This window comes from Sus scrofa, chromosome 9 (assembly GCF_000003025.6).
Source record: "Sus scrofa isolate TJ Tabasco breed Duroc chromosome 9, Sscrofa11.1, whole genome shotgun sequence".
NCBI lineage: Eukaryota > Metazoa > Chordata > Mammalia > Artiodactyla > Suidae > Sus > Sus scrofa.
Genome location: NC_010451.4, coordinates 36,768,173 through 36,997,822, shown reverse-complemented (window position 1 = coordinate 36,997,822; position 229,650 = coordinate 36,768,173). Strand labels below are relative to the sequence as shown.

The 229,650-nt window shown below is 39.7% G+C and overlaps 2 protein-coding genes across 16 annotated transcripts; both read left to right on the top strand.

Moving 5' to 3' along the window:
• LOC100512977 (KDEL motif-containing protein 2) lies at positions 26,883-141,731 on the top strand. Of its 11 annotated transcripts, XM_021062749.1 has the most exons (12): positions 26,910-27,229; positions 78,872-79,032; positions 81,885-82,047; positions 89,746-89,791; positions 100,534-100,669; positions 125,833-126,030; positions 128,374-128,660; positions 131,662-131,878; positions 133,553-133,749; positions 135,636-135,830; positions 137,584-137,688; positions 139,592-141,731. In XM_021062749.1, the coding sequence occupies exons 1-12, from the start codon at positions 26,913-26,915 to the stop codon at positions 139,715-139,717; spliced, it is 2,148 nt and encodes a 715-aa protein (XP_020918408.1). In that variant the 5' UTR covers positions 26,910-26,912; the 3' UTR covers positions 139,718-141,731. The 11 variants fall into 11 exon arrangements, with proteins under 11 accessions (XP_013834814.1, XP_013834813.1, XP_020918408.1 ...); XM_003129834.4 differs by lacking the exons at positions 26,910-27,229; positions 78,872-79,032; positions 81,885-82,047; positions 89,746-89,791; positions 100,534-100,669 and adding an exon at positions 118,326-118,589; XM_021062747.1 differs by lacking the exons at positions 26,910-27,229; positions 125,833-126,030; positions 128,374-128,660; ... (3 more) ...; positions 137,584-137,688; positions 139,592-141,731 and adding exons at positions 50,744-51,954; positions 100,089-100,217; positions 104,379-113,299.
• C9H11orf65 (chromosome 9 C11orf65 homolog) lies at positions 142,505-229,004 on the top strand. Of its 5 annotated transcripts, none has more exons than XM_021062751.1 (9): positions 142,505-142,913; positions 147,858-148,303; positions 187,597-187,689; positions 207,269-207,322; positions 207,456-207,656; positions 209,787-209,917; positions 220,559-220,729; positions 225,803-225,858; positions 228,324-229,004. In XM_021062751.1, the coding sequence occupies exons 2-9, from the start codon at positions 148,154-148,156 to the stop codon at positions 228,473-228,475; spliced, it is 1,008 nt and encodes a 335-aa protein (XP_020918410.1). In that variant the 5' UTR covers positions 142,505-142,913; positions 147,858-148,153; the 3' UTR covers positions 228,476-229,004. The 5 variants fall into 5 exon arrangements, with proteins under 5 accessions (XP_020918410.1, XP_013834812.1, XP_020918411.1 ...); XM_003129833.4 differs by lacking the exon at positions 142,505-142,913 and adding an exon at positions 173,832-173,920 and having other exon boundaries at positions 148,183-148,303; XM_013979358.2 differs by lacking the exon at positions 207,456-207,656.

Here is a 229,650-nt window from a genome sequence, read left to right as displayed (position 1 = left end):
CTATGTATTGCTAGATTCATAACATAGATTATCTCTCAAACTTATACAACTCATTTTCCAGATGAGATAACTGAAGCTACAAAAGATTGTGACATGCCCAGGGCCAATGATCTAGTAAACAACAGCACTGGTATTGTAGCCCAGTTTGGCACTGAAGAAATTTTTTATAATTTCCATCTGTTTTATCACTGAACACCATCATCTATGCTGTTCTAGGAATAATTAAGATCTTCATAAATGGTGCTTTATTTCACCTAGAGCTAATCTTATTATTTCTAACATGAAACTGAGTTTGGTTATTTGCGATGATCTCATACCTAATTGCCCACTACTAATGTACAATTTCCACACATTTCTCTGTCTTGCATAGGTAGATAAGGCTCTTTATCAGGAGATTACCTGTTCAGCTCTGACTGGTAAAGAGCTTGGACAGGGACACTCCCATCTTTAGAACAACCAAAAATCTAGACAAAGTGAAAACCAATTAGATTTCTTGGACCCACGTGAAAACTGAGTTTGCAGGGCAAACTGCCCCCCTGCTATCTGGAAAAACAGGCAAATTCAAAGATTGCCAGCCAAGATCTGCCTACCTGAAGCAGAAGCTGCTGGAGCCACAAACTGGTATATATACTTAGATCATAATTTTGATGAATTGTTGGCATCTGAGTGCAGACTACCATGAGTGGGAGCCACGGAGTGGAGGGGCAGGGGAGGTGACCACTGGCTTCTCAACGTAAAGATCTGAGGAAAATGTCCTTGTGGCTCTGGCCAGATTGAGGGAAGATTGATTATGAGATATTCCCAAAAGTTTCTCCATGATAAAAACCCAGAGTTATGAAGGAAGAGCTTTCCTCTTAACTTCAGCCCTTCTTGTCTTCCTGTTTCACCTAAAGTCAGGGAAAGGCTATCTAATAAATACTCGTGAAAGTCACAGGACAGACACCAGGCCAATAAATGACTGATATCAAATTGGAAGATTACAGACACCACCACCTCCCCCATCTCACCACCACTTCAGCAAGGCTCCAGTACAATATTAGTGGATTATGACAGAAGAATCTCTAAGGACTAGAACTTAAGGAATCCCAGGTCAACAGAAGATATAAAACCAAACCGCTAGAGGAATCTGAAGCCTCTGGCCACTATAGATAGAGCAAACATTAATCAAACTCAGCTCCCAGCCAGATTACCATAAATTCTCACACACCTCAGTTCCTACTACCTAATACAACACACTAGCCTTTCAACAAAAAAAACTAAAAAGATACATCACTATACAGGGAAAAAGTCCAAAGAGTCAAAGCAAGCATCAGAACCAAACTTAGATATGAAAAAAATGTTGGAAGTATCAGAAAAGGAATTTAAAATAATTAGGACTAATGGAGCTCCTGTAGTGGTTCAGTGTGTTACGAACACCCAACTAGTATCCATGAGGATGCAGGTTCGATCCCTGGCCCTGCTCAGTGGGTTAAGGATCCAGCATTTGCTGCAAGCTGCAGTGTAGGTAACAGATGTGGCTCAGATCCCATGTTGCTGTGTCAGTGGCTGCAGCTCCAATTGGACCCCTAGCCCTGGAATTTACATATGCTGCACCTGTGACCTTGGGAAGAAAAAAAAGAGAGAAAAAAACTAAAAATAAAACAATTATTGCTAATATGTTAAAGGCTTTACTGTAAATGGTAAATAACATGGAAGAACAGAAAAATAATGTAAACAGAGACAAATGACGAATGATGGGTTCAATTCAAGCGCAAACAAAGTATAAATGAGGGAAAGTTTTACAAGTAGTGCAAATAGAAACAAGAGGTGGAAGAATTGAACTGAGTCATCACACAGCAAGTGCTATAAAGGGCAGGTTGTCATAAAAAAGCAGTCGTGTTACATAAATTCCACCTCTGTACACAGATGCGTTCGAGTTCATGAACATTATGTGTACTAGTAAGTATGCAGTGAAATAATGTCATCAAACAGTGTTTTTTATTCTTCAGTATTGTATTGTGGGGAAACACTATTAAACTGAATTTTTCCTTTAATTGTTGCTCATGGAGTTTAATAAAGCTACATGGCTCAGGGAGTTCCGGCCATGGTGCAGCAGAAACAAATCAGAGTAGCAACCATGAGGTTTTGGGTTTGATCCCTGGCCTCGATCAATGGGTTAAAGATCCAGCGTTGCTGTGAACTGTGGTGTAGTTCGCAGAATCTGACATTGCTGTGGCTCTGGCACAGGCCAGCAGCTGTAGCTCTGATTAGACCCGCAGCCTGGGAACCTCATGTGCCATGGGTGTGGCCCTAAAAAGACAAAAGACAAAAAAAGGGGGGTCAGAGCTTTTGTTGCCAAATCTTGGCTGCCTCTGTACACCAATCCCAAAGAGAAACGCGGAGTCAGAGTTGGAGACAAGAGTTGGAGGAAACAGGAAAAGAAGCTTTAATTGCCCAGCAAAGAGGGAAACACAACAGGCTAGTGCCTCAAGGACTGTTCCCTCCCGCCCCCACACCCCAGGGGGTAGTGAGGAATCTTAGTGTTCCAGAAGGAGGGTGTGATCAGCTCATGGGTATTTTCCTGATTGGTTGGTGGTGAGGTAATGGGGAGTCAGTGTCATCAATCTTCTGGTTCCATGGGGTCTACACGTTGATGGGCAGAGAACAGTTGACTTTTTTCCACCTGGTGGGGGCTTCAGCACCTGCAAAACAGCTCCAAGGACACACTCAGAATATTATCTATAGTCCTCAAGGAAGAACTAAAGGTCCTTGATTTTGTTGGATGGCTATACTATTATTATTGTCTTGACTGTATTGTATTGACTGTTTTCCTTTTTCTCTATATTTTCTCATTTCTCTGATTAAAATGACTCTTTGACTAAAGTTTTTCTGCAGATAAAAAGGCAGGTGGGGGACATGATTGGGTGGGTCTCCTCTGGGAAGCCTCATAGGGTCCTGCTTAGCAACAGTTTATGCTTAGCCATATGTTTCTACATATTTAATTGACATTTAAATAAATACACTTTAAGTCACCATTGAGGATCCAAGTAAGAAACAGGGGTGTATCAGGTAAGACTCTGGAACCGGAGACAGAATCCCTACACTGCAGGCCTGTGTTTCCTGCTATGTTGAATTGTATGAAGTTGCCATATGGTTTTTTTAGCTTGGTTTCTTTCTAACTTACAAAAATTGCATTGATACATAGTAGCTTTTTAACCTTCCATAGGAAATGTAGTCTCTTTGAGTATTCCCTTTTTCATCTATAAAAGAGAGAAAAGTAAATTTGAGCTACCTCACAGAGCAGTTGTTTAGATATTGGAACAGAATTTCTTTTACAGTTTCTAATAGATTAAGTCACTTTTTTCCCTTTTAGGTATATGTTCCAAGGAGACTGGGGTTTTTATAATTAGACAATTGCTGTGTTTCCTCTGATGAACAAGGCGTCTTGGTGCCCCCACAACGGGGCAAGAGGGGAGAGGAGACCAACTGAAAGGTGGGCCTTTCCCAAGGGGGTTGGAGGCTCCAGCCCTTCCCCACCTAACCCTGAACCTCAGGGACGAGGAACGGAATGAGTTTCCATTCATGTTCTAACCCAGTTCTGGACCAAGAGCTCCTACCACTGTCACAAATGCCACTCTAGTGAAAGCCAAAATACTAGCTTCACTAGTATTTTTTTTTTTAACTAGTATTCTTGTATTAACAAAGTGCAAGAAGAGCAAGCCTGGTTCCTACGTGGAAAGGCCAGAGAGATCCAGCCTCTTTTGTCAAAATCCATATGCTATTTTTGGTCAGAGAGCATGAAGCTCACATTTACACTATCCCTCTCTACCAGAACCAACTAATTTTTAATAATAATGACGATTATTATAAACAACTAATCTATTTCTAAGATCTTGGTGGACAAAAGGAAAACAATCAGGCTATGCTCAAAAGAAAATCAAAATGGACAGATAAGAAGAAGTCATCAGAAAAGATTCCTAAAAAATTGGATGAAAGCTGCAAGAATTTGGGGCAAAAATAATCATACATCTACATATATGTGCAGATATATAAGATCTGTACACAAATACATAGACACACGTAAAAATTTTATAACCTTTGACTTAGCAGACACAGAGACAAAGAAAATGTTTTCAGACACACAAAGGAACAGTACAGACTATCTGAGCATGAAGGATTAAGAATTGCCAATTCCTTCATGGCTCAGCAGAAACGAATCTGACTGGCATCCATAAAGACACGGGTTTGATCCCTGGCTGTGCTCAGCATTGCCGTAATCTGTGGTGTCGGTCACCTACAAGGCTCGGATCTGGCATTGCTGTGGCTGTGGTGTAGACCGGCAGCTACAGCTCTGACTGGACCCCTAGCCTGGGAACTTCCATATGACACGAGTGCAGCCCTAAAAAGACAAAAAAAAAAAAAAAAAAAAAAAAAAAAAAAAAGAATTACCAAATGAGGTTAACTTGTCATTTTCAAATACCATCAGTATACATTTATATTAGTGGCCAGGGTGACACCAGAAGTGGAGGTATAAGGATAATAATAATAATTTCTTAAGCATCAGCCTCGGGCACCGTAAGAAGTGGGGAGGATGAAATGAGATTTCACAAGAGGCTGCTATGGACATGAATCATATTTGCCACAAGAAGATGGCTACTATTTGTGATGCTGTCATTTGTATTTATATGGGATGAGGGGAAGGTAAGGAGTAGAGAACAGAGCAGAGTTAACTTTTAAAATTCAAGTCCTTTTATAAAGTTTTTCTGTTTAATTGTAGGATCAACTTGAGTTGTAAGAATGAGATTTTTAGGTTTCCCAGGAACTCCTGGGAAAACTGGATGTGATTATTTCTCTGGTGGAGTGAGGTTTTTAAATTTAGGATGTGTATGTTTCAGTAGCTAAGTGGAAGCAGGCAGAGGCACAATTGTAGACTTCTGTCTGAGAATATTCCCCTAAGAATACTCTAGGAAAATAGGTATGTCTGGCAGAAATATTTCTTAATGTTATGAGGGCCTATTCACCTCAAAAATGGATCACAAATTCAAAAGATGAGCTGTAGGCACACACACACCATCTCACCTCACCTCTAAATCCCTAAACAAATCCCCCTTATTTTATCTATTCAAACACATCTGCATTTTTTTTTTTCTTTTTTGGCCGATCTGCAGCACATGAAGTGCCCAGGCCAGGGATCAGATCAGAGCCACAGCTGCGATGTAAGCCGCAGTTTCAGTAATGCTGGATCCTTAACTTACTGTGCTGGGGCCGGGGATCCAACTTGTGTCCCAGCACTCCCAAGACTCCCCCAATCCCTTTGCACCACAGCGGGAACTCTCACATCTGCATTTTTTGCAAAGTATTCTCTTTTGATTTTTTTTTTTTATTTTATTACTGACACCAACAAATATGTACAGTAGAAGTACAAATTGTCTCCTTTTGCCCCAGGAGCTTATGAGAGGTGAGGAAAGAGATGGGGTGGGGTACAGGTTGTAGGAGTCTCTCGCAGGACAGACCCAGAGAGTTATGTCCTAAAAATCCTGCTTAAGTGGCTTAGGTAGCTTTTGCTTTGACTAACTTTCTATTTCCATGTTCCCCCAAATCTGCCATAAATCTGTTAATTTTCACTAATCTCCAAGGCACTTTTAACTTGTGTAGAACTACTCTTGTATAGAACTACTCTGGTGTACATCTGATGCTAGTAGAAGATGCAGAATGGATACAGAAGAAAGGCCATGACTCATCTGCACCTTTGCAAGGTGACTCAGCTTTTCATGCCCACAAATAGCATCTGTGTCTCCTAGACTAACAAGGTCACAGTAAACAGGTAAAGCTTCTACCACCTTCTGAACCACTGAGGTGTCTCAGGACCAGACCTTAGTCATCTTCCGCCTCTTCCTCTTCCCTCCATATCCCTTTGTCCCCAAAACTGATGATCCATTAACAAACAATGCTACCTAAGAATCTGCTACTCCAAAATGGCAGAGTATTTTGGTTGATGTCAGCCTTCGAGTGTCAATTTAGGAGAGAGACATTAATTAACATTGAAAGTTCCAAGTTTCCTTGTTATAAACCTCCGACCCTGGCCCCTTTTATGCAGCTGTACTCTTACATTTTCTACTCCTCTGCCAGGCTGCAAAGTGTTAAAGGCCAAGGACTATAATATGAAGCATTTCCGTAAATAGATGCTCATGGAATATTTAAGGGATAGGACAGAACTGTGCTATTCCTAATTCGGCCTCTTGGCTCAGGTCACCATCTAGTAGCCTGGAATGTGATCATTTTTTTCCAAGCGTCATGGTGATGTTAACCACAGCAAAAAAGAAACAATATCTCGGAGTTCCCGTCGTGGCGCAGTGGTTAACGAATCCAACTAGGAACCATGAGGTTGCTGTGGCTCTGGCGTAGGCCGGTGGCTACAGCTCCGATTCAACCCCTAGCCTGGGAACCTCCATATGCCGAGGGAGCGGCCCAAGAAATAGCAACAACAACAACAACAAAAAGACAAAAAAAAAAAAAAAAAAAAGAAAAGAAACAATATCTCAGGAGAAACCAGGAAGCCTCCTTCTAGTTAGTCAACACATGAAAGACCAGACGATGATCCATATTATCCCAGTGAGGCAACAATCAGACAACAGAATTTAAAGTCAAGCAGCAATTGAGTCATGTTTTAAGTTAGAGTATCCAAGCTGTTTTGTTCATCAGTTAAAAGATAGCATACTTTAAGTACAGACTAAAGCAAAAGACCTAGATTATTATTTTTTATTTAAATACTCCTTATGCACAAATATATTTTATTTCATGACCACAGAAGAAATGAAATGAATCATGTACATTTTCTTTAATTTCATAAATATTTTGTATGCATTCCTAGGAGTTTATTTACAAATTACAGAGTCACTCAAATAACACACCCTAAATCACTGAATAGATATTTGAAGTGAGAATGGAAAAACACAGTTTTTCCCACAGGAAAGCCTCTTATAACATAACTGGTATAACAGTTATTCTTGAGATAACACGAGTTCTGTTATGTTAGGCAATATAACTGATAAAACATTATCACAATAGTAAAAAAGACTCTTGGTAGCAAAAAAGAACCTCACTCTTATGCTACTATGGTTGATAAATAAAGCTTTTCTCCTGGCTTTATTATTCCTCTCCCATCAGTAATGGCTATAATGTTTTTAATCAGAATGCCTGATTGATATGCTTTATAAATGGAAGCTTAAAAATCATGATTCATGAGGGCAATTAGGTGTATATGTTCTATTGTAAGTTAACTTGTTGGGTACAATAGTAATTCGCATGGCATGTCTTGATGGGCATCGGCATGGTAATGAACTCTGACCACAGTAGCTTCTTAAGCTTTACTATTTACATACCTAAACTCTGTATATGATCATCTTAGTTTCTTGTTACTTATGTAAACATTTTAAAGTCTTTTCAATCTAGAAATAAAAAGGCTCTTAAAGTTGATTTTGATAATAACATTTATAAGAATTGACAGCCTGACTTCTTTGAAATTCTAGTTCAGAAATTCATATAACATGAAAAATTTTTTAAATATCTAATTTTCTGCATGCAACTTGAAACAATATTTGAATAACTTCTCACCATGTTCCTGGGATGCTCATAAAAAAAATGAGAAGGGGAGAGTTCCCTTTGTGACTCAGCGGTTAATGAACCGGCCTAGGATCCATCCATCCATGAGGATGCATGTTCGATCCCTGGCCTCACACAGTGGGTTAAGGATCTGGCATTGCCATGAGCTGTGGTGTAGGTCGCTGACACGGCTTCGATCCCATGTTGCTATGGCTGTGGCTCCGATTCAACCCCTAGCCTGGGAACTTCCATATACCATGGGTATGGCCCTAAAAAGCAAAAAGAAAGAAAAAAAGAGGCAGTGCAATCATTTCACACTGTATTCCTATATCAAAGCATTATGTACACCTTAAGCTCATACAATGTTAGATGTCAGTTATGTCTCAATAATAGTGGGGAAAAATAAGGGTGGAATACTTAGTTGACTGATCCTATTTCTCTGTCAACATGAGAGAATGAGTGTCCTGAAGGACGACTAGTGATTGAGAATCTCTGAACATGTTTCTTTAAGGGCTCATTGTCCTGGCCTTTCTAATGCATTTAAATGGAAAACAGGGAGAAATCCCCCCTTTGCCAATGGAAGCAGGAATGCTGGGGACATTAATGCAGCAGGAATACATATGTGTCACCTAAGGAGTTAGTAACTGGGATAATTTCATGTCTGGCTGGGGTTGCCTGAGAAGAACCAGCACTACTATTTAATATCAGACATTACAGCATAAAAGAAGTACATAAAAGTACAACATAAAAGAAGGGGTAGAGTTGCATTATTTAATTCTTCCTTGCCAAACAAATGCAACTTTGATTTAATGGTGTTTAATAATGGTGCATTAATACATTTTATTGATTGTATTTGGGAAGAGAAATCCACAACCAGAGTCAAAAGAACCCGAAGTCCAAGCTCTGCCAACTTGGTTTGTCCTTGGATGAGTTACTTAATTTCTGTGAGACTCAGTTTCCTCATGTTTAAAATGAGAATAAGGAGTTCCCATCTTGGTGCAGCAGAAATGAATCCGACTAGGAACCATGAGGTTGCGGGTTCGATCCCTGGCCTTGGTCAGCGTGTCAAGGATCTGGTGTTGCCAAGAGCTGTGGTGTAGGTCACAGACTCGGCTCAGATCCCGAGTTGCTGTGACTCTGGTGTAGGCCAACGGCTACAACTCCAATTAGACCCCTGGCCTGGGAACCTCCATATGCCACGGGTGCGGCCCTAAAAAGACAAAAGACAAAAAATAATAATAATAAAAATAATAAAATGAGAATAATAATATCTACCTTACAAACAGTTTCTAGTGCTGGAGCTCAATAAATGTTTGTTCCTTCTATTAAACTGCAAAATAATAAGCTCTAGTAAAAACAGAGTTATATTTTGCTTCCACGAATTCAAAAGTCATTAATAAATCTATGGGGTTCATGCATCACATTGTAAAAGAAGAAAGATATAAAAAGAAGTAAGTGTTCTAGTTCTAAAAGTAAGTATAAGTGAAAATAAACAAGTCTGTGATTTTTCAGAAGAGAAGAAATACAATGCAGCAGGGAAGAAGAATGGGTTTTGGAACTAGAGACAATTAGGGTTGTATTCCAGTTCTGCCACTTATTAGCTATGAGACCTTAAGCAAGATGCTTAATGTGGAGTTCCCGTTGTGGCGCAGTGGTTAACAAATCCGACTAGGAACCATGAGGTTGCAGGTTCGGTCCCTGCCCTTGCTCAGTGGGTTAACAATCTGGCGTTGCCGTGAGCTGTGGTGTAGGCTGCAGACGTGGCTCGGATCCCGAGTTGCTGTGGCTCTGGCGTAGGCCGGTGGCTACAGCTCCGATTCGACCCCTAGCCTGGGAACCTCCATATGCCGCAGGAGCGGCCCAAATAGCAAAAAAAAAAAAAAAAAAAAAAAAGATGCTTAATGTCTTTAAGGTTCTTTTTCTTTACTGACAGGAGAAGATAAGAGCATATTTCATTACATCATTCTGTATATTGTAAGGCTCATCATTCCTTCATGTACAACGAAGGAAACAGAGCCAATTACACACAATGCTTTCTTATAAGTAGAATTTTTTTCACACTTTGATTCTTTAAGTTAGACAGTTTTAATCATATACCATTCTAATGCACAGATAAAAAGAAAAAAATTAGCAAAATTAATTACTTAATATATTCCTCAGATTTTACCTTTCTGAACCACTTTTGACTCATTGACATAGAAACAATCCTACATGTCCATTGAAAAATGAACAGATAAAGAAGATGTGCCATATATCTATATAGATATATATATACAATGGAATACTACTTAGCCATAAAAAAGAATGAAATAATGCCATTTGCAACAACATGGATAGACCGAAAGGTTATCATAGCGGGTAAAGTAAGTCAGAAAGACAAATACCATATGATATCAATTATATGTGGAACCTAAAATATGGCATAAATGAACTTATCTACAAAACAGAAACAGACTCTCAGACATAAAAAACAGACTCGTGGTCACCAAGGAGGAGGGGTGGTGGGGAAGGATAGATTGGGAGTTTGGGACTAGCAGATGTAAACTATTATATATAGACTGGATAAACAAGATCCTACTGTATAGCACAAGGGGAACTATATTCAATATTCTGTGATTAAACCATAATGAAAAATATGAAAAAAGAGTGCATATATAATGTATAACTGAATAACTTTGCTGTACAGCAGAAATTAACACATTATAAATCAACTATACTTCGATAACAAATTTTTTAAAAATGTCTCCAGCCATTACCAACATCCCCTGGGAAGGAAAATCACCCCTAGTTAAGAACCACTTACAGAAGATAGCATTAACAAATCAAAGTTCATGGTCTGTTGTGGATACCAAATGCCCAAAAGGAGTCTGAGTGTGGAAGACGAGTTCAAGCAGGAATAGTTTTCAGGAACATAGCACACAAGTGTCAGTCTTCAGCCCTGGGCTCACTTCTTATTCTTTCCTTCTTCTTTTTCTCTCTGGCATTGAGGATGAAACTTTTGTTTGTTTGTTTTTGTCTTTTTAGGGCCACACCTGTGGCACATGGAGGTTCCCAGGCTAGGGTCCCATCAGAGACACAGCTACTGGCCCACACCAGAGCCACAGCAACGCCAGATCTGAGCCGCGTCCACCACCTACACCACAGTTCACGGCAATGCCGGATCTCCAACCCATCGACTGAGGCCAGGGATCAAACCCGCAACCCCAAGGCCCCTAGTCTGATTCGCCTCTGTTGCGCCATGATGGGAACTCCGAGGATGAAACTTTGGCTTCCAGAGAGCAGCCCTCCAAAACAAACATCTCTGCAATCTCTGCAAAGCTCTTTCCTATACCATCAAAGGCATGTATCAGCCAGTTCTCCTAGCTGCTGGGAAGAACTGCAAGAAAGCATAAAGGGTCTCTTCCTTCTGTACTCAGTAAATGTGCATTCATCAGTGTGGAAAGGGACAATTAAGAAGAGCTGAGTTTAGGAGTTCCCATGTGGCGCAGTGGAAACAAATCCAAATAGTATTCATGAGGATGCAGGTTCGATCCCTGGCCTCGCCGCTCGGTGGGTCAGGGATCCAGCATTGCCAGGAGCTGTGGTGTAAGTTGCAGACACGGCTTGGAGCCCAAGTGGCTGTGGCTGTGGTGTGGGCCAGCAGCTGTAGCTCCGATTCCATCCCTAGCCTGGGAACGTCCATATGTCTCAGGTGTAACTTAAAAAAAAAAGGAGTTGTGTTTAATAATGGTGTATTTGAAACTTTCTCTATTTCCAGAATATCATTAACTTATCCTGAATGTCCATTTTGAGAATTCAGTAATCACAAAAGCATCTTTCTTTTGCACTGTGGTGTTGTGAGGTGACGAGAAGAAACTTCGAAATCTTTAGGAAAGTAAAATTTGAACAATCACAAATTTGAGGGTGGTTACAAAACTTAGTGGGTAAGTTTTACTTTACGGTGTTATTAAAAATGAAAAATTCCTTATATACATCCAATGAAATATTATTTAGCCTTAAGAAAGAAGGAAATTCTGACAACGCTACGACATGGATAAAATTTGAGGATATTATGCTGAGTGATATCAGCTAGTCACAAAAAGACAAATACTGTATGATTCCACTTACATGAGGTACCCAGAGCAGTCAAATTCATAGAGACAGAAAATGAAATGATGGTTGTCAGGGCTGGATTAAGGGGAAACAGGAAGTTATTATTTAATGAGTGTAGTGTTTCAGTTTTGCAAGTTGGAAAGAGTTCTACAAATGGATGGTGATGATAGTTGCACAACTGTGTGAATATACTTAAGGCAACTGAACTATACACTTAAAAATGGTTATAATGGGAAGCTCCTGTCATGGTCAATGGAAATGAATCTGACTAGTATCCATGGGGATGCAGGTTCAATCCCTGGCCTTGGTTAGTGGGTTAAGGATCTGGCGTTGCTGTGTAGGCAAGTATTTTTAGTGCAGCACTAAAATTATATAAAAAAAAAAGGTTATAATGATACATTTTAAGTTATGTGTATTTTGCAATTTAAAAATAAATTTAATATACTAAATAAAAAATTCAGATTCCTGGTAACCACCAGTGATTCTAATTCAATAGGTCTTATTGTGTTTATAAATTTGTATTTTCAACAAGCAATCCAGCTGATCCTAGTTCTTTGAGAAATACTAGTTTATAAAGCAGATAAATAGAAGGATGTACTGAGGCCAGTTAGAGATGTATGATTTGCCAGAAATACCAGAATACAACTTTCTTCAACAATATTTAAAAATTGGTCATGTGGGGAAATCTCTGGAAAACAATAGGACAGAGTCCTAAGGCTACAAAAATGACCCAAAGTTTGATCTAAGAGAAGGCAGTTGGTAGACACATGGGACCTATTTGCTGTAACTGTGGGTGGAGGTATGAAAGATTAGTGAAGGGGAGGGATTCCTCACATGTATAAATCACCACTTAGGAAAGTGGGTAATTGCTTGGCATTTAGGTAATTACGCATGCAAATTCTAAGAGTGTATATATAGGAGCCAAGTAAAAGAAAGACAATTGTTAGCACATTCTAGAGCCACCATGCCAGTCTCACCATCATTTCCAGCTGCCCCGATGTAAGTACCAGCAATGATATGATTTTACAATTATTTGATGCTCTGATAGTCACATGTGGAAGCAAGACTGTTTTATTCAGAGTGTATTTTGAATGAAGAAAAATTATGATGGAGACATTTCCAACTTCTGTTCATTCTCAGATTCATAGTTTAAAGTGTCTCAGAAGTGCCTCTATTTTTAGAGCTTCTAATCAGTCCTTTCTCTTGAGGTCCAGTATGATGACTCTTAAATGGCCACAATGAAAAGCCATCATTTAAGATCTTTGAAGTCTGGGAGGATAAATGGAAATGTTCTCAATCATTTATTAATTTTAAAAATAAGCGATATGAAATAATTGAACCTGGAGCAGAAAGTATGCATTTAAAAAAATAAAAATATTTAAGATAAGATTCCTACTTCACAGAATTTACCATCTGCCTAGGGGAGAAAGGTAGATAAACAAAAAGTGTGGTAAAGAATTAATTCCCAATGCTGTGGTAAAGGCCTGTAAGGGTAGAGTGAGGCTTGAAGGAGGCTGTCATCAGGCAGGGATGAATCACTCGAGGAGGTTCAGGAAAGTCTTCATAGGCAAGTGAGTCTCCAGCTGAGTCTCTAGAATGAAACTCTGTCTTTCAAAGATTTAAAATCAAGATGTTTACAATCTCTTTGAGAGTCCGAATTTCAAATGTATGAAAAAAATTGTGAATAATTTGGTATTAAATTGTGTGGGCCTGATTAACAGATTGAAAAGGTTTTGGAGAAGTAGGGCAGGTAGGTTGGAGTAGGTCCAAAGGGAAGGTATCAAGGAAGTCAAGTTGAGCCCAGCCTTAGGATGAGCAGGATCTATGTAAGTACAGAGGAGGAGATGGGGGCGGGGGCGGGGCACAAGGCAGAGAAAGAGTGTGAGCAAAGACTTGAACATGAGGAAACCAGCTGAATGGGGGTAGGTTCAGAGGGATAACAGGGTCAGATCAAGGCAGGGTTTCAGAAGTAGGCAGTTTGGAGATTGATGGAGGAGGTGCTGTCCTTCTTGATCCAAGAAGTCATATGCTAAAAGCAATACTTCAAGAAAAACAAGTCTAGTTTCCATTTCAAAAATGGACTCAAAAGAGCTTAGAGTGGAGGCTGGGAGGCCAGCTCAGAGCTGTTGCAATCCTCCCAGATGGAGGAGTTGTGGGCCTGGGAAGGGGCAGCGGCAACAAACTGGGTGGGAAGGGACTGTGTCAGATGGTGAATTACTACATTTGTATTTCTCTTCATAATTTTCAGAATGATTCATCATCATATATGTCATATCTATGTCCAGCAATGTTACTCTGATCCACCGGAGAAGCTGAGTAGCTTTTCAAAGGACACAGAGTTAGCAACGAGCAGAGCAGGTCCCAGAATTCAGGATCTCTGAATCCAAATCACTCTAATACAGGGTTTCTCAGTCTCATCATTATTGACATTTTGGACCAAATAATTCTTTGTTGTGGGGCGCTGTCCTTATGTTGTAGGATTTTAGCAATATCTCTGACCCCTACAGTAGATGCCAGCAGCACACCTTTCCTCAGTCATGACAATAAAAAATGTTTCCAGACTTTGCCAAATGTTCCTGGGGGCAGCAAAATGGTTGCGAACCACTTCTCTAATATATCAAACAGTTTAAAATTTTTTTGGTCTTTTTTAGAATTATTTTTAGGGCGCCACACGTGGAAGTTCCCAGGCTGGAGGTTGAATTGCAGCTGTAGCCGCCAGCCTACACCACAGCCACAGCAACACTAGGTCCGAGCCAGGTCTGCAACCCATACCACAAACTCACTCTGGATAGTTTAATTTTTATAAGAATAACATCTCTTCTTGTGCCCTAAGGATGCAGATACTTCCCATTACTTTCGCTTGTAAATGTCAGGCTAGGGCTACTCAGACCCGAACAGCAGGGTCACTGCTTTCATGATCAATTCATTTCAGAAAGGATGGCTAAAATTCTTTAGCCGTGACAGTTTCTCTACCTTGAAGCAGTCTTTCAAGCTGTCTCACCATGACATCTGGAACTTTGGGGATGATTACCTTGATATTCTTGCCCTAGTAGTTTTTTTATACTACTTGAGACCCCATCTTACTTCCTGTTATCTTGCTCTTGGGGAATGTCCTTCTTGTTCACTGACTCCTTCTTTGTTCTCAATCCCTTCCAAGTCAGTCCCATTCAACTCAGCATCGTGTGACAGCCTTACCTCTCTAACTTATGTACTCTATGACCTCTGAAACCCTTACTAACTTTACCAAAGGTCCTATCTAGTTACAGACCTTGAATGTCCCTTCCCATAACCCAAAACTGATTTTGTCCACATGACTCAAATTTTCTCTTTGACAGGTGGTGGTTCCTTCTTGTATTGTCTTCTTCTCTTTGTCCTTGGGGTCTCAGGACCCTCAGGTATCGGCATTCATCTTGGTCCCACATTCACTTCCAGACCACTGTTCTGACTGCCTCTCTTCAGTATCCTCTTCTTTCAAAGTCCTCTTCCAGACACTCACACTGCCTTCCCTTCTCATCATCTACAGACCAGGACACTTGCTTATAGAAAAGGGATGATGCCAGACCGCCTCAGTAGAAAGAAATCTTCTGAGTTCTAGTTTGTAATAATAACATAATTTGATAAATACAGAAAACACCAAAAGGTTGGGTAGAGTAATGATGGAAGGATGAATTGAAAGGAAGACAGATTCTGTTTAATCAGAAAAAAAAAATAATTCAGCCCTTCCCCCAACTAAATGCATTAAAAATAACTGCCTACCCCCCCAAATTAGTCTAAAACAGATCAACTACCATCAAAATATCTTCTTTTCTGTCCTAAAGTACTAGGTACGTCTCAAATGTATACTTAATTTATAGCCTTGTTATATTTCCCCAACATCATTCCAGAATCCCAGCCATCTTTTCCCTTAAATCTCTGAAATGAGTGCTTGCCCCTTCTAGGAGAGCCTTTCTTTCCTCCAAAGAAAGGAAGTCTTGCTCCTTATGGTTATTAAATGTTATTAGGAATGGCTCTCTCCACCCACAGGTGGAGATCACATTTGTTCCAGCATTCACAGTCAAGTGCAGAAACAGGCTATAAATCATAACAGAGCAGCTGTGCCTTGTAAATGTTTACAAGTCCTTTGACTTAGTGCTGTCCTGTTGGACTAAACTTGAGCTTCGCATTTTGAGAAGACTGAGTTAATAATGATATGCTTGAAACACTGAGTTTATATTCGGACCATTCCCAAGACAACTGAGGTGAAGATGAAGAGGTTTACAATTTTATCAACATGGGCAATTAATATTTTTTTATTGAGTTGAAATTCATATAACATGAAATCAACCATTTTAAAGTGAACAGTTCAGTGGCTGTTAGTACATACCATGTTGTACAAATACCACCTTTGTCTAGTTCATTTTCAGTACTCCAAAGGGAACCACACTCATTGAAATACAATTTTTAAACCAACCTGGGAAAATATGATTTGTACGGTATCTGCAGTAGGCATTGGGTTTCCATTTTCTTTCGCATTCTAATAGTACCCTGTAACCCACTTTATAACATAGGACAGTTAGTGAAGTGGGAGTCCAAGGACAACAGTGAGTAACAAAAGAAACCGCAAACAGCCTAGGTGACTGTCTCTCTGGTAACACAGATCTATACAGAATACTCTTCCAAAAGGGAGGGGTAGGATGTTGAGGCAAATAACTGCTTAAAGGGACCACGGTAGGAATTTTGAGGAAATTAAACTAAAAAGAGAAACTGGAATTAATATGTAAAAAACAGTGTCTGGTACATGGCAGGGGCTCGATAAACATTTGTTGAATGAATATGTGAACAAATGAATGAAATAACCCAGAATGAACGGATGGAGAGATGCACTGGAAATGGATACAAGATGCAAAAACTACTGCTTCAAGTGAGCAATTTGATGAGAAGCACGTTAAATGGTTACTGTATTATTGCAGTTGGACCAGCCTTAAAAATAAATAGGAAAGCAATATAAAGAAATCTATCATTTTGTACTCAAATATTTACACGTCAGGAAAAAAAGACCAAAGTTTCCATGGCTTTTGCTGTTGTCATATTTTAAAATTTTAAATTATGGGAACACTCTACAACTAGAGAAAAGAGCTTTGAGGGAAAACATTGATTGAATTCCAGTAAAGTTTTTTTTAAAAAGAGCTCAGAAATAGAAGGGCATCTATTATTATATAAATTATTGTTTATAAGCTTGGATTGCTCCTCATGTGGTCATAATTCACACGACCATTTCTTAGTCAATCTTGGGGATGCAATTCCTAGTTTATATTTCTTTAAGTCATTTTCTCTCCTGTGATTATTAGTTGAAGTATGCTGTTAATTTTTTTAAATTGTTGTCAGGTAAACACCTTGACTAGAAGAACCTCTAATATGATGCATACCGTCATGTGATTATTGGTTAACACTGACTTAATTAAAGCACTGGCGTATTTTCATCTACACAATAATCAGCTTAATAGGATTTCACAGACCAAGAAGTCACTCCATTCCAAGAGAGTATTCATTTCACTCAATTACACTCAAGTTAGATGATCTGATTCAGGGACAACAAGCATATATAGCATATATTTACCTTAAGCAGGAATACTCTATGAACTGCAGGAAGCCCCTCTCCTGCAGATGATTTTTTTCCCATCCACAGGCTTAGCTGGAGGATTTAGCATGCTTCTTAAAGCACATCACCAACTTTCTGTGTTCTTTCAACTGTGCATACTTAGAAGCTTATGTATCATTATCCTGTTTGAAGGCACTTGTTAACATTGTACTTGTCATCCAACTTGTCACCTGCCAATTGTCTCAGCCTGTTTGGGCTGCTATAACAAAATACTACAGACTGGGGGTATTATGAACAGTTTGAGAAGCTGGGAATCCAAGATCAGGGTGTCAGCACATTCAGTGTCTGGTGAAAACCACTTCTTGGTTCATAGAGTGCTGTCTTCTTTCTGTCCCCATAGGTGGGAGGGCCTGGGGAGCTCTCTGGGGGCTCTCTCTCTCCCTGAGCACTAATTTCACTGGAGCATGAGGGCTCTACCCTGACAATTTCATCACCTCCTAATACCATTACTTTGGGGATTAGGTTTCTCTGTGTGTGTGTGTGTGTGTGTGTGTGTGTGTGTGTGTGTGTGTGTGTGTGTGTGTGTAGGTGTGTGTAGACGGAGAGAGAGAGCGTCTTAAGGGCCATGCCTGTGGCATATGGAGGTTTCCAGGTTAGGGGTTGAATCAGAGCTATAGCCACCGGCCTATTCCACAGCCACAGCAATACCAGATCCGAGCTGTGTCTGTGACCTACACCATAGCTCACGGCACCTGATCCTTAACTCACTGAGCGAGGCCAGGGATCAAACCTTCGTCTTCATGAATACTAGTGAAATCATGAAACAATCATGAAATCGTGAACATGTGAAATCAAGTCAGATTGATTTCCACTGAGCCATGACAGGAACTCCAGGTTTCAACTTGTAAATTTTGAGGGGACATAAACCTTGAGTTTTTAGCAACAATAATCCTCTAACTATGTGAAACCACAAATATAACCAGGGAAAACCATCAGTTGCCTCAGCAAAGGTGATGGCTCAAATCCTGAAATTTGTGTGGTGTAGGTACTATTTGAAGCATGTCCCAAAAATTAGAGCAAATGACTAGTAAAGGCAAAGAAGGACCAAAAAGTACTTAAATACATCCAAATTAGGTTAAGGAGGTTAAGTTGGAGAGGACTAGATTAGTTAGATTTGCTTAAAGTCTTCCAACCAGACACTAGTTTGGTCCTGGTAATGAATTTAGAAACAAGGTATGAAATGATCAAATTCTGTTGGATGGAAATTTGCCTGCTGAAATCACAATACGAATATTGAAGAATTGTAGTCTTGGTACTGTGCTAATTACACTAAACAGATAACAATTTTGTCTAGTTTAAAACCCAGGATTTTGAACCAAAGAAAAGAAAAAATCCAAATATATTAATAAACTTTATTTCAAATGTACAGAGGAAAAGACCTTCCAGTTTAGTCTGAGCTATCATTTGATTTGATGTGTGTATTAACTATCATGCTTCAGTTAATTAGAAGTTGCAGATAGACTATTGTGGGCCTGGTGATAGGGAAAAGAAGATGGACTCTCAGTCTTGCTCAGCTCATTCTGAGTGGACATTTCCCAGCCTGGAAGGAGCTGAGCTCAGTCTTCTGGATTAGAATTTTTCCTTTACTCTTTCCATCCCACTTTTCCCACCTCTCCATGCACTAAAGCAGGTGATGAATAGAAGAGTCTTCTCTCTCTCTCTCTCTTTTTTTTTTTTACAGCCCTCATACTTGCCCCCCGCCCCCCGTTTTTTGCTTTTTAGGGCCGCACCAGTGACATATGGCAGTTCCAGGGTAGGGGCCAAATTGGAGCTACAGCTGCCGGCCTACACCACAGCCATAGCAACTCCCGATCCAAGCCACATCTGAGATCTACACCACAACTCAAGGCAATGCTGGATCCCTGACCCACCGAGTAAGGTCAGGGATCGAACCCGCATCCTCATGGATACTAGTCGGATTCATTTCTGCTGCACCATGACGGGAACTCTCCCTTGTACTTTCCAAGTTACCCAGATAGCAACCTCCTAGTCTCAAAGAGTAAAATCAAGTTTGATGGATTAATACTGTGGAAGCAAACAAATATAAGCTTTTGATTTTGAAGAAGTGAGTTACTGAGAACTTTCAAAAATTCTACTGAAAGTTGGGATAGCATTATTTCCCCCTGGGTTGGCCCATCCCATCATCACTGTGGGTGCTCTCACTTACCCGGCTTTTTTTTTACTGATGAAACCATTCTCCAAGAACAAACAAAAAAGATATATTTTTCAGGTGTCTCTTGATGTACAAGGGTTGTTATTGAAAGGGCACTGTCTTCTAAAAGGAAAAGCAAACAGTGCATGTAGGCAGAATCATTATAAAGAAACATTGTTAGTTTTATTTTTGTAAAACATGTTTAAAGTTCTCAAAAAACCTTCAAAATAATTTTTTGACTACACCTAGAGTATACAGAAGTTCCTGGTCCAGGGATTGAACCCATGCCACAGCTGTGACTCAAGCTACAGCAGTAACAATGCTGGACCCTTAACCCACTGAGCCACCAGGGAATTCCTTAAAATCATTTTTTTGATTCTGCTAGATTGTGAAGTCATCTTCCACGGAGGTCTTCAGGAACACATTAAATGCCTTCATCGAAATATACATACTGTGATTACCACCAAATTATGACTATGAATATGTATATGTATATATGGCTATACAGAATTTCTACACAATTTGTGATTATATCAAACTATATGCACACACATATGCATGTGGGCAAGAACTTTAAGATAATATTCAAATTTGGAAAAATAATCCTTGAATTAGGATGATAGGATTATGAGTCTTTTTTTTTTCCTATTTTACTATTTTGATGACATGCTATATTTTCAATTTAAAAGAATTTTAACCCTCCTGTCACAAATATTTTGAGGTGAGTTCTGTCCAACAGCTTGGAGACAGAAAGAGAAGAGATGGCATCCAAAAATCCCTTCTTATCCTAGGAGCCAGCATGCACAAGGAGGGAGCAGAGCAGAATCCCCCGGGCCACCTGGCTGGGGAGGACAGTCTGTGTGTCCCTCTCACTCTTTCTGTTTCATACATTATTTCATTAGAGCTTACCATATGCTAAATATGTCACATACATTTTTGTATTTAATTCCATAATCTTGTGATGTGGGTACTATTATTACTCTCATCGCACAGAGATCATTGGTCTCATTTCAGGGATTAGTAATTTCCACTATTATTACTCTCATTTCCACCCAAGGCCCCACATCTGGTGGATGGTATAGCCAGAACTTAAACCAAGGGGTCCTAACTCCTACCCTATGCCCTGAGAATAAGATTTAAACACCTTTGCTCTGGCCTGACTTTATTATGTTATAAGGCCCATGTCTGTCTTACCCACCTTCTTTTATGGCCCCTTTCTCTGCTCCCTTCTTCCCCCTCATATTTACTGTGGTCCAGAGACATCAGCCCAGATGATGTCAATCTCTCTCCTGCCTCAGCATCTTTGCACTTGTCTCTGGCTGGAAAGCCCTTCTCCTGGCTCCTCCCCAAGGCTGGATTCTTGTCACCCCTCAAGTCTCCATTATGTGGAGATCTGTCCCCTCCTCCCCAAAGTTGCCCTCCATCACATCATCCTGTTAAGTTCCTCACAGCACTTAGCACAGTTGGCAAATCTTTCATTTATTTACATATGTGTGGTCTGTCTCTTTCCTCAGGAGTGCAAACTCCACGAGGACAGAGACTTTGTCTTTGCACCTCTGTGTGTCCAGCACCTGGCACAGCAGGTTGAGTAAATACTAAGTGAGCTTAAGCACAACCACATTACCTGGGGCTAATAGTCCATTAGGGAATCCAATGGATTATTTCTCGCATGAAGATGACATAGGTTCACAAGATTTTGTAAATAGCTAATGTCTATTTTTTACCCATATTTATTCAAATTGAAGCCACCGTGAGGACATCTATACATCCGTTTTCTCAATTTTTCATAGGTCTGGTTTCTGAGACTTCAGATTTCAGCTCAAATGGCACCTCACCTGAGCCTTCCCTGATCCTTCTCATTGGAGCCATGACACCTGTCCACCCCATCCACACTACTATTTTGGATCCCTTTTACACTCTAAATTTATGTTAATTTATTTCTCATTTTTCTCCTCTGCACATTAGAATGTAATGTTCTTGAGGGCAGGCACATCACTGGACCACCCATGAATATTTGTTGATGAATCAGTACAGTAGCCACTGATACGTATTCTAGTTTCACTTCTAAAAGTTTTAAGATGGATTTTCCTAGGATTCTTTCTATAGGACATTTTCTTTTCAGACTGTTGTACTTATTACTTTTTCTTTCTTTATTACATCAGCTAGAACTACCAGAACAATATTATATAATATAGGTAATAGCAGGCATCTTTGATTTGCTTTTGCTTAGTTGACTCATCATTAATTATGACATTAGTATTGTCTGGGACAGGCATTCCTTACAGCAAGAAAACAGGCCTCTAATCCTAAAACTGAGAGTTTAAAATTTAGTTTGAATAATTTGGTTTATTCCTAGCAAAAAAGCAATCTTGAATAGTTCTAGCAAAAAGCAAACTTGAATTTTATCAAAGAACTTTTGATCCTGTGGTATTCTTCCTTTGAACTCCTGATGAGGTAAACTATGTTAATATTGATATCCTTGTGTTTCTGGGATAAACTATACTTAGTCATTTAATATATTGCTACCTATGATTTACCAGCATTTTTCTTAGGCTTTTTTCCCACCTCTATGGTCACAAGGGAAATTGTCCAGGGTCTTTTTGGTTTGTTTGTTTAATGACCTACCTGTTTCAGGTGTTGCTAGTAGGATCACAACAGTCATATGCCCCGGGAAATGTTTTACCTCTTTTGAGTTTAGGAGCAGAGTGTTTGGTGTTTGTAAAAGGCTTAGGGTCCACCACTTCCCTCCTTCATCCTTCAAGTGAAATGGGAACACAGAAAGGTTGTTTCACGAGGGATGTGGGGTAAAGCTGAATATTTAGGAGTAGGATGAACAATAACTGTGTGCATTGCTTAGTTCCCTGAATTGGCAGGTTTGTTAGGTTTTGTCAGGTAGATTTTGAGACCTAGATCTCACACATACCAACTTCTGACATAAAGAACAAGAGGCTCTGATCCTCTTGCCTTATAAGACACTTTGGGTTTTAGACCCATTCTTCTCTGTCACAGCAGGGCTCAATGACTTGTTTAAACATTCCAGAAGTCTTTATGAACCATGAATGATGTTTCTGTTACTCAAAGAGCCACGATACCTCATTACCCCAGAGGACTCTGTGCAGCCTCATAAAGAGACATTGCAGAAGACTACTTAATCTAATGCTCCCTATTAGATATAAATGGAAAGGGGGAATACATTAAAATGTAAATAAAATATTTAAAATAGTAGTTGGATTATAGATAATAACTGTTTTTCTCTTTTGCGTAGTCTAACATTTTTACATAATGAACATTATTTGAGGGAAGAGCCATCCCCTCACTTTTGAATGAAGGGACTTCCATGACAGAAGGAACTTCCCAGCCTCTTTATCTGACCCTTCTTGCTCCTTCTCAGGGAGATGGTGGCATAGGTCATCTGATTAGAGGATAGTAAGAGTGGGAAATTCCTTGATCCATGGTTTTTGACTGCATGGGTCTAATCCATTAAAAAGCTTGAAGCACGTGGTAGGCAATCTACCTACCATCTTTCTAGAACCAATTATATCTGGTCCCCAGACCCAAGTCTCCCTCTGGTGCTCTGCCCTAAGGACTAGACTTGGAAGGGGTGGTATAATGAGCCCAGATGGCTGCAGAGCTAAACAACACTCTTCCATTAACTTACAGGTAATAAAGCTGAGATTTTGACCTCCATCTGTTTTACTCCTATGCTTTATTTTTTCAATTTTCCCCAAAACCCCAATAAAATAGTACTTTTGTAGTCAGAGAAAATGTTGCTTTTAAAATTGTAGGCTGCTCTGTGCTTGAAGATTATTAATAGGTGTCATTTATTGAGTCAGCCTTGTTAGCTCCTTTATGGACATCATCTCAGTGAATTTTTAAATAATCTTGTAAGGTTGGTTCTATTATTATCCTTCTTCTTATATAAAAACAAAAACAAACAAAAAACTATGTCCAGACAGTTTAAGCCACTGTTCTAATCTTTACTCCATAATTGTGGATTCAGGATGAACCAAAAAGGGAATTTCCCATTTATAGTGGCAAAGCTATTCACTGAACAATCAGAATAGTGAAAACTGAAACGAACAACTGTGTTAAATCCCTGTGCAAACTCCTTTCTCAGAGTTTTCTATCTCTTGTTTACTAATAAAAGTCATCTTACATTTCACCCAACTTGTATTTGCTTAACTGAAAGCTCTCACCCACTCACCCCACAGCCTGCTGTTGAAACTTCTGTGAAAAATTCATCTCCAATCTAAAGTGATGATTTTCAGTGGCTTACTGGGGGCATAAGTGACTTTAGGTGAGAAAAAGTCAGCCACTCAAGCAAATATGTGGTCAGCATTTCTCTTGGCTGGATGAACGGAGGGAAGAAAAAAAATAATTAAGTCTTGTGCTGGGAATTTGGCCAACAAGCATAGGGAAGACAGGACACTATGGGAGATTTTGAAAGATCCTTGCTATATGCCCCACAGTTACTACTACAAACCAAACTGATGAATCCTCTCTCTAGCTGGTCATCAGGTTTACCACATGCTGAGGATGAAAATGGCTGCTTGGACCTGGCTATATGAGCCCATAAAACAACCCTTTAAATTCTTTCTACTTTAAAAGCATAAGTTTATAGCCCCACAGAAACTATCTGTATGGTTTCTAAGGCAACCCCAGTGCCTTATAAATTTCTCAATATAGGATTTCACTGGTGGCACAGTGGGTTAAGGATCTGGCTTGTCACTGCTGGGGCTCAGGCTGCAGCTGTGGTGTGGGTTCAATCCCTGGCTCAGGAACTTCCACATGCCATGGGCATGGCCAAATAAAATAAAAATACCTAGTCTTTCTGTGAGTTTGGATAAAGTACTTTTTAAATTCTCAACATTAAAGCTTGATATAAAAATTTCTCAATCATATGCCTTTGTGCCACAACGCAGGGCTAAAGCGTGCCTGGGTACTAAAGTCCAAGGCAGTCATTCAAGCCTTTGAACCCAGCCTCCACTCTGTCTACCCTTTGCTCTGGCCATCTTACCTAGTCTCAGGATTTGGGCCATCATCTTTAATCAGATAACTTCCAGATTTACCTCTCTATCTCTGTTCCAAGAATTTCCAGCCCCAGGTTTTTCACTTTTGCTGAGTATCTCCTTCCACTTTCTTCTGCATCAGTATTCCAACAGAGGGGTGTCCTCACCACCATCCTCACTCTGCTCCTTATCTACTGCTGCCAGGCTCACCGTCCCAACATTCCACTTTATCACTGTCATCCTCAAAACCTGTATTGATTCCTCATTGCTTACACAGTAGAGTGTGGCCATTTCACCACGGCATTCATAGTCAGGGTTCTGCCTTATTTACTCTATGTCCTATACACTACTCCATGGTTTTTCAACTTTTTTATTATTATTATTATTGTCCCACCCAATGGAGCTTTTAATTTTTTTTCTCCTTAATTGTCCTTCTCATGAAATCTTAATGCCATAGATATACTGTATATCTGTTCATGTGCTGTGTGTATGTCTGTACTGTACATTCAAAAAGTAAGTTGTTTACCCTCCAAGAACCAATGTTTGTTCCACAAGGGACAATATTGCCCCTGTTTACAATGCATACTCCAGCCAAAACACGTCAGCTATCAATCCCTGAATATGCCCCTGTAGTTTCCAGCCTCCAAGTTTTTACTTCCTTTGGCCATTAGTCAGACAATTTAAGGGATTGTGAGAAGATTCCTAGAGTGCACTTCTGCTATCCGGGGCACTGTTCCCCTTGCTGACAACTGACTCAAACATCTCCTCCACTGTTCTCCATGTCTTCCTATTGAAATCTGACCCTGAATATTGCAACTCAAACACCATTTCCTCTCCCTGAACCATCCAGCGGCTCCTATTATGCTCTTTTTTGTTGTGTAGTCATTTTTCTATTTGAGTTATCTCCTCCACTGTATTATAAACTAAAGACAAGGACTATCTTCTTCCGTGTACAAAGCTTTCATGGAGTAAGCACCATTATACGTCAATTCACTGCTATGCTGGGCACAAGATAAGAGCCTAGCAGTGCCCACCTTAAAAAGTTCCATAGGTACGCTGAATAAATGACAACACTAAAGAGTAGAAAAAATGGACATCATATTCAAGACATACTCCTAAACCATCATTACCACAGAGATTATTTATGAAGAATTCTGTGCAACATAGGTGAACTAAAGTGATTCCTGCTTCACAGAAATAACAAATAGACACCCATGGAAAGTTATCTGAATGGCTACCTGCCTAGACATGTCTTAAGTTACAATGATCAAAGTGAGCTGAGGATCCAAAGGTCAAAACATAAATAGCTAGTTTGCATGTTTTTGTTACAGATGCAAAATCTTCATTGGGTTTATTTGTCCTGAAAAGAGATGATACATTTTGAATGTTATAAGAAGTGAATTAAAGTTATGGAGCAAGAAACTTGATCTGACCTAAGTTATTTTTGCCTGTGAAGTAAACCCAAAAGCAACAAAATGTTTTCTGAAAAAGACTTGATGATTTTTAAATGTATATATATGAATAGAGTTAGAAATTTCCATCATACCTTGGAATAATACTTTCTAGGGAAAGCTATTTCTGAGGTTTTATAGGATTACCTTTTCCTTTGGTTAGAGGATTAAATGTTTAAAAGTGGCACTTCTCTGAAAGTTTATCAAGAAGATTATCAAGGAGTTTCCCCATGGCTCAGCAGGTTAAGGATCTGGAGTTGTCACTGCTATGGCTCTGGTTACTGCTGTGGTATGGATTCAGTCCCTGGCCCAGAAATTCTGTATGCCGCAGGTGCTGGCAAAAAAATTAATTATATAGAAATTTGTTAAAAAGATTATCGAATCTTAGAGAAAACTACAAAGAGGTGCTTTTTACCACCATTGGGGGTATCTTCTCCTAATATATCCTAAATGGTTTTGTGTTTGATTTTTTTCTAAAGCCTGAGAATGACTTCTGTGGAACAATGGGTTGAGGGTATCTGAGGGATGGAAGACTGGCAAAAAATTCATTTCCAAGTATACACTAAATTCAGCCTTGGGACCAGGTCCACGCACAGCTGGCTCTGTAATGAGTTCAGCCCTTCTGGGTCCTTCTCTGGATCTTTCTAAAAGCATAACCCTTTGGCTAGTTCTAAAGCGCCTAAGGGCAATTCTACTTCCTATGAGCTTTTTATTGAAAAGGAGGATTAGTCTTGAAACTTCTTTTCACTGCTACTAGTCAAGCTAAAGTGTTGGGAGCAATAGCCAAAACATATACGCTGGAACCAACACTTAAGCCTCGGCCTCACTTAGAGGCACAATTACCTAGGATTGTTAGTTTAACAGGTTGATACGGAATGGGGGAGGGGAAGGGAGGAACGTGGAAGGACCCGCCCCTCAGGATTGGGATTGGCTCCTTTTCTCCCTTCAGCCGTTCATTTTGCATCTTGGTTGGATGGGTTGAAAGAAATATGTCACTAAGGTGTTGTCAAAATAAGCCCGGTAGGTGTGGGCTGTTCCCTAAGTTTATGATTTTAGATTTTCAAAGGGGCGGACTTATCGCTGGCTATGGGACTAAGTTCCTGAAACTGGTTTTCTATAGCTTGAAAAATGTCATTGTAACAGGAGGCGACAAGAAGCCTAAGTGTAATGCACACACAGTAGAGAAAATGACGAAAGTTCCTCGGGGGTTTGATTTCAGTTTCTTAAATGATGAAGAAGCCAGGAAGATCCTTGAGGTGCTGGAAAGAAACGAGGAGCTACAGAGGGCAGAAAAGGCCAGAATCAGGTACAGAACTAATTCCTTTTTCCTCCGGTTCTGGTCCAAGTGGGGGGCGTCCGCGCGTTCCCCAAGCGGGGCGAGCGCGGAGTGAGGCGCCCAGCTTTGGTGGCGCACCTGCCGGAGCTCGGGGACACGCAGCATCCATCTGGAGCGCAGCAGGGCAGGGGGAAACTGGTCAAGAATCTCTTGACGACGTCGGCAGGCCGGAGGGTGCTCCTTCCAGACGCCGCCGCCCGGGCAGGCTCGCCTACAAGCCCTAGTCCCGCAGCGCGGGCGCGTCTCGCCCCAGCCGCGCAGGCGCGGCCCTTAGCGCATTTCTCTCCGAGTTTGTCCAGCGCCGCTGCCCCGGAAGCACCGGCGGCGCTTGGCCGCAGGCGGTCCAGGCTGGGTCGCGGGTCCCTCAGGCGTCTCCCTGGCCGTCGCCTGGCACGGGCCAGACGGGCCCGAGAAATGGGGCAGGGAGCGCAGTCCTGGCCTGCGCGCACGCACGTGCTTGCAGAGGTCCCCGGGTCGTCCACTCTCGCCCGAAAACACTCTCCCTCTGCCCCGAGAGACTCCTCTCCCCACTTCACGCCCGCAGTCAGCGAGGCCCGAGAGAGGTGGAGGCTGAGTGTTTTGCAGCCCAAGGCCTGGAGCTCGAGGAACTTGCCAAATTGTGTGCAGCGAACCTGGCTGTTACTGGGACGCGTGGGGTGGCTAGAATGGTTGGGTTCTCTCGCTTGTGGAGCTGTGGGGAAGAAGTTGCTATGGAATTTAACCCTTGACCTTACTCTGCAGTGTCGTAGGTGAGGGACTGGTTACTAGGGAACGAAATCCAGAGATTAATTGCCTGAGATGTAAATTAACCAGTTTTTTGTTTTGTTTTGTTTTGCTGGGAAACTATGGGAAGAGTCCTAGAATGAATTAAAGACTTCCTCACGAATCCTGTAATAAACTCACCCAAGGCCTTCTCCAGTGGGCCGTGGAAGAAAATTTGGGGCATCATTCTCAGACCACAAATGTGGCGTTGATTGGAATTTAGAAAGCTGTCTTGTTGTGAACAACTTTTTGGTGACATAAGTCGTAGTTTCCATTTACTTCCAGGCATCCAGCTACCCACCCCCCATCCCCACCCCGCCCAGCACCCCAGGAAAAAAACCTCCAAAGATACTCTTCATACAGGGGACCTTTTGTTGGTTTTGTAGAAGCAGTTAGAATAGATAGGGCCCAAAGCCCTATCTTTACTCTCCCAACCTAGATACAGCTCTTGTGGGAGGAAATGAATATTTGCAGTTTGAGGATGTGTATTTCCCACCATCTCATACTACCTTTAGGAAAATAGGCTCCATCATTTCTTCAAATAGTGCAAAAGTGTGCCCTGTATGTGCACATATGTCCACACCCACACACATCCAGGTGCATGTATCCGCACGTATGCACGTGCAGTGTACACAGACACACCCAGCCTTGGGAAGGAGAGTTTTGGAATTGCTTGCTGTTGTCTTCAACACATACTCCAGACTAAGAAACTGTGGTTGCTCTCAGTGTGTGTTCTTGGGAATGTTTCTTGCCTCTGGAGAAGATGGGGCTTCTTAAAAGCATCCAGTATATTTTGAGTGCAATCTTTGAGAGAATTGGGAAATAATAGGCGGGAAGCTTCTATTTATGATGTTATCAAAATCCTATGAACTGCTCATGAACTATAGTTCTTAGAAATAGTAATATCATTTATTTTAAAATCCATTCAAAGGAATTTTGACTTTTTACATTTGACTCGATGCTTGCCTTGTGTTTTCTCTGTAGCACCTCATGGTGGCCAAGAGTTGACTTTAGGGGAACTGGAAGTACATTTAGGTGGCAGAGTCCATTGGGTTAGGCCTTAGAAGGAAAGCCCGCTGCATTTTATGATTTCATGACTCTTCCCATCCTAACTGGAGCATCAACAGAAAAAGCAATGATGCTAAGACAAAGTCAATACTGTTAACTATTAAATTAAATGAAAGTAATTACCCAACAATCTCAAAAATGTCACTATTAAAATACAAAAATAATTTAAGGAAAGCCAACACTTGAGCCAAGCCCTCAAGGCAGTTATTTCTAGTACTTTATTTCCCTCTGATTGATTCCGGGTCCTACTATCAAACACCCTTGCTGGACAGCAATCTCTGTGGGACTGCTCCACGCACCACCCTACCTGCATCGGTTCTAGTGGCAGATGCTGGAATGCAGAAAAGTCCTGAGATGACATGTTGGCTTGGCTCTTCTGCTCATTTTGGTCATCATATTTTCCTAATTGAAAGTCAGGACACATGACTTACAAATCAAAAGTATTGTTTGGGAGAAAGTACGACACACCGAGAGACTCTCAGAGGCCTTTTTACTATATTGGGAAACAGTCTCCAGATCTCTTGGCTAGGACAGTAGGAAAGGGACTAAATGCAGAAGCTTGGAAGTTTTGCTGGTTGGGGCCTATCTGTGATAGGCTTGAGCTGTCTATGAGACAATTAAGAAGTATCCTACATTTAATGGAGTTCCCGTCGTGGCACAGTGGTTAACGAATCCGACTAGGAACCATGAGGTTGCGGGTTCGGTCCCTGCCCTTGCTCAGTGTGTTAACGATCCGGCGTTGCCGTGAGCTGTGGTGTAGGTTGCAGACGCGGCTCGATCCCAAGTTGCTGTGGCTCTGGCGTAGGCCGGTGGCTACAGCTCCGATTCAACCCCTAGCCTGGGAACCTCCATATGCCGCGGGAGCAGCCCAAGAAATAGCAACAACAACAACAAAAGACAAAAAGACCAAAAAAAAAAAAAAAAAAAAGAAGTATCCTACAGTTAAAATTATAGAACTGCAGGGAGCTCCCATTGTGGCTTGGTGGGTTAAGGACCCAACATTTTCTCCATGAGGATAAGGGTTTGATCCCTGGCCTTGCTCAGTGGGTAGAGTATCCAGCATTGCCGCAAGCTGCAGCGTAGCTTGCAGATGGGGCTTGGATCTGGTGTTGCTGTGGCTGTGGTGCAGCTCTGCTTTGACCCCTAGTCTGGGAACTTCCATACACACAGGTGCAACTGTAAAAAGAAAAAAAAAAAAAAAGAAGTTCCCGTTGTGGCGCAGCAGAAACGAATCCGACTGGGAACCATAAGGTTGCAAGTTCAATCCCTGGCCTCGCGAAGTGGGTTAAGGATCTGGCATAGGCCGGCAGCTATAACTCCGATTAGACCCCCAGCATGGGAACCTCCATATGCTGCAGATGTGGCCCTAAAATGACAAAAAGACAAAAAAAAAAGGAGGGGAGGAAGGAAGGAAGGAAGGAAGGAAGGAAGGAAAGAGAAAGAAAGAAAGGAGAGTGAGAGAAAGAAAGGAAAAGAAAGAAATATAGGAGCTTCCATCATGGCGCAGCGGAAACAAATCCAACTAAGAACCATGAGGTTTCGGGTTCGGTTCCTGGCCTCGCTCAGTGGATTAAGGATCAGGCTTTGCTGTGGGCTGTGGTGTAGGTCGCAGACATGGCTTGGATCTGATGTTGCTGTGGCTGTGGTGTAGGCCAGCAGCTGTAGCTCCAATTAGACCCCTAGCCTGGGAACCTCCATGTGCCACAAGTGCAGTCCTAAAAAGCCAAAAGAAAAAAAAAAGAAATATAGAGCTATAGTATTATGCAAGGCCAGAAGTATTGACACGATGTTAGCATGAAACTGGTTATGTTCACCGTGCAGGAGCCCACAGCCCCACCCATAGATATGCCCCTGAGCACACAATTTCCCCTGATCTTCCCTTATTGGTATCAGACCCCTCTGGCTCCAGCTTACTAGGAAAGTATTTGCATTAAATATTATCATGTTTGCAATATATGAAGAGTTTATTCAAATTTTTAAGAAAAACACCAAAATTCAAATTGATAAATAGGCAAAAAGTAGGAATACATCATTCACACTAGAAGATATCCAAACAGTAAACAAAACATATGGGAAAATGTTTACCCTCACAGTAACAAAACAAAAAAGGAAAATCGAAGTAATCTCAAGGTACCATGCTGCACCTTCAAAAATAACAGAAAAGACCGTTGGTGAGGTTTGGAGTGAAATGGAGAGATTCTGCATATTGCTAGTGGTACCGTAAGTTGAATACCATCCTTTTGGTGAACAATATGGAAACACCTATAAAGATATGACTTGCCCTTGACCCAGTCGTCCAGTTCCCGGATGTTTCTCATTAGTTGGAGACTGAGGTGGAGAAGATAACCACACCAACATTATTTAAGTGTTGCCTTTTATGTAATGATAGTAATTATTGTGATAATAATAATAGCTAACATTTATTGGTCCCCTACTGTATACCAGGCACTGTATTAAACATGATATATATATATTTAATTAATCCTCTCGATAACCTCATTAGGTACACACTTTAATTTCCATTTCATAGAGGAGGAAATAACCTTAAAATGTTGATTATTTTGTACAAGCAGCAGAACCAGAATTCAAGTCCAAGATCTATCTCAAAATTATTTTACCCAGCAGCATTGAATAATCCTCATAACCATACCTTGAGATGAGTATTATTACTGGCTTTGTACGGTAGGGAAACCGAAATTTAGCAACGTTAAGGAACGTGCCCAAGATCACACAATTCACAAATGGCAGAGCTAGAGTTTGAGCCCAAATCTATCTGGCTCTAAAACCTGTGTTCTTTCCACTATACCATGTTTTTCCCCGAAGAAACAATTTAGTGGAGGAAAAAAAAGGCATCTACTCTCAGATATTGCTATATTACCTATAATAGCAAAATAGTGGGAAATTTCAAATCTCAGTAAGAGTACAGACATTAGAAAGGACAATAATAAAGATATCATTATGTCCCATCAGTGTGACATTTTAGTTCTATATTCTGACTACCTTGATTGTTTTGAAGACACCTCAAGCTTATCGTGGATGCAACTGTGGAACAATGTTTATGAGGCTCTATTCTGTGAAAAAGCAGAACACAAAATAGTGCCTATGCTATTATTTCAGTTACTTCTGGGCATCTGGGCATGTGTACAACAACTAGAAGAAAATAAGCAAAAATTTATGCTTCTCCTTTCAAAGAATCTCCAGGCCTGCTGCAGCTCCTGGCCCAGGATGAGCATTCAGTAAATGTTTGCTGAGAGACACAGGCATGCCTGGGAGTCTGGGCAGGAGTACCAGGCACACGCCACCTCCTGAGGCTTCAGGAAGACAGATGGGGGATGGGCGGCTGGTGTAGGATTTCATGGCCTAGAGGAGGGGACACAATGGCCACAAGATGCCTGCCTGATAGGCCCCTGGTAAACCCTTGATGAAGGAATCAATGGTCTGCCCTGGCTGGAGTCAGAGGCTTCTGCAGCCTGCAGCTTCTCTCCCCACTTCTCAGACTCAGTTCCACCTTCTTTTCATTCCCCAAACCCTCCACCCAGGCAAACAGGATTTCTCCCTCCTTTGAACCTTGTAATGCACTATAATCTGTGTTTTACATTTATCCTCTTCTGTCTTGTGAGTCTGAGATCTGAACTACAGAAATACTCTGAGAGCCAGTTAAAGAAGTGGAAATTACCACTTCAATTCCAGTCTGTCAGTTCCACTTCTTATTGGATTGTGCAAAGGATTTCTCCTGAAAGTGTTCACTTGGGCCTGACTTTTTCATCCTTCTGCTGTCTGTGGTTCTAGCTGCAGTGAGGAAAAATGGATGAGAGTTTGAATCACAATTGATTGGCAGTGAAAATGTTCCCCATATTTCTCTCGCAACTTGGAGGAAGTATATAGGGGTGTGGGTGTGGGTGTGTGTGTGTACACACAAATACTATAGATAGATAGATAGATAGATAGACAGACAGACAGACAGATAGATAGTATAAAATCTGAAAAGCATCTTACTTTTTACAAGTCTTTGAAAAACACAGCTACCTACCTATCACCCCCACCACCCTATCTCATAAGTATAACTGAAATAGAAAGTACCAAGAGATTAAATCAACTAGTCAGCTCACAGAAGAGATATCAATACATCAAAAATGTTTCCTTTTCCTATTGCAGAAAACTTATAAGGACGTTACAGCACCTGGTGTAATCAAGTTGAAAAATGGCATGTCTAGATTTATATGGTCTTTGCTCTGTGGCAAGATTGCAGCCCAGAAGGATTTTCCAGAACTTACTTGTTTTGATTGATTTACCCTAATGTACCTGAGCTGTGGCTCAGTCCTGAGGGAGTGAGAGTGTGTATGTCAAAGTGGTAAAGTTGTCCGTAGCCAGTGGAAGCTGCAGCATCCTGCAGAGATTCAAAGCCAGATACTCAAGCCTCCTGTCTCTCCTGGGCTTTCTGCCTGCCCTCTCCTCTCCCAGCTGGTGAAATCTGCCTCTGGCTGGGGTAGACTTTCAAGAACATCGGATGCCTATTTACTGGGCATCTCCTATATGCCAGACACTGTGTTGGCCCTGAGGATAGAGCAGAGAAATTCTGACCCACCTGGCTTCAACTGTTGTCAACGAAAATAATCTATGAAAGTTTTTGGTTGGTGGTAAATCCTGTAAGATGAAGAGTTCATATCAATGTAGCTTGTCCCCCCAGAGCCCTGTGTGGCTGGGGAAGGGACCATGAGGACCGCCTGGAGGTCACAGGAGTGCCCTATAGGATGGAATATTCCAATAATATATGAAGGTATGGGATCAACATCATGGATCTTTGAGGTGTCTGTACTTTATGATAACATCCAATTTAGTAAATTCCTTTAAACCGAGGGAAGAGCTTTTTCCAAACGAATTCTCCTTTCTGGTTACTCCTTAGCTTGGTCATGGGCAATATATGTGGAACAGCTATATTATTATATGGCTCCATGCCACAAAGTTGGGGAGAAGTGTTGTCATTAGGTTTTGTGACGTTATAACTTATTTAGCTTTTAAAGTGTTTCATGTTAATTAGTTTTTATCCTACCCTAATCTGATAAAGCAGGTTTTTTTTTTCAAAAGCTAATAACAGCAACAATATAATAATAGCTCGTATTTGTTGAGCACGTTTTCTGTGTTAAAGGCTTCATGTGTATCATCTCCTTTAATTATGTCTCACAACAACCTGATGAATTCAGGGATATTTTTAATCTCCATTCTACAGAGGATGCTTAGAGAGGATAAGTAACATGATTGAGATAATAGTACCAAGAAGCACTGGCTTAGTGAACTCCATCAGTTCCTGATCACTGTGCAGTGCTGCCTCCTACTGTGAAATGCCAGTAGGAGCTGGAAAACCAGCTCTGGAATCTTTTCCCTTTAAAGCTCTTGCTATTCATTAACCATAAAAATAAAGAACATGCAATTCTAGGTAGTCATTTACCCAACTAGAAATGAGGAGTCTTATTTCCAGGAAAAGGATAACCACTAATAGCATTTGCCACATGTAGGAAAAATTACAGGTAACTGTTGTCAATGAAAATAATCAAGAAACAATCTATAATAGGAATAGTAAAGAGTTTTATTTGAGCCAAACTGAGGACTATAATATAGCCCAGAAAACAACCTGTCAGATTAGCCTGAGGAACTGCTCTGGAAAAGCATGGATTTCAGCATAGTTTTGAAATTGTTGAAATTTTTAAAAATGAAAGTATAGTTGATTTACAATGTTGTGTCAATTTCTGCTGTACAGCATAATGACCTAGTCATATATATACGTGTGTGTGTATATATATATATATATTCATATATATATGAATATATATATTCATATATATTCATATATATATATATATTCATATATATTCATATATATTCATATATATTCATATATATTCATATATATATTCATATATATTCATATATATTCATATGTATATTCATATATATTCATATATATATTCATATATATATTCATATATATATTCATATATATTCATATATATTCATATATATTCATATATATATTCATATATATTCATATATATTCATATATATTCATATATATATTCATATATATTCATATATATTCATATATATATATTCATATATATATACACACACACATATTCTTTTTCTCATGCTATCCTTCCTCATGTTCTATCCCAATAGATTGGATAGAGTTCCCTGTGCTGTGCAGTAGGACCTTATTGCTTATGCATTCTAAATGTAATAGTTTACATCTAAGGACCCCAAACTCCCCATCCATCCCACTCCTCCCCCACTCCCCCTTGGCAACCACAAGTCAGATTTCAGCACACTTTTGTATCTTGTCAGAACAAAGAACAATTAATCATATCAGGGATGCTTTCCTTCAAGATTTCAAAAAACAGATCAGGGTGTACACAATGAGTCAGTATGGCTTGGTACCTGGGAAGGGAGTCTTATCATCGAAGGAGGACCAGCATTGGCATCTCAGGAACGGAGGCATTTAATCTTTATTTTTAACATGGACATTCTTTACTTCTGGACAGTGGGCCCTTTTCTTTAATAATTAAACAGAGGTACAATGTATCTTTGATAGGCCACATACAGGCTGTTTTAGTTAGCATAAAATTCAAGTTAACTCATGTATCAGCCAGAATGACTTCCACATACCTCAGAATGTGAAAATTTCTTTTATTACTCTTTAGGTTTTTAAAAAAACATATATGCATTTTGTAAGAATATACTCTATTAAGTTAGTATCTCTTGGATGTTATGTTTAAAGGAACTCTAACCATTTTACTATTATTTTATTCCTTAAAATTATTATGCATTATGATTTAAATAACTGTTTCTTTTAATAATAAAGAAATGCAGAATAACTTTTTTCCTTCATAAATATGACTTTTAAGATTTTTAAAAATTTCTTTATATATATATTTTTTCCTACTGCACAGCATGGTGGCCCAGTTACACATACATGTATACATTCTTTTTTCTCACATTATGTGCTCCATCATAATTGACGAGACAGAGTTCCCAGTGCGACACAGCAGGATCCCATTGCTAATCCATCCCGAAGGCAACATTCTGCATCTATTTACCCCAAGCTCCCATCCCTCCCACTCCCTCCCCTTCCCCCTTGGCAACCACAAGTCTCTTCTCCAAGTCCATGATTTTCCTTTCTGTGGAAAGTTTCCTTTGTGCCATATGTTAGATTCCAGACTTTTAAGATTTTTGTTTTACTATCAATTATTTAGTTTCCCAGTTTAAAAAAGCTCTTTGTTTGAAATTACTCCATATTTTTTAATTCAATTTAATTTTTTTAAGTTTATGGAATAATAGTTGATTTACAATGTTGTGACATATACTTATTTTTGATATGGGGTAAGGGTGTACACTTTAAAATCAATTTTATGGAGGTATACTTTACAGTAAGTTGTACTCATTTTAAGTTTTGACACTAGTTTTGAAAAATGTGTACTCTTAGGTAACTACCAACCACAATTCAGATGTAGAACATTTCTGTCATGCCAGAAAGTTCCCTCCTTTTCCAGTCAACCTCCCACCCTATACCTGATCCCAGGCAACTAGTGATCTGTTTTCTGCTAACTGGAGACTAATTTCTCTTGTTCCTAAATTTCATATAAATGAGATTGCACAGTACGTACTCTTTTGTGTCTGACTTTTGTTCAGCAATTTTAAAATGATTAATCCATGTTGTATATATCAGTAATTCATTCCTTTTTACTGCTGAGTAGTAAATCACAATGTTTTTTTAAATTTTATTGGAGTAGAGTTGATTTACAATGTTGTATTAGTTTCGGGTATACTGCAAAGTGGATCATTTATACATATACATATATTCACTCTTTTTTCCCATATAGGTTATTATAGAACATTGAGTAGACCTCCCTGTGCTATACAGTAGGTCTTAGTTATCTAATTTATATATATAGTAGTATATATGCGTTAATCCCAAAGTTCTAATTTAGCATTCCCCTCAGTGTTTCCCCTTTGGTAACCATACGTTTGATTTCAAAATGTGTGAGTTTTTTCTGTTTTATAAATAAGTTAATTTGTATTGTTTTTATTAGATTCTATGTATAAGTGATCATATGATATTTGTCTTTCTCTGACTTACTTCACTTAGTATGATCATCTCTAGGTCCTTCCATGTTGCTACAAATGGCATTATTTCATTATTTTTCATGGCTGAGTGATGTTCCATTGTCTATATATACCACATCTTCTATATCCATTCCTCTGTCGATGGACATTTAGATTGTTTCCATGTCTTGGCTACTGTAAATAGTGCTGCAGTAAACATTGGTGGTGCACGTAGCTTTCCAAATTATGGTTTTCTCTGGATATATGCCTAGGAGTGGGATTGCCGGGTCATGTAGTAGTTCTATATTTAGTTTTTTAAGGGACCTCCACACTGTTGCGCCAATTTACATTCCCACCAATAAAGTAGGAAGGTTTCCTTTTTTCCACACCCTCTACAGCATTTACTGTTTGTAAACTTTTTGATAATGGCCATTCTGACTGATGTGGGGTGATACTTCATAGTTTTGCTTTACATTTCTCTAATAATTAGGTGATGTTGAGCATCTTTTCACATGTGTTTTGGCCATCTGTCTGACCTCTTTGGAGAAATGTCTATGTAAATCTGCCCATTTTTTGATTGAGTTGCTTGTTTTTTATATATATAAATCTGTGTGAGATGTTTGTATATTTTGGAGATTAATCCCTTGTAGTTTTCAGAGTACAGGTGTTTTGCCTCCTTAGGTTTATTCCTAGGTATTTTATTCTTTTTGATGTGATGATAAGTTTCCTTAATTTCTTTTTCTGATCTTTTGTTGTTAGTATATAGGAATGTAAGATATTTTGGGTATTAATTTGGTATCTTTCAACTTTACCAAATTTATTGGTGAGCTCTAATAGTTTTCTGGTAGCATCTTTAGTGTTTTCTATGTATAGTATCGTGTCATCTGCAGTGATAGTTTTACTTCTTCTTTTCCAATTTGGATCCCTCTTATTTCTTTTTCTTCTCTGATTGTATGGAAAGGACTTCCAAAACTATGTTGAATGAAAGTGGACATCCTTGCCTGAGCAGACATGTTTTTGGCTTTTTACCACTGAAAATGATGTTAGCTGTGGGTTTGTCATATGGCCTTTATTATGTTGAGGTAGTTTCCCTCTATGCTCACTTTCTGGGAAATTTTTATCAAAAATGGATGTTGAATTTTGTCAAAAGCTTTTTCTGCATATATTGAGATGATCACATGGTTTTTATTCTTCAGTTTGGTGATGTGGAATATCACACTGATCTATTTGTGGATATTGAAGAATCCTGGCATCCCTGAGATAGATCCCATTTGATCATGGTATAGGATCCTCTTAATATATTGTTGGATTTGGTTTGCTGATATTTTGTTGGGAATTTTCATGTCTGTATTCATCGGTAATAGTGGCCTGTAATTTTCTTTTTTCGTGGTGTCTTTGTATAGTTTTGGTAGCGGGGTGATGATGGCCTTATAGAATGAGTTTAGTAGTGTGGTTTCCTCTTCAGTTTTTTAGAAATTTCAGTAGAATATGGTAACTCTTCTCTAAATGTTTGGCAGAATTCACCTGTGAAGTCACTTGGTCCTGGACTTTTGCTTTTTGGAAGGTTTTTAATCGTAGTTTCAATTTCAGTACTTGTGATTGATGTATCCATACTTTCTGTTTCTTCCTGGTTAAGTCTTGGAAGGTTGTGCCTTTCTAAGAATTTATCCATTTCTTCTAGGTTGTCCATTTTATTGGCATATTGTTGCTTGTAGTAGTCTCTTGTGATCCTTTGTATTTATGTGGCATCTGTTGTAACTTATCCTTTTTCCTTTCTAATCTTATTGATTTGAGCCCTCTCCCTTTTTTCTTGATGAGTCTGGCTAAAGGTTTATCTCTTTTCAAAGAACCAATTTTTTTATTTCATTGATCTTCTCTATTGTTTTCTTTGTCTCTATTTCATTTATTTCTGCTCTGACCTTATGATTTCTTTCCTCCTACTAAATTTGTGTTTTGTTTGTTCTTTTTTTGGTTGCTTTAGATGTAAGGTTATATTGTTTGAGATTTTTCCTGTTTCCTGAGATAAGATTGTATTGCTATAAACTTCCCTCTTAGAACTGCCTTTGCTGCATCCTTTAAGTTTTGGATCATCATGTTTTCATTGTCCTTTGTCTCCAGGTATTTTTTTTATTTCCTATTTAATTTATTCAGTGATACATTGGTGATTTAGTAGTGTATTGTTTAGCCTCCAGGTGTTTGTGTTTTTTGCTGATTTTTTCCTTGTAGTTGATTTTTAGTCTCATAGTGTTGTGGTCAGAAAAGATGATAGATACAATTTCAGTTTTCTTAAATTTACTGAGACTTGATTTGTGGTCCAAGATGTGATCTATCCTAGAGAAAAATCTAAATGCACTTGAGAAGAATATATATTCTGCAGCTTTTGGATGAAATGTTCTATAAATATCAATTAAGTCTATCTTGTTAAGTGTGTCATTTAAAACCTGCGTTTCCTTATTGATTTTCTGTTTGAATGATCTATCCATTGATATAACTCGGGTGTTAAAACTCCCCACTATAAATCACAATGTTTACCCATTAACCTATTGATGAATATTTGAGTTTTTTGTAATTTCGAACCATTGCAATAAAGCAGTACAAACCTTTAGGACATATATAGTTTAAAAAATATATCTGAATGTTTTTCTGCCATTTTTATAGTATTTTAGACATTTTGTATTGTTAATGTATTCATGGGTAAGTTGGTTTCTGTATATCAATATTAAGTTCCTTGTGGTCCAGGATTATCTTAGAAATGGAGAGGGTCACACACCTAGTAGGTACTTAATTCCTAATTTCGTGAACCTCAGCTTACTTCATGAGGGAGGACAAAGTAAGGGAAGGCTAGATATGGGGAAACCTTGTGAAGGACAAAGAAGGTCTGGTTAAGTTTAGCCAGAAAATATTTTTCTTCCTGTTAGCACACTTAGGTCTTGAAACTGAGAACCAGCTGGCTAACAGCCTTGCTGAAGCAATTCAGGTCTGTTTTTCCACAGCTAGTTATAGCATGGGCTATAATATTTAGAACCATAGGCACACTTCACTCTCCTTCTCAGGAATGTTTTCTTATTGGCATCACCAATGGCCCTAATTAACAGCTATACTCAAAATATCACCTTGGCGTACCATAGGAGCCAGCTTCCTCATCCTCTGTGTGTTAGACTTTCTAATTTTGAAAGAGGAAATTAGGGGCTCTGGTGACCACCAAACACCCCACTTCCCAAAGAAAGGTTGCGGTGTTTTACATTTATCAAATTTTCCTTGATTTCAACTTTAAAATAATGAATTTAATGGCCATTGAAGGGAGGGGGTTCATGGGGTGGGGAGAGGGTAACCTGGCAATCACTGCTCTGTTCTCAGATCTGTTAAAAACATCTGTTCTGCAGGTGTCAGGAAGGGCCCCGCTCCCTCAGAAGGCATTTGAGAAGAATCTGTTCCAGCCCCTCCTAATTCCTAGGCTGGTGGCAGTGTGACTTTAATCTTTACGTGGCATTCTCCCTGTGTGTGTGTCTGCCTCTGGTGTCCAAATTTTGCCCTTTTATAAGGACATCAATCATACTGAATAGGAGTCCACCCTAATGACCTTATTAAAGACCCTATCTCAGAATAAGGTCATATTTTCAGGGACTGCGAGTTAGGACTCCAACATATCTTTTTTTGAAGACCCAATTCAATACATAACAGTAAGGCTTGTTCAATATTTTAAAATAAATTACTTTAAACCACTATATCAACAGTCTAAAGGACACATGACCATATCAATTGATGCAGAAAAAAACCATTCTAAAAACTCTTGGCAAAGAAGAAATGGAACCTGATAAAAGGCATCTACAAAAAACTTATAGCTAACATCATACCTAAGGGCAAAAGATTGCTTTCTGCCTAAGACAGAGAACAAGACAAGGATGTACAACCAATCTTATCAATCCTATTCAACATCATACTTGAGGTCATAACAAATATTAGGCAAGGCAACAAAGTAAAAAGTATATGTATCGGAAAGGAAGAAATAAAATTGTCCCTGTTTGCATATGACATGATTGTCTACCAAAACACTGCCCCAAAATCCTATAACTAATAAGTGAATTTGGCAAGGTAGTAGGATGCAAGATTAATACACAAAAATCTATTGTGTTTCCATATACAAGCAACAAACAATTAGAAATTTAATTTTAAAAAATTTTATAGAAAAGGAAAGAAACTGAAGAGACAAAACAATCTTGAAAAAAAAAAAAAGAAAATTGGAAGAATCACACTACTTGATTTTAAGACTTCCTATAAAGTCACAGTAATCAAGCTAGCATAGCATTTGTGAAGGAAAAGACATATAGACTGATGGAACAGAATAGAGTCCAAAAATATACCCCCAGTTTTTTGTTTGTTTGTTTTACAAAAGTACAGAAGTGATTCAATGAAGGGTAGTCTTTTCAACAAGTGGTATTGGGATATTTGGACAAAGGCTAGAAACATCTTTATCACCCCAAAATTAAAGTGATGAAATAGTTTCTCTTCATTCCTGCCTCCCCTCAGTTACTGACAACCACCAGTCGGCTTTCTGTCTGTATGGATCTACCTATTCTGGATATTTCATGTAAGTTGAACCATGCAATATGAAACCCTTTGTGTCTGTTTTACAAAGCATGTTTTTGAGGTTTATATAGCATGAGGCATGTATCTATACTTGCTTTTTTTTTTTATGACTGGATGGTATTGCATTGTATGTATATACCACAATTTGTTTATTCATTCCTCTATTGATAAACATTTGGATTTTTCCCACCTTTTGGCTATTGTGAAAATTTTGCCTATGAAAATTTATCTACAAGAATTTTCAGTACCTGTTCTCAGTTCTTTGGGGTACATACCCAGAAGTGAAAGCACTATGACATTTGGTAATTCTGTGTTTAGCTTTTTAGGAACCGTCCAACTGTTTTCACTCACATTCACTTTCATGTAGTTGTGATTGTACTGTATATGTTTTTGTTTGTGTAATATATGACATAAAAATAACCCCCTCAAATTAAAGACTCTTAGTCGACATTATTTTTTGTGGCTGCAAACTCTTCTACTGGTATATATTTTATAATTTAACTAATCATTCCAATATTTTAGGCACTTTGATTTTCTCTTATTCCTTTGTTTCTTACTGTTCTTGTTAATGAGTCCTAGCTCACACTGCTTGCTGCACTAATATGCCAGTGAATCAAGAGATAAGTTGGGGCAAGGAATAGCAAGTTTATTTTGCACCAACAAACTATGCTGCACTTTATCTGGAAAGCCAACAGACCATGGTGCAACAGACCATAGTGTCCCAAGGAACCATCTTACCTGAGTTAGAATTCAGATTTCTTTTATACCAAAAAGGGAAAGGACTGTGGCTGGTTGTTGTCAACTTTTGGTACCAGAGTTCTTTGTACTTGCAGTGGTCCATGTAGGTGTGGCCACAATGTTCCTTTAAACCCCTAACAAGACAAATGTTATTCTTTGCTATGCAACTTTTTATCTCTATATTAATGGAAAAGTGTTATACCTTTAAAAGATCAGAGCCTTGAATATGGGCTCTTCTGTATACTTCAGGCTACAGGCAACATTCTTTTCCCAAAGGTGCAGAGCCAGCATGACTAAGCAGCAACAGAGCACAAAGGCTAGAGCTAAAGGAATTGATTCAATATGAAGTCAGGTTTGTTCTTCTCTGTTACACTACATTAAATAACACAGTGACAAACTTTTGTGCTTACATCCTTAATTCAATTTAAAGTGTCTCCTTAAGGTAAATTCCATGATGTAGAATCATTAGTTTATAATGTAAACATTTTCTAAATTCTTGTTACATGTTACCAAATCGCTTCCCAAAAATGTTCTACCAAACTGTAGCTTGACTGGCAATGGAAAGCCACCATTTTACCATACTCTACTTTTTTAATCTTTGCTGATTTTGTAGGCAAAAAATTCTTTTTTTTTTTTTTTAATCTTTTGTCTTTTGTCGTTGTTGTTGTTGTTGTTGTTGTTGTTGCTGCTATTTCTTGGGCCGCTCCCGCGGCATATGGAGGTTCCCAGGCTAGGGGTCTAATCGGAGCTGTAGCCACCGGCCTACGCCAGAGCCACAGCAACGCAGGATCCGAGCCGTGTCTGCAACCTACACCACAGCTCACGGCAACGCCAGATCCTTAACCCACTGAGCAAGGCCAGGGATCGAACCCGCAACCTCATGGTTCCTAGTCGGATTCGTTAACCACTGCGCCACGACGGGAACTCCGGCAAAAAATTCTTATACTAGATTTAATTTCTGACACTGTGGTTATAATGAATTTGAACTGTTTTCCATAAGTTTACTATTCATTTACCTTTATGAATCCATTTATATCTTTGCCCATTTGTATTTTAGAATTTATATTCAGAATGTTTCTTGTCACAAATATCGGATCAAATCGTGGCTTTAATGAATTAGGGGTGAATTTTTCTGACATAACAAGACATCTGAACATAGGCAACTACTAGCTGCTTTAGTGGTTTAGGATGTCAGGATGGTGTCTTTGCGATGAAAGATGTCTGCAGCTGCTCTGCATATCACATCCCTGTTCTAGGCAGGATGAGAGGGGACAGGGTGGAGCCAACTGCATCTGTCCTTTTTACCATGAAAGTAAAAGCTTTTCCAAATGCTCTCCCAGCAGGTTTCTCCTTTCCAGAGAACCAGAACCAGGTTAAGGCCACCCTTTGTTATAAGGGAAGTGAGAAATCAAGTAGGACTCAAATGTTAGGCTTAAATCATTCAGGATCCATCCTCTGGGACTGCACACTTTGCTGCCCACAACAAAGCCAAAAAGGAAGGGAACTAGGAGGAATAGATTCTAGACGGCAAGCAACTTTAGCTGACACAGACTTTCAGTGTGGTTTTTTTTTTTTTTCTTTCTGCTTTATGTTTCTCTATACGTTAAGGAAATTGACTTTTGTCCTATTTATTATATTTCCCAGTTTTCAGTTTGCATTTAACTTCTGTTTATCTGAGAATAGGGTTATAGGTTATTTTTTCTTTCCTTTCCTTTTTTTTTTTTTTCTTGTTGTTGGCAATGCCAGATCCTTAACCCACTGTGCAAAAAAAGGGAACTTACCATTTTTATATAATAAAATGTGCAAAGTTTAAAAATCCTTTGTTTTTTAAAGATTACAAAGATTTCCATTTAGAAATTATGTTGACATGTACCTCTAGATTTAAAGCCTTTTTAAAATTTTAGCTTTTTAATTTATGTGATATATCTTTTACCTATAAGGTAGGATAATTATATAAATTGATTTTCCCCCCAAATAGCTAGCAAACTGTTCTCATACCACTTATTTCCATCTGCTTCTAGAGGCCATGATTATTTCTTTTAGAGGAAGGACAATGAAACAACTGAACAGTGTCAGCATCAACAAAGAGTTAATGGGGCAAATGCTACAGTAGCAGCCTTCATGAAACATAAGAAAGATTGCAGGGAAAAGGCTTGTGTCCAGAGAAGTGTGATTGTTTGATATGTGTATATTGGTGTGCATAGTTAATGGACTACGTTTCAGTTTCCTCTTCCCATTTTCTATGCCAGGGAGCAAACCCAATTAAGGGTAGACCATTCATCTTGAGATCTCCATCAAGTGACCTGGTTGTCATTTACATCTGGTTCTTTTCCTAGTCAAACTAATACCTGCTAGGGTGGTATAAGTCTTTAACTTATAACAAAATCAATTTGCTTAAAAATTACTTAATCATGGGCATTCCTGTCGTGGCGCAGCAGTAACAAATCCGACCAGGAACCATGAGGTTATGGGTTCGATCCCTGGCCTTGCTCAGTGGATTAAGGATCTGGCGTTGCTGTGAGCTGTGGTGTAGGTTGCAGACGCGGGCTTGGATCCCATGTTGCTGTGGCTCTGGCATAGGCCAGCGGCTACAGCTCCGATTCGACCCCTAGCCTGGGAACCTCCATATGCCGCAGGTGCAGCCCTAGAAAAGACAAAAAAAAAAAAAGAAAAAAAATTAATCGCTAGGATAACTAACAGGATTACTAGACAAACAAGCAAACAAATTTAAAAGCACACATGTTGTGAATTTAATGTTTACCGATCATGGGGAAACAGGTAAGACTCTTTGGGAGATCATAGCTTATCACTCAGGGTTACACTAGGAAAACAGAAACTACTGGATATTTAAAAACAGAGTGTAATGCAGTGAATTGATTACGTAGTGATAAAAAGAGGGAAAAAACCAATCAGAGGACAGTGAGCCAAACCAGGGATTGGCAGCTGCAGGAAGCATGGAGGCAGTTGTGTGCTGGTAACTGGCTCTCCTGGAGAAAAAGCCTTGATCTGTATAGCATTGGCCAATTTTAAGCTAGCGACAGTTTAACCAGCAGCTTGCAAAATTCCTGAAAATTTAGTCTGCTTTGTAAACCAGTACAAGCTAGCTCTAGCACACCACTGGTTAGAGAGAAAAATGGAGCAGGGAGTGTTAGACAACCCCCCCCCACCGCCCCCGCCCCAGGCTAGGCTCCCCCAGGAGAAACTGGGGCCGTGGAAGGCTGGTCTGGGAATTTGGAGACGTCGGAGCAACAGTCACTGCCAGAAGTTCTATATGAGGCAGAGAGAGGAAGAGAAATACTCTGATTTTTCTCTTCTCACCTTCCAGTCTCCTGCCAGGGCCTGGCTGAAGCCAGCTGGAAGCAGCTAACTAGAATGCAGCTTACAGGGACTGTCTCCCAGCAGCACAGAGCAGAGCAGGGAAAGCACAGTTTCTTCTCATCTGCTTTTCCCTTCTGTCCGTGTTGTCCTCTTCAGTCATCCTTTAGTTTCTGCTTTTTCTCACTGCCCAGCCTTAAATTGCCAAGGCTTTGCTTCTCTGCCAGAAGATTCTCCTGAGATTTCTTTCCAGTATCCTGTGCGTATAGTTCATGCCCACTCTGCTCTTTGATAGTTTCTTTCTCTCTCTCTCTCTTTTTTTCTTCTTTTTTTTTTTTTTTTTTTTTTTTGCCGCACCCATGGCACATGAAAGTTTCCAGGCTAAGGGTCAAATCGGAGCTGTAGCTATCGGCCTACACCACAGCCACAGCAACACCAGATCCGAGCCATGTCTGCAACCCACACCACAGCTCATGGCAATTTCAGATCGTTAACCCATTGAGGAAGGCCAGGGATTGAACCCTCATGCTCATGGATACTAGTCGAGTTCATTACCGCTGAACCACAATGGGTACTCCTACAGTTTCTGTCTCTTCTTCATTTTGGGGGAGTTGCCCTATTCTGCTCTTGCTTCTCTGGGCTGCTGCTTCCCCCAACTTTCTGGATATTCTTCCTATGCCACGGTCAGTCTCCATTGTGCACGGGGCAGTCGGGTTCTCTGGGTGGAGAGGAAGAGTTTTACTTGGGGCATCTTACTTATATGATGAGGGCTTGGCAGAAAGTTTCTCTGTGCACGGAATGTGGAATTTGAAGGACTTGGGGAACCAAGACAACTCTAGCCTAGCCAGCCTGTGAATGGGCTGCCCTAGGATCAGACATCCAATCTGTAGCCCCTGCTGGGGAAAATCTTGGTAGACTTTCTGAGCAAGGATCATAGACCATCCAGTTCAGCTCAAAATGATATAATGTCAGCTTGGCAGGCACTAAAATTCACCTGTTACATTTGTTTTCTCTGTACTCATGCTGCTGCTTCCCTCCATACTCCTACCCATGCACTAAGATCCATTTGATGTGTCTGCCTGGCTTCTGTGATGACAAGTCTTGGACTGAAGGCTCTACCAAGACAGAGTCTCAACCCTGGTTGAAGTGACGACCACGTGGGGACTCTCTAAACTCCTGATGCCATGCTCCACCCTGACATTCCAGATGAATTGGCCTGTAATCAGGCTGGGCATGTGGGGTTTTTTTTAAGTCCCCAGATGACTCTACTATACAGTAAGGGATCCCATCCTGCCTACCCGGACATGTGTGACTTTACATGTCACATCTTTCCTGAACACCACTCCTTTACCTGAGCTGAGGGACTGTTGATTCCTCAGGAAACGCTGCCTTTTGGGAAGGGAAAGCCTGGTGTCCTAGTAAAGGACCGTCGAGTTTGGGGGCAGGTGTTAGGGTTAGGGTTGCCTGACCCAAGTGGAAAAAGCCTTGTTTCTAGTACTTTCTCACTTGGAAATTGCTTGGCAGGGTCAAAAGGACCTTCTGCCCCTGAGGCTGTTTAGTCAGACAACTGGAAGAATTGCTTTTCACTTTTTGTTGTTTTTGTTTTCTTTTACTGCCCACTAAATGTGGTTACACATAAACACAAATGCTGTAACATCCAGGAGCTGATTAGATCCTGGCTGTGAACTCGCTTCCTTGAACGGAATCCTGGTCATAGTTCTTCACGTTGGCTGTGGAGTGGTTCTGTTCAGTGTGAGAAGATAGGACGTGGCTAAAGAAAGGCAACACTGGAGCCCAGAGCATTTCTGAAGCAGTAAAGCAGTCTGGTTTCACCACAAACTGGTCAAAAGATAGAGGAAGGAGTTAGATCTCTCTCTTTGCTGATTCTGTGATTATTCAAGGATATGCGACTGGTGACTTTTTAAATGTATGCAGTACTTAAAACTTATCATTTTCACTGGATCCTCTCAAATGTCCTTTAAAGTAGAAAAAGCAGATATTACTATCCTTATTTTTCTCTTTTCTCAGAATGCCTCAAGGTCATAGTAATGCCCAGGGCTCTGTGAGACTAGACATAGGACTCTGTTCCCTGTGGCACTTGGACAGTATGTCCTGTGGCTCCACAGGTGAACTGATCCAGATGCAGGGTGGTGCAGACATGCGAATCCGAAAGGAAGTGAATGCCTTAGCTTTAAGGGAGTGCAATAGCAGTTAAGAGAACATGTGACTGGTGGTCAGTCTATACGCTATGATGGGGGGGGGCACTTGAGACCCCTGTGATCTCCATCAGCCCCATCCCTACAGCCACACCAGGTAAACTCACAGTCTGGGTGAGACCTGAGTGCTGTGAATTTGACACAGCTGCACAACAAGATTCCCTTTTTCTGCCACCGACCACTTGCTGCTCTGCAGCCCCTCCGTGAGCCTCCCAGAGATGCTGGTATGACACAGGCAGGAGTGACTGTGGGGCCAAGGAGTGCTGCAGATAGAATCCTCAAAGGCTCCTGGAGGACCTGACAAAAATCCTGGTACAGCTAGCATTTTGATTAAATTATGTCAAAGCCCAGGTGTCAACACAGGTTTTTTTCATTTTTAAGCTTTTAAACTGCAAGACTATTTACAGCCAATTTTTAAAATTCTGTCACCCATTTTATGTGTGACAGATGCCATAAGGTAGAAATGCATGACTTCTGGATCACGCATACTTGCGGTCAGGTCTGAGTTGCTGAATCACTGCATTTGCACTTAAGCCTACACGTTGCAGCCCCCTTCAGAGTCACTGAAAGCCCAATGAGAACTCCAAATCCTGACCGTTGTCCCATAAGTGGTTGGTGATGAGTCATTCACTTCTCAGAGTAGAAACAGCACTGGGCCTCAGCTGGGGACAGCTGACAATGGCCTTCCCTGTGGGGGAGTGTGTCTCGGAGGGTCTGGCTACCCCACCCGTGGTGTCTTTTCTTCCTCAAGGACATCAGTGTTGTCCCTATTCTCAGCAGCCCCCACCCCATACCCGCCCCAAACACTCTTAGTTGTAGGTTGGGCTATGGCACTGGCTCCACCAAAGACAACAGGAAAGGCCAATAAATTAAGTCATGTCTGTCCACAGCTGTTTCATTGCTCCGCCACTGCCATCTAGGCAAAAGTCTTTAAAGGTTTATGACTAACAGATTCCCTCCAGCGGAGCCATCTCCACCTTCAAAGCCACATGAACCCCACCCTTACTGGCTCTCCCTCTGTACACCCAGTTCCACAGAGCTCTGGCTCCAGCTTCTTCTCCAGCTTTTATCACTCCCCCCGACTTGTAATATCTTGTTCTGGGCCTCCCAGATCCTTAAGGAGAGTTCAAGGGGAACAAAGTGATACAGAAATGTAAATTTTTATTACAAATAATTTTCACATGTCTGAAAGCCAACTAACAGTGTTGTAAATGACACAATTTCCAAACAGTGCTGCAGAACAGCAGTTATAGTTTTATCATCAAAATTATGGGAGTTCCCGTCGTGGCGCAGTGGTTAACGAATCCGACTAGGAACCATGAGGTTGCGGGTTCGGTCCCTGCCCTTGCTCAGTGGGTTAACGATCCGGCGTTGCCGTGAGCTGTGGTGTAGGTTGCAGACGCGGCTCGGATCCCGCGTTGCTGTGGCTCTGGCGTAGGCTGGTGGCTACGGCTCCGGTTCGACCCCTAGCCTGGGAACCTCCATATGCCGCAGGGGCGGCCCAAGAAATAGCAAAAAAAAATTATGGAAATGCTTTTCTTTTCTTTTCTTTTTTTTTTTGTCTTTTTTTTTTTTTTGTCTTTTTTCTATTTCTTGGGCCGCTCCCGTGGCATATGGAGGTTCCCAGGCTAGGGGTCGAACCGGAGCCGTAGCCACCAGCCTACGCCAGAGCCACAGCAACGCGGGATCCGAGCCGCTTCTGCAACCTACACCACAGCTCACGGCAACGCCGGATCGTTAACCCACTGAGCAAGGGCAGGGACCGAACCCGCAACTTCATGGTTCCTAGTCGGATTCGTTAACCACTGCGCCACGACGGGAACTCCAGAAATGCTTTTCTTAGCTCATCTGAGCTTCATCTCTGAGGTGCTGCGGCACTCAGAGGTGGCGGGTCCTTCAGATGGACGATTCTACACCTCCAAGGGCTGGGATCTCTTGGGGAGGTGAGCCAGGTCCCGCTACTCTTGTGGCATGGATCTGCCTTCCTTCCTATAAGTAGGTCCTCATCAGGATTTTTTATTGTCGGTCAGTCGACCGTCAAAATTAAGGGTTGGGGGTGGCAATTCAGTTTCACCTCTTTCTCTTGGGCCTGCCAGGTATGACAAGCTCCTCCATCTGCAGCATTAAGGCAACCGTCTGGGACCTGTCACTGCCTCAGGACCCTCCCCACGGTGCCTCACAGTATCTGGGGTCAGAGGTCACTACCTCTGCATTCCTCTCAAGAGTGAAAGCCTGGTAGGATTTTTCCCGGTGTGCTGACTAAACAACATTCTCTTAAGTACCAAGCATTTATTTATTTCACAGGTATACGTGAGACCCTACCATGAATCAGAGATACCAAAATGCTCTCCATGACCTCTCAGTGTAATGAAAGGGATGGAACTGAAAACAGTATGTTCACTGTAATGGGGCAGATGATAAGGTTGTTGGTTGGGCACAGGGACACAGAGATCATATACCCTGTGTGGTCTCAGGGTAGTTTTGCTGGAGGACATGATGCCTGAACTGAGTTTTTGTTGTTGTTGTTGTTGTTGTTTTGTTTTCTTTTTTATGGCCACATCTGCAGCGTATGGAAGTTCCCAGGCTATGGGTCTAATCGGAGCTGCAGCTGAGGCCTATGCCACAGCCACAGTAATGCCAGATCTGAGTCACATCTACAACATATACTGCAGCTTGTGGCAATGCCGGATCCTTAACCCACTGAGCAAGGCCAGGGATCGAACCCGTATCCTCGTGGAGACGTCTCATCCTTAACCTGCTGAACCACAAGAGGAACTCCCCAACTGAGTCTGGAAGGAGGTGTGTGGTGAATAAAGGCCTTGCAATGGAATGAACAGCATTAAGGCTCAAAGGTGTGAAAGACTCTGGTGGGGGCACAGCACCATCAGTGGTGGCTGTCCCTGGGATGCAAAGTCACGTGTGCTTCCTGGGTGGATGGCTCTGGGTGGAGGGCGAAGCCCAGAAGAGAACACAGATAAGTTTAAGGGCCTTGACTAGAATTGAAAAGAAGGGCAAAGATTCAAGAAATATTTGTAGAGTTAAACTAGCAGGACTTGGTAGCTGATTGGCTGGAGGAGGAGGAAGAAGTGTTCTTATGAACTCAGGTTTCTTGCTTTGATGAGGTTTTGGCATCTGACCTGCTGTTTACACTGAAACTGGTAGGTTCAAGTGGACTCTACACCGTGAGTCCCGAGTGAGGTAATATATCTGAATATCAAAGGGCATTCATTCCTCTGTCAACTTTTAAACATTTAAAGATATACACTATCTCTTGATAAATGTTATCTCTTGTAATTCAGTTCGTTTTAGGCCTGTAACCAGGATTGGGGTTGAAGGGAGGAATAGGCAGATTTCAAAGCAGAATTTCGGCAAGGGAGACTGAAACTCGTTCCCAGCTCCAGCTGGCCTGGTGGAGGACTTGTGGGGAGAAGCCGAGGGCAGCACCTGACAGGAGAGAAGTGGACCGATTGGCCACAGGAGGCGTCCCGCGGGCAAGCTGGGGTGAACAGCCTGCCGAGCAGCAGGTGCCCAGCCAGCCAGAGGGAACTGCAGGGACTTTCATTTCCTCCCTTTCAGCTTTGGACTTTTGTCAGGAGCTATATCTCACTCCTATTCTAAGCAAAAATAATTAAGACCAACTGATCATTAAAACACCCTTTCTCCACTTAAAAAAAAAAAAAAAGCGAGAAACTTCATTTCAAGGGACTGTTCCCTCCGTGAAGTGGCGGCAAGCTGTGCTTCAGCAGCACCCTTCTCCTCGGATCAGGCTCTGCAGACCTGTATTCCACCTTCAGCAAGTAGGGCACCCCTCTGCTTGTGCGACTGCCCCACCGGCCTAGGGCATTGGGAATCTTGTTCAGAAGACAGAGGCAAAGCCATATTCAGCCTTGTGGAATTACTAGCACCCAGCAGGTAAGATGCTCTGCACCATTCGGCCCTGCTATTTCCGAATTTGCTTAAACATGTTGAACGCACACCTCTAGGTTCAAAGGAGCAGGGCTGAGAATAGTAACTTCAGTAGGAGAAATAAAAAGGAAAAAGATACCCCTTTCCAGGTGTATCATGATGGGGGTTTACATAGATAAATCACAACATGTTTGAAAATCAACATTAGTGATATTTTCATGTTTATTAAAATAAAAGATCATAAATATTTTGAGAACTTAGTATTTGTTGGGCTACGTAAACTGCTATGGTACATGCAAAGTATAGAAGCCAAGACATTTATAATCTACGTGGGTGGACAAGTCATGAGCATTTAGATAATATTATAAGGTTACACTAAGTACCTAATGAGTGGTACAGATGGTAGGATTTTGGAATGAGAGAAAGACAGATGGGAGCTGAAATTCTTAGGCAAGCCTTCATAGGAAAGCTGGCCTTGAAGGGTGGCTGGATGTGGCTAAGTGTAAAGTGGATGTGGGGAGAATGACTTCCAGTTGTGACTTGTTAACACTTCTATTAAATCAAGTCTACATAACACACTTATTGAACTTTCATCACTAGTTGGAATATGTAAATCTTCAATTCAGGAAGGCAATCCTAAGAACTAAAGTCCTGAAGAAAAAGGCTAGTGTTTATTTCTTGTGGGAAACTACAGGCCTCCTAGAGCATTCTGTCAACTGAATTCCTTCTCTCCTCCTCCTCAGGCATCTGTTCATCTTCAGTATCTTCTGCTAAATGTTCACTCATTTTTAGCGATCTTGCACATAGAGAGTGAAATTTAGGCTAACTGTTTATATTTGGGTTTTTTTCCCCTTGTAAATGATAAATAGCAGAGCAGCACACAATCATTTCTGATAAAAATAGAAATTAACTCTGTATTATGAGTTACTTGGCACCTTTGTTCATACCTCAGGCTTTCAGTTGAATCTGCTGAATCAGGGAACAGTCACCAGCTATGTGAGTGACAGGCAGGAGGCCACAAAAAGTGATCTTTAGCTTCCTCTCCAAGACTTTTTCTGTACATGAGAACATAGGACCCTCCCAAAGTCTTAATGTGATCTTAGTATTGAAACTTCTGTGAATATTTTCCAAAGAATTAAGAGAATTTCAGAGTTTCTGGGATTCTTATTTATAACCCAATGTCCATGAAATTAAATTATTAATATTGAAATTAATATTGACCTCCATGAATAAATTTGGACAGTTTCTCTTGATGTAAGGCCAACAAATATAAACTGCCTATGACTACATAAAATAAAGCAAAACAAAACCAAGTTCTTTTTTTTTTTTTTTGTCTTTTGTCCTTTTGAGGGCCACGCCCACGGCATATGGAGGTTCCCAGGCTAGGGGTCTAATGGGAGCTGTAGCCACCAGCCTACGCCAGAGCCACAGCAACTCGGGATCCGAGCCACGTCTGCGACCTACACCACAGCTCGTGGCAACGCTGGATCCTTAACCCACTGAGCGAGGTCAGGGATCGAACCTGCAACCTCATGGTTCCTAGTCGGGTTCATTTCCTCTGCGCCACGACGGGAATTCTCAAAACCAAGTTCTTCACCCTCCCACTTCATTTCCTTTGCTTAGATTATTCTCTGCCAATAGTGACCTGCACCCATCCCCTGCCACACACTCTGTACACCATACACCCTGTACCTGCTTTCCAGATCATTCCATCATTCACTGGGGAATGTGCATCGCTAGGGAGGAAAATGGTGGATTCAGATTCTGTCCTAATAGGGCTTGTACTCCAATAAGTCTATTTTGCCTGTCCTTTAAGGTGCATCTTCACGAATGTTTTCCCAGCCCTCAGTCATATTTAATCTCACCCTTCTTTATGATCCCAAAGCAAGAGTCTTGGTTTTCTGAATTCCTGCTGTGGTGCAGCGGGTTAAGAATCCACCTACATTGGCTCAAGTCGCTGCAGAGGATCAGACTAGATCCCTGGCCCGGCCTGACCCAGTAGGTTAAAGATCCTGCATTGCTGCAGCTGCAGAATAAGTTGCAGCTGCAGCTCAGATTTAGTCCCTGGCCTGGGGACTTCCATATGCCATAGGTGTAGCTATAAAACATTTTTAATTAAAAAAAAAAAAAGTCTTGGTTTTCTATTATGTGATTGTGATATAGTAAGATATGTGTGTGTGTGTGTGTGTGTGTTTCTTTATTTGGTTTTCATCCCAGTTTCCTGGCAGAGAACATCTAAAACCCTTGATATTTCCTAAGTGGTAGAGGTGAGAGGAGTGTCTTTTGTTATTCATTATAAGCCTCTCTCAACCGCCTGAGTTTACACTAATGAGGTGACTCTTGGAGGATGGGGGCTGGTTGCCAGCGGAACCAATCATGTGATTAGAGGGTTGGAAATTTCAGCCACCCCACTACATGCCCCAGCCCTCCCCCACCCCTGCTTAATCACTGGTGGTGGATGCTTTAGTCACTCATGCCTACATAGTGTAGCCTCCATAAAAACAATAAACAACAAAGTTCAGAGAGCTTCTGGGCTGGTGAACAAGAATGCCTGCCAGGGAGTTCCCGTCGTGGCGCAGTGGTTAACGAATCCGACTAGGAACCATGAGGTTGCGGGTTCCGTCCCTGCCCTTGCTCAGTGGGTTAAGAATCCAGCATTGCCGTGAGCTGGATGTAAGTTGCAGATGCGGCTCGGATCCTGCGTTGCTGTGGCTTTGGTGTAGGCCGGTGGCTACAGCTCCGATTTGACCCCTAGCCTGGGAACCTCCATATGCCGCAGGAGCAGCCCCCCTCCCAAAAAAATACCAAAAAAAAAAAAAAAAAAAAAAAAGAATGCCTGCCAGGAGGGTGGCATACCCTAAACTCCATGGGGACAGGAGTGCTCAGGACCCTTCTGGATCTCGTCCTGTGTATGTCTCCATCTGGCTGTTCGTTTGTATCCTTGAACATAACCTTTGTAATAAACTGGCAATAGTAAGTAAACTATTTACCTGGCTTCTCTTCAACTCTGAAGAGGGGGGGTCATGGGAACCCCCAATTTACAGCCGATCATTTAGAAGCATAGCAGGCCTGGACCTGAGGTTGGTGTCTGAAATGGAGTCAGTTTTGTGGGGCTGACAAAACCCTTAACCTTTGGCTTCTGCACTAACTCCGGGTAGTTAGTGTCAGAAGTGTGATGAATAAAGAATCTGTTTTTCGTTTATGATCTACCTTGTCTAGTGTTATATCACAGCTGTTTTGTACAAATCTTTTCTCACTGTTAGATCTTAAGTTTCCTGGTGTCTTCAAATCATTCTTACAAATTTAAATTCTTGTTACAGTTTAATTGAATTCTTTTCTTTTCACTTAAAGAACCCTTTTAAATCCTTTAGCTAAGTGCCAGCACTGAGTTAATCATGGGACCAAAAGAAAATGTGTAAGGAAGAGCATTGCAAATGGAAGAGAAACTTGGCAACAGGCCCAGAGAGCGCAGCAAAGGGTTTGGAATGGTTGGCACCGAGGGTTTAAATGAGAGGGTGCTGGGAGACAAGTCCAGGCAGGTGAGGAAAATGAAACCCATAGATGTTTTTTGATCAGCTGCAATAACAAAGGGATTAGAGCCCATCATCTGATTGTCCCCACCATCCAGGCCCTGCACCTTTACAAAGCACAGACAGTGATTTTATGCCACCGGGCCAGTCCAAGGCAACTGGCTGAGAAAAGATGAGACAGTGCTGGAGAGTGTCTGTGACAGTAGCGTCTGTGCAGTCAGGCCCCATGATGCCTCTCTTTGTACTTTCCACTGCAACCTCAGCAGAGGCAGGGGCAACAGAGAGCAAACAACCAAGAAAATTAGGTCCCTGAAGACAGCACCTAGCATTGCTCTGTGGCATGTCATAAAAGTCAACGTGAGCCCCCACTTAGTGACACACAGACTAGTGTAGTGGGCTACACTTTGAAGCAAATACCAAGAATTGCCAGCTCTGCCAGTCTTTTGGCCCTTTGCCTCAAGAATCAAAGAGCTAATATTTTCAGTGACTCCTGGATTACAGTAATAAGCAAAGGTGTTGAGCTATAAGTCACTTTAAAAAATAACATATAGCCTGTAAACATATGAAATAATGTTCAAACTCTCCAGTAAAGAAGTTTTTAAATGCAAAAAATATTTTCTTATTAGATATCAGATTAGCAAAGATTAATGTAAAAGTCGTCATGAATGGGACATGGGAAAATTTGGCACATGTATAGAATCAGCTGGTTGGAGAAAATTTTGGTATAAGCTTTCTACAGAGCAATTTGTCAATATATTTTGTCAGTCATTAAAACATGTCTATCCTGGAGTTCCCTGGTGACCTAGCAGTTGAGGATCCAGCGGTATCACTGCTGTGACAGTGGGCTTGATCTCTGGCCCAAGAACACATTCACATGCTGTGGGTGTGGGAAAAATTTTTTTAAAATTTGCAAGACCAGTTCGAGATTGACAATGGAAAGAAAAGGATGGTACTTTACAAAAATGTTTATCCTTTCTGGCAATTTTACTTGAAGCAAATTTATCCTAAGAAATTAATTGGGGAGTTCCCAGTGTGGCACAGTGGAGACAAATCCAACTAAGAACCATGAGGTTTCGGGTTCGATCCCTGGCCTCACTCAGTGGATTAAGGATCTGCGTTGTCGTGAGCTGTGATGTAGGTCACAGACACAGCTTGGATCCCACATTGCTCTGGCTGTGGCATTTGCCAGCATCTGTAGCTCCAATTCGACCCCTAGCCTGGGAAACTCCATATGCCACGATGCAGCCCTAAAAAGCAGAAAAAAAAAAAAGAAAGAAAGAAAGAAAAGAAAAAGAAATTAATCAGGGGAACAGGCACATATATTGTGGCAAAAAGATAAAACTACAGCGGTAAAAGGATATTGATGCAGCACAGCATTCTTACTATAATGCTGAGTGGGAAATGCGGGCTGCCAAACAGTATTTACAGTTTCAAAAATTTTGAAAAATGCATACATGTATAACTGGCATATCGAGCAGGCTCTTGACCAGCCCAGAGTTGAAGTGGAGCGTGGTTGGAAGGAGAGGTGCATGATCGGCTGAAGCCTGGAGGGGTGTATGTTGAAAAGCTCTTGCTTGCCTGGGACGGCTGGACAGTGGCTTCACACTCTCTGAGGCTGGGCAGATACTACATTTGCCTCTTCCTGTGTGCTCGGTGGGGTTTTCAGGCCCTGTTCTCCCACCGCTCCCTCTTGATGCCTGCCAAGCCCTCCATGTCCCCTGAAATCGAATGTTCATTCACAGTCTTCCCAGTAAGTTTTCCTCTTGAGCCTCCCATGGACATGAACTAAGAGATCCCCAAAGCCCCTCCGCCTCTTGTCCATGGAAATCTGTAGAACTGTTTGTGCCTGAGAAACTCTGGAAGTGAGGACTGACCACCAGCCAGCCAGCCGTCTCCCTCAGCCTCCCTTAGTTTCCCTCCCTCTGGGCTGGCTGGCCCCAGTTTCTCAAAATTCTGCTTCTCAGGCAGGAGTTAGACACTAGTTTCCCCTGAACTCTAAGGAACATGTATTAAGCTTCAGTGGTACTGTTGAAACCCCTCTCTCTAAAAAAAGATGCTGTGTCTCCAACTTCTGAACAAATGTATATAAGTGGACTTGTTACCCTAACATGAGATCCATCCTCTTAACAGATTTTTCAGTGCACAGCACAATCATCTATAGGCACAGTGTTGCACAGCAGACCTTTAGAATGTATTCATTCATGCAAAAATGAAATTTTATACCTGTTAATTAGCAGCTCCTCCTTTCCCCCTGCTCCAACCCCTGGCAACCATCATTTCCTTCTTTGCTTCTATGAGCTTGACTATTTTATTTTATTTTTGGCCATGCCCATGGCATGTGGAAATTTTGGCCATGCCCATGGCATGTTTGATCCTGACCAGGGATCAAACCCATACTGCAGCAGTAACCTGAGCCACTGCAGAAACAATACTAGGTCCTTAACCTTCTGTGCCACCAGGGAACTCATAAGTTTGACTATTTTAGAAACCTCGTACACGTGGAATCATGCAGTATTTGTCCTTCTGTGATTGGCTTATTTCGTTTGCATGATATCCTCGAGGTTTATCTATGTTGTTGTATATTGCAGGATTGCCTTCTTTTTTATGGCTGAACAATATTCTATTTTATGTATACGCCACTTTTTTTTTTTTTACTGGCTCATCTATTTACGTGCATTTATATTTTTTCTACATCTTGGCCATTGTGAATAATACTGCAGTGAACATGGAGTGCTAATATCTTCTCTAGGTTATGATTTCAATTCTTTTGGATAAATACCCAGAAGTGGTCTAAGAAGTATGAGGTAATAGCTCATTGTGGTTTTGATTTGCATTTCCGTAGACTTCCACTATGGCTCAGTGGATTAAGGATCCAGTGTTGTCTCTGCAGTGGTACAGGTTTGATCTCTGGCCTGGCCCAGTGGGTTAAGGATCTGACATTGCCACAACTGTGGCATAGGTTGCAGCTGCAGCTCAGATTTGATCCCTGGGCTGGGAACTCCATATGCCACCAGTGTGGCCAAAAAAAAAAAAAAAAATTATATTTCCCTGATGATTGTTGATATTAAGCATCTTTTGGTACATCTGCTGGTGATTTGTATGCCTTCTTTGGGGACATGTCTATTTAAGTTTTTAGCCCATTTTTAAATTAGATTATTAGGTTTTTCACTATTGAGTTCTAGGAGTTCATTATATATTTTAGAAATTAACCTTTTATCAGAAATATAGTTTGCACATATTTTTTCCTATGCCATAGATTGTTTCCTTTGCTGTACAGAAGCTTTTGAGTTTTATATAGTCCCACTTGTCTACTTTTGCTTTTGTTGCCTGTGCTTTTGGTGTCATATGCATGAAATCACACCACATTTCCTCATGTTGAAATATATTACAAAGCTACAGTAATTAAAACAGTATGCTTTGTTGTACAGCAGGTATTAGCACAACCTTATAAATCAACTCTACTTCAGTAAGTTTTTTTCTAAAAAAAAACAGGGAGTTCCCATTGCAGCTCAGTGGTAATGAACCCCACTAGTATCCATGAGGACATGGGTTCGATCCCTGACTTCCCTCAGTGGATTAATGATACAGCATTGCTGGCACATCAGAAACAAATCTGACTAGGAACCATGAGGTTGAGGGTTCAATCCCTGGCCTCGCTCAGTGGGCTAAGGATCCGATGTTGAGCTATGGTGTAGGTCACAGACACGGCTTGGATCTGGCATTGCTTGGCTCTGGCGTAGGCTGGCAGCAACAGCTCCAATTAGACCCCTAGCCTGGGAACCTCCATATTCTGCAGGTGCAGCTCTAGAAAGACAAAAGACGAAAGACAAAAAAAAAAAGAGAGAGAGAGACAGCATTGCCACGAGCTGTAGTGTAGGTCCAAGATGTGGCTCGGATCCTGTGTGTGGCTGTGGCTGTGGTGTAGGCCGGCAGCTGCAGCTCCGATTCAACCTCTAGCCTGAGAACTTCCATATGCCATGGGTGTGGCCCTAAAAAGACAAAAACTAAAAACTAAAAAACAAAACAAAACAAAAAGCAAAAACACAGTATGATATTGGCATAAAGATAGCCATATAGGCCAATGGAACAGAAAGAAGACCCCAGAAATAAATCCATGCATATATGTCAACTGATCTTTGATTAGGGTGCTAAAAATATGCAATATATGAAGAATAGTGTATTCAGCAAATGGTGTTGAGAAAACTGTATATCCATGCAGAAGATGAAATTGAGCCCTTACTTTACCCCATACACAAAAATCAACTCAAAATGGGTTAGAGACTTAAACAAAAGACTAGAAACTGTAAAAGAAAACATACGTTAAAGGCCGTGCTTTTTTTCCCTCCTTGGTTAGAAACTGTAAAAGAAAACATAGGGTAAAGTCTTTGGCTTTTTCCCTCTTTGGTGTTTGTTTGTTTGTCTTTTTAGGGCTGCACCCACGGCTTATGGAAGTTCTCAGGCTTGGGGTGGAATCGGAGCTGTTGCTGCCAGCCTACGCCAGAGCCACAGCAACAGCAATGTGGGATCCGATCCTTGTCTGCAACCCACACCACAGCTCATGGCAACACTGGATCCTTAACCCACTGAGCAAGGCCAGGGATAGAACCTGCATCCTCGTGGATACTAGTCAGGTTCATTACCACTGAGCCATGATGGGAACTCCCTGGTTTTTTATTTATTTATTTATTTGTCTTTTCTAGGGCCACTCCCACGGCATATGGAAGTTCCCAGGCTAGGGGTCAAATCGGAGCTGTAGCTGTTGGCCTACGCCAGAGCCACAGCAATGCTGGATCCGAGCCGCATCTGGGATCTACACCACAGCTCATGGCAACTCCAGATCCTTAACCCACTGAGCAAGGCCAGGGATCGAACCCAAAGCCTCATGGTTCTTAGTCAGATTCATTAACCATTGAGCCACAACGGGAACTCCCCTGGTTTGTTTTTAATAAACCCTACCGAGCATATTCTCCTTATTGAGTTTCTCACAATTTGCCGAGGTATATGGAATCTCTTGCTTTCATGCCTCAGGCTGGATCCCAGTGTAACATCCTGTTACCCCTGCTTTAAAATTCTGGGTGAACCTAGGAACACACAGCAGTGTCTCTGGTTGTGAGGATTATGCGTGACTATTCTTTCAAGTTTTTCTACAGTTTCCAAGTCTTCTGTATTGAGTGTAATTTCACTTTAATAATTAGAACAAATGAACTTCAAAATTGTATAATAGCAAATTAAAGTCAGTATTGTTGATATTTGAAATTCCCTGTTCCCAACTCTGAAGAATTCCCTTGTAAACAGATTCCACTTGTTGCTAGGACTGGCTGTTTTCATTCTGCTCTGTCAGATGACAAGGAACACGCTCTAGTGTACCTCAGGTGATGGGTGGCCCTGTATTGTAAGTCTCCAGTGGGGAAGTAAGGAAACACAGGAAACAGCCCCAGCCTGCACAACCGGTCTTTGGGAACTGGAACAGTGATCACAACACAGTCATACTGTGGTTCCAGTCAACCAGGCTGGGACTCTACCAGACTCGTGGGTCAACTACTCTGCTCTCCTTTTCCCTGTCTGCTTCCACAGCCACGGTGGATTTTCTTTCCTCTCTGCCCCTTGGCTTCTGCCTACGCATGTCTGTTGCCTTATGGTTTCTTCTCACGGTACTGCATAATGCCTTCTCGCTATGTATCGCAGCCTCTGTGTCACTTAGTTTATCTTACTTGTCCTCATGATTTCAAGACTTATCAAGAGGAGGGACATGATTAAGTTGTTAATCACTTTCCAAAATAGAGCACATCATTTAGGAAGCATTCTTGCTCGCATTTAGCTTTTGGATCATGCATGAATCCCTGCTTCAGTTGATTGAGGCCAGGAATATGAAAATTCGGGAATCGCATAACCCGAAGCACACCAACCATCCATAACCACTTTGCTATGAGTGGAACAGGCTCCCAGCACAATCATGGTCAGCCCGTGTGCTAGAAAGGGTTCCACGTCTCTTGGACAGACCGACCGCCTTGTTTAATTCATTACTTCTATGGCTTAACTGAGTCCTACTTTTGGATATCACAAAGGGGCTAGAATTTATAAAACAAAACCAGATGGAGGGAATCAGGTATCTAGATTTATTTTTCTATGCTATACATTACTTCATTACATCCTACCTGAAAGGAAACAAACATTTTTGCAGATAGAACCAAAGTGATTCAAAACCAAATAGATGATGACTTTTAAAATTTAAGGTCATTGTCAGTAAAGAATAGGCAGAGTTCCCTTGGGGCACAGCAAGCTAATGCCAGTATTATCACTGCTGTGGTATGGGTTCAGTCCCCAACCTAGGAACTTCCACATGCTTTGGCTGTGGCCAAAAACATTCAAAAATAAGTGAATAAATAAAATAAAATTCTTTAAAAATAAAGAATAGGCCACACCCATTTACAATACAGAGTAAACTCTTCATTTCTGCTTTTCTTCTATGACGTATACCTGGCATTACTGTTGCATTGACATTTCTTTGCACTTTTGAGAAATGAAATGTTTATAGGTCGAGTGCACTTCTGTACCTCTTCTTAATGCACTGAGATATATTCATGTAAGGTACATAATAGCCTCTGATATTAACATTTTTTGTGTGTAACAAAGCTTCATTTAGGCCTTTTCTCCAAAGAGCTACTGAGATCTTATGAAAAAGCATTCAATACATTATGAAGAATTATCACAAATTTCGTTTTTTATTGAGAAAGAAGACTTTAGATACTAGAATTCGAAAGTTCATAGAACATTACCAGTAAAATATCTTTTACATAGAGCTGCTCGCCTCTCTGCCCGCCTTTCCTTAAGAAGTGTATTTCTCACTTAAGTAAATCCTCAATTTTCTTTCTCAAAAAAAAAATCCTTGACATAGTGTTACGTTTCCATCAATAAGTTACGAAATTTGGAGCAGAGACAAGCATTTGCACTGCTGACATTACTTTATTTCACCCCAGGTACTGATTTTGTTGTAGAATCATTCGCAGAGTGCTTCTTAGAAGTATGTTTGGGTAAATAAATGTTAACTACCTCTCAAGACAAAACTTAATAAGCTGTTCTGGATAAGGTAATACCATGTGAAAACAGTTTGGAATAATTAACGAGGAGAGTAAATTCCAATGATAAGACTTAGCATAAGGGTTCAAGGGGAAATGTTCAAAGCAAAGCCCTTTGAGATGTGATTCTGCAGTAACTTCTGATGAGGTGAAGTATTGGTTTTTCCTGTCAGTAGGTGGAGAAAGGTAGTTTAAACCCAAACTGATTATTGTGAGACAAGTTTGCTAGAGAGGACGCGGAAAAGGCAGGGCCATTTGGAGAGGGGTTAATGAGCTTTAACTGATGTCCACATCAAACTTTCTTTGAATCCTGCAGTAGGTAATGGTTTGCAAGTCATGGACTTTCTGAGCCTCCCTTATCCCTGTTGGGGACCCAGGGGCAGTACTTTCATGGTGGTGGCATTGAGGTAACCTCAGGCATTTTCTCAGCGTTCTGAGTCCTGAAGCAAAGACCGAATCACCATTTGAGAACTCTCCCTTTCCCCCTGGCTTACACCTTTGGTCTGTGTGTGGGCATGGGAGTGGGAGAGGTTCAATGTCTTAGAGTTAAAGCTACTTTAAAATGTTGGATTTGAGTTGATTTTCTAATATCTCTAAGTTTGCATGATACAGAGAGTGAATTAAGGACAGAGGATAATAGTTGTGGGTATTAATGACAGGGAAGACAGTGTAGTCTTGTGACCTTTCTGCCTGGACCCGGAATGCTGCTATGGAGGCATCACTTTCTTTCAACCTTGTGGAATTGCCTGGGCTCCTCTGAGATTGTTTCTCTTTCTCTATTTTTTTCCCTGTCAGGACAAATTATAAGAATTGGCATTAGGAGTTCCTGTTGTGGCTTAGCAAGTTAAGAACCTGGCATAGTGTCTGTAAGGATGCGGGTTCGATCCCTGGCCTTACTCAGTGGGTTAAGGATCCGACGTTGCCTTGAGCTGCGGTATAGGTCACAGATGCATCTTGGATCTGGTGTTGCTGGGGCTGTGATGTAGACTGGCAGCTGCAGCTCTGATTCAACCCCTAGCCTGGGAACTTCCATATGCCACAGGTGCAGCCATAAAAAGAAAAAATAAACAAACACAAACAGTTAAAAGAATTAGCATTAAATTGCATCAGTATGAGAAAAATATTTGTTATGCATCCTTATTCATGAAAATAAAGGAGGGGTGCACCAGATTTGCATGAGTATGGTTGTTTTGCTACCTAACTCTACCTAACTAGCAATACAGAGGGTGTGGTCAGAATTTAGTATATAGTTGTCTTTGGGAAGAAGCCATGAATAATATAACAAACAAATCCAAGATGTTGAGATCATATATTTTATCTGTTGATCAGAACTTATTGGCTCTAACTTGTCTTGCAGTTATGATAGAAACAGGCTTACAAGAGGCATTTATATCCAGTTCTGTAGCTGTGAGCAGCTTCCCTACCCTTGTAAAATTCTAACACTCAACTGAAATTAACTAACCCTTGCCTTACAAGTTTCAGTGGAAGATATCTGAGCATCTGTGTAAAGAGAATAAATGGGAAGCAAATGCTGAAAACTCTAATGTTTACTTCTCTTGTGTTGCTTTATTGGGTTCTTCAACAAATATTTTAGCCTCTGCTCACTGTGAGTTCAGAATGTCTGGCACTCTGCTAAGGGAGCTAGCGATCCAGTGGATCCAGTGGATCCAGTGATGAGACGCTCGGTGTGAAAAAAATTCCGAGACAAGCAAGTGTTGAATAATTTAGGTTCTGGATAAATAATCTGGAAATAACGGTACTCACTCAACATGTCGTCATGCCGGGTGCTGGAAGTCTGAGGCTAGGTAGAAGCCTAGCTCTTTTACCTGCCACTGTCTAACCACAGGCAAGTTTTTTCATGTTTCATGAGTTCAATGCCTTTTACTGTAAAATGAGTATTACAATACCTCCCTCACTGGGCACCCATGGTGATTAAATGAGATAATGAATGTGGAAGCACTCAGCACAGTGGCCCTCACACAACATGCTGAACTTTTAATTCTAGGTGCACATCCCTCCACAGGGAGCCATGTGCTGTGACAGGGTGCAAGGTTCCCGTAGCATTCAGCAGCGTGAAGGTCCTAGTATAACAGACGCTGTTGTCTTCATCTTCCATAACATTATTGTCATTTCACATTTGGAATCATAAATCCTCTTCTGGGTGTTTTATTTTAATCATGTGATGGATCCAGAGTGAAGCAGCAGAAATAAAGGTTGAAGGCAGCAAAAGGGCAACTGACACATGAGAGCAATGTGAACGACTGGGACCTTTCAGGCTGAAATATGGAGGCCCAAGGGAGACAGAGTTGGAATCTTAGGCACTCTCAGAGCTAAATATGGATTTGTTCACCACGTCTCGAAGTGCTAGGGTGTACCCTCTTGAAGTATTAGCAAAAGCAGTCTTAGAATGGTAAAATGCAGGAAAGCAGCCTTGAGAGCATCTAGTTCAACCTCCTTCTATTGTAGATGAAGAAATTCCATCCAGAAAGGCTTTCCTAAGTTCATATTCATTTGTTCCCAAGGGTTTCCTGAGCCCTTACTCTTTATCAGAATCATTCCAGAAGCCCGACCAGGCAAGGTCCTTGCTCATATGGATGGTACTTTAATCAATAAAAAAAAGTGAATACACGAAGAAGATTTCATAAGGTAATGAATGAGATTAAGACAAATAAGCCACGCAATTTGATAGAAAGTGACTCTAGTGTTGGAGGTCATGGAAGACCTCTCCAGGGATATGACATTTTAGCTAAAAGTATAAAAAGAACAGCCACGTGACCAAATAGCTTGGAAAAGCCTTGGAGGTGGAGGAAACGGCAAGTGCAAAGCGCAGGGGGAACCAGCGGGCTTGCTGGAGGAACAGAGAGAAGACTAGGTGCTGAGAGGTGGGGAAAGAAGCAGAAGAAAAATGGTAGAAAAGGCCGACAGCCAGATACTGTACAGAGTCGAAGACCACAGCGTTTGGAATTCTAAGCATGATTGGAAGCTCCTGAAGAGATTTAAGCAGGGGAGCGGAAGGCATGCTATCACTTAACATCTTTTAAACATCTCTCTGGGCCTGGATGGAAGAGAGTCAGAGTGGAAGCAGGCTGACAAGTAGGGGGTTCCTGTGATTATCCAGGTGAGAGATGGGGGTGGTCTGGGCCAAGGAGGGAGCCAGGGAAATACTGCTACAAGCTCCAGGAAGGCTTGGAACTGTCTCTTTTGTGAACTTTCATGTTCCAAGCTTTTAGAATAGAGCCTGGAATATAATAAGTACTCAAAAAATATTAGTAGAGGAGTTCCCACTGTGGCTCAGTGGGCCAGCATAGTGTGTGTGAGAGCATGGGTTCAATCCCTGGCCTCATTCAGTGGGTTAAGGATCTGGCATTGCCACAAGATGTGGTGTAGGTCGCAGACGCGGCTCGGATTTGGTGTCGCTGTGGCTGTGGTGCAGGCCGGCAGCTGCAGCTCCGATTCAACCCCTAGCCTGGGAACTTCCATATGCTACAGATGCAACCCTAAAAAGAAAAAAAAGGTTTATACTGTGCTGATTCTAGACCAGGCATGATGACTTATATTAGCTAATTTAATCTTTACAGGAACTCTATGAGGTAGATATTTTTATTCCATTCTACCAATGAAGAAATTAAAAGACTGAGCCACTAAATTCATTCAGATTGACTGGCTTGACTGCTGTCTCTAGTCTTTATTAACTGTGTGATTGAAGCTTCTCTGGGCCTCTGTTTTCTCATCTGTAAAGTAAGGATAAGAGTAATAAAAATACCTCATGGGGTTTTTGAGGGGATTAATCGAGTTAATGCATGTAAGACCCATATACTCATTCTGGCACAAAGGAAACTGCGTGCTTGTGATCTGTGAAACACACAGAATGGGTGGAAAAGGTGTGAATAGATGGAGAACAGGGAGTGAACTGGTGTGTCATCTTCCTCAACAGAGGTGACGTCAGGCAGTAAAGAGAATCACTCGTGGGTTTTTCCTTTTCCTGCAGAGAAACTCAAAAACATCAACTTTTAGCCTCAGCCACCCACCCCTCCTGGTTCTCCAAGTTGCACTTTAATTAATAGCAGGATTGTGAGAAAACCAAACTTCGCAGTGCAGGTTCCACACAGAGCCTAAATGTCATGCTTGGGGGTGGGGGCTGCGGACGGAGGTGCACGCTGGGTAAGACTCATTGCCATCACTGGACTGGCTCTCACACTGCACTGAATGCACTAGTGCCAGGGTTTGGGCTCCTGATCACTCAGAATATTGTACGTATTTTAGTAAAAGGTCTAAAAAACCTTTTATGTTTTAAACTCTAATAAGGCAAACATACATGAACTGAGAAGAACTCACATTTTTATATTAAACCTTATTCCAGTCTAACTTCAGAAAGTAACTATTCACTCACTGATTCAACTAATTTTCTCTTTAAGGGCTGAACTTGTGGCATATGGAAGTTCCCAGGCTATGGGTTGAGTCAGAGCTGGAGCTGCTGGCCTACACCACGGCCATGGCAATGCAGGATCCTTAACCCACTGAGCAAGGCCAGGGATTGAACCTACATTGCATGGATACTAGTCAGCTTTGTAACCCACTAAGCCACAATGGGAACTCCCAGCACTGTATAAACCTTAACTATGACTAGCCTTCCAGTATTATGCCTGTAGAAAAATTACTTTTTACACACATGATTTTGTGTGTGTGCAGGACCCCCTCGCTCATGTATGTCAATTTTTTTTTTTTTTTTTTTTTTTTTTTTTTTTTTTTTTTTTTTTGCTTTTTAGGGCCATACATGTGGCTTATGGAAGTTCCCAGGCTAGGGGTTGAATGAGAGCTATAGCTGCCGGCCACAGCAACATGGGATCCGAACTGTGTCTGTGACCTACACTATATCTCACAGCAATGCTGGATCCCCGAACTACTAAGTGAGGCCAGGGATTGAACCTGCATCCTCATGGACACTAGTCAGATTCTTTTCCACTGCGCCACAGTGGGAACTCCTGAATGTGAAATGTTGACTGAGTTGCTTCACAATGGTGAATGTTCATTATCCCCAGGAGTTCAGCAAATATATACTGACTGACTCAGGTCAAAGACGCCAGGCCCAGGGGACCAAGAGCAAGGAGACAGGATACTTGTCTTCAGGAAGCTGATAGCTGGCAGAACACCTGGGTACAAGACAAGATTCAGGACAGTTTGGCAAATACAGAGGGGACACTGGATCCTCTTCCAGGTGGTTTGGGTAAATTGTATCAATAGACTGAGAAAGAGATAAGACCAATCTAGGAAGACAAAGCCCTGAGGCCAGATGAGCGGCTGGCACTTAAACTCTTTAGCTTCCGTGTAGACAGCTTGTCTTTTCTATAGGAACCTTCCTACGGTGACTAATCAGTAAGAAATGACTTTCTATGATCTGAACCAGTACAGGAATTACACATGCTTCATGTTATTTAGGTTAATTACTTTTCATTTTGTTGTGACTGTATCAAATGAAAATAAACATCCAAAAATATTACACTGGTCAGTTTGAAAAAATAGAGAAAATGTTGTCTTTTATTCTAGGTTGGACAAATTCAATCACAGCCATCCAGAGATATTAAACAGGCTTTACTATCTAGCTTGGATTGAATGCTGGTGCCATTATTTGCTGCGACTCTTTGAGTTCTAAAAGTTTATTGTTTTGGGGTTCCCTTCGTGGCTCAGTGGTTAACAAATCCGACTAGGAACCATGAGGTTGAGGGTTCAATCCCTGGCCTCACTCAGTGGGTTAAGGATCCAGCATTGGCGTGAGCTGTGATGTAGGTCACAGATGTGCCTCGGATCTGACGTTGCTGTGGCTCTAGTCTAGGCTGGTGGCTACAGCTCCATTCAGACCCCTAGCCTTGGAACCTCCATATGCCGCTGGAAGCAGCCCTAGAAAAGACAAAAAGACAAAAAAATAAAAATAAAAAAATAAAGCTTTATTGTTTTGGTTGTCTATTGTTGGCTTTATCACTTTTCCTTATTATCTGAGCTTCCCCTCCTCCAGTCTTCCTTCCATGGTTTAATTTTACTATAATCAAAAGAACACATTTTTTCAATACACCTGCTTACTTTTTTTCTAATCCCTGCTCCTTCCCCAGTCTTGGCTGTGGGCAGACGCAACAAAACAGGTTCTTGCATCAGGGGCATTGGCTGTCAAAAAACAATCTTTCCAAAAGAGCAAACAGGGAGAGGAGAGGGCAGGCCCCAGACTGTAAAGCTGCTGGTACAGCCACTGAACAAAGGCTTTCGCATTCTTTACTCTGCCTCTTCTTGGCTGAGAGCTCCCAAGGGTTGTCCTAAAGCTTTCCCTAAAGCATGAGTGATAAGAAATCTGGACCTGGGAGTATCATCTGTCTGGAGAAGGAAAACAAAGGGCAATAATTTGCCAAGATGGTGGTTTGGGATTTCAGGGTTTGAAAGACCCTTGCGTGAACAGACCAATCCTGCACCCTCCCTGATATTAACTCAATGTTTGGGCTCTGACTTGGACATGGTCCCCGCCCCGTTTGTGCTTTTCTGTGTGTTGTGGTTGCTAGGCAATAGAAACCCAAAATTTGTTTGAATTCCTGTGTCAGAGGAAATCTTTAATGCTGCTTTGCTCTCCTACAATTCAAGCGACAAAATCTACCTTTACTGAAGTCAGTGTAATTGAACAGCTCATTCTAGTGTTTGCTGATAACTGAACCTGTAAGACTAGGTTAGGATGGGGTGTTGGGGAAAATGCGGCAAGTCCTTGAAGCCGAGCGCAGAGGATTAATAGAGATCAGGATGTTTGGCTGCCTAGAAGGCGGAATGGGATATATTAAGATGGGTCATGTATGGGTCATGTACTGTGAAAGCGCAAACTGATAAGTATACCGCAGCCAAGGAAATGAGAAAAGTGGAGGCAAAAAAAGGAAGTTGAGATGAAAAGGGAGGTGAGAACAGCAGTAGAGGAATGGGTGCCCTCTGCAAGGGGAGCTGATCAGGCAACTGTTGTGAGAAATTAGAGATTTTTCTGATAGAAAATGGAAGCTGTAATTCCTGTTTCCTGGGCTGGGGGACTTGTTTGCTTTCAACTTTTGTCTGACGGCTCTCTCCTCAATCACATTTGAATAATCATGGCCACCTTTTTAACTGGCAAAAGTCACTGGCCATGGGCTTTAGAATGAGCCCTGAGTTGCTGTCCCCGTTCTCCAGCTCCAGCCTGCTGGTCTCTGTAAGTGAGGACAGTGGCACCTGTGCAGCGTTGTGAGGATTATGGCTGCGCAATCCCTGGAGATACGGAGCATCCGCCCTGACTATTTGTTATTGCTATTATTTTACCTGAAGACAGGGAGATGGACCTGATGATGCTTTAAGCCCTTTTTCAGTTTTTATAAGATTGCTCAATGATTTAATTCTGATGTGAGAATGATGAATCTTTTGACCGTACATTTCAAGCCAGAAGATATCTTCCAGATATTCTCATCTGTGTGCATTTTTTAAAATTGTGCATAACAAACCATCCCAAAGATTAAAGGCTTAAAATGACTTCTGCTTCTTAGCTCACAATTCCCAGTCATTTGTGCTGGGCTCAGCTGGGTGTTTCTCCTCCTCTCACCTGGGATCACTCACCTGGCTCCAGGCATCTGGCAGGTGGATGGTGTCCAGATGGTCTAAGACGCGTCTGACAGTTGGTGATAATGCTCCACTGGGCCCCTCTCTGCGCATGAACACACTCTCCAGGAGGCTAGCCTGGGCTTCTTCAGACCAGAGAATCAAGATTCAGAGAGGGAGAGAGCAGAAGCTGCAAGTCTTCTTGAGGCCTGGGCTCAGAAGTCCCACAATGTCACTTTATCACCTTCAGTTGGTCTAGGCAAGCACAAGCCTAGCGCAGATTCAAGAGGGGGGTGGAGGAGGGACAAATTCACTCTGCAGAGTGTACCTTCTGCAATGAGAAGCATCATGGAGGCCTGCTTTGTAAACCATCTACCAGTCATTTAACTCTCTTTTTAACAAACGAGGAAAACAAAGCCAAGCAACTTAAATATTTGGCCAAGATCACCCAACGAGAACTGGAACCTCATCCAGTGCTCTTTCTACTATCTGAGGGCAACTCAAGAACAGGCCAGGATTTGGTCCCCTGCAAGCAGACAAGTGGGGCCAAAGACGGGACGATAAAGAGACAACTATGTATCATTTACTGAGCACATTCTCATAGTTAGTACATAATTAATTAGTCATGAAAAAAGAGAGGAGGACAAAGATCTGCTCAGAATAAAGGTGGACAAAGAAAAGTGAGCAGCAAAGGTGAGCAAGGGCACAGTGGTGGAGGACAAAGAAGAGGAGAGGGGAGATGGGTTCATTACTCAAGGATGGAAAATAAAGGAAAAGAAATTTAGCTCAGGAGGAACCTCCGAGGACAGACTAGAAAGGAATCAAAAGCAGCGCATGGCAAACTGAGATCTCTGCAAATGAAGAAATAGCTTTTTTTTTTTTTTTTTGGTCTTTTGTCTTTTTTTTAGGGCTGCACCTGAGGCATATGGGGGTTCCCAGGCTAGGGATCTGATTGGAGCTGTAGCTGCTGGCCTACACCAGAGCCATAGCCACATGGAATCGAGTCGCCTCTTTGACCTGCACCACAGCTCACGGCAACACCGGATCCCCAACCCGCTAATTGAGGCCAGGGATTGAACCCACAATCTCATCGTTCGTAGTCGGATTCATTAACCACTGAGCCACGACGGAAACTCCAAGAAAGATCATTTTGACTTGGAGCGGAGGGCTGGGACGAAGGCTCAACAAGAAAAGACCTGATTTAGTTTATTCAAGTTAATCAGCCTGGGGATAGAACAAGTTACAAGTGTAGACAGCAGTCCCTCGTGATATGTTGAGTCAAGCTGGGCTAATGAAGCAAATGAGCTATGCACTGGTGATTTGTCTATGTGCATGTCCTTTGTAACCCTGAGGTTATTCTCATGGGCATAAAGTAGATTGTATGCTCTAAATGACAAGCTGTATATAACAAACCAAAATGGATGAGGAAGACCCCTTGCAGGCCACCCATGAACTTGCTTGAATTGCACCTGCAAGCAAATGTTCTCTTTCTGACTGAGGCCAGTCTTTTTAAGTTTCACACATCAAGACACCCCTGCTTTGTGTTCAGATTTATTTATTTATTTATTTATTTATTTTTTTTTTGCTAGTGTTAAACTAACTTGATATTTTATTTTTAAAGTAAATAGTTGATTCTAAACCACTGGTTTTATAATTGTTGTGCTTCTTTTAGTAGAAGAAGCTCAGCAAAACATTAGAAGTGTACAGATTGTATTTATTTTATAGTATATAGGGCTTATGGGTAAATAAGATTAAGGAGAAGTTATTGATACCCAGAGTATTCAGACTTTATGTCATTCAGTTTACTTTCCTGGGTTATCCTTGCTTCAAGGGCTAGAACTATTTGTGTTCACTTCTTTAATAAGTAAACACAATGCAATTTTTCACTACCTTAACTCTTGAATTTTCTCACTCTTGGCTGTGCATATTCACCCACTTTCCTGACAACTTTGGAATACTTCTGCATTAAAAGCCACTGAATTTCTCAAAAATCTTGCCCTTTCATGTATCTATGTATAACCACTACGCGCATTTCATTTTTCATTGTCTTCAGGAGATAAATATTAGCAAAAACTACAGATTGATTTTGTTTTACCATCTCCAAACCTTGTCAGAATGAGGTTGCTCTGACTCAACATTCAAAATTTAATCATAATAAAGGAAACCAGGGGGAAACAACTAGAGCAAATACGAAAAATTGTGAGTTCATATTTTTATTAAACATGCCATATTCCCATGAAAAACTCTGAGGCATTGATTTATAAATTGATAATATGTACAACTGCCAAAACACAAAATATAATTAGTAAACAGACATGGAAAAGCATTCAAACTTCCCTTCTTATCAAAGACATTTAGTATATTTTTTAAGAAAAGAAAACAAAAATTCTTAAAAGAGAAAACAACTGCCCACAATTATAAACACGATGTCTTGAAAGCATTATATTCAAAAATAAAGATACGCAAAATAATATTTAGTCTTCCAAGGATGCCCACTAGCAATCTTGTACATTGCTAGCATGACTGGTTGTATTGCTACAGCCAGTGTGAGAAGTATTTTGGTAATTGTATAAAGAATCACAAAAATATTCTGACTCTTTGATCCAATAATTCTACTTCAGCCTCTGTCGGGGGCACAGTAAAAATAGAAAATGTGCAGTGAGGAGTTCCTGTTGTGGCTCAGTGGTAAGGAACTCGGCTAGTATCCAAGAAGACATGTGTTCAATCCCTGTCCCTGCCCAGTGGGTTAAGGATCCAGTGTTGCCATGAGCTGTGCTGTAGGTCACAGACATGGCTCAGATCTCACCTTGCTGTGGCATAGGCTGGCAGCTGCAGCTCCAATTCGAACCCTAGCCTGGGAACTTCCATACTACAGGTGTGGCTATAAAGAGACCAAAAAAAAAAAAAAAAAGTGCAGTGATGTTCATTTCAGCAATATTTATAAGGGAAAGTTACAATGTTCTGCATCAAAGGAATAGTCGATAAATTATGGAAATCATAGTAGTTTGAAGATTATGCAAGTATTTAGTGATTGTTCTAATGATGAGTAACATTGAAGGCGTTTTACTTACAATTTTTGAAGGTAATATATGCCTTATCTGAATGCATGACATCTGTGCACCTTGGAAATTAGAGATTGAGGAACCTTCCTTGACAGGTCTCTGACCCTCACCTTTCTATCACTTGGTAGACAGTTTTACCCACTAAGTAGCTATGAATGCTTTCTACTTTTCTTCCATTTGTTTGGTGTTTGGTCCAAACAAACACCTCTCTCTTCTAGACCACGTGAGTACTCTGACTACTCTCTCCTGTTTCCTATTAGAATCTTTTCTCAGGAGTTCCCATTGTGGCTCAGTGGTTAGTGAACCCGACTAGCATCCGTGAGAACATGGGCTTGACCCCTGGCCTCAGTGGGTTAAGGATCTGGCATTGCCTTGAGCTGTGGTGTAGGTCACAGACGTGGCTTGGATCCTGTGTGGCTGTGGCTGTGGCTGGCGGCTACAGCTCCGATTGGACCCTCTAGCCTAGAAACCTCCATATGCCATAGGTGTGGTCCTAAAAAGATTTTAAAAAAAAATCTTTTCTCCACCTGCTGCTGGGGTAATCGTTTCTCTCTCTCTCTCTCTCTTTTTTTTTTTTCCTTTTGTTCTACCCAGTTATGTGGAGAGTTTCTTGTACTTTTTGTAGGTTTATGGTCTTCTTCCAGTATTCAGTAGATGTTCTGTGCAAATTATTCTACACATAGAGGGGTTTTTTTGATGTGTTTGTGGGAGAAGGTGAGCACCACTTCTTACTCCTCTGCCATCTTGATCCCTTCTAGGGTAATCTTTTTTAAAAAAATTTTTTTTGAGGTATAATTTATATTATTCTTTAATTTTAATACTTTTGAATTATTTTACAACATGAGTTTCATGTGTACAACATAATAATTCAGTATTTGTGTATATATGGAAATGATCACCATGATAATTCTACTTAACAGCTCACCACACAGTTACAAATTTTTTTTCTTGTAATGAGCACTGTTAATCTCTACTCTCTTAGCAGTTTTGAAATACTCAGTACAGTATTATCGACTATGGTCATCATGCTGTACCTTACATCTCCATGACTTAATTATTTTATACCTGGAATTCTGCACCTTTTGACCTTCACTCATTTGCTCCATCCCCATCACTCCTCACCTCTGGCAGTCACCCATCTGTTCTCTTTATCTATCAGCTTATTTTTTGTTGTTAAATTTCACATATAAACGAGGTCATATAATATTTATCTTTCTCTGTCTGACTTATTTCACTAAGCATAATGCTCTCAAGGTCCATCCGTATTGTCGCAAATGACAAGCTTTTATTCTTTTTTATGGCTGAATAGCATTCCATTATATATATTGTATATTGTATCCCTTCATTCATTGATGTACACTTAGGTTGTTTCCATATCTTGGCTATTGAAAATAATACTGCAGTGAATATAAGAGGGCACATATCTTTTCAAATTAATATTTTCATTTTCTTCAGATAAATACTCAAAATAAATTCCAAATACCATGTGGAATTGCTGGATCACATGGTAGATCTATTTTTAACTTTTTGAGGACTCTCTATACTGTTTCCCATAGTGGTTGGACCAAGTTACATTCCTATTAACAGTGCTTGAAGGTTCCCTTTTCTCCAAGTGTCTTTGCCAACACTTGTTATTTCTTGTCTTTTTTTGTTTGTTTTAGTTTTTTTGTTTTTTAAGGCCACACTTACAGCATATGTAAGTTCCCAGGCTAGGAGTCAAATCAGAGTTGTAGCTGCTGGCCTATGCCATAGCCACAGCAACACAGGATCTGAGCCAAGTCTTCAACCTACACCACGGCTCATGGCAATGGCAGAGGGATCCTTAACCCACTAAACGAGGCCAGGGATTGAACCTGCATCCTCATGGATGCTAATCAGATTCGTTAATCGCTGAGCCACAATGGGAACTCCTTGTCTTTTTGATAATAGTCATTCTGACAGGTATGAAGTACTATCCCATTGTAATTTGCATTTTCCTGATAATTGGTGGTATTGAGCATCTTTTCACATGCCTGTTGGCCATCTGTATGTCTTCTTTGGAAAAATGTCTATTCAGATCCTTTTCCCCTGTTTTAATCAGAATGTTTTTTTGCTATAGTTTTACGAGTTCTTTATATATTTTGGTAATTAACCCTTTATCAGATAATATGATTTGCAAATATTTTCTCCCATTCAGTATGTTGCCTTTGCATTTTGTGGATTGCCTTTGCTGTGCAGAAGCTTTTTACTCTAGGATGATCTTTTGAAAGTGCAAATCTGAAGTGCAAATCTGATGTGTCCATGCCAAGTCGTCAGTGCTGTCTCATTGCTCCTGGACTAAAGAGCAACTGCTTAACCCATCTCTACATATCGCATGATCTAGCAGCTGCTTTTCTGCTTTTGCTGTCAGTTAGTCTTTTTCTCCATCTCCATGTTCCAGCCAGGCTGACCTTATTTCAGTTCCTTGCTTCTTTCCTTGGGGGCACTTGCTCTATAGCGGCCACTCTTCTGCCTGGAAAGCTCTCCCAGAACCACCTACCCACAACCTTTTTCTTCATCTTTCATCCTTCACTCTTCAGGCTATATGCCATCTTCTTCTTCTTCTACTTTTTTTTTTTTTTTGGTCTTTTTTTGTCTTTTCTAGGGCCACACCCTTGGCATATGGAGGTCCCTAGGCTAGGGTCTAATTGGAGCCGTAGCCGCTGGCCTATACCAGAGCCACAGCAACGTGCGAACAGAGCCGAGTCTGCTACCTACACCACAGCTCACAGCAATGCGGATCCTTAACCCACTGAGCAAGGCCAGGGATCAAACCTGCAACCTGATGGCTCCTAGTTGGATTTGTTAACCACTGAGCCATGACGGGAACTCCTATATGCCCTCTACTTAGGGAAGTCTTTTCTTCTGCCTCACATATCCAGGTGCCTGTGTTAGATGCTCTAATAGCATCTCTTTACCCCTACTCCTACCCCAGCAAAATGTGAATTCCACGAGGGCAAAGACTTGTTTGCTGCTTTGCCCAGAGTGCAAACATGTGTTGAATGAGCGTATTTACCACTCTTTGTTATCTTATATTTGTATCATTATTGGACTCATATCTGTTTCTCCCATTAGACGGTAATTTCTCTATGGCAGGAGCTATACCTGCTCTGCTTGCCATTATATTCTGCATCTTCTCTGTAGGAGGCCTTCCACAAAATGTATCTTTAATAAATTTTATTACAATTAGGTGAAAAATGCAGAGGAAAAAATTCACACCCCAACCGGTAATACAGGTTGCATTAGGATTGTGAAAATAGAACTGATTTTTTTTTTCTCTATCTTCAAGAAAAATTGTAAGGGAAAAAATGATCGTATAAATGAAAATTCAGAGTTCCTGTTGTGGCTCAGTGGTTAACGAATCCAACTAGGAACCATGAGGTTGCAAGTTCGATCCCCGGCCTTGCTCAGTGGGTTAAGGATCCGGCATTGCCGTGAGCTGTGGTGTAGGTTGCAGACGAGGCTCGGATCCTGTGCTGCTGTGGCCCTGGCATAGGTTGGCAGCTACAGCTCTGATTAGACCCCTAGCCTGGGAACCTCCATATGCTGTGGGAATGGCCCAAGAAAAGGCAAAAAGACAAAAAAAAAAAAAAATTCACAAGTAAATAGAAAAAAAAAATAGGTCCACATATTGTACTTGTTGAATAAACACATTTTTAAAAAGCTAAGGGTGGTATTGATACCTGTAATTGTTCTACTCTAAGAGAACAGGTGTTTGATTTTTTTCCTCTAGTGTGTCCACACGGATGCATTATTTTCACATGGCTCTATGCTTGGATAGAATGTTGTATTTCACTTTTTCTGCTTCATGTTATATCACTTGCATTTCCCAGTATGTTACATTGCCTGTGTGATCATTTTTAGCAACTGCACATTTAGTTAAATTAATGTACTTTGTGGGTGTTATGTCTTTAAGATATATTTCCTGGAGAAGAATTCCACTGTATGAGTAATCACATAGAGATATAGATTTCTGACTTCATTGGCCGAATGTTAAAGAGAAATAAGTGGTGATAGATACGAATGCAAGTGTGGAATGAGTGCTTGAGATGAAATTAAATGAAGTGTGATTATTTTAAACGAGAGTCTGTGTTACAGCGAGCCTTTAGAAAAAAACAGTTATGTTTGTTAGAGAGTTCCTAAGTCAGGTAGCTTAACTGTCCTCTGAAATGAGAGGGATGTGTTGAGAAGTGGGTGAGGGGTGATGCTGACTGTTGGGGTCTGAGAGTTTGGGAGAGTTGTGAGAAAGTAGAGGTCAGGTACAAGTGTGGAACATTAAGAAATCAGGTGTTAATAAGTTGGAGGCAGCCAGTCTGGTTTGAAGCAGGTACTTGTGGTCTCTTAGAATGTTAGCAAGAGTGGTAGCAATGGAGACAGGTGTGACCAGGTGGCAGTGGCAAAATAGGAGGCACCATTGCAAATGATGTGGATGAGACATGATGAGTGCTGCCTAATGCTTTTCAAAATTCAAGTCTGGGCAGGATGGCCTCTCGATTATTTTATAAAATGACAGTATCATAGCCCCAAGCAGGAGCCTGACTTGCAACCATCACAGTTCTTTGCCTTTAACCCCAGATTAGCCACTCTGCAACTGTCTCACTCACTACTTTCTTAGTAATACAAAGTCTCCAACACTTGTGCTTCACAGAGGACCTTGGATAAAGGGCCACTGCAGAGTCACAAGAAATTCTTTCCAAAACAGCAGAACTTTCTGAGCTTGGGGCCCAACAACAAGCCTGGCTTTTTCATCAGAGCTTGATGAGATTTGTTATTATATTCTTCAGATGCCCCTTTCTGCTCTATTTTCCTCAATCCAGGGCTGTCTCCCCCTGGAATAAACTTCTCTCATTTTCAAACAAATGGAGCAAATTGATCTGCTTAAAAAAAACAAAAACAAACAAAAAAAAAAAAAAAACTCACCACTGATGATTTAACTAAGGACTTAGTAGAGCAGCATTTTCGTTTGAAAAAAAGACTAAGCAGGAGAGGGCAGGGGAGAAGAAAAAAGAAATAATGGCAGAATTTCAGTTATGGCATTCTGGAAGTGCTTTGGATGGCATTATCTCTGCATCTCATATAACACTGTCCCTCACTACTGAGCATTAGCCGTGTCCTCATTCATCAGCCTTTGTGTTTTTGTGTTTAAAGAATTCCATTATCTAAGATCAAAACATTCAGCAATTTATTGCATGAAAGCTTTTATCTTTGACTACTGATTGGCAAGTAAGGAATCCCCATTGCCTACTGGGGTGGGGAGGGGGACCTGTTACATAAATGTTGCTCAGTAAACATCTAACCAATTAATGAATGAGTGACTAATCAGAGCTAGAATGTTCTAGTTTCTCCATGTCATTAAAATATCTATCATTCAGTTGTGTTATTAGGTCAGGTTTGTACAATGCTCAACCCATGAGATCCTAACAACTTGCTTTTTTCTACTGCAAGCAAAGACTTTTAGATTGTCATTGTATTTAGAGAACACAATCAAAATATATACATAGCAGTGAAAAGGAAACTTCAGCCAGAGCCAGTTTTCCCCTTGGACTTAGAGTGTGTGCAGCTCCTCCACTTGGTAAAACTTGGCCCATCACATGAGTTTGCACTTGATGTGAAGACATTTAAAGTATGTCTTGATATTTGTGTTTTATTTCAGCAAACTGCAGAAGACAAAGAGGGATAGCAGATGGCTTCACGGAGTGACTGGTGAATGGTTTGAAGAAATTCAAAGAAAAAAGTTTTGCAATGAAAGAGATGTTAGCCAAATGTTGAAACAACCACTTACACACAGGCTGAGGAAGGGGATGGCAGAAAACGGTGAGACCTGTGGCACCTCATGTGGATAAGGGCTCAGTGGGATCTTCACTGTAACCAACTCGTGTTTAGGGGTATTTTTATTTATTGATCTATTTATTTTTAATTATTATTATTACATTTGCTTCTAGGGCCGCAGCTGCCATTTATGGAAGTTCCTGGGCCCGGGGTCGAATCGGAGCTACGGCTGCCGGCTCACACCACAGCCACAGCAACTCGGGATCCGAGCCGAGTTCACATCCTCATGGATCCTAGTCAGGTTCATTAACTGCCAAGCCACGAAGGGAACTGCTAGCAGTATTTTTAAATCATAAAGGACAGGAGTTCCCGTCGTGGCGCAGTGTTAATGAATCCAACTAGGAATCATGAGGTTGCGGGTTCGGTTCCTGCCCTTGCTCAGTGGGTTAAGGATCCGGGGTTGCTGTGAGCTGTGGTGTCGGTTGCAGACGCGGCTCGGATCCCAAGTTGCTGTGGCTCTGGCGTAGGCCAGTGGCTACAGCTCCGATTGGACCCCTAGCCTGGGAACCTCCATATGCCGCGGGAGCGGCCCAAAGAAATAGCAAAAAGCCAAAAAAAATCATAAAGGACGAATGTTTTATAACACAACACACAATAAAAAGTGCGAACTGAAAATGCACTGTCATGTCTTGGGGGTACGTTTTTATAATCAGGCAAGAGAGTGTCGTGGTGAAGAACACGGGCATCGATATCAAAAGGGGTCTGGATTCAAATCTCTGCTCTGTGTCTCTCTATATTCTGTTTTCTATCAGTGTTCATGTGACTTTGTACAAGTGACTTCTTCTCTGTAAGCCTCAATTTTCTCATCTTTAAATGGATATGATAATACCTACCTCACAGGGTGGTTGTGAGAACTGAATAAAATTATGTGTCTAAAGTACTGAGCTCTAACACAGTAAGCACCGAAATAAATGGGATGGTGATGCAGAAGGTGGGGGAGACCAGGAGGGGAGAGAAATGGAAAAAGGGAATGGGGGAGGGAGGGTGGTCAAGGAGCTGCCACCCTCCATGCTTTGGTAACTTAAACCTCATAAATGAGTTCAAACTCATTTGTTTGCCTTCCTTGGGCATTCTAATTCTGTGACTACCAGTATATCTCTTACCTTCACCAATCACTTTTTTTAAATATGTAAATGAGGATAATAAAGCCTGCTTTCTCAGATCTATTTGAGAATAACAGAGCACATCAGAAATTTAAAATACTGAAGTTCCCTTTGTGGCACAGTGGAAACGAATCTGACTAGGAACCATGAGTTTACGGGTTTAATCCCTGGCTTCGCTCAGTGGGTTAAGGATCTGGCATTGCAGTGAGCTGTGGTGTAGGTCACAGACACAGCTCAGATCCTATATTGCTGTGGCTGTGGCTTAGGCAGGCAGTTGTAGCTCTGATTCAACCCCTAGCCTGGGAACCTCCATATGCCTCAGGTGCTGCCCTAAAAAGCAAAAAAAAAAAAAAAAAAAAAAGGCAAAAGAAAAGGAAATTTAAAATACTAAAACAGTGTAAAGTATCTTTCTACTGATAGAGTTACATTGACTGCTTTTGTTATATGTTACTAACATTAGTAACATTAAGAAATATGTAACAATATTTCTCAATTTATATCTTGGCAATATTTTGCAATTCCCATAATAAAAAAATCTATCTAAAAAATTCACAATTCACATTTTTAGATTAACCCCATATATGCCGTGGTGACTTTCCCCTTACCTTGAATTCCTCATTTATAAACTCAGCATGTGTGAAAGTATTACAGTATAATGGACTTGGTATGTGTTGATTTTGCCTTAGAATTTTTAATACTCATATATAAAGCTGTATAATATCTATATGTATATATTATACATATTTATATTACATGCATACCCACAAATGAACCATATATGTAGCAAATAAACATACAAAGAGATAGGTTTTTGATGGTCATAAAGAATACTCTAGGAGTTCCTATCCTGGCTCAGTGATTAACAAATCCAACTAGGAATCATGAGGTTGCGGGTTCAATCCCTGGCTTCGCTCAGTGGGTTAAGGTTCCAGCATTGCTGTGAGCTGTGGTATAGTTTTCAGATGCCGCTCGGATTCCAAGTTGCTGTGGTTTTGGTGTAGGCCAGCAGCTACAGCTCCAACTAGACCCCTAGCCTGGGAACCTCCATATGTCGCAGGAGCGGCTCTATAAAAAGCAAAAAAAGACAAAAAAAAAAAAAAAGAGTACTCTAAAGGGCTTAATTTCCTTTTCCTTTATTTTCATTGATATGAAAAGTTACATAGTCTATCACTATGGGTTTAAAGCACATGTAATTTTTTTTTTTTTCCTGAAGGACAGGACAGGAGAACTGAATGAGGTCCCTAACACCTTACCTTTGGGTTTTGGATAGCCTTGGGGAAGACACATTGAGACAGTGTCACCCTGGGGTGAGGGGAGGGAGGTTATACAGAGCTGCAGTCCACAGTGCAGGTCGAAAGACTCCCTGCTGTTTGGGAGGATTTTCTTCCCCTGGTTCCTGAGGCTTCCTCTAGGGATGCCTGCTGTGTTTCTAGACTGCATAGTTCAATAAGATATACCTATCTGGAAATATTTTAATTATGCAAATAAATTCTTGATGATCTTTAAGTTTTATTGAAGTGTAGTTAATTTGCAAGGCTGTGATCATTTCTGCCGTACATGAAAGTGACCCAGTCATACATTTACACATATCCATTCTCTCTCAGTTTCTTTTCCCCCATCAATTATCACAGAATACTGGGTAGAGTTCTCTGTGCTATACAGCAGGTCCCCGATGGCCAATCATTCCATATACCTCAGTGTGAATCACGTAAAATTTTTACAATTTTCTTTCAGATCCCATGGAATTACAAACATCAAGATCTAAAAATACACCTAATCAAAGAAACCCAACATCCATTCCTTTTCGGCTAAGCTTCAGATCATCATTGGCTTCCCTGTTCTCATTCAGGAAATCCAGAAAGGAGCCTTCAAAACCTCAAACTCCAGGACAGAGAGGGTGAGTTAAACTCAGGTCACCTGACAGTTCACTAATTATCTGATAGGAGAGGCCAGCAGCCTATTTTGTGTAATGTTTGTTCTTAGAATTTCATTTCAGCTAGTGACAAAGGAAACAAGACTGAGCTCTCCTAGGGACAAAGTCCTTATGAAACCATGAAATTGGGCTCATTTGAAATCCAGCTTCTATCCAACTGCACAGGTCCCGGGAAGTGGACCTGGTGAGTGATGGATTAAATGGTGGGAAGTAATTATTGACAGTCCCTCCGAGAGCCTGGTCTATGCCCTGGTCAGGAAGATACATTTAAATTGAAACTACTCCTTCCTTGGAGAGCTTGTGTGTCAGGAGAGATGGGATGTAACAAGTAAATAGGTGCAGATGAGATGAGCAGAGAGTGGAGAAAAACTAAATTTTGAAACAGAGGAAAAAAATATATTACCATCATCAAAAATATGGAGGGCAGCCTTTCTGATGGAGTTTGGCCAGAATGTAAACTTAAGGTGGAAAGGAAACTTTGGGGGCAATAGAGCCATAGTTCCAGGTGGTTCCCAGTTGAGAACTGTAAATCAGTTCACCTTGACTCAAATGTTGTTGGATTGTTTTGTGAAAAACAGGCAAGGCTTTGCTTACATGCAGTTAAGCTGACTGCTAAATATTTTCAGCACGTCTTCCTGGTTGAAAAGCTTCCCACCCTCTTAAGGTGTTGGCTTGGCACGTGATGTGTTCCGTGTAGGCCTTTAAGAGTGCATTGCAATGCTAAATAAAAGGTATTGGAGGTCACTCTTGCTGAAAAACAGTAGGCAGCAAGCAGCTGGTGCGGCATGTGATGAGGCTTCTGGATACAGGGCCAAGCTCTGTCCTCCCCTCTTGGGGGAAATGGAAGGTCTTTTGCTTCCAGCTCTCACCTGAGGCTGTTTTTTTTTAATGAAATAATGAAGAGCTGAACAAAATGTAGATTTGTATGCTTGTTTCTACCAGTCACTTACAAGGAAATACTCTTCAAATAGGTGAGTTGCTTTTCTTTGTAAAAAAATGTTTGAAATATTAGTAATTCTATCATGTGGGAACTTAAAACTTCTTATTTTTTAAGAAGAAAAGAAATATTCCTAATGTGTGGGGTAGCTGGGACCTATGATTTAATTTGTGTTTTAAGTGATTTTTTTCTCTAAGGCAGAGTTTTATGTAGCTGAACAATTTAACAGTAGTAAACTAGGAAAAGCTGAGGAACCTGTTAATTCTACTGACAAGTTATTTCTAAGTTCGTATTGTAAGTTGCTGCAAAAGTAGATCAAAGAAGATAAAAGATCTGTAATCTTCACTCTGGGTAAGATTATAGACCAAATTGAAAAAAAAAAAAAAAAGGGAAACTCTTTTAAAAATTCTGTTTAGCGACTGTCCTTCTTCGATACCAAAATGACTCACAGCTCTCTTTTAACCAGACAAACACAGCATGCAAAAATCAAACAGATTTTATCCTTTAAGCATATGTGTGTGTTTAGCAGTTTTCACAATTTATCATCCTTAAATATATTTTATGTGCAAACCATAACTGGAAATAACTGTGCTGGTGCCGAATGTAGTGAAGTCATTGTTTTTTGCTCCTTAGAGGTTTCAGAAGATAAAATGTAAAAATGTGCCCTTTTTATTTTAAAATATGAGTGTGACCTAAATATCTGGATGTAAATTTTGAATGTGAATGTGTGTGTTTGGGAAGCAGGGGTGAGGATAGGGGCTTAAGGGAGCTTTGTACTCTGGTAGGAATATTAATTGTGTTCCATACATTCCGAGGGGCTCTTTACTCTTAAGTAGAACCTAACTTTCTTTGGCAGTTTCTGATCTTTTTTTTTTTTTAAGGCAGAGCCCAGAATACAGGCTCTAGTTCAGGAGCCCCTCCTTGCCTATAAGTGCAGTGGGAGGAACCGACAAAGGGCCTGGGGGAAGCACAGTCATCCTCTACCAGGCAGCAGTCAGGCTTCTACTTGCTGAAGCCATCAAGGCTCCACTTTGTCACACTTGGTGCTCTGGAGCAAGTCAGCAAAGCCGTAGAGGATCTTCTGCAAATCACAGCACGAGAGCCAACCCCTCTAGGCAAAAAGCCTTCTGTCCAGCCTTAAAAGACTTGCATATCAGAGAAATTTCTTTTCCTCTTTTAAGCTATGGTTTAACTCAGAAATGACACTGGATAGTGGGTAGCTCACCCCAAAAGAAAATGGACCATCATTTCACCAGACACACCTATTTACTTTAGAAAGCCTCAGCCAATAAAAGTATATGGTATGTTAAAGCTTTGATTTCCTATTATCAGTGGATAGAAAGCCTTGGGGACATAGTGACTTCACTCATTAATCAAGGCAAAAGGTTTCACCAGTTCTGATTCAAATATGACTAATTTCTCCTCCCAAATTTCTGCACTTCCCAAATTATCCCATTATTATTTTAATCTTATTTGTAAATGATGTGAACTATATTCTCTATGACTCTACTCCAACCCAAGGGACAAAGAAAATTTTCTGTTAGTGTTTTAATTTATTTATTGCTAGCTAATAAATTCAAGAAAAGTATATATACTGCATGTAAATTATATACACACACACACACAATTATATCCCCTCTTGTTCTATGTGGAGGATTGGTTCTAGGACTTCCTTGTGGATACCAAAACCCACAGATGCTCAAGTATCTTATATAAAATGTACAGTTAGCCCTCCTTATCCACAATTTCAGCCAACTAGGGTTCCATTTGCAATAAGTTGAATCCATGGATGCCACAGATGCTGAGGGCTGTCTGGATTGCCTGTATCTTTCCCCCAGCATCTCCCTGTAAGTCATGTTTCCTTGTGTCTTGCTTTGGGGCATCTATTGCCTGAGACATATGGTGTTCAGTCCCCACTGCAGAATGTCGGTAACTCCATGGCCTCGCAAATGCCTCCCACAATCCACAGCAAGAACCTAATAGTGTACATCATGAGCTTCTAAATGCAGCATTCCTGGCTGCTCAGAAGCATCTATAGTTATTTTTTCTAATTCCAGACCAGTTATTCCACTGATGTCCTCTCACCGTACCTGGGTGATAGACCACCCTCTGGTCCACACGCCAACATACTCCACAATGAAGCCGCCCCTGCAAGGGGGCCACTTACCCTCATGTCCACACACATTCTCGAAACAGTGAAGCCATGCGCCGCCAGTTCATTGTGAGTTTTTTCTCCTCCACCCTTTCCTTTGTTGTCGTCCGAAAGTCTAGAACAAAGGGTAAATGGAAGAGAACTAGTTCATAGGGCTCGTGAGTGACACATGTGACTGGATTGAAGTTGGCCTCTTTCCGTCGCGGACCATCATGGTGCAGAGCACACAGTACTCACTACACAGCTGTGATTAGAGTGACAACTGCTACCTGGAGCGAGGGTCTTCATGCCCACTACCTCTTCCTTTATGATGGTTTTTTTTAACCTCAAGATGCAGGCTCTTGGTGGATTTGTCTAGCTGCTGTCCAGATATGCCCACATTTGCCTGATGGAGCCCAGGATGTACAAAGCCTCAGCAATCCAGCTGCAACCGCAGTTTACAGAAGCACAATGCTATTTTGGAATGTTAAAAAGGCTGATTATTCTTTCCCCTCGATCCTTTTTTCCTCCTCAATCTCTCTCTGTCTCTCTTTTTCTCCCTTTCCCTCCTTCTGGATCTCCAAATGTCCTGCTTTGCTCTCTTCCTTTTTCCTGCTCAAGCACCTAGGCTTGAGTTGGAGGCCACAGGAATGTAAGACACCCAGATGGAAGGAAAAATCAGAGTAAGCAAGATCCTTCCTTGGAAATGCTCCTTCAGGGATCCCAGGTGTGGTGTCCAGGGTGGTGGTGACAGGAGGGATAAGCAAGACAAAGGAGTGGTTCCCAGTTGATCTGGTTGCACATGATTAGAATTTCAACAGTATTTTAAAATAATGACACATACTCAGGTCCCAGCCTTGAGGTTCTGGTTCAGGTCTGAAGTGGGGCATTTTGTTTATTTTAATTCTCTAGGATATTTGGATGCTCACCAAGCTTGGAAACCACATGGCATAGTGGCTTCCTTCTCCCCCAGTAGTGAGGGCCGTCAGAATTCCTAGCATGGTGCTAATAGCCTAGATGATAGCTTCTCTTTCATTTATTTATCAAAGTCTTACTCTGGATTAGGTACTGTGTTTAGTGCTAGAGATAAAATCATAACAATAAGGCAAAGTTCCTGCCTGGAGGGCCCCAGGACACCCAGTAGGGAATACCAGGTGGCTGTGTACAGTTGGGCAGGAGATGCACTGCACAGTCTGGGAAGTGTAGACACATCACAGTCATCATGGATTCCTGTATTCATTATGGCAGTTTTCTAGCAAATGACAGTAAGGATCTTGAGGAAGGGATGCCCTTTAAAATTCACACAAGAATGCCATCTGCACTGGCTGCAACCTGGATGATATGGTGAGTGCTGTGGTGGATGCATGGGAGTCCTGCCATGAGAACATCATAGGAGAAGCACTTAACTCAGACTGCAGGATCCAAAAGGCTTCCTGCGAAAAAAGCCAATTTCTGAAGGACACATAGGACTGAGGCAATTAAGAATCGGGAGGTTGCAGCCGGCAAAAACAAAACAAAACAAACAAACAAACAAACAAAAAAACAATGACACGGCAAAGATACAGAGACTGGGAAAAAGCAGGAACTCATCTTGGTCACTGAGGTTCAGTGATTCACTATAAGGTGAGACTGATAGGAGGTGATGGGGGAGCAGCAGGCAGAGGCCAGGGAATAGGGACCTTGTACATACAATGCTAAGGACCTTGGACTTGATCCTGTAGACAGCAGGGAGCCAGTAATTACTTTTTTGAATAATGCCATTCTTTTTCTTATTATATACGTTATATGTGTGTGTGTGTGTGTGTGTGTATATATATATATATATAAAACAGATGAAATCACCCCCAGCCCACTGACCTGGACAAACACTAATATTTTGATGTATTTCATGTGCGTGCACATGTGTATATTGTATATATCTTTTTCCATTAAACAAAGAAGTGACATAATGAGATTTTCACTTTAGAAAAATTACTCTAGCTCAGTGGTTCTCAGCCAGGGCCAGTTTTGTACCCTGAAAGATATTTGACAACGTCCGAAGACCTTTCCTGTTTTCACGAATGAAGGGTGGGTGCTATTGGCATCTAGTGAGTGGAGGTCAGAGATGCTGCTAAACTTTGTATCATGCCTGTGACACACAACTGCACCCAAGGAAGGCCATTCCTGCCGAAGCTAAGAACCTGCCCTGCCTACAGCAGGAGAAGTGGGGGTACGTGTGAGAGATCTTTAAGGCGGGCGAGTAGGACTTGTGAGCAAAGGTGAATGAGATGCCTTTGTATCCCTTGAAATCACCAAGTGCAGAGGACTAAGCAGCATAGCTTTCATGATTGGGCTCTTGTTTTTATTCACTCCCCAAGTGGAAGCCGTTCATGTCAGAAACATAAACTAATTTTAAGGGGGGGTCTGGAGGTGACCTCAGAGGCTCTGGGCCTTCAAGCCTCCTGAGTGCTCTGCGTGGCTACCTAAACCCACAGTGCCATGCACAGGCTTGCATGCCGTCAGGGAGGGTACATCCTTCCCCTCACAGCACACCCTCACACTCGGTGACACTGTCCCAGCTGTGCCTCCAGCATCCTATGAAGTCACGTCTTCCAGCCACCTGCGACCCTCCGAAACTGACCCCCTGCCCCTGCCACCTTCGCCAGATGGGGGCCTGGTGAGCTGGCAGGAGTGTTGAGTGGCGTGGGGGTGGGGACACCATGAGGCAGGCAACCCCACAGGGCTCTGGAAAGCATCTTCTCAATCTGCCACGTTCTCTTGGCTCCAGCCAAAGAGACCTACTTGCCAGTTCCCGGCTTCCCCTGCTCCACGATCTCCAGGCTTGTGTTCCTGCTGCTCTTTACCTCTTATCTGTTCAACCACCATCTTCTCTCCCTGTCGCCTTCCCTGTTCACCCCCAGGAAGTGGTCCTCTGCATTTTCAGCGTATTTTACTTAAATCTCTGTATTGTCCTTATCACATCGTGGCTTGCATTTTAACTCTTTATGTATCAAATCTTTCCCAACCTAAAGCCCCTCAAAAGAATAGGGTCTCTATCTCAGTTGTGTTTATTTTCTCCAAAGCACTCAAAATAGTGCCTAGCTGTAGAGGTGTGCAGGCTCCGTAAAGCTGTATGGAAAGGAAGAATGCAAATAAGAGCAGTATTTAACTTCTAAATATTATTTATATAGAGCTGGTATTTCAAAACAATATGAAAAATCCATATTAATTTTAATTTCTGTTTAAAATTCAAGCAAAACTCTAAAAAACACGTGGTCTTTTAAATATAAAATTGTTTGACCATCTAGGTTTTTTTGCTCAGCTTTCAGGAACCATGAAGCATCTTGGAGTTTGAATGAAGGAAACTGCCTCTTGCCACTTTTAATTGATCTGGCCTTGACTGCCAGTTTGTTTAATTCTTGATTACCTTTTGCTGTTCTCTTAGAAGAAGAGGACTTGATTTCATACAGAACTCTGAATCATTAAGGTCTATTAACTCTTAAGCTATAATTCAGGCATAGGATTATAGATTTAAAAGATTAAAATTTATTTCAATTTTGGACCTCTGTCTTGTAAATGGTTCACCTCCTACTGAATTTTAGAGAAGCAACATAAATAGTAAAAGCATAATTGTTCTCCTCTAAGATGATTTCATGATAAATAAGGCATCTATAAAGCCATCTTTATAGAATTTGCTTCATTTAAAACCTCCTTATAAATTGTTGAGTCTGGTTCTGACTTAATCTTGCTTTAAAATAAAAATGCAAAGAAGGATAAAATCCATTTCTAATTTGCGAGTGGAGTCAGTGTACCCTACTGCTTAAGGAGACAGCTCTAGATTCAGCCAGCCTGTGACTGGCTCTGAGCTCAGCCACTATGAACCTTGGGCAGTGTCTTCTAACTTCTCTGCACCTCCATCATCTGATATCTGGTCCATAAAATGAGAGTTGTCGTAGTATCCACTTCACAAAAGTGATGTATTTATTTATTTATTTTTAATTTTTTTTTTAAGGGTCGCACTTGCAGCATATGGAGGTTCCCAGGCTAGGGGTCTAATAGGAGCTGTAGCTGCCAGCCTACACCACAGCCACAGCAACACCAGATCTGAGCTGTGTCTGTGACCTACACCACAGCTCATGGCAACGCCTCAGTGGGATCCTTAACCCACTGATCGAGGCCAGGGATCAAACCTGCAACCTCATGGTTCCTAGTTGGATTTGTTTCCACTGCACCACAATGGGAACTCCAAAAGTGATATATTTAAATGAGGTAACAGGTGCCTCTAGAGCATGAAAACACTGCCTGACACAGTAGACATTCAACAAATATAACTATTTTTGCAATTATGTCTTCATGATAAGTTAAAGGATAAGTCCAATATTATGTAATCTTTTTTCTTGCCTACCTGAGTAACAAAGATGTAAAACATGATCTAAGCAAGCATAGAAAAAGGTTTCTGAAAGATTTTTGAACAATGTACTAACCAATAAATGTCTTCCTTCTAAGCATCAGAAATATATCTTCTCAAGATATCGAGATACTGTGGCAAATGTGCTGTCGACTTTCCAAAAGTTAGGCATTTCTTCAAAGAAGTTATTTCAAATTCTTTTCACAGATGGGACGGCCACACACCTCCTATGTCTGTGAGGGGAACCACTTTGGTAAGTAACCGAAGAACTAAAAGTTAATCTAAAGAATTCTGAATTAATATAATTCCTGGTTTGTTACTTATTTAAATAGAATTCTCCTTGGCTCAGTTTTAAATTTACTTGAGAAACTTAGAGTTCTCCCAGAGAACTCAAACTTTCCCAATTGTGATAGGTTTCCAGTTGGCCCTGATACTGAAATGCTTAAACATCAGACTTTTCCAGGAAGGAATGAGGCCATCGTGTGTCCACTAAGATACTGTTAGCATCTCTGATATTTTACCACGTGTCACTCCTGTACAGCCCTAACGTGTTGGATGGAGGAAGAGTTTCTTTGGGAATAGAGAGGAATTGCAATTTGGAACACAAACTGTAGCAGGGCTAAGTCCACTGAGGGTTTGAGTAGGCTATATCAGGAAGGGAAAATTCAGTTAGAGTCTGTTAAAATCAAAAACAAATGAAGCGCAGCTTTGAAAATTTCCAAATAAACTTTCCAACCAGTGCGGGTCTGGGCTAGACTCTTTCTTGGTAAGATCATCATTTGAATTCAAAGAGGAAGCCACTGATAGGTGACATGCATTTGGGCAGATCATGAGGTAACACATGAGGGACCTGACCCAACATGACCCTCCACATAAAGGACTTAAATTTAAATTTATCTCTGGGTCCTCATGCTTACAGGATTGAAAAGCTTTAAGTTTTCTGTCTCTTGCTTTTTGGCAGTCATGACTGTTGATCTATGCACACCTATGTCTTTCTGTGTAAGTCATGTGGTTTGGAGATCAAAGAAAGATGGAGTTTTGGAAGGGACCCAAGAGTGCAGGAGGAGTGTAAAGACACTTTTTAATTGATGGTGCCCTTGGTACCAACATCTGCCTTTCTTCTCTCTTCTTTTACAAAAAGCATGAGGTAGAAGTCTGATGAGGAGTGCTTATACACAGAGGTTCTTTACTTCATAAACAAGAGTGAGCCTCCTTTAATCTTCAGAGTGATGTTACTTCTTTCTATCATCCATCTATCTATCTATCTATATCTTTCTCCTTTATATGCTTGAACCCCAACCATGATGCCAGCCTCAACAACTGCTACACTCTAATGGAAAACTTTCCATTGGGGAGTTCCCATTGTGGTGCAGTGGAAACAAATCTGACTAGTATCCCATGAAGATGCAGGTTTGATCTCTGGCCTCGCTCAGTGGGTCGGGGATCCAGTGTTGCCATGAGCTGTGGTGTAGGTCACAGACGCAGCTTGGATCCTGTCTTGCTGTGGCTGTGGTGTAGGCCAGCAGCTGTAGCTCTGATTCAGCCCCTAGCCTGGGAACTTCCATATGCTGCAGGTGCAGTCCTAAAAAGCAAAAAAAAAAAGAAAGAAAGAAAGAAAGAAAAAGAGAGGAAAAAAAAAAAAAGAAAACTTGCCATTGTCATTCAGGCATTTGACAGAGATCATTTAAGTAATCTCCAGAGGTAATCTATGAAGCAGGCTCTATTATTATTCCTATTTAAAGATGAAGAAACTGGGGTTCAGGGAATTTAAAGATCATGTTCAGGGTTGCACTGGGAAGTGAGAGTCAGGATTAGAAAACCCAGGTCTCGGAGTTCCCGTCGTGGCGCAGTGGTTAACGAATCCGACTAGGAACCATGAGGTTGCTGGTTCGATCCCTGCCCTTGCTCAGTGGGTTAACGATCCGGCGTTGCCACGAGCTGTGGTGTAGGTTGCAGACGCGGCTCGGATCCCACGTTGCTGTGGCTCTGGTGTAGGCTAGTGGCTACAGCTCCGATTAGACCCCTAGCCTGGGAACCTCCATATGCCGTGGGAGCAGCCCCAAAGAAATAGCAAAAAGACAAAAAAAAAAGAAAAAAGAAAACCCAGGTCTCTGTAATTGCACAGCCAGACGTCAAATATACCTGCAGATCCATCAGCCCCAAAGCCCTGTTTGCTTCTGAGCCCCAGTTGTTTGCTACCTGCAGACTCTCCTTTAACTCAGCACTGAACTGGCACACATGCAGCTTTGTTCTCTAACACGGCAGAGCCCTACTCTCAGATGCTTCTGTACCCTTGCTTTTCCTTGGAGAAGTACTTAGAGCTAACCATTCATACTGTTTGCGAGCCATCGGGTCCAAAACAGATGAGGAACATAAAAAGAAAGGCAAAGTGTAAATTGACTTTGTATACCCCAAATAAAATAGTTTTTTAAAAAAGAAATGAAGAGTTCCTGTCATGGCTCAGCGGTAACAAACCTGACTAGTAGCCATGAGGATGTGGGTTTGACCCCTGGCCTTGCTCAGTGGGTTAATGATCTGGCATTGCCATGAGCTGTGGTGTAGGTCGCAGATGAGGCTCAGTTCCCGTGTTTCTGTGGCTGTGGTGTAGGCTGGCAGCTACAGCTCCGATTCAACCCCTAGCCTGGGAACTTCCATGAGCTCCGAGTACGGCCCTAAAAAGCAAAAGAAAGAAGGAAAGACAGAAAAGACAGAGGAAGAAAAAAAAGGAAGGAAGGAAGGAAGGAAGGAAGGAAGGAAGGAAGGAAGGAAGGAAGGAAGGAAGGAAGGAAGGAAAGGAAGGAAGAAAGAAAAAGAAAAAAGAAATAAATGCAGGAGCCTGGAATATATAAACAGGAGAGCTAATCTGAAGTTCTTAGGGTTTGAATGTGCAGTCTAAAGATTAGTAGATAGCCTTATTTGATACTTTTAATTGTCACTTTCTTTTAATCATTTCACTGCTCACAGCATATAAATTTAAAAAGATCAGAACTGGGACTATAAGTGAAGCTCAAGCCAGTGATTGCTGCTCCCAGTAAACTGCTATTATGAAAAGTAGGTGAGAGAAAATAATGAAGCTGCTGCTGAAAATAAGAGTTTTGTATAAGAAGTAGATTTCCATTATTTACCCATGAAAGTCCTAAGCCCTTAGCCTGCAGAGAGCTGGACATTGGCCATTAATGCCACAGGGATTCTTGCCAAGATTTAAGATAATCAACTTCCTCTCACTTGGTTGGCAGCCTAGCAGGAGTGGTACAAAGAGGATTCCAACTTTTTTTTTTTTTTTTTTTTTTTTTTGTCTTTTCTAGGGCTGCACCCATGGCACATGGAGGTTCCCAGGTAAGGGGTCTAATTGGAGCTGTAGCCGTCAGCCTACACCACAGCCACAGCAATGCGGGATCCGAGCCGCATCTGCAACCTATACCACAGCTCACCACAGCTCGAAGCAACGCTGGATCCTTAACCCACTGAGCGAGGCCAGGGATCGAATCCACAACCTCATGGTTCCTAGTCGGATTCGTTAACCACTGAGCCACGACAGGAACTCCAGATTCCAACATTTTATAGGAGGTTGTACTACATTTTTCAATGACCTTTTGGTCAAAAAAGAAGGAGGCTGCTATTTAAACATTTATATCAGCCAAAAAGAAGCAAAGTGTTTCAGAAGAGAGAATTTTTAGAGCTAGAAATCGTAGGAGAATTTCAGTTTAAAATGGAATTGGAGCAAAGTTCCCATGTGGCCCAGTGGGTTAAGGATCCAGCTTTGCTGCAGCTGTGGCACAGGTTGCAACTGCAGCATAGGTTCGATCCCTGGCCTGGGAGCTTCCATATGCCATGGGTGCAGCCAAAAAAGAAATAAATAAAAATAAGTAAAATGAAACTGGAGAATATAAAATGGAAAATCTCATGCATGTTGCCTGAGAAAGACAAAACTTTAGGCTTGAGAGACTGATTTCCCATAAATGCCTGATTTACAGAAAACTGATAATAATATTGGAATATTCTTAAATGATAGGGAATTGGTCAGGGGTTGCTTCATATGAACCTTGGGAAGTTTTGCTTATGGTCTTCAGAACACAAACAAAAAATGACCCCTTCAGGCTGGCCTCACAAACTAAGGTGAATTGAGCTTCATATGATTGGCCTGGCTTTATCTGCTTGGAGAATTTTGGTTTTTAATTGAGCAGATTCTAACTGAACTCTCCCCCTTTACATCCCCTGCCCAAATACAGCCCCAGGACAGCCGACCCCAAGCCCTCAGTACACCTACCTGCAACTTGCTACACTGTGCATGTCCCAGATTGCAATTCTGCTGCCAAATAAACTCATCTCTTGAGCTTGCCTCTCTTTACCCCTTTATTTATTTATGTATTTATTTAGTCCATGGTGTGCAGTGGCTTCTTGCAGAATCTCAGGTCCCAGGCCAGGGACTGAACCCTGGCCGCAGCAGTTAAACACCAAATCCTAACCACTAGGCCACCAGGGAACTCGCCAGCCCCTTTATTTAGATTGACAAGAGAAACTTAGGAATCTTCTAGCTCAGAGTTTCTCTTCACTTCAGCAATACTAACATTTGGGCTGAATAATTCCTTGTTGTGGCGGCTGTCCTGTGTATTGTAGGATGTTGGGTAGCATCCTTGACCTCTACCTACTAGAGGTCAGTAGTTCTCCTCCACTAAATTGTGACAATCAGAATTATCACCATAACTTGCCAAATGTCCCTTGAAGAGCAAACTGGTACCAGTTGAGAACTATCTCATTATAGGTGAGAAATCCAAAGTCAAAGTAGTCACTCTGAGAATAGACAAACCACATGACCTTGGCCATTTGGCCACTCTTCATCTCTGAGCAAATTCTGGCTGAGCCTGGTGTTAGGTGATATGCCAGCTCCACCCCTCCCCAGAAACATACCTCCAGTGTGGCACCAACCGCACGGGGCTGGTGTGAGCCCCCTGAGCCTGGAACTAGGTCGGCTCACCTGCATACCCACACTTCATGGCACAGCGTGAGTACTTGGAGACTGAAAGATGAAATGAATGTGTGGTTTTAAGCCAGAAGGTGCAATGCTGGATTTGATCTTTGCAGGAAAGCAGGTGTAGGATAAATTCAAGAACACCTTGAAAAATTAACTTGTTGACTTTAGCAAGGCGTTTGATAACATCAGTGCACTTGGGCTTCAGTTCTGACAGCTGTTCCACAGGTTTGGCTGCACTAGGAGCTCTCAGACAGACTAAGGTTACTCTGTGACAGGGATTTGTTTGTCTCGTCAAGTCAGAATTGCCGATCTTATCAGTAGAATGAACTGGGGTTGGGAAAAAGGCCTTTTTGGGGGGGGGGGGCACACCCATGGCATATGGAAGTTCCCAGGCTTGGGGTCGAATCAGAGCTACAGCTGCCAGTCTACATCACAGCCACAGCAACGCAAGATCCGAGCCTCATCTGTGACCTACACCACATCTCATGGCAACACTGGACCCTTAGCCCACTGAGCGAGGCCAGGGATTGAACCCATAACCTCATGGTTCCTAGTTGGATTCATTTCTGCTGCACCACGACCAGAACTCGAAAAAGGCCTCCTTTTACTTAGCATATTCTACATACCAAGTTTAAGATGTAATGGAGACCCTAAGGGCAGCATTTTGAGACTCTGGCCTCTAACACTGCAAGATAGGACGCTTTTCTGACTCATCAGGCTGTAAGCATCAGCAGGAGTCCTCCAGGAAATTCTCTGTAACCACAGAAGATGAGTGATGGCTAGCAATAAGGACTCAGTGCTAGACACCATTCTAAAGTGTGTTACAACTAAGTCACTTAATACACACAGCAACAGTGAGGTGAAGAGGGTTTTTGGTGATGTTATCTTTTTTTTTTTTTTTTTTTCTTTTTTTCCAAGAAGGAACCTAAGGAACAGAAAGGTTGAGCACCTTACTCAAAGTTGTACAGCTATTCAGGGGCAGAACCAGAATTTGGACCTGTGTAGAATTCATGTGCTTAGTCACTCTGCTTTCCTGCCTCAGTCATGCTTTACTGAGTCCCAGGATTGTAAAGATTCATTGTCTCAATTCCTATAATAATCTTCACTAAAAATCTTACATACGTAATTTTCTATTTTGGTCTATGGAAAATCAGTGTGCACGGAGGCATGGGAGCTTTAAAGCAAGGTTCCTGTCTTTAGAGAGTTTACCACCTAATTGAAGAGATGTACTTTAGTAAAATCACAATACAAGGCAATGTTGTGGAGAAAACAGGATTAGGGAGTAGACCCTATGAATATCAGTAGCCTGTGTCGCCTTTTATTATTCCTGTGACTTCAGTAAGATAATTCCCCAAGACTCAGTTTTTTCATCTGCAAAGCGGGAATGATAATCCCTACCTGTTGCACAAGTTTGTTCAAAGGGCCAAGTGAGAGAAAATATTTTTTTCGTTTTTTCAAGTTTTATTGAAGTGTAGTTGATTTACAATATTGTGATAACTTCTGCTATACAACAAAGTGATTCACCCATGAGAAGACATTTTTAAAGTCCATTGAAACCTGAATACATGGGCAATGTTCAAAGATAACGTAGTACCAAATAAGTGTACAAAAATGTATAGGAGAAATTCAGAAGCAGGAAAGATTTTTGTGGAAAGCATAATCTTGGATATCAATCCAGTAAGTATGAGTCATTCTCTTATATACTGATGCTGTGCTATGTGCTCAGGATATAAAGGAGAATACTATGCTTTCTTCGTTATTTTAGAAGTTGGTCCACTTCCAGGGTCTTTATTTGTGTGTCTGAATCCCTGGCTTCCTAGATCAGAGTGGAGATTGAAATGTGTGATTCAGAAAGGAAGGGGAGACGCCTAATGGTAAAGTAAAAGGGGGAAGAATGTAAACAACTGCGATGTGACATAATGGGTATAATGCCAGAGGTGCACAAAAAAAATCCTATGCCAATTAATTCTTCCTGGGAGACTTGGGGGAGGACTCACAGGGAGGGTGATAAGGAACTGGACTCTAAAGGATGAGCTGATATTTTCCAGGAGAAGAAGAGGAGAAAGAGCAAAGATCAGGGGCAGAGATATGGAAGCCTCAGAAGAAGGGCAAGGCATTTCAAAGAACTGTGTGGGGTGCCTAGAGCATGGGGTCTGAACACAGTTGGGGAGGAAAGGCTTAAATCAAAATGAGAAAAGGAGTTTGACACGCTTTTGCTGCACAGAGGTGTTTGGGCCACATCCTCTAGGTCAGAAATGGGAAATAGGCTTCATACGTTAGGGTAATTTTATGGCATGGGACGGTATTTTGAGGAAGATTCTGAGTCTAAGACTGAGCCCTGACTGAGGATCTGTTTGTGTTCTGAGCCCCAGAGGGATTTTCCTCTGCTCTGGGTGACGAGAAACTTCAGAGGCTTTCCAGCAGCTCTAAAACCTGGCCTCAGAAGGTGCCTTACCAGCATCTATTGCACTAATGAACAAACGACAAAGTAGAGAGAGGTAATTCGACATGGACTCTGGAAAACAACAGAGTAAGAATGAATCCTTCCTCCACCAGTGTGATCTGAAGCCATCAAACTGACCTCTTGAAACTTGCTTTTCAAAAAGTGCTTTTTGGAGTTCTCGTTGTGGCTCAGTGGTTAACGAATCCGACTAGGAACCATGAAGTTGCGAGTTTGATCCCTGGCCTTGCTCAGTGGGTTAAGGATCCGGCGTTGCCGTGAGCTGTGGTGTAGGTCGCAGACGTGGCTCAGATCCCGAGTTGCTGTGGCTCTGGCGTAGGCTGGCGGCTACGGCTCCGATTGGACCCCTAGCCTGGGAACCTCCATATGCCTCGGGAGCGGCCCTAGAAATGGCAAAAAGACAAAAAAAAAAAAAAAAAAAGTGCTTTTTTTCTCTTAGTGGGTATAATAATAGTACCAGCCTCATAGGGTTGTTAAAATAATGAGGTAAAGTAACACATTAAAAAAAAGTAACGCATATAAAGCCGTTAACGCATTGCAGAGAATAATCAATGTGTAGTTGCTGTTGCTAATCATAGTAAATAATAATAATAATAATAATCTCACAGATGACTTAAACAAAAGCTGGAGGTCTAAGATAGCAGGGGTAGTGTTCCAACTTCACTATGCCAGTATCGACTTTTTAAAACAGTTTTATCACGGGAAAAAAAATCCTAGCAGAGTTAAAGTTGAGCACAAATAAACACTCCATATTATCTTTTAGCCATAGAATTTAAATCTCTAGTGTTGGAAGCATCCTTAATATGCCAACCCAAGTGAATAGGGTTGGCCTTGAAGCAGAAGATCTGGGCAGAAATATAACCAAAGAACATTTTACTCAGATCTCGGGGTGGTAGTAACCCTTCCTACCTAGAGAGCTTTCTCTCTTCACCCAAGTCTTCAGTTCAAATACGTTTCATTTTGTTATAAATTCGTTATAAAGGAATGTGATCCAGAAGGCCAAAAGGAATGTACTCTGGTCTACACAGAGGAAATTGGAAGTTTGTTTAGATGTTAAGATGGTTGTGAGCCAATGATGCATACTATTCTTTTAATCAAATGTATCTGCTCTGCACCAACTATCAAAACTGCAGGTTTGGGAAGAACAGACTTATAAGGTCCCTGGCTAATTGTTGTTAGCACAGACGAAGACTTGGAGAGACAATAGGTAGGGCACAAAAGTGAACACCTTGATGCACTTTAGAGAGAAAAGAATTTAGGTGTAACTGGTCTGATTTTTCAAATGACTAATTTCTCGTTTTGTACTTCCAATTAGTATATCCCTATAGTTATGCTTTGCTCCTAATACTTGTTTATTTCTGAATTTAAGTGTATTAAATTATATCCAACAAGCCATAAATTATCATTGGATTATTTATTTCTTATTAATAAATCTCCTTTGTATATATTCAATTATGACTTCCCCATAAGACTGAAAACAACAAGTCAATGAAATTTGGGCAGAGCTTCTATAAGAAGTATGTGACCTAGATGCTGAGAAAGAAAACAGGCAAGTGTAGAAATACTAGACCGTGAGGAAATGCAAGGATTAAGAGAACCTGAGCTTGGAGTTCCCATTGTGGCTCGACTGGTTTCCATGAGGATGCTGGTTGGATCCCTGGCTTCACTCAGTGGATTAAGGATCAGGTGTTGCTGCAAGCTGTGGTGTAGGTTGCAGATGCAGCTCAGATCCCATGTTGCTGTGGCTGTAGTGTAGGCTGGCAGCTGCAGCTCTAATTTGACCTCTACCCTAGGAACTTACATATGCCGTGAGTGAGGCCCTAAAAAGCAAAAAAAAAAAAAAAAAAAAGAAAGGTTTATGTGGAGATGAGAGAAGTTAGAATTTAGGTTAGTCTTTTCCTCTATCACTGCAATTACCATAGGAAAGTACCCAAAATGCTAGCCTGGGAGATTTGGAGAGCAATTAAAAATGATATGATTGGAGTTCCGTCATGGCACAGTGGAAACGAATCCAACTAGGAACCACGAGGTTGCGGGTTAAATCCCTGGCCTCGCTCAGTGGGTTAAGGATTCCTCGTTGCCATGAGCTGTAGGGTAGTTCACAGATGCAGATCAGATCCCACATTGCTGTGGCTGTGGTGTAGGTCAGTAGCTGTAGCTCTGATTCAGCCCCTAGCCTGGGAACCTCCATATGCTGTGGGTGTGGCCCTAAAAAAAAGAGAGAGAGAGAGAGAGATGAAATGTGATGGTGAACCTCAAATGAAAAGAGAAAATGGGGAAGAAAGGAATTCAAGAGACTAGGGCTGGCTAGCAAGTGAAGTGAAACTAAAGCGACTGGAGTGGGAAATGGCCACTAGCCTTGTTCAGGGCTGCGATGCAGGATGAGTTAAAGTGGAGTAAGGAGTGGGAGAGCCAGTTTGACAGAGGAAATGCAAATGGAGTTTTGGCAAAAGAAAGTGAAGGTGTGGGAGTGGATAGTTCCCCCAAGGTTATGAAGACTAATTACAGCTTAAAAGTAGGGCAGTGATGGATTTGATGAAATCAAGATAAAATTTGCTAGTAAAAAAAGGAAAACAACTCTAGCTTTGTGTCATTCTCTTAAATTCTACAAAACTAGCAATTTTTTTTTTTTTAAATTTATAAAGGCATAAGTTTCAGCACCTTTCTTTCAGAACCACTAATCAGTTCTTTATGTGTGTCTGAGAGGTTCTACCTTCTACATGATCTCTATGGATGAAAATGCTTTTTTTTTCCAAGTTCGTCAAGTTCACAAATATTAAGGTCCACTGCAAGCTTCAGCTAACCATCTCTTGAGAGAAAATAGGTACAGTGTTAAGAAATCTAAAATTACAGTCACCAGAGCCAGGGAGACCGCACTCCTCACTCGACAGATTGTTTTCTTTCCTATTTTCCAGAAACCTCTGTAAGATCCATGTAGCGCTGTGTAATACAGGGATCTCTGGCAGAGAGAGGCTCAATATCTTGCCTGAAGACTCATATTAAAAGGAATTAGTGTTGGTATGAAGAAGTTTGTGATCACTTGCAAACTGCAAAAACAGCAAAGTATTACAACTAGAAATCGGGGTTAGGAACATTGATTTGCTGTCCTTACTCTAGGACTTTTAAGCTTGGGACATTTTTGTGGAAGCATGTTGACTGGAGACGGTCTAGAAACAATACTACATTTTCTGGAGTTCCCATCATGGCTCAGCAGAAACGAATCTGACTAGCTTCATGAGGACACAGGTTAGATCTCTGGCCTCACTCGGTGGGTTAAGGATCCGGCGTTGCAGTGAGCTATGGTGTAGGTCGCAGACGTAGCTTGGATCTGGCATTGCTGTGGCTGTGGCATAGGCCTGCAGCTGTAGCTTTGATTGGACCCCTAGCCTGGGAACTTCCATCTGCGTGGGTGCAGCCCTAGAAAGAAAGAAAGCAAGCAAGCAAGCAAGCAAGCAAGAAAGAGGGAAGGAGGGAAGGAAGGAAGGAAGGGAAGACGGAAGGAAGGGAAGAAAGAAAGAAGGAAAGAAAAGAAATAATAGTACATTTTCTATGTTAAAATTAGCAGGCAAAAATAAACAATTCTTCTCTGGAAAATCAACCCGTTGACAGTGCATTTGTCCCCAAGCCAGCCAGTATGAGGGAAGGAAGCGGTGTGCCTCCGTGGGATGCTTCAAGGCTAGAGGATGAGTTTTTCCAAGGTAAGTCTCTGCATTAAATTGCCTTTGGAGTTCCTAGTACTAAAGGAAAGCAAATAATAGTCATAGTTTGTATTAAAGTGCTCAGAATGTATCAAACCCTGTACCTTATTTTTAAAGTCCTCTTATTTACCTTATCTGAAGAGGATGTGGTTATAGGCTATTAACACAAACACTTTAACAATTTCGTATTTAAATATAACATGCACTATTATAAGCAAATATTCTTGGATCAAGGCCTGATAACTCTATGAAAGGATAATAATGTTTAATATGTAACCTCAGGTAAAAAGGAAAAAAATGTCTTTAGGAAATATATCTATGAAGTTTACTGTACTTAATAGACTTTTATTGTGTCTGACTAGGACCTAAATGCACTGTGATGAAATCTAAGTGTTCTTAAACAGTTTACTTGGTACAATAGATAATAATAAAGACCGAAACGGAATCCAGAGTACTACATACACAAGAATCTTTTTATGTTACCATAGCTCACCTTGACATAGATTATTCTGCATTAAAATAAGCCTGGCCATTTAAAACTTGAGGGTTGAAATCATTCTCCTTCACCTTGAGGAACTAAATTCAATTTGCAAAGGTAGTGACATCACCTCAGCCCTATAGTTGGAATAGGTGGTGAGGTCACTGACAGACATCCAGCCGGACGGTCAACCTAGGACTGCCTTTCAGTAAGATGATTCCTGGCAGAGAACTTGCTTCAGAGAAAAGAGACCCAGCAATAAACCTCTGTTCCAAAACAAAGGTTTTGCTAATAAAGGAGATCTACTGTTTATGAAATGGGAGAAAGAGGAAAAAAAAAAAAAAAAAAGAAGAAAAGGCTTGGCCTCGAGGAAAATAAAAAAAAGAAGCAGAGTAGGAAGTTTTTAAGGGAAGTAGTGAGTCAAATCGCGGTATTAGTTTGAGATTTGAAGTGACTTTGAATAATCTAAAGTTCCACCATGGACATGTGAAGAGTGGTTACCTCTGCAAAGAAGGATTCCAAGTGATTTTACCTCTTTTGTTATACTTTCCTGTATTTTCTGTTATAACCATATATTGCTTTTGTAGTCAGAAAAAGACTGTTTAAGGAGAAGGAAAATAACAAAACAAAACTCTGGACAGCTTGAAAGGGAAAACAGAAATCAGAGAGATTTTATCATAATTTGTTTTAAAGAAAGATTTATGTATTTTTTTCTTTTTGTCCTGCCTTATAGTTTGGCATTGCTTGTTTATTTGTGAATGTAGGGAATAAATTATTTCAGGAACCAGAGAAAAGAATTGATTTTTGTTAAAACACTGACAGGATGATTCCATGAAGAATTCCTTAGTTATAGATCCTTAATGCTCAAAACAAGTTCTTTTGCTGGCTATGCAAACTTAATAGTATCAACTTACAAATAAAATAGGATAGAGAAAATCCAGAGCAGATATCAAAAACCCCTTCAGCACCTGTCCTAACATAACTGGCATATGGCAAGAAGTATGTCCCACATTCACTCAGACATTGATATACCTCACTTTCCCTGTCACTGAAGAGTTAAAATTACAATTTTTCATAATGATTTTTATTTTTTCCATTATAGCTGGTTTACAGTGTTTCTGTCAGATCCCCGCTGTACAGCAAGGTGACCCAGTCAAAAATTATAATTTTTAATGATGTAATTTGGAGGCCACAAATCAAGCCTCAGTAAATTTCAGAAAACTGAAATCATATCAAGCATCTTTTCTGACCACAGTTCTCTAAGACTAGAAATCAACTACAAGAAAAACACTGCAAAAAACACAAACATTATTATTTTTTTTAACTCAAATGAATTTATCACATCTGTAGTTATAAAATGATCATAATAATCCAATTTCACAGGATTTCCAAAAAACATAAACATTAGATGGAGTTCCCATCGTGGCTCAGTGGTTAACGAATCCGACTAGTGGTTAAGGATCCGGTGTTGCCGTGAGCTGTGGTGTAGGTTGCAGACTGGCTCAGATCCCGCGTTGCTGTGGCTCTGGCATAGGCTGGCGGCTACAGCTCCAAATAGACCCCTAGCCTGGGAACCTCCATATGCTGCGGAAGCGGCCCTAGAAAAGGCAAAAAGACCAAAAAAAAAACCCAACACATCAACAACAACAACAACAAAACAAAACCCACAAACATTAGAGACTAAACAAATGCTACTAATGACAAATAATTTTAAGTAAGTGAAGAGAGTGCACCATTTTATGTAACTCATAAGGAAAGATTTCATTAAACCAAAATCTTACTCAGCAAATTTAAATAATCTCATAACTTATGTCTCATGTCAGATTTGATTTTTTAAATTGTAATTGATTTATAACATTTTGTTAATTTCTACTGTACAGCAAAGCGATTCAGTTAAATTTGATTTTTTTAATGATTGTTTCTTCAAAAAATACACAATCTAGTTGTATTTATTGTAACTCAAATATAATAAAATATGTCTATTACAAGGTGGGTCTTAGAGCATCTTAAAACCTTAAAAGATTATGATTCCGTTTAATTTCTCATGGGTTTTTATTGAGGAAAAGATTTCAAATATGATTCAATAAACACAATTCAAGGAAATACCAACCAAGTAAAAATCTCAGGACCACAGTTCCTGAGATGGCAGGAACTGTGGTCCCAGCAAGCATGAGCCCTGGGTGTTGGGTTGGCCCAGGTCTTCAGTATTACAGAGGGTCCCTAGGGCCTGACTTAAGACACCACTCTCTGACTTTGCCACTGAGAGGAAAGTAAACATTGACAACAGCAGCTTCACATCCTTGAACCAGTATGAGCTCAGAGTGAAATCATCTTTAGTTCACTAAAAGAAAAAAAAAGAGGAGTTTCCTGGTGGCACAGTGGATTAAGGACCTTCATTGTCATTGCTGTGGCTTGGGCTGCTGCTGTGGCACAGGTTCAGCCTGGGAACTTCCTCTTGCTGTGGGCGCGGCCAAAGCAGGAGACAGGCTGCCTGGATCCGCCTACTAGTTGTGTGATCTGGGCAACTTCCTTCATCTTTTCATGCCTCAGTTTCCTTATTTATAAAATGCAAATGGTAACAGTGCCAAACTTACAAGGTTATGTGAGGATTTAGTGAGTTAATCAATTTAGTGCTTAGAAATGTGCCTGACACATAGAAGGTACTTTATTATAAGAGTGCAAATGGGTCATTAACTTTTCCAGGAAAAACAGTCTACCATTAGCATATCATTTAACAATATTTTATAGGACTTAAAATTTTTTATATTGCTCAAATCCATTCAAATAAGCATGTTTATAAATTGAGTGCTTTTAGCAGTAATGCTGTTTTCTTAATGATACAACTAAGAACTCACATGTTACTGACAGACTTTCCTTCCATTGCAGTCTCCTGAGGTCAGGTAAACATAGTCAGAAATATTATAGCTACCTGGTGACACAAAAGATGACTAAAAGAAACTATGTAAAATTCACTGTCAGGAAAAAAACGTAGCCTTGTGTTCTTAAGGCGTTATGGAAGGTTAACTGTGAGAAATGATGATTTGAAAAAGTATGAAAAAGAAACTTCCATTACAGCCTTGTAAAAGTCAAACTATCTTAAATGCATCATCAAAACTAATGTTATCACATTTATGATAATATGATTTAAAAATAATAAGTGATTATGTTTCTTCAACAGCTCAAAACCATCTTATACCCCCCCCCAAAAAATGACGTGTATTCTCCTTTTAGTTTTAGATGATTTGGATAGCAAACTGGCTCAGGAACAATCTTCAAGCTCAGTGAACATCAGAGCACCTCTCAACTATGGATCAAGGACACAGTTCAGTCCTTTTTACTCCAGTGAGAACAGACACGGCACTCTCACAGGAAGGCACAGAAACTGCTATAATGAAACTTCGAATATGTCTATCTATGATGTCTTAAGACCAAGAACCCCTCAGGAAGGTTTTAAAACCTTTTCTCCTCGAACAAGGACAATTTATGATATGTACAGGACAAGGGAGCCCAGAGTCTTAAAAGAAGATTACATGCAAAGGAATGCTTTTGGTAGTACTTCTCTGTGTTTCGACAGCAGGCAGCAATCAGCCTCACCAGCTGCAGGGTATTTCACAGCAAGAAGCTTACATTTTCCAACCTCACCTCAGAACAAGAGTGGGTTTATACCACCAAGTCATCAACAGAGCCCAAAGAGAACTCCTTTATCATCTATTGTGTGGAACAGATCAGATTCTTCTAGAGACTGGCAGAACCAGGAGGAATTCCCAAGGGCACCATCACCAATGGAAATTGACCCTGCTGACCAGTCTTTGTACCCCAGGTGTTTTCAGGATAATAGGAAATATGAATTTTACCAAGCACAGAGTATTTATCAGACTGTTGGTTTCAGTGCCCGGATAGATAATGCAATGAGTCCTGACCCATTTGAGAACTCGGAGAATATGCCATTCTACCATGAAGATAACCCATTTACTAGATCTTTCTTTAGCAATACCTTTGGACGAAGCAGGGAGCAGAGACTTGGACAAAGTCCTTTTTGGGGCCAACAGGAAGAGTATTCTTCCTGGTCTGACTTTCGTCAAAGAAGGAAACCATTCACTTCATCTGACAGAGACTTTGAAACAATCTCCATTGAAGCAAATAATGCATTTGCTGGTCATGACCATAATATTCCTTCTCAGCACTGGGCATCATTTTCTCCTAGTTACAGAACAAATATCTCCAGAAACCAAGAGGAGCCACCTCCCTGGCAGTGTGAATCGCAGACATCCACACTGGAGAGCATGGAGAGGTCACAAGTGAATAGGAACCAGTCTGTACATTTCAACACACCAGATGTTTGCTCCAGGACTGATTCAAGCTATCACATCACATCTGGTGGGTTAGAATGTCAACAGGACAGTTCTATAGAAGCACATATAAACAAAGAAGCTTACCCACTTGGAATTGCTCAGACTCCAGCATCCTCATTCAAAACTACCTTCCCACAGATTCCTGATGACAGAGGGAATCCTCAGAGTCCCAGCTTTCAGAATCCCACTGTCACTTTGCATACAAGTAAGCCTGCCTCTCTTCCAATAAGAAGCTCCACAGAAGTCGCTGTAACCAACAGTGACTCAGTTGGACCTCCACCTCATACTGAAAGCCAGCCCAATAGCTTTGTCACAGAAGTGAATAATGAGAAAAACTTGAATGAATCTATTTTGGAAAAAGACAAACAACTGAACAAGATGGACCAGACAAACATGACAGATGAAATACCCCAACTTGTTTCACAGACAATAATGTCTAAACTTTTACCTGATTTTCAAAATCCCCTCTCCCAGGACTCAGCCAAGAGTAGCAGACTTGTTTTTAATGCATCTACCACAGTAAGCTCAAAAAAGCTTCCTGGAGTCATTTCCAAGAGAGATCTCTCCAAAATTCATAAAGTCGATGAATTAAAAAAAGATAAGAGTTATACTGGAAACAGAAAACTTGGCTCAGCATTCACTCAGGAAAGCAGAACAATAGCACCTTCTCCCAGCCCAAGTCAGGCTTGTCCCCAGGAGTTAATGGTAAGTAATGATGATATTTCAAGCATTATTAAAAACAACCGCTGGAGTTCTGAACATACTGATAATCAAAACACACAGTCTCCAGAAAAGCCTGCTGCTTTAGATACCAAGAAAGAACGATGTACCACAACTTATTCTACCAACCATAGCAAGTTAGCTGCTCACAGCAATATGCCACATGATTCTTTAGATCTGCCATCAGGTACACTCCCAGACTCCTCACCATCAAATGCTCCTTGCCTTGATACTCTGCTGACTCCTTCTACTACAGTGTTCTCCTGGAAATGTCCTTCAGGCAAAGATCCATTTCTGGGAGAAAGAGAAGAAAAGGATATTGATAGCAAGAGCCAAAATAGTCAGTTTTCGCTAAGCCTCTCAGAAAACAAAAAGAGTAATGATAAGTGTGTGCCTGTATATAATGAAGTGGTGGAAGTTGTCAAATGCCATTCACACCTGCCTTCCAGGGATGGAAAGGGAAAAGGAAAAATAAGACGACGTACATCCTGTATTGAAAAGTTAAGCAAAACGGAAAGTCGATCATCATCTACAAGTGACAGCAGTCACCTCACTGAAGGGACTCAAAGCAATTCCAAGGCTCCTGAGCCTCACACAATTTACTGCACTTTACCAAGAAAGTCAGCCGCTTTTCCCATCAGTAACAGGAAGTCTGAAAGCAAGATAATGGCTTCTTCGTCTAGGAATGAGCCATTTCCATTCCAAATCAACAATGATGTGGAAGATCCAGTAGGAAAGTACACATCAAACAAATTCAGCCCTAATTCTTATGAGTCAGAAAGCAAATGTTCCGAAGTGGCTTCAGACTCAGTCTCGATAGCACTTGAAGCCACAGAGGGGATGAGAAATACGACAAACACTGGACCTGCTTCCGCTAGAAAAGGACCACTTCCAGTCAAGAGGGCTGTGTCATGTCCTTTAGGGGTACCATATGCCTCACCTGGAAGAGATGAAAGGGAAGAAGTCTTGCTCTCAGACACTGATGCTTCCACCAGAACACTAAGTCCTTGGGAGAGACTCATCAACCCTCTGGGACATGACTCATCTGTTCCGGATTGTGCTTTAAGCCAAAGACAGCACCAAAAGGAATACTTTCAAGAAAACACTGAAAAGAATGGTCAAATTGCTGCCTCTAGGACAGGTATATTTTCCCATCCAAATGAACGCCCTTTACCTATTTCTTCAGATATGTCTGGAAAAGAAAGTAGGAAAACATTACACAAATTTAAGACTACAAGTATGTTTTCTGTTTCTGGTGATGAAGATAATGTGAAATGTCTTGAGGTGGTTTCAATATATTATACTCTACCAAGGAAACACAGCAAGAAATTCAGTGACCTTCTTCAAAAGTATACACAAAATATCGATTTACTTACAGAGTCAACTAAAGTGGGGACTGAAACATCTAATGTTTTAGAAAAAGACAAACTAAATTATTCTACAGAAGAGCAGTCAGGAGCACCTTCATCTGAAGATCTAAAGACGCTGGTCAGCTCTGCTCAGGAGAACCATCACTGTCTTTCTCACACCACTGAAAATATGACTGTTTTACAGTTACCAAGTTTGGGCCCCTCAGAACCTTCACTACAGGAAATGGCTTCTATTGAGGCCAATATTTCTCTCCATAAAGAAGAATCTAAAGCTAGAGAGATTCCCCCACACAGTGTAGCTAAAACGCCTCTCTGTGATTCACAGAGCAGGAAAGAGAAAGGGAAAAAATTGCAAAGTGAAACCCTGCATACTGCATCAATGCTTCAGGGGAAAAAAGTTACAAAAGAGAAATCCTCAAATTGTCAGCAGTCCATTAAATCAGGTCACAGTGGTTTGTCTAACCTCCCAGCCCACTCAGAAGAGAATGTTGAAAATTCCCAAATCATCAGAAGTTCTGGAGGATGTACAGATAGTGGTACAGCCATCACAGCTATCCAAAGTCCTCAGAAAGATACCACAGGCATCGCTATAGATGAGAGCTCCGATGGATTGCAGCCTAGGGCGGTCAGAGGGGAAATTAACACAGATTTCTCCCCAGAAACTGATAAACCACTTTCTGACTCAGAAAGTCAAGTCTTTGCTCTTACTCCAGCTTTGCATAAACTACAGCTTGACCAAGAGACTTATTCAGGAGAACAAGATTTAGACAGTAGTTTGCAGTCTGAACCCAGAGAACTACCTTCAAGAAGTCAGGAGGTAAATGTGGCAGAGAGCAAGGCTAAAGATGAAATGCAGAAGTTGGTGTGGGATCAACCTGCACTTCCTGGAGGAAGTAATAAAAATAAAACCAGCTTGGATAACCTAGAAAAGGGGAAAAACAAACCTTCAGTTAAACACAGATTGGCAGCCATGTCTAAAGCAAGCAGAAAATTTCCATCTAAAGATTTAAGCCCCAGAAGACATGTAGCTACTATCTTTCCCCAACATGGGGACAGTTCTGGCTTCAGCACTTTATCTCTTGGCACACCAGAGTGCAAACCACTGTCCCCTGAGCCTGCTTTAAAGTCCACAGAATCCGCAGGTGAAAGCAGGCTGAGTAATGATGAAATGAATGTGGAGAAATCTGAGAACCCTCTCCAGGTTACTGCAGCATCCAACAGAGAATCTTCTACACACTTAAGCACTCAGAAGTCTAACAGGATTTCACAGCCACATCAGAATGAGTTTCAAAATATCTCCAGATCACAAGCGATGTATGACAATTCTAAAGAAGTATCAGTACCTCAGATTTTGGAAAGGAAGTCAGGAACCTTGGTCCAGCCCACAATGATCAGCCTCAGGGAAGCAGACTTCCCTGACCAGCGGAGGAGGCTAGACCCTCCTTTTCAGTTGGAGCCTGAAGAGAAATCTGCAGTAAGCATCCCACTGACCAGTTGTCAGCAACAACAAAGAAGTGCTGCATCTCTGGAGTGGAAACCTGAGCCACACTCCTATCGTTCAAAGAGTTTAAAAAGCATCAATGTGCACGGTGATCTGTTACGCAAAAGTCATCCTGCAAAAGTCAGGGAGCGCCATTTTTCTGAAAACACTTCTATTGACGATGCCCTGAGTCGACTGACCCTTGGAAATGAATTGTCTAACAACAGTGAGTACAATCGAAGATTCAAATCCTTTTCTGAACTCACCTCCTGTGATGAAAATGAAAGTTGGGCTTTGTACAGAGACAGGACAAAAATGGGTCGCAGGTCGGCAACATCTATATCAAGACCTATGGACTATGGGATTTTTGGGAAAGAACAGCAGCTGGCTTTCTTGGAAAATGTAAAGAGGTCACTCACACAGGGGAGATTATGGAAACCAAGTTTTCTTAAAAACCCTGGCTTCCTGAAAGATGATATAATTAGCCCCCCTAACCCAACAGAGTCATCGAGTTCAAATCCTCCTAGTGATCAGATGCCAGGAGATGGCTTCTCTCTAAGTGCGCCACTAAATATCTATGTAGAGGATCCAGTAGACTCAGACTGTGACACAGACACAACCACAGATGACGAATATTACCTGGATGAAAATGACAAAGAGTCAGAGCTGTGATACTTTTTCAATGAAATGTATGACTTTTTAACCAAGAGTTTATAATAAAAGTAATGTGTAAATAAATATATATGTCTATGGAAAGGACAAATATTTTTTTAAAAAATCTAGTCTGGGCAGTTTCTGCTCAGAAACAACCCAAATTCTCTCTTTCCCTGCCTATGCACCCTATATATAGACTTCCTGCATTCTAGAGCAATGAGTTCTTATTTAGAGGGAGTCTCTGCTATTTTCTTCCCCTTTATACATCCCTGGCCATCTGCCACTCAGTCCCAGCTTAATCTCTAATTTACTGTACAGTTTTGGCTTTCTGCTCTACCTTCCTCCAACATGTTGGTTTTTTTTTTTTACACATTTCATTGTGATTTACAATTCTAATATCCCAACACAACAGGAAAAGTCTGCATTTGCCTCCTCCATACTCATAACAGTACCTCCTCTACCCATACTCATGACGTTAAATAAAATATAGAGGTGATGGCAATGAAGTAAATACGATTATCCTGTTTGACTCATCAACATTCATTTGGGGTTGTTGTTGTTTTTCAAAGATAAGGGCATCCTGTATCCGTAGTGGAGCCAGGGAGGCACATGTGGAGTGTTTGCGGAGATGATAGGGAAGAGCTGAATCCCTAGTAAGACAAAGAACATTAGCGCTCCTAGGATTTCCCTTGAAATAGTTTGTAGGATGACACAGAGGGTGGCTTGGCCACAGACTTTCTGGTCAGGAAGGGAACATACTGAGGGGTGGAAATAAGCCAACATCCCTTCATGAGACTGGCATCCTTACTGCAGCTCTCCCAGCAACTGTTCTCCGTTTCTCCAGAACCATCCATTTTAAAAATGTTCTTTGTTTGTAGGACAAAACTTTTTTTCCATCTGAGACGTTTTAGTCACAAGTGGTAGCCTTGGTCAAGTCCCTGAAATACTACCAAATCACAGCTGACACCTTAGGGTTCATAGACTTTCTTGCCATTTACTAAACCCCTGGGAATTAAAAGGCAGAACTTCTAAGGGCTTGTCACTATGATTCCTTCAGTAACTTATCATACCCACTGATAACTGGGCTTTCCTAACTCTTTCTCCTCCTAATCAGGATAAAGACCAATAAATAGGTGGTGGTGAAGCTAATTTGCTGGAATTACAGAAATCATGCAGTCCTGGCTCTTAGTACTGTGAAGGTTGACATGAATAGATTTCATCTTGTTTGGTTTATATTTGCTTCCTGGCCCAATTTTTGTCTCGATTTTTTTCTCACCTAGTCTGTTTTATCCATATAAATTAAGGATAGTGATAAATGTTGGGGAAGTGCGCAGAGATTTGGAACTGATAGAAATGCAAGAGGACTATATTATTATCCTTTCAGTCATCGCCTTGCCTAGAATCAAAATGCCAGGGCTAGTTTACACTGTTGCCTTGAAACTCAAAATTAATGGAAATGTGGTAAATAACATGAAAGCTATTTCTTAAATCTATAAATCATCTTAAACTTCAAGCTCCGACCAATCCTGAGCTCAAAGAAACTGATGATAGTTTTTTGGGGTGGGTTTTTTTTTGGTCTTTTTAGGGCTGCACCCATGGCATATTGAGGTTCTCAGGCTAGGGGATGAATCAGAGCTGTAGCCTCTGGGCTACGCCAGAGCCACAGCAATGCCAGATCTGAGCTGTGTCTGAGACCTACACCATAGCTCACAGCACCTCTGGATCCTTAACCCACTGAGCAAGGCCAGGGATCGAAACTGTGTCCTCATGGGTACTAGTTAGATTCTTTTCTGCTGAGCCACGACGGGAATTCCTGATAATAGAATTTTAAATCAACTCTAAACATCTCCATTTAAATTTATATGGTAAAGAATAAATAGGAGTTCCCTTGTGGCACAGCAGGTTAAGGATCCAGAGTTGTCACTACAGCAGCTCTGGTTGCTGCTGTAGTGCAGGTTTGATCCCTACCTGGGAACTTCTGCATGTCCCAGACACGGCCAAAACCAAAAAAATAAATAAATAACATTTTATTCTTTGCTTCATGTATGCTTATGAATTTTCTACCTGCCTTTTTCTATTTATCTGATTATTTAAGTAAAATTTCATAAACCATGAACTACGTTTTCTATGCAGTTTTAAAATATTCAAAGTTAGGAGTTCCCATCGTGGTGCAACAGAAACAAATCCGACTAGGAACCATGAGGTTGCAGATTTGATCCCTGGCCTCGCTTAGCAGGTCAAGGATCTGGTGTTGCCATGAGCTGTGGTGTAGGTCACAGACACTGCTCTGGTCTGGCATTGCTGCAGGTGTGGTGTAGGCCAGCAGCTATAGCTCCGATTAGACCCCTAGCCTGGGAACCTCCATATGCCCTGGGGTGTGGTCCTAAAAAAAAAAAAAGACATAAAATCTTCAAAGTTAATATTTCAATTAAGATTCTTGGTTTTATAAATGATCAACTTGCAAATTCTGTTTCAGTAAATACTCCGAGTTGACATGTATGTTACAAAAGGTAAAATGAAGTTAACTTGTTTTTCACTGAATTCAGGCTGTATCAACAGTTAAGTAAGTTAAGGTCAGAATCAACAGCTACTCTGGAGCCCTGATTCTCTATGCTGAAATCTACTCTCTGAATCCAAAGGTGATTGATGGCCAGTGCTCACCTGCACTATGTGTAATGTTTGCTTGTTGGTCTGGCTCAAGAATCAAGAAAACAGAAAATTTATGAAAATAGCACCTTCTATAGTTTTATACTTTTATAAAGCACTTCGTTAAAGAAGCGTAGCAAATGTCTGTGTATTTTAACATACAAACTGCTGCTTTTTAATATTCATTTTTGGTATAGCTACAGTAATTTATAATTCTCATTTTTATATTCATAACATGTTTTCTAAAATACATAATCATCATTAAAGTAAATATTCACATAAATGGAGTAAATCATGAGAAAATCAATACAAATAAGTACCTGGTAAATTATTAACTTGTTTAAATGATAGACTTCTATAACCACAAATCTTACATGTAAAGTTTATTTAAAATAGGACTTAATGAGATGATTTTAATTCTTAGAGACGTCCTTCTGAATAATTTACCTGCTTACATTGTAAGTACATTGATGTTACTAAAACTCCAACTGTTATGAACAAGGTTTTGGCTGATGATAAGCTGATAAAAGCTATTTGTATAGGTGGTACATGTGTGCCTATGCTGGAGGTGGTGAAAGTCACTTAGGTTATGGTGAAACTCCACGCCTCCATAAAAGTAATATATTTTTAACGCCAAAAGGTTAAGGAGGCCTTATGGCTAAGAGTTTCATGTAAATAATAGTAATAATGCATTAGAATATCCCATTTAAATGTACAGCCTAAATATGTAAATGTTATACTTGGAGGTATTTGACTGGCATTTCCGTATTTCTGAAATGTATAATAAGCCTTAAGCACTTTGGCTGAAATGTTGTCATATAAACCTTTTATGTACTTGTTCTTGAACCTGTTCTCTAGCTATGAAATGTGTTACAAGACAAGGTGCAAATTTAAAACAATGCCTGTGTTGAAATAAAGGATTTAAATAGATGCATTGTTTGACTTGGTTTTTATTCCCACCCTCAAATGATTATTTTTAAGTGTGAAAGTTTCAGGAAAAATACAAAAAGGAGAGTAGCGTGGACAAAAATATTCAAGCAAATCTTTCTGGTGGCTACTGAATAAGATCAGCCGTAAGGGTGATATTAGAAAACAATGACTCCTTTTCTCTTCTCCTTCCATTTGTACCAAAAAGCAACCAAGCAGCAATTGGAGATCAAAGTACCTGGTTGCATAAGAAAGGAGGACTGAGGAGGGTCTGGCATTTTCTCTGAGTGTTTATAGAGGAAGAGGAAGCTCCTTGGGTCATCCACTGCTTAGGAAAGATAAGCAGTTCTTTCCAGTTGAAATGTAAGACATGGACTGTTAATCTCTGCTAAACAAATTAGTAAATCTGTACTATCCTTTTTTTTTTTTTTTTGCTTTTTTTAGGGTCGCACGTGTGTGATATATGTAAGTTTCCAGGCTAAGGGTCAAGTCTAAGCTGCAGCTGCCGGCCTTCGCCACAGCCGCAGCAACGCAGGATCCCAACTGCATCTGCCCCAACACCACAGCTCACGGCAACGCTGGATCCTTAACCCACTGAGCAAGGCCAGGGATTGAACTCTCATCCTCATGGATACTAGTCGGGTTTGTTACCCCAGAGCCACAAGAGTAACTCCTGTACTCATTTTTGTCTTTTTTAGAAAAGGACCCCAACACCATCTCTCTACCAAAGACAGGAGAGTGTCATCATCTTGAATGTGGGCAGAATTTTATTCAGAATATTTTTACTGTCCTTTATCAAAATTTAAAATACATTTGATCAATTAGGATTTTTATAGAATCCTCTCTAGGTGGTTCAAACAGAAAAGGAATCCTTTCCAGATTATGCTATCATTCCAGGCTAGAGTAAAGTCAGAAGTACTTTTGAAATGTTATGGAAGTATACAGTGGTTGCTGATACAATTGTCTTCCTGGTAGACACTTTTTAATTTTCTCTGGCAATTCTATTCTCTGACTGACATGCCATCATTATCACATGTTCATTGTGGAAGAATCAAAGGTCTTAAAAACCCTAAGAGTCTGAGCACAATCAATTGGTTCAGGGATTTGTGCCTGACTCAGACTGACTCAACATGTAGTGTTTTAGGAGGAAATATCCCTCTATTATGACATTCTAAATGCAAGTTAGTATTTAAACCAATTGTCTCATAACCTAAAATCCATCCTTGGAACTGTAATATACGGAAGAGCAGGCACTGTGTTTATATTCCCAGCACCTGGCAGAATGCATGACAAAAAGTAGGTGCTGAATAAATACTGCTGAAGTAAACAAAAAATAAATTTTTATAACTTTTTATGAGATCTAAATTTGTCGAAGCCCATCTAAGCTTTTTGTTAATAACATTGGAAATGAGACAATTCTCTAATGTCAAAAAAAATGAATTTATTATAATGATACAGGGCTATCCCAGAAACCAAGGGCAGATATGCTGCCTATGATCTGTGCCAAGGCTCTAGCATACACTTTCTAGAAAACCCATAGAGTTTTCTATCATTCTCCTCCATTTTCAGTCTAAAAGGCAAAAAAAAAAAAAAAAAAAAAGTGACATTTATATTGCCTCTGTATAAGAGAACAGTTAGAAATTTAAATCTCTTAACACTGATTTTAAACTCCCAAGGAAAAGATTGCCACTGGTTCAGTATGAGGCAGGTCCTAAACTGTGGCCACAGGTTAAGGTCATGTTTTGCAAAGCCTCCTTGTTAACTATGGATTGTGTAGCTAAAAAAAAAAAAAGCAGTTTATAGAAAATGTATGAACTAAGTGGAAAAGTGATAGCTGTGGATTTTACAGCTTTAATGTGTAGATTCCAGGGGCCAATACAAATCATGAAAGCATACATATAGCATGTAGACCTTCCAGTGTCACACACAGACTCTAATTCTATGTGTCTGAGATTGGAACTCAAATATGGATGAATGTGAAAGGGGACAGAAAACTTCTTGGAGTGTGTTATGTATTTCAAGTTTTGTGCATGACATTTCTCCTGCCTGGAATACATTTCTCCTCCTCCTCCTTTGGCAGATTCCTCTTTGACCTTCATGAGTCAGCATAGACACCATCTCTTTCAGAAGGCCTCTCAGTTCTCCAAAGGTTGGGTTAACTGGGCCTCATGTGATACTTATATTGGAAGAGGCAATCTGCCATGGGCCCCAGACATACTGTATGTCTTTGCTGGTATTCAAGACTGTAAGTCCTTGGCCATTCTTTACCCAGGCCACTTCTCCAGGTGTGTTTACTGCAAGCATCCTAGAGATATGAGATAACATTTCCCCACCGACAAAAAGCAGACTTAATTCTCCTAACTCTAAAAAAGGTAAGACCCCAAAGTTAGAGTGTATCTCTTGTAATGCAGCTTACTGCAGGCATCCATGACAGGCCTTTTGCATTGTCCCCCCTGGACTTCAGATGGGGGAGTGGAGTGGTATTTGTCTGCTAGGGCTGCCATAGCAAAATACCACAGACTTAAACAACAGAATTCATTTTCTCACAGTTCTAGAGGCTAGAAGTACCAGATGTGGACAGGCTTGATTTCTCTTGAGCCCCCTCTCCTTGGATTGCAGATGGATGCCTTCTCACTGCACCCTCACATGGTCTTTCTGCTGTGCCCAAGCATTCCAGGTATCTCTCTGTGTGCCCAAAATTTCCTCTTCCCATAAGGACACCAGTTAGATGGGATTAAGGCTGCCCTCATGACCTACTTGTAACTTCACCTTCTTTTTTAAAGGCCCTATCTCCAAATCAGCTCACAGTCTGAGGTAATGGGGTTATATATCTACATATGAATTATGGAGGAACTCAGTGCAGCCCATAACAAGGGAAATGGGGATTCAACACAAACTGACAAGAAGCTCTGGCTACTGCTTTCACCATGAAAAATAAAGTTCTTTGTCTCTGACCCACAAGGAGTCTGTGTCTTTTGAGAGCATCCATGAAACAATAATAGACTAATTTACTAGCTTGTAAGCAGGTAAAATCCCCAACCCTACAAAGTTCTTGACATCCATATTTTCGCACCTCTCACGCTATTTACATTGCCTCATTGTCTTCTCCTCTAAACCACAGGAGCGGTGAAGTCAAAGTATAATGTAGTCATGAAATAAATGTTTGTTGTGAATGAGATTTGATTTATTATAAAGTATGTACTCAAGACATTGGTTGATCAAAGAGATATAATTTCCAAGATATGGGTTAAGATGGGAAAGAAAACAGGTTGATATAGATTCAGTACTGCTAAACCAGTATTTAGATACAATTATACGGCTTCCTTCATCTGTTCTCAAAAACACTAGGTGTTACCACAACTGTTATATAATTTACTAGCCCATATTTTACTATCATCCATTATCAGCTAACCCTCAGATTATTTCTCTAAAATTGTTTTAGTTTTGGTATGAGCCACATGGGAAGGCCGCAAAATTTTTTTAGTTTTGAATTTGGAAGAATGCAAACAACATGTGTTCCAAACAAAATTTTGGGATAGAGTGAAGCAAAGTTTTCTTTTTCTTTTTTTTTTTTTTTGTCTTTTTAGGGCCACGCCCCAGCATATGGAGGTTCCCAGGCTAGGTGTTGAATCGAAGCCGTAGCCGCTGTCCTATGCCACAGTCACGGCAATGCCAGATCTGAGCCTTGTCTGCAACCTATATATACCAGAGCTCACAGCAACACCAAATCCTTAACCCACTGAGCAAGGCCAGGGATGGAACCGTGTTCTCATGGATGCTAGTCAGATTCGTTTCTGCTGAGCGACAATGGGAACTCCCAAGTTTTCAATTTAAAGTATCCAGACACTCCCACAAATTTAGCAGTGAAAGTAATGTCAGGCAGTGCTGCACTTTAGCCTTACTAAATTATCAGTGATTTACTACCATTTCCTGAAAATCTTTCCAAAGTGCAAAGAACACTGCCTACAAACTTTGCTCAGCTTTACTAAAATAGGTCAAGAGAACTGGGGAAAGTATGGGAAAGATTTTACCCTGATACACTTTGGTTATAGCAAGAATGCTGAGCAGCCCAATTAAAGACAGGTGATGAACCTGTGGCTTTCCAGGGCCAGATTCTGGAGTCTCTAGGTTAAGAAACTACCAGGAGGGTGCAGAAACCCTGTGGGATGTGAATTTCCCTTCACTCCCCTGGCCTGTGAAGAATTATTTCCTTTGAATAGATTCAAATCATAAACAGAAGAAGGAGAAATAATTAATGTAGATAAAACGGTCAGAAAAGGCTTCCAGCTGTTAGGCTCTTGCCAGTCTCTTCCAGCATCTGAGGAGTAATCAGGACCAGTCATTCTTCATCAATTACGGGGGACTGGCGCTTCTGACTTTGAGGTGACACCCACCCACCAGGCTTAACCCTCACCTTTTGCTACTCCAGTGCTCAGCTTCCAGCTCCCAGCCCGAGGCCTGGCCCAAACTCTGAATATTCAGCAAACACTTGTTGAAGGGAAGTATAGGGAGTTAGGGCATTAGGGAGAATGGAGGCAGTCACGGTCCAGCAAGGGAGACTGCTGAGCAGAAAGCAAACAAGACAAAGGGAGTAGAATTCGGTTGGTGCTGGTGTAAACAGACGGGCTGGAGGAGTTGACCTGAGAGGGGAGCAGGGATGTGACACTTGCTCCGTGTCTTGTAAACGCAGTGAAACTCCTTGTTTGAAGGCATCTCCCTAAGCTCAAGGACTCCCCTCGCCTCTGGGCCTTTACTCTGGTTGCAGAGCAATCACCATTGTGTTTGTGTCCTTTAAAGGATGGTTTCCTCTAAACAACTGCTCCAGCATCCAGAGGTGGGGACGGAGCGCGGCCTCGCGCCCGCACGCATGCTCTTCTCTCATTTCGGCGGTGGGGAAGCGACGAGCCTGTCGCGGACCCCGGGCCGCGCCCCAGACCAGAGCCTACTGCGCGCCCCAGCGTGGGGCGCTGGCGGGGAGCCGGGGGCGGGCCGGCGGCGGTGGCGCACTGCCCGCCCCGGGGTGGGCCGGCCCTGGCCCGCGCGCTCCCGGCCCCTCTCGCGGCCGAGCAGGACCGCAGCGGCCCCGCGACCATGCGCCGCCTCCCGCGCGCCGCGCTGCTCCAGCTGCAGCTCGTCCTGCTCGTGGCCGCGGGCCCCCCCGAGGCTCCGGTCAGTGCGCCGCGCAGCCTGGTGTGGGGGCCCGGGCTGCGGGCGGGCGTCGTTCTGCCCGTCCGCTATTTCTACCTGCAGGCCGTCAGCCCGGAGGGCCACAACCTCACCCGCTCGCCCCCAGGTAGCGTTCGGCCACCCACCCTCCTCGCCCGGCTGCCCTCTCCCCTGGTCCCCGCCGCGCGTCCCCGTCGCAACCGCGCCTGTAGGGAACCCGCCCGCCGCCGGCGTGGCCTCCTTCCCCGGGTCTGGTCACCTCCTCTTCCCTCCCCCTCCCCGGACCGAAGTGGGAGGAAGTTGCAACCCGAGTCGGCTGAGTGAATGAATGAACTCCGAGGGCAGCTTCCTGGGCTAACGTGTAGGGACTGATGTTCCGAAAGGACGGCGCCCAGGGTGCCAAGGAAAGCAGCGTGAGTCATCAGCTGGAGATGGTCTTTCAACCCCTGACTTGTCTGAGCTGTTGCAGCCTGAAGGGAGTGCCTTCTCCGGTTGAGTCACCCAGCCCAAGAACCCGGTAGGGTTACCTTGTTTAGGCGTGATGGGTTTGAAAGAGCTTCCTCCTACACAAAGAGGTGTCAGAGCAGTGGGCAGAAACGAGGGAGTTTTGCTTGCTGGATTTTTGTTTTCTTGGAGTTTTGAGCTCTTGAAAGCAGATTGCTGGAATTAGTGAAACTCGAACTCATTAGGTTTTTCCTCTATCCAGGGTGGATCTGGTCCCGAATCCCTGCCGCCCAGTCATCCTCCCACGTTCTCCTGAACAGATTACCTTGGCAACTTCTTACAACTTGTCCTGCCAGTTTCAAGTTGTTGCCAGTTAGGATTTGTTCATTTACGTCTAAATTATGTCCTGCCAACTGGCACCCTGTTTTATCAACAATCAGAATACTTAGTGCCCTTTCTGCTGCCAGTGGAAAACTCTGAGTACTTTTAGACTCTCTATGGCCCAAAAGATCAAAAGAGTCTTAAACCTAGATCCAATCTTTCACTATGGGTGTATTTTCTTCTTTATTGTTTTCTTTGCTTTCTAAAATTAATTTTATAGTGTTATAATGGAAGGGGGGACATTGGAAATAAAAAAAGATGACAGTTCATTGGTGGCTCCGTGGGTTATAGATCAGAGCTGTCACTACTATGGCTCCATCACTGCTGTGGTGCAGGTTTGACAACTGGCGGGGGACTTCTGCAGGCCAAGTGCCGCCCAAATAATACATTTAATAAATAGAAGTTCCTGTCATGGCTCAGCGGAAAGAAATCTGACTAGCATCCATGGGGATGCAGGTTCCATCCCTGGCATGGCTTAATGGATTAAGGATCTGGTGTTGCCTTCAGCTATGGTGTAGGTCACAGACAAGACTGGGATCCAGTGTTGCTATGACTGGTGTAGGCTGACAGCTGCAGCTCCAATTGAACCTCTAGCCTGGGGACCTCCATATGCTGGGGTGCAGCACTAAAAAGCCAAAAAAAAAAAAAAAAAAAGAATAAGTAAATTAAAATACTGATGGACAAGGAAAAATTGTTATACATGAAAAAGGAAAGTTATGTGATCCAAAATGAAATACTGTTGATCCTACTGTTAATGAAGGAACTATACATTCAAACAAAATTCAGTTTTCTAATCTGAAAATAATGGCAAAGTTTTTTTTTGTTGTTTTTTTTTTTTTGTCTTTTTGTCTTTTGTTGTTGCTATTTCTTGGGCCGCTCCTGCGGCATATGGAGGTTCCCAGGCCAGGGGTTGAATCGGAGCTGTAGCCACCAGCCTACACCAGAGCCACAGCAACGCGGGATCCGAGCCTCGTCTGCAACCTACACCACAGCTCATGGCAACGCCGGATTATTAACCCACTGAGCAAGGGCAGGGACGGAATCCGCAGCCTCATGGTTCCTAGTCGGATTCGTTAACCACTGCGCCACGACGGGAACTCCTGGCAAAGATTTTTAAAGTGATAATACTCAAAACTCTTAAGGGAGCAATGAGATGTTCTCAGACAGTGACCTTTATCCTCTGCTGGTGGGAGCTGATTTTTGGAAAGTAATTTTCCAATTATAGCAAGAGTTTTAAACATTTACAAACCTAATGTGCATAAATATGTTTCCAACATTTAGAAAATGTAATTAAAAATTATTTATGAAAAATGTCTTTGCTCTTTATCTGGCAACATGACTTGGCATCTGTCCTGAGAAAAAGATCAGAATATGATCAGACGTTTATGTGCAAGAATATTCTTGCAGCATTATGATTATTTATTTTAGTAAGTTTTCTTTCTTTTTTTTTTTTTTTTTTTTTTTTTGGTCTTTTTGCCATTTCTTGGGCTGCTCCCGCGGCATATGGAGGTTCCCAGGCTAGGTGGTCCAATCGGAGCTGTAGCCGCCAGCCTACGCCAGAGCCATAGCAACGCCATCGGAGCCGCGTCTGCAACCTACACCACAGCTCAGGGCAACGCCGGATTATTAACCCACTGAGCAAGGCCAGGGATCGAACCCTCAACCTCATGCTTCCTGGTCGGATTTGTTAACCACTGAGCCACGATGGAAACTCCTATTTTAGTAAGTTTTAATAGCCAACTATAAGGTAATTGCTAAACAAAATATGGTATATTCATGGGATGGTATATTTAATATCCATTAGAAGTAACATTTTCCATTCCACTGATAAGAGGTATCTAAAGCAGTAAGATTCATAGAAACAGAAAGTAGAAGGGTGGTTGCCAGGGCCTCTTGGAAGAGGGAAACGGGAAGTTGTTGAATGGATGTAGAGTTTCAGTTTCGCAAAATGAGATAGGTCTAGAGATTCCTTGTACAAAAACGTGAATATACTTAACTACTGAACTGAACACTTAAAAATGATTAAGATGGTCAGTTTTTACGTTTTTTACCACAATTACGATTTAAACTGTTAGGAGCTCCCTGGTGGCTCAGCAGGTTAAGGATCTGGCATTGTCACTGCTATGGCTCAGGTCATTTCAGGTTTTATCCCTGGCCTGGGAATTTTTTGTATGTGGCAGTTGCAGCCAAAAAAAATTTTTTTCCAAATTTTGAAATAATGTGGATTTTTTGTTTGTTTGTTTGTTTGTTTGTTGGCTGTGCCCTCGACATGTGGAAGTTCCTGGGCCAGAGATAAAACCTGTACCACAGCAGAGGACCTGAGCCACACCATTGACAGTGCTGGATCCTTAATCCACTAAGCCACTAGGGAACTCCTTAAAGTAATGTTTTAAAAGATTACTTAACAATGCTTATACTAGGCTAAGGATGGAAGAGGAAAAAAATTGTATAATTTTATTCCAATTTTGTAATAAATAAAATGAACCTGTACCTCACTTAGTGCTATCTGCGGTCACAGCAAGAGAGTAACACACTTTTTTCTCTCTTCTTTTTTCCCTCCAAAAAATTACCTCAAAATGATCATAATATTTTTATAATCAGGAGAAAACTCATAAGAAAAGAAAAAAAAAAGACTTTCACAAGGTCTTTTCAGACAACTTCATTCCTTTAGGTCCTCTTTGTTTCCTTTCAGGACACTTGATTTCTAGCTTCCACTTAAAAAGCTGCTCTATACTTTTGAAAATCTTACCCTATCAGTTTCTTACATTTTTTTGCCACCATCTTTCACTTGCAAGTCCTGAAAAAAAGTCTTTCTCCAGGAACTAATTGAAAAGGAGGTAAATTTTCCTCAAGCTGTAGACTGTCTTACATGACTTAAGCAAGATTCCCTTATTAAGTATCACTCCCGTTTAACAGCATTGCATTTATCTGAATACTATTGTTACATTGCATATCTCCAGGTACCTAGAAAAAAAAAGCTAGGGTTGCTAATATGATCATTGTGAGCTAGTTTGTAAGAAGATCCCGGAGAGTGTTCACTGTTAGCAGGCCGCCAGGCATTTTGGAGGACTTGCCCTTAGTCTCAAGGCTCATAAGTTGGCCTTCAGGGACTTTGGTCCCTTTGCCTGGTGGAGTCAATATTTTCGTTGCAGCTGTAGAGCACCTTAATAAACTTCCTAAACAATGTTCCATTGTACCAGGAATGGCAGAGACTATGAATTCTGGGAACCTATATATTAACATTACACATTGTGATGAGTTGGATTCAGAATGGGCTTTGAAAGAAGATGCAAGCTGTGTGCACATTTTGGCTCTGCTCCTCATAGGTGTGAGACCTTGGGCAAGTTACTTCTTCAAGGGAGCCTTGGCTTCCTGATCTGTAAAATGTGGTGACAAATACCTACCTCACAAGTTCTTGGAAGAAATAAATAAGAGAAAGCGTATATGAAAATCTCAAGCTCCGGGACTAGCACAGTCCTTGTGGCTAAGTGGATTTTTTAAAAATGCTTTTGATTTCTTTCCAAATCTTCAAAATTTCTGATTTTAATGATGTAAGACTTTAATACTACCAATCTCCTTTTGTCTCCTTTAGCTGCTGCATTCTCATTCAATTAACTATCTTTCCTAAAGAAGAGTGAATTTGTGGAGTAGAAAAACTCAAGCTGAACTTTGATTGTGTTCACTGTATTAGTCCCCAGGGCAAATGAGAATTCACATTCTTTGTATATGAAGCAATTTGAAATTGCATTCTTCTCATTTTCTCTTTTATGAGGTTAGATTTGCTTATTTCTGTTTCAGTCCTGGTTATTATTTTGCATTGATTCTAACATTAATTTCATGCCAACAAGAACATAGGCATGAAAGATCACTATAAAAATAACTGAACATTTAAAATATGTATTTCCAGTGGCTATATATACATATATATTTTTTTGTCCTTTTAGGGCCTCACCCAGGCATATGGGGGTTCCCAGGCTAGGGGATGAATTGGAGCTGTAGCCGCTGGTCCATGCCATAGTCACAGCAATGCTGAATCCAGGTGGAGGCTGCGACCTACACCACAGCTCAGGGCAACGATGGATCCTTAACCCACTGAGCGGGGCCAGGGATCCAACCCAAATCCTCATGGATACTAGTCAGATCCATTTCTGCTGAGCCAAGGTGGGTACTCCACAGTGGCTATATTTTTATATATTCATTTTGAAATATAACTTTAATTGCAGTTTCAAAGACAAAAAATGTTATAGCATAGAGACCATAGAGATCTAGTTCAACGCTTTCAATTTAAAAATAATGAAGTAGAGTTCCCATCATGGCTCAGTGGTTAACGAATCTGACTAGGAACCATGAGGTTGAGGGTTCGATCCCTGGCCTTGCTCAGTGGGTTAAGGATCCGGCGTTGCTGTGAGCTGTGGTGTAGGTTGCAGATGTGGCTCGGATCTGGCATTGCTGTGGCTGTGGTGTAGGCCGGTGTTTACAGCTCCGATTCAACCCCTAGCCTGGGAACCTCCATATGCCGCGGCAGTGGCCCTAGAAATGGCAAAAAGACAAAACATAAATAAATAAATAAAAATGAAAATAATGAAGTGTTTTTGGAGATAGTTTTCTTCTGTAAATCCAGCTCTTTCCAAAATATCACATAGTAATTAATATGCTAATATCTGTTTTGTTTATTTAAAAATCATAAACTTAGGGAGAATAGTACTATTTGATGAGGAGATAAGAAAATGTGTTTGCCCTATTTCCAATCTGAGGATGGAATGATGGAAATGGCTTTTTAGTCCCCAGGCTCTGCCTTCCTGATTTTCAAGTCTAACACACGTCATTGCCTTTCTGAAACCAAGTGGGAAATAATGTAAAGCAATAACTTATGTGTTTCGTTAAGCACTTCAGGTAATTGGCTAACGTTTATAATTTCACATTAAATTATTGTTTTACAACATTCTTTATATCATAGTTTATTTTAGCAGATGTCTTTCATAATTTTATCACACTAGTTTCAAGAATTCTAAAATTAGAATTGGTACTTATTGTTTGGTACTTATTTAGTAGCAAGATTCAGATACTAGATTACTATTACTAAATTGAAGAGATTGAGAAATATTTTTTCTGACCCACAAGAAAAAATAAAACCCTTGAAGAGCAAAACAAAGTAGAAATATTGCTCACTAGATTTAGAAACTAAGAATAGGAGAAACTTTTTTCTTTAGTAATTCAAAAATATATCTTAAACATGCTTAATATATGAGCACTCTGAAATATGATAGATGTGAGATGAAAGAATACTTTGATCACAATTTATTGTTTACTGGGGCTGCGTATTTTGGAGGACTCATTGCCTTTTTTTTTCAACATTTCCCTTTGATATGGTGATTAACTGTGGTTAGGATATGAACTGATCTTTGTTCTTAAAGCTCCTGAGGATCAGGTCAGGTCTGCCCCCTGTACTCTCTGAAGAAAAAAGTCCCAGCATTTATTCCTGCAGCTGTATTGTTTCAGAGCCTAAAAAGTCAGCTAACATGATGCAAAAAAGAAAGGAAAGTTTGCTAAGTAGGTATTGTTTGTTCCAGAACAGAAAACCCACAGATTTTAGAGTTGAAAGTGTTGTTAGATCATTCTGGCATGACGGTTTAATTTCAACTTGAGGAAACAAGCTTAAAAAGTAAACTCTAGTTTTAAAATGTGCGTGTGTGTTTGTGTGTGCATATGTGTGTGTTGTATTTGTGCAGTGTCTAGTAGCTAGCTATGATCTCTCTCTCCTTAAGGAAGTAGACTTTTTTTTTTTTTTTTTTTTTTTTGTCTTTTTAGGGCCACACCCACAGCATATGGAGGTTTCCAGGCTAGGGGTCCAATCTGAGCTGTAGCTGCCAGCCTCCGCCACAGCTACAGCAACGCCAGATCCTTAACCCACTAAGCAAGGTCAGGGATTGAACCCGCAACCTCATGGTTCCTAGTCAGATTCTTTTCTGATGAGCCAGGACAGGAACTCCAGGAAACAGACTTTTATAGCTTGAAATTTGTTTTAATAAAATGGAAATTTCCCCAAATTGAAGGATATTAGATATTAAAATGATTTACAAAGAGAGCTTGTGCATCTTTTACAAGGAGAAAGTTGTACTGCCTTAGAGCTCTGTAATTCTAAAAGTTTATGAATTTTTAACTACCTGGACTTTAAATCTACCCAAAGAACAAAAGATCAAATAGGCAAAACATTAGTTTCTTCCATGCTTTTTAAAGAATTTTTTACTCAATGATTTTGTTCATTCAATAAATATTTCCCCCCCCCCTTTTTTTTTTTTTTTAAGGATAGTTGATTTACAGTGTAGCGCCAATTTGAATCAAATGTTAAATCAGATCCTTGGTTTTTGAAGACATAAGCCAAACATAATTCCTGGCTTTTAAGGAGCTTCTAAAGTAAAATAATTTTGTTTACCATTGATAGTACAGAAAAAAATAGCTTCTGTGTAGAGACACTTATCTAATAATCGGTAAAACAAAATAACCATGAAATAGTAGAATTACTTATAATTATTTTCTTCTTTCAGGTCAAACACCATTCAAAGTGGTAATCAAATCTCTCTCACCTAAAGAGATAGTTCGGATTCACGTCCCTAAACCTTTGGACAGGAATGATGGGACATTTTTGATGCGATATAGGATGTATGAAACTGTCAATGAAGGGCTGAAGATAGAGGTCCTTTATGGTGATGAACATGTTGCTCAGTCTCCCTATATTTTGAAAGGTAAGTAATTGTTACATAATCCAGAACCAGCCTTATGTGTAGACCCCATGGCTTTCGGAATGGGTTATGATGACCTTAAAGTTATGTGCAACAGGGTAAATATTATATATGAACCTCCTAGAGCTCAATTTAACTTTTAAGAGATAGAAAATATAAGTAATTTAAAAAGATTTAACTGATAGAGCAAACAAATCTTATAGTTACCATTTCCAGTATCTTCATTCTCTTGCATGGATACATATTATCATCTAGTATCATTTGCCTTCTACCTAAAGAATTCCCATTAACTCTTCTTTTAATGTGAGAATGCTGGTGATTAGTTCTTCCGGGTTTTGTTTCTGAAAAAGCTGAAAATGTTTTTATTTTGCTTCATTTTTGAAAGACGTGTTTACCAGGTAGAATTACAGGTTAACAGGTTATTTTTTTCTTTTAGTGCTTGAAATATTTTGTTCCACTGTCTTCTCTCTTGCATTATTTCCAGCAATAAACCTGCCATCATCCATATCTTTGTTCCTCTGTACTGTTAAAGGTTTGCTTTTTAATATTTGTTTTGAGCAATTTGATTATTATGTACTTTGGTGTAGGTTTCCTCATGTTTCTTGTGCTTGGGGTTTGTGGAGTTTCTTATATCTTTGGGTTTATAGATTTCATTAAATCCAGAAAAATTTTGGCCATTATGTCTTCAAATGATTTTTCTGTTCTACCCCAGCTCTCCTCCAAGAATTCTAATTACCCATATGCTAGGCTTGAAATTATTCCACAACTCAATTATTCTCTTTGCATTAAATTTTTTTTCTCCATTGAATTTTATATGGTTTCTATTGTTAAATCTTTTAAGTTCACTAATCTTTTCTTCTGCAACATCCAATTTGTTATTAATTCCATCCAGTGTACTCTTTGTTCTTGATGCTTTCTCACCATCTTAAGCTTTTCTCTGGGATGCAATTAAATTACTTGGAAATAGTTTGAGCCTTCAAGTTTTCTTCTATAATTTATTAGGCAGGCCCAGAGCCATGTTTAGTTTAGGGCTAATTATTTCTTACTACTCAGGCAATACCACTTTGAATACTCTACCCAGCCCTTATGAATGAGGATGCTTTCCACTTTGGTTTGTATGAATAGGCACTATTACCAGCCCTGTAGGAGCAATGGGTACTGTTGCCTCCCATCCTCTGGATGATTCTTTCTCTGCCTTGGATAGTTTCCTCAAACATATATACTGATCAGTACAACTTAAATATTTAAGGAAAAGCTTGTGCAGATCTCTGGCACTCTCTCTTTCTCTCTCTCTCTCGGCAGTGTTATATCCCACAACTTCTAGCTGCCTTGATCTCCCTGGGCTTTGTCTCCTCCAGGCAGTGAGACTGCTGGCTTCTGCCTGGATTCTTCTTCCCTGTTCCACAACCTAGAAACTCCCTTGGGCAGTCAGCTTTAGGAATTGTAGGGTTCACCTTGCTTGTTTCTCATCTCTCAGACTCATTGTCCATTGCCTGATGTCCAGTGTCTTAAAAAATGTTGTTTCATGTGGTTTGTCTCTTTTGGGGTCATTTCAGGTAGGAGGATAAATTGGTCCCTATTATTTGTCATGGTCTGAAGTAGAAATCCTTCAAAAAATTAAATAACTTTAAGCACGACTGGGTCACTTTGCTGTACAGCAGAAACTGACAGAACATCATAAATCAACTATAATAGAAAAAAATAAAAATATTTTGAAAATAAAATTAACTAAAAATAAAATTAAAAAATAAATAACTAAAAATTATTTTTATATTAAAATGAATATGGATATATTTTGAAAAGAGATATAAATTTTATACAAATTCTTTTTGAAATGAGTCCTCAGACTATTTTTCTACTTATGTCTAGCCACTTTAAAATTACACAGCAAGCTGCCCCTGGGTTTCATATTTCCTCTTTGCTGATGGAGGTGATTTTAGGGACTCAGAGGAAGAAACCCCATCTTGTCTTAAAAAATCATCACCCCACTACATAATAATACCTGAAAAGTAATATGTTCTCTCTTTCCTTGTTAAAAGGTAAGTTGTTTTATGTTCATCGGCCACTTATTTATCAAGGAGCTGACTAAGAGTAGGTGATGTTGGGAGAGAGTACATGCTGTACGAGGTTATCTAGTGCGCGGTGAAAGGGAGTCAGAAGGTAGAAGCACATGACTCTGACAAGACTACTTTTGCCACTGATTTGTTGAGGGCAGGGTAACCCTGTCAGCATAACTTAGAATTTACAAGGAAGTCATTCTATGTTCTTAGCAGGAGCAGAAATGACTCCCTGGGATGCAGTGCTTATTAGCAGAGACTGGCATTACATGTGTTTTGCTCTCCCTAGGACCCGTGTACCATGAGTACTGTGAATGTCCAGAAGAGGATCCTCAAGCCTGGCAGAGAACTCTGTCTTGTCCAACCAAGGAACCACAGATTGCAAAAGATTTTGCTTCTTTCCCCAGCATCAACCTCCAGCAGATGCTAAACGAAATTCCAAGAAGGTTTGGGGAGGAGAGGGGTGCTATTGTTCATTACACGATTCTCAATAACCACATCTACAGAAGATCTTTAGGGAAATACACAGACTTCAAAATGTTCTCAGATGAGATTTTGCTGTCACTGGCAAGAAAGGTACGAGAATGAGTTCACTGGTTCCAAAAACAATATGGTTGATTTATTTGTAACATTTAAGTCTTAGGATAATAATGGTAAAGGATGGAAATGAATTCCAGGCTTGAAAGGATACAGCTGTCTACCACCTGAGTGATCTCGCTTTCCTTTAAGTAAATGCCTTAAGCCCTCATCCCAGGTAAGTAGGCTGTATAGTGCACTCCCAAGGTTTTTGTGAACTTCCAGACATTTACAGCCGCAAGGTGACTTCTTGAAGTTCTCCATTCCTGCCGAATACTTCTTCCATTTGGATTTCACTTTCTACAGCAGTTTTCTTCCTGACACCTCAAAATAAGTTAAACTTAGAACATATTGTCCTTGTTTTATCCCAAGTGCTTCTAAAAGATAGTGTGTATGGCACACTTTATTGAATGTTAGGGTAACAGAGGGAGGTTACTTTGCGCCAGTGCAGAGTAAACAAAACAAAACACAGTGTTGCCTTGTGGTGCAGCAGGTTAAAGATCTGATGCTGTTTCTGAAGTTACTCTGGTTGCTACTGTGGTTTGGGTTCAGTCCCTGGCCCAGGAACTTCCACATTCTATGGGGCATAGCCAGGAAAAAAGAAAACAAACAAACAAACAAACAAAACCCACAAAACACAAAACAAAAATCCTAACAGTTAAAAATAGATATCCCTGTGTTAATCAGACTCAGTCACCCATACCTCTGGGAATTTCTCACTGGCTTTTTTTTTTTTTTTTTTTTTTTTTTGCCTTTTATAGGGCCGCTCCTGTGACATATGGAGGTTCCCAGGCTAGGGGTCGAATGGGAGCTGTAGCCGCCAGTCTACGCCAGAGCCACAGCAACGCTGGATCCGAGCTGTGTTTGCAACCTACACCACAGTTCAGGTGATGCCTGATCATTAACCCACTGAGCAAGGGCAGGGATTGAACCTGCAACCTTATGGTTCCTAGTCGGATTCGTTAACCACTGCGCCACAACAGGAACTCCTAACTGGCTGTTCTTGATCTCTAGGTCTTGGCTTCTTACTAACCATGACTGGGTCCCTTATCTTTCAAAAGACTTCTCCACATCCCCAGCAACTCTGCCTCCTCCCTCTGTTCAGCCTCTCTTTCTGCATTTGCCAAGCTCTATAAATTCCTCTTAAGCTGAGCTGTTCAAACTGCCTTTTGTTCTTCTTTCTTCCTGATCATGCAGAGTAGAGAGTGAGGATGGGCGTTTTATTTTTATTTATTTATTTACCATTCTCACCCAGAAGAACCATCAAGGTAGTTTTCTACACTAAAAGCCAACTTTCCTGATGTGAGTTATATAATTTTCCAAGCACAGGGACTGTGGGGCTGCAATCAATTCTTATTTTAAATAGCAGCTGCTTCCCACCTCCCTATCAGCCCCCATTGAACATATCATTCATATTAGCACATGATGGGCATCTGATCCTAAAGGCAGCTTTCTTCCTGGGCTCTCGCTTTCCACTCTGCCCTGTACTTCTGTATTGTACTTTTTAACTAGGAATGACTTTGCCCCTCGGAGGACTTTGGCAATGTCTAGGGACATTTTTGGTTGTTGGGGAGTTGGTGCTAGCATCTGGTGGGTAAAGGCCAGGGATAATGCTGACCATTCTATAATACACTGACAGTCCCCAGGAAAGAATTGCCCAGAACAAAATGTTAATAGTGCCAGGACTGAGAAATCCTGCTCTACAGTGAGAAGGTCTGATGTGTGGCTGATTAATGAGCTACTGGATGATCACAGGGAAGCACTAGGAGGAAGAGTCATATCCCCTACCCTTCCCTTTTGTTCCAGGTTCTTTTCCTGGTGACTGAAAACAAATCTTGGATAAATGAGACTCACCTCTGGTCTTTCAACAGCTTGCTCTAGTGGGACTTGTTTTTCTACTTCAGAAGAGAGGATGGGATGTGAATACAAACAAGGAATTGTACCACAGCATAATAGGCCTATAAGAAAACCAGGTACCCAGGGTTAAAATACCAGAGGAAGGAAAGCCATAGAGGAGGTAACATTAGATCTAGGTGTGAAGGAGGAAACAGGAGAATGCCAAGTGAATAAGTGGAAGAAGAGCATTCCAAGTGAAGAGAATTCCATATTAAAGTGGGTGATAGAGTTCCCTGGTGGCACAGTGGGTTAAAGATCTGGTGTTGTCACTGCTGTGGCTTGGGTCACAGCTCTGCCGCAGGTTCCATCCCTGGCCCAGGAATTTCCACATGCCCCAGCCATGGCCAATAAACAAACGAACAAACAAATAAATAAAGTGGGTGGCATTTTTAGAGAGTAACCTAAAGTGTGTTGGTACATGGGCAAATGGAAGATGAGATTCAGAGCTAAGCTGGAGCAAGATGGTGGGGCTTGAGCTCCAGCCAGAGAGTTTAGATCTTGTCCTATAGGCTTAAGGTTCTGTTGAGCTTAATAGTAACATTAATTTCGGTTTTAGAAATTTGGGCAGCAATGTAGAGAGTGGATTAGATTGGGGAGAGGCTTGAATCAGAATATCTAGTAAGGAACAACTATTGCCACAATCTAGGTAAGAGATGATAAAGGCCTAAACTAAGTCCTTTATCCTAGAGATGAAAATGGAATAGCAGATTCCAGAAATAAGCATAGATGTTATAAAGAGTTTTGATAGTGAGGAGAACAAGGGCTTGGGTCTGACTTTGTAGATTCTTACTCAGGCAGCCAACAGAAAGGGGGCATGAAGCCACTCATTCACACTCTGCTACAGTGTCCACATCTATAATAGAGAACAGTTTGAAATGCTGCCTCTCAGCAGAGGTGGCTAACTCCTGGTTAAGTGGATTGTCATGTACCTTCCTCACCCTGATTTTCTGATACTGCTGATGACCAAGAGGCATACTTCTCTTTTTTTAAAGCCAATAGTTTTTGAATTTTAGAAGTAATATTTTTAAAAGCCAAAGAACTAAAGCACTTGGTACCAAAGCCTGAGGTCATCCCACCACTGATGCACATTCTTTTGTTTATTTAGGTCCTTCTCCCAGATGTAGAATTTTATGTCAATCTTGGAGACTGGCCTTTGGAGCATCGAAAAGTCAATGAAACCCCTGGACCTTTACCTATCATTTCATGGTGTGGCTCTTTGGATTCAAGAGATGTTATCCTTCCAACATATGACATCACCCACTCTACGCTTGAAGCCATGAGGGGTGTTACAAATGATCTCCTTTCTATTCAAGGACATACAGGTAAAGTTCATTCTGGAAAAAAAAAAATCTTAGAATTAAAAAAGATAAAGGAAATATTCAATCAGAGAGAGTATGCGTATATATTTAAATGACCATTGTTCTTTTTTTTAACAAAGAAAAAAGAAAAATAGCACTCTAAAATTTAAAGTGGCTTGTTTAAGATTCTTCTAATCCAAAAATTAAAGATACGTAGGTTGGGCTAGTAATGTCCAAACCTACTATAACTGAGTTTCTTTTGAGTTGGTCACTTGTAAATCTCATTTGAAAATACATATTTGGTAAAACTATCATTTAACTCAATTCTGACTCCAGTGCCTTTGTATTGCTGGATGAGAGAGAATTCTAAAAAATATAAAATTATAGCATATGTCTGTTGTGATAACCGTGTAATTTGGAAATTACTACCTCTAACACTTTGTAAGAAATTCTTCTCTTCCCTCTTTCTACCTTCTTGATCCTGTACAATCTGAAGTTTTTCCTCTTGTTTGATGGCCTTGGGTTTACGGTACTACCCACCCTTTTATTAAACTAAACTCTGAGTAGGGAAAAAAACCCTGCCTTGTCTTTATAGCCTCGATTTCTGTTTAGAGCACTTTGGTGGATTTTTTTAGTAGATAAGACTAGAGACTCCTTGTAAACTATCTAAAGATAATGTGAAATGAAAACTGACCTGTTTTTTATTTCATAACAGTAAATTCCTGAAAAGTGTGCGAACATAGTAAAGAGATCGCCCCTCTCTGAGTTCTATGTTTTGTGATTTATCCCTTAGAACACTGATAGGTGTTAACTAATGACCTCTTGACCTCTTTTTAGAGTATTAGAAAGAGATCTAAATTAATTCTCCCAGATTATTTCCCTCTCAGCAAAGAGAGGGTATGTGTGTGTGTGTGTGTGTGTATGTGTGTGTGTGTGTATTCCAACTATACAGTTAGTTAGATGTATGCATTTTCATTTAACAGCATATTAGAAAAATTCTTCATCGTATTAAGAGGTGATATGCTGAAATTCTGAGTAACATAAGGATTAAAGATGTGTGGGTGTTGGATGTTCCCGTTGTGGCTCAGTGGAAATGAACCCAACTAGTATCCATAAGGACGCGGGTTAGATCCCTGGCCTTGTTCAGTGGGTTGGGGATCTGTCGTTGCCATGAGCTGTGATGTAGGTTGCAGACGTGGCTCACATCCAGCAGTGCTATCTGTGGCTGTGGTGTAGGCGGGCAGCTGTAGCTCTGATTCAACCCCTAGCCTGGAAACTTCATATGCCGCACTTATAGCCCTAAAAAAAAAAAAAAAAAAAAAAAAAAAAACTTGTGGGGTGTTAAATAATTTGTTCTGTCTAAGAACAAAAGTCTACCTCTCTTTTTATTATGAAACACAAAAGATGGAAGAAGCTAATGCTTTGGTGAGTGAGCCAAGTCAGTGACTCTGTTTTCACTTTGAACTTGATGCAGCATTGTTTTGGATAATTCCTAATGTCCTAGAATGGAAACACCACCATTTGAGTGAGCTCTCACAAGTACACATGAAGATACAATTAGAGCATATTTTTTGGACATGCCATTTACTTTAGAGGGTGTGTTGATGATAAAAGCTTTAGTCTCTTAAATGGTGATTTTACTTACCATATCAAAATGGCAAATTCATAATCTTATTTCTTATGGTCTCAAACTTCCAGGGCCTTCCTGGATCAATAAAACAGAGAAAGCTTTCTTCAGAGGCAGAGACAGCCGAGAAGAAAGGCTCCAGTTGGTGCAGCTGTCCAAAGAAAATCCACAGCTCCTAGATGCAGGAATTACAGGATATTTCTTCTTCCAAGAGAAAGAAAAGGAGCTTGGAAAAGCCAAATTGATAGGTTTCTTTGACTTCTTTAAGGTATGCATTTAAGTCTTCCTAGATAGATATGAAGTGATAAACTTACATGTTAAAAGTCAACCAGGAGTTCCCGTCGTGGCGCAGTGGTTAACGAATCCGACTAGGAACCATGAGGTTGCGGGTTCGGTCCCTGCCCTTGCTCAGTGGGTTAACGATCCGGCGTTGCCGTGAGCTGTGGTGTAGGTTGCAGACGTGGCTGGGATCCCGCGTTGCTGTGGCTCTGGCGTAGGCCGGTGGCTACAGCTCCGATTCAACCCCTAGCCTGGGAGCCTCCATATGCCGCGGGAGCGGCCCAAGAAATAGCAACAATAACAACAACAACAACAACAACAAAAGACAAAAAAAAAAAAAAAAAAAAAAAAAAGTCAACCAAATAGCTGGGCTTGGGCAAATTTCTCCCATCCTGTGACTGCCATACACTTTCTTATCAGGTATAGAGAATTACAAAACCCTTGTGGTTTCTTTTTTGTTTGTTATTGTTGTTGTTTAACTTTGTCTACCAGATGTCTCAGAACTATCCTAAATACTCAAAATATAGTACAAAGATTAACCTAGGATTTTGGTATGCTTCCCTGTTTTTCTCTTCTTGGTATTTGTTTTAGTAAACTGGAAATATAAATGTCTTTTATATAAAATGATCCTGTTAATACAAAGAGTATAAATTCTATACAGGTAAAATGATGGGGTTCAAGTCCTGCCTCTGCCCCTGAACTATGGGGCTTTCATCTCTTAGTGCCTCTGGCCCCTAAACATGTGTGACCCCTGCCTAGCTCCTTCAGAGCATTGTGTGAGGCTCAAAGGAGATAGAGACATGAACCATGTGACAAAATCTGACTGGCTGCCAAACTCCTGGGTACCAATTATTTAAGAAAAAATTAAGTACCAAATCAGTGAGTATATCTTATTCTCTCGATATAACGAAAAGAGCATGGGATGTGGACTCAGAGAGTAGAGATTTTAAAATACCTTCTGAAAAGAATTTTATCATTTTGTAAAAAAAAGGGGAGGATGAATCATAATATCTGCTTCGCCTTATTATAAATGAATGAAAAGTGATTTTGAAATGTAAATCAAAGTTTATTAGTTCAGCAAATATGTCCGCAGATACTTACTGTGTCACCCGCATCACCCTAGTCCTTAGTCTTCTCCAGGTTTCTGTCTCCTGGACGGTAAAACTGAACTTGGAGATAATGCCTTCCTTTTTCATACTTAGGTGGGTATAAATAACAAAGGAAATAATATAGACATGAAAGTTTAAATTGTTAGCAACATTAAGCTTTAATAAATATAGAGCTTTTGGAAATAATTTTTTTTACCTGATTACAGAAACCTGAATCCCCCAGTACATAGACGTGGTTGTAATAGATATTCCTATTTCCCAAAATTATTTATCATCTTTTCTTTAAATGTGTTGTATTTCTTAAAATTGACCTGCAAAAAAACTGCTTATGATTTTAATACAAAGAAAAGATTGTGTTATAAAATAAAATATAAAACGTGTAAATACTAAAGTTGGAAAATAACGGAGTTCCTGTCGTGGCTCAGCAGTAATGAACCCAACTAGTATCCATGAGGATGCGGGTTCGATCCTTAGCCTTGCACAGTGGGTTAAGGATCCAGCATTGTTGTGAGCTGTGGTGTAAGTCGCAGATGCAGCTTGGATCTGGCATTGCTGTGGCTGTGGTGTAGGCCAGTAGCTGCAGCTCCGATTAGACCCCTAGCCTAGGAACTTCCATATGCAGCAGGTGCAGCCCTAAAAAGACCAAAAAAAAAAAAAAAAGTTGGAAAATAATTTATTTATATTTAGTATTACAATGTTGACCAGCAGCAGAAGTGAAGCAAATGACTGTTAAAAATTTTTGTTTATGTTTGTTTTGTTCTTTTAGTACAAGTATCAAGTGAATGTGGATGGGACTGTGGCTGCTTACAGATATCCGTATCTCATGCTTGGAGACAGTTTGGTTCTGAAGCAGGACTCACCATATTATGAGCATTTCTATATGGCACTAAAGCCTTGGAAACATTATGTTCCAATTAAAAGAAATCTTAGTGATCTGCTAGAGAAAATTGAATGGGCCAAGGTATGCTTTCTGCAATTTCATTTCTTTAAGCACTAACAAATTCACCAGTATTGGTTATATGAGTTCCAACACAATGCAATTTAATTTGACATAATTTCACCCAAAGAAATGTCCTTTTGTGAAATTTGTGTTCCTTGAAATATCTGAAGAATCAACATCAGGACCATTTTGAAGACCCTCTATCAATATTTTTGAGGATTTTTAGAAGATTGAAGTTCAGTGTTATATAGAATATAGATTTTTCTAAAGGGATCTCCATTCATGTGTACACACAAGCAGGAATATACCAAATGCAAATTACAGATTAAAAAGACCAGGGTTAAAGTGCCTTATGCACAAGAAAACATTTAAAGCAATGATGGTACCCTTTTCTTTTCCCCATTTGGAAAAAAAGAGCACAAGTCCTTAATGCATGCTCTGTAACATCCCAAGAATCAAAAGTTTCTCATAAAATAACAATTCTTTTTTTAAAATGAAAAGTATTAAAAAGCTCTTGTGTTTTGTTGTGAAACTATAATATTTACCCTTCCATTGTAAGACTCTATTCTGTTTCTGAGAAGCAATGTGGCTATGGAAATAACTGGGTGCCTGAGGCAGAACTATTTTTGTGACTGTTTGCTTGCAAATGGCTTTTCCCATGGGCAGCATGATAGAATATTAGCTATTTTCCGAAAGTATAATTAGGAATGCAGACTATTTCTGGTATTGAAGGAACAGCCTATGGGTACCAATAACTGAATTTTTTCATTACAACAATAGTCTTTCATAAGTACCATTTTGTAAAAACTTTTTGCTTAGACTACATATTAAAATGGTGCTTTTTGGAGTTCCTGACGTGGTGCAGTGGTTAACGAAACCGACTAGGAACCATGAGGTTGCGGGTTCGAACCCTGGCCTCACTCAGTGGGTTAAGGATCTGGCGTTGCCATGAGCTGTGGTGTAGGTTGCAGACGCGGCTCAGATCCCGTGTTGCTGTGGCTCTGGTGTAGGCTGGCAGCTACAGCTCCGATTCAACCCCTAGCCTGGGATCCTCCATATGCCGCAGGATTGGCCCTAAAAAGACCAAAAAAAAAAAAAAAAAAAAAAAAATGGTGCTTTTAAGAGATATTTTAACATAAAAAGGAATTCATTCTATTCTAGTATCAAGCAGAGAGTTAGGGTGAGAAAACAGATGATAAGCCCTAGGTTTTCTGGGTAGCTAGGAAATGACCAAGATAGTCACAGCAAGGGCTGTATGTGGGTTGATGCACTGGGCTGGGGGGAGCGGAGGCGGCAGGTTGGGGGGGAGGGGTATGTGGGTCCAAACATATATAATTATTTCTATATACCTGAGATGTCTAAGAAAGTACTTTGCGGAGTTCCTGTCATGGCATAGCAGAAACAAATCGGACTAGGAACCATGAGGTTGCAGGTTTGATCCCTGGCCTCACCCAGTGGGTTGAGGATCCGGTATTGCCGTAAACTCTGGCGTAGGCTGGCAGCTACAGCTCTGATTAGACCCCTAGCCTGGGAACCTCCATATGCTGTGGGTGCGGCCTAAAATGACAAAAGAAAAAAAAAAAGAGAGAGAGAGAGAGAGAAAGTACTTTGTCTCTTTCCATATCCTCATTCTTAAGTTATATTTTCAGCATGTTTATCTCTGCCATGCTATTCACATTCAACCCCACATGCTTTCAACCTCACATTCCCATTTAGCTTTCTTTGTGGATCACGGGAGTAATTTTCATCCATAATTTCTTTTTAAATCTTTCAGGAACACGATGAAGAAGCCAAGAAGATTGCAAAAGAAGGGCAGTTGACTGCTCGGGACTTGCTGCAGCCCCACAGGCTTTACTGCTACTATTACAGAGTATTGCAGGTCAGTTCAGAGAGTCTACCCTGCTGGGTTATGTGTCCTCAGACCAAATGTGTGACCTGATCCTTGAAGGGGGTTCAAGAGTCAGCCTGTAGAACTCTGGCTAAGCTGAGGTATCAGCAGATAGGTAGATAGTGCTAAATCCCTTTGTGGTCACAATATTTTCAATCACCATTCGGTATTATGAAAAGCAATACTTAAAGACCTTACAAATATAGACTAAAAGTTCCTCTCATCTTGTCAGTGCTATATTATATTAAATACCTAAGGAATTCGTAGTTTACGTGTCCTCTGAACTTCAGAGAACAATATCTTTCCTCATCTGGAAAATGAGTTGTATGAGAGATCATTCACAACTCTTTCTGTTCAAAATATGTACCTCTTTGGTTCTTACTACTTAGGATCCATGCTTTTGCTATCTGTACAGGATGGAAAGCCAATTTTTTTTTTTTTTTTTTTGTCTTTTTGCTATTTCTTGGGCCGCTCCCACGGCATATGGAGGTTCCCAGGCTAGGGGTCCAATCGGAGCTGTAGCCACCGGCCTACGCCAGAGCCACAGCAACGCGGGATCCGAGTCGCGTCTGCGACCTACACCACAGCTCACGGCAACGCCGGATCGTTAACCCACTGAGCAAGGGCAGGGACCGAACCTGCAACCTCATGGTTCCTAGTCGGATTCGTTAACCACTGCGCCACGACAGGAACTCCGGAAAGCCAATTTTTAACTTCTTGTAGAAAACAAATGGATGAAGAATGCAATTGACCCTTCAACAACATGGGTTTGAACTGCACAGGTCCACTTATATGTGGATTTTTTTAAGTAGTAAATACTACAGTAATACACAACCCACGGTTGGTTGAACCCATAGACAGGGAACCATGGATGCTGAGGAATCACATGTGTGGAGGGCCAACTATATTATACACTGATTTTCAGCTGTGCTGAGGGTTGGCACCCCTCACTCCCATGTCATTCAAGTGTCACCTTTATTTATAATCGAACACCTTAGGGCTGAATTCTGAAGTGCACGTGTTGACTGGGCATCCAAAGGTTGATTCTTTGAGTACTTACCTTGTGTCTTACTCTGTAAAATTAAGCCTGGAAGAGAAAAATAAGGATTTAATGTTTTTGTTTTTAACCTAAACTTATTTTCCTGTTGGCAGAAAAAAAAATGTTTCTTCAGATGCCTGTCGCTATTACCCTCTCATAGAAAAATAAAAATGATCAATTACACCATTTACTAGAAGCAGCCTCTCCCTTCATTGAGTTCTTTTCCCTCTGCTAGTCTAGCCATCATTTTAATAATAGGAGTTTCTCCATCTAAAATATTAATAAGGCTCATATACATACATCAGTATTTTGTTGGGTTTGGCCCAGGACCAGGAATGTATAGCTAAATGTACATGGAACCACTGAGCCGAAATATCCAATCTATAGGAATAGTTCAGTCTGTGGCCAAAGTGGAGGGACATTCCACAGGCCTGTCACCATTTACGAAATATGTATGACCACAGGTCTGTAGGGAAGGATGTGTGAGACTATCCACTTTATTTTGAGATACTATCGTCTTTGTTTAGCAAAGTTAATTATTCATGAACACGTGGGGGATAAATTTGGGAGGTGCTGTTGGTCAAACAGAGACACTTGGCTTGACATCCCTTTACCAGAGGCTTCTTAGCTACACATAAAATAGTGGATTGGGGTTCCTTGTTAGACTATGAAATATTACCCTATTGCCCATAATAACTAAAGTTAAAATGTAACTTTAGGACTGAGATAAAGCCGACCTTTGGTTTTTAGACTGAAGATGCACAGCCACTAGAAACAATAGCATGAAGGGAGTGGGGAGGAATCAATGGAATAAAGTTTGGATTAGTCTTTCTATTTTCTTCAAACACATTCCAGAAATACGCCGAGCGCCAGACCAGCAAACCCGAAATACGTGATGGAATGGAATTAGTTCCTCAGCCAGATGATAGTTCATCTATCTGCCAATGCCACAGGAAAACACCTTTAAGAGAAGAGCTTTAAGTCAGCTGAGAGTCACACTCCTGCATATGCTGGCAACATCCTTCATGGCATCTTTCAGATGGAGTCTAAGCTGTGAAGACTGTGAAGACAGCCTGGAAGGCTGCATGCAGAGGACTGCTTTGCTTGATGGCTTATATAATGTGGACGGACAGTGCAATATTACCAAATAGCAAGTATTACCAAATTAGTATTACCAAATACCGAGTATTACCAAATATCCTAAGATATTAATTTCTTTTGAATAACAAATGCTATTATCAGCATCAGGATCACAGTCGATAGAGAGGCTTGCCAAAATATAAATAGCTCTCTATGAAACTATTGACATTGTATTTATTGGTTTGTTTCTATTCCTTGTTCATTTTCCCTCTTCCTCTTCCAATTGTGAAGAAAAAATGTTTTTGGGGGGCTTTTATCCCCCCTCATTGCCTAATGTCTTCTCCTACAAGGTGGTTTTGGCATCCAGTAGTAGCAAGCTTCCTTTTGGAAGGTCAGATAAGAATAAAAAGGAAAGATGAGGATACCTCTGTTGTTAAAGGGAGCTTGGAGTCTATGGAAGAGAATTTTTTTTTTTTCAAAGCTCTTTGATTTTTTTTTTTTTTTTTTTTAATGGTCACACCTGCATCATGTAGAAGCTCCTGGGCCAGGGATCAAACCTGTGCCATAGCTTTGACTTGCACCACACTGCTGCAAAGCTGGATCCTTAACCTGCTGTACCACATGGGAACTTCCTCATTCATATCTTTTTAACTAGGTTTTACTAAGGCCTGAGACAAAATTAAGGAAAGATTGTGCCTTAAGCTGGTAATTCTCAATCTGAGTTGGACACCCATCAAGGAAAACGCAGTTATTAAAGCAGATGAGAACATCCTATGATTACCTTCTTTATCTATGTGCTGAATAGGTAAATGATAACTGTAGTCATGTGAGGATCTTTAATTCTTTTTAACCATTAAAAGGGATGCTCTAGGAGTTCCCATTGTGGCACAGCAGAAATGAATCCAACTAGTATCCATGAGGTTGTGGGTTCAGTCCCTAGCCTCATTCAGTGGATTGAGGATCCGGCAGTGCCATGAGCTGTGGTGTCGTTCGCAGACGCAGCTTGGATCCAGAGTTGCTATGGCTGTGGTGTAGGCCGGTGGCTACAGTTCCAATTACACCTAACCTGGGAACTAACATATGCTGCAAGTGAGTCTCTAAAAAGACAAACAAACAGACAAACAAAAAGGATGCTCTAAAACCTCGGCAACAAGCTGCAGGAAGCCTGGTATCTTGGGATTCACTCATAAGCTAACAGCAAAAGCAAGTATCCATTCTTCACTACACCCCTCCTCTAGTTCACTGTGTTATATTACTAAGATAAAAGCTTTGGAAACTTCCTTTGCCTTTTAGGGCTTAAGTCTTATAGCCCAGAAATTCATTATACACTCCTTGTAATTTCACCAATCCAAGATTCAGTTCATTAAAGAGCTCACTCCCAAAAGAAGAAATATCCACTCCCAATTTAAAAATATTTACTCTCCTAATTGAAATATTTACCTAACGTGGAAAACAATGTAACCGCTTTAAGTCGTCATTATCTATTCTTTATTGAAGATTAATAAGGACACAGAATTTTTTTTTTTTTTTGGTCTTTTTGCTATTTCTTTGGGCCGCTCCCGCGGCATATGGAGGTTCCCAGGCTAGGGGTCCAATCGGAGCTGTAGCCGCCGGTCTACACCACAGCCGCAGCAACGCAGGATCCGAGCCGCGTCTGCAGCCAACACCACAGCTCACGGCAACGCCGGATCGTTAACCCACTGAGCAAGGGCAAGGACCGAACCTGCAACCTCATGGTTCCTAGTCAGATTTCGTTAACCACTGTGCCACGACGGGAACTCCAGAATTTTTTTTAAACTAGACAAAAGCAAAAGCACATTTAGGAACAGTGTAATCAAAGCCAAGTATCCATGGAAAACTCTAATACCCACCAGTTGTTCAAAAGCACAAGTGCACAGTATAAAATAAAGGGCAGACTGTACAGTGACCAGATCCTAAGGTCAAGGGGGTAGAAGGATATGCAAGTTCATATAATAACTGCATTTGTCAAGATAAGCTATCAATATGTTGTTGCAACATTGTTTTTATTAATAAAATGTTAGAAACACCTTAAATAGCCTTTATGGGGGGGGCAGGCTAAATAGATATTGATACATAAAGGAGTACAGTATAACCATTAAAAAGAATGAAGTAGCTCTAACTGTTCTATCATGAAAGAGCTCCATCACCGTGTTCAGTGGAAAAAGCAACTTACAGAACATGTGTAATGTAAAACCATTTATGTAAAAAAACATACATATATATCCATGTGGTTGAAAGTTTGGAAGGAGATTCACCAATATCTGAGGAGGGGATGGAGAAAAGGGAATTTTTACTTTTTGCCTTATACCTGTCTATGATATTGAAAATATTTTTACTATAAGTATGACTCGGCTTGGAAAGAAAGAAAGATGAAAACCTAGGAAAAGACAATAAGTGCAAAAAGATATACATAGGAAAATAAAATGGATATTTATATTTTCCATTATGCTATTTTAAAATCTACTATGTCTAGAATTTTATATCATGGGACTTATTATATACATTTTCAAATAAAGTAAATTTTCTAAGTAAAATTCTGAAAAAGATAAATTTTGTTTCTTAAGAAAGAGGATTGAACCACCTATAGCCCTGGTATTTTGATAACTGGGTTGGTCTAATTTTAATTCTCTTATGTCTTCATGAATAAATGAATTAAAACTTCTATCCCTAACATTAAATCCCAGTGAGTAGAAATTAATATTAAAGGAGAAGATATTTAGGCTTGATACATATTTTGTTATTTCAGGTAAAAATACAGCTAAGTGCAGTGTCTTAGTTCACACTACCATTATAACAAATATACGCTGGGTGGCTGTGGCAGCAAATATTTATTTCTCACAGTTCTGGAGGCTGGAAGTCTAAGATCAAAGTGCTGGTGGATCCGATGTCTGATGAGAGCCCACTTTCCAATTTGCAGACTAATGCCTCTTCGCTGTGTCCTCACGTGGCAGAAAGCAAAGAGAGAGGAAGCAAGCTCTCTCATCTCTTCTGAGAAGGGCACCAGTGCCATCCTGAGGACTCCACCCTCATGACCTACTCACCTCTCAAAGGCCCCGTCTCCAAATGCCATCACAAGGTGGATGAGTTTCATCATATTGATTTAGGGGTGGGGAGGGGATGAACTTTCAGTTCATAGCAGGCAGGATAATTTCTCCCTTGGCATAATAAGGGAGAAATATAATATAAATTTCTTATTTGGAGGGAAAGGAAATCATCCTTGTGATAGTGGGGCGTGTTTGACTTCAAATAGGTGAGGACAAAATTAACCAGAAGGTAAGAATCCCTCTTATGCTCAGAACCACAGTTTACCCTACCCCAGCCACTGCCTCCTCTACCCACCTCACGCCAACCTCTTGTGGAACCGTCCCAGTTACTGAGATCAAAGTTATCTCTTTTCAGGTTCTCTCTGTAGAGCCTTTGGAAGAGGGAGCCACACTAAACTTTATTTTGATAATCAACCCTGCAGCATTTCTTAGACAAAAGTAAAGGAAATGCATGGAGTTTGTTTATTCTATGGGAAGAAATAGGAAATTCTGGAAATGGCTGGGAGAGGGAAGGGAGTGGCCTCTGTAGAGGGAGTTAGGACAGCTAGAAGCAAGGGGAGGACAGAAAAGGAGTTAGAAAAAAAGAAATATTTTCATGTGCTGCCTGTTTTGTTTCACTCTCAACTGAGTGTACGTCAATACAATTTGATGCTAACCACTCAGATTTAGCATCAGATGCCACAGGTTTAGGGCTTAGTGTTCCACAAGATTGCTTTTACAGATACCAGGCACAAGTACGATCTCTAGGCTACCCACACTTCTGACCAACTGAGTGCAAATTCAGGGGTACCCCTGACCCCCCTCAGGTTCAATAATTCTCTAGAAATACTCACAGAACCCAGGAAAATGGTGTACTTACTATTACAGTTTCATTTTAAAAGATCCTCATAGGGCAAGTCCTGGAAGGAAGCACAAAGCTTCCATGTCCTCTCCCTGGAAAGGGGGTGGGGAGGGGCGCATGGCACAGGGCATATCACCCTCCTTTACATGAATGTGCTCACTAATTAGGAAGCTACACTGAGCTTTGGTGTCCAGAGTTTTGGGGGGGATTCTCATGCAGGCATGACTGATTAAGTCACTGAACATGTGATTGAACTCCATCTCCATCCTCATTCCCCGCCCAGGAGTTTGGACAGCTAACATCCCAACCCTCTTACATGTGCTTGGTCTTTTTGATGACTAGTCCAATTCCGAAGCTACCTAGGATCCCCACCATGAATACCTCATTACCATGAAAAAGACTTCTATCACTCAGGGAATTCTAAGAGTTTTTGAAACTCTGTACCAGGAATCAGAGACAAAGATCAGATATATTCTTTGTAATATCACAACTCTGAGGGTCTGGGAACTGAGGACCACCTAAGTCAGGAGGCTGGATTCCAGGGAATGAAGTAGCAGGATCATCCTCACCCTAGAAGTTTTGGGACAAATACCCAAGCCTTTCAGTTGAGTTAATGTAAACTAGGGGACAAGAAGAAATAGCATGCTTCAGATGACAATGAAACAGCTAGAGAAATACCAAAGCTGTTTCCCCTTCACACCCCACCCCACCTCCTCAAAGAGTAACAAGAGCCCTCTGCCACCACTGAGGTCACTTGTACCACCAGCACTGCTGCTATGGAAAAGGGACTTGTCACCTAGGTGGGCTAAATTAGTCCTCCAATTAAAATGGCTTGTCTTCTGCCCATGTTCCTATCATTTGAAATTGAGGTGATTCAGCAAGTGATTTCCTGACTTGGAATAATTTTGGGTAACATGGAGCCTTGTAAATTGGGGAGAATATTATAACAAGATTCCTGTCAGGTTGCCACAATGAAAGTTTCCTGTTACCTCTGAAAACTCTAGAGTGTATGTTACATGTAAGACCCAAGTTAGATTTACATAGTTATCCCATCTGACATGAAATTGTAACAAAAAATAGCCTTTGAAGTGCAAGTGCTCAAGAGCAGGGGTGCTATGATGGCAACCGCCATGACAGCAACTTTCCTAACAAAATACCAAGAACACTGGCAGTCTGGAGCCTGCTCCTACTGGCTCCAGTGAATTTAACTGCCAACTTCATGCTTGGAAATATCACATTGGAACTTTAAAATTGCTCACAGTGAGGGTATTTTTAGTAACAGAAATTGGCAAATGCTACAAATCAGTGTTTTGTTATTTGTTTTTAAGTGGTTTACCAGCACCCCACTGCTAACATTACATTATTCTTTTGTTAACAAATTTAAATTGTCCTACTGAAAAGGGAAAGTCCTGTATAATTCAAGATACTAAGGTAGGTGTAAGAAATTCTTAACTCACAGACCTGATATGGGGCCTCATCTTGATTTTTGTACACTCATTCATTGCTATTAGCATTGTCAGTTGATAAGCCCCATTTAAGAAAGCAACAGGGCAGTTGACTAAACTTACTGTGGTAATCATTTCATGATGTGTGTAAGTTAAATAATTATGTTGTACGACTTAAACTTATTCAATGCTGTATGTCAATTATGTTTCAATAAAACTAGAAGATAATTAATTTTTAAAAAGAAAAAGAAAAGAAAGCAACAGGCGGAGTTCCCATCGTGGCTCAGTGGTTAATGAATCCGACTAGGAACCATGAGGTTGCGGGTTCGGTCCCTGGCCTTGCTCAGTGGGTTAAGGATCCAGCATTGCCGTGAGCTGTGGTGTAGGTTGCAGACACGGCTTGGATCCCATGTTGCTGTGGCTGTGGTATAGGCCGGCAGCTGCAGGTCCGATTGGACCCCTAGCCTGGGAACCTCCATATGCTGAGGGAGCGGCCCAATAAATGGCAAAAAAAAAAAAAAAGAAAAAAAGAAAAAAGAAAAAAAAGCAACAGGCAATCCTTAACAAGAGTCATGGGAGTGAGGAAGAAAGATTCTGTGCAAAGAATAGCTAATAGTGCCCACTCCCTTCTCCCATCCTTTTCAAATTGCTGGTGACCTTATGCAGACTACCGGATACTTCTTCAGCAAAGACGGGTTTATTGGGGAACAGTGGAGAATTGCAATTCAGGTCTGCAACTATGGCGAGCTACATGCAAGTCCCCGCAGAACAAGGGGAGGAGAGCGCTTTTATAGATAGGAGATTAAGAAGGCTATAGTAAACAAAGGATCCATGGCTTTTGGTTGGCTGAGTCCTTGCCAGGAAAGATGAGTCTTTCTTCTTCCTGTGGTGACAGGGTATGAGACTCCCCTTCTGGTCTCTAACTCTATTGAATTGAGGTTTCTGTTGATTAATTTTTCACACTGTTCGCTCCTAACGTGAGCACCAATGCCTGGCTAGAGGCCCCTCTGGCTTCCTTTAGGCTACTTTAAGACTCTTGGCTTTGACCCACACCCACTCATGTGTGGCACTGTGGTTTTCTGCAACATGAAGTATTTATAAAAGATTTCGTGCTCACATGTGGGACAGTCTTGTCCATTGCTGAGGTCTGTTCCAGTGTCTAAGCAGCAAAGGAAGAAATGTTTTGTAATTGTGACTCCTTTGTCTCTGCATGAAATATTTCCTCTTCTCTCATACTAATTCATTTTTTCCCTTTATCTTGTCTTTACATGGCTTATAAATCTTTACTTTTTAACTAGAAAGCAAGAATAGTAACTTTATAAATGTAATACTGCATGCTGTGTAATAATAAGAAATAGAAGAGAAAAAAAAAACAAGAAGAGGGGGAGGATAACAAAGGATATGGAGAACAGAGAGAGAAAGAAGGAAAGATTTTTGTAGAACTACCCAGAAGTTCCTCTGAGTTCAGTTTCCTAGTAAACTGTTTCTAGATTTAAGCAGGTGCGTATAAATACATAAATAGAAAACCTGGTGACTTTGAGTCCTAATGATCCTCTGTTAGCTACTTTAAAGTTGTTTGTTTTTGCTTTTTTAGGGCCACACTTGTGGCATATGGAGGTTCCCAGGCTAGGGTTCTAATTGGAGCTACAGCTGCCAGCCTTTGCCACAGCTACAGCAACGCCAGATCTGAGCCTCATCTGCAACCTACACCACAGCTGACAGCAATGCCAGATCCTTAACCCACTGAGGCCAGGGATGGAACCTGCAAACTCATAGTCAGATTCATTTCTGCTGCACCATGATGGGAACTCCCTACTTTAATGATATTTTTTAAAAATTGAAATTTTTTACCTATATTAGAGCAATAGAAAAAGGTTTGAGCCTATTAATAAGGAATTATTGAATTCATCTGGATTAGGTTAAAGATAAAATAATACATGCTCAAACAGTAAGCAGACTGGCACTTGATTAAAAATATGTAGGGCTTATTTTGAAAGTAATATATAAACAAAAACTACACCTATACATGTTTCCATTACTATATTTTTACAGTTTTTTATTCATAGCTACTGTGTATTAATGCATCAAGTAACTACATGAAAGGAAACTAAAACTCACATCTCCTGCTATTCTGATTTGTGATGATGATAAAGAGCTTTGGAAGCTCAGCAAGTCAATGAATTAGCCTACAGGGACTTTCTTCTGTACAAGTCTGTATTATACGGGGAACATTTTCTTCAGGGTTTTTTCCCCCCTAGATGTTAAATTTCCTTACGAACTAATTGTATAATTGCATTACATGAATTAGCATAGGAGGGAAATAGTATATAATAGGTTGTTTCTGAAAAAGATTATCTGACAATGCAGTAAGCGACCAACTAAAGCACTGCCAAGTTTAGAATTTAAGCAAATCAAACTTGCTTTAGATCTGCAATATTTAAATATTTAAAGTTACCTGGGAATTCAATTGAGACCATATATTTTCACTTAAAAGTTGGTTTAGGTTTTGCCAACTAAAGAGCTTAAATTTAGAAGGAGCATTGGACATGTCACTTATTTCTTGATCCTGCCCAGGATCTGTCAAATAGCTAGAAGGTTCTTTTATTTACGGACGAATAAATTAATTCAACAGCGAAGATTTCACATTTCTCTCCAACATCTTCTTCTTCTTCTTTTTCTTTTTTAAATAGTCCCACCTGCCGCATAAACTTCCTCTGCCAGAGACTTAATCGGAACCAGAGCTGCGACCTAGGCGGCAACGCAGCAACGGGAGAGCCTTGAACCCACAGTACCATAGCAGCAACTCCTTCTGCAACACCTTCAAAGTCCTTGGTCGAACTAACTGGCTTTATAAAATATTGAGCTTTACTTCACAGAAAAGTCCCTTTGGTTTCCCTTCCCTTTGCCTCAAAGCCACTGATAATCGCAGGGGGGGTGTCTAGCAGCTTCAACCACTTGAAAATGAATTCCGGGACTCCAAAAGGTCATGTGCTCAGGAAACCTCAGAGCCGAGGGGTGGGGCCAGAAGGCGGGACTATCCGGCCCAGGCCTGGCCTGCGGAAGCGGAACTAGGTTACGTCATTTCCGTCTGCGGCGTTACAGAAAGCGCAAGCGGAGACCAGGCCAGCTGCGATTGGTAAGTGAAGGGACTAGTGTCACCTCCCCCTTAGCCGCTGTCTTTCCGCATCGACTTTCTGGTGTGAGCCTCCCCTGGCTCAATGTATTGAAGGCTCCTGTCCTTGAGGTCCGAGCTTGTGCAGCACTCGTAATGACGTTTCGTTTCTCCGAGGTGCCCATTGGATCCCAAACTGTCGTTGACGGTCTTGCCCGGGTGCGACCCCCTCCCCTCGTTCCCTCTCGCCCTCGGGTAGCCCGCGTCACTCTGGTGGGAGAGCGCTCCCTGCCTGTTCTTCGCGCTCACGGTGCCCCGAGACCCTGCAGAGACACTGTCTCGTCCACTGTCAGGTTAAGGGGAAATACGCCTTACCTTACCTTTTTTTCTGGACTTTTCTCCTACACGAGCCGCGAAATGGTTTTCCTTTTCATTTGGAAAAGGGCAAAAGAGTGTTTAAGGAGGAGGCTAGTGGTTGTTTTCCCTCTTCCACTCTAGGTATAAAAGACCACAGGAAAAAAGGAAAAACAAAATTACAAAACTGATAAAGATTATGAAACACATTTGGTTTGGGATTTTTTTTTCTATTTATTAAAGTATAGTTGACTTCAAATGTGCCAATTTCTGCTGTACAGCAAAGTGACCCAGTCATACACGTATTTACTGTCCTTTTCTTATACTGTTTACCATCATGTTCTATCCCAAGTGATTGGATATAGTTCCCTGTGCTGTACAGTAGGACCTCATTGCTCATCTATTCTAAATATATGTTTGCACCTACTAAGCCCAGACTACCCATCCATCCCACTCCCTCACCTCTCTCTCTTGGAAACCACTAGTATCTTTTCTAAGGAAACACATTTGTTTATTCAGTAAAAGTAGGGAACACAAAATGGGGGATATAAGTTCTGTTCTCAGCAAATTACTAGTTTTAATACTGTTTTCCAGCTTTTAAAAAAATTGGAACTGTTGCCGAAATTCTGCCTCGTTGGCAGAACCGAAAGTGCAGAGACAGAGTTTTGGGTAGAAGAGAAAAAATTAGCTTTTATTGCTTTGCCAGGCATAGGGGGCCTCAGCAGCGTAATGCCTGTGCCCTACATGGGGAAGAATTGAGGGGAGTTTTATAGTAAAAAGGAGAAAAATAGGTTTTTGGGTAGGAATCAGGATTGGGGCAAACATGCATGCTTCTTCTTTGGGGGAATCTTAGTTATCAAAGCTAGAGTCAGGAGATCTTGGCATGATCCTGGTGGTGATCTTCTGGGTTATTGCCTAGAATAGCAGTACTTGAGAAAAGGGCATATTGATCAGAGAATAGAACAAACTAGGAAAGGTCCTGAAAAACATGTGCTAGTAATCTTTAACTCACAGGCAATTGTGCTCAGCAGTGCCTAATCTTTAGCTTATGAGTGATTGTGTTTAGGGTGCAATTAAGCCAAGGAGAAGGACGAGGAAAGACTCTAAGCTGTTCAGTTTTAAAGTGTTCATTTCTAAAAGAAGTGTAAGAAATACAACTTTTCTCTTAGGTATATAAGATGCCTGTGTTGTTATCTGTATCTCTTGAGAGGGAAACAGGATCCAGCCCCAAGGCTGTACTATTGTTTGACTTTTTCTCCCTTGTCTTTGCATCCCCTCCATTCCCGATTAGCAACTGTCTAAACCTGTCCCTAGGAACTCAGAGAAGGTCATGGAGGCTAAATGAGGCCTGTTTCCCAAGAAGGAGAAATAGGGGACACAGAAAGGCTTTTGTGTCCGGTAGCCCCACAGGGCCCTGCTCTGTTACATTCCCCCCCCTTTCTTTGCTACACTTCTATCTTGAGGAGAACAGGTGTTGGGCAAGAAAGACAATGATCATTTTGGATAGAGACGTTAATCATAAACGTGGCAAAGGAGCTCGATTTTAGGGATTTTAGTTTTAAATCCCGCTTCTCTTTTATCTTTCCCCACGTCTTCCACGGAATGGGGTGATGACTGCTCTGGCTACTTCCTGCTAAAATGGGGCTTAGTCCTGCCTCAATTTGGGGAATAGACACCAAATTAGAAATATTCCAGGGTTCCAAGTCCTGGATCCGAATCTTGTATGATTAAGATCTCAATCCCTTGACCATTCTGGTGCAAAAGACCAGTTAGAAGTAGGAGGAGTGGAGTTCCCCTCGTGGCGCAGTGGTTAACGAATCCGACTAGGAACCATGAGGTTGCGGGTTCGGTCCCTGCCCTTGCTCAGTGGGTTAACGATCCAGCGGCGTTGCTGTGAGCTGTGGTGTAGGTTGCAGACGCGGCTCGGATCCCGCATTGCTGTGGGTCTGGCGTAGGCCGGTGGCTACAGCTCTGATTCAACCCCTAGCCTGGGAACCTCCATATGCCGTGGGAGCGGCCCAAGAAATAGCAACAACAACAAAAGACAAAAAAAAAAAAAAAAAAAAGTAGGAGGAGTGACGTCTGGAACTTTAGTAGACAAAAAATATCTCATTCCCTGAGGAATTAAGGAAAATTAGCCCGAAACCCATTCTGAAACTGTCACTTTGGGGAGACTTATAGCCAGGTAGCCAGTTGTCTACTTTAGTCTAAGTAGGTTTTTAATTTCCAGTATGGTATTGACATATACACAACAGGAGCTATTGGTCATTATGTATTTCCTTTTTCACTGCTAATGTCTGCTCTAAAGCAATTTCATTGTCTAGAAAATTTAATAGTTACAAGAGGTTATCTTGAAACAATGAGGCTGCAGCTACCAGCTGCCAGCAGTCATTGCTTTAAGAATGGCTAGTGGCAGAGTTTCTGTCACGTCTCAGTGGTTAATGAATCTGACTAGGAACCATGAGGTTGCGAGTTTGATCCCTGGCCTTGTTCAGTGGGTTAAGGATCCTGTATTGCCGTGAGCTGTGGTGTGGGTTGCAGACGCCGCTCAGATCCTGAGTTGCTGTGGCTCTGGTGTAGGCCAGCGGCTACGGCTCTGATTCAACCCCTAGCCTGGGAACCTCCATATGCCATGGGAGCGGCCAAAGAAAAGGCAAAAAGACAAAAAAAAAAAAAAAAGGAAAGGCTAGTGGCATCCCAAGTCTGACACAGCTCAGAAAGCTCAAGTTCCCAGCAATGCCAGGACTTGCCTGAAATCACCATCCTAATTCTGCCTAGCATTACTCTGGATGTATTAGCTACTCCATTTTTAAATAGTATTTTCCTTGATTGACAAGGCAGATATCACTGTTAATGATTTTAGTGCTTTTCTAAATACGAGGAGATGCAAGAACTGTGCTCATAAAATATTCTCCTGAAAATATCTATCTGAAGACCTGTTCTGCCAGTTTTTAGCACATAGTGTCTCACTCTTGATTTCTGCTCTGAGGTCTTTCAGGGGGTGTAGAGACAGATGGCAAGTGCCAGTCTTCAGTTCACAGGGCTCTCCCATTTGACCATAGTTTTGGGAGGCATTTCATGACCATTTTGTTCCATAGTGCTAGGAATACTCATTCCCAGGCCTGGCAAAGATTTTGTTGATAGGCTACTCAATGTGCTATTACTGGAACAGGCCTTATTACAGTAGCCATAAATCTCTGGACCACCTGTCTTACTAGTCTGTTATGGTTCAGGAAAATATTCCCTCTTGTATATTCCCACTTTTAGAGTTACACTATTAGAATCATTGATCTGGTAAAGAACCATATATTTGATTAACAGCTCCATGTTATTTGGTAATACAAGAAACAATAATCTTGTAAAAAAGGCAAATACAAACAATATAGCTAATAGAGTTATAAGTAAATATTTAAGCCAATAGCTTCCTACACCAAACCAGTTTTAGATGTTGTTGTCAAGACTAGGGAGCAGGTCGCTTAAAGCAGCATAGGACTTCAGAATTCAGTAGGCTAGTAGCCTGGTTACTATCATTTAAAAATCTGTTGAGTGAATTTCCTTAAGGCTTTGATATGGCTGATTACAGATTCCAATCCCATTGACTACAAAAATAGACAAATGCTAAGTTGTCATACTAGTGGAATACAAATTTCTTGACCCGTTGGGATCGTACCAATGGTAGATTGGTTGGGGTCATCTTTTAAGTTGTTATGTATATGACCTTGAGTCTGCAGGAGTCCTAGAGTACATCTTCCTATCCATCCTGGTGGAAGCCAAGGCCATAAATTAATACCACAAATCCATTGAATTCCATTAGGTGCGACCCAGTCAATCTCCAGTTGCTGACCCATTCTGTTCCACAACAGCTACTATCTCTAAGGGTAATAACATGTAGGCACTGTTCATAAGGCACCCAGCCTGATTTGCTAGGGTTAACTAGGCTAGGCTGATCATTCCTAGTATTATTTAATTGTCCTCAACACAGGAGCCTTTAAACTTAAATGGCCAAAATCTGGTGTTAATCACTAAATCCATCTCACAAGTGTGGGAGATTCCCTTCTAATAAATAGGAGGTTGCAGTTGTTGATACTTAGCTTGTTCTATGAGTTTGAGTGACCCTAAAGGAAAATTCATATTTCTGGTCAGGGTCAGAGCAGGTAATATTAGCTGACCATATAAGAAAATTCCACTCTTGGAGTTCCCATCATGGTGCAGTGATTAACGAATCTGACTAGGAACCATGAGGTTGCGGGTTCGATACCTGGCCTTGCTCAGTGGGTTAAGGATCTGGCATTGCCTTGAGCTGTGGTATAGGTCACAGACGAGGCTTGGATCCCACGTTGCTATGGCTCTGGTGTAGGCCAGTGGCTCCAGCTCCGATTAGACCCCTAGCCTGGGAACCTCCATATGGTGCGGGAAGCAGCCCTAGAAAAGGCAAAAAGACAAAAAAATAAAAAATAAAGAAAATTCCACCCAGTAATGAAATAGATTTCCTCGGGGGTTATTCAGTCAAAGGTTGGAGAGGAGAAATCCATTAAGGTAATCCAGGAGTACTAGACACAGGTAATTGGCCACAAACCCAACAATTAGATTGGTTTGTAAATTAGCTTAGGATGGTGCTCCTGATGAAAAACATTTGATTCATATGCAAACGTTCAAGAGGTCAAGAAATCATCATACAAATCAGGTCCAGCATCTTGGGCCACCTGTCTATTTCTGATGTCATCTTCTTGTCCTGGCATGTTTTTCCCTCCATGTGAGCATGATTTTGTCAGCAGTCCTCTCTATAGACCAGTCCAGTGTAGGGACCTAGTTCAGCATTATGGTCTGAAAATCAGGAACTTGTATTTTTCAAAAAGTGCTTTCTATAGATCTTCCTGAAGAGGAAGCATTTTTGCAAAGGCATCAGAGTAAAGCCATTAACTGCTCATAATGATAAAAGACTTAAGAAGGCACCCTTAAGATCTGATTACAATGTAATTGACAAACTTGGTTACTGTTGAGACATCATACTCTGTAATCTGGGAGGCTTATCACTCATTTGATAATGCTCTCTGTGTATTTTCCTAGTTAATTTAACTACCCCCCCCCCCCCCCCCCGCCTCTGGTCCATCCCAAAGTTTAGCTGAAGTCATAAACTTAATTAGAATTTTATAGGAAGTTCATTAAAAACATTCAGATGGAAAGAATTATAGGCCACTGTGGATAATACTCTTCCCAAAGTTACAAGAGATCTCAAAAGCAAATACAGATCACTAAAGGCAGAAAACTTCATATAACTGTTGTCAAAAGTAGCATTTTAAGAAGACTTTGTTCTTGCAGAGAAAAGCCAAATTCAAGTTTTGCACCAGCTTACTTTTTTTTTTTTTTTTTTTCTTTTTGCCTTTTCTAGGGCTGCACCCATGGTATATGGAGACTCCCAGGCTAGGGGTCTAATCGGAGCTGGAGCCGCCAGCCTACACCACAGCAACTCAGGATCCGAGCCGCGTCTGCTACCTACACCACAGCTCACGGCAATGCCGGATCTTTAACCCACTGAGCAAGGCCAGGGATCAAACCCGCAACCTCATGGCTCCTAGTTGGATTTGTTAACCACTGAGCCATGACGGGAACTCTGCACCAGCTTACTTTTAAAATTAATTTACTCAGTTAAATTTATTTTAAACTTAATCCTGATGATGCACAAAATTCTTTTCTCATTGTCCACTTCCCACAATCTTTCCATTACTTTCTGTATCCATATTAGTCTGTCCCTTATTTTTCCATCCAAAACAACAAGCTGCAAGATCGACTTACTTTCTTTTCCCTTAATAAAATGCAATTCTGTTCCTCATTCCTTTTTTACTGAAAACACACATCCTACTTTTCTAAAGCAATCATGGACTGTCTTTTATAATTTCTAAAAACATTTGCTTTTCTTGTAGAAAACATCTCAGGGTGGCACTGAACATATTGATTAATAGTCCTGAATACCTTTAGTTTCTCTGTTTAGTAAATGGTTTCAGTGTCTCATTTGACTTCTGTTAAACTTAGGTACAATAAAGTTTTATACTTAGTGTTGGTAACTCTAAAGACATTTCTATATTCATTAGATCAACAAACTTTAATTCTAATAAAAGATATTAGTTTAATATTGAATATTTCCTGATTCATGTGAAATTAATTAAAATCAATTCTGGCCAGTTAGTTTCCTTTCATATTTTGAGAATTTATATATGTTCTTAATTTCCTTTAAGCTAATTAAGTAGGACTCATTTACATTTAATTTCTGATAATACCGTCCTAAAGTTAGGGCATATATGATGCACATACAAACACATAGACACAGAGATGTCATAGCTTCAATTTCTAAGCTTAGTTATAAGTCAGTATTACAGATAAAGCTCACTAGTTTATAACTATGTTTTGAAAAGACTTCTTTCCCCATTTTTTCTTCTTCTTCAGTCTCAGGAATTAGAGAGGTCTAGATAAGATAAGCATTCCTGAGAGCCCAGGTCTCAAGGCACATGGCCAGAAAAGAAAGTTCTAGAAGGAGATTTATTCCCTCAAAGACTTCTGAGAGGAATTTTCTAAAGCTTGCTTTTGTTTGTTTGCTTGTTTTTAATTGTAGATGGAAAAGAACCAGTTTTGGAAATTTCAAAAGAGTCTCACCCAAACCAGTTTTCTTTGGAGTCTAAAGAATATTGTGGCCATACAGTGTTTAAATATTTTTTCCTATCTTAGCCTCTTTCCAGTCAGAATTCACCCAAGAGGGCTCTGCAGAGGAACAGAAGCAGAATGGCCATCGCAAATGACAACACAGAACATAAAGTACAAATAACATAGGCATGGTCATCTTAATCAGACAGTCCCTTAAATTCAAGATTGTAGTCTCTCAGAAAACCTACAGAGACACAGAACCAACCAGATCCAAGTAATAATAAACAGTAAATGGAAATATCTTGAGTCTTCAAAGGTTTCAAAGGGAGGAAAAGAGGCCAGCCTGAGAGAAGAAGGGAAGGGGAAAAGGTCAACAAAATCTCTTGGCCCTTACCCAATCGGGGCACTCCGGCCAGTCGTCCACATCAGGAGGAGACCAGGGACCAAAGGGTCTCAGTTGTGGCCACTGGGTCTGGTCCATCGAAGGCAAACTGGTCCTCAGTTACCTCAAGTGGTCTGGATGTCAGTCAGGGCAAAGAAGGGATATCCCACTGGAGTTGCAATTCTGGAAAGATTTTTTTTCTGTTTCTTTCCAAGCTAGCTTTCTCTAATAACTGCATATGCAATAAAAGAGCCCATTTTGACTATTTTTATATCAATTTTTCACCCTTTAATACTCAATTAAGTAGATACTTGCAAATATAAGTTTTATACATTATAAATCTGGCCAAGGTGTTAGTATGAGGCTGGCTTTCTGGTGCTCCTCATTTTTCTGTTTGAGACTCCCATTTCCCATTTTTTTTTTTTTTTTTTTTTGTCTTTTGTTGTTGTTGTTGTTGCTATTTCTTGGACCGCTCCCTCGGCATATGGAGGTTCCCAGGCTAGGGGTTGAATCGGAGCTGTAGCCACCGGCCTACGCCAGAGCCACAGCAACGCGGGATCCGAGCCGCGTCTGCAACCTACACCACAGCTCACGGCAACGCCGGATCGTTAACCCACTGAGCAAGGGCAGGGACCGAACCCGCAACCTCATGGTTCCTAGTCGGATTCGTTAACCACTGTGCCACGACGGGAACTCCCCATTTCCCATTTTAAAATCGAATTTGTCAGGGATAAAGTTTGCTAATGACATTGTGTGGTGGCCCAGTGCTGCTTGAGAGCTTAATTCCTCTAGGTTTTAGTCCAGAGTTACTTCAGCTCTCTTTTATGTGTCTCGGGTCTCCCAGTGGCATCTAGGACACCACAGGTGCTCAGATTGCTGAAGTGGCCAGTTCTTATTTGTGTCCCTGGTTGCGCAGGTTTTAATTAATGAGTGGGTTTCCCCCTTTGAAACGCAAAGACATATGTATGTGTATATATATATTTTTAAATATTATTTTCCATCTTGGCCTATTCCAGGAGATTTGATATAGTTCCCTGTGCTATACAGTAGGACCCTATTGTCCATCCATTCTAGATGTAACAGTTTGTATCTACTAACCCCAAACTCCCAGTCCACCCCACTCCTCCCTTCCTCCCTGGCAACTGTTCTCCATGTCTGTGAGTCTGTTTCTGTTTTCGTATATAGGTTTATTTGTGCCATATTATAGAGTCCATATGTAAGTGATATATGGTATTTGTGCTTTTTTTTTTTTTTGTCTTTTTAGGGCTGCACTCGAGGCATATGGAAGGTCCCAGGCTAGGAGTCGAATCAGACCTGTAGCCACCAGCCTACACTACAGCCACAGCCACACCAGATTCGAGCCATGTCTGTGACCTGCACCACACCTCACAGCAATGTTGGATCCTTAACCCACTGAACAAGGCCAGTGATCGAACCTGTATCCTCATGGATGCCAGTCAGATTCGTTTCTGCTGAGCCACGACAGGAACTTCTGTGCTTTTCTTTTTGACTTACTTCACTTAGTATAATTTCTTGTTGGATCTATGTTTCTGCAAATGGCATTATTTCATTCTTTTTTATGTTTAATAGTATTCCATTGTGTATTTGTACCACATCTTAATCCATTCATCTGTCAATGGACATTTAGATTTTTTTACATGTCTTGGTTATTGTGAATAGTGCTGCAACAAACAAGGGATGCACATATCTTTTTGAATTATAATTTTGTCCAGATATATACCCAAGAGTGGAATTGCTGGATCATATGGTGGTTTCCTATTTAGTTTTCTGAGGAACCTCCATACTGTTTTCCAACAGTGGTTTACCAATTTATATTCCTACCAACAATGTAGGAGGGTTCCCTTTTCTCTATGTATTTTTATAATTCTGTTTAATTATTACCCTGATTCTGTGGTTATTTGTGAATAACCACGTAATGGTGTCCTGTATGTTGACCAGTGAAAAAGGACATGGACAGAAAAACAGAGAAAAACCATCAAGTTTCAAAATTCAGTACAATTTTTCTATTTTCCCTCCCATTTTAAAATTAAAATTCTGATATATTTTTAGTTATGATAAATCTCAGAAAATCTATCCTCTGTATTTATCTCTCTTAATGATAAAAGTAGTGACAGTGTCTTTAAAAATTATTAAACCTCATTATCACACTATTCACAAAGAAAACTTTTTTTTTCCTGAAGTGATCTAAAATAAACAGTACTTTGTTCCTTCTCCACCGGATGGCCAGAAAGAGTATATCTCAAAATACTACCCTTTCATCAGAATTAACAAATCTTTTAAGTATCAAATATCATTCCCAACTATTATTTATGCTAAAAGTTATTTATAAATTACTATCTTCTTATCAGATACATGATTTGCAAATATTTTCTCCCATTCATTATTAGTATACAGAAGTGCAACCTATTTTCATATGTTTCATATCCTGCAACTTCACTGAATTCATTTATTCTTACAGTTTTTTTATGGAGTCTTTAGAGTTTTCTATATATAATACGTCACCTGTAAATAGTGACAGTATTACTTCTTCCTTTCCAATTTTGATACCTTTTTTTTTTCTTTTCTGCCTAAATGCTATGGCTAGGACTTCCAATATTATGTTGGATAAAAGCAGTAATTGTGGACATACTTGTGTTGTTCCTATCTTTAATGAAATGCTTTCAGAATTTAACTATTGAGTATGATGTTAACTGCAAGCTTGTCATGTATGACCTTTATAGTAGACTCTTGGCATTGATTAGAGAATTGATTGTGTCGCGAGACATGTTTCTACAATATTTTCTTAGCCTCTTTGCTGAAAACTCCATCTTGTCCTGCTTTACTTAATCCCATCTTCCTGCTTTAAAAACAGTCACAGTGCTGGTAAATGACTTAAGCTTAAGAACAAAGACCTAAAGGCATAAGTTATTCATAGGGTCAGCTGAATGAGGACATAATGCGTTGGTCCAGGCAAATTGGACCTGTGCAGATTGGCACGCCGTTTGCACAAGCATGATATGTCTTCTAAGGAATAAGAGAAAGAGGAACCTCGTGGCCAAGTGGTTTTTGAGCAGTCCTTAGCAGAATATGCATTAGCAAAGAGAACTGAGGTGCACACCTAGGCACTCTGGGTTGCTGCAGATAGGCACGCCCTCTGCAGAAGCACAATGGTGATTCTCTAGATGCTATGCATAGATAGCTGATGCCAAGCTTCCTCAAATGCTAATGATTGTTATGTGCCTAAAGGTCAGAGTAAAAGCTTAACCATCTACCAGCTAAGTGACTTTTAAAATAATAAAAGAACTTATAAAATAATAAACCCTATTTCTTCCACGCACAGCCCCCTCCTCACTTGATGTCTTTCTAAAGAGCACAGTAAAAGCAGTGTGGTTTCTTGAGGCGGTGCTCTTGGTCCCTAAGACCTTGAGTCCCCCCGGTTCCCACCTTTACTTAAGATAAGTGTCTCTGTGTCTTGTTTTATGTTAACTTTTTTCTTTAAGTTTCACAGCACTCCTTCTTCAGCCCCATCCTGCTGAGCTGGTCTTGGCAGATTGATTTTTGTATGTTGAACCATCTTTGCATTCCAGGAATAGATTCAACTTATTCATCGTGTATAATCTTTTTAATGTGCTGCTGACTTCTGTTTGCTAGTATTTCGTTGAAGATTTTTATGTCAGTGTTCATAGGGATATTTGTCTATAGTTTTCTTTTCCTGTAGTCTTTATTTGGCTTTGGTATCAGGGTAATGCTAGCCTCATTGAATGAATTTGGAATCATACCGTCCTTTCAAAATTTTTTGGAAAAGCTTGAGAAGGATTGGTATTGGTTCTTCTTTAAATGTTAGGTAAAATTCAAACATTTAAAGTGAAGCAATCAGAAGTAATGTCCCCACTTTCATTTTTTATTTTAGTAATTTGAGTCATCTCTCTTTTTTTTCTTAGTTCTCTAGCTAAGGACTTGCCAATTTTGTAGAGCTTTTCATAGAACTTGTTTTGGTTTTGTTGATTTACTCAATTGTTTTTCTATTCTCTCTTTTATTTCTGGTCTAATCTCCTTCCTTCTGTTAGCTTTGGGTTTAGTTTGTTTTTCTTTTACTACTTCCTTAAATTATAAGGTTGTTTATTTGAGATCTTTCTTATTCTTTTTTTTTTAAACTTTTTTATTTTTATTTATTTATTTATTTATTTATTTTGTCTTTTTGCTATTTCTTGGGCCACTCCCGCAGCATATGGAGGTTCCCAGGCTAGGGGTTGAATCGGAGCTGTAGCCACTGGCCTACGCCAGAGCCACAGCAACGCGGGATCCGAGCCGCGTCTGCAACCTACACCACAGCTCACGGCAACGCCGCTGGATCGTTAACCCACTGAGCAAGGGCGGGGACCGAACCCGCAACCTCATGGTTCCTAGTCGGATTCGTTAACCACTGCGCCACGACGGGAACTCCCTCTTATTCTTTAATGTAAGCATATATAGGTATAAATTTCTCCTTTAACACTGCTTTTGCTGCATTCCAGATGTTTTGGTATGTTGTGCTTTAATTTGCATTTATCTCCAATTATGTTTTTGTTTCCATGTGATTTCTTCTTTGATCCATTGGTTATTGGAGAGTATGTTGATTAATTTTCACAAATTTGTAAAATTTCTAGTTTTATCTCTATGGTTTATTTCTAACTTCATTCTACTCTGGTCAGAGAAGATACTTTGTATGATAACTATCATTTTTAATATATTGAGAATTTATTTATGGCCTCAAATAGAATCTATCATGAAAAATGTCTCATGTGATGTGAGAAGAATGTGAATACTGATGTTTGATAGAGTGTGCTATATATGTCTGTTAGACGTATTGGTTTATTTGTTGCTCAAGTCCTCTTTTTCCTTATTTTTTGTATAGTTATTCTAGCCATTATTATATAGTGTAGTATTATAATCTTTATTATTTTGGAGGTGTTGATTTCTCCCTTCAATCTGTCAGGGTTTTTTTTTTTTTGTATATTTTACTGGACTGTTATGAGCTTAATTGATATGTTTACTTAATGTTTTGCAACTTTTGCTAAGATACAATGGTTGTTCTTTGTCTTTTGTAACCTTTTTTGATTTATAGTCTATTCTGTCTTATATTAGTGTAGCCACCCTTGCTCTCTTTTGATTACTGTTTACATGGAACATCCTTTAATTTTCAATCTATTTGTGTCTTTGCATTTAAATTGAGTTCATTGTAGATAGCATATATTTGAATAATGTGTGTTTATCTATTCTACCAATTGGAGAGTATAATTCATTTATATTTAAAGTAATTACTGATAAATAGGGCCTTACTTTTGTCATTTTGTTATTTTTCTACATGAGTTATAATTTTTTATCTCTCTTTTCCTGAATTACTGTCTTCTTTTGTGTTTAGTTGTTTTTTTATAGGGAAAAATTTCAATTCCCTTCTCATTTCCCTTTGACTATATTCTATAGCTATTTCTTTTGTGGTTAACATGGGGATTACATTTAACATCTTAAATTTGTAACACTCCAATGTGATTTATACCAGCTTAACTTAAATAATGTACAAAAACTCTGTCTACTGATTTCAACTGATGTCAGAAAATTATATCTTTATATATGTATGCTCAAAACCATAATATAATAGTTCTTTTAAAAGAATTAATCTCTTAGATTATGCAGAAAATAGCATGTGGAGTTATAAACCAAAGTTAAAGTAATACTAGCCTTTATACTAATTATTTTTATTTTCTACATGATTTAAAAGTGTAATATACTTCTAAAAATTGAGTTATAAACCATTGTTGCACTAATATTAGATTTTATAGTTTTTCCTGAATTTGCTTTTATTAAATTCTTTATTTTTTCACACAGTTTCAAGTTACTGCCTAGTGTCTTTTTATCTGGCAGTACTCTTTTGATCATTTATTGGGCAAGTCTAATGGTAACAGACTCCCAGAGGTTTTGTTTATCTGAAAATAAACTCTTGAAGGACAGGTTTACTGAACATAGGATTCTTGGTTGACAGTTTTTTCTTTGAGCGGTTTAAGTATATTAGCCCACTGCCTTATGACTTCCAAAGTTTCTGAGGAGAAATCTACTGATAAATTTATTAAAAACTCTCTATGTATTAAGTCACTTCTCATGCTTTGAAGATTCACTCTTTGACTTTTAAAGTTTATTTAATAGTATATTTTGATGTGGATGTCGTTGAGTTCATCTTACTTGGACTTTGCTGAGCTTCTTGGATATTTATTTTCACGTCTTTTATCGTGTTTGGAAGTTTTTTTTTCCAGTACTCTCTCCACTTTTTTTTCTCTCTCTCTTCTTGTGGGACTCCAACAATGTATATGTTGGTCTGCTTATGAGATCCTACATGCTTCTTACACTGTGCTCACTTTTCTTTAATCTTTACGGTTTCTGTACCTCAGACTTGACAATTTCTCTTCTCCTATATTCAAGTTTTTTGATTCTTTGTTTTCCCTACTGAGATCTGTCTTTGAATCCTTCTAATAAAATTTTCATTTCAATTAATTTGCTTTGTAGCCCCCAAATTTCTATTTTATCTTTTTAGGTTTTCTGTCTCTTTACTGATAGTTCTATTTCCTGATGCATCATTTTCTTGAATTTCTCCACATCTTCTTTTAGTTCTTTGACCATCTTTAAGACAACTCTTTCAAAGTCTTTGTCCAATAGATCTGCCATCAGGTCTTTTTCAGGGTCAGTTTCTGTTGCTTTATTTTTTTCCTCTTGAATGGGCATTAATTTTGGGTTTCTTTGTATGCTTTGTCATGTTTTTGTTGAAATCTGGGCATTTACATTTAGTAATGTGGTAACCCTGGAAATCAGATTTTCTTTCTTCCCTACAGCTTGCTTCTTTTTGTTGTTGATTTCTTCTTTAATTGTTGTAGGCTGCTTCTATGTGAAGTATCTGCCTTAATTGTAAACTTATATCACATCTGAGCCTGTGTCTCTCTGTGCAAGCCTGGTCACTTTCTGATTTTTTTCATATATGTAGATGTTTTTGAATGTCTTAATCTTGACTCTCTGGCTTCCAAACGAGGAAAGGAGAAGAATATAGAGAGGGTTAAAAAGGGCACTTGCCCTTAAAATCCCCTGGAAGTCACTTCAGCCAGAGGGAAAGAAGGGTGCAACAGTGAGGGGAGGTGCAAAAACAATGGCTGTCATCTTGTTTCTCTGCACTTCTGTGATCAGAAACAGCAGTGGAAAGTGAGAGCATAGATCCATGATATTTGGAGGACAAGGTCCTCTTTGTCCACCCTAGTTTCCATGAGCTGCATGCAAGCTGCTTCAGGAACACACATGCATAGGTGCCTGTGGTGGGGGCTGGGAATGGAGGATGGTTAGCTGCCACTGTGCTAAGAGCTAAAATTGACCAAAATTAACCACAATTTACATTCTAAGACTTACCCTGGAAATTTCAAGTTAAATTAGATCTGCCAGTGCAGTTGTTGTCTAAATAGAAGATGGATTAATGCTGCTTCCTATTCTAACATATTCCCAGAATCCTTTCCATGTACTGCACCTTTTAAAAGGACTTATAGACTGTAATATTGTTCTGACATATTAGTTTCTTCACAGTATTAATAAAATTCGGAATACTTAGAGACTTTATTTGGTGTCTTAATAGTCTTTATCTTTTTTGCCAACTTAAGTTAATGATTTATTGAGTAGTCAGTACATTTAAGGAAAAGTCTACAATCATGTCTAATTCTAGGGACCTGGGGAATTTTGTGGATACAATTCGGTTGTTGAATGTTGATTAAGAAAAGCTTATTTGGGAGTTCCCGTCGTGGCGCAGTGGTTAACGAATCCGACTAGGAACCATGAGGTTGCGGGTTCGGTCCCTGGCCTTGCTCAGTAGGTTAAGGATCCGGTGTTGCCGTGAGCTGTGGTGTAGGTTGCAGACGCGGCTTGGATCCCGTGTTGCTGTGGCTCTGGTGTAGGCCGGTGGCTACAGCTCCGATTCAACCCCTAGCCTGGGAACCTCCATATGCCGCGAGAGTGGCCCAACGAAATAGCAAAAAGACAAAAAAAAAAAAAAAAAAGAAAGAAAAGCTTATTTGAAGTTATGCAGTGGGGCAGGGAAAGGTAATGAACTTTAAAGACAAACATACATGGGTTCAGTACTAGCAATCACTGTTTACTCTTAGGCTTTGAAGCTTAGTCTCTCATCTCTAACACAAGCATATAAGTAAAATCTGTTTTGTATAGTAGTAGTTGAAATTAGGAAAAATAAACAAATGGCACACAAAGTAAAGGAAGAAGAAAAGAACAGAAAAGAACTACAAGAATAACTAGAAAAAAAGTTGTAAAAGGACAATAGGTTCAAAGCTATCAATTATTTAAATATCTGTGCACTAATTGCTCCAATCAAAAGACATAGGGTGGCTGATTGGATTTCAAAAACAAGACCATATATATGCTGCTTATAAGGGACTCATTTCAGAACTAAAGATTCACACAGACTGAAAGTTAGGCAGTGGAAAAAGGTATTTCATGCAAGTAGAAATGACATGAAAACAGGGATAGCAATACTCATATTACACATAATAGACTTTAGAACAAAAGGCAAAGAGGGACATTAGGCAATGATAAAGGGATTGTTACCAGAAAATATTACACTTATTAACATTTGTGCACCTAATATAGGAGAACCTTAATATATAAAGCAAATATTAACAGACATAAAAGGGAGTTCCCATCATGGCTCAGCATTATTCATAAGGATGTGGGTTTGATCCCTGGCTTCGCTTAGTGGGTTAAGGATCTGGCATTGTCATGAGCTGTGGTGTAGGTTGCAGATGTGGCTTGGATCCTGCATTGCTGTGGCTGTGGCATAGGCCAGCAGCCTCAGCTCAGATTCAACCCTTAGCCTGGGAACTACCCTATGCCACAGGCATAGCCCTAAAAAGACAAAAACAACAACAAAGACATAAAGGGATAAGTTGACTATAAAAAAGTAGGGAACTTTAAGACCCCATTTACACCAATGGACAGCTTATCCATACCAAAACTCAGTAAGGAAACAGTGGTCTTAAAAGACACAATGGACCATTTGGACTTAATCCCTATCTATAGGACATTCCATTCAAAACAGAAGAAATCTTTTCAAGTGCACATGGGATATTCTCCAGGATACATCACTTGCCAGGCCACAAAACAAGCCTCAACTAACATAAGAGAATAGAAATTATGTCAAGCATTTTTTCCAACCACAGCAGTGGAAACTAGAAATCAATTACAGAAAGAAAACTGCAGAAAGAACCAACTCATAAGACTAAACAGCAAGCTATTAAAAACCCAAAGGGTCAGTGAGGAAATCAAAGAAGAAATCAGAAAATCAAGGCAAGTGAAAATAGAAATACAACTTTCCAAAATTTATGGGATGCAGCAAAGCAGTTCTAAAATGGAAGTTTATAGCAATACAGGCCTTCTTCAAGAAACAAGAAAAATACCAAATAAGCAACCTGACCTACTAAGAAAATTGGAAAAAGAAGAACAGAGCCTAAAGTCAGTAGGAGGAAGGAAATAATAACAATCAGAGAGGAGGAGTTCCCATCATGGTGCAGTAGAAACGAATCTGACTAAGAACCATGAGGTTGCGGGTTCAATCCCTGGCCTCGCTCAGCAGGTTAAGAATCTGGCGTCATTGTGGGCTGTGGCATAGGTCTCAGATGCATCTTGGATTTGATGTTGCTGTGGCATAGGCTGGTAGCTGTAGCTCCGATTTGACCCCTAGCCTGGGAACCTCCATATGCAGTGGATGTGGCCCTAAAAAGCAAAAACAAAAACAAAAACAAAAAAAACCCCAAAAAACAAAACCTAAAACACACACACAAAAAAAACCCAGAGGAAATAAATTAAATTGGAATTTAAAAAATTGAAAAGATTATTGAAATAAAGAGCTGATTTTTTGAAAATATAAAATTGATGAACTTTTAGCCAGGCTAACCAAGAAGAAAAGAGAAGGCCCAAATAAGAAATGAAAGAGGTGGAAAAAAAAAAATACCATAGAGGAGTTCCCGTCGTGGCACAGTGGTTAACGAATCCGACTAGGAACCATGAGGTTGCGGGTTCGGTCCCTGCCCTTGCTCAGTGGGTTAACGATCCAGCGGCGTTGCCGTGAGCTGTGGTGTAGGTTGCAGACGCGGCTCGGATCCTGCGTTGCTGTGGCTCTGGCGTAGGCCGGTGGCTACAGCTCCGATTCAACCCCTAGCCTGGGAGCCTCCATATGCCGCGGGAGCGGCCCAAGAAATAGCAACAACAACAACAACAACAACAACAACAACAGCAAAAAAAAGACAAAAGACAAAAAAAAAAAATACCATAGAGATACAAAATACCATAACAGAAAACAGTGAACAGTTATATAGCAATAAACTGTACAGTCTAAGAGAAATGAGCAAATTTAGATACTGACTCCACCTCCCTGGGAGCATGTGTGGGCCATGCACCTGCACACCACCTATCAAGGGGATAATGGACTGCACACACTGAGGAAAAAGACAGCAAGCATAAAACCAAAAGCAGCCCCCATTTCAAAATAATAATAAACCTACACAAGCTATCCAGGGATGCTCCCACATATAAATAGCCCTCCAAAAATATAGTAGACAGATGTTTTTCCTAATCTCACAAAAATAGAAACAAAAGGAAAAATCAGAGGAACCATTCCCAGTGAAAAGGAGAATTCCCCTGAAGGAGCAAACAAGATAACAGACCTCTGCAGTCTAACAGACACCAAGTTCAAAATGGAGGTAATGAAATACTGAAGGAATTAAGAACAGCGTTTGAAAGTAATGGAGATTACTTTAAAAAATGAACTAGAAACTGTAAGGAGGAGCCAAGAAAAATTAGAAAATTCGTTTGCTGAGGTGAAAGCTGAGCTAAAGGCATTGAACAGCAGAATGAATAATGTAGAGGAACGAATAAGTGACTTGGAAGATGGAATAGTGGAAACCACCCAATCAGGACAGCAAACAGCCACATGAAAAAAATGGAAGCAATATAAGATATTTATGGGACAATATAAAGTGTGCCAATCTATGTATAAAAGGAATCCCAGAAGGAAAAGAAAGAGCTAAGAAGATTAAAAATGTATTTGAAGAAATTATGGCTGAAGACTTCCCAGATTTAAAGGAGAAAACAGATATCCAGATACAGGAAGCACAGAGGGTTACCAACAAGGTGAACACAAGCAGACCTACACCAAGACAATAAAAATGGCGAAAGTTAAAAATAAGGAGAGGATTCTAAAGGCAGCAAGAGAAAAACAAAGAGTGAATTACACAGGAACCCCGACAAGGCTATTGGCTGATTTCTCTCAGAAATGCTGCAGGCCGGAAGGAAGTGGCAAGATATATTCAAAGTTCTGAAAGGGAAAAATCTGCAAAGTAGAATACCTAACCCAGCAAGCTTATTTATATTAAGAGAAATAAACAATTTCTCAAACAAAAACTAAAAGAATATAGCAATACTAAACCTATCCTTAAAGAAATATTGAAAGGTTTCCTCTAAATAGAAAAGAGGTAAGAAGATATAGGATTGAAGAAATCACAATTGAAAGTAATCATTTAAGTAACCACTACACAGATCAAAAAGAAAAAAGAAACCTATTTGTGCAAGTGATGACAAACACAAGGAACAGTGAAACGATAAATGTAACAATGTAAAACAATCAAAATCTTAAAATGTGGGGTAGTAAGAAAATGTAGACTCTTTTTTGAATGTGTTTGAGTCTATATGACTATCAGTCTAAAGCAAGCAGATACAGCAGTTGGTAAACATACTTGAAAAACAGGGCAACCACAAGTAAAAAACAAACAGTAGATTCACACAAACTGAAAATAAGAGGACACAAGCATAAAATGAAATCATCCAACCGAAAAAAGAAAAAGGGAGCAAAGAAGAAGCAAAATATCAACGGGAAAACAAGGTTTAGAATTGCAGTAAACAAATATCTATCAATAGTTACCTTAAATGTCAATGAACTGAATACTCCAATTAAAAGACAGAGTGGCAGATTGGTTAAAAAACAAAAAGTCAACAATATGCTGCCTACAAGAGACCCACTTTAGGGTAAAGGACACACATAGATTGAAAGTGAGGGGATAGAAAAAGTTCAACAAGGAAATCAAAAGGGAAATTAAAAAATAAGACAAAAGACTGAAAAAACAACTATACAAAATCTGTATGGGATGCTGCAAAAGCAGTTCTTGGAGAGAAGTTCATAGCAATGCAGGCCTTAAAAAAACAAGAAAAACCTCAATCAGCAACCTAACCTACCACCTTGGAGTTCCCATCGTGGTGCAGCGGAAACAAATCTGACTAGGAACCATGAGGTTGAAGGTTCAATAGCTGACCTCATTGAGTAGGTTAAGGATCTGGCGTTGCCGTGAACTGTGGTGAGGGTCGCAGACTCGGCTCGGATCTGGTGTTGCTGTGGCTGTGGTGTAAGCCGGCAGCTACAGCTCCATAGGCCCCAGCCTGGGAACCTCCATATGCTGTGGGCGCAGCCCTACAAGGCCAAAAACAAACAAACAAACAAAAAAACCAACCTAACCTACCACCTAAAAGATTTAGAAGAAGAGCAAACAAAACCCAAAGTTAGGAGAAGGAAAGAAATGATAAAGATCAGAGAGGAAATCAATAAAATAGAGATAAAAACAATAGAAAAAATCAATAAAATCAAGAACTGATTTTTCAAAAGGGTAAATTGACACACCTCCTGCCAGAGTCACTAAGAAGAAAAGAGAGGACCCAAATAAAATAAGAAATGAAAAAGGAGAAATCTCAAATGATACTGCAGAAATACAAAAAAACCCAAAACCGTAATCGAATACTATAATATATGCCAACAAATTTGACAACCTAGATGAAAAGGACAACTTTATAGAAGCATACAGCCTGCCAAAACTGAACCAAGAAGAAATAGATAATTTGAATAGACCTATAACTAGAAATGAAATAAAATATGCAATAAATTCCATACAAACAAAAGTCCAGGACCAGATGCTTTCACAGATGAATTCTACCAAAACTACAAAGACCTTATAATGATTATTCTTAAATTCTTCCAAAAGATTGAAGAGGAGGCAAATACTCCCAAAGACATTCTGTGAAGCCACTATCACCCTAATACTGAAATCAGAAAAAGATACTACTGAAAAAGAAAATTATAGGCCAATACCTTTGATGAATACAGATGCAAAAAATTATCAAGAAAATATTAGCCAACTAAATCCAAAAACACATAAAAAAGATTATACACCATAACCAAGTGGAATTCATCCTAAATTCACAAGGATTGTTCAACATATGCAAATCAATGAATGTGATACACCCCATAAACAAAAGACAAAACCACCAGATCATTTCAATAGATGCAGCAAAAGCATTTGACAAAATTCAAAAACATGCATGATAAAAATTTTATCAAAGTGGGTGTAGAAGTCACATATCTTAACATGATAAAAGCCACTTATGACAAACCCACAACCAACATAATACTAAAGGGAGAAAAGCTGTAAGCCTTCCCACTGAAATCTGGAACTAGAGAAGAATGCCCACTCTCAGCACTTTTATTCACCATAGTCTTAGATGTCCTAGCCACAGCAATCAGACAAAGAGAAATAAAAAGTTTCCAGACTGGAAGAGAAGATGAAAATTGTTACTGTTTGCAGATGGCATGATACTATTTATAGAAAACTCTAAGGACTCCACACAAAAAATACTCAATCTGATAAGGGAATTCAGCAAAGTAGCAGGGTCCAAGGTTAGTATTTAGAAGTCAGTTGCATTTCTGTATACTAACAATGAAATATTAGAAAATGACTGTAAGAAAACATACCTTAAAAAAAAATCTAACCTAGGAAAAAACCTGAACATTGAGGTGAAAGACTTAAACACTGAGAACTGTAGAACATTAGTCAAGGAAATTAAAGAGGTTTCAAAGAAATGGAAAAAAAGAAAAAAAGAAATGGAAAGCTATCCCGTGCTCCTGGATTGGAAGAATTAATATTGTTAAAATCGCCGCAGTCCCCAAAGTAATCTACAGATTTAATATGATCCCTATCAAACTACCCATGATCTTTTTCAAAAAACTAAAAATAGAACTACCATATGATCCAGGAATCCCACTCCTGGGCATATATCTGGGCAAAACTGTAATTCAAAAAGATACATGTACCCTTATGTTCACTGCAGCCCTATTCACAATAGCCAAGACATGGAAAAAAACCTAAATGTCCATTGACAGATGAATGAATTAAGATGTGGTACATATATAAAACAATACTACTCAGCCATTAAAAAGAATGAAACAATGCCATTCATGGATGCAACTAGAAATTCTCATACTAGGTAGAGCCAGAAAGAGAAAAACAAATACTATATGATTTTATTTATATGTGGAATTTAAAATATGGCGCAAATGAATCTGTCTACAAAACAAACAATCATAGATGTAGAGAACAGACTTGTGGTTGTCAAAGGAGAGAGAGGAGGGAGTAGGATGGATGGGGAGTTTGGGGGTTGTAGATGCAAACTATTACATTTAGGATGGATAAACAGTAAGTTCCTAAGGTAGAGCACGGTGAATTATATATAGTCTCCTAGGATATATATGTATAACTGAGTCACTTTGCTGTAAAGTGGAATTGGCATAATGTTGTAAGTCAACTTTTTTTTTTTTTTTTTTTTTTGTCTTTTTGATATTTCTTGAGTCGCTCCCGCGGCATATGGAGGTTCCCAGGCTCTAGGGCTCCAATCGGAACTTTAGCCACCTGCCTACGCCAGAGCCACAGCAACGCGGGATCCGAGCCGCGTCTGCAACCTACACCACAGCTCGTGGCAACGCTGGATCGTTAACCCACTGAGCAAGGGCAGGGACCGAACCCGCAACCTCATGGTTCTTAGTCGGATTCGTTAACCACTGCGCCACGACGGGAACTCCGTAAGTCAACATTTTTAATTATAAAAATCAAGAAACATAGGCAGTCAAAACTGAGTTAAGAAGAAACAGACAATTTGAACAGACTGATTACTAGAAGTTGCATTAAAAAAAAAAAAAAAAAAAAAAAAAACTTCTAGCAGACAAAAGTCCAGGATCAGACAGCTTCACAGGGAAATCTACTAAACATGTATAGAGGAACTAATTCTAATCAGATTATTCACAAAAATTGAAGTGGAGGGAACACAACCAAACTTAAAGTGGGTATTGAAGGAACATACATCAATATAATAAAGTCCATATAAGACAGATTTATAGCCAATATCATACTCAGTGGTGAAAAACTGAAAGCATTTCGTCTAAGATTAGGAACAAGATAAGGATACTCCCTCTTGCCACTCTTATTCAACATGTTATTGGAAGTCCTAGCCACAACAATCAGACAAGAAAAAAGAATAAAAGGAATCCAGGTGAAAGGAAGGGAAGAAGTAAAACTGTCACTATTTGTAGATAACATGATACTCTATAGAGAACCCTAAAGTTGTCACCCAAAAACTATTAGAATAAAAAATGAATTCATCTAGACTGCAGGATACAAGATAAATGTACAGGAATCTGTTGCATTTTTATATACTAATAATGAAATAGAGAAAGGGCGAGTTCTCTTATGCAGCAGGTTAAGGATCTGGCATTGTTACTGCAGTGGCTTGGTTTGCTGCTGTGGCAGAGGTTTTATCCCTGGCCCGGGAATTTCTACATACTGTGGGTAAAGTAAAAAAAAGAAAGAAAAACCAATCATTTAAAATTGTACCCCAAAACACGTAGAAATAAATTTAAACAAAGAAGAGAAAGCCCTATACTTTGAAAACCATAAAACATTGGTGAAGGAAACTGAAGGTGATTCAAAGAAATAAAAAAATATACAATGTTATTGAGTGGAAGAATTAATATTGTTAAAATAGCCATATTACACAAAGCAGTCTACAGATTTAATGCAATCCTTATCAAAATACCCATGACATTTCAGAACTAGAATAAATATTCCTAAAATTAATATGGAACCACAAAACACCCTGAATTACCAAAGCAGTCCTGAGAAAGAAGAAAAAAGCTAGAGGCATAATGCTTCCAGATAATACTATACTGTAATCAAAACAGTGTGGTATTAGCGCAGAAACAGACATATGGGTCAGTGGAACAGAATAGAGAACCCAGAAGTAAACCCACACACCTACAATCAATTATCTATGACAGAGGAGTCAATAATATATAATGAAGAAAAGACAGTCTCTTCAATAAGTGGTGCTGGGAAAACTAGATGGCTACATGTAAAACAGATTAGAACATTACCTCACACCATATATGAAAATAAGCTCAAAGTGGTTGAAAGACCTAAATGTAAAACCTGAAACCATAATACTTCTAGAAGAGAGGGCAGTTCTTTTAGACCTAAATTGTAGCAATATATTCTTACAGCAAAAGAAATTAAAGCAAAAAAACCAAAAAAATAAATACTCAAATGAGACCTACTTAAAATCTTTCACACAGTAAAGGAAACCATTACAAAATGAAAAGACAGCCTACAGAATAAGAAAAATATTTGCAAATAGTATGAATAATAATGGGTAATATCCAAAATATGCAAACAGCTCGTACAGTTCAATATCATAGAAACAATCCAATTTTTTGCATAGGTAGAAGACCTGAATGAGACATTTTTCCAAATAAGACATACAGATGGCTAACAGGCACATGAAAAAATGCTCAACATCAGTAATCATTAGAGAAATGCAAATCAAAACTAAGACACCACCTCACATCTGTCAGAAGGACTATCATTAAAAAGTCTACAAGTTGCATAGCTTCCTGGTGGCCTAGAGGTTAAGGATTTGGCATTGTCACTGCTGTGGCTTGGGATCCCCTGGCCTGACCTTCCACATGCCATGAGTGCAGCAAAAAAAAAGGCGTACAAGTCACAAAGGTTGGTGAGGTTGTGGAGAAAAGGGAACCCGGAACCCTCATACATTGTTGGTGGAAACATAACTTGATACAGCCACTGTGGAAAACTATGTGGAGTTTCCTTAAAAAACTAAAAATAGAATTACTATACAATTCAGCAGTTTACCTCAGAAAATGAAACCTCAATTCACTTCAGAAATGAGAACATTAATTCGAAAAGATAGATACACCCCAATGTTCATAGCCATGGTATTTACAGTTGCCAAGAAACAGAAGCAACCTAAGTGTCCATCAGCAGATGAATGGATCAAGGAGATGTGGTGTATACATACAGTGGAATATTAGTGAGCTGTAAGAAGGAATGAAATTCTGCCATTTGTAGCAGGACATAAGTTTTATGCTTAGTGAAATAAATCAAAGACAAATACTCAACATTATCACTTACAGGTAGAATCTAAAAAAATAAGATGAAGTATATAACACAGCAAACAGACAATCTAGTTGTGCCAGTGGAGAGTGGGAAGGAGACAGGGACAAGATGGGGTAAGGGATTAAGAGATGGAGACTACTATGTATAAAATAGATAAGCAGCATGGGTATATTGTACAGCATAGGGAAATTTAGCCATTGTTCTGTAATAACATTTGATAGAGTATAATTTTTTAAAATGAAATTAATATACTGTAAATTATACTTCAATAAAAAATAAATTGGAACATATTAGGCAATCAAATATAGGTGTCTGTTTTAATTTTTATTATAGTTATTATTGTGATAGCAAATATTTTTATTATTTCCTTTCTTTCTAATTGATTTTCATTGATTTTTAGTGACAGTTTCATAATGGTGAATATAACTTAAAATATACTCCTTTTGGAGTTCCCATCGTGGCTCAGTGGCTAACGAATCCAACTAGGAACCATGAGGTTTCGGGTTCAATCCCTGGCCTTGCTCAGTGGGTTAAGGATCCAGTGTTGCCGTGAGCTGTGGTGTAGGTCACAGACTCAGATCGGATCCTCTGTTGCTTTGGCTCTGGCATAGGCCAACAGTTACAGTTTTGATTAGACCCCTAGCCTGGGAACCTCCATATGCTGCAGGTGCGGCCCTAGAAAAGGCAAAAAGACCAAAAAAAAAAAAAAAAAAAATGTATATATATATATATATATATATATACACACACACACACATACACACACACACACACACACACACACACACACACATACATACATACTCCTTTGCTTATTTTCTTTTAGGATTTCACATGGCTTGGAAACAGGAATCAGAATCTGCAAAAAGAGATGGAGCTGCCAGAGTCATTCAGAAGGCCTGGAAAAGTTTCGTTGTAAGTTTATTTCATTTTTTATAACTTTCTTGATATATGTTATATATCATATGGTTCAATAATTCAGTAGTTTTTAGTATATTAAAGAGTTGTATACCACCCTTTGTCGTAGATGTAGAAATTTTTCCAATTTTCAAAAAATTGACATTGGAGTACCCTTATGACACACAGGGTTATGGCGTTATCACTACAATGGCTCAGGTCACTGCTGCTTGGTCTGGGAACTTCCATGTGCCATGGGCATACCCAAAAAAAAGAGTTAGCATTAATTAATTATCTTAGCTTCACAAATATTTATTGAGTTCCTCATCTGGGCCAGGCACTTTGTTAATGGCTACTGTCAATGAAAGTATTACTAATTGACTCATTTGGCTTTCACCTCTGAAAACTTTATTTATTGACTCTGGAATCAGATTTTTGAGCATGTGTTAGATACATTCACTCATTACATATTTTTATTTATTTATTTACTCTTGAGGACTAAACATATCTGAATTAACTAGTAGTTTCCCATCATGCTCTAGTAGAACTATCTCCTTATCCAATAAGGAATATTCCAAGTTGATGTACTGGGTTAGGTGAGAGCCAAGAGCTAAAATGACCTCACTCTTTTCTCTAGGATAAAATAAACACTTTGTGCCTGATAATTTTCTGTAAAGTGTTGTGGCTCTATCATGCAAAATGCCTTCATGTCAGTTAAGTCTTGCAAAAATAGCTTCCATTATCTACTTCTGTTGCCTCTATCAAAGCCATAAAACCTATGCTGGGTGTAATTATTGATTTCCAACACTAAAAAAAAAGTTTTAAAGGAAAACTTTTTTTTTTTTTTTTTTGTCTTTTGTCTTTGTCGTTGTTGTTGTTGCTATTTCTTGGGCCGCTCCCGCGGCATATGGAGGTTCCCAGGCTAGGGGTTGAATCGGAGCTGTAGCCACCGGCCTACGCCAGAGCCACAGCAACGCGGGATCCGAGCCGCGTCTGCAACCTACACCACAGCTCACGGCAACGCCGGATCCTTAACCCACTGAGCAAGGGCAGGGACCGAACCCCCAACCTCATGGTTCCTAGTCGGATTCGTTAACCACTGCGCCACGACGGGAACTCCAATATACATATCTTTTTTTCTTTTTTGTCTTTCGTCCTTTTAGGGCCAGGGATCGAACCCGCAACCTCATGGTTCCTAGTCGGATTCGTTTCCACTGTGCCACAGCGGGAACTCCTAAAGGAAAACTTTGTTGTTGTTTTCTATAGCATACTTGTCATCTAGGCTTAAGCTTTTCTGTCATTTGTAACTTCAAATCCAACTAGCTACATACCTTTGAATACCTGTTATGGTTCTGACACTATGCTATGCGCTTTATAATATATCCTTGCGTTTAAGGAACTTCAGTAGAAAAGCCATGTATATAAACAAAAGTGTGTGTGTTTTTTAACAGGATGGTAGATTGAGCACACATTATTACTTCCTGTCTGTCTAGAACATAAAGTGACAATATGTAGAAAATTAACCCATTACAGAGAGAAGGAAGTTCATGAGCAAATAAGAAATGTTATCATATTTCTGAAAACCAAAAATAAACGGTAGTGTCCTATTGGACATATCTATGTAGAATTGCCTAGATATACTTCAGAGGGGCTCTAGTGAGACAGCTGGTTTGTCATTGGAACTCTAGAAAGGATATCAGTTGGAATTTAGCAATTTAAAGAGGCTAGAGGGGAAATATCTATAAATAATGGAGTTAATTGAAGGTTTGTACATGAAACAACTGTGCCAGTTGTTTCAACTGTCACTTCAAGACTCAAAGCTTCTGGTAACTGGATATTTACCATTAGTCAAAAATCTGCTGGTAGATGGATATTTACTGTTGGTCATAAAAAACAAACCCTGAAGGCTTATCTCTTTAAAAAAAAATGATACGAACTGTCTAGGAAAGCTAGTTCTAGTATGGATTTGGCACTCCTCAGTAAAGCCCTGTTAATTTTAGTATTTGAGAGATGCCTTGTTTAATTACTGGCTTAACCATACCCCTTCTAAGAAAGCCTGTTGTTTAACTTATTCCACCCATTTCACAAAGCTCCAAGGCAATCTTCCCATTCATGAGTGTGAAGAGCGGGAAAGCAGGAGACATACTGAAAAGCACAGGATACCTAAACCAGCTCCCTGGAAAAACTGACACAGACCTTCATTCTTCACTACTAATGAAAAACCAAGAATCACTTGACATTTAAGAAAAACCAATGGTAGAAACAGAAAGAAAAGAAAAGAAAAAATAACAGAATCTGAAGGATATAAAAATTGTAATCAGTTTAGCTTAGGATCAGTATGTTGAATGGCTTTAGGAGGGTTGTGTATAGAGATAAAATGGTACCCCATTCAGTAAAAGGTATGAATGAAAAACTGAATTTAAAAAGAAGTTAGAAACTCTGAAAAAGGGCAAATCGTGAAAGTCATGGTTCAAATATAAGGCAAATTAAAATAGTTCCAATCCCTGTGTAAAGAGAATACATTTGATCTTGATTCTAGATATGTTCTCCTTCAAGTGGCACAGAGGATGACTTCTAAATAAGGATATATAATTTTAGCATATTATGTGGTGCTATAATTAAAGTAAATGTGTAATTTTTCTGTAATTTTTTATCAAAATAATATATGTACTTCTTTAAAATAACTATAATGAATGTAGAAAACACTAAAAAGTAAGTCTTCACCCATGTCTCTCTTTTCCATCTTCATACTCTATGAGCAACCACTTTTAACTGTTTTTTTTTTGTTTTGTTTTAGATCTTTGAGTCACTAGTTCCAAGCTTCTAAATAATATGCTTATATAATTACTTATACTTCTCAGCTTTAGAAGGGATCAACTTATCTTTCACTTACCAATTTTAGAAGGGATCTGTTGATTTTCTTGAACATCATTAAGAATTTATCTTATTTATCCTTCAAAACCCTGCTTATCTCCCCTCTCATTATCATAAGTCATTATTTTTAGTCCCTCTTTTTCTTACCTTGTTGTTGTAAAGACCTTTGTTTCTTGGAGTTCCTACTGTGGCTCAGCAGGTTAAGAACCCGACTAGTATTCATGAGGATGTGGGTTTGATCCCTGGCCTTGCTCAGTGGGTTAGGCATTTGGCATGGTATAGGTCACAGATGCATCTTGGATCCCTTGTTGTTGTGGCTGTGGTGTAGGCCAGCAGCTGCAGCTCCCATTTGACGCCTAGCCCAGGAACTTCCATATGCTGCATGTGTGGCCCTTAAAAAAAAAAAAAAAAAAAAGCCCTTGTTTCTTGTTCATTCATGCTAACATAGCATCACGTGACTCCTCATTATACATGACGAGGATGTAAATATCTTTATCATTTTCTTCACAAATCTTATAAGTACTCAAATCCCCAAGTTCCACTGTCCACCTTGGGCAGAGACCCCACCCAGCGAAGGACTACAGTCTTCTGACAGCCAACTCCCCTCCCTCCACCAGCTGCATGATATAGATGGAGATTTTGCCCAACAAGAGAGCCTGGCTGGTGACCTTTCCCAACAGTGGAGCACACTTACAAATCTACCTGATCACAAAGCTCAGCCTACAGTCTTGTCCAACTTTGGGGCAAAGCCTATGACATTACCTGATCCTGTCTGCATCCAGCTACAAAGCCTTGCCTGTGGCCTTGCCTAAACATGAAGTCTGGCCAGCAGCACCATCTGGTAAGGGAGCATATACTAAGGCCTCATCCAACCAGGGGTGATTGCAGAGCCCAGCCTATAGCCCTGCTCAATTGTAGAGTTGAACCAGTGACACCTCCCTGAAAAGGAACACAGTCCACCTTGCCTGACCAGAGGTGATTGCCGAACCCAGCTAGTGGTCCCACCTGAAAACAAGTAAGCCATCATGTCCGCTGAAACGTATAACCTAGCCAGCAGTGCCCTCCCCACCTCAGAGCAAGGGCAGTGGCCTTGCCCAAATAGACACCCCAATAGCAAAGCCCCACCTGCCCATTGATGCCATTAGATGACCTATCCAGTAACCCCAAAACAAACTGACTGATGATGGTTTTTTTCTGCTGAAGGGAACCTCTAGAATCTGGAAAAAAGGCTACTTACTCAAATGCACAGATACCAAAGTAAACATGGCACCACGAAAAGAAACTAATAAATCTCTAATAACTGACTCTAAATAAATGGAGTTCTATGAACTGTCTACAAAGAATTCAGAATAATCCTTTTAAAGAAATTCGTCGGACTACAAGAACTTGTAGACAACTTTGTGAAATTGGGAAAACAGAATGAACAAAAGTGAAAAGCAATAAAGAAGTAAAAACTATTCTTCAAAAAACCAAAAATCCTAGATCTGGATAATACAGAAACTGAAGTGAAGAATTCTAACAGACCTGACCAAGCAGAAGAATCAGTGAATTTGAAGATATCATTTGAAAGTATTCAAGGGGGCAAAAAGAAAAACAGAATGAAAAACAGTGAAGAAAGACTATGGGACTTATAGGATACCTTCAAGAGAAATAACATACACAGTATAGGAATCCTACAAGAAGAAAAGAAAGACAAAGGGACTGAAAGTTTGTTTAGAGCAATAATTTCTAAGAACCTCCCATATGTAGAAAGAGAAGTGGACATCCAATTTCATGAGGTTTAAAGGATCCTAAATAGATTGAACCCCAAAAGGGCTACACTAAGACGTAGTATAATTAGATTGTCAGAAGTCAAAGACAATAATGGACATTTGAAAGCAGCAAGAGAAAACCCAACTCATAGCATACAAGAGAGCTTCCACATGGCCATTTGTGGATATCTTAGCACTAACTTTGCAAACCAAAAGAGAATGGGATGATAAATTCAAAATATTAAAAGAACAACCTGTAGTTCCTCTGGTGACTTAGCGTGTTCAGAATCCAACCTTATCTCTCTGAAGGTATGCGTTCAATCCCTGGCCTTGTTCAGGCAGTTAAGGATCTGGTGTTGCTGCAAGCTGTGGTGTAGGTCACAGACGTGGCTTGGATCCTGTGTCGCTGAGGCTGTGGCATAGGCCTGCAGCTGCAGCTCCAATTCGACCCCTAACTTGGGAACTTCCATATGCTGCAGGTGCAGGTGTATAAATAAATAAATAAATAAAAGAAAAACCTGTAAATCAAAAATACTGTGCCTGGCAAAGCTGTCCTTTAGAAAAAGAGATAAAACCCAAAGAAACGAAAGCTGAGGAATTTTCTCTCTACTAGACATACCTTACAAATAATGCTTAAGTCTTCAAGCTGAAATGAAAGGACACTATTTAACAAAGTAGCGACATATGAATGTGTAAAACCTACCAGTAAATGTAAATATATAGTCAAAGTCAGATTCTCTAATATTGTAGTGATAATATGCTAATTACTTACAACTCTAGTCTAAAAGTTAAAAAGCAAATGTGTAGTTATTAAAAATAATTTAAAGCAGTTTGCTCTTGGAGACATGATATTAAAAATATGTAAAATATAACACCAATAACCTCATATGTGAGAAAGGGAGTAAAACTATAAAGTTTCTATATGCAAGCAAATTTATCTTAGGAGCCTAAAATAGAACATTATAAGATATTTTATGTAAGTTTTATGGTACTCACAAAGGAAAAAACCTGTAATACATGCATAAAAGAGAATTATAAAGGAGTCAAAGTATATGCTTACAGACAGTCATCAAACCATAAAGGAAGACAGCGAAAGAAGAAGCAAGGGAGAAATAATCTGTAAAACAGAGAGCAATGAAGAAAATGGCAATGAAGCAAGGAAGAAATAATCCGTAAGACAGAGAACAGTGCAGAAAATATTGACATATCAATATTTAGTTTAAGCATTAAGTTCCCCAATCAAAAATCGAAAAATGGATGAATTGATTAAAAAAATATCTAATGATATACTCTCTACAAGAAACTAGCATCAAGGACACACATAGACTGGGAGTAAATGGGATGGACAAAGAGATTTCAAGTAAACAGTGACCATCCTTATAGGAGACAAAATAGACTTTAAACTAAAAATGCTCACAAGAGATAAAGAAAGTCATTAGATAAAGATAAATGGTCAGTTCATCCAGAAGATATAAACACTATAAATATTTATGTACCAAAAGCAAATACTACAGAACTAAAACAAACAGCATTATAGTAGTAGTCAGGGACTTTAATAACTTGTTCAACAATGTATAGATCATCCAAACAGAGAATCAGTAAAGAAACAAAAGTTTTGAAAGACATATGCTGAGAACTATAAAGCATTAATCAAGGAAATTAAAGAGGATTCAAGGAAATGGAAAGATATTCCACACTCCTGGGAATACACCTGACCAAGGAGGTTAAAGATTTATATGCTGAGAACTATAAAGCATTAATCAAGGAAATTAAAGAGGATTCAAGGAAATGGAAAGATAGTCCACACTCCTGGGTTGGAAAAATTATTCTTGTAAAAATGTCCATACTACCCAAAGCAATCTACAGTTTCAATGCAATCCCTATCAAATTGCCCATGACATTCTTCACAGAACTAGAACAAACAATCCAAAAATTTATATGGAGCCACAAAAGACCCAGAATTGCCAAAGCAATCCTGAGGAATAAAACCCAAGCAGGAGACATAACTCTCCCAGACTTCAGGCAATATTACAAAGCCATAGTGATCAAGACAGTGTGGTACTGGTACCAAAACAGACATATAGACCAGTGGAACAGAATAAAGAACCCAGAAATAAACCCAGACACCTAAGGTCAATTAATCTTCGACAAAGGAGGCAAGAATATAAAATGGGAAAAAGACCTGAGAAAACATTTTTAAGGTTGATATCAGAGAATGTTTTGCCTATGTTCTCTTCGAGGAGTTTGATGGTGTCTTGTATTACATTTAAGTCTTTAAGCCGTTTTTAGTTTATTTTTGTGCATGGTGTGTTCCAATTTCATTGATTTACATATGGCTGTCCAGTTTTCCTAGCACCATTTGCTGAAAAGACTGTCTTTTTCCCATTTTACATTCTTGCCCCCTTTGTTGAAGATTAATTGACCATAGGTGTCTGGGTAAAAGACTTACTGATTTAATGGAATGAATGCTGGAGAGGGTGTGGAGAAAAGGGATCCCCTCTGCACTGCTGGTGGGAATGTAAATTGGTACAACCACTACGGAAAACAATATGGAGGTACCTTAGAAAACTATATATAGAACTACCATATGACCCAGCAATCCCACTCTTGTGCATATATCCAGACAAAACTTTTCTTTCTTTTTTTTTTTTTTTGTCTTTTTGCCTTTTCAAGGGCCACTTCCTGCAGCATATGGAGGTTCCCAGGCTAGGGGTCCAATCGGAGCTGTAGCCGCCGACCTACGCCAGAGCCACAGCAACACGGGATCCAAGCCGTGTCTGCAACCTACACCACAGCTCACAGCAACGCCGGATCCTTAACCCACTGAGCAAGGCCAGGGATCGAACCCGAACCCTCATGGTTCCTAGTCGGATTCCTTAACCACTGCACCACTACAGGAACTCCAGACAAAACTTTTCTCGAAAAAGACACATGCACCCACATGTTCATTGCAGCACTATTCACAATAGCCAGGACATGGAAACAACCTACATGTCCACTGACATGAATGGATTAAGAAGTTGTGGTACATAACACAATGGAATATTCCTCAACCATATAAAAGAATAAAATAATGCTATTTGCAACAACATAGATGGAACTAGAGACTCTCATACTAAGTGAAGTAAGTCAGAAAGAGAAAGGCAAATAGCATATGATATCATTTATATCTGGAGTCTAATATACAGCACAAATGAACCTTTCCACAGAAAAGAAAATCATGGACATGGAGAACAGATTTGTGGTTGCCAAGGGCTTGGGGGGAGGAGTGGGGTGGACAGGGAATTTGGGATTAATACATGAAAACTATTGCCTTTGGAATGGATAAGCAATGAGATCCTGCTGTATAGCACTGGGAACTATGTCTAGTCACTTATGATGGAGCATGATAATATGAGAAAAAAGAATGTATACATGTATGTATGACTGGGTCATCATGCTGTACAGTAGAAAATTGACAATGCTGTTAACCAGCTATACTGGAAAAAATAAAAATCATTATAAAAAAAAGAAAAGTTTTGGAGTTCCTGTCGTGGCTCAGCAGAAGGGAATCTGATTAGCATCCACGAGGACACAGGTTTGATCTATGCCTTGCTCAGTGGGTTAAGGATCCAGTGGTGCCTTGAGCTGTGGTATAGGTCATAGACGTGGCTTGGATCTCACGTTGCTATGGCTGTGGTGTAGGCCAGCAGCTATAGCTCCAATTCGACTCTTAGCCTGGGAACCTCCATATGCTGTTGGTGTAGCCCTAAAAAGACAAAAAAAAAAAAAAAATTTTATACAACACTATAGACCAAACAGAACATTCAGTTCAACAGCAGCCAGTGCACATGGAAGATTTTCTAGATTAGATCATATGTTAGGCCATAAAATAAGTCAACAATTTCAAGAAGATAAAAATTATATCAGGTATCTTTTCTGACTGTAATGGTGTGAAACCAGAAATCAATAACAGGGGGAAAGCTAGAAAATTAACAAATACATGGAAATTAAACAGTATGCTCCCCCAAACCCAACTGATCAAAGAAGAAATCAAAAGGGTTATTTAAAAATATTTTTAGTTCCTTTTGTGGCTTGGTGGAAATGAAACTGACTAATATCCATGAGGATAGTTGTTCAATCCCTGACCTTGCTCATTGGGTTGAGGATCTGGCATTGCCATGAGCTGTGGTGAAAAAAAAATTCTTTTTGGACAAATGAATATAGAAACACAACATACCAAATCTTATGGAAAGTAGCAAAAGCAGTTCTAAGAAGGAAGTTTATAGCTATGAATGTATACATTTAAAAAATCAAATTAACAACCTCAAGAAGAAAGTCCAAAATTAGTAAAAGGAAAGAAATAGTACATATTAGAGCAGAAATAAATGATGTAGAAAATAGGAAAACAATGTAAAAGATTAAGAAAACTACGAGTTGGTTTTTTGAGAATATAAAATTAATAGACCTTTAACTAGACTAATAAAAAGAAAGGCCTCAAATACAGAGAATTTTAAGTGAGAGAGGAAATATTATAACTACTACCAGAAACACAAAGGATCCTAAGAGACTACAGTGAACAATCAGAAGACAGAATTGGATACCCCGGCAGAAATTTATAAGTTTCTGTAAATGTGCAGTATACCAAGATTGAGTCATAAACAAATAGAAATTTTAAGCAGACTTCAATAACAAGGAGATTGTAACAGTAATTTTAAAAACTAATAAGAGCCCAGGACCAGAGGGTTTCAATGGACAATTATATAAACATTGAAAGAGAATTAATACCAATCCTTCTAGACTAAGAGAGAACACTCAAAAACTCATTTTACAAGGCTAACATTACCCTGATGCTTAAGCCATATAAAGACACTACAAGAAAAGAGTACTACAGGCCAATCTCTCTGAAGAAGATGGATGTAAAAATTCTCAACAAAATACTAGCAAAACAAATCCCCAAGTATTAAAAGGTTCATACACCAAAATCAAGTAGGATTCATTCCTGGGATGCAAGGATATTTAAAAATACTCAAATAATTAAATCTGATACATTACGTTAAAAAGATAAACTCAGAATCATCTCAGTAGAAACAGACAAAGCATTTGAAAAAAAGTTCAACATATTTTCATTATAAGAACTCCTACCAATTCAGAATTAGAAGGAACATATCTTAACATTATAAAGCCATTTATGACAAACCCAGAGCTAACGTTGTATCAGTGGTGAAAGCTTGAAAGTTTTTCTTTTAAGATGAGGAACAAGATAATTGTGCCCACTCTCATCACTTCTATTCAATATGGTAGTGGAAGGACTAGCCAGAGCAGTTAGGGAAGAAAAAGTAATCAAAGGCATCCAGATTGGATAGGAAGAAATAAAGCTCCTTTATTTGCAGCTGACATCATTTTATATATAGAAAAATCTAAGGTTTCCATCAAAATACTGTTAGAACTAATACGTTCATTAAAGTTGTAAGATAAAAAATCAACATTAAAAATCAATTACATTTCTGTATACCAACAATGAAATATCTGCAAAAAATAAAATAATTCAGGAGTTCCCATTGTGGCTCAGCAGGTTAAGAACCCAGCTAGTATCCATCAGGATGCTGATTTGATCCCTGGCCTCACTCAGTGGGTTAGGGATCCAGCATTGCCACAAGCTGTGGTGTAGGTAGCAGATGAGGATTAGATCTGGTGTTACTGTGACTGGGAGCTGCAGCTCTGATTTGACCCCTAGCCTGGGAATTTCCATATGCTGCAGGTGCGGCCCTAAAAAAAGAAAGAGAGAAAGAAAGAAAGAAATTCTATTTACAATAGCATCAAATACCATAAAATACTTAGAAGCAAATTTAAGCAGTGAGGTGAAATATCTGTACACTGAAAACTATAAAACAATGAGGGAATGGAGACAAGGTGGTAGAGTAGGACTCAAACTCACATCCTCTCATGAAAACACCAAAGTTACAACTAACTGCTGAACAGACATCAACAAAGTAGGCTGGATGGGAGTTCCCACTGTGGTGCAATGGGATCAGCAGTGTCTCTGGAGCACTAGGACACAGGTTCAATCTCTGGCCTGGCACATTGCGTTAAAGGATCTGGCATTGCCACAGATGTGGCATAGGTCACAGATGTGGCTTGGATCTGATCCCTAGCCTGGAATGCTATATACTGCAGGGAGGCCAAAAAAGAAAAAATAAAACCGAAATAGACTGGGCACTACACCCAAAGTCTCCAGAATGCCAGTGCGCTATTCTCTCAGGCCAGGTGCTTTAGGGCAATGGGGAACAAAGTAAGGTAAGTGAATTTCATGAGCATAGGCCCGTTGACATGCTGCATTTTTGCTCTCAAGCAAAGTCTCTGATCAGAGGCAATGCTGTGTGGAATATAATGACAAGTAAGGGTACACAGATGGTGGCTTATATAGAAATATTGTGTACCAGGGAGGGTAAAGCATCATTCCAATGAGTCAAGTGTTGCTCCTTCTATAATGGAAGTGTTCCAACTAATAAGTGTGCCACAAGGAAGCCAGCTAATTCCCTCAAGGAATGATGCCATGTCAGGAGCTCAGTGTTGGTCTCTACTTTGGAAAAGTAGCAGTAGCCAGATAGGGTGAGTAAAAATCCATATTGCTGAGCCCATGAATGACCTCTGTTCGTGCTGCTGTGGCCACTTAGTTCATGAGCCTATTGGATAAGGGAGCAGTGGCTTGGAAAGAGACTAACTCCAAAGAATGAATCATCTTGCCCACTTGATTATTAATTAATATTCTCTGTTGAATTACTCTTTAGTGAGAATTGACATGGAACACAAATATCTTCACATTTGCTGCACACTTGGAGAGGTCTGACCTTTTCGTCACCAATTTTCTAATCATGTTCTTTTCAAATCCCTGACCTTCCAGCCAAACCATTCATTACTGCCCATCTATAGATATATATCTCTGGTCATCTTTTCTTTCAGGCACAATATACAACTAGGTATCCTGATTAAAATTCTGTGCTCTGGACATATTTCTCTTCAGGGCCACCCCTGAGTGAGGCTGTATACTATATACGAAACTTCCTAGGTATCTCACTTTGCACTTGACATTCTGAGGCCTTCTGAGTTTGACCAGTAGATTTCAAACTAAGTGATCCTGTGTGACTTCCAAGACTTCTTAAGATAAGCCTTGAGAAACCTTACAATTTCAACTTTCTACCCCCGCCTCTGTACTTTGAAACCTACATGCTGTGAAGAAACTCAAACTGAAAGTCTGTGTGGAGAGAGAGGCACCAGTCATTTCAAATGTTCCAACATCCAAGCTGAAGACTCATATATGAGGAGTTCCCTGATGGTCTCCTGATTAGGATCCGTTACTTTCACCACTGTGGCCCAGATTCATCCCTGATCTAGGAACTGAGATACCACCTCAAGCCACTGCATGAAGCTAAAACAAGAAATGAAACAAAACAAAACACCCAAATATGTGTGTGAAGCCATATTAAATCCAGCTCCAGCTGATCTGGCAGCTGACTACAGCCAAATACTTGAGTCTGAGCAAGAACAGAAGTTCACTGTCAACCCACAAGAAGTGGTTGTTGCTTTAATTCACTAAAGTTGAGTTTGATACAATAATCTACACATTAGAAGATACTATTCAGATTTTTAACTGTCATAAATTTTTCTTGATACTCATTCTGGGGTTTTACTTAAAATTATTTCTTCCTTTCAGAAATAATGTTGTGTTTGTTGATGTGGGCTGCACCATTTTCCACAGGCAGTTGCAGTGGCACTTCAAATTGTCACATTGGTATTATGGAGTACTTTAGGTTGAATTTATTTGATTTGATTTAGCATAAGCAAACTGAGTAGTTTTAAACTGAGAGTTATTAAGCATTTTGGGGGGAATAAGATGTGAGGAGAGGGTTACCAAAGAAATAGCTTTCCAAGATAGAGTTTCTTGGCAGTTATTTGACTAAATTTGCACTAACATGAGAAATAGATAGGATTTACTAACACAACATTGTAAATCAACCATACTCCACAAAAAATTTTTTTAAGTGGACAAGGTATGTAAATCAGTGGAATTTCTTTCTTTCTTTTTTTTTTTTTTTTTTTTTTTGTCTTTTGTCCTTTTAGGACCGCACCCGTGGCATATGGAGGTTCCCAGGCTAGGGGTCTAATGGGAGCTGTTGCCGCCGGCCTAAGCCAGAGCCATAGCAATGCAGATCCGAGCCGCATCTGCAGCCTATACCACAGGTCACGACAACACCAGATCCTTAACCCACCAAGCGAGGCCAGGGATTGAACCCACAACCTCATGCTTCCTAGTCAGATTTGTTAACCTCTGAGCCACGATGGGAACTCCCAGTTCTATCATTTTATTTTATTTTATTATTTATTTATTTATTTTGGTCTTTTTGTCTTTTTGCCACTTCTTAGGCCGCTCCCACGGCATATGGAGGTTCCCAGGCTAGGGGTCCAGTCAGAGCTGTAGCCACTGGCCTACGCCAGAGCCACAGCAACGCGGGATCCGAGCCACGTCTGCGACCTACACCACAGCTCATGGCAACGCCGGATCCTTAACCCACTGAGCAAGGGCAGGGACTGAACCCGCAACCTCATGGTTCCTAGTCGGATTCGTTAACCACTGCGCCACGACGGGAACTCCAGTTCTATCATTTTAGATGAAAGTCTGAGAATAGAAGTTAAGGAATTTGTTCAGGATTACACAGCTAGTGAGTACTAACAATTAAACCCAAACAATATTATGCCATACTTAATGTTCTTAACCACTAGGCTGTATTTTGTCTTTCTCCTAGATTACTCTGGAGTGTATAAAAGTCACCCAACCAAAGTTTTTGATATTTTATTTAGTTGGAAGTGATACAGTTACAAATTTAAGGGTAAAATTCTTTGTGTGAATAATGCCAATATTACCTGGCTTGTCAAGGAAAACCCTGAGTGGATAATATTTCTAAAGCCTAGTTTACATATGTAAAATCTATTTTATGGTTTTTTACTCATTTTGCCCTAATTAGGCAAAAAACTAAGTAGAGGTAGAAAACCTAGTTTTAACCATAAAATCTTATGTGTTTGAACCTTTAGAACATCACTGTATTCCAGCACTTTAAAAGTCTGATTAATATAAGACGACAAGGGGAGCCACGCCAGATAGTGAGGTACATTAATCCGAAAGAGGTAAGGACACTATTTATTGATACAATTTCTTCCCACCCTTAAAAATGTGTGGCTACTTTATAAACTCAGTGTGTTTGTATTGCTTTTTAAAAAACTTTTAAAGTATTACACACATGTAGAAAGTTAATAAAACATAAATTTATAATTTATGAATCATCACGGGCAAACTTTGCCCCTGTGTAACCATCACCCAGGTCAACATTTTCATATTTCAAACCACTACTTTTTATTTTTTTTATTTTATTTATTTTTTACTTATTTTTATTTTTTTTATTTTCCCACTGTACGGCAAGAGGATCAACTTATCCTTACATGTATACATTTTTCCCCCCACCCTTTGTTCTGTTGCAACATGAGTATCTAGACATAGTTCTCAATGCTACTCAGTAGGATCTCCTTGTAAATCTATTCTAAGTTGTGTCTGATAACCCCAAGCTCCCGATCCCTCCCACTCCCTCCCTCTTCCATCAGGCAGCCACAAGTCTATTTTCCAAGTCCGTGATTTTCTTTTCTGTGGAGATGGTCATTTGTGCTGGATATTAGATTCCAGTTATAAGTGATATCATATGGTATTTGTCTTTGTCTTTCTGGCTCATTTCACTCAGGATGAGATTGTCTAGTTCCATCCATGTTGCTGCAAATGGCATTATGTCATTCTTTTTTATGGCTGAGTAGTATTCTATTGTGTATATATACCACATCTTCCAAATCCAATCCTCTGTCGATGGACATTTGGGTTGTTTCCATGTCCTGGCTATTGTGAATAGTGCTGCAATGAACATGCGGGTGCATGTGTCTCTTTTAAGTAGAGTTTTGTCCAGGTATATGCCCAAGAGTGGCATTGTGGGGTCATATGGAAGTTCTATGTATAGATGTCTAAAGTATCTCCAAACTGTTCTCCATAGTGGCTGTACCAGTTTACATTCTCACCAACACAAACCACTACTTTTAAGTGCTCTGCCAACTCCCTTCTTCCAAAGAGTAACCACTTTTTGAATCCTACCACTATACTTTAGTTTTCTGTTTTAAAACTACATATAGGAGTTCCAGTAATGGCACAATGGAAACAAATCCGACTAGATCCTTGAGGATGCTGGTTCGATCCCTGGCCTCATCCAGTGGTTGGGGATCCAGCGTTGCCGTGAGCTGTGATGCAGGCTGGAAGCTACAGCTCAGATTCAGCCCCTAGCCTGGGAACTTCCATGTGTTGGGGGTATGGCCCTGAAAAACAAAAAACAAATACAACTGCATATAAATAGAATACTGTAGTATACTTTGGTGTCTAGCTTTGTTCATTCAACATTGTTTGTGTTCCTAAATTTTATTCATTTTATGAATATGTTGCTATTTATTCATTCTATAGTAGATTGAAATTTGGATTTTTTTTCCAGTTTGAGGCTGTTATGAAGGCTACTTCCTGGACTGTTCTTATTCATGTCTCCTGGCAACATGTCCACAAATATCTTTTGGCTCCTACGCCACCTAGAAATGGAATTCCTGGATGAAAGGATATGCCAAACTGTTTTCCAAAGTTATTACACTAATTTATATTCACAATCAATAATCTTTGGGAATTCTTGGTTCTCTACCTCCTCACCAGTGCTTAATATTGTCAGTTTTTAAATTTGCATTTCCCTGTTACTAATGAAGTTGAGCATCTTTTTGAGGAGTTGTGCCCCTACTTAAAAATCTGTATGTGATTTTTCAGGCCAGACCACAGGCAATTACAAGCCAATTACCTGACAGGACTCACAGGGAAAAGCTGTCTCCACCTCACATTAGACTTCGTGCACAATCTCTGAAGGGAGTTCCAGTCAAGGACTCAGGCCCCTTGCTGGTCATGCTCTAAGGCATATTTACATTCATAGACCCAGTGCCTTTACTCCTAGGCCTCTTTAACTGAGACATTTAGCAGAGGTCTTCAGGCACCTCTATTGAGATCTACTCATGAGAGAAAACTTGAGGACTCTTACTCAGAGTAAGCTTACTCTGTGCTCCCCCCCCCCGCCCCCACTTTCACCATTAGGTATAAGGTGTGGTATAGGGATTTTTTTGCTTTTTTTTAAGTGCTGTGCCCACAGCATATGGAAGTTCCTAGGTTAGGGGTCAAATTGGAGCTACGTCTGCTGGCTACAGCCACAGACACAGCAACTCCGGATCCAAGTCACAATCATGTCTGTGACCTGCACCACAGCTCACAGCAACACTGGATCCCCCCACCCACTGAGCGAGGCCAGGGATCAAACTGGATCCTCATGGATGATAGATTCATTTCCACTGCAACACAGTGGTAACTCCTGGGGTTTTTTAATTAAAAAAAAAATCTTTTATCTGATTAAGGTTTCCTTCTATTCTTGTTGGGCTAAAGAGTTTTGTTTTGATTTTTTATCCCAAGAATGGGTGTTAAATTTTATGAGACATTTTTCTGCTTTAATTGATATATTCTTCTCTTTGAAGGTTAGACTCACTTGGCATTCCTGCATTCCTGAATACACACTTTTTTTTTTTTTTTTTAACAGCCACATTTGCAGCGTATGGAAATTCCCAGGCTAGGTATCAGATTGGAGCTTCACTGGCAGGCCAGTGCCACAGCTACAGCAACACCAGATCCAAGCTGCATCTGTGACCTGCACCACAGCTTGCAGCAACATCAGATCCTTAACACACTGAGCGAGACTAGGGATTGAACCCTCATCCTCACAGAGACAATGTTGGATCCTTAACCCACTGAGCCACAACAGGAACTCCTGAATACACACATTTTGGTCATAATGTTGAGACAAATTATTTTAAATTATTACTGAACTTAATTTGCTGATATTTTGCTTAAATGTTTGCACCTACTTTCATGTAGAATATGTTCTATAATTTACTTTCTTGTACCATCCCTGTGATTTTGGTATCAAATTTGGCTGGCATTGTAAAAAAGTTGGGAAATGTTTCTTCTCCATTTACTTTCTTGATATTTTTAAAAAACGATTGTTATTTCTCCCTTAAATGTTGGAAAGGATCTACCAGTCCAGCCATCTGTGCCAAGTTTTCTTTGGGGGGAGACTTAAAATTACCAATTCAATTTCTAGTTATAGATCTATTCATGTTTTGTGTTTGTTCTGTGCTAGTTTTGAGAAGTTGGATTTTTTCGTCTAAATTTTCAAATTTATTTGTATAAAGCTCTTATCCTCTTATGATCTTTCTAATCTTACAATCTTAGAATCAATAATAGTTTCTCTTTATTTCATTCCTGCTACTGGCTTTTTGTGTATTCTCTTTCTTGGCCATTCTTACTGCAGTTTCCCCCCCTTATTAATCTTTCCAAAGAACTAACTTTGAGCTTTGTCATTTCATTCTATTGTTCATTTTGTTTCTACTTCATCATTTTCTGCTGTTTATTATTTCCTTCTTTGTATTTTCTTTGAATTGTATTTGCTATGGTTTTCCAGCTTTTTAAAATGGATGCTATATTTACTGATTTTTAGTCTGTTTGGATATAAATTTTTATCTGTACATAGTTTTAGCTGTAGCATACATATTTTGATATTTCATATTTTCATCATCAAATTCAGTTCAGAATATTTTAAAATTTCTACTTTGATTTCTTCTGGTAATTTCGAATTGTATTTTTAAACTTGCAAACATCTGGAAATTCCCATTGTGGTTCAGGGGTAACAAACCCGACTAGTATCCATGAGGATGTGGGTTCAATCCCTGGCCTCAATCAGTGGGTTAGGGATCCAGCGTTGCCATGAACTGTGGTAGAGGTCGCAAATGAGGTTCAGATCCTGCGTTGCTGTTTTATAGGCTGACAGCTGCAGCTTTGGTTTGACCCCTAGCCTGGGAACTTCCATATGCCATGGGTGTGACCCTAAAAAGACAAAAACAAAACAAAAAAACTTGCAAAAATCTGGCAATTATTATTATCTTTGTTATAAACAATCTCAATTGAGCTGATTTTCAATCCTCTGTTAAGTGTCTATTTTGATAAATATTTATCTGTACTTGAGAAGAATATGTATTCTGCAGTTGTTGAACATAGTGTATAGATGTCAGCTAGGTCAAATTTGTTAAGTGTGTTGATCAGATCGTTCATATCCTTACTGATTATTTTTGTTTAGTTGAACTATCAGTTATTGAGAGAAGTGTATTAAAAGCTCACACTATGATCAAAGCCTTGTCTATTTTTCTGGTAGTTTAGGTACATAAAACCAATTTAAGATCAGTTTAGGGAGTTCCCGTCATGGCTCAGCGGTTAACGAATTCGACTAGGAACCATGAGGTTGTGGGTTCGATCCCTGGCCTTGCTCAGTGGGTTAAGGATCCAGCATTGCCATGAGCTGTGACGTAGGTTGCAGACACGGCTCGGATCCCGAGTTGCTGTGGCTCTGGTGTAGGCCGGCGGCTATAGCTCCAATTCGACCCCTAGCCTGGGAAAAGATCAGTTTATCTTTCTTGTGAATTGAACCTTTTATTATTACGAAGTGTCTCCCTTTACCTCTAGTAATACTCTTTGCTTTAAGGTCCAAAATCTAATAATAATGTAGCCACAGCACTGTTTTTCATTATTGTTTATATAGTATATATCCCTCCCATTATTTTCCTTTCAATATTCTGACTCTGTATTTTAACTGTATTTTGTGGGCAGTGTATTGTTAGTTAATACTTTTTATCTAGTATGATCCTTTTTGTCTTTTGTTGGAGCACGTACTCCATTCACATATATAATTACTGATATTTTAGGACTTATAATACTCTTTTTATCAAAGTAGAGTTGATTTTCAGTGTTGTTTGATTTCTGATGCACATCAAAGTGATTCAGTTATACATATATATATATATATACACATTATTTTTTAAATATTCTTTTCCATTACAGTTTATCATAGGATATTGATTGTAGTACCCTGTGTTATTCAGTAGGTCCTTGTTGTTTATCTCTTTCATGTATAGTAGCTTATATCTGCTAACCCCAGCCTCCCAATCCATCCCTCACTCAGGTCCCTACTCCATGTCAACCACAAGTCGGTCTCAGTTTCATATGTATGTGTCATATTTTATAGATTCCACATATAAGTGATATCATATGGTATTTGTCTTTCTCTTTCCGACTTAACTTCACTTAATATGATCATCTGTAGTTGTGTCCATGTTGCTGCAAAATTATTTCATTCTTTCTTATGGCTGAGTAGTAGTCCATTGTATATATGTACCGTATCTTCCTAATTCATTCATCTGTTGATGGACATTTAGGTTACTTCCATGTCTTGGCTGTTGTGAATATTGAGCCAATGAGCATAGGGATGCGTATATCTTTTTGAATTATAGATTTTTCCAGATATATGCCCATAAGTGGGGTTGCTGGGTCATACGCTAATTCTGTTTTTAGCTTTCTGAGGAACCTACATATTATTTTCCATAGTGGCTGTACCAACTTACATTCCTACAGCAGTACAGGAGTGTTCCCTTTCTTCCACATCTGTTCTGCATTGTTATTTGTAGACATTTTTATGATGGCCATTCTGACCAGGAAGAGGTGGTACCTCATTGCAGTTTTGATTTGCATTTCTCTAATAATTAACAATGTTTTTATGTGCCCATTGGCCATCTTTATTTCACTTTTGGAGAAATGTTTATATAGGTTTTCAGCCCATTTTTTGATTGGGTTTATTGATTTTTTGTTGTAAAGTTGTATAAGCTGCTTGTGTATTTTGGAAATTAAGCTCTTGTCAGCCACATCATTTGTGATACCTTCTCCCATTCTCTAGATTGTCTTTTTGTTTTGATTATGGTTTCCTTTGCTGTGCGGAAGTTTATATGTTTGGTGAGGTCCCATTTGTTTTTGCTTTTATTCTGTTGCCTTGGGAGACTGTCCTAAGAAAATAATTGTATGATTTATGTCAGAAAATGTTTTGTCTACGTTTTCTTCTAGGAGTTTCATGGTGTCTTGTCTTATGTTTAGGTCTTTAGGCAATTTTGAGTTTATTTTTGTGCATCATATGAGGGTGTGTTTTTTTTTGTTTTGTTTTGTTTTTTTGTCTTTTTGCTATTTCATTGGGCCACTCCTGTGGCATATGGAGGTTCCCAGGCTAGGGGTCTAATCGGAGCTGTAGCCGCCGGCCTACGCCAGAGCCACAGCAACGCGGGATCCGAGCCGCGTCTGCAACCTACACCACAGCTCACGGCAACGCCGGATCCTTAACCCACTGAGCAAGGGCAGGGACCAAACCCGCAACCTCATGGTTCCTAGTCGGATTAGTTAACCACTGCGCCACGACGGGAACTCCGAGGGTGTGTTTTAACTTCAGTCATTTACATGCTGCTCTCTAAATTTCCCAACACCGCTTCCTGAGGAAACTGTCTTATTTTCATTGTATATTCTTGCCTCCTTTATCAAAGATTAATTGACTGTAGATGTGTAGGTTTATTTCTGGGCTCTCTATTCTGTTCCATTGATCTATTTGTTTTTGTGCCAGTACCACACCATTTTAATTATTGTAGCTTTGTAGTATTGTCTGAAATCTGGGAGGGTTATGCCTGCTGCCTCCCCTTGCCCCCCAGGATTGTTTTGGAAATTCTTGGTCTCTTATGGTTTCATATAAATTTTGGGAGTATTTGTTCTGGTTCTGTGAAAAATGTCATGGGTAATTTGATAGGGAGCACATTAAATCTGTAGGTTGCTTTGGGTAGTATGGCCATTTTAACAGTATTAATCTTCCAATCCAAAAACATGGGATTCCATTTTTTTTTAATTGTCTTTAATTTCCTTTATTAATGGTTTATAGTTCTCAATATAAGAACTTTCATGTATAAGTCTTTCACATCCTTGGTCAGGTTTATTCCTAAGTATTTTGAGGGTGTAATTTTACTTACTTATTTATGTATTTATTTATTATTTTTATGTAATGATTTTTAGTTGTTTTTCATTATAGCTGGTTTAGAGAATATAATTTTAAAAAGGCATTATTATTTTTTTTTCAGGTTTTTTTTTTATTGTTATTTCCCCAATACAATTTTTTTCCTACTGTACAGCATGGTAACCCAGTTACACATACATGTACACACTCTATTTTCTCACATTATCATGCTCCATCATAAGTGACTAGACATAGTTCCCAGTGCTACACAGCAGGATCTCATTGCTAATCCATTCCAAAGGCAATAGTTTGCATCTATTAACCCCAAGCTCCCAATCCACCCCACTCCCTCCCCCTCCCCCTCGGCAACCACAGGTCTATTCTCCAAGTCCATGATTTTCTTTTTCTGTGGAAAGATTCATTTGTGCCATATATTAGATTCCAGATATAAGTGATATCATATGGTATTTGTTGTTCTCTTTCTGACTTCACTCAGTATGAGAGTGTCTAGTTCCATCCATGTTGCTGCAAATGGCATTATGTCATTCTTTTTTATGGTGAGTAGTATTCCATTGTGTATATATACCACATCTTCCTAATCCAATCATCTGTTGATGGACATTTGGGTTGCTTCCATGTCTTGGCTATTGTGAATAGTGCTGCAATGAACATGCGGGTGCATGTGTCTCTTTTAAGTAGAGTTTTGTCCAGATATATGCCCAAGACTGGGATTGCTGGGTCATATGGTAGTTCTATGTGTAGATTTCTAAGGAACCTCCGTACTGTTCTCCATAGTGGTTGTACCAGCTGTATTCCCACCAACAGTGCAGGAGGGTTCCCTTTTCTCCACACCCCCTCCAGCATTTGTTATTTGTGGACTTATTAATGCTGGCCATTCTGACTGGTGTGAGGTGGTATCTTGTGGTAGTTTTGATTTGTATGTCTCTAATAATCAGGGATGTTGAGCATTGTGTCATGTGCTTGTTGGCCATCTGTACATCTTCCTTGGAAAAATGTCTATTCAGATCTTTTTCCCATTTTTCCCTTGGGTTGTTGGCTTTTTTGCTGTTGAGTTTTGTAAGTTTCTTGTATATTCTGGAGATTAAACCCTTGTCTGTTGCATCATTTGAAACTATTTTCTTCCATTCTGTAAGTTGTCTTTTTGTTTTCTTGTCCGTTTGATTAGGTCCCATTGGTTTATTTTTGCTTTTATTTCTGTTGCTTTGGGAGACTGACCTGAGAAAATATTTATAAGGTTGATGTCAGGTTGATGTTTCCCTATGTTCTCTTCCAGGAGTTCCATGGTGTCTTGTCTTATATTTAAGTCTTTCAGCCATTTCAAGTTTATTTTGGTGCATGGGGTGAGGGTGTGTTCTAGTTTCATTGTTTTGCATGTAGCTGTCCAGGTTTCCCAGCAGTACTTGCTGAAAACACTGTCTTTTTCCCATTTTATGTTCTTGCCTCCATTGTTAAAGATTAGTTGACCATAGATGTCTGGGTTTATTTCTGGATTCTCTATTCTGTTCCATTGGTCTGTATGTCTGTTTTGGTACCAGTACCACACTATCTTCTTTTTTTTTTTTTTTTTGGTCTTTTTTGCTTTTCTAGGGCCACACCCATGGCATATGGAGGTTCCCAGGCTAGTGGTCCTATTGAAGCTGTAGACGCCGGCCTACACCAGATCTCGGGATCCGAGCTGCATCTGTGACCTACACCACAGCTCACGGCAACGCCAGATCTTTAACCCACTGGGCAAGGCCAGGGATCAAACCTGCAACCTCATGGTTCCTAGTCCACTGCTCCACGAGAGGAACTCCTTTTTTTTTTTCCGCCCCACACTGTCTTGATGACTGTGGCTTTGTGATATTGCCTGAAGTCTGGGAGAGTTATGCCTCCTGCTTGGGATTTGTTCCTTAGAATTGCTTTGGCAATTCTGGGTCTTTTGTGGTTCCATGTAAATTTTTGGATTGTTTGTCCTAGTTCTGTGAAAAAAGTCACAGGTAATTTGATAGGGATTGCATTGAAACTGTGGATTGCTTTGGGTAGTATGGACATTTTTACAAGATTAATTTTTCCAACCCAGGAGTGTGGAATATCTTTCCATTTTCTTGAATCCTCTTTAATTTCCTTGATTAATGTTTTATAGTTCTCAGCATATAAATCTTTAACCTCCTTGGTCAGGTGTATTCCCAGGTATTTGATTTTTTGGGGTGCAATTTTAAAAGGTACTGTATTTTTGTATTCCTTTTCTAATATTTCATTGTTAGTATACAGAAATGTGACTGATTTCTGAATGTTAATCTTATATCCTTCTACTTTGCTGAATTTGTTGATCAGTTCAAGTAGTTTTTGGGTTGAGTCCTTAGGGTTTTCTATGTATAGTATCATGTCATCTGCATATAGTGACAGTTTTACCTCTTCTCTTCCTATTTGGATGCCTTTTATTTCTTTTGTTTGTCTGATTGCTGAGACTAGGACTTCCAGTACTGTGTTGAATAGCAGTGGTAAGAATGGGCATCCTTGTCCTGTTCCAAATTTTAGTGGGAAGGCTTTCAGCTTTTCTCCATTGAGTATTATATTTGCTGTGGGTTTATCGTAAATGGCTTTTATTATATTAAGGAATGTTCCCTCTATACCCACTTTGGTAAGAGTTTTGATCATGAATGGATGTTGTACTTTGTGACATGCTTTCTCTGCATCTATTGAGATGATCATGTGGCTTTTGACTTTTCTTTTGTGGGTGACCTTTATACCAACTTTGGTAAGAGCTTTTTAATCATGACTGGATACTGAATTTTGTGAAATGCTTTTTCTACATCTGTTGAGATAATCAAGTAGTTTTTGTCTTTCTTTTGTATAATTGGTGTATTATATTGATTGATTTGCATATGTAGAACCATCCTTGTGAACTTAGGACAGATGCCACACTTCGTTGTCTTATATAATTTGTGTTATGTGTTGGTTGCTAATAATTGGTTGAGAATTTTTGCATCTGTAGTCATCAAAGATATTGCTCTATAGTTTTCTTTTTTGGTGGTGTCTGGTTTTGATATCTGGGTGATGGTGACTTCATGGAATGGCTTTGGGAGTGTGCCCTACCCTTCAATATTCTGGAAGAGTTTGAAATTAATCAGGTTAAGTTCTTCTTCATATGTTTGGTAGAATGTGTCTGTGAAGCCATCTGGTCCTGGACTTTTGTTTGTAGAAAGTTTTAAAATTACAAATTCAGATTAATGGTGGAGTAGAAGGACTGCAGCTCATCTTCTCTCATGAAAAGAGCAAAATTACAACCAACTGCTAAACAACTTTCAACAAAATAGACTGAAAACTATCAAAAAGTTATCCTATTCCAAAAGACAAAGAGGAGGCCATGTCAAGATGGTAGGAAGGGTGATATAAGCAACCTGATACCCACTGGGTGGATGGCCCACAGACTGGAAAGTAACTATATCATAGAGGCTCACCCATGGAAATGGGAGTTCCAAGCACCACGTTGGGTTCCCATGACTGAGGATGTGGCATTGGGAGGAGGAGCCCCTGGAGCATTTGGCCTTGAGGGCCAGCGGGGCTTGTGCACAGGAGCTCCACAGGACTGGGGGAAACAGAGACACCACTCTTGAAAGGCATACACAGGCTTTCGTGTGCACTGGGTCCCAGGGCAAAGCAGAGACTCCATAGGAATCTGGGTCAGACCTGCCTGTAGTTCTTGGAGGATCTCCTGGGAAAACAGTGGTAGCTGTGACTCATTGTAGGGGAACAACATTGGAGGCAAAGGTCTTGGGAAGAACCATCAGCCTGAACTCCTCTAGAGGTGGCCGTTTTGGAAAAATCTGGTCCCACCCATCAGGGCTGAGAAGCCCCAGGCCAAACAACAAACTAGGTGGGAACACAGCCCTACCCATCAGCAAACAGGCTGCTTAAAGAACCCCCCCAGGCACACAGCCACCTCTAATCATAGCCAGAGATAAAGATCCACCCACATTGGGATAAGAATCAGCTCCACCAGTCTCTCCCATCGGGAAGCCTGTGGCAAGCTTCTGAACTGTCCTTCAGCAACAAGGAGCACAGACACCAGAAGCGAGGGAAGCTACAACCCTATTATTTGAAAAAAGGAGCCCACACCAAAAAAATGTATACAAAATGAAAAGGCAGAGAGTTATGACTCAGATAAAAGGATAAGAAAAAACCCCAGAAAAACAGCTAAGTGATATGGAGATTACCAACCTCCATGAAAAAGACTTTAGTGATACTAAAGATGATTCAAGATCTGGGAAATAAACTAGAAGTGAAGTTTGATAAATTTCAAGAAACATTGAACAAAGAAATAGAAGACTTAGAGATTAAGCAAGCAGAGGTGCAAAATTCAGTAACTGAAATAAAAATTCACTAGAAGGAAGCAACAGCAGAATACAGAAGGAAGAAGAAAAATAAGTGAGGTGGAAGACAGGCTGGTGGAAATCACTGAAACAGAACAGAAAAAAGAAGAAAGATTTAAAAGAAATGAAGGCAGTCTAAGAGAAATATGGGGTAACTTTAAATGCACCAATATCTGTCTTACAGTGGTGCCAGAAAGAGAAGAGAGAGAGAAAGGACCAGAGAAAATATTTGAAGAGATAATAGTCATAAACTTCCCTAATATGGGGAAGGAATCATTCACTCAAATCCAGGAAGCACAATGAATACCATATAAAATAAACTCCAGGAGGAACACCCTGAGAGACACACATTAATTAAACTGACCAAAATTAAAGACAAAGAGAAAATATTGAAAGCAAGCTAGGGAAAAGAAACAACCCTGATGAGGGAATCAAGGGAACCCTGATAAGGTTATCAGGCTGATTTTTCAGCAGAAGTTCTATACACTGGTAGGGAGTGGCATGATATACTTACTTAAAGGGATGAAAGGAAAAAAAAAACCCTCCAGCCAAGATTACTCAGCAAAACTCTCATCAGATTTTAAGGCGAAATCAAAAGCTTTACAGACAAGCAAAAGCTAAGAGAATTCAGCACCACTAAACTAGCTTTACAACGAATACTAAAGGAATTTCAATAGGTGGAAAAGAAAAGGCCACCACTAGAAACAAAAATATTATAAATGACAAGGCTCACCAGTAAAAGCACACATAGAGTAAAGGTAGGAAATCATCCACACATAAATATGCTACCGAAACAAGAAATTGTAAGAAGAAGAGAGGGTACAAATGCAGGATGCTGGAGATGTATTTGCAATTAAGAGACCAACAACTTAATCTTGTACATATATAGACTTCTATATCAAAACTTCATGATAACTGCAAACCAAAAATCTACAGTAGATACATACACACACAAATAGAAAAAGCAGTCTGCCCTGGTCCTGCTCAGTGGGTAAAGGATCCAGCGTTGCCATGAGCTGTGGTATAGGTTGCAGACACAGCTTGGATCTGGTGTTGCTGTGGCTATGGCATGGGCCGGCAGCTGCAGCTGATTTGACCCCTAGCCTGGGAACCTCCATATGCTGCGGGTGTGGCCCTAAAAAGCAAAACAAAAAAAAAAAAAAAAAAGAAGAAAAAAAACAATCCAAACACAACATTAAAGATAGTCATCAAATCACAAGAGATAACATTAAAACATGGTGCACTATGATCTAGTGGGATTTATCCCAGGGGTGCAAGGATTTTTCAATATCTGCAAACCAATCAGTGTGATACACCACATTAACAAACTGAAGAATAAAAACCACATGATCCTCTCAATAGATGCAGAAAAAGCCTTTGACAAAATCCAACACCCATTTCTGATAAAAATGCTTCAGAAAGTGGGCGTAGAGGGGACCTCCCTCAACATAATAAATGCCCTATATGACAGACTCACAGCTAACATTCTCAACGGTGAAAAGCTGAAAGAATTCCTGCTACGATCAGGAGTAAGACAAGGATGTCCACTCTCACTACTACAGTTCAACATAGCCTTGGAGGTCTTAGCCACAGCAATCAGAGAAGAAAAATAAATAAATGGAATCCAAATTGGAAAGGAAGAAGTAAAAGTATCACCGTTTGCAGATGATATGACACTATAGAAAATCGTAAAGACGCTACCAGAAAATGGTTAGAGCTCATCAATGAATTGGGTAAAGTTGCAAGATACAAAATTGGTACACAGAACTTGACTGCATTTAAATATACTAACAACGAAAGATCAGAAAGAGAAATTAGGGTCATATGTCGCATCCCAATTCCTTTCTCTTTCTTTTGTTTTTAAATGTGTCCTACCCATTTTCATGGAGATTTTCTTGCCCTTTCAGAAGCCTGAGGTCTTCTGCCAATATTCAGCAGATATTCTGTGAGAATCATTCTTTTTGGTTATTTATGGGAGAAGGTGTGCTTCACGTCCTACCACTCCACCATCTTGATCACTCTCTAGGACTTATATATATTCTTTTACTTTCTATATAAAGTCTCAAATTTTCTACGATCTTTTAAAAAATATTTTCTTGCCTTGATTTTGGGCTTTTTTTTTTTTTTTTTTTCTTTTTAGGGCCACACTTATGGCATATGGAGGTACCCAGGCTAGGGGTTGAATTAGAGCTACAGATGCCAGCCACAGCAACACAGGATCTGAGCCAGGTCTGTGACCTACACCACAGCCCACGCAGTGCTGAATCCTTAACCAACTGAGTGAGCCCAGGAATCGAACCTGCAACTTCATGGTTACTAGTCAGATTCATTTCTGCTGCACCACAGTGGGCACTCCTGGGCTTATTATTTTTATTGTTACATTTCCTTCTCTCTGTTACCATTCTTTTATGCTTATTCAAGATATTGCAACAAGTATATTCAACTGGTAAAAATCATATTAAATTGACATATATTTTGGTTCTTGTACTCTTTTTCTCTATTGAGAGTTCCTGTTGCTCTGCATCCTCATTAGTACTTGGTATCATCAGTGTTTTATTTATTTATCTATTTATTTACTTACTTAACGTACTTACTTACTTACTGTCTTTTGAGGGCCGCACCCACAGCACATGGAGGTTCCCAGGCTGGGATCTAGTTAGAGCTACAGCTCCTGGCTTACACCACAGCCACAGCAGTGCCAGATCTGAGCTGTGTCCGCAACCTATACCACAGTTCATGGCAATGCTGGATCCTTAACCCACTGAGCGAGGCCAGGTAACAAACCCACAACCTCACGGTTCCTAGTTGGATTTGTTTCCACTGCACCACAATGGGAACTCCTTATTTATTTTTTTAATGATTTTTATTTTTTCCATTATAGTTGGATTACAGTCTTCTGTCAATTTCTACTGTACAGCAAAGTGTCCGGTCTCATATATATATATATATATTTTCTTTTTCTCGCATTATTCTCCATCATGTTCCATCACAAGTCACTAGATCTAGTTCCCTGTGCTATATACAGCAGGATCTCATTGCTTTTCCACACCAAATGCAGTGGTTTGCATCTCTTAACCCCAGACTTCCAGTCCATCCCACTCTCTCCCCTTCCCCCTTGGTAACCCCAAGTCTCATCAGTGTTTTAGATATTAGCTATTCTCATAGTATGTAGAAATACCTCATTGTATTACTCTATAATTTCCTTATGACATATAATGTTGATCATCTTTTTATTTGCTAATTAGCTATGTCTTCTTTGGTGAGGTAGCTCTTCATATCTTTTGCCCATTTCTTTTTTTTTTTGTCTTTTTGCTATTTCTTGGGCCGCTCCCATGGCATATGGAGGTTCCCAGGCTAGGGGTCGAATCGGAGCTGTAGCCACTGGCCTACGCCAGAGCCACAGCAATGCGGGATCCGAGCCACGTCTGCAACCTACACCACAGCTCACGGCAACGCCAGATCCTTAACCCACTGAGCAAGGGCAGGGATCGAACCTGCAACCTCATGGTTCCTAGTCGGATTCGTTAACTACTGCGCCACGACGGGAACTCCACCCATTTCTTAAATTAAGTTTTCATCTTGTTTAGTTTTAATGGTTCTTTGTATATTTTGAAAATTAGCCTTTTATCAGATATATGTTACCCAAATGATTTTTCCATGATAATCAATAGAGTGATGTTAAATTCTCCAGCAATAATAGTGGATTCCTCTAGTTCTCTTTGCAGTTCTGTAAGTTTTTTCTTTACATATTTCTATGCTTCATTGTTAGGTGCATACACATTAGGGATTATTGTGTCTTCATAGAAGATTGACCACTTTATCATCATGTAATGCCCCTCTTCATCTCTGATAATTTTCCTTGCTCTGAATTTGGCTTTGCATGAAATTAATATTGCTTGTTATCTTTCATTGTTTAGTATTAGTTAATATGCTTTATCTTTTTCCATCCCCTTTCTTTTAACATTTCTGTATCTTCATATTTAAAGTGGGTTTTTTTTTTTTTTTTGTAGACAACATATGGTTGGGTCTAATTTTTTGTATCCACTCTAAGAGTCTCTGCTTTTTAATTGGTATATTTATTCCATTGACATTTAAAGTAATTATGGATATATTTTTGATTGATAGCTACCATATTCATTACAGTTTGCTATTTGTTGCACTTGTTCTTTTGTTTCTTTTTCTGTCTTACACCCTTTTTCTGCCTTATTCAGTTTTTTTTTTTCTTTTTACAACCACACCTGTGATATATGGAAGTTCCCAGGCTAGGGTTTGAATTGGAGTTACACCCGGGGCCTACACCACAGTCATGACAACACTGAATTTGAACCACGTCTATGACCTATACCACAGCTTGAGGCAATGCTAGATCCTTAACCTACTAAGTGAGGCCAGGAATTGAACCTGCATCCTCACAGAGACAACGTTGGCTCCTTAACTTGCTGAGCCATGATGGAAACTCTGTGCCTTCTTCAGATTTTAATTGAGCATTTTGTATTATTATATTTTCCCTCCTCTCTTAGCATATAAATTATATTTCATTGTTTACTTTTTTTTGGTTTTCTTAAGAGTTTTCATTGGACATTTACAACTAATCTCAGTCTACTTTAAATAGCATTATTTAAATAAATATAATCTCCCATAAACTTAGGAAACAAAGTCATTCCTCAAATACACAACCTACCCCCAACCCTCAATTGAATCTGCAGGTGGTAGAAGGATAAAGAATTAAGCTGGAGTTCCCGTGGTGGCTCAGTGGTTAACAAATCCGACTAGGAACCATGAGGTTGCGTGTTCGATCCCTGGCCTCGCTCAGGGGGTTAAGGATCTGGCATTGCCATGAGCTGTGGTGCAGCTCGGATCCCAAGTTGCTGTGGCTGTCGTGTAGGCCGGCAGCTGTAGCTCCAATGAGACCCCTAGCCTGGGAACCTCCATAAGCCTTGGGTGCAGCCCTAAAAAGGACAAAAAAAAAAAAGAGAGAATTAAGCTGAAGTCTTCCAAAGAGCATAAATGAATCTCCCACAGTCTTTCATGGTTGAAGAGATAGAAACCTTCCAAAATCCATCTGATAAACAGGAAAAAATTAAAAGTGGACACACCAGATAGAGATTACTAAAACTACAATCTAAACTTGACCCAGCTCATTGTTTGATTAGATTGATGTGATCAGGTTCTCTGACTAAAAGAAGGAAAAAATTCATGGAGCTATACATTTAAGATCTGCTTATTTTAGCAGAAGAAAAAAGTGCATATATATATATATATATATATATATATAGTCACATATATAATAAATTTTGTGAATATGCAGATTGAGATTCTGCTATAAAACACATTTTTTCATACTTGAACTATGACACTGTGTGTGTGTGTGTGTGTGTGTGTGTATGCATGTACAGATCTTCCTATCTTGCAGTGGAGTTATGTACTAGTAAACCCATTGTATTGAAAATATTGTAAGTCAAAATTGCATTTAGGAGTTCCCTCGTGGCTCAGTGGGTTAGGGAATCCAGCATTGTCACTACTGTGGTTCTGGCTACAGCTGTGGTACGGGTTTGAACTCTGGCATGGGAACTTTCACATGCCATGGGCATGGCCAAAAAAAAAAAATGCATTTAATATACCTAAACTACCAAACATAGCTTAGCCTAACCTAGCCTATTTTAAATGTGTTCAAAACCCTTACTTTAGCCTTCAGTGGGGCAAAATCATCTAACACAAAGCCTATTTTATAATGAAGTATAGAATATTTCATGTGATTTATTGAATACTAAAAGTAAAAACAAATGGTTGTATGAGTATAGAATGGTTCTGAGTGTACTGGTTGCTTACCCTTGTGATTGTGTGACTAACAGCCAAAGCTCACTGGTGCTGATCAGAATCACAGGACTGATTATCATACAGCATATCACTAGCCCAGGAAAAGACCAAAAGGCAAAATTAATAGTATGGTTTCTACTGAGTGCATATTACTTTTGCGTCATAGTGATGTCAAACCATAAAAATACTATAAGTCAGGGAATGTGTGTGTGTGTGTGTGTGTGTGTGTGTGTGTAATTTTAATCTGGAGAAAATGGACGCCAAACTCATGTCTTTCAGGCTGAGCAATTTAGGATAACATTTATTTTCTCACCTAATTTAATCAGGACACAGGTTTGGGACCAAAACTTTTTTTCTCAGCTTTCGATTTGGTGTAGGGCAATAAAATTTAGAAGACCAAGTATATACAATTCTTACAGTTGTTTTTTGTTTTTTTTGTTTTGTTTTGTTTTGTCTTTTTAGGGCCATTCCCACAGCATAAGGAAGTTCCCAGGCTAGGGGTTTAATTGGAGCTGTAACTGCAGCCTACACCACAGCCACAGCAACATGGGATCCAAGCTGCATCTGTGACCTACACTACAAGTCAACGCCAGATCCTTAACCCACTGAGTAAGGCCAGGGATCAAACCTGAGTCCTCATGGATGCTGGTTGGATTTGTTACTGCTGAGCCATGATGGGAACTGCACAAAATTTTTAAATACATTTTTGATTTAATAAAAGCTAATTTGGAAAGGTCATCTGATGTTAACCGCAGGTTGACCAGTCATGTTTTTTCCTTTGAATTTATCTGAAAGATAATATTTAATATGAAAATTACGTATTTTAGGACTTTTTAAAAACTTCTGTTTTATGAATAAACAAATCACTTGGCTTTTATACTTTTACATTACATAGAAAGGCAACATAGTCTGGTATAATTTTACCAGTTATTATGTAAACAGTTTACTTATTGTGTCTATAAAAAAATAAATCCTAAGACATTTTCTAATTGAAAATTAACTATTTGGTGTCCATTGGGCACATGAAAAATGCTCAGCATCACTAAATATTTGAGAAGTGCAAATCAAAACTACAGGAAGGTATCACCTCACACCAGTCAGACTGGTCATCAGCAAAAAGTCTACAAATAATAAATGCTGATGGGGGTGTGGAGAAAAAGGAACCCTCCTACACTGTTGATGGGAATGTAAATTGGTGCAGCCACTACAGAGAGCAGTATGGAGGTTTCTGTAAAAACAAAAACAGGAGTTCCCATTTTGGCTCAGTGGTTAACGAATCCGACTAAGAACCATGAGGTTGCGGGTTTGATCCCTGGCCTCACTCAGTGGGTTAAGGATCCGGAGTTGCTGTGAGCTGTGGTGTAGATCACAAATGCGGTTTGGATCCCGTGTTGCTGTGGGTGGCTCTGGTGTAGGCCGGTGGCTACAGCTCCATTTAGATCCCTAGCCTGGGAACCTTCATATACTGTAGGTGTGGCCCAAGAAAATACAAAAAGACAAAAAAAAAAAAAAATTAAAAACAAAAAACAGAGCTACCATGTGATCCTGCAATCCCACTCCTGGACATGTATCTGGAAAAGACAAAAATTCTAATTTGAAAAGATAAAAGACAGTGCTCATCACAGCACTATTTACAATAGCCAAGACATGGAAGCAATGTAAATGTCCAACACACAAACAATGAAATATTACTCGGCCATAAAAAAGAATGAACTAGTGCCATTTGCAGCAACATGGATGGACACAAAGCTTATCATACTAAGTAAAGTAACACAGAGAAAGACAAATATCATATGATACCACTTACACGTGAAATCTTGAAAAATGACACAGGTGAAGTTATTTACAAGACAGAAATAGACTCACAGAGAAAAAAAAACTTATGGTTACCAAATGAGAAAGGAGGAGGGATTATAAATTAGGAGTTTGGGGTTAAAATATACATGCTAGTAAATATAAAATAGATAATTAACAAGGAACAATAACCTACTGTGTAGCACAGGGAACTTTACTCAATATCTTACAATAATCTATAAGGGAAAAGAATCTTCAAAATTGTATATAAAATTATTCATATATAATGAAAAATTATATATAGAAATATAAATGTAACTGAATCACTTTGCTGTATACCCAAAACTAACACAGCATCTTTAAGCAACTATACTTAAATTAAAAATAAATAAAACAATGGAGTTCCTCTTGTGGCACAGTAGAAACAAATCCAACGAGTATCCATGAGGATGCAGGTTTGATCCCTGGCCCCACTTAGCGGGTTAAGGATCTGATGTTGCTGTCATGTAGATCGAAGATGCAGCTTGGATCCTGAGTTGCTGTGGCTCTGGCGTAGGCTGGCAGGTATAGCTCTGATTCGACCCCTAGCCTGGGAACTTATGGCCCTAAAAAGCAAAAAAAAATAACCTATTTGAGATTTATTCACTTCATCTATTTCATAAATAATATTTAGCAACTATTTTAACATAATAAAGTGAGAAGTTGTGATATAATGTTGAAGGGTAATACATATTTTTTTCACAGGCAGAACTTCTAGACGCTGCTGCTGGCATTAATGTACGATTCAGATTAGGTGGTGTAAGTATGCATCAATTCTTATTTAGTAATTTTAAAGCACATTTATATGAAATTTAAAAGATGTAATTTTGAAAAACATAAAACCATTTTTGTAATTAAATTACAATAGTCCTTTGACCTTTTCCATCTACAGGTTAAATTTCCACCTGAAATATACTATAAAATTTTCACCCACAGACATATTGAAGATCTGTGTGCTAATAGTCCTAGAGATTACACAAAACTTCCAGCAAAACATACATCTCATATTAAAAATGATAATCTTCAGGAAGAGGATTGTAGTGGCTGGTATCGTCGTATAGAGAACAATGGCTGGAGGCCTGTTTCTGATAGAGTAAGAAAAAAATATTAATCATTTTGAATATTATATGCTTAAAAACTTAGAAATTTTCTTTTGGAAAATTAATTTTTTGGCGTTCCCATTGTGGTGCAGCAGAAACAATTCCAAATAGGAACCATGAGGTTGTGGGTTCGATCCTGGGAATTGCTCAGTGGGTTAATGATCCAGCATTGCCATGAGCTGTGGTGTAGGTTGCACACGCAGCTTGGATCCTGCACTGCTGTGGCTGTGGTGTAGACCAGCAGCTGTAGCTCTGATTTGAACCCTAGCCTGGGAACCTCTACATGTCATGAGTGCTGCCCTAAAAAGCACACAAACACACACAAAAAGTAATTTTTAGATTATTTTTAAAATAGTAAATCCTGCTAATTTAACGGATAAAATTTGTTTAATTAAGTACTCTGGGTTTACTAATATACTTCAAGATACAGCAATTTTTTTTTAAATATTTACTTCTACTTTAGTAATCTGCTGTGAATCTAGGCCATCCTTACATACTCTCTGGCAATTACCCATCTCTGTAACAAAGCACATCTGAAGATGTTGTTGGCTCTATGTTAATCCTTGGATAAGAGGTGGGGGAATAGTATGTCATTTTAAGAATAGTATGAATAGTTTTAAGAATAGTATGTCATTTTATCTTATAAAGCTTGTATCCCACAGAAGATACTAGTGGGAAATCACTTGGATTTCATGGCATTGGAAAATTTAACATGTACTCTTTGAATGAAGAGAATGATTTAAAAAAATTTTTGGCCTCCCAGAATGATTTATTTTTATTTTTATTTTTTGCTTTTTAGAGCCTTACCTATGGCATGTGGAAGTTCCCAGGCTAGGAGTCTAATTGGAGCTACAGCTGCCAGCCTATGCCACAGCAACGCAGGATCCGAGCCGCATCTGCGACCTACACCACAGCTCATGGCAATGCCAGATCCTTGACCCACTGAGCGAGGCCAGGGATCAAACCCTCAACATCACAGTTCCTAGTCGGATTCATTTCCGCCTCACCACGATGGGAATTCCCAGAATGATTTTAAATATACATAGTTGCTAATGTGTAGTTGTGACTTGGGGACTTTTCTATAGACACCTATGTTTAATCTTTTTTGTGGAAATAATTTCTATCTAAGGATATTTGAAAGCTAACATTTAAATAGTTAACACCATCTGGGAGTTTACTGGTGGCCTAGTGGTTAAGGATTTGGTGTTATCACTGCTGTGATGTGGGTTTAATCCCTGGCCCAGAAACTCCTGCATGCCACAGGTGTGCCCCCCCCAAAAAAAGTTAAAGTCATCTGGCTTTATAGCTCTAGATGTTTGTTTGTATGGCCTCAAGTACCTTCATTCCAATCCCCAACCTCTGCTATACAGATTATAGAATGTGGTATATTGAATATGCTAAGTTTGAAAACTGAAAATGATCCAATTCATTCATTCATTCATTCATTTGTTCAGCAAACTTCATTGCATACCAGCCAGGTGTCAGGCATTATACTAGATATTTGGAAGACTATGATAAATAAGTCCCTCCTATCAAATAGTTTGCCTCTTAATTAAGGAGATAGCTAAGTAAATAGGATATTTCAGTAAAGTGCAGTAAATACATGCTTTAATACGGGCAAATTCAGAGTGTTTTGGGAGACAGCAAACTCTCTTCTTTGTTATTTAATGTGTATGTGATAAAGGAGAAGGAAAGAACTGGAAATAGGAAAATAGGCAACCAGTTAGTAAAAAGTGTCAGACAGGGAAAACCACAAAGTCTTGGGACATTAGTGAGATTTCTGTATTCTTGAAAGGTACCTCTATTCCTTGAGGGTTAGTCTTCAACACTTACTCGTCAAGTCTTATGAGAAACTCTTAGAATATGTCTATCCACTTACTCATTTAACAAATACTTATTAAATAGTACCTCAGTACACTAATATTTTGTCAGTTTTTCTATGGCATATGCCTCTTAAGGCTCAATGTGCTATTCACTTAACTAGAAGTTTCTTAAAAGGGTCTATCCTCTCCTCTATTTCTATGTTAGCGTATTTCCTACTGAACACACAGAAGTTCTGTCTGTGGTCAGATAAGCTCACAATCAGTGATTCAATAGTTAAGTCATTTTTCATTTCTCAATAGTTTTGGATGTCTACTGAAAATGTAATGGTGGGAGACAAAAAAGAATGTGAATTCCATTTCTCTAAACTCAAGAGAAGGCAAGATATGGAAAAGAAAAGAAAAATTAGAAAAATAGAATGGATGAGGCAAATGTAAGTTGATTACTTAATTTTACTAAAGAAGTATACAGGAATTTAAAAAAAAATTTCTATCACTACTAAAATAACTACATGGTATTTTAAAAATAAGATGAAAGATTAGAGTTATATTTTTAAAAATACATAGAAAATATTTAATAAATGCCTGTTATGTGCTAGACACTGTTAATCTCTGGGATATAATGGAAAAAGACAGGTTCTCTTTGGCTTCAAGAAAATCACAGTGTATTGGAACATCAGATATGAAAATAAGCAACTCATCTTATATATGAGATAACTTTAATTTGACCCTCTAGACCCATTCCATACCATTCTCAATGTTTCTTTCTCCCCTAAAGAAACTGACGTGTATGAATTATACTAAAAGTCATTCTGGACCTATCTAACAAATATTAAAAGCAAGTTACAAAAGAATCACATTGCTTCCAAGTTTACTTGACTGTATATAAAAACAGAGCCCCCAACTATTTAAAGGAATACCAAAACCTCCAGCACTCAAAAATCATATAAAATTCACAATGTGTGCCATATAGTAATCAATTACCAGGTGTGCAAAGAAGCTGGAAAATAGATGTGTGAGATGAAAACAATAATATCAAGAGATTCACCAAAAATATCTTTTAAAAATTAAAATCAGAGAAAACTTGAGACAGATAAAAGCTGAGTTTTATCACCATGAACATACTGGCAGTATAATAAATGTTAAAAGGAAGTCCTTAGGCAGAAGAAAAGTAGTTCTAGGTAAAAATCTAGATTCATGCAAGTTATAAAAAATACTAAAAACGGTAACTGTAAAAAAAATCACTTTTCTTTTTACTATTTAAATCTCTTTAAAAATTAACTGCCAAACTGTACACTTAAAAATAAAGATGATGAATTTTATGTTTTTACCACAATTTTTAAAATAATAGATACTAAGTTTTTATATTACAAAGTAATGAGTTAATATTGATATTGCCAATCAAGTTATACTTAAGTTCTTGATTCCACAATTATATTCTTTTTATATCGAAAATCTTCATCAAAATATAATTGTTTATTTCTTCTGACATTATAAGTCAGTAGGTCCAAGAATAATAATATATCAACATACAGGAGTTCCTGTTGTGGCTCAGTGGTTAACGAATCCAACTAGGAACCATGAGGTTGCGGGTTCGATCCCTGGCCTTGCTCAGTGGGTTAAGGATCTGGCGTTGCCGTGAGCTGTGGTGTAGGTTGCAGACGCAGCTCAGATCCCGCGTTGCTATGGCTCTGGCGTAGGCCGGTGGCTACAGCTCCGATTAGACCCCTAGCCTGGGAACCTCCATATGCTGTGGGAGCTGCCCAAGAAAAGGCAAAAAGACAAAAAAAAAAAAAAATATATATATATATATATATATATATATATATATATATCAACATATACATTCAATTACAGAATAAAGTTCAAAAACATTTTAAGGTAATTTACTATATAAAGAAGAAACAATGACAATATATTATGGTATTTATAAATTTATAACAGTACAGAAGTAAATATATGATGACAATGCCACAAAAGTTTTGGGAGAGATGAAATGGACCTACTCTGGAAAGTCCTTACACTACGCATCAAGTAGCATAATATTGCATTATGGACCATGATAGTTAAATATGTATAGTACAAACCTGTCAACTGAAAAAAAAAAATGCACAACTGAGAGTTGTCAGTTGAGTTTTATTTGGAGCAAAATGAGGACTGTATCCCAGGAGACAGCATTTCAGATAACTCTGAGAATCGCTCCAGAGAAGTAGAGGGGAAGGTCAGTATACATGTGATTTTGGTGAGCGGGGGGTACATGCAGTTAAGCTCACATTTTTGTAGAAGGTTACTGCTAGTCATGAGAAGCAGATGTCACTATAAAGGATTTTAGTGCTTTTTTTTTTTTTTTTTAGATATGAGGATATATAAGAATTGAGTTCATAAAATCTTCTGAAAATATCTAACTGTCTGAAGACCTGTTCTGCCAGTTTTGCCCAGAGCATAGAGTGTTGATTCTCCTGATCTCCATCCTGAACTCCTTTCATAATGTATTGAAGGTCAGCAATCTTAGCAGCTTGTGATTTAATCTTTATAGAGACAAATAACAAGTGCTAATTATTAGTTGGCAAACCCTAAAGCAACCATAAAATCAACAACAACAAAAATATGTAAACCTAATAAGCTAATATTGGAGATAAAATGGAATCATAACAAACAATCCATCCAAGAGAAGGCTGAAAAAAGAGGAAAGGAAACAAAGAATAGACAGGACAATTAAAACTGAATAGCATGATGTAGATTAAAGCCGACCATATCAATAATCATATTAAATAAAAATGGTCTAAGCATCCCAAATAAAGGCAGAGACTGACAGATTATTTAAGAAAGCAAGACCCAAGTATATTTTATGTATAAGAACTAATAATATAAATAGGTTAAAAGCAAAATCATGGAAGAGAACTATGCTAATAGTAATCAAAAGAAAGCTGGAGTGATTATATTAATATCAAACAGATAAATTATCAAGAGGACATAATCATAAATGCTTGTTTACCTAATAACAGAGCTTCAAAGTACATGAGCCGGGAGTTCCCCTTGTGGCTTCAAAATACATGAAATGGGAGTTCCCCTTTTGTCTCAGTGGTAACAAACCTGATTGCCAACCATGAGGATGCAGGTTTGATCCCTGGCCTCAGTCAGTAGGTTAAATAGAGCTGTGGTATAGGTTGTATACGCAGCTTGGATCCTGCATTGCTATGGCTGTGGCATAGGCTGACAGCTGCAGCTCTGATAGAGCCCCTAACTTGGGAACTTACATATGCTGCAGGTGTGACCCTAAGAAACAAAAGAAAATGAAACATGAAACAAAAATTAATAACACTGAAAGGAGAAATAGACAAATCCAAAATTGTAATCAGAGATTTCAAAATGCTTTTTTTAAGTAATTGACAAATTACTAAAATGAACAGTGAATTAATAAAGATATAGAAGACTTGAGCAACATTATCAACAACTTGACATAATTGGCATTTATAGACTGCATCCAACAACAGAAAACATTCAAGTGCGCATGAAACACCAAGATTCACCACATTCTAGGCCATAAAACAAATACCCATAAATTTAAATGAATTAATCATACAGAGGGAGTTCTCTGATCATGATGGAATTAGAAAGAAATTTAAAACAATAAAATAACAAAAAACTTCTGGAAAACATCCAGATACTTGGATAGTAAATAGCACACCCCTAGATAATCCATGAGTCAAAGAAGTCATAAGAGGAACTTGAAAATATTTTGATTTAATAAAAATGAAAGTAAACATTAAAATTTGAGGACACAGCTAAAGAATTACTTACTGGGAAATTTACAGCATTTCCTGTGAGATTTGTATTATCAGATATAAAAACACACAAGGCTTATAAGAAAAAAAAATACATATTGCAAGAAAATACCCAGTATGTCATGAACATAGATTCATGATAACAAAATGATAATAAATAACATCATAAACAAATAGAGTTTAATCCCAAGAATACAGGATTGGCTTAATATTTGGAAACCAAACAGTGCAGTTCACCATATTGGCAACCTTAAAAAGAAAACTGGATATGATCATCTCAAATGATGCAAAAACACAATGCAAAATGATGCAAAAAAGTACAACTACTGTTTGTAGTCAAAAAACTCTAGGAATAGATGAGGACCTCCTCAACTTAATGAAATGCCTGCAGTCAACATGATACTTAATGGTGAATGGCTAAATGCTTTCTAAAATCAAGAACAAGGCAAAGATATTTGCACTCACCATTTCTTTACAGCATTGCCCTGGAGGCCCTAGACAGTGGGATAAAGGTGGTGAGGTGGTGGTGGTGGGGAAGATACTGAGGTTAGAAAGGAAACACTGAAACTATCTTTATTCACAGTTGGCATAATCATCTAGGTACACAATTCTAAGGAATCTATTAAAAGCTACTGGAACTAGTAGGTGAGTTTATTAAGGTTGTAAGATACAGAAACCAATTGTATTGCAATATTCTAGCTGCAAAAAATTGAAAATTAAGATTAAAAATACAACATTTTACATAGCATCAGAAAATATGAAATACCGAGGCATAAACTGAAAGAAAAATCTACATGATGTGTACACTAAAAATTAATAAACATTGCTAATAAAACTTAAGCCCTAAATAAATGAAGAGCTATAACATACTTATGGGGAGTTCCCATCATGGCTCAGTGGTTAACGAACCCTACTAGCATCCATGAGGAAGCGGGTTCAATCCTTGGCCTCGCTCAGTGGGTTAAGTATCTGGTGTTGCCTTGAGCTGTGGTGTAGGTCACAGACGTGGCTGGGATCCTACTTTGCTGTGGCTGTGGTGTAGGCTGGCAGCTGTAGCTCCAATTGGACCCGTAGCCTGGGGGACTTCATATGCCATGGGTGTGGCCCTAAAAAGACAAAAAATAAAATAAAATAAAATAAAAGATATTTATGGACCAGAAGACTCAATATTTTTAAGATGTCGTTTGTCTCCAAATTGATGTATATAGTCAATGTAATCATATTCAAAACTTCCAACAGGAAAAAAAAGGAGTTCCCATTGTGGTTCAGCAGAAGTGAATCTGACTAGCATCCATGAGAACGCAGGTTTGATCCTGGGCCTTGCTCAGTGGGTTAAGGATCTGGCATTGCCATGAGCTGTGGTGCAGGTTGCAGATGCGGCTCAGACCCCATGTTGCTGTGGCTGCGGTGTAGGCGGGCAGCTGCAGCTCTGATTCGACCCCTAGGAAACACCCAAAAGACGGCCAGTGTGTATTTTTCTGGAAATTGACAAGTTGATTTGAAAATTTATATGTAAGTGCAAGGGAACTAGAATAGTCAAAATAATTTTGGAAAAACCTGGAAACTAACATTACCTGATTTTAAAACTTATTAAAAAGCGACTGTAATCAAGACATTGTGGTATTGGCATTAAGATAGACATACAAATCAAAGGAACAAAATAAGGAGTTGAGAAATAGACCCACACATATGTTGTTAATTGAATTTCAATGCAGATATCAAAGCAGTTTAATTGGAAAATTGTGTCTTTTTCAACAAATTGGATACTCAAATGCAGAGAAATGAATCTTGACCTTTATCTCACGTCATATATAAAATTAATTTGAAAAAGATCATAGGTCTGCATATGAGTTAACACCATGGCTCATACAACTCAATAACAAAAAAACACACCCAGTCAAAAAATAGGCAGAAAACCTAAACAGTCATTTCTCCAAAGAAGACATACAAATGGCCCACAGGCACATGAAAATATGTTCAACATCACTAATTAAAGAAATGCAAATCAAAACTGCAATGAGGTATCACCTCACATCAGTCAGAATGATCATCAGCAAAAAGTCTACAAATAATAAATACTAGAGAGGGTGTGGAGAAAAGGGACCTTCCTTCACTGTTGATTAGAATGTAAATTAATGCAGCCACTATGGAAAAGTATGGAGATTGCTTAAAAAGCTAAACATAGAACTACTGTATGATCCAGCAGCCCCACTCCTCCTGGACATGTATCCAGCAGAGATGAAGGTGATAATTAAAAAAGATACATGCACCCCAGTGTTCACAGCAACACTTTTACAATAGCCAAGACGTGGAAACAACCCACGTGCCCATCAACAGATGATTGGTTTAAGGAGATGTGATATATATCTATATATATATACCTTCAGAATATTAGCCATAAAAAAGAATGAAATAGTGCTATTTGCAGCAACATGGATGAATGCCTAAAGAATATCACACTAATATCATACTAAATGAAGTGAGTCAGAGAAAAGATCAGTATTACATGATATCACTAACGTGGAATCTAAAAAATAATACAGTCTATATACAAAATTGAAATAGACTCACAGACATAGAAAACAAATTTATGGTTACCAAAAGGGAAATGTATGGAGGAACAATTTAGGAATATGAGATTAACAGATGCAAACTACTATACATTAAATACATAAGTACAAGTATTTACTGTATAATAGGGAACAGTATTCAATGTCTTATTATATGTTGAGGTAGGTTCCCTCTGTGTACTTTCTGAATGGTTTTGATCAGAAATCGGTGTTGGATTTTGTCAAAGGCTTTTTCTGCATCTATTGAGAGGATCGTATGGTTTTATTCTTCAGTTTGTTAATGTGGTATATCACATTAATTTGTGGATTTTGAAGAATTCTTGCATCTCTGGAAAAATCCCACTTGTACACACAGTCCTTTTACTGTATTGTTGGATTCGGTTTGCTAGTATTTTGTTGAGGATTTTTGCATCGATGTTCATCAGTGAAATTGGCCTGTAATTTTCTTTTTTTGAGGTATCTTTGTCTGGTTTTGGTATCAGAGTGATGGTGGCCTCATAGAATGAGTTTGGGAGTGTTCCTTCCTCTGCAATTTTTTGGAATAGTTTCAGAAGGATAGATGTTAGTTCTTCTCTAAATATTGTGAAGCCATCTGGTCCTGGACTTGTGTTTGTAGGAAGTTTTTAAATCACAGTTTCAATTTCAGTACTTGTGATTGGTCCATTCATCTTTTCTATTTCATCTTAGTTTAGTCTTGCAAGATTGTACTTTTCTAAGAATTTGTCCACTTCTTCTAAGTTTTCTTTTTTATTGGCATATAGTTGCATGTAGTAGTCTCTTATGATCTTTCATATTTCTGTGATGTCCATTGTAACTTCCTTTTTCATTTCTAATTTTATTGCTTTGAGCCTCGCTCTTTTTTGCTTGATAAGTCTGGCTAAGGGTTTATCAATTTGATTGATCTTTTCAAAGAACCAGCTTTTTTAGTTTCATTGATCTTTTCTAGGGTTTTCTTCATTTCTGTTTCTTTTCATCTGATCTTTATGATTGCTTTCCTTCTGCTAACTTTATTTAGGTCTTGTCTGTTCTCTCTCTAGCTGCTTTAAAGTTAGGTTGTTTATTTGAGCTTTTTCTTATTTCCTGAGATAGGCTTGTATTGCTGTAAACTTCCTGCTTAGAACAGCTTTTGCTGCATCCCATAGGTTTTGGAGTGTGATACCTTTGTTGTATTTTGCTTCCAAGTATTTTTTAATTTCCTCTTTGATTTCTTCAGTGATCCATTCATTGTTTAGTAGCATGTTGTTTAGTCTCCATACATTTGTGTTTTTTGCAGTTTTCTTGTTGATTTCTAGTCGTATAGCATTGTGGTTGGAAAAGATGCTTGATATGATTTCAGTTTTCTTAAACTTACTGAGGCTTAAATTATGGCCCAGATTGTGATTAATCCTAGAGAATGTTCTGTGTGCACTTGAGAAAAATGTGTATTCTGCTGCTTTTTGGACAGAATGTCTTATAAATATTACATCCATCTGGTCTAATGCTTCATTTAGGGCTTGTGTTTCCTTGTTGATTTTCTGTCTGGATGATCTTTACATTGCTGTAAGTGGGGATTAAAGTCCCCTATGATTATTGTGTTGTTGTCAATTTCTCCTTTTATGGTTGTTAGCAGTTGCCTCATATATTGAGGTGGTCCTATGTTGCATGCATATATATTTACAATTGTTATAACTTCTTCTTGGATTGATCACTTGATCATTATGTAATGTCCTTCTTTGTCTCTTATAATATTCTTTATTTTAAGGTGTATTTTGTCTGATATGAGTATTGCTACTCCAGCTTTCTTTTGAGTCCTATTTGCATGGAATGTTTTCTCACTTTCAATTTGTATTGTGTCCCTAGAAGTGAAGTGGGTCTCTTGAAGACAGCATATATATGGGCATTGTTTTTGTATCCATTCAGCCAGTCTGTGTCTTTTGGTTGGGGCGTTTAGTCCATTAACATTTCAGGTAATTATTGATATGTGTGTTCTTATTGCCATTTTATTAATTGTTTTGGATTTGTTTTTATTGCTCTTTTTTCTTCTCTTCTTCTCCTGTTCTCTCCTTTTATGGTTTGATGACTATCTTGAGTGTTGTGTTTGAGTTGATTTTTCTTATTTGTTTGTATGTCAATTATAGATTTTTGGTTTGCAGTTGCCCTGAAATTTTGATATAGGAGTCTAAATATATATGAGATTGTTTTAAGTTGTTGGTCTTTTAATTGCAAGTGCATCTCCAATGTCCTACATTTGTACCCTCCTCTTCTCATGATTTCTGATTTTGGTGGCATAATTGTGTGTGGATGATTTCGTATCTTTACTGTATATATGTCTTTACTGGTGAGCCTTGTCATTTGTGGTATTTTTGTTTCTGGTTGCGCCCTTTTCTTTTCTGCCTAGAGAAGTTCCTTTAGTATTTGTTGTAAAGCTGATTTAGTGTTGCTGAATTCTCTCAGCTTTTGCTTATCTGCCTGCCACAGCCACAGCCACAGCCACAGCAATGCCAGGTCCGAGCTGCGTCTGCAACCTACACCACAGCTCACGGCAACACTGGGTCCTTAACCCACTGGCAAGGCCAGGGATCGAACCTGCAACCTCATGATTCCTGGTCAGATTCATTTCCGCTGCTCCACAATGGGAACTCCATGATTATCATTTTAAGGAAGAGGACATTGAGGCCCAGAATGGCTAAGTTATTTGACAAAGATTATATAGTTAGTAAATCACAGAAGCAAGATTCAAAGCCAGGTAGTATGATACCAGTCATAGCTTTACTTCACCTCTAAGCCACTTCCTAAAAAATGAGTGTCAAATTAATAAATGAATACAATTTCAGAATAGGTTAACCTTTAAAAGCAAAAACAATGTAGATCTTAAAATGGAAAACAAAAAAAGCACTGTATTTTAATATTCTTAGTAAGGACTATTAACTTCTCTTGCTTATTTCATATTCAGTGGATGCATTCATTTGTGCATTCAGACTAATATAATATAGAACAGTACTGCCAAAGAAGTCAGACTTGGAGTCAGATTTGAATACTGGCTCTGAAATATGCATATTTACTACTAATATGATCTTAAACAATTTGTTCTCAAGTCTAAATTTCCTCATCAAAAAAAAGGGGGGGATAAGAATAATGGACAAAGAAGATATGGCACATATATACAATGGAATACTACTCAGCTGTAAAAATGGAATGAAATAATGCCATCTGCAGCAGCATGGATGGAACTAGAGATTATTACCCTAAGTGAAGTAAGTCATACAAAGACAAATATCATATATCACTTATGTGTGGAATCTAAGAAAATGATACAAATGAACTTATTTACAAAACAGAAACAAACTCACAGACTTTGAAAACAAACCTATGCATATCCAAGCAGAAGGGTTGGGGAGGAAAGGATTGGGAGCTTGGGATGGCATTTGCATACTATGGTATATGGAATGGTCAGTGGGGACCTGCTGTATAGCACAGGGAAATCTACTCAGTCATTTTCTTTTTTTTTTTTTTTTTGGTCTTTTTGGTCTTTTTGGCATTTCTTGGGCCGCTCCCGCAGCATATGGAGGTTCCCAGGCTAGGGGTTGTATCGGAGCTGTAGCCACCAGCCTATGCCAGAGCCACAGCAACGCAGGATCTGAGCCGCGTCTGCAACCTACACCACAGCTCACAGCAACGCCAGATCGTTAACCCACTGAGCAAGGGCAGGGACCGAACCCGCAACCTCATGGTTCCTAGTCGGATTCGTTAACCACTGCGCCACGACGGGAACTCCTACTCAGTCATTTTCTATATGGGAATGGATATGTGTATATGTATAACTGAATCACTTTGTTGTATATCAGCAATTAACACAACATTGTACATCAACTATGCTTCAATAAATTTATTTTTAAAAATATCTATCACAAAAAATTAAAAAGCTATTGGAGTTCCCATTGTGGCTCAGTGGAAATGAACCCAGCTAGTATCGGTGAAGTTGCAGGTTTGATCCCTGGCCTTGTTTAGTGGGTTAAAGGATCCAGCATTGCTGCAAGCTGTGGTGTAGGTTGCAGGCATGGGTCAGATCCCGATGTTGCATTGGCTGTGGCATAGGAAGGCAGCTGCAGCTCAATTTGACCCCTAGCCTGGGAACTTCCATATGCCACAGGTGCAGCCCTAAAAAACAAAAATCAAACAAAAAGCTATTTTTTAAAGCAAATTAAAGATAATATATAAAAAGTACCTGACATAAAAAGGACATTAATAACACCACTCTTTCGTTTACCTTTTACTACTCTATCTCCTTTTGCCTCCTCCCTCCTCCTATCCTGCCTGCCATTAGCCACATGACTTTGTAAAAGTTACTCTTCCAGAATTTGTTTCCTTACCCATGAAACAAGTGAAGTAGTTATTTGGTATCCAAGAGCCTTTGACTCTGTAATTCTATGATTCAGTGATTTAATGGTTAGTTTTTCTTTGTGTCACAACATTGCAATGTACCGAGAAGTGATTTTTGAAATGAGGCTTCTCTGGTCAGTGTGGTTGATTAAATTGCCTTTGTTTTTGTTTTGTTTTGTTTTGTTTTTTTCCTTCAGAAGATCCCATCACATCGAACTTGGTTTGGATGTCCTCGAATTAAATAGGATGAAAACTTGGTTTACTGTGTAAATAGTTTCACAGCAATTAATATATATTAACTGCATCTACTAGCAGTCATCTCTTTCAAGGTTTTACATCTCCCTTGCTTTCCTGTGTGTAGGTACTACGCAGGAAGCCTGGAGGCTAGGTCAACAAATCATGAAACTCTGGGTTTAATTCACACAGCAACGAAAGGGCTAATAAGAGCTATTGAAGATGGTGGAATAGATTCTGTGATGGAATGGGAAGTGGATGAAGTGCTGAACTGGACAAACACACTCAACTTTGATGAGTAAGTACACGTTGCTGTCCTTGAGGAACAGGAGAAGGCATCAGATATTTTTCTTTCTATTATTTCCCACTCTCATGTTGAATCTTGAGGTCAAAAACATAATCTCAAAAAAAAAAAAACCCTTAAGTATTTATTATCAGTCTAGAAAGAATATAAGAGGTAAGGAGGACAAAAGATTTAAAAAAAAAAAAGGTTGATCTAAAAGTAAAAAGAAAACTAGATTTAGGTGAACTTTATTCTTATACCCTAGTCTAAGTCTGCTTTACCTCTCACTTTGGGATGTAGAAACAAGGCTAAGAACATGAAATCAATAATAAAAGAATTTCCTCAATCTGTATTCCCTAATTTTCCTGTGTGGGACATTATAAAGTTATAAATTTTCAGTGACTTGCTTTGGCCCTTGAAAAATATTTTTAGGATTTTTTTGTGTGTGATAGCAATTGAAAAATATTTACATAGCCATTGGGAAGATGCAAATCAAACCACAATAAGATCCTCCTTCATACCCACAAAGATAGCTATAATTAAAAAGACATTCAGTAAGCGGTGTTAGCAATGATAGAAATCCGAGTCCTTACTGGGAATGTGTAGTAGTGTAGCTGTTTTGGAAAACAATCTTGGCAGTTCCTCAAATGGTTAAACATAGAGTTGCCATATAATCTAGCACTTGTACTCCACAGTATGTACACAAGAGAAATGAAGACACATGTCCATGTAAAAACTTGTACATGAATCTTCATAACATTATTATTCATAATAACCGAAAAGTAGAAACATTCTATTCATTAACTGATGAATAAAATGTGAAACATACATGCAATGGAATATTATTTGGCAATAAAAAGAAATGCTGATCATGCTACAATATTGATGAACCTGCTAAGCAAAAGATGTCAGTCAGAAAGCACCACATACTGTATGGTTTTATGTATATGGAATGTCCAGAATAGGCAAATCTGTAGAGACAGAATTTGATTAGTGGTTGCCTAGGGCTGAGAGATTTGTGGGGACTGGGAAGTGGTGGCTAAGGGCAACACCGGATCCTTAACCCACTGAGTGAGGCCAGAGTTCAAACCTGCTTCCTCACAGATACTAGTCAGATTTGTTTCCGCTGAGCCAAGACGGGAACTTCAAATTGTACACTTTAAATGGGATAATTTTATGGTGAATTATATCTCAGTAAATATTTAAAAACATTCGGTATTTACTCAGCTACAGTAATGAAAGTGAATAATTCATGGATGAAGAGGCAGAAAAAATAAAACCAAGATGGTGTAAATAAACATAAGAAAAAGGAAGAAATTCAGAAGAGGGAGATAAGAACATGAAATAGGAAAAATTAGGTTGACTGCCATTGACCAATGGGCCAGGAAAAAGAGGCTAGAGGAAGCAGAGAAGAGAACAATGTGAAAAGGGGAGATAAAAGATGGAAAAGAATCACTAAGAAAAAAGGAAAATCAAAGTAGAAAAAAAAGATGATGATGGGAAGGATATATTAGAAAATAAAAAGGCTAAGAAGAAATAAAGAACTAATTATCCATTGGTAGATGCTCTAAAATATTTTGTAGTACACAAATAGTAAAACTTTATGATTCAATAACCCCAGTATCTTGTCCAAACCATAATACTGGGATTCCTTATAGACAGCACATTTGTGGCCTCTGAATAAATACAGATGGTTACGATGATGCCAGAAATGACATCCAAAGAAAGGAGCTGTCATGTCATACTTTTCCCTTTCCTAAGACGGTAGGAAAAAGAGAGAAAGGGAGGGAGGTCCATTTTGAATGAGCTTATGAGGGCAGGGTAGAGGGTTCTCTCAGGTGAGCTTTTGAAATCCTGCACTGCCTTTCCCTTGTACAGTTGGCTAACTCAAGCAAAGGGCCAGCAAGCTTCAGTAAAAGATTACAAAAAATCTCTACTCAGTATCCTATATTCTGTCACTACTGAAATACAAACGAATAAAACAGCTGAGTTCAAAGGGAAGAAATAAACAGGCATCTCAGTCTACATACGGCTTTCCCCACTGTTACCCTTCTCTAGTAGATGAAGATTCCTAATGGCTTCTCTTTGTGGAAAACGGGTAAAACCAGAATAAACCAGGAAGACTTGAAGTGGTTTCTTGGTGTCATATGCAATATATAGAGTAGGATAAATACATCTAACTTGGATATGGTGAGACTGACTCAAAATTTCCAGATTTAAAAATTCAAGAGTTCCTCTTGTGGCTCAGCGGGTTAAGAACCCAACATAATGTCCATCAGGATGTGGGTTCGATCCCTGGCCCTTAGTGGGTTAGGATCTGGCATTGCTCTGACTGTGTTGTATGCTGGCAGCTGCAGCTCCAATTCATTCCCTAACCTGGAAACTCCCATATACCACAGGTGTGTCCATAAAAAGGAAAAAGAAAAAGATAAAAATGCAGATTTCTTGTTTGCAGATTATGTACATCCGTCAGTTCATTCTCTGAATTGGGCATTATTTGGAATTCTTAGAAAGCAAGTTTTTTTTTTTTAATTAAGTACTAGACAGCAAAAATTTTAAATGGAATCCAGCATGATTATTTGGGAATATTTCAGTAGTATTACTGACCACAAGCTACTGATTATTTCAGGCAAGATGAATATTTGCAAAGACCTTCCTCTAGCTGGGAGCAGACATTAGGTATAACTACCTTCTTTCCAGCATATTTGTGGTCTCCACAGTTTCCTTCCGTCTTAGACCTTTGTAGCTGTCTAGATATTTGTAACTGGATTGATGATACTATATTTGATGAAAAATTCAAAGTCTGGCATTTTTCACTTTTGAAGAATTGGTAGCCACTAATTCCTTGGAGAGTATCCTTCAAAATCTAGATGGCTTTTGATAGTTGGACCATTAGTATGACAGAAAATATCTTGAACACTGATACTAAATGATACAAACCAGTGTTTTCCCAAAGACTTCTGCTAGCTCCTTCTTAGGACAGATGGATGCTCTCTTGGGAAGAAGCCATGTGCATCTTCAGATACACAGGGCAACAATATTAACTGAATACAATATCATTATAGTTTTGAAGAATGGATAGAGCCAACTTCACTCTTGGACTCAAGGACAATTTGCAAATTCTGTGGTATCCAGAGATACATTGCTGCAGGTGCTTAGGACATGTAGCAACCTATGCATTGCTGTTATGAGGCACTCACAATGCCAAACAGTGACTACTCTGCCTGCTGCTGGCCTTCGTTCTGCTGGATTTTTAGGGGCATAGTCTATATCCATTGGATGTTCTTCTTGATGGATCTTCATATTTTTCAAACTGCAGTTGAGTTTTGCCATAATCCATTAAGTCATCAGCACCTGGGATATCTTAAAAAATTTTCTGATATTCCATGAACCCATTGGTGAGCGCTCTCAGTGGGTTGTTTCTACTTTTGAAGCTGCTCCTTTGATTTCAAAGATAGGGAGTTATGTGGCCTCTCTGGCTAGGGACTTTTCCCAGGCCATTAAGATGTTAACTGTGTACTAATGAGGGACTCACAGTAGATTCTACAAACACTTTATTCTGCTATTCCCTAAAAAAATTCCAAAAAGTTTTTAGAAAGACCAGCTCTATGACATAAGCAGCATAGTAATGCTATAAGACTGTTGCTTATATTTGCAAGGCTTAACTTTCTCATTGGTTATTGCTGATATGTTCCTTATGAGAAGTCCTTTTTAAACAACTGAATAAATTCATGCCTTGATCTCAGATAAAGTAGGGTCAGTGATCAAACATAAGTATGGCATATGTTTGTGCCCCAGACCATCAGGGCTTAGCATACAATTGATCAAAGGTCTTTTATCTTGGTTCCTTTCAGTATATAAATCTAAGCAAGCAGGATGGTTGACATGCCACTCTTCATAGTGCTCCTAAGCAAACATTGAAAGCACAAAGTGTGCCTAAATTTAAGGTCAAGCCAGATTGAACTGTCAAGTAAGAGATCCTGGAAGGGGTTTATACCACCTCTTCTTTTTCTCCATCTTTTCATTTAACAGTGACCAAGCAGTATCCCACTCAGGCCTTAGAATAAAGTTTTTGAAGCAACAAGAGGTAGCAGTAACAAGTGGAGCTGATTTCAGACACAGTACTTTACAATTAAACAATGTTGCATAACATATACCTCCCTATTCTGAAAAAAATTCAGGAAGGCAAAGTTAACAAAAGTAACAATAATTCAAATGAAAATCACAGTGTTTTCTGAATTACATGGCAATTCCAATCCTCCTCCTTTCTCAGCAAGCTTCTTTTTAGCACCTGCTGTGATCAAATCTTTACAGATTTCTTAGGTGCAGCAGGAAGAAAGGAGGCTTATGAAAGGGGGCTACAGAGCCTAAAATGAGATGGAATATGTAACACAAAACCTGCTCCTTGGAGCGGTCCCTCATCTCCATAGCTGCTCATACTTGTCCTTCTCTAACCACTTCTTCTTGAGCTACACTTGTCTCCCTACTTCAGTCTCAGCTTAGGGAACTGAGGTCGCAGCTGCACGTACCCTGTTTGAATGTGATCTCTTATGTTTACTGGACACAGTAAAGACAACACTATTGCTCTAAGAAGGCCATAAACCAAGTAATTTCAATTTTCATTGACATGTCAAAGACAGTGGATCCAGCAATCCAGAGCAAGGAGAATGTTTTGTTGTTACAGTTTTCCCCTGACTTTTCCCTCTTAGAGTTTTGTCTCTTTTAATTTAGAAGTTCCTACTTTTAATTTAGAAGTTAACTAACATTTTAGTTGTGACTCAGAGGACTGGAATGGAACAGAATAAAAATGAGGAGACATTGCTGGAGGCCAGAAGGCACCAATATGGTAGATGGTGGGTATCACTTTCATACCTCCTCCAATTTCTTGTCCGAGAGGTTGCTTTAGGTGCATGACAGCTACTTGGAGGTGGGATAGTCAAGAAATTAAACATTTTGACTAGTGAATTTATCACTGTTAATCTAAGATTTCATAGAGAAAGTGGAATTTTAGAGTCTGTAATAATGAATCAAGTTACTACTTACTAATAAATCAATTTAGTTTAATGAATGCCTATATAATGTGCTTAGGTACATTGCCAACTGGAAGGAAATTGCTACAAGCAACTCTTCAGCCAACTTCAAAAGTAAGTGATTTTTAGCAATAATGGGGAATTCTTGTAAACAAAATCAATACATTCCATACATGGACACATTTCTAAGCACCTGACAAATCCTTAAATTCTCTGCACATTATATAGACATAAATTCATTTACAAGTCATTTTTACTTTTATATATAAAATTGTTATTCAGGAGTAGAAATTTTTCTGTTTTATATAGAGTTGGATAAAATAGTTTTTTAAAAGATGAATCTTCTTTTTAAAAAGTTGCATATCATGGTTTCAGTAGTTGTTTTTTTTTTTTTTTTTTTTTTTTGCTTTTTAAGGTTACACCCACAGCACATGGAAGTTCCCAGGCTAGGGGTCAAATTAGAGCTACAGCTGCCGGCCATAGCCACAGCAACACAGGATCTGAGCCATGTCTGCAACCTATAACACAGTTCATGGCAACACCAGATCCCCAACCACTGAGTGAGACCAGGGATCAAACCCACATCCTGATGGATACTAGTCGGATTCCTTTATGCTGCACCACAACAGGAACTCCTCAGTAGTAATTTTTAATGAGCAAACTTCGCTTGGCAAAATAAATGCCTCAAAATGTTAGAGAAATTTTTAGGTTTTATGTCACTACTGTCCCACCAGTGGTCCATGATACCACAATGCTGAGAGTGATAGCATGTTGAAGAAGCATATGGTCATATGCCAACGTATCAATAATTCTAACATAGCCAAAGCCTGATTATGGTTTTTGTATAAGCTGAGAGTATGTTTTATCCTATTCTCATCTGTGATTGGCAGTAAAACAGAGACCTTACAATTGTGGAGTGTTGATTCAGAATGGCTGGTTTTGATTTTGAGCCCTCCTGTTTACCGGCTATATGATGTTGGGCAACTCCCTCAGTTTTCTCGTCTGTAAAATGAGAATAACAGTAGTACCTAGCTCATAAACTGTAATGAAAGATAATACGTGTAAAGAACTTAGAATAGTGCCTGGCACGTAGTACGTACTCTCTAAATGTTAGCTATCAATAGCTTTAACCTACCCACTTACTTCCAGCTCACGCCACCACCACAGTGCAAGTTGCCATCATCCCTCTGCAAGCTTCTGCAATAGTCTCCAAACCTATACTCCTCCACGCTATTCCTCACACAACAGATCGTGATCTATAAATGTAAAGCAGCAAAATTAGAACAGAACTCCAATGGCAATTACTATGTGGAGGTGCTGTCTTAAAGTGCTTTATGAAATTGCTCATTTGATCCTCAGAAAAACCCAAGGAGACAGGTTCTATTATCTGCATTTTACAGATGAGCAAAAAAAGAGATGCCAAGTTACTTGCTCCAGATCACAGAGTCAGGACACTGACATTCTCTCTTAACAGTGATGACCTCTGTTGCCTCTCATGGTTTTCCACTGCACATGGACTAAAATCCTGATTTTATCTTGGCACTCTGGTTCTGGTTATCTTCCCACCTTGTCAGGTCCTACTCTTTCCTTACTTATGACAACCCAGCATCACTGGCCTCTTGCCTGGTCCTCAAACACACGCTGTTGTTTCCACTTCAAGGATTTAACAGAATTGATGGCCTTTTGGAGAACAGGTTTGGGCAGTTATTTTCTCTTGAGGACACAGAGTTGTCTGTTTTGTTTGCTCCTGAATCCCCAGTGTGTAGAACATAGTAGGGTGTCAGTGTTAGATAAAAGAATATAAAGGAATGACAAGTACAAAACGGAGGCAGAGAATATAAATTACTGAGCTAAAAGACATTGTTGTTAAAAGAAGGAAAGATACAGCATGGTAACTGGAAGAAGCACAAGAGCAAATGAAAGTTATGTTAAGCAGTAGAGATCTGCGTCATAGCTGAAGTCAGTGGAAGGTGATAGGGTGACAGAGTGAAGATGCTGGCATGGAAAAGAGGAGACAATCAGTGCCACTTCTTCAAGAATCATGAAGAAGTCAAATGTAGAATTTGGAAGCTTTAGCTTGAGGTACAAAAAAGGTTTCTCTTCATTTGTGAATAAAGAACTGTTAGCTAATAGTTAATTATGGAATACTAAATACTAATACTAAATACCGAATTAAATGCTACATTTTTTACATGCACCTTTACACTTAGTTCTCACAAAAATATGCCGAGATTAAGTGCTATTATAATTAATTTTTCCCATTTTAAAGATGAAGACACTGTGACAGAGGTTAAATAATTTGCCTCATATTACAAACCTAGCTAGTAGTAGATCAAATCTCAAATCCAGATGCTGCAGAGCCTTTTTTAAAGATGGGCAGCAATATATGATAGTGAAAAGTAGGATGACTTCAGAAATTTGAGACATTTATGGTTTTAGTTAAATAGGATATAAAGATACCTGGTCTAAGAGTGGTGTAAAAAATTGGAATGGACTTTACGTGGCGTCAGTAGCATATTGAATGAGTCTGTATCTCACCACATTTGGCATCTTTCTAAATATTTCTCATTTCTCTCTAGGTTTCAGGTTTGAGCAAGCACAGGGGGAAATAGATGACTCTGAAGATACAGTGGAAGAAGAAACAGAAACACCAGAAGATACTTCATTGCAAAATATTTACGAAGGACCAACTTTTACTAGACTAACGCCTGATTCCACTTATGGAATATAATTATAAAGTACTTCTTTTCTGAGGTATTACTCTTCAAGCCGGGATTCCATCAATTATAGTCAAGAGATAGTTTACTCTGACTGGAATGTCTTGTATGTTCTTCGCACAGCATCTAGCCCAATTAAGTAAGAAGGATTAAACAGAAATGGAACATCAGACTGAATACAGTAGTCATGGAAAAATATAGAAATTATTCCTGGTATTCTGAGAAACTGAAATATTCTTAACAGTCACACTTGAAGATATACTTAGGTGCAAGAACTCCCTCAATCTGATTGTTTTTCTTCTTTATTTGTGCATTTCTGTCAGGCAGAGTTCTTTTTCCATTAAAAAAAAGGAAAAGGGCAGTGTATATAGTAAGCATTCATTTTTTTAGACAGCAAAAGCCTTACCAGAAGCCCCAGTGCTAGTCAGCTTAGGCATCCTTGAACAAAATTGGGTCACAGGGGCACCATTAGCTAAAGAAGCCAGAGAGGCCAAAATCTGTCTTTCAGCTTCCACAGTGGGAAAAATAAAAAACTGAAGATGATTGTCGAGTCAAGAAATAGATTTACCATACCCTCCAAGTCATTCCCATCAACACACTGATCACATTGGTATCTTTAAAAACCTGTTTACAATCCTAACAGACCAAGGCTTATACCCCCAAGTGCAAAAATTCAGCAGTCAGAAGACGTAATGTGTATTTAAGGAAAAAATTAGGTTCATATAATTTACATACACATTTACCTGTTGGGAGTACTCAGTTTGAATTTTGACAAATGTATATTATGTATGTAATTTTCACCACAATCAAGATAACTGCATTTGCATCACTCCCAAATCGTGCATCTTTGCAGTCAGTCCACCTGTCCCACCTCATGCCCCTGGAAATGATTGATCTTACAATCACTACAATTCTGCTCCTTCTAGAATGTCACATAAATGGAATGATAACCATATATGTAGCCTTTTTTTTTTTTTTTGGTCTTCTTTAGCATTATGCTTTTGATATTCATTCTTGTTGCTTATTTCAGTAGTTAATTCCTTTTTTAATGACAAGTATTCAGTTACATGGAACATTACACAATTTATCCATGCAACCATTTGGTTGCTTCCAGTTTGGGATTGTGAATAGAGCTGCTATGAATATCAATGTATAGGTCTTTATGGGGATGTATATTTTCATTTCTCTT

What these genes read in the sequence shown, in the direction of transcription:
- LOC100512977 (XM_013979359.2), top strand. Translation starts at nt 26,913, where the DNA reads ATGTCACTAAGGTGTTGTCAAAATAAGCCCGGTAGGTGTGGGCTGTTC. An exon ending in CAAACTCCAGGACAGAGAGG is followed by an intron (nt 82,048 to 89,745) that starts GTGAGTTAAACT and finishes TTCTTTTCACAG; the next exon opens with ATGGGACGGCCACACACCTC. An exon ending in AGAGGATGAGTTTTTCCAAG is followed by an intron (nt 100,670 to 104,378) that starts GTAAGTCTCTGC and finishes TTCTCCTTTTAG; the next exon opens with TTTTAGATGATTTGGATAGC.
- C9H11orf65 (XM_021062751.1), top strand. Translation starts at nt 148,154, where the DNA reads ATGTGCTCAGGAAACCTCAGAGCCGAGGGGTGGGGCCAGAAGGCGGGA. An exon ending in GACCAGGCCAGCTGCGATTG is followed by an intron (nt 148,304 to 187,596) that starts GTAAGTGAAGGG and finishes TTGAACCTTTAG; the next exon opens with AACATCACTGTATTCCAGCA. An exon ending in GGAGGCCTGTTTCTGATAGA is followed by an intron (nt 207,657 to 209,786) that starts GTAAGAAAAAAA and finishes ATTTCTCAATAG; the next exon opens with TTTTGGATGTCTACTGAAAA.